This window comes from Podarcis filfolensis, assembly GCF_964270895.1.
Source record: "Podarcis filfolensis genome assembly, chromosome: 3".
In the NCBI taxonomy this organism is placed as follows: Eukaryota; Metazoa; Chordata; class Lepidosauria; order Squamata; family Lacertidae; genus Podarcis; species Podarcis filfolensis.
Genome location: NC_139606.1, coordinates 20,195,921 through 20,454,270, shown reverse-complemented (window position 1 = coordinate 20,454,270; position 258,350 = coordinate 20,195,921). Strand labels below are relative to the sequence as shown.

General features: G+C 43.3%; 3 protein-coding genes and 2 long non-coding RNA genes across 48 annotated transcripts; 3 read left to right on the top strand and 2 right to left on the bottom strand.

Annotated features, from left to right (window-relative positions):
• Positions 1-60,471: 60,471 nt before the first annotated feature.
• LOC310759703 (b(0,+)-type amino acid transporter 1-like) lies at positions 60,472-181,872 on the bottom strand. Of its 2 annotated transcripts, XM_083607329.1 has the most exons (6): positions 180,898-181,872; positions 177,661-177,794; positions 175,079-175,208; positions 171,198-171,322; positions 170,493-170,580; positions 169,941-170,309 (listed from the first exon to the last, which is right to left on the bottom strand). In XM_083607329.1, the coding sequence occupies exons 1-6, from the start codon at positions 181,576-181,578 to the stop codon at positions 170,076-170,078; spliced, it is 1,392 nt and encodes a 463-aa protein (XP_083463455.1). In that variant the 5' UTR covers positions 181,579-181,872; the 3' UTR covers positions 169,941-170,075. The 2 variants fall into 2 exon arrangements, 1 of the variants encoding a protein (XP_083463455.1); XR_014546481.1 differs by lacking the exons at positions 169,941-170,309; positions 170,493-170,580 and adding an exon at positions 60,472-60,507 and having other exon boundaries at positions 170,737-171,322.
• On the top strand, positions 115,146-124,849 carry LOC310759886. Its single transcript, XR_014546612.1, has 3 exons — positions 115,146-115,378; positions 116,193-116,315; positions 124,636-124,849. It is a non-coding gene; the product is annotated as an uncharacterized lncRNA (long non-coding RNA).
• Positions 155,707-160,236, bottom strand: RHOB (ras homolog family member B). The gene has a single exon (XM_083607476.1). It carries the CDS (start codon positions 157,979-157,981, stop codon positions 157,391-157,393), a length of 591 nt encoding a protein of 196 aa, XP_083463602.1. The 5' UTR covers positions 157,982-160,236; the 3' UTR covers positions 155,707-157,390.
• LOC310759893 lies at positions 181,185-183,264 on the top strand. The gene is made up of 3 exons (XR_014546618.1): positions 181,185-181,300; positions 181,883-181,977; positions 182,945-183,264. It is a non-coding gene; the product is annotated as an uncharacterized lncRNA (long non-coding RNA).
• Positions 183,265-188,864: 5,600 nt separating this feature from the next.
• Positions 188,865-248,677, top strand: PUM2 (pumilio RNA binding family member 2). 43 transcript variants are annotated; one of them, XM_083607132.1, is made up of 23 exons: positions 189,059-189,182; positions 199,074-199,436; positions 205,126-205,194; positions 206,993-207,098; positions 207,294-207,481; positions 209,035-209,210; positions 211,018-211,291; positions 211,757-211,850; positions 212,337-212,459; positions 214,488-214,630; positions 217,576-217,714; positions 221,715-221,792; positions 223,309-223,452; positions 225,504-225,785; positions 228,212-228,448; positions 237,670-237,937; positions 239,834-239,963; positions 240,224-240,358; positions 240,583-240,720; positions 242,658-242,783; positions 243,100-243,221; positions 243,828-244,020; positions 245,883-248,677. In XM_083607132.1, the coding sequence occupies exons 2-23, from the start codon at positions 199,113-199,115 to the stop codon at positions 246,012-246,014; spliced, it is 3,621 nt and encodes a 1,206-aa protein (XP_083463258.1). In that variant the 5' UTR covers positions 189,059-189,182; positions 199,074-199,112; the 3' UTR covers positions 246,015-248,677. The 43 variants fall into 43 exon arrangements, with proteins under 43 accessions (XP_083463242.1, XP_083463239.1, XP_083463251.1 ...); XM_083607113.1 differs by lacking the exon at positions 199,074-199,436 and having other exon boundaries at positions 188,901-189,182; XM_083607106.1 differs by lacking the exons at positions 189,059-189,182; positions 199,074-199,436 and adding an exon at positions 188,960-188,978.
• The last annotated feature ends 9,673 nt before the right edge of the window (positions 248,678-258,350 follow it).

Here is a 258,350-nt window from a genome sequence, read left to right as displayed (position 1 = left end):
AACAGCTGCCTCTTCTGAATGCAACTGAAGCAAAGAACTTCCTCTGGCAACGCCAAGTGGACTGCGGCTGCTGCTCACTTGCCCCGGCTTGTTTTGTCTTTGGAGGAAAGCTGTCCTCATGACAGCCTCTCCAGATGGTGCTTTAAGACTCCCTTGACTTTCCCCGGCTTTCTGGGATGGCCTTGGTCCCAGAGGCTTATCTTGTGTTTTTCCTAAAACACAACAAAATTAAAACTACCCACATCAAATAGGGATTAATGCCTAATGGATCTCTGCATTGATGTCACTATTTTTGCTTAACCTCCCCCCTCCCCAAATATATGGTTTGCTGCTCTTGACTCAGCCCCTCCCCCCCACAAACCACAGAGAACTCTAGAGGGAATTTGTGAGAGTATAATAAACCATCTTATGTGATGCATCTAATAATTAGTCTAATAAGAACCTCTCATCTCCTGTTCCATTAAGGCTCCTGTTCTAGCACGTTGTTTTAAATCTCCTTTGAACCATGGAATTGTCCCCCACCTCTTACTTTGTTTGGTTTTAAGCCTTTTGTCTTGCCAAGAAAGACTTTAAGAACATCTGATTTGATTCGGAAGCTAGTATCCTTTTCTTTTTTTTTTTGAAAGGCCAATTACCCAGATAATTCTGAAATGTAGAATCCAGTAAGAAAAACACTGTTCTAAAAACAAAGCCTTGGCCTTGAGTGTCTTGAGATTTTTACCCAACATCACCTCAGTTCCCATGGGATTTTTTATATGGCAAGAGTTACTGATCATTGGCACTGGCAGCTGTTATAATAGAGTAGATAGACTGAGCCATTAAAAAAAACCACAAGTAAATGAGGGTAAATTCGTCCTCTTCAGTGGAAGTTATAAAGACCTCATCATTGGGCCCCAGAAGGGTTAGATGTAAACAGGGTGCAGCAAGATGGTTTTTGTTTTTTATGGGACTGTTCTCATTCCTTGACATTCTTGTTTAATACATGGGGGGGCGGGAATTAACACCCCACCCTAAAAAGGGCTGGGGGGGTGAGGCCAAAATATGACCCCCCTATGCTGCCTTTCAAAAAAGCTGGCTAAGGGAGGAAAGCACTAACAAGGCTTTGGGAAAGGAGACTGGAGGACTCTAGGACCCTGTCAGGGCCCTCACGTCTCCTTCCCAAAGCCCAGGGCCTCTGTCCCTAACTTTGGGAAGGCAGTGTGAGGGCTGGGGCTGGGGGCATCAAATGTTGCTGAGGGCCACCCTAAGTTATAACTCTGTTCATATTTGTGATGCTGTTTTAGATTTTATCTTCTTTGATATAAGTGTGACATTAACATATGAGAGTGCTGGAGGTGAAATAGTTAAACAAGTTACCCAATCAGAACCCAGGGGGTGGAGTCAGAGGGACTATAAAACCAGCTCTTGGAGGGGTGAAGGGGGAGTTTGTTGGGAGTTGGGTGGTTGGTTGGAGTGGGAGTGAATTGGGATAGAGTCTGTGGGTAGGTTGAGTTAGTGTAGCGAAATAAGCTGAGTCAGGAACAGTTAGGGGCTAGGAAGGCAAGTAAGTATCTGAGAGATGGTTTAGTGAGTGAGAGCAGGTAGCGGAAGTTATGGGTCTGGATAGGCAACCCATGATTGTAATGGACCGATACTGTTTATGAAACCACACGCTTGCAATAAATAAACAGAAGTTAATGTTCCAATTTAACCCTGACTGGACTCAGTATTGTACCAGGTAGGGCCTGGGTGGTGGCAGTGAGAAATAAAGTGGTGGCACAGGGATCCATAGACGGTGAAACGTCCGGGGACCCTGTGTGATCGCCACAGTAAACAGACAACTTTTTGTAGACAGTGCAATGCCTTTCGTCAGGCACTTTAAATACTCGTGAATTTACCTTTCACAGGTTTGTATCTCTTCCAGTTCCCTGATCACTTCCAGAAGAGATAAAACTCAACCTTTATCTCAGGATGTGAAATGCTTTCCTGCAGTAGTGATAATAATTATGTGCACACTTGCTTAATAAACTGCCTTTTATGCTCATCTTGCACGCATGCCCCCCCCAATGGATTAGATCCTTATGTATACAGTATTGTTCAAACCTTCCTTTGCAGCCCCTTGAACTGAGTGCAGTTGTTATGTCAAAAAACCACAAAAGTCTTGTTTGAAAATACTAACCCGATAATTAACTGTGGTGGTGCAATCTTTTACATAAAAAGCAATCGACTCCTTGAATGGTATACCAGGAGGCCACTACTGACTGGCATTGTCAATTCTTGCTTAGAACCTATTTGTTGCAAGCGAGATGCTTCAAATGGCTCAAGTCTTTTGCGATGGAGCACTGGTTTACAGAGAGTTGGGATCCAGTGCTGAAAGCCATGGGCTGCAGAAGGTGCAGTCCTTAATGCCCCCTAAAATGACATGTCCTAATTGCCATAGCATGTTCCAATTAGGATTGGGTGATATCTGGTCTTCAACATTGTGATATATCACCAGCTAAATACTGTGATATGATGTCTGAAATGAGGATGAAGCTATGTAGAGGCCTTGACTGGCTTCACGTTTCCCCCCACATTATGATTTTTGCATCACACACACACACACACACACACACACACACACACACACACATCATTTCCAGGTCACAGATATATTTCCAGGTCAAAAATTATGAAACTGATATCATGAGGTGGACTTCAAACTGGTTTTGGACGATATTTCAATATAACACCCAGCCCTAATTCCAATCCTTAAAGTGGGTACCCCCTCATAGAGTTACAATTCCCAACAACTCTTCACAAACTACAGTACCCAGAACTCTTTGAGGGAATGAGTGTGCTTCAGATGTGCTTTACAATTAGAGTGAGTACAAAGCCTGTTGCTTTAGAAGCTGGGACTGGACCACTGAAATCATTCTATTAGTGTAATTTAAACATACTTTAAACTGAAATGCAAGTACTACTTAAGGACCATTAGTTTCAAAGGAGAATGTTTAATCAATGTACACTGTTAATTCTGCCAGGCTAAACCTTAAGGGGCTATTTATAATCCTTTTCCATGACAAAGAACTGAATCATTAAAATTCTGCTTTGATGAGGATGAAGATATTCTTGTTTAATGGAAACTGAGTGTTTTGGTGGTCATTCTGATTGCAAATAGTCTCCTGAACTTTCAGAATAAAACCACGTCTTGTGTAATGGAAGCCCATAATCCCCTCCCTTCCATGACAATAACTCAAGCTGTTGTCACGAAAATTGCTTTATCCAAAAAGTGCAAGGAGAACATAATCCCTGAAGGAAGCACGGCGCTTGGAAAACACATATAAATTAATCAGAAAGAAAGAGTGCGCCATCTAAAACACTCGAAGCATGATAATTCAGTTCAAGAGTCTGATGTTCCAGTTGCCCTCATCTCCTGTAGTCTTGCTGACAGCATTCCATTAACAAATGTAAATATTGTTTACCCACATAGGAAATCACTGACAGTGTGAAATCTGTACTGAAAATGTGAATTATAGCTGAGGGTTGTTTGTGCAATCTAAGTCTAGTTGGAGACAGTTGGAGACAGCCCTGGTGTCTCCTGTTGGAGACATCATGGCAGGTCTTTAGAGCAGAAGCCCAGACCCAGCAAATGAGATAGGCTGGCATACAACCTTCTGAAGAAAGTGAAGGTGCACTCTTCCCACCTTGGATCAAATCTATGCTTCCAGGTGTCATAAGAAAGCTGCAGAGATAGTGCAGGATAGTGCACACCCCGGAAATGATCTCTTTCAGCTTCTGCCTTCTGGAAGAAGGTACAGGGTTATAAAGACTAGGACTAGCTGCCTGAGAAACAGTTTCTATCCAAATGCAATTTTGGCTTTAAATGCAGTGTAAGGTAGTCTCTATGGGAGTATATTGAATTTAATTATGGGGTATCAGAGTTTTTAGGGGGCTAACTAGGCTAGGATAGCTGGGATAGCAGGCTTGTTGGTTTTTGAATGTGTGATGTAGATTTTTTTCAATTTTGTTGTTCTGTATGAGACAATGACAATAAAGATTATCGTATCATATCGTATCTGTCAGAGCTGCCCGAGGTCCCAGCTCACAAAGGACCAACGCCGCTTCGTTGTTAAGTACGAAAGTCTTTATTGAAGTTCAGTTTCACTTCCAGAGCCGCAGCGTGCAGCTCTACGTCTCAAACTCTAGACCGCTGAAGCTCCGTCTGAATCTCCTCCCCCCTGACACCAGTTTAAGACTCTAGCCTTGCTCCACCTCTTCCTCTGCTCTTTCCGCCTCTGGTTCCGCCTGTCCGTCGGGGTCTCGCCCTTTCTAGACTCTTCTGACGCTGAATCCCCTGAGCCTTCCCCCTCCCTCCGGCGGGCTTTAGGAGCTGGTTCCCAATCCGGGTCTCCTGCTGTCCCTCGCGCCTGTACATTTGAACTTGGCGCGCGCGCCCAGCCAGCAACTTTCCTCCTGACCGTTTCACTGCTGCTGTCACTGCTTCCCCCTTCGGGGAGGCTAGCTGCAACTGACCTCCCCTCCGTTCCCCCACTCTCCGATGGAGGCGTGGTCAGCCCTGACTCATCTTCTCTCCCCGCTGGAGGAGACGCTGGTCCTGACACATGTGACTCTTCCCCCCCACTATGCTCTGGTGGGGAAACTGGTCCTGATCCCCCGCTGCTGCTTTGGGGTTCCCCGCTGGCTCCTTGTTTCTGGTGCGTCCCCCCTGGGACCCCCCTTGCCCTGACCATCGGCGCCCCCTTCTGGGAATCTTCTGATTCGCTGGAGAAGCTCATGGAATCTCTCGGGTCACTGTCATACTCCCCTACGCTGCCCTCTGATTCTTCCCCTTCGCTCTCCATTTCCTCTCTCCCCTGTGCTCCTGCTCCCGAGCCCCTGACAGTATCGTATGCCTATTTCCCTCCAAAGAGGGTCATTACCTAAGTCAGGGCAGTCCAAGTAGGCCACAAGAGTACATTGACCCAGAACCTGCGAGCTGCACATTGCCTTGTTGCACGCATGGGGTGGTGGTAGCAAAATAAGACAAACATTTGACACCCCCCCCCCAGCTATCGTGCTGCCTTCCCAAAACCAGGAATGTGCTAACTAGGTTTGAGGAGGAGGAGGAAGGACCCTAGGACCCTGTCAGAGCCAACACGCCTCCTTCCCAAAGTCCAGTACCTCACTTGCTCAGCTTTGGGAAGGCAGTGCGAGAGCTATGGGGAGCAGGTGTCAAATGTTGCTGAGGGCCAATGCAATCACTGCATTGATGATTGCTTTTGGCAACAACAAATATGTGGCTTGCTGCTTTTGAGTCAGCCCCATGAATCACAGGAAATTCTAAAGGGAAGTTTGGGTCATCATGAGCTGACAGCAGAGGATGGAAACTCAACACACATAACCAGAGATGGTCCATCATTATGGAGAGAACTGAAGATAGTGTGAGTGCTGTTAGTTGTTGTCCGTGGCAAACACACTTATTTATTTCATCCTTTTGTCCTCCTATCAATGTCAAGCAAACGGGCTTGAGAGGTTTTTCAAGCCCTACAAAATCACGCAAAACCTAGTTTACTAGAGATGAAAACAGTAAGAGAAATGATGCCCCATCAGTTACTATCTTTAGCTCTCTGAAGGAGCATCTCCACCCCCACGGTTCAGCCCGGACACTGACGTCCAGCTTCAAGGGCCTTCTGGCAGTTCCCTCCCTGTGAGAAGTGAGGTTACAGGGAACCAAGCAGATGGCCTTCTCAGTAGTGGCACCCACCCTGTGGAAAGCCCTCGCATCAGATGTCAAGGAAATAAACAAGTCTCTGACTTTTAGAAGACATCTGAAGGCAACCCTGTTTAGGGAAGTTTTTAATGTTTGATGTTCTATTGTGTTTTTAATATTCTTTTGGGAGCTGCCCAGAGTGGCTGGGGAAACCCAGCCAGATGCATGGGGTATAAATGATAAATTATTATTATCTGAAGGAAATATTGTTTCTCTTGAGTCTCATTTTCTGACGAAACCATCAATTTCTAAAACAAAACAAAAATTGGACACTGTATGGGCTGCCCAAATATTATGTGGCCCAAGTTTATAAGTCACTTGGCTTATTTTTACCAGTGGAACTTGAGGTGGATGAACTTCAGATAACACATCCCATTTCTTTTCTTTGAGTTGCTAAGTATGTGAAGTTCACAGAGCAATCTGTCAGGAAGCTTTTCCTGTTTCTTCTAAACTAGGTGGAAACTGTTCCATGGCAGGGGGCATAACAACCCCAGTCGAAATACAGAAGATGGAAAATGGAAAAACAAGCAAGCAAAATTATTACGTGGTAGAGCATGACTAACAAAGATACAAATGCATATGATCGCTGGAAGCAAAAAGAGATTTTGTGGAATCACTGTGGAAATAAATAGTCTCAAAGCAAAAGCAAATAGCAGGATTATTTGGCAAGAGTTTATCTAGGCATAATACTGAAAAGGGCATGTATTATTATGATTGATTTTTTTATTGTTTTTTATTTGCACAAGCTAGCAGTTGCTAGACTGCAGCTACAAATGTATGAAGAATATAGAAAGCTCCTAAAATAGACTTTTCAAAGGTCAACACACTTCTCACTATATGGAGAAGGCATTATGTGTAGGTTGTACATCCTGGAATTTGCTAAAGGAAGTGGGGGCGTATTCTGGTGGGTATAATTTTCTAAAGACCCTACAGTTAATCAAAAGGACAGTAGAATAGAACAAAAATAAGCAGTGGAACAAGCTTTGGAACTGTAATAAACCTTTTCAGAAATATATCTATGAGAGCACTGTTAGGCGTGTTTACTCAGAAGTCCCACTGCATTCAAAGCTGCTTTCTACCAGATGCATTTTTAAACTTGATTGTCAGGTACCTAGACTAGGGACTGGCCTGTGAACAACAAGTTGATGGTGGTGATAAAGGAGGAGGAGTTGTAGGATTTTAGTGTAAATCCAGTCAGGAGGATGCAGAGCGTGGAGCCCAGCGCAGTGTGTCTTCCTCTCGCATGCTCAGGAGGAGCCAGCCCCTGAATTGTGATACACACATCTCCATGCTTGACCCCCTCAACACTGAAGGGCCTGGCCCTGGAACAGAAGTGGGGAACTTTTTGCAACCCAAGGGCCACATTTCCTTCTTCCAGGGGCCTCTAAGCGCATGCTTAGTCTGCCCGTTGGGTAATTCAGCACTGGTCCTAGGTTCCATCCCCTCCATCTCCGGGTAGGATTTGGAGTTATGTAGTTATATAGTATGAGAGCCAGTGTGGTGTAGTGGTTAAGAGCGGTAAACTAGTAATCTGGTGAACCGGGTTCACGTCTCTGCTCCTCCACATGCAGCTGCTGGGTGACCTTGGGCTAGTCACACTTCTTTGAAGTCTCTCAGCCCCACTCACCTCACAGAGTGTTTGTTGTGGGGGAGGAAGGGAAAGGAGAATGTTAGCCGCTTTGAGACTCCTGAAGGGGAGTGATAAAGCGGGATATCAAATCCAAACTCTCCTCCTCCTCCTCCTCCTTCCTACCAGAAAACTTGGAACACCAATGCCAATCAGTCTTGAAAATACTGAATTAGATGGACCAATGGGCTGACATAGGGCACCTTCCTATGTAAAAAGCAACAAATAAACAGGATGAAGAATTTCCCCGCATGTTACAGAGGTCAGGCTTGCAAGAAAACAGGCATTTAGTACTGTGGGTGTCAGGGACGGGGCAGAGGAGGAATGGTGGAGACTGCCTCCCCAGCCTGACCTTTCCATGGAGGAGGAAGAGGAAGACAGTATAGATTTACAACAGTGGTTTGCGGGAGGTCACAGCACAGAGAAAGATGAGGGCAAAAGTTGGGAAATAATGGGAGAGGAGGAGCAGGCAGAGCCAGAGCAGCAGCTGGCTGATATGTTGTCACTAGAAAGCCATCTCCCAGAACCTGGCAAGCCTTAAAAGTAGGAGAGCAAAGAGCTCAAAGACAGAGGGCACTTAGCACCTGTAGAGGAGATGATGATGAATGAGGAAGGGTGGGTGGGTGGAGATAACACCATTATCCAAGAGGCTGGGTTCTATAGCCTCTCTCTGTAAAGTCTGAATTAAAAAAGGAATGTAAGAAACTTTTCCTTGTCTTTATCATTTGCTGGGCAACCAGCCAGGAGCGGCTGACAACACCCTGACAATGGTTAAGAAAGTGAAATACCTAGGGGTTAACATGACTGCTAAGAATGTGAATTTATTTAAGGATAACTATGAAAAATGTTGGATGGAAGTGAAAAAGGATTTAGAAATATGGTCAAACCTGAAGCTATCATTGCTAGGCCGAATTGCTGCGATAAAAATGAATGTATTGCCAAGGATGCTGTTTTTGTTTCAAACATTGCAAATTTTGGATAAAATGGAGTGTTTCAAGAAGTGGCAGAGAGATATCTCTAGATTTGTCTGGCAGGGCAAGAAGCCTCGAATAAAATTCAAGATATTAACTGATGCTAAAGAAAGAGGTGGATTTGCCCTGCCAGACTTAAAACTTTATTATGAATCAGCCGCTTTTTGCTGGCTGAGAGAATGGATGCTTCTTGAGAACACTGACGTGCTGGATTTAGAAGGCTTTAACAATGTTTTTGGGTGGCATGCATATTTGTGGTATGATAAGGTCAAAGCACATAAAGCGTTTAAAAGGGTGGCATGCATATTTGTGGTATGATAAGGTCAAAGCACATAAAGTGTTTAAAAACCATATTGTCAGAAAAGCACTGTTTAATGTTTGGATAAGATATAAGGACTTGCTTGAAAATAAAACCCCAAGGTGGCTGTCACCAATGGAAGCGAAGGCTCAGAAAAAGCTCAATATGGAGGCCAAATGGCTGAAATATTGGGAAATTTTGGAACAAGAGGGAGACAGATTAAAACTGCAGAGTTTTGAAAAATTAAAAAATAGAGTGCGAGATTGGCTTCATTATTACCAGATAATGGAGGCATATAACTTGGACCAAAAAAATGGCTTCCAGGTGGAAAAATCAAAATTGGAAACAGAACTGCTAGATCCTAAAATTAAGAATTTGTCAAGAATGTATAACTTGCTGTTGAAATGGAATACTCAGGATGAAATGGTGAAATCTGCTATGATTAAATGGGCTCAAGATGTTGGACATAATATTATGATGGCTGACTGGGAACAGTTATGGACCACAGGTATGAAGTTCACGGCATGCAATGCCTTAAGAGAGAATATAATGAAAATGATATACAGGTGGTACATGACACCAGTCAAGCTTGCAAAAATCTATCATTTGCCCGATAATAAATCCAGTTACAGATAGGTAGCCGTGTTGGTCTGCCATAGTCAAAACAAAAAAAAAAAATTTCCTTCCAGTAGCACCTTAAAGACCAACTAAGTTAGTTCTTGGTATGAGCTTTCGTGTGCATGCACACTTGGTATCTGAAGAAGTGTGCATGCACACGAAAGCTCATACCAAGAACTAACTTAGTTGGTCTTTAAGGTGCTACTGGAAGGAAAAAAATTTTTTTGTTTTGCCGATAATAAATGTTGGAAATGTAAAGAGACCGAAGGTACATTCTTTCACCTTTGGTGGACGTGCCCAAGGATTAAGACTTTCTGGGAGATGATCTATAATGAAATGAAAAAGGTATTTAAATATACCTTTCTGAAGAAACCAGAGGCCTTTCTCCTGGGCATGGTCGGCCAATTGGTGCCAAAGAAGGACAGAACTTTCTTTATGTATGCCACAACAGCAGCAAGAATACTTATTGCAAAGTACTGGAAGACACAAGATCTACCCACCCGGGAAGAATGGCAGATGAAGGTGATGGACTACATGGAACTGGCGGAAATGACTGGCAGAATCCGAGACCAGGGAGAAGAGTCGGTGGAGGAAGATTGGAAGAAATTTAAAGACTATTTACAGAAACATTGTAAAATTAATGAATGTTAGAAGGATGTTGGAATGATGTTATGTGACTTTAGCAGGAATGATATAAAGGATTTGGGAAAAACTGACTGTTATTGGTGAAAGGAGGGAAAGTAAAGCTACATTATACTAAGATAAATTACAGAACTAAAATTTGAAAAGATGGAAAGGATTTGCTGAAATAGATAATCGATCTAGAATACAAAAAAGGGAGGTGTGAGGAGGTCAAGGAAATAAGCTAATGAAAGATAAGTAATGGAAAGATTTGTTGTATTTTTCTTTGTTTTTTCTTTTTTGTTTAATGGATTTTATTTTTCTGTTTTTTTTCTTTTGTATCTTATCCTGTTTTCTTTACCTATTGTGATGTGTTGTATTGTTTTTTGTTTAAAATGATTTTTTTACTTTTTCTTTTTGTACCCCTTAAAACTTTAATAAATATTATTAAAAAAAAAAAAAAGACAACACCCTGACAATGGTGACACTCTTTTCTGGCAGAGATTCAGCAGCCATCCTTACTTTTGACTTCTAGTCATCTCTCGAAGACCTTCCTATGCCAATTAGCCAGTCACTTTATCAATTATTTGTATCAGGAAGAACTTTCCAACAGTAAGATCTGTTCGACACTGGAACTGACCCCCGTGTGAAAGATAGTGGACTCTCCTTTCTTGGATGTTTTTAAGTAGAGGTTGGGTGGTCTTCTGTCATGTATGATCTAGTTGAGATTCCTGCATTGCAGGAGTTTGGACTAGATTTCCCTCAGTACCCCTTCCAACTCTACACTTCTATGGTTCCTAATTGTGTTTTATGTTTTATTGTTGTATACCACCCTGATATTTTATGATATGGTGGCACAGAAATACTTCTACAAATAAATAAGTTAGGTAAACAAATTCAATACTTCAATACTTTGGCCACCTCATGAGAAGAGAAGACTTCCTGGAAAAGACCCTGATGTTGGGAAAGATGGAGGGCACAAGGAGAAGGGGGCAACAGAGGACGAGATGGTTGGACAGTGTTCTCCAAGCTACCAGCATGAGTCTGACCAAACTGCGGGAGGCAGTGGAAGACAGGAGTGCCTGGCGTGCTCTGGTCCATGGGGTCACGAAGAGTCGGACACGACTAAACGACTAAACAACAAAACAAATTCAGGCGACTCCCCCAAATGTAGAGGCAAATAAGTGAGCCTTCAGCTGGTCCTGAGGAGTCAACAGAGTTGACGCAAGGCACAACTGAGAGGCAGGCAGTGAAGTGGGGTTAAAGTGCCCACAGGAGGCAAGAATAGCAATGGCCAGATACAATCTTGAAACGTAAGGCTGAAGGGCAGCTATGAAGCATCAAGAAGAGTGGGGGAGATCCTGAAAACTCAGTAATTAAATATCCTTTAAGTAACTGAAGCTATATCTGGAGCAATGGAGCATAATAGCTTAGTGGGCATTTTTTTGCTGGTACAGCAGTTTGTTGCAGATGGAAACAGATAACCTGACAGTCGCAGTACATTTGGAGCTATTTTAGCTGCCTTTATTCATGCATCGTTCCCATCTGATCTGAAATGAGCAAAGCAGCATATTTCACAATGCCACAAAGGCCGGATTTAAACAGTCAGAGGGAGGAGCTGATGATCCCGTAATACCAGTTTGTAGGGTTGCTTTCAGATAATTAGCTAAGCCTTCACATTTGCCTCACTTTTCTTAATATAGCAGATCTATCTTTCTTTTTTTTCAAAAATGGCACATTACACAACAAACTGAACACCTATAAACTCCAAGCCTATAATTTCCAGGGAACATACCATGCCAGATCATTGGGCCATTGTCAACCCTGACTGCCAGTGGCTCTGCAAGTTTTCAAGCAAGAATCTAGTTGGAGACACTAAATCTGGGACCTTTTGCAGAGACTGGTCCAGACAGTGTGTACATCCCCATTGCTGTGTTTTCTACCACTGAGGTACAGCCCTTCCCCAAACGAGGATTTTTTTATTATTATTTTTTTTGGTAATGAAAATGGCGGGTGCCTCCAGACATGTCCTTTTTTGTGACTGTATTTGTCATTGATGCAGTAGTAGTAGTAGTAGTAGTAATAGTAATTGGGTGGCTCCCAACAGAATATTAAAAACACAATAAAACTTCAACCATTAAAAACTTCCCTAAACAGGGCTGCCTTCAGATGTCTTCTAAAAGTCAGAGACTTGTTTATTTCCTTGACATCTGATGGGAGGGTGTTCCACAGGGTGGGTGCCACTACCGAGAAGGCCCTCTGCCTGGTTCCCTGTAACCTCGCTTCTTGCAGTGAAGGAACCCTCAGAAGGTCCTTGGAGCTGGACCTCAGTGTCCAGGCTGAACGATGGGGGTGGAGACGCTCCTTCAGGTATAAGTAATAATGTATGAGTGGTGGACTTATACTGAACCATCCACTCATTTCCCTTCATTAGTTGTGTGATGCTTCCCCAATGTTGCTGCATTATTGCCATCTGGCACACCACCAAAGCACAACGAAAGCTGGATAAATGCCCCCTAAACTTTTCTGGTATGAAAAGTTACAGCATTTTAGCAGAAAGCTATGGGACATGCACTTTTTGGAAACAAACAGAATGTCTGCTCTGGAACTTTTTCAGTAACAGACAGGTACTGAGAGCAGGATTGCCTATAAACTCCCCAGTACCATCATGAGCAAAAATCATCATGGCCATCTGTCATGGATGCTTTTCAAGATTCCTGCGTTGCAGGGGGTTGGGGTCCCTTCCAACCCTACAGTTCTATGATTCTATGATAATCTGTGCTTTTATTCCCTGACAGAGGAAAATAAGATACATTTGAAATGATTTAGGTTAACCGGTTTGGCTTCTGCTTTCCTTAGCAACACACAGACAAAGGGGGAGAGAGAGAGAGAAAGAAAGAGAAAGAGGGAAGGAGTTGGGAATTCAGGTGGGAGCTGTTAAAAATGCTCTTTTCACTTTTTGAGTTGGTAATTTAGCTGTGCCTGGACGTAATGAATACATCACTGAGGCAGTAATAACAAGAGCCTAGCCTCTTTCACACAAACACATCTGACGTTTACAATGGCAGCCACTTGTGGCTGAAAACAATTTCCTTCCCAATTCCCATAGCTGTGAGGCTATGAGAAGTGGAATAACTGTCGGAGTGAATGAGGGTTATCCGCCTGATGCTGCACTGCGGCATCGAGGTTGCCCAGACTCCAGGGACATGGCGTGGCGGTTAATAGTCACTTTAATACAACGGTGCTTCATGCATGTGTCACACTCAATCTGGTTTTAGGAGGACACACTTCTGATTTCAGACTTCATAGCTCAGCCGCCTATTGCTGCTCCTCCTCTACTGCCACACTAAAGGGAAGTGGTTAGTATTTATCTCTGGGATAAAAATGCACATGCAGACTGGCTGAATGTTCACAGAAGGCCATCCTATTGCATCGTTTCACTGTATCTCTTTTCCAGGTGATGGGAAGCTCTCAGCAGCCTTTATAAGGGCAGTCTATGGGAGAGACCATGGGAGACACATACCGTATTTTTTTGCTCTATAAGACTCACTTTTTCCCTCCTAAAAAGTAAGGGGAAATGTATGTGCGTCTTATGGAGCGAATGCAGGCTGCACAGCTATCCCAGAAGCCAGAACAGCAAGAGGGATTGCTGCTTTCACTGTGCAGCGATCCCTCTTGCTGTTCTGGCTTCTGAGATTCAGAATATTTTTTTTTCTTGTTTTCCTCCTCCAAAAACTAGGTGCATCTTGTGGTCTGGTGCGTCTTATAGAGCGAAAAATACGGTATACAAACATAGGCATTAGGGGGCAGAGAAGCAGGAGCCAGAATGTCCTGAAACAATCAAAAACCACTTTTCTCTCACAGGGCTGACCTCCAGATTTTTACTACAGTGGATGCTCGGGTTGCGAACGTGATCTGTGCAGGAAGCACGTCCGCAACCCACAGCGCCATGGTTGCGATTCGGCGCTTCTGCACATGTGCAAAGCACAATTTAGCTCTTCTTCTTCTGCGCATGCGCATCCACTGAAACCTGGAAGTAACCCGTTCCAGTACTTCTGGATTCGGTGTGGCGCGCAACCCAAAATCACACAATCCGAAGCGTCTGTAACCTGAGGTATGACTGTATTTTGCAGAAGGAAGGCAACCAAGATAATCAAGGGTCTGGAAACCAAGCCTTCTAAGGAACGGTTGAGGGAGCTGGGTATGTTTGGTCTGGGAAAGAGGAGACTGAGAAGAGATATGATGGCCATGTTCAACTATCTCAAGGGCTGACACATGGAAGATGGAGCAAGCTTGTTTTCTCCTGCTCTGCTCCGGAGGGTAAGACCCAAAACAGTGGATACAAGTTACAAGAAAGGACATTTTGACTAAACATCAGGAAGAACTTTCTGACCATAAGAGGTGTTTGACAGTGGAATGTTCTCTCTTGGAAGGTGGTGGAATCTCCTTCCTTGGAGGTTTTTGGGCACAGGTTGGATGCCTTGGATGCTTTAGTTGGGATTCCTGCATTGCAGGGAGTTGGACTAGATGACCCTCAGGGTCCCTTCCAACTCTATGGTTCTATGATTCTAGGATAGGTTGGTGTAACTTGCTGCCTCAATGACCAAAAAAGAGTGTGGTAGCAACTTAAAGACTAACACATTTATTATTCCAAAAGTTTTCAGAGATACATGTAGTGCATTTGTAAGTCTCTAACAGGCATCCCCGAACTCAGATCTCCAGATGTTTTAGGACTTCAGTTCCCATCATCCCTGACCACTTGTCCTGTTAGCTAGGGATGATGGGAGTTGTAGTCCCAAAACATCTGGAGGGCTGAGTTTGGGGATGCCTGGTCTGTAATGATGGTGGAAAAGAGGGGCTTTTGTTGCTTCCTATATAGGGCTGAGAAAAGTGAAATTCACTCATTGTCAGGAATGACCAGGCTAGAACTGGGAAGAAGCAGCCTCCTTGCCTGTAATGAGCCACTAGAACTGTGGTTTGGAGCATCCATTTGCCAAGTTATAGCTTGGCTTAGTATTACATGCAAAACAGCTCAATTTGTTTGGTTTCCCCCCCTTCAGAATAAGCACACATAAAAAATGCAACGTATGTGTCTGCAAAAGCACCTATAGTGCTGTTATCCAAGTCAGGAATTTGGATTGGCTCCGGCTCCCTGTTGACTTTACTCTCCCTGCCAACGCTGGGATTCCAGGCCTTTTCCAAAGAGTTCACACATTCATCTGTAAGTCATTCTATTTTAGAAGGACAATTGGTTTTCCATCAGTACATATTCCCTGGGTGGCTCACAAACCGACCGATGCTATAAATATATACAATGCAGCCAGATGAAAATCAAGAATGAAACAATAAGAGGCCGCGAAGCCAAAAAGCATTCGTTGCAACACAGACAGTATAAACAGCTTGGATTTAAAATACAAATTGCAAAGTGTGTGTCATCAAATGACAGGGAGGAATTAAAAACTCAATGTCCCAGCAAATCACTGTGAATATCAGAAGAGCCTGCTAGATTAGGCCAAGGTCCCGCCTTGTCCAGTATCCTATTCCCACAGTGGCCAACCAGGTTTCTCAATGGGACCTCCAGAAGCAGAGCATGACTACGAAAGCATGATAGGTTAAAAACATATGCCAACCCAATGACCAGAGACAGTCTCCCCTTTGAGTTCAAGTGATGTGAACACGTGTGAAGCATAGTTGGAAGCTTTCAAAACCTTTGATCTTAAAACAAAACAAAAAACAGCTAAATTGTACATCTGTCATATCAGAACCCAAAGTCAACCTCTCTCAAGTTTGAAAAGAAGTGCTATGGCTTGTTGGGTTGTTCACGCCATAGATGGTCTCTCTCTTGCTTCTCCTCCTCACCCCACTGCCTTCTGCTTGGCTAGAACATTCTATTCTGCTGTCTCTCTGCACAATGATGTTCCATCCCGGTACGCCATCCATCTGGGCTGTCAAAAGAGACGTTCTGCGTGAATGGCTTTAGTATAACACCCCGTTTTTAAAAACTGAAATATAAAATACAAAGTGCCTCTGAAAGACAATGTCCTTCCCCATCTTTATACTTGAGGTGCCTACTGATATTTAAAAGGAGGTGGTGTGATAGGAATTTTATGGTCTTAGATATATGGCAACGTTCATAACCACACGTACATAGATCAGCACAGGAAAGCCAACCTGGAACCATTTTGATTCCTAAACTGAGTAAATGTTTCTCTGCATGGTCAAAATGGAAAAGCCTCCCCATTGTCTCTTCCTTCACAAATCCTGTCTTAATCTGTGTTTGAATAAGGGTGTGAGCCTTATCATTACAAAAGACTGCCCAGGCTCCCCAAGAAATCCAATCAAGTAACCTGCCAGACAGGAAATAAACAAAGCGACAGGAGAAAACAACATGCAAATGTTCTGTTTTAGACCGCCTTATCTGAGGGGTGGTCTTAGGTTACACCCCTTCTGTGATGAATGCATAATGTTTCTGGGGGTGGTCTTGATCTAGAGGATGGGAATTTCAAAAGTCTTTATAAGCCCTTGCACAGCATTTTTTGGGGGTCCTCTTCCTCTCCTGCGTGTGAGGGGAGTACCCTGTTGCAACAGATCAATAAAGATCAAGCTTACTAGCTGCTTTGCTTCTCAGATATTCTCTGGTTGGCCTCTGTTATTTTCTCCTACCAATAGGGAACCTATGTAAGGACTCTATATGGGCTCTTGGATACCCCATAAGGGAAAAGGGCATATTTTTATTTACAACAGTGGCAGTGGTGATGTGTTAATCTCTTTTCTACACAAACTACAAGCTTGCTAAAGGTCTCTCCCCCTACTAAAAGAAAAGAGAAAAACACTACAAGGATTTCCTCCTTTTCCTTAAAGGTAAAGGTAAAGGTACCCCTGCCCGTATGGCCAGTCTTGCCAGACTCTAGGGTTGTGCGCTCATCTCACTCTAGAGGCCGGGAGCCAGTGCTGTCCGCAGACACTTCCGGGTCACGTGGCCAGTGTGACAAGCTGCATCTGGCGAGCCAGCGCAGCACACGGAACGCCGTTTACCTTCCCGCTGGTAAGCGGTCCCTATTTATCTACTTGCACCCGGGGGTGCTTTCGAACTGCTAGGTTGGCAGGCGCTGGGACCGAACGACGGGAGCGCACCCCGCCGTGGGAATTCAAACTGCCAACCATGCGATCGGCAAGTCCTAGGCGCTGAGGTTTTACCCACAGCGCCACCCGCGTCCCTTCCTTTTCCTTAGGACGTCCCTATTTTCATTGGGGAAATGTTGGAGGGCATGGAAAAGGATGTCCCTATTTTCATCAGAGAAATGTTAGGATGTCTCTATTTTCATTGGAGACAAGTTGGAGGGTATGGCAAGACGTCCCTTTTTTCATCAGAGAAATATTGGAGGATGTGGAATAGGATGTCCCTATTTTCCTCAGAGAAGTGCCAGGATGCCCCTGTTTTCATCAGAGAAATAGTGGAGAGTATGGTAGGGCATCCCTATTTTCATCAGAGAAATGTTGAGATGTCCCTATTTTCATCGGAGAAATGTTGGAGGTATCTCAGAGCATCCATGTTAGTTAACTCAGCATTTTCTGGTAGTGCCATGATTGACTCATGTGATCCTTGGACATGAAATAAAAAAAATAAGGCCTTATATATATAATAAATGTTCACAAATGTACCAAGCAAGCACGTACATAAATATATAAACCACATGTCTGAAGCAGCACAGGAAAACAGCCCTGGAACCATTTTTTACTCCCAAACTGACCAAATGTTTTCTCTGCAAAGTGAAAGGAAAATGGAAAAGCCTCCCCATTGTCTTTTCCTTCACAAATCCTGTGTTAAGGGTATGTCTGTGTATAAATAGGGTGAGCCTGTGACCTGGCTCAGGAACTAAGTATTTATCATTACAAAAGACTGGCCAGGCTGCCCAGGGTATCCAATCAAGTAAGCATTAACAGGTAACTTGACAGACAGGAGATATACAACCCACTCAGATTTCTGCTGTAGACCGCCCTTTCTGTGATGTAGGTTTAATGTATCTGGGACTCCAAGGCAGGCAATTTAAAATGTCTATATAAGGGCGGGCACACCTGGGTTCTGGGTCCTCCTTCTCCTGCGTGTGAAGGGGGTACCCTGTTGCAACAGTTCAGTAAAGATCAGGCCAAGAGCTGCTTTGCTTCTCAATATTCTCTGGTTGGCCTCTGTTCTTTTCTCCAACCGATGGAGAATCTACAAAGGACTCTATAAGGGCTCTTTTGTCCCCCATAAGGGAATAAGGGCAGATTTTTGTTCATTACAGACACATAGGCACACGCTTCCATTGCAGTTGGAGCACTGATCCCAGATGGTGTTGAAAACAGAACACTCAAACAACTGTTGGCTTTCTCTGATGTTATCCAGCTGAGTAGGCCAGCAACTGCTGCTAACTTCATCCCATTTCCTGCAAGATAAACAAATCTCAGAGGCTCTTGGTTTATTTTACAGAGGAAGGAATAAAATGAGCTGTGTTTGTTTTGTCTCTTTGGCCTTCCTTCCTTACATAAAAGCAGGTATGTGCATTCCAAGGTGCCATCGCATATACGTCAACAGAAGAGGCAGCCTTTTAGAAAAGGTTGTCTCCATCTCTTCTTTAGAAAATCACTAGGTAAGGCATCTGATCAAAGCATGACACATCTAAATAAAATGCACCCTAGGGGTGTGTTCTCCCTAAGTAGGGAAGGAAAATGCATTTTCAGAAAAAAAATGGAGTGGCATTTGTTTCAAGTTCGTATCTAGGGTAGGTCCTGCCATTGACCTTCAAATTTTTGCATGCCTTTCCACATCAAGAAGGCTATGAATCACTGACTTGCACTTAGAGGGTTTGGGTTTTTTTTGGTTGTTTTTTTTTTTTTTACAAAGCACTGGAGGTGGTTGTTTTCACATAAGTCAAAAGATTAGCTCTCCTTCGCCTCTGTAATGCCCTCAGGGGAACAAAGCTTCTAGCTGCTCCTCAGTTGTTTGGTTTTATTTTTTTTCAGGAGTTTCATGGTTCTTCTATTCCCTTACCCAAATATGTATGGCTCCGAAAAATGGCTCGGATTGGGGAGGTGGGGGGAACCAACCATATTTAAATAGGGGACGGCCCAGGACAACACTGAGATGGGGAGAGGATGCTTCAGGGTGGACAAGTCTACAGATTATTTTAAAAGCTATTTGACAAAAACCTTAGGCTTGAAAATTAGGGGAAAGAAATTCTGGTTTGCCAAATGAAAACTACCTATTTCTGGGGACTGCTAAAACCTGGCTAGACAAATGAACTTTCAAATTGCTTCAAGGCTTTTTGTTTTTTTGTTATCAAGCACTATATAAATTTAATGAACCAAACAAGCAAACCAGCTAATAAGTTTCCCACCCTCTGAAACCTATCAGAGACACAGCACGTTATAGCCTCTGTACAACTGTGTTTTCAAAGAGTCAGTGAAAACATACAGTTCACAATATCAGTACAGTGGAGGCTCAGGTTGCGAACATGATCCGTGCAGGAGGAACGTTTGCAACCCTCAGCGCCGCGTCTGCGCACATGTGGGTCACGATTTGGTGCTTCTGTGCATGCACAAAGTGCAGTTTAACACTTCTGCACATGTGTGAGTGCCGAAACCCAGAAGTAACCCGTTCTGGTACTTTCGGGTTTCGGCGCGTCCGTAACCCAAAAACGTGCAACCTGAAGCGTCTGTAACCTGAGGTATGACTGTACTCTTGTCATTCCACTTAGGTTTACAAACAGAGATTCTGGGAACTGTCTATCATGAAATTCTGCTGATATGTTGGTCACAAATAGTGCCTTGTTCTCTTCTTAAATTCTCCCACCAACATCCCCGGTTACAGAGTTCCTGTTTGTTTTTATGACTTATACTGCTCTGAAAACTTAGCTAGATAGCAAACAAGAAGAAAACCCCAAGATGGTTAAAGTTTTAAAAAAGTTAAAAGCAGCTGCCACCCCCCACTTCGATCAATCTGGACAGTAGTAGTGAATTTGGGTGGGGGGTGGGATTAACTCTTTTGCTCCATGTCTGTTCTCCATAGTACAGTATAAATAGAGTTGAATTTTGCATTAAACTTCCATTTTTTGCTATATGAACTTGACAAATTGGGCAAGCTGCACCCAGACCAAACCATTGAAATCATAGACATGTCACATGACTATGTTAGGTCCATTAATTTCAATGGGTCTACTCTGAGTAAAACCTAGTTGAATACCATGCAGTGTTCTGATTTTTTTTCCCCCTTCATATTGCTTCCTTCAGCCAGCACAGCCTCTTGTCTGCTTATTTCAAAATACTTCAGGCCACGTCCTTGAGTTTTTTGTTTTTCTGAAGTGCAACCGTATGCCTGCTTACTCAAAAGAAAATCTCACCGCTGTCAGTGGGGCTTGCTCCCATGCAAAAGCTATAGAATTGTGTTGTAAGGTGTTTTATATGATTATTATTATTTTTATACGGATCAAGTTTAATGAGGCTAAGAATATAGTGATGGCAACTTCCTGTAAAGCCCACAACAAATAGTATTTGTGACACGAATGGGAATGTCTTTGGGATTGGGTCTGTATGTTCCAAGAGAACATATAACATTTGTAATGTTCTCAAAGAAGTTAAACAAGAAACAATTTTACTAAAGATCTATATATAACAGGTTTCCTCTCCCCAGAGTGGCTGGGTAGGGTGGGGTACAAATAATAAAATTATTATTATTATTATTATTGAAGAATTGCTTTTTCACTCTGGCTTCTAGCTCTGCCTCAAGCATGGGCCACTCTAGATATAGGAGGTGTTCAAAATGCAATCACATATATCCTTACAGCACAACACTGTATAAGCTCAAAGCTGCCTCTTATCTGCTGTTTTTCAGAAACAAAGCGGTTGAGTGAGGAAACGTTTCCCTGTTTTTCAGTCTCCCTCACCGCTGCAATTGTGCAACCATATTTTTCACTGCTCTACACCGCAATGAATTTATTAAGCCATGACATAATTAATTGTGTTAAAAACAGGGGCTCCACGCTGTCTGGCAGAGCTGTAATTGCCGCCTCATGCCGTTGGCAAAGACAGGCAGCTGCAGGACTTTTCCCTCCTCACAAATCGCCACAGCGCTCCCCTCCAAACTAACACTCTGCAAACCAGTCAGCAAAGCTGGGGAGGAACAATAAGCAGTTATTCCTAAGGAGAGATAATTGGCAAGCTTTGCTGGTAGCTTAGTGGTAGAGAATCTGCTTTGCATGCAGCAACAACAACAACAACAGAATATTTGTGCCTCACCCATCTAAATGGGTTGCCTCAGCCACTCTGGGCAGCTTCCAACAAATATAAAAGCATAATGAAACATCAAACATAAAAAACTTCCCTATACAAGGCTGATTTCAGATGTCTTCTAGAAGTTGAATAGTTCTTTATGTCCTTGACATTTGATGGGAGGGCGCTCCACAGGGCGGGTGCCACTACTGAGAAGGCCCCCTGCCTGGTTCCCTGTAACTTCCATTCTTGCTGTGAGGGAACTGCCAGAAGGTCCTCAGAACCGGACCTCAGTGTCCGGGCAGAGCGACAGGGGTGGAGATGCAGGGCCGAGGTCGGCTTTCAAGGTCAGCACCAACACTTTGAGTTGTGGAACGTCTCCGGTTCCATCCTTGTCATCTCCAGGTAGGAATTCTCCCTTTTTGACCCTGGAGAGCACTTCCAGTCAGTGGAGGCAATACTGAGCTCAATGGACCAATAACCTGACTTGATGCCATACTCAGAATAGGTTCATTGACACTGATGGATCCCCACTCTCCAAGCACCTGGTTCCATTGGTCATGCAAGAACCATTGGTCCCATTGTCAAAGTGCTCTTCCTAATAAGGTTTCTCTTAAAGATCCAACTGAAATCTACTCTCCTGCAACCAAAGCCCATTAGATCGAGTCCTGGCTCCTGGAGTAGCAGAGGATAAGTCATTGCCCTTTTCAGCACTTTGGGTATATGAAGAATACTATTTTTAATGTTATTTCAAAGTCCATTGTACCAGGACTTTTATAACCAGTGCTTTTTTTTTTCTTTAAAAAAAAATGTTTAGGGCTACTCCCATTTTCCTACTCATATTGAAAGACTGCCCCTCAAAGAGGCCAAACTTAGATTCACAAAATGTTTAGGGGTATGCGTACCCCTGCGTCCCCCCAGAAAAAAGCACTGGTTATAACATTAAAATGAATTATAAACAACCATCAGTAGGACGAAAGCCTGTTCTTAAAAACACCAGTGAACAGAAGCAGTTAGACACAGCTAAACACAATGAAAAAGGCAAATGGCCCCTCGTACTATCACGTCTTCCTTCCGCCTTCTCCAGACTAAACAAAACCACTTCCTTCCTTCAACCTTTCCTCGTATGATGACTTGTTTTCTTCCATAACCCTTTCCAGCTTCACTGCCCTGTTCTGAATCTGTTCCAGTTTGCCTGCGTTCAGCTCTTGAAGTGTGATTCCCGGAATTGGACACTGCATAATGATATCTGACTAGAGTCAAATAAAGTAGAAGTATTGCTTGCATGTCTTGCAAACTGTGGAAACTGTGTGATTATGTATGTAAATGGTAGCCGTGGCTACAAGTTTCAGCAAGAGAGTACCTATGACCCAATTAATACACCGTAGTATATAGCATGGGACGCGGGTGGCACTGTGGGTTAAACGACAGAGCCTAGGACTTGCCAATCAGAAAGTCGGCAGTTCAAATCCCTGCAACGGGGTGAGCTCCCGTTGCTCGATCCCTGCTCCTGCCAACCTAGCAGTTTGAAAGCACGTCAAACTGCAAGTAGATAAATAGGTACCGCTACGGCAGGAAGGTAAACGGCGTTTCTGTGTGCTGCTCTGGTTTGCCAGAAGCGGCTTAGTCATGCTGGCCACATGACCCGGAAGCTGTACGCTGGCTCCCTTGACCAATAAAGCGAGATAAGCGCTGCAACCCCAGAGTCGGCCACAACTGGGCCTAATGGTCAGGGGTCCCTTTACCTTTACCTATCTAGCACAAGTTTAGAACTCATTTCCTTATTATTTGCTGACAGATTCCCCCCCCCCCTCCTGGAAGCAAACAACACAGAAGTGAGTACTAAGCTTGCACTATATTCCACTATAGTTTTAGAAGTGGCTTTTGTGTTGTGTCAAAGCGCAAATATAACATAGAGCTTTCTATTTATGGAACAGACATAAAAATGGAATAAATGGCCATGTGGATGCAGCCCATTTATTTCACTGACTGGCAGCGAAACCAGCTTTACTGGGTTCACAATGTCCACCTGTTTTTACGCTGCATTCTTGTATACTGCTTAGAAGTTTTAAATAGCAAGCCATTCAAAATATACTTTGAAATAAACAGATTAATGAAGGGCTCTGCAATTTTGCTCAGAGGTCAGCCTCACTGTGTTCAGTGCAGTCAGAGGTGCCAGTTCCTGGGGGCCGAGCCATTTTGGATCCCCCAAATACTGCCCCACCCTCAATTTTGAAAAAGCGTGGAGGCGAAGCATGGAGCTGGCTCCTTCTCCTCTTCCTCCTCCTCCTCCTGCCATGGAGGTGATTGAGGGTTGAAGCATCAGGAGGTGAGACGTTGGGATAACAACAACAACAACAGCAAAAACAACAACTCTGGGTGGCTCCCAACAGAATATTAAAACACAGTAAAACATTAAACATTAAAAACTTCCCTAAACATGGCTGCCTTCAGAAGTCTTCTAAAAGTCAGATAGCTGTTCAGTTCCTTGACATCTGATGGGAGGGCGTTCCACAAAGCAGGTGCCACTACTGAGAAGGCCCTCTGCCTGGTTCCCTGTAGCTTCACTTCTTGCAGTGAGGGAATAGCCAGAAGGCCCTCGGCTCTTTACCACAGTGTCCAGGCTGAATGGTGGGGTTGGAGACGCTCCTTCATACTGGGCAGAGGTCGTTTAGGGCTTTAAAGGTCAGCACCAACACTTTGAATTGTGCTCGGAAATGTACTGGGACGTTGATGTCATGCGTGGCATCACATGTGAGACATTCCCCCCCCCCAATCGCCCTTGCAAGCTGGTGCCTCTGAGTGGAGCTTACACCCAAGTAAGTGTGTTTAGGGTTGAACTCTCAGGCATCCAGTTAAATGTGTGAGAGGGTGTGAGAGATATTCTCAACCAAGACAGGCTATTTCTATACCACATACAAAAGCGGATATGGCATTTGTCTCATTTAAGAGGAGGAATTCTAGCAAAGGATGCTTTCCCTACTTCTGAAGGACAGGGGATTTTGCTGTTATGTGTATCTCTGGAAAAGTACAGAAGCCCTGTGGATTCAGTCACTCCAGAATAAGAAATAGGAAGAAGAGGACAGGTCTGGCTATGCTTCATTGAAGGCTCCTGGGCTGAAACAAAAGTGCAGAGCAATAAGTCAGCTTATTGTGCTTTGGGTGACTCAGGTAAGTGTTCCCTTCACTGTCTGATGCTTATATGTATTGCATGCTATGGTTGGCTAAGTGGCAAGAGACACAGAAATGACTTAACCACCCTCGCATTAAATTCTCAGGCATTTCACATTAAAATATTTAATATCAATTGCACTTATATGTCAGATCTGATGCTATATACAATTACGATGTGCTGTACTTTTTGCATTTTATTGTTACCATATTTCTGTGCTCTTTAATATTTACGGACCTGTCTGTTATGCATCTTTTGGAGAGCTTTATTTGTTTTGTTTTGTATGCATGTACCAACGGCAAAACTCTTCAGAGTTTCTTTGGTAGTCATGTATAACTTCTGAGTAATGATGTGTTCTATTGACACAGAATTCTAGAAGAAGAAACAACATTCAAATCCCCAAAGTCTATAGGCTTTCAGATTAATTTTTATAGAAATCAGTTAAATATTTATAGAAAGCCTAAGTCGATCCCTCCTGAAAAATCCAGTGGGTTTTTCCATTGGATTAAGTTCTCAGTGCTTCTGCTGATAAGACGCTTTTATTTTATGTACCTAACTCTGGTTGAAGGTCCCTACATTTCAGTCTACTTATTTGCACTATAATCTCTGATAACCAGTACATCAGTTGGGGGTTCTGAAACTACCTAGTGAGATTTGTTCTATAGAGGTAAGTCAGGCTTGCCTATACAAAAATACAAAATAATAACAGTATGATCTATGCATACCTGTACAGAATGAAGTTCCACTGAGTTCAGTGAGGCTTGTTCCCAGGATGTGGGCATAGGATTGTAGCCCTAATCCACTTTAATTAGGACAGTAAATCTAATGTGGACCAGTTAATCGCTACTAAATTCCCAGACACGTCCTTTTAGTAGAGATTAAACGATTTAGCCATCTTCAAACCGGGACTGAGTTTCATTCAAGAGGAAACATCTAATCCATAATAAGGATATTTTCCCTCAGTTTAGAAAAAGAAGAGAGCAAGGCATAGATGAAAGTTTATCCTCTTCAATTAACAAATAATCTGTTTACCTTGCAGTAAGGCCTGCAGACAGAGCAAATATTCAGATAGGTCAATTAGGTGGGAACTCCGAGGGAAGGGAGCAATTGTATGGAAGCAATACAGACTTTTGCAGGGAAACAAGATGGACTGATTCCTGCAGAACAGCTGAGGAGGAGGCAGTGGCGTAGCGTGGATTGCCAGAGCCCGGGAGGTGGGGTGGGAGGCAAACGGAAGAGTACTAATGTGCATTCAACTGCTTAATGGTGTCCGCATCAACCAGGAGATCACAGCCACAGAGATAAGAAAAGAAGAGTCATTCCGTTATCTGGAGAGTTCACTTCCTGGTTCATTTGGAGAAGCCATTTTCAATGAAGCCCAGCGATGGAAGCTATACTGAGGTAGCACCGGGTGCTGAAATTTTTCACTCCTAACAATTTTGCATCCGGGGCAACCACCCCTGTGGCACCCCCATGCTACACCACTGGGAAGAGTGTTATGACTCCTCCCTATTCATCAAATGATCGATCAAATGAGTGGGAAGGACTTACTTGTATACCTCTCCAGGCACTTGGTTGCATCAAGTTGTATCAAAGACGCACATACCCCAGCACTGTCTATTTTAATTCTCTCCTGCTTTCGCTGCCACTGCCAAAATCAGTGCGCTCTGGGGGCAGCAGAAAAAAAACATAATTGGAGGTGGAGCAGGATTAGCCACCCCTGCTGTTTAAAAAATTGCAAAAGAGTGGAAATAATCTCATCCTGGGTCAATTCCTTTTGGAATGTTGTCCTGCCTATTCCATATTCTCTGGAAGCAATTCAACAAAATTGTCCATCTCAAATTTTTGTTTGGCGAGTGTGTCTTTGTGTGTGACTGCTGACATGCTGTGGCTCAAAAACAGTAATCTCCATCATTTGGGAAGATGGTATTTTTATGTACCACATTGCTTCTGCTTCTGCTGTACTAGCAGCTTGACTCCTGAAGCCGATTTCACCTGGGTCTCCACACAGCTGTGAAATGGCATACTTTTGAGTGACAGCTACATAAATCAAGGGTAGCTACATAAATCAGGGCCCCAGCCCTGGTGGCCAGTGGTGAGGGGTGTAGTTCAGCAGCATCTGGAGGGCGCCGTGTTGGTTACCGCTGAATAAAATTAAAATTAAAGAAATGACCTACAGATAAGAGGCCTTTAAACCCCTTACAAGTCTCTTCATTGAGCAGCATTGTGGTCTAAACCACTGAGCCTCTTGGGCTTGTCGATCAGAAGGTTGGCTGTTTGAATCCCCACAATGTGATGAGCTCCTGTTGCTCTGTCCCAGCTCCTGCCAACTTAGCAGTTTGAAAGCAACCAGTGCAAGTAGATGAATAGATCCCGCTGCGGCAGGAAGGTAAATGGCATTTCCGTGCGCTCTGGCTTCCGTCACAGTGTCAGAAGTGTTTTAGTCATGCTGCCCACATGACCCGGAAAGCTGTCTGTGGACAAACGCCAGCTCCCTTGGCCTGAAAGCAAGATGAGCACTGCAACCTCATAGTTGCCTTCGACAGGACTTAACCATCCAGGGGTCCTTTACCTACCAATGTTTTATTATTGGACAGGGACCCTTGTATCCTTCCCTGAGGGCCCATGGGCACTTGCCTCTCATTCTCTTTTGGAGAAAATCTAGAGTGATCTTTAAAATAGCTGGATGCATTTTCTTCTGTTTCACATTCATTCAGTCATGTTCATCTTTTCCATTTGCTGCATTGCAGGGGTTCTGACTCTTAAGATCCAACTGTGGTAAAATAGATTTTAATACATGGTTCTTGAAATGCTTTCGAGATTTGCAGTCTGTCAAGCAGATTTATCATGGTGTGTAAAACCACACCAGTGTCACCAGCCAAAGTCACAGGAAGAAAAAGGCTTCCTAGCATCCCATCTCCTTCCAAGAATAAAAATTTAAACAGGGTGTGCTGCTGTTGTTTTATGGTGGTGGTTGATAATTGTATTCTTTGCCAGAAGGTGTAAGGGTAGGTTACAGAATATAAAAAATACAATAGAAGCAGTAAAAAACCAAGCAAAACAAAAAACCCAGCCACACATCAACAGTTCATACAAAAGGTAAAGGTAAAGGACCCCTGGATGGTTAAGTCCAGTCAAAGGCAACTATGAGGTTGCAGCACTCATCTTGCTTTTCAGGCCGAGGGAGCCGGCATTTGTCCACAGACAGCTTTCCAGGTTCATGTGGCCAGCAGGACTTAACCGCTTCTGGTGCAATGGAACACCGTGATGAAAACCAGAGTGCACAGAAACACCGTTTGCCTTCCCGCCGTTTGCCTTCCTGCGGGAGCCAGTGTGGTGTAGTGGTTAAGAGCGGTAGTCTCGTAATCTCGGAAACCGGGTTCGCGTCTCCTCTCCTCCACATGCAGCTGCTGGGTGACCTTGGGCTAGTCACACTTCTTTGAAGTCTCTCCGCCCCACTCACCTCACAGAGTGTTTGTTGTGGGGGAGGAAGGGAAAGGAGAATGTTAGCCACTTTGAGACTCCTTAAAGGGAGTGAAAGGCGGGATATCAAATCCAAACTCTTCTTCTTCTTCTTCCTGCTGCAGTGGGACTTATTTATCTACTTGCACTGGTGTGCTTTTGAACTTCTAGGTTGGCAGGAGCTGGGACAGAGCAACGGGAGCTCATTCCGTCATGGGGATTCGAACCGCTGACCTTCCAATTGGCAAGTCCAAGAGGCTCAGTGGTTTAGACCACAGCACCACCCACGTGCAATGCAATGCAAGGAACACATAAAATCATTTATCCCTAGTGCTATTTTTCTTGAAAAAGAGGTGCTAGAACCAGAACCCACCATGAATGCCTCCCTTGTTCTCTTGTCATGGCAATGGCAGTGATGGCATGAAAAGGGTTTAAACAAATTCATGGATGATAAGGTCCTTCTAGGGACTTTCCATAGAAATCTGGTTGGCCACTGTGAGAACAGAATACTGAACTAGATGTCCTTATGACAAGATAGTATTTGACTACTTCTATTTAGGTTGCTGTTTCCCATTGATTTACCCTTAGCACTCCTCCCTGATTAAAAATGTAGCCTATTTTTCACTCGCTGTGTAGACTGAGGACTCAGCTACGTTAGTAGAGAAACGATTTGAATGTGCTATAAACATGCAACACCAGGTGGTGCCAGAGAGCAGGAAATATTTAAACGTGATTTTCCGTAGGGTTTCTCCCTGCCCTTTGTTATAATGATCTAATTTCTGACATATTTTTAGTGTTGTTTTTCTCTGTGTGTAGATCCACCCCTAATGAATTGATCACAGGCAGGGGTGTACTTGCTGAATGATCACAAGAAATGCAAAAGGGGTTGCCTCTCCCTCTGCCCTTCTTAATTGGCGACCCTAAGCAGTAGGGATGGGGAGGGATGGGAGAACAATGCCAGTTTGTATAAAGCCAACCAGTGAACCGTCAAGTCTCAAGAAGAAGAAGAAGAAGAAGAAGAAGAGGAGGAGGAGGAGGAGTTTGGATTTGATATCCCGCCTTTCACTCCCTTTAAGGAGTCTCAAAGCGGCTAACCTTCTCCTTTCCCTTCCTCCCCCACAACAAACACTCTGTGAGGTGAGTGGGGCTGAGAGACTTCAAAGAAGTGTGACTGGCCCAAGGTCACCCAGCAGCTGCATGTGGAGGAGTGGAGACGCGAACCCGGTTCCCCAGATTACGAGACTACAGCTCTTAACCACTACACCACACTGGGTCTCATACCAACTTCACGCCAGTGAAGAATCAGGAGCACTGGCTAAAAACCCTTAAGGAGAAATGGTCAGGCTCACAACATGAAGTGATGTGTACAATGCCTTGGGAGATTTTTAAACTTCTGCATTTCAGAAAAAAATGATTTATGTATGCAACTACAGCAGCTTGGATTTTGTTAGCCCAAAAATGGAAGGTGGGAGAGGTCCCTAAGAAGGAGGAATGGCGACTTAAAATAATAGAATATGCAGAGTTAGCAGGCCTAACCAGCAGAATAAGAGAGCAAGAAGTTTGAGCTTAAAAAGAGGAGTGCAATATTTGGAAAAGAATTGTAAACAAGTGAAAACGCTAGCAGTTATAACAATATAAAGTAAAATGAGGAAATATAAAAAGGGGGCAATTAAATGGTCGTAACAGAATATGCGGAAACAATGGGAAAACTAAAAGAACCATGGAAGGGGAAGAAGGGAATTTGATGAATATATTATAATAATGGTGGATATTTAACGTTGGGAAATGTATAATTGAAAATTAAAAAGTATTTTTTTAAAATAAATAAATAAACTGCATTTCAGAAGCCACGTTGTTTGCTGGAAATGTGTTGTTGAGAGCTGCGATTTTGTGATTCTGTTTGTGTGCTGAAGTGTAAGGAAGCAATTATAGCTGCTGGGCTTGAGCTTTCTGCTTAGCTGAACCTCACAGCTGACAAAGTGTGCAATGGCGGCTCCCGAAATTACATCACCAGGCTCTATTTAGTTCATGTCACTCTGTTCCAAGCTGTCCAAATCAGTGATGATGACATGTCTGGTTTCCTCTCTCAAACACAGGAAGGAACACCCGCCCCCCCCCCTCATCTCTAGTGACAATGACTCATGCCGGATAATTTTCGGTGTGCTTTACTCCCGTTTCACAAAATCTAGCCAGGGGGCTTGGGGAGGGGGTGTTTAAACAAGCAAATGATCTCATCAGGGCTATCTGTTGGGGAACCCCTCGTCCATCAAGACCAAAACTGTGCAGAATGTTTGCTTATTCTTTGGCGGGGTCAAGGCTTCTAAGCTTCCATTCCGACTTTTCCAGACCTCACGTTAATTGGAGTCGGGGTTGCTTTCTTTGCATGCCAGAGATAGTTGAAATTCTCAAGAGGTTCATTGTCGAAAGCAGCTTTTGCAGGAGGCGGAAATAAAGGAAATCCTATAGAAGGATTATTTCTACACACTTCTTCCTCTCTCTTAAAAGCATTCTTTGACAAACAGACTGTCAGTGCTGAATGCATAATGAGCACAGCCCTCTGTTCCAACATTTTAAATACCAGGGAGAAAAACACATTTTCTCGTGTTCAGTCAGGGATTCATGGGCTGGGAAGCGTTGACTTGGCTGTGCACATGACTTTCCATTCTGAGATGGCATAGTTGTGTGGGAGACTATGCCAGATGTGCACTTGAACACTGAATCAAGGCCTCAGATTTTTGCAAAGTGAGAGCAGCCCTTGTACTTCACTCTCAAAGATTGTAAACCTATAGCCACCTCCCTGGGAGTGAGCCACATTGAACTTAATGGGACTTGCTTCCAAGTAGCTATATAAAGGATGGCACTGTATAACATACCCTCCAACATTTATCTGATGAAAATAGGGACGTCCTATTCCAGGGACGCAGGTGGCGCTGTGGTCTAAACCACAGAGCCTAGGGCTTGCCAATCAGAAGGTCGGCAGTTCCAATCCCCACAACTGGGTGAGCTCCCGTTGCTCTGTCCCAGCTCCTGCCAACCTAGCAGCTCAAAAGCATGTCAAAGTGCAAGTAGATAAATAGGTACCGCTCCAGTGGGAAGGTAAACGGCGTTTCCGTGCACTGCTCTGGTTCGCCAGAAGGGGCTTAGTCATGCTGGCCACATGACCTGGAAGCTGTACGCTGGCTCCCTCGGCCAGTAAAGAGAGATGAGCGCCGCAACCCCAGAGTCGTCCGCGACTGGACCGAATGGTCAGGGGTCCCTTTACCTTTTATTCCATAATGATAATTTTACTATTTATACCCCACACATCTGACTGGGTTGCCCCAGCACTCTGGGCAGCTTCCAACACATATAAAAACATGAGAAAACAGTAAACATTAATAAAACTTCCCTATACTACCGAGAAGGTCCTCTGCCTGGTTCCCTGTAACCTCACTTCTCACAGTGAGGGAACCGCCAGAAGGCTGAATGATGGGGTGGAGACATTCTTTCAAGTATACAGGACTGAGGCCGTTTAGGGCTTTAAAGGTCAGCACCAACACTTTGAATTGTGCTCAGAAACGTACTGGGAGTCAATGCAGTGTTATATGGTCCTGGCAGCCACTCCCAGTCACCAGTCTAGCTGCCACATTCTGGATTAATTGCAGTTTCCGAGTCACTTTCAAAGGTAGCCCCACATAGAGCACATTTCAGTAGCCCAAGCAGGAGATAACTAGAGCATGCACCACTCTGGCAAGATAGTCTGCGGGCAGGTAGGGTCTTAGCTTGCATACCAGGTGGAGCTGGTAGACAGCTGCCCTGGACACAGAATTGACCTGCGCCTCCATGGACAGCTGTGAGTCCAAAATGACTCCCAGGCCGCGCACCTGGTCCTTCAGGGGCACAGTTACCCCATTCAGGACAAGTGAGTCCTCCACACATACCCGCCTCCTGCCCCCCCAAAACAGTATTTCTGTCTTGTCAGGATTCAACCTCAATCTGTTAGCTGCCATCCATCCTCCAACTGCCTCCAGACACTCAAACAGGACCTTCACTGCCCTCACTGGTTCCGATTAAGAGAGAGGTAGAGCTGGGTATCATCTGCATATTGATGAACACCCAGCCCAAACCTATTTTAATAGGTTTCTGTTTTATTATTAACATATGATCCTGTATTTGATTTCTATTTTGCGCATCACTTTTAAATTCATTTGACTATAAAGCGATGAATAATTTTTCCAAACAAATAAAGGGCTGCCTGTGTGTAACTTTTGGAAAAGGTGCAGAATATTTTAATTTTGTACATATGGACATAGGAAGCTGCTTTATACTGAGTCAGATCATGGCTCCACCCAGCACTGACTGGCAGCAGCTATCCAACACACTGGTAATAATGGCTCATTTTAGTATGCATTATATAAGTTGCAGTATAAGTTGCAATTTCAGCTGAATTTGGGGGAAACCATTTGAAGTATCCATTGTATTGAGCTATTCCAGTTGCTTTTGTTTGATTTGCTCATTGCAAACAGCCAAAAGTCTGTAAATGTTGATAATAAACCTGATTTGCAACAGGGGCTGAATAATTTCAATTGCAACTATATGTCCCTTTACCGCCTGCCCACCCTGGATGAATACAGTATCTGGCTTTTGTTTTTGTTTTATTTTTTTCCCCATTTTTAAAAAGAAGAGGAAGACTCACCTGCAAAACAAATCAGTTAGAATAATTTGGTCATGCTGACATTTCCTCTGGAATGTTATTGTTTTGACACACAGAAGAAAAGGAAAGAACACTTAATATCCTCAAAGACCCAGGAGTGACTGTTCAGGGGGCAAGCCCAAAGACAAACACGTCTGGAAGAAGCAGGCAATGTTCCAAAACAGCAGATGGTCCAAGTTGATAAATCCATAATGCTCTTCTCCAGCTGCTAATTGCATGCCAATAGGAACGAGGCTGGCTTTGCAAGATCCGGGAAGGCAGGGTCTACAGACAGGCATTTTCTTGATGGGGGTCCAGGTGCAGCGCCCGCAAATCATTTTGCCACCTGAAGATCACCTAAATCGCAGAGATTTACTGTCTTTTCCTCCCTTTCATAGAAACACTGGGCCAAATACACCAAAGCCTGTTGTAACAGGCAGGGTAAATCCAGCTCGAGATGCATTAAACAAGGCCTCAAGCCCTCTGGTACGTGTCTGCACCACAGACTTAAGCGAGTTTTAACAGTCGCTCCTTCCCCTTTAGGAACCGTGAGATTATAGTTGGTGAGGAGGGACTAAGTCTCTTTTCTAGAGAAGTCTTAGCACTTTGCCAAACCACAAAAACTAGGATTCTCTGGGGCAAGCCACGACGGTGCAAGTGGTAAGGGGGAAAAAGGAACATTTCGCAGGGTGGATAACATGCCTTGCTCAACTACTTGTTTCTAGAGAGTGTGGTGAAGTGCCATTATTACTCTTACTGTTATTATTAAGGTACCTGCCTTTCAGCAGCAGGTCACAGGATGGGTTCCAACAATTTGCACAGCTTCCAACAGTCCTCGGATGAAAAGCCTGCGTTAAGAAAGCTAACTTAAAAGAAGCAAAATTTGCCAACTTAAAGGTTATTAGGCTACAATGAATGACTCATCTCTGCTTAGCAAAACAAACAAAGAAAAGGAACACGTAGGAATATAGCTGTGTTCCCCAATGTAAAGGCACTTCTCTTTTCTGCAAATCCACTTTCCCTAAATCTTTTCTTTCTGATCTTTGGCTTGAATAAACAGCAACAGCTGGGATTTTACCAAACCTTCCGTAGAGGGGATGAAAAGTCTGTGCTAATATTGTGGAGAACAACAAGCACATGTATTACTTAAGTCAAACTTTATGATGGCTTAAATGGCAGATGGAAAGCAGAAAGAAAGAATAAAACAATGTTAGAGTACTTTGTGTCCTTGTCTGTAAGGTTGTGTTGGGGTTGTCCATTTTGACCGTTAATGATTTTCTTTCTTTTGAAATTTATGGAAGAGAAAATACAGCCCCTGATTTCTGGCTTGTACAGTGGTACCTCGGGTTACATATGCTTCAGGTTACATACACTTCAGGTTACAGACTCCGCTAACCCAGAAATAGTACCTCAGGTTAAGAACTTTGCTTCAGGATGAGAACAGAAATCGTGCTCCAGCGGTGCAGTGGCAGCGGGAGGCCCCATTAGCTAACGTGGTGCTTCAGGTTAAGAACAATTTCAGGTTAAGAACAGACCTCCGGAACGAATTAAGTACTTAACCCGAGGTACCACTGTATAGTTATTTGATTTCCAGAGAGGAAGCTATGTTGGTCTGTTGCAGCACAAGCAACCAAGAGCCTTGCTGCTGCCTTATAGCAATTTTATTATGACACATTTTCATGAACTGGAATCGGGTTCATCTGATACAGGATATGCTCTCCCAAGCCCTCGTTCTCAGCATGTCATCATTTCTGTCCCAGTGACGTCTACACTGCCTTGGCCATGTCCACAGAATGGAATGTGGCAGGATCCTGGCACCAGGCCCATTGGCAGACCAACTCTGCCCTACAAAGATGTCTGCAAATGAGACATGAAGGCTGGTGACATCAAAACTGCCTTGCAGGTGACTGCAGTGCATGGAGACTGCACTCAGGTCGTGTATTCGTAGCAGTGACCAGAGGAGAAATGACCATGGGAGGAGCTCAGAGAGAAAAACATCATGGTGCATCTGCAGCAGCACAACCGGACACCTTCATCTGCCCCAGCTGCAACAAAACATGTCTTTGGTGGTTTGACTTTATCACCGAAGGCGCACTCTTCCATTGTCTGCTGAGACAGATGGATGACAACAACTGCCCTGAAATCCTGTGCTGGTAGGTGTCTGTAGAAAGAGGAAAATGGCAGTAGGGTTGCCATGTATCCTCTTTTTCCAGGACACATCCTCTTTTTCAGGGGTAAAAAAAATTGCCAAAATGTATCTGGCTATACTTTCTGGATGAGACGTAGACATAATTGGCAGCTGAAGACATGCTTTCCACATCTCTTCTCTTCTATTCTCTTCTCCCCCTCCCCAATATATCACAGCTTCTATAGCCTACATATAGTAGGGGTATTTAAAATGAGAGTCGTCATAGCGTCCTCTTTTTTTGCTCTTCAAAATATGGCAACCCTAGAGAGCAAAAGGAATTGCAATAAAGACAGACTTTGGTCATTGTATTAAGGCTGAAATGCATTTTAAATGATTAAAGTAAACATTCATAAAGCGGTGTTGATGATAAAGCAACGTCCTGCCTAATTTTAATACCTGTAGTGGAGGGTGGAGGAAATTATTTCGATTCAGGCCACAATTCGTAGAATTGAACTATCCATTTAAACAACTCCTTTCCTATCAAAAGCTGAGTTGCTTCTTGCTGCTCCAATGAAGAGCAGATGAATCGAAGAAATATATTTATACACCCAATTAGAGCCATATTCAGAAAGGTTTACCATCTCAGAATTCAGTGGGAAGGACCATATATAAGTGTCCAAAGAATATGCTCCCGGTGACCCCTCTTCCAACCCTTAGGGGCCTGTGGTGTAGATTTGTGAAAGAGCCAATCGATGTGCAAACTGTAGCCACATTCATACCCTACATTTGAAGCACTATGATACCATTTTAAAAGGCAATGGCTTCCCCCAAAGAATTATGGGAGATGTGGTTTGTGAAGGGTGGTGAGAGTTGTGAGGAAAACCCATCCGCCCCGACAGAGCTACAGTTTTCAGAGTGGTTTAAGCATCAATACCTCTTCAGAAGGAACTCTTGGACTTGCAGCTCTATGAAAGGGAATAGGGGGTCATCACAACATAACCTCCAATATTTCTCTGATGAAAATAGGGACATCCTATTCAACAACAACAACAACAACAACAACAACTTTACTATTTATACCCCACCCACCTGACTAGGTTAACACTTGGGGTGGCTTCCAAAGCATATAAAACATAACGAAACATTAAACATTAAAAAAAACCAACCCTTCCCTATACAGAGCTGTCTTCAGATGGCTCAGGGGTCGGATAACTCCATACCCTCCAACATTTCTCTGATGAAAATAGAGACATCCTACCATACCTTCCAACATTTCTCTGATGAAAACAGGGACATCCTAAGGAACAGCGGGACATTCTGGGGTCAAACCAGAAACCAAGACAGCTTCTGTAAATTGGGAATGTCCTTGGAAAATAGGGACACTCGGAGGGTCTGTCACAATTCTCAGCACCTTTAACAAGCTCCAGCTCCCAGAATTCCTTGGGGGAAGCAATGAGTGGAATCATGGTGCCTTAAACGGACTCTGTCAAACAACTGGATTTAAGAGCCGTCTTCACAGATGAGGAGCCAAAGCACAACCATAAGCAGATGAAGGTTTTCCAGAGCTTTCTCAGTCTGTGGCCTCTTTCCTCAGACCAGAGGAAGTGAGTGTCACACTTAACTAGTTCTCAGTTCCTCTCAGGAAGCACAACTCCAGTGGGCTGAACCTAGTGTCTCATTAAACTTAGTACAATGTGAGGCTGCAATCCTATGCTCACTTACCTCAGGGTAGGCCCCATTAAGCTCAGCAGAACTTGTGCCTGAGCAGATGCATATCAGATAGCTATTTTGGTAAATTGCCCCTTGGATAATTGTTACCTGCACTTGCTCAATTTTTTTGGTCACCATTAGACTTTCCATGGTCTAATTATACAATCCAACGTCGACTAATAAACAGGACGACTTTTACCAAAGTGATAAGTACTGAAGATGTAGGACCGGTCTTACATGTTTCAAGATTCTAAATCCAGTCAGAGTTTAATTGTTGGAGGCAGCCTCTGAATGCCTGTTGCTGGGAACTGCAACAGGGGTGATTGCTCTTGTATTCGTGTCTTGGATTCCTACGGGCATAGAATCATAGAATTGTAGAGCTGGAAGGGACCCTGAGGATCATCTAATCCAGCCCCCAGCAATGCAGGAATATGCAGGTGTTCCATCCGGGGATCAAACCTGCAACCTTGGCATTATCAGCATCACACTGCAACCTGCTGAGATATCCAGGCTGTCCCTCTGATTGGCAACTCTGAGAACATGATGTCAGACTTGATGGGACCCCTGACCATTAGGTCCAGTCATGGCCAACTCTGTGGTTGCAGCGCTCATCTCGCTTTATTGTCCGAGGGAGCCGGCGTACAGCTTCCGGGTCATGTGGCCAGCATGACTAATCCCCTTCTGGCGAACAAGAACAGTGCACGGAAATGCCATTTACCTTCCTACCAAAGTGGTACCTATTTATCTACTAGCACTTTGACGTGCTTTGGAACTGCTAGGTTGGCAGGAGCAGGGACCGAGCAACGGGAGCTCACCCCATCGCAGGGATTCGAACTGCTGACCTTCTGTGCTAGGCTCTGTGGTTTAACCCACAGCGCCACCCGCATCCCTTATGTTCTTAAGGTGATATTAAAATATGCAAATTGGACGGGTCTCTATAACTGAGGGAATATGCAGGATTTTATCTTCAGTAGATAGAAGCAAGGGGATGGGTACTTATAAGAAGACAGTAAAAGGCAGCACTGTGATAAGCCTGAAAAGGGGGAAATCACAGAGTTCATGTATTTGAAGCTTGCGCCTGGAGGATTATTCTAAAGAAGCAGAGCAAAGGCCATCCGTTGTGCCATTGGTGCTGCTGTTGTTATTCATGCTTTCCTTAAACAACTCATTATTAAGGATGTCTCAATTGCACCGCAGTAAAATGATTGCTGGTGTTTGAGAGCAAATGCAGAATGTAATGGAATCTCCAGAGACTGTGCTTTCATTTGCCTTTCAAATTTCATTTAACAAGGACTTAGTAACTTAAGGCATTGGATTACTTTAAGGTAGGGATTCCAAGGTTACTTCATTCCATTCCAATTTACATTTGAAGTTCCTTTCAAGTGTAAGAGAGACAAACCTTTCCAGGACAGAAAAGTGTTAAGAAAATGATGAACAGGCACAATACTGAAGAAGTGTGCATGCACACAAAACCTCATACCAATAACTAACTTGGCTGGTCTCTAAGGTGCTACTGGAAGGATTTTATTATTATTATTTTGTTAGGAGGAAAATAATGAATATGATATGTTTTGATAATTTGTTATGTTGAAATGGTTAATAAAAACATTTTTTGAAAACGAAAAAGGGTGAGAGGCTACCGGCTCAGCAGGCAAGGGGTGACATAACTGGGCTCCTGAGCCCCACAGGGATGCCGCAGAAAGAATCTAGTTGGTCAAGGCAGCTGTGGGCTCAAAAAGGTTGAAAAGCTCTGCATTAGGGAACAAAAGGACAGGAGATGGAGAAGGGAGACAAAGGAAAGGGGGAGAGGAAGAGGAGTTAAGACAGACCAAAAGTATATTTAAAGTCTAACCAGTTTATTATGGCACAGCTTTTGTAGGCTAGAATTCATTTCAGCGGATTTGTGAAGTTTTATGAAGTGATAAAATGGACTCCTCCAGTCCACATCAATTTGTGCTTCAGTACACTTTGAAGGAGTGACACAATTTTTTATTGCTTTTGCTATCAAATACCTTTCTAGCACGTCCAATGCACCTGTTTCCCCCCACCCCCCAAAAGATGCTGGAAACTGTAGTTTGTGAAGGATGTTGGCAATTGCAGATCTGTGAGGGGGGGCAAGGAAGGACAGGTCCCAGGATTTTTTGGAGGAAGTGATGCGTTTAAATGTGTGTTTAAATATTCTGCTTCACCGTCTGTACCTTGATTCTCTGATAATTATAAAAAATTATCTAATCAAAAGATTAATCTATCGTTCCTTCCGGCTGGTTGACATCAACTTCCATGCCTCTGTAACCTTAACCTTTATTCATAATTGTTACTGAAAATATACTATTCAAAGGGGGGGGGGAATGCTATACAATCAATGGCTTTGATTCTTAATCTCCCACACAGTGTATGACCCACTTTTTGAATAACTCCATGTTGTTGTTGTTGTTGTTGTTGTTGTTGTTGTTGTTGTTTAAAATATAGCTCTTCTAAACATCTAAATCTGTTAAAGGAGTCTACTTGGCTAAATGCCCTTTTTCTAACTTTCCAAATCCTTTGCCAAACACAGTTATCTTCTCTTTGCCCATATTCTTATCCTGTCAGGCCAATGCAGCTGCTGTGGTCTATATTGTACAGCTAACTTTGAACAAAGGGAGGCATTGTGATGGCAACATTTGCTCTGTCAGCTTCGTAGTTGCTCAGGGGACCTCTTCTTCTCATTTAAGGAGGCCACTGGGCTACTGTTATGTGCATTTGTTTGCAACATGTAGTTTGGGCATGAGTTTTCACCATCGCTAAAGTTTGGGATGGGCGATAGAGTAGAAACAGACCCTCTTTTCCTAATATATGATTTGCAACCCCCCCCAAAAAACCCTCACCCTTTAAGGAAATCATTTTTATTGCTTCAGTTTTGTTTTTGTTTTGGTGCTATTAGACGTGCATGAGGGCAGTTGCTGGACTATAGTTATGGTATATCTCAACTCTGAGCCACGTCTAGGCTCAGTATGAAACATTTCTCTCCACAAACACCAATATTAATAACCTCGCACAAATCACATGCTTGCATCTTGGAAAACACTGCTTGGGAGAATCATGCACCTGAACAGGATTGACTTTGCACAAAAGGCTGAAATTTGTTTTGGTTTCAGTTGGTTTTCAGTGAACATAAAACCTGCCTTGGACAAAATGTACACTGGATTTCAGCCCCCCCCCCCACTTCCTACAGTGTAGGAACACCTTTCATGTACTGTATTGCACAAATAGTTTTAAGAAGAAGAACAGTTTGGATTTGATATCCCGCCTTTCACTCCCTTTAAGGAGTGGGTTCCGGTTCTAGCACCTCTTTTTCAAGAAAAACAGCACTAGGGATAAATGATTTTATGTGTTCCTTGCATTGCATTGCACGTGGGTGGTGCTGTGGTCTAAACCACTGAGCCTCTTGGACTTGCCAATTGGAAGGTCAGCGGTTCGAATCCCCATGACGGAATGAGCTCCCGTTGCTCTGTCCCAGCTCCTGCCAACCTAGAAGTTCAAAAGCACACCAGTGCAAGTAGATAAATAAGTCCCACTGCAGCAGGAAGAAGAAGAAGAATAGTTTGGATTTGATATCCCGCCTTTCACTCCCTTTAAGGAGTCTCAAAGCGGCTAACATTCTCCTTTCCCTTCCTCCCCCACAACAAACACTCTGTGAGGTGAGTGGGGCTGAGAGACTTCAAAGAAGTGTGACTAGCCCAAGGTCACCCAGCAGCTGCATGTGGAGGAGCGGAGACGCGAACCCGGTTCTCCAGATTACGAGACTACCGCTCTTAACCACTACACCACACTGGCTCTCACCAGATATACCGGTAATCAATAGCTCATCATGTGAGAGTAGCTTTGTTTTTTCAGTACATTTCTTCACTATCACATTTATTCCCCACCTTTCCTCAATGGCATTCAAGGTGGCATGCAGGGTTCTCCCCTGGCCCATTTTATCCTCCGAACAACTGAGGAGCTCACACAGTAAGCATCATGGCTGAGTGGGGATTGAGACCCCTGTCTCCCAGGTCATAGTCGAAAACTCTAACCACTGCGCCATGCTGTCTTCTTGCATTCTTGTATAGCTGTGTGCTCTTTGTGTTCCTGCAGAAATGAATTCTCGGATGCCAAAGTTTTGATTTTTAAAAAAATATATATTTCCAGCACCTGTGCAACTATTTCTGTAGGCGTCTGGCACCAAGGTTCCTGTAGAAAAAAAGAGAAAGAAATCTGTCTTCCAGGTAAACAGTGAAATGTCACCATGTCTCCATCTGCTAAGCATATGCCTACTGTACTTGCAAAAGCCAGACTGACTAATAAATATTCTGCATGGGAAGATTTTTTTTCGCCTCTCAATATCAGCACTAGGTTTTAGAGGGCCCTCAGGGAATTGAATCCGCCTCCTCGGTGAAGCAGGTCCAGGGAGTTCTTTTCATGAAGCACCCTGCTGAGATGTGAGCCCTCAACAGATGCCTAACTTTGCCCAGTTTTGACCCCACCTCTATCCTCTTCAAAGGATGATGTTCCCTTCACGGCAGCCATTAGCTTTATTGTCGATGGGATTATTCCAGTTTCCCTTTCTGCAAATAAGCTGCCTATTAATTTCCTTCACGTTTATGAAATGGCGCTAAGGGCACATTTTCAGAGGTGCAAAGCCCGAGACGATAAAAGACCTCCTTAACAGCAGCGACGGCACATTCTTCACCTGAACACACAGCTTCACATTTTGCCTTGCACATCTAACATGTACTGTGCCTGTTCTGGGTTTCGCCTTTTCTTCCTGCTTCAGGTGCTGTGTTGCTTTTTAAAATATAGAAAAGCAGCATGTATATACATCTGTGTTCTTTTGTCCCCTTACCCCAAATAAATCAACATCAAGAAGGGTTACATTTTTGAGCCATCCATCGCACAACTGATTTATCCCTTGCATGCTGCAAACTTTTCTTTCTTCATTCCAAGCTCAGTTCAGGACCTTAAAAGGTATATATATATATATGTGAACCTTTTTATTGCTAATGGGTCCCCTTGAAAGTGATCCCAGGGCAGTTTCCAGACATATCCCAAGCACAAAACATATAATAAAATTACATCATTGTAAACTTTCATTGCCCTAGCCGAAGGCCATATCATCCAAAACATCAACAGTCACTAAACACACAGTAAAACCACAGCCAAACTACTAAAATTATTTGTTACATAGAATAAAAGGTAGTTCTCATATAAAATTAAATATTTGAATCCCCATTGCAGTTGACCACTAGTTTATCTGGTTCTTTTGCTCTAATTTTCCCAACTGCCAAAGCATAGAAAGCTGCTTCACATCCTCCAACATTTCTCCGATGAAAATAGGGATGTGCTACCATTCCGCCCAGGGATGCGGGTGGCGCTGTGGGTTAAACCACAGAGCCTAGGGCTTGCCGATCAAAAGGTTGGCGGTTCGAATCCCTGCAACGGGGTGAGCTCCCGTTGCTCGGTCCCAGCTCCTACCAACCTAGCAGTTCGAAAGCACGTCAAAAGTGCAAGTAGATAAATAGGTACCGCTCCAGCGGGAAGGTAAACAGCGTTTCTGTGAGCTGCTCTGGTTCGCCAGAAGTGGCTTAGTCATGCTGGCCACATGACCCGGAAGCTGTACGCCGGCTTCCTCGGCCAATAAAGCGAGATGAGCGCCGCAACCCCAGAGTTGGCCACGACTGGACCTAATGGTCAGGGGTCCCTTTACCTTTACCATGCCGTCCAATATTTTTCTGATGACAATAGGGACATCCCAAGAAAAAGCAGGACAACCCAGGATCACATCAGAAACTGGGATGGCTTCTGTAAATCCGGGACTATCCCTGGAATATAGGGACACTTGGAGGGCCTACAATAAAATTAAAGCAGGTATTAAAGCAAAACAGAGTACAGTTGTATAAAAAACAATGAGTGATTATTATTATTTACTCCAAATGAGATTGCTTTTACTTGATGGTAGAATCTGAGCAGTGTTTCCACCATCTGTACTTCCAGCGGAAGGACATTCACAGTTAGGGGATCACAACAGAGAAGACCCTTCTCTCATGGCACCTCTCAGTGGGCCAATTCCACTGGGGGAATGATAAAAAGAGCCTCTTTGCACCCCACAACCCAACTGCAGAGCCTGGGACAGCTGGTGTGGGAGAGGGCGCTGCGTCAAATATAGGGAAGGGGGGGGGGATGTGAATAAAGCTGTCCTATATGCAAGCAGGTGATTTATTTCTCAGGGACTCTCTAGCCTGCGATCTGCATTAAACGGATGTTAGTGCTCCAGCCAGAGTAATCTGCTTGGCTTATGAATATGCAAATCAGCCATCTGAAAGTATCGCCAAGGCATTTTCAAGCCTCCATTTCCAAGACATCTTAAAAAGGATTTGCTCTCAAGATTCACGTTGAAGGAAAGTCATTTGCATAGATTGATAGGCCTGTGAGAACAGGAGAAGAAAGGGGTGGAAAATGGGGTCAGGTAACAGAAAGCTCAGCATGCAGGCTGATTCAAGGGGGGGAGGGAGGAGGGGGAAATTGACCGTGTGGGGCTGGGTGAGAAGAGGGGCAGCTATTCCAAGAGGGAAAACTTTGGCGTGCCCATGGCTGTGAAGTGAGGACTCAGAAGGTGATTGCAGAAGTCCAAATAAGACAAAGCACAGCCAGCCCAGGATGCTTTGTTGCCTGAACCAATCATCATCATCATCATGCATGTGCCCCAAATCAGTCATGCCTTCCCTCAAATAATCCTGGGATCTGTTGTCTGTTAAGAGTGATGGGAATTATAGCTCTGGGAGGGGTAAACTACACTTTCCAGGGTTCTTTAGGGGAGGTGGCGCTGTGGGTTAAACCACAGAGCCTAGGACTTGCCAATCAGAAGGTCGGCGGTTCGAATCCCCGCGACGGGGTGAGCTCCCGTTGCTCGGTCCCTGCTCCTGCCAATCTAGCAGTTCGAAAGCACGTCAAAAGTGCAAGTAGATAAATAGGTACTGCTCCGGCAGGAAGGTAAATGGCATTTGCGTGTGCTGCTCTGGTTCGCCAGAAGCGGCTTAGTCATGCTGGCCACATGACCCGGAAGCTGTACGCCAGCTCCCTCAGCCAGTAAAGCGAGATGAGCGCTGCAACCCCAGAGTTGGTCACGACTGGACCTAATGGTCAGGGGCCCCTTTTTATGTATATTAAAGTGCTGTAAATGTGCTTTAAATGTATGGTGTGGTATTTTTGGTGATGGTGTCTACAGTTCATTTTCCCATCATGCCAAGTACTTAGGGTTCCTCAAACCTGCCGAAAGAGGAGCAGTTGGAACTCACCATGCTTGCACTTCAATATCCAAGACTACTATCAACGTAGAATGTTTGCATAAAAGTCAAACAAGGCAGGTTTCAGGAAAAAGCCAGAGAAAGGCCAATCTCTAAGTATTTTCTGTGTGCCTTAATGGTGGACATACTCCTCTCAACATGTGTGTAGCCAAGGGGTGGGGGTGGGGCGGGACACTTCCTTGATTAGTCCCCTTGAAATTGCCATTCCTATGTCAGTGAGCAGCTTGGGAATTACAGCCACCCCCACCTTTCTCCCTAAACACCCATACTAGTCCATAGTTAGATCTGAGAGTTAGATCTGGAAGGAGGTAATAAGCCTCTGCAAAGAAAAAGAAAAAACATTTGCCTGAAGCAATCAAAAGAACTCTCCCAAACAGAGAGAAACCAAACAAATGGCCAATTAGCGAGGTCATAGTCTGGTCACTTAGTTCACAACAGCCAAGGCAAGCTGCATTAAGAGAGGAGGGTAAACATGAAAGAACATCGTTGCTCTACAAAGCCATGGACTTTGTAGTTCACCGAGTCTCTCACAGCGATCAAAGGGAGTTTCAGGGTGAGTCAGAGGTTTCACACCAAATCACATCTCCCGCATATGCCTAACAATGGACAAAGAGGGTTTCTGCTCATGCAAGGTGTTGAACATTTCATGCACATTCCTACAAAGGTGCTCTGTTCATTAGGCAGGTGAGCATTTCCAGCTGGACAAATTCCCATTCTAAACCAGATAAGCATGAACTTTAATTCACGCAGCACTCGCATCCTTGCATGTGCAGATAGGGAAAATGTAAAGACGACCTCTCCGTTTTGCACATTTATCCAGTAAGGAACAAGACATGCAGGAGCACAAAACAGAACAGACCTCATCTCTGAAACAAAGCCTATTGCTACAGTTGGCTTCATCGGTATAAGTCATTATCTTCCGTCCGGATTCTGCTGCGTTAATATCAGATATGTTGGTTTTGTTAAATTAGTTTGGTACTTTTCTGAAATTTGCTAGAGATCAAACCTACTCCTGTTTTGTCTGAAAAGCTTTCAACAAGTGCAAAATGAGAGTTTGTGAGCAGGGAGGTCAACAGTAGGTGGAGCCAGAGGCAAGAATAGGATAGGCAGAGCCCACGAATTCTGGCTCCTCCTCCTCCTTGCTGCATTCGACAAAGACAACTTGGAGACTTAGGAGGAGGAGGGACCTGGCAGCCAGGGCCATACCCTAGACTGGCTGTATGCAGAAAGACAGGCAGGAGGTTGGCTGAAGACAGATTGAGGTTGGTGGAGCAGGGCTCCATTTGCCATAAGGGACCAGCTGCCATGGTATTTCTTTTTAAAATTCTTTCTAGAGCCAGCGATGAGAAAGCAAAACAAGGCATCTGTTGGGCACTGTGATCCTGGTTTGCTAAAACATAGGGTCATGCTCCAGCTAGATCCTCTCCCACCCACCTCTCCCTACTTTTAGGGCTTTGCGCTTGACCTTGCTATGCCGTCGTGTGTCGTCTGTTGTTGGGACAGGGGCACGGCAGGAATTTTCCCCACTTGGCTGATTGGCTGTTGCCATTTGGGTTTCACCTGCCGCGTAGCAAATCGTCACAACTTGTAAGGTTGCGGATAGGCTCTGGTTCAGGTGATAGGGATGGGAGAACGCTCTCGCCATCCCTATGTGAAGGGTATTCCATTAAAGGAATCCAGGGACTTGATGGTTTGGTCAACCCTGAGAGGGGGTTGTGCCCATGCCTGAGTCAAGGGGAGCATCTGGGGAGTGAACAGAGTCTGTTCCTGGGCTTTTCACCTACCTCAGGTGTTCACCCTTGGCTGACCTATGCTGGTGCCCCGGGTCAGCGCTACCTGCATGGCAGGGAGCTAGTCGAACCAGAGCCTATGCAACCACTCACTTGCTGTAATCAATAAAGTTGTGGCCTAAATTCTGCCAAAAACCAAACTAAAATTTGAGTCTTGTCTGAATTTATTTAAGGGGGAGGTTTAAAGGTCTGAACACGCAACCCCTGTCTTAGGGAACTGGGAGTCACACACTGCAACCTTGTTGCCCATTCAGGGGCTAAATGTTGGATAGTCTCAGCCCTGATTACTTTGCCACATCGTTTTTCAGGCTTCCTTTATGCAGGATGTTGTGCTTTCCTCCCAGTAATAGATTTATGTTTTCTACCCAAAAGTACCTGAGAAAAATGCAAGATGTAATCAAAATAAAATGCCCTGTTTATTTCAATAGACCAAGAGCACCATAAGACAGGGAAAGCGCTTGTAAAATCATTCACATTTCAGTTGACAGACTGTTGCCATCAGAGTTCAAATTGCCAACACTTTGTCAAGATTTAGTGGTCTCGGCATTGCTCACATTTGCAAAGGGAGAAGCGGGCAATTTCACTTTTATTTTCTGTCTCTTGATACTTCACAGTCAGTAAAACAGATATATTGTCTGCCTTAACCTCATTGCGCGCTTCTCCTGCTAACAATATGCAGGTTTCTAACATTTCCCATTAAATGCTTTGTTGCTCTTTGTCTTATATACTGCGCACATAATTCTCCAGTTTGGTTTGCAAGAATGCCTTCTCAAGATGGCCCGGTACGCGCTTGTTGGCAAACACCAGAAATCTTTAACAAGCCATTCCTATTTAAGGCAAAAATAATAATTAAAAAAAATTGACTTCCAGACTAAAGCGAATTGACAAGGATGGATTCTCCTCCTGTCTTTCAGGGTTGGTTCTATTTTTTTTTTTCACATTTAATTTTTTATTACTTGCATCAAGAAAAAGATTAAACAAAAGAATTATCTACACACACATGAGCTAATAAAAATAGAAATCATACACAATCATACACCACTAAAGAGAAAAAAAGTAAGAACAGAAGAAATATAAAAGAAAAAAAAAACTTAATTTTCACATTTACTCCTTCTTAAATTAACACTTTCGGGACTTCCTTTAGCTTTCCCGACAATCATTCGAAATAATACTTTAAGCTACGCATTTCTTAGTAAATATTGTCATTATACTTTTTTATATTTATTTCTTAATATATACTATTCATTATTCGTTATACATTATTTGTACTCCTATTATCTTCAAACAATAACTCATATTCACTTACAGTGCATCTCTAAATCCCCTTAGCGTTATTTTCCCTTGACTAATAAGTTCCAGATAATCCACATACTTTCCCCAATCCTTGGTAAATTTTTGGTCTCTTATGTATCTTACTTTACCTGCAAGTCTATCCATTTCCATGTAATCTAGTAGTTTAGATCTCCACTCCTCTACCGTTGGTATTTCCTGTCTTTTCCACATCTGAGCAAGCATTACTCTTGCTGCTGTAACTGCATAGTACACTAGTTTACAATCTTTTTTCTTTATCTCATGGCCTAACATGCCTAATAAGAAAAGTTCTGCTTTCTTTGAGAACGTATATTTTAAGATCTTCTTTAATTCTATATAAATTTTTTCCCAGAACTGCTTCACTATTCCACACTCCCACCACATATGGTAGAAGGAACCCTCACTAACCCTGCATTTCCAGCATTTATTATCCACCTTATACATCTTTGATAATTTCATGGGTGTTAGATACCATCTATAAAACATCTTCAATACGTTCTCCTTTATCATTGTACAGGCCGTAAAATTTAATCCTTCATTCCAAAGTCTTTCCCAATCTTCAAATAGTATACTATGTCCTACGTCCTGTGCCCAGCGAATCATCACACATTTAACTTCCTCATCTCCTAAACTCCAGTCTAACAGTATCCTATACATTTTCGAAACAGTTTTCTCTTCTTTATTTATAATCTCCATCTGAAACTTGGATTCCTTCTCTCCATAGCCTCTCTCTTTAAGATCTTTCTTAAACATCTGATTCACCTGGAGATGGTGTAGCCAATCGAAAACATACTCTTTGACCTGATCGTATGGTCGGACCTTCCATTTACCGTCTTCTTTAATTATTAGCTGATTATATCTTGCCCAGTTACTTCTCATATTAATAGCCTTTACGCACATTACTTCCAGAGGTGAAAGCCAATGTGGCGTTTTTGGTTCCAGCAAGTTTTTATATTTTTCCCAAATTTCAATTAGTGGTCCTCTAAAAATATGATTTCCAAACCCCCTGTGTATCCTCCATTTTTCCCGCCATAAATAGGCGTGCCAGCCGAAGTTGTTGTCATGACCCTCCAAATCCAATAACTCCCTATTCTCCAACTTTACCCAGTCCTTAACCCAACTTAGGCAAACCGCCTCATAGTATAACTTCACATCCGGCAATGCGAAACCTCCCCTTTCTTTTATATCTGTCAATAATTTAAACTGAATCCGCGGCTTCTTTCCCTGCCAGATGTATCTCGAGAGCGTTCGTTGCCACTCTTTAAAAATTCGGCTTCCTTTAATTATTGGGATAGTTTGAAACAGAAACATCAACCTGGGTAATACATTCATCTTAATTGTGTTAATCCTGCCCCAAAATGACAGTTTTAACCTCCCCCATATTTCCAAGTCTTTTTTTATTTCCCTCCACGTCGGTTCATAATTATTTTTAAATAAATCTATGTTCTTAGGTGTTATCCAAATACCAAGATATTTCACTTTTTTGACTACCTCTATTTGTGTTTGCTGTTGAATTATTTCTGTGGTTTTCTGATCTAAGTTTTTGCTTATTATTTTGGTTTTACTCTTATTTAATTTGAACCCTGCCACCTCTCCAAATTGCTCTAATTCTTTCAATATTTCTTCCATTGCAGTTGTTGGTTCCTCTGACATTATTACAACATCATCCGCATATGCTCTGATCTTGTATACATTCTGTCCGACCCACACTCCTTTTATTTTTTGGTTCTGCCGTATAGAATTTAATAGGACTTCCAATGTCATTATGAACAGAAGCGGGGAGAGCGGGCAGCCCTGTCTCGTTCCTTTTTGTATCTTTATCTCTTCTGTCACTATGTTATTAATGATCAATTTGGCTTTCTGGTCTGTATATATAGCTTTTACTCCATTAAAGAAATCTTCCCCCACCTCCATATATTCTAAATTTTTCAGCATAAAGTCCCAAATGACATTGTCAAATGCCTTTTCGGCGTCTACAAACATCATTATAGCTTGTTTGTTAATCCTAACAGATAAGTACTCCAACATATTGATTATATTCCTTGTGTTGTCTCTCATCTGCCGACCTGGCAGGAATCCTGCTTGATCTCTGTGAATATTTTCTGATAACAACCTCCTCAACCTTCTCGCTAGGATCCCTGCAAAAATTTTATAATCTATATTCAGCAGTGAGATCGGTCTATAATTTTTGACCTGGGTTAAATCCGCGTCCTGTTTAGGAATGAACGTAATAAATGCCTCCCTCCAAGTCTCTGGGAGTTCTCCTTTCCTTAGAATATTATCCATAATTTCTTTCATAGGTCCCATCAATACAGTTTTCATCTCCTTATAATAACCTGCAGTAAATCCGTCTGGACCTGGGGCTTTTCCTCTCTTTAGCTCTTTTATTACATCTTCTATTTCATCACTTCCTATTGGGGTATTTAGTCGTTGTTTTCCCTCCATTGAAATTTTCTGCACCCCTTTGTCCCTCAGAAATCTTTCTATTCTCCTTAAATTAGTTCTCTCCCTGTTAGAGTATAGTCTTCTATAGTAGTCATGAAACTCTCTCCTAATTTCTTTGGGGTCTGTTTTCTCTTCCTCTCCTACCTTTATTTTATTTATTGTACTCCGTTCCTTCCTCTTTTTTATTTGCCAGGCAAGCCATTTGCCTGATTTATTTGCAAACTCAAAGTTTTTTTGTCTTAATTTTTTGATATTCCACTCCACCTCTCTGTTTATTATTATGGCAAATTGGGCTTGTAATATTTTTATTCTTTCTTTTGCTTTCTGACAATTGGGTTTTTGGGCTAATTTTTGTTCATTTACCATTATCTGCCTCAAAATTTCCTCCCTCCCTTTCTCTCTATTCTTATTTTTAATTGCATTTTGCTGGATAAAGTAGCCTCTTATTACTGCCTTGCTTGCGTCCCACACCACATTAGCTTTTGTTCCTTTACCACTGTTTTCCTTAAAGTATTGCTTTAGTCTTTCCTGCACCGTCTCAACAATTTTTTGGTCTTCCAGAAGATAATCCTTCAATCTCCATCTAAAACTTCTTGGCTCCAGGCTTTTTATTTCTAACTCTATCGGGTTATGATCTGAAATTACCCTCGGTCTTATTTCTATTAGTTTAATTCTTGGGCATAATTCACTTGAGGTCCATATCTGGTCGATCCGTGACATAGACTGATTGGGTTCCGAGTGGAAGGTGAATTGTTTATCTAGTGGGTGTTTGAGACGCCAGATATCTATCAAATTACTATTATCCACCATTGAAAAAAAAGATTTTGGTAGTTTCCCGTTCCTACTTCCTCCTTCTCTATACCTATCCACTTCTAGAGAAACCACCCCGTTCAAATCACCCATTAGAACAATTTTCTGATCTACATATTCACATATTTTCTCTTCCAATTTATTAAAGAATTCCGACTTATTGTCATTTGGGGCATACACCCCTATTAACACCAAATTTTCTCCTTGCCAATTAATACGGACCCCTATTATCCTACCCTCTTCATCCTTAAATATTGTTCTAGCTTCAATCTTATTTTTAATATATAGTACCACTCCTCTTTTCTTCTCTTTATCCAATGATTCAAATTCCTTCCCCAATCTCTTGTTAATTAATATTTTCCTGTGCCTTCTGGCTATATGCGTTTCCTGGAGACAAATAACATCCAAATTTTTCTTTTTCAAATATTGTTCGATTTTATTCCTCTTTTTTTTCTCATTCATCCCATTGATGTTCCAACTCCAAATTTTTAACCCCATAATTTCTAACTCTCCCTAACTCTCCCGTGAATTTTCCTTTTCTTTATGGATTCTCTGGGTCCCCCTCTTCTACTTCGCCCTCTGTTTCTTCGTCTGGTCCACTCCCCCCTCCCTCCTCTTCCTCTTTCGATTCTGATTCTCCTGAAGCTCCTCCCTCCGCTCCCCCCCTTCCATTCATCTGTGCTCTTAACTCTTTATATTTTCTCAGGAATTTCCCGGTTTCCTCCTGATTTAATAACTTGTGTTTTTTGCCTCTATATGCAAAAGATAACCCCTCCGGGAATTCCCACCTGAATTCAATTTTATTTTTCTTCAGTGCCTGCACCAATGGTTTATAAGAGTCTCTTCGTTTGAGTAGTCTGATTGGGATGTCTTTAAAAATAATGATGTAATTCCCCTCAATATTCAACCTCTTTTCCCTATTCTTTTGAAGAATCTTGTTCCTTATATCTTTATCTTTAAATGTAATCAGGCAGTCGCCTGTATATCTCTTTGTTCTTGTTGAGCTAACCCGCATTCTAAATGCACTCTGCACATTTTTGGCCATTTCTTCCACTGATATACCCATCCATTCCGCTAGCTCCATTACTAATTTCTCCTTAATATTTTCATTTTGTGCCTCTGGCACTGCCCTCAGCCTTAGATTCACCTCCCTCTGTCTCAATTCATTCATTGCTATAATGTCCTTCATCTCTTCCTGTGCCTTATTTAAATCCATCACTTCTGCTTTCACCTTTTCCTTTTCTCTTTTTATATCCTTTAACTCCAATCTAGTCTTTTTTAATCCTTCTTCATTGAGCTGCGTTCTCCTAAATATTTCCTTTATTTGGCCTTTAAGTTCACTCACTGTTTCATCCATCTTTTTGTCCATTCTCCCAATCCTGTTATCTACTTGTTCTAATTTATATTCTACATTATTTTGACTCTGTTTAATTTCAGCAAGCACCTTCAAAATATCAGTCTTAAAATCCACTTCTTGTTTAGATCCCCTTCTATCACTAGGTACTCCCCCATTCGTACCCCTCTTTCCCGTATGCGACATCCTTCAGATTTTTCTTTTCCCCACCTCCCAGAAAGTATCTTCCTCCCTTATTTCTTTCTTGTGTTCTAATTGTATATTTTTCACCTCCTCCCTTTCGCTATATTGACTTTTCGTCCTTACCCCCCTCCTGGGCTACCAGACCTTTATACAGATCTTTCTATTACACTTATAGTCAGTATAGCGTTTTCCCAATTAGTCCCACAAGTTCACTTCTCTCCGATCTGGTTATCTCTCAGCCAGCTGTTCTTCTCGCCTCCAAACAGGCTAATCCGCGCAATTGAGCAGGGACTCAGGTACAGTTAGTAGCAGTATCGCATAACAGCAAAGGGAGGGGAGAAAAAGGGGGAGGAAAGATAAACAATAAAAATAACAAATAGGGGATGTAGGGGGGATAGGGAGAGGTAGGAGGGATAGGGAGAGGAAGGAGGAAGAGGAACCAGCCGAAAAAAATTAAGCAATCTCCATCCCAACGCTGGGCGACATCAAGTTCTTAAATAAACATTAATTTTCTGATATCTCAGTTCTACCTCAAAGACAACTAGCAATCCAAGTCTCTTTCTGAAGTATATCTGTATCTTTTCTGAAGATATAACTTAGATCACCAAATCTTAGTTCGTCAAGTCTTAGTTACTCATATGAGTCAGCATTTAGCATTTTCGTCTCCAATTGAAAGAGAAAAGAAGTCAAACGCCTCACAGGGAAAAAGGGAGACACCTACAGTGGGGTGGTGTCCACGCTAACTTACTTCGCCTTCTCCTCTTTTTTCCCTTTCTTCTTTCACCGTTTTCACACTGAGGCGGTTTCTAATGGCGACGGGGCTTCTCTTCCGGCTCGAAATCCTTTGCGTTCTTTCATGCAAAACCGAGAAGCACCTCCCCTCTTCTCCTCCCCTCCGTTTCGCCAAGGACCTTTTAATCCAACAAGTTTTTCTCTGGCCCCTCTTCTTCTCTCCTATTGCAACAATATTACTTCCCTTAGAAAGATTCTCTCTCGTCCTGAGAGAGCAGCCGAAGGGCAGTGTTTTATCCGCCAGGGCAGCTCACTTTCACTTTCCCCCTGCACTGACGTTGCGCTGCGTCTGCGTTGATTTCGGGATTCAGCTAAACTCCGTTTACTCCTTTTATTCCTCCGAGACTTCCTTGTTAGTATTTGGGCTCTTGGCCACCAAATTCAAGTATTTTCCTTTTTTTTTTTTTGTGTCGGAGTTCTTGGTTTTGAGAGCGGACCGCTGTTCTCTGCAAGCTCAGGGCTTCGCTAATTGGAGGTGGATAATGGCGTCCCTCGACCTGCAAGATCTCTCCGCCACTCTCTTCACCTCTCTCGAGGCTACCTGGCAGCCGGGTTGATCTTTTTCTGGTCACGCTGGGAACCGGACCTTCTGAACACCCTCCAGAAGTATTTTTGGGGGGTCTCCGCGCCCTGGAGTTGCCCCCTCCCTCCAAAATAGCTCAGGCTCTCACTCCCGGTAAGAACCTTGCTTGCGTCGAGCTCGCGGCACACCGGAAGTCAGGCCTTTCAGGGTTGGTTCTAGTGGGTGGCAACACTGGGCATTTGCCAGGGCCCCAGGACCAGCAGAGAACCCACTGCCCTATCAGTGGTCCCACTGTCAGTTTGTACAGAGCATCCAATAAATTCAGGTGCAGGCCATTTTGTGAAATGGTCTGCTTGCATCTCCTACCCCTTCCAAGTTCAAGGGACCCACTAAGAATGCTGTGCCTGAGGACCCCCAGTGTCCCCTGCTCCCTTTTACACACACACACACACACACACACACACACACAGAGCAACATTAGTAAAGGAAAAGTGTTTTATTTGTGTTATAACACTGTGACACCAGATGGCGCTGTGGAGTTCCTCTTTCGCCAATCTGATTTCCCACTTTGAGGTTTACAATGCGTTTTTCTGAAACGCTTTTTTTGATGTGTCTAGATCCACACACACACACACACAGAGAGAGAGAGAGAGAGAGAGAGAGAGAGTCCATAGTACATGCCCACTGCCTTAATAAATTAAAAAAATTGTCCAGTAGCACCTTAAAGGTAAAGGGACCCCTGACCATTAGGTCCAGCTGCAGACGACTCTGGGGTTGTGGCGCTCATCTCGCTTTACTGGCCGAGGGAGCCAGCATTTGTTCGCAGACAGCTTCTGGGTCATGTGGCCAGCATGACTAAGCCGCTTCTGGCGAAACAGAGCAGCGCACGGAAACAACATTTACCTTCCTGCCTATTTATCTACTTGCACTTTGACATGCTTTAGAGCTACTAGGTTGGCAGGAGCTGGGAGCAAACAACGGGAGCTCACCCCGCAGTGGGGATTCGAACCGGCGCCCTTCTGGGTATAAGCTTTCGTGTACATGCACACTTCTTCATGGAAGGCCCATTGCCTGTCAGGCTTCTGGGAATCTGAACCTCCTCCTTCATGGCCAGAAATGGGAAAACAAGACGTTCTTACCTAGGTATTTTATTCAATATTCACAGAGAGAGATTCACGATGCCGCCTTTCAGATAATGGCGTTGCTCTAAGCAAAGTCCCACCCCCTACGTGTCTCCTATTCTACGTCACTCCTACGTCAGCTAATCTGAGCTTTCTTCCACTGAGCTCTCTGTTCTACCACCCTCAATGCCCATCTGGTCCTGAGAGGGGGAGTTAGGAATGCTTTCCAAAGACACTGAGTTTGTCAGTTGTCTCTCCCCTGGTTCTTCTTCCTGCTGTTCCTCTCCCAATATTTCCCAGCTTCTCCGCTCTGCAGCCTCTGAACCTTCTGCAAACCACTGTTCTAAATCTATACTGTCCTCCTGTTCTCGGGAAAGTTCACCATTCCTCCTCACTCCAGCCTCTGATGCTGCCGTTCTGCATTTCCAATAAGTTCTAGCCAGCTGAAGGAAGGAAAGGAAGTTAATGGGAGCGGGGCAGATTCCGCACCCATTTCCTACTCCCTATTTATTTATTTACAAGAAGATTTCTAGTCTGTTCTTCATTGTTACTGACGCAGGGCAGGGTGCAACGTAACAAGGGCTAATTTTGTGACAACGGTTCACCTAAGTCTGCAATCTTAAGCCCACTTTCCTGGCAGCAAGACCCATTGAACAACTTGCTGGCCATGGGCATAGCTGAGGAAGCAGAGGGAGGGGGTAGTTGCCCTCCCCCAAATCAAGTAAATAAATAAAAGTACTGTATTAAAAGAAGAAAAAATCAGAATATTTGAAACTGAAATGCTGTTGAGCTCACTTGGATGATTTTGTGGCGACACAACTGGCAACCCACCTGAGCGATAGGCATGGCTTGTGTGAACTGACCAATCGCATCGCAGGTAGCTCAGTTCTGGAGCAGGACACAACTGAGCTACCCGCGATGCGATTGGTCAGTTCACACAAGCCATGCCCATGGTGCTGGCCTATACAGCTTGGGATCAGTAGACCTAAAAGACCATCTCACCCAGATCACTGCACTCTGTAGGAGTTTTATATTAAAGAAGTTAGCATTTCACATCCTCATCACGATACTTTTCAATGGTGGCAAGGATAGGACTCCTTTGAGGCACACAGAATATTTCTTTGTGGACTAGGAACAGAGAGAAAGAGAGAACCAATGTACTTCACCTCCCATAATCTATCAGCCAGGGTGCCTGTTGAAAGCCTTCCTTTTCCAACAATACCTTTAAGGGGAGATTTTTATCTCCATCTGCATTTATATTGGACTTGAAATTGCTTCCTATGTATGTTTTTATTGCTGGTGTTTAAATTGGTAATTGTTTCAGGAGGCCTCATGGGAAGATCTATATCTATCTATCTATCTATCTATCTATATCTATCATCATCTATCTATCTGTCTATCTATCTAATCTTTCTACAGTATCTATCCACACACACACACACCCTTCTGAGTAGACATGAACAGGATTGCAATAGTCAATCTACTATTAGAATGCTGCAGCGAGACTCCTTACGGGGTCTTCGCTGCGAGATCACATTCATCCGGTGCTATATCAACTGCACTGGCTCCCGGTGGAGTACAGGATCAGGTTTAAGGTGCTGGTTTTAACCTTTAAAGCCCTATACGGCCTTGGACCCTCGTACCTACGGGACCGCCTCTCCTGGTATGCCCCACAGAGAAACTTACGGTCTTCAAATAAAAATATCTTGAAGGTCCCAGGCCACAGAGAAGTTAGGCTGGCCTCAACTAGAGCCAGGGCTTTTTCGGCTGTGGCTCCGACCTGGTGGAACACTCTGTCACAAGAGACTAGGGCCCTGCAGGACTTGACATCTTTCCGCAGGGCCTGCAAGACAGAGCTGTTCCGCCAGGCCTTTGGCCAGGGCACAGCCTGACTCCCTCCCTCGGCAATCTTCGCGGAGCTCTGGCCCAATAGTGGCCAGTGGCTTGAATTTAATTAATTTTATAATGAATGATTTTAGAGTGTTGTTTGTGTTGTATTTTTGTATTGTTTTATTGTTGTTAGCCGCCCTGAGCCCAGCTTTGGCTGGGGAGGGCGGGATATAAATAAAATTTATTATTATTATTTATTATTATTATAAGCCACAGCCTCAGAGCATTTGATATATTACATATTGCAATGAGTTACCAAATGATGCAATGCAAATGATGAGTTTGAGCATGTGGCTTTTTTGCCTTTCACCGTTTGATGACAATTTACAACCGATTCCTTCGTGCGTGGGATGAGGGCACTTGAGGCTGAGACTTCAAGGTCAAAGGGCATGGCATTCAGGCAGCAGCTGTCATTTTATAAATGAAACGCCCCCATTATTTGAATCTTTCACAAGAAACAATGATGCATTCCTGAAGAGGAATGATCCACAGAAACTAAGACATTGCTGGAAATATTTCCCGAGTCAACTTCAATTGCTGGAATTGTTTTTATGAATGGTCCAGAGATAACTGGCTTCCATTCTAGACTCAGAGGGTCTTTTCTCTCTTTTTATCTCAGACAGTACTGTTGTCCTGGTGTTTGCTCAATTATACCTAGTACAGTGGTACCTCAGGTTAAGTACTTAATTCATTCCAGAGGTCCATTCTTAACCTGAAACTGTTCTTAACCTGAAGCACCACTTTAGCTAATGGGGCCTCCTGCTGCCGTCGCACCGCCGGAGCACGATTTCTGTTCTCATCCTGAAGCAAAGTTCTTAACCTCAGGTAATATTTCTGGGTTAGCAGAGTCTGTAACCTGAAGCGTATGTAACGCGAGGTACCACTGTAGTTCTAGATGCATTCACCTTAACACATGCTAAAGGCATTTGTAAGATGGAAAAGGATTAAGGAAATGTCAAACCAGGGACTCAGCTACATTTGTAAAAAAACAAAAAACCCACCGTGTTTTGAATGCATTATAAACATGCAACAGCAGATGGCTCTGTAGAGCACAAAACTTTTCTATGTGATTTTACATAGAGGTTCTTCTTCTTATATTATAACAATTAAATTTATGACTTATTTATAGCGGGGGTTCCCTTGACCTAATTTCAGGGAAGTGGCAGGAGGTGAAAAACAGAAGTTGGAAAAAAGGTTGACCCTACACATTTTACGCCCCAAAGAATCCTGGGAACTGTAGTTTGTTAAGGGTGCTTGGAACTATGGCTCTGTAAGGAGTAAACTACAATTTAAACTACCCAGAATTCCTGTGTGTGTACTTTAGATAAAGGGACCCCTGACCATTAAGTCCAGTCATGGCCGACTCTGGGGTTGCGGCGCTCATCTCGCTTTATTGGCCGAGGGAGCCGGCGTACAGCTTCTGGGTCATGTGGCCAGCATGACTAAGCTGCTTCTGGCGAACCAGAGCAGCACACGGAAACGCCATTTACCTTCCCGCCGGAGTGGTACCTATTTATCTACTTGCACTTTGACGTGCTTTCGAACTGCTAGGTTGGCAGGAGCAGGGACCAAGCAATGGGAGCTCACCCCGTCATGGGGATTTGAACCGCCAAACTTCTGATCAACAAGCCCTAGGCTCTGTGGTTTAACCCACAGTGCCACCCGCGTCCCTTTCTGTGTACTTTAAATGCACTTTAAATCTATGATGTGGCTATGACTAAGCAGGAGATAAATGTGGGGTGGACTCACTCATCTTTGGCTCCAGCCCAACCCACTACCGGCATGCACCCAAAACAGATTGCTCAGACTGGCCCTGAAAAAGGGTTATATGAAAATATATTTAGGGCTCATCCATTTAGGCAGTTTAAAGCTGCTCAGAATAATTTTTTTCCTACATCCTCTACAATTCAGGAGAACCGTTTTTCAAGTGTTCATAGCGGTGTTATGAGCAATCATTTTCGAACGATAATCTACATACATAAATAAAACAAAACAATCCTATAGTGTAGGCATTGGTCTTGAGTTCTTTTACGTATCTTTCACCATTGGCATTCGAAAGCCTTTCCACCGCCGCATCATATTTGAAGCAGAAAGGAGGTGTACTGGGTGGGTGGGGGGACACCTAAGTACTACCTCTGAAACTCCTCCACTCTCAATGGCAAGAAGCCAATTATCCCAATACAGAGGCAGAATAGCAGCAGAATTCCTGCTGGAAGACATTGGCTGGATCGCAGTTCTGAATCTTTATTCTTATTCTCATTTCTATTCCCCCCTGTTTCTGCACATTGCATATACTTGGCGGACACTGCAAGCTGAGGATTTATTAGAGGTGAAGCAGAGAAAGACAGTCTCCGGGGAGATTAGATTCCCCTTTATTCCTTCGCTTTCCTTATTCCATGAAAAACAACAGAGATTTGTGCCATGTGAGCTTGTAAAAGCCCTCCATTTTACCTGGAGCTTAAAGTCCCAGCTGTCAGGTTTCTCCTTGTTTACCTCGGAGCCTAGCTTCAGGAATAATAATGATAACAGAATTAATTGGAGCAAGCTTGTTTGCCAGCTAGTATTTTTTTAAAAAAGAAAAACCACAACCCACCCCTACACACACAAACAATTTAAAAGGAACAATTTCTATACTGCAAAATGTAATTATGAGCACAAATTATAAATCCTTCAATGTGAGAGTTTTCAGTTGCTGAAATAATAATAATAATACCTCACCCATCTGGGTGGTTTCCAACACAAAATAAAAACATGATAAAACATCAAACATTAAAAACCTCCCAATACAGTTGTACCTTGGTTTTTGAATTTCATCCTTTCTGGGAGTCCATTTGAGTTCGAAAACCAAGGTGTGACTTCCTATTGGCTGCAGGAGTGTCCTGCAGCCAATCAGAAGCCACGGAAGCTGCGCCCGATGTTTGGCTTCCAAAAGTCCTTCAAAAAACGGAACAATCACTTCCGGTTTTTGATCCTTTGGGAGCCGAAACATTCAAGTTCAAAGGCATTCAGCTTCCGAGGTTCCACTGTACAAGGCTGCCTGCAGCTGCCTTCTAAAAGTTGTGTAGTTCTTTATCTCCTTGATAGGTGAGCATTCCACAGGGCGGGCACCACTACCGAGAAGGCCCTCTGCCTGGTTCCCTGTAACCTTACTTTTTGCAGTGAAGGAACCATCAGAAGGCCCTCGGAGCTGGACCTCAGTGTCCAGGCTGAATGATGGGGGTGGAGACACTCCTTCGGGTATACTGGGCCAAGGCTGTTTAGGGCTTTAAAGCACCAACACTTTGAATTGTGCTTGGGAGCATACTTGCCTGTGTTGAAAGGAAAGCTATCTTCCAGTCTTCGCCAAAGTCTTTTTGACTGCCACATCTACCAGCCCAAGCCCATTCATGATTATTCATTGGAGATGGCTCATTCACACGTATAAGCCATCCCAATACTAGTGCATTGGTAGACCATGTGGCCTGACAGAACCACCCTCCCAGCAAGTGGTGTTCTGCAACTCACCTGCATGTGGCCGGGGCAAACTAGTGGCAAGGTCAAGGCTGAACAACTGCACTAGAGACAGGACCGAATTGTCTCTGTCAGTGCACCTGCACAAGCTAACCTTGTAGCCATCTTGGCCACTCCAGGTAAACTGCAGAGATGCTGGAGTCAGGAAGTCAGGTGGCTCTGCAGCTATACCTCACCAAACAGGCAACTAGTTTCACCACATGTGTGAACCAACCCTTAGAACGTCTTTGAGTCTGGAAAATGCCGCCCCCAATGTGTTAATGTAGCACAGAGCTATGGAGGGATATTTTAAGCCAAATGCAGTTTTTAACCAGATGAAGCTTTTCATTCACGGGGAAATGCGAAATACACATGCATACAATTTGTCAGGTTGGAAAATTCTTGACTGAACATCCAAAAGGAAATGGGACACACACACACACACACACACACACACACACAGAGTGCTTTTTTCTTTAAAAAAAAAAGTTTAGGGGTACAGTGGTACCTCTGGTTACAGACGCTTCAGGTTACATACGCTTCAGGTTACAGACTCCGCTAACCCAGAAATAGTCCCTCGGGTTAAGAACTTTACTTCAGGATGAGTACAGAAATCGCACAACGGCGGCACGGTGGCAGCGGGAGGCCTCATTAGCTAAAGTGGTACCTCAGGTTAAGAAGAGTTTCAGGTTAAGAACGGACCTCTGGAACGAATTAAGTTCTTAACCAGAGATACAACTGTACTCTCATTTTGACTCAGGAAAATCACCAGTTTATAGTTTAAATCAGGAAAAATAAATACAATAAATGGACAAAAATACAAAGATTCACAAAATGTTTAGGGGTATGCTTACCCCTGTGTGTCCCCCAGAAAAAAGCACTGTGTGTGTGTATGAAAGAGTGGTTGATGGCTACAATTTCTGTTTCCTAGCACAGGAAAACAAAGACAATGTTGTTACCACCTGCTGCTTCTAATGATGATAAATTTGATGTTTGTTTTAGGCAACTGTTGTTTCCTAGAGAAGATGTAGCTCCACCTTTCCCCATTTCTTAAGTGCATGCCACCCCAATCTCCAAGCAGTGCAAGATCCCAGGGGTCCCAGGAATTGTGCTTCCTTCAGAATGAGGCACAGCAGAGATTGTGGTGTCTTTATGATATGGGGTTTATTTACACACACACACACACACACACACACACACACACACACACACACACCATGAGCCTATGATGGAGGGGTTCACAACATTAACATCCCAAGAGGGTCTAGTTTCTCCTATACCTACAGCTTTGGATTCAAAGCAGAGTTCTGACATGGTGTTCTCTCTTTCTCTCTCTCTTTTTGCTGCTTTGCTTCAAGATTTGTTGTCGCCTGCAGAGTCCCTTCCTTTGCACCTCACCAGGAGGCAAGTTCGGCTATTCCAAGAATTAGAAGCCTTACTTAGATGTTAACACTTGCTTGATCCAGGGATTAGAAGGGTCTGGCTACAGTTTAATACACACACATACCCAGTTCGTAGCAATATGCTCTCAGCTGAATTTATGCTGTTTACTTGCAGCAGCAGAGTGTAGCTATTTCCATATTCAGCTGAATATAGATTTTGCCGCACCTATTTAATCAGAATTTGTATATATGAAAATGCTTCAAAAGCCTGCAGATGCAGGGCTCCTGAATAATCATGAGGTGAGATTTAGACTCAAGAGGGTTTGTTTTCAGTAGTGGAATTTTCTTTTTTTGGGTGGTGGTGGTGGGAGTTACAGATGAGTTTCTCTGTAGCCAGATAAAATCCAGACTGTTAAGATTCACTTCATCCATTCTCGATTTCAATTTATGTATTCGTAACGAAGACTCCCTCGGGACGCGGGTGGCGCTGTGGGTTAAACCACAGAGCCTAGGGCTTGCCAATCAGAAGGTTGGGGGTTCGAATCCCCACAACAGGGTGAGCTCTCGTTGCTCAGTCCCAACTCCTGCCCACCTACCAGTCTGAAAGCATGTCAAAGTGCAAGCAGATGAATAGGTACCACTCCAGCAGGAAGGTAAATGGTGTTTCCGTGCGCTGCTCTGGTTCGCCAGAAGCAGCTTAGTCATGCTGGCCACATGATCCAGAAGCTGTACACCGGCTCCCTCAGTCAGTAAAGCGAGATGAGCTCCGCAACCCCAGACTTGTCCACAACTGTACCTAATGGTCAGGGTCCCTTTACCTTTACTAATGAAGACTTCTATACCTTTACTGGACCATAAAGAAGGCTGATCGCCGAAGAATTGATGCTTTTGAATTATGGTGCTGGAGGAGTTCTGTAGACTGCAAGAAGATCAATCGTATCCATTCTGAAGGAAATCAGCCCTGAGTGCTCACTGGAAGGACAGATCGTGAAACTGAGGCTCCAGTACTTTGGCCACCTCATGAGAAGAGAAGACTCCCTGGAAAAGACCCTGATGTTGGGAAAGATTGAGGGCACAAGGAGAAGGGGATGACAGAGGATGAGATGGTTGGACAGTGTTCTCGAAGCTACAAACATGAGTCTGACCAAACTGCGGGAGGCAGTGGAAGACAGGAGTGCCTGGCGTGCTCTGGTCCATGGGGTCACGAAGAGTAAACAACAACATATCTTTACTAATGAAGACTCCTATACAACCATGGCATGCACTAATTTAAGCTTTTGCTCTGTGGGTGCTTCTAGACAGGTATTTATTGTTGTCTCTGTGTTCCTCATCCATATATATATATATAACTTTTGGATTCATCAATATAGCCGGAGCCTCAAGTGACCACAGTGGCACAGATTGTCTTCCCTCAGCTTCAGCCAGCTTCAGCCAGCGACCCAGCTATGCCCCTATCTGGACAAGGATAGCCTAACTTCTATTGCCTTTGTTCTTGTAAGCTCAAGCTTCAATTACTGCAGTGCATTATAAGTGGGGCTGCCTCTGATGATATTTCAGAATCTGCCGCTAGTGTAGAATTCAGCAGCCGGGTTGCTCATCAGGGCAAGACAGTCTGAGAACACAACATCAATCCTGGCCCGACTGCACCAGCTACCAATTTGTTTCTGGGCCCCATTCAAAGTATATAAAGTGGCTTAGGACCTCAGTCCCTCAAGGACCACGTCTGCCCATATGAACCACCTCAGACCCTGCTATCATCATCTGAGGCCCTTCTTTGTGTGCCTCCAACTAGAGGTTTGGAGGGCGGCAACATGAGAAGGGGCCTTTTCAGTGGTGGCTCCTCACTTGTGGAATGCTCTACTCAGAGAGGCTCGCCTGGCGCCATTATTATGTATCTTTAGGCACCAAGCAGTAACATGTACAGTATTTGTTGTCAGGCCTTTGGCCTGTAATTATCTAAGGCCTCAGTGAGTGGGTGGGATGTTTTAATACAGCTTTTTAAAAATAAATTTGTCGTTTTGATTTTTCTTTGCCACTTTTAATGTGTCTGTTTGTTTGTCTGTTTTATATTGTAAGTCGCTTTAATTTTCTTCCGTAAAAAGAAACAAAAATATTTAAATCATAAGAATTGTCATCAAAATGCCAGCCTGGACCCTTCCCTGCACAATTTATTCTGGAATTGCTCATCCCAGCATGGGTGGGTGGGACTAAGTTAAAGTAATATTAGTTTTCACTCTGGTTGTTTTTCTTTCTTTATTTTTTGTCATGGAGATAAAGAGATTGTCCCCACCCACACATTCTGTTCCTGCTTGAGGTTTAAGGGATACTGTAAATATTTACCCCCTTATGGTTTAAATTAAACTCTGCTCCAGTTTAAAAGCCTAAATGCATGCCACTTATCACTGAGATCAGTGATTAAAAAAAATCCCATAACTGTAAATATGGAAGGGGAGCTCTTTTTTTATATAGAAAAAATGTCAAAATGTAAGAGAGTGTTTGTGATTTATTTATTTTTATACACTGTATTGGTGAGATTTCAACATTAACCACGCCAATTTCATCTTCTTTTATTGTCCAGAAAACCATTCTCACCCGTCTCTGGCCCCAGTCTGCACTATACATTTAAAGCAGTACCAAAGCAGTCATAGCTTCCCTTGCAAATAATCCTGGGAACTACAGTTTGTGAAGAGCTCTGAGAGTTGTGAGAAAACCCCTGTTCCCCTCACAGAATGGCAATTCCCAGAGTGGTTTGACAGTCCATCCTTCTTTCTGGGAAACTCTGAATTGTGGTCAAATAGGCATCTCCAAAGGACTCCCCTTAAGAAATTGCAGTCTTCAAGTGATTTACACCATAAATATAACCATAAATACACTGCACCATTATAAATACACACATAAAACAACCTCCTAGCTGCCACCAGAAGCTTGGACAACAGGCTAGTCACTAAACACAACCACCTCAGTCTATCAAAAGCCTGGGGGGACAGCGAGACTTCCCCAACACCAAAAATTGCCCATCAGATAAAATGTGGCATTTGTTGCTGAATTCATCTTCCTGAGAATCTGTGAGGCTGTTGCTCTTTTTGGATGAGATTCAATCTTTTGGATGGAATTTGTATTCAGGTTGCACAATTATAATCGACAAGGAGGTCTTGTGCAAACCTGCTTCTCCAAAGCCTTGCACTTCTTGTGACAAGGTGACAGGAGAAGGCCCCAGCAGGACATGTCATTTATGGGGTGAAACGTAACATTTGCGAATTTCTTCAGTGAGTAGACTTTAAAATATGGGTTTGGGTGTAAGGAATTCAAATCTGCAATTGTTTCTGTGATTGGACGACATTTATCTTGGTATGTCTATGTTTAATGGAGAGGCACATAAGCTGCTTTCAGAAAACGAAAGAATTTTAATTCTGGAAATGTCAGGTAATGCTAAATAATAATAATAAGATTAATATATAATATAACTACAAGTACCGGTACTTGGCAGTCATTCTTATTGATTTCTATGCAATTTTACACATGTTTAACTTACCAAACAAAACTAAATATTAATTTAACCAAAATATCTTTTCAATTCCCAAGTCACATTACAACTTTTTAGCACTTCTCATTTTTGAAATTTTAAAGTTGAAAAATTCAGCGTGCCCTAAATTGTGTGGGAAGTACAAATTTTGAAGGAAAATTTCTGCCTTTGGGATCTCATGCTATTGTGGAAAGTGTGGATTAGGTAGATTTGTCTATAATTGTGAACTGAATCAAATTTCTCCCTCACCTCTATGTCTGGGCACTTGGTCTGTGAAGATGTAAGCAAGAACTGCCAAAATATCAGAACACTGGAGATGTGGCAGAAATAGACAATAGATTTTGCAAACAACTTTGGCCAAAAACCCCACAAAAAAACCTCAAACAACTTTTGTGACCGGAATTTCATATTTTGAAATATGCAAAGTAGGGACTCAGCTACATTAGTAAAGAAACAGCGATTTGAGTGCACTATAAACATGCAGCACCAGATGGCACCAGAGAGCAGGAAATTTTAAAGTGCGATTTCCCATAGAGATTCCTTTTTGTTAAAATGATCTAATTTCTGACATGTGTAGCGGGGTTTCTCTCTGATAAGATCCACCCTGGGAGAAGGCTTGGAGAAGTGTGTCCATCTTTTGGGGGGGGACCCTAAGGGAGCAACCCCCCTCTCAAAAACAGCCCACTGACCATGCTCAGGGATCACAGGATGCTGAGTGTCTTTTAAGGTGGACTATTGCAAAACTAGCAGGGACACAGGTGGCGCTGTGGTCTAAGCCACAGAGCCTAGGGCTTGCCGATCAGAAGGTTGGCAGTTCGAATCCCCGCGATAGGGTGAGCTCCCGTTGTTCGGTCCCAGCTCCTGCCAACCTAGCAGTTCGAAAGCATGCCAGTGCAAGTAGAGAAATAGGTACCGCTCCGGTGGGAAGGTAAACGGCGTTTCTGTGCACTGCTCTGGTTTGCCAGAAGCGGCTTAGTCATGCTGGCCACATGACCCGGAAGTTGTACGCCGGCTCCCTTGGCCTATAGAGCGAGATGAGCGCGCAACCCCAGAGTCATCTGCGACTGGACCTAACGGTCAGGGGTACCTTTACCTTATTGCAAAACTGGGGTGATGGAGAATGGAATGGAATATTGCAGATGACAGCTGGAAGAGCCCTGAAGAAGAGCACTCCACACTAGCACATTTTGTTGCAGTCCCACCGGTCCGTTAATAGTTGCTAACTATAGTGTGTGATAGGGACGCGGGTTGCACTGTGGGTTAAACCACAGAGTCTAGGACTTGCCGATCAGAAGGTCGGTGGTTCGAATCCCCATGACGATGTGAGCTCCCGTTGCTACCGGTCCCTGTTCCTGCCAACCTAGCAGTTCGAAAGCACGTCAAAGTGCAAGTAGATAAATAGGTACTGCTCCAGTGGGAAGGTAAATGGTGTTTCCGTGCGCTGCTCTGGTTCGCCAGAACCTAATGGTCAGGGGTCCCTTTACCTTTTTATACTGTGTGATGCAGGGCATGGCTGTCTCTTGCAGAAAACAAAGGCTTCCAGCTGAGCAAACATGCAGATGCATTCAGTCACATCTACTGCAGAACCTGGAGAAAGAGCACATTGTGTGCTCTGCTCAGGTCCATTTTATGTAATATTGTCAAGCAGCTGGACACTTTTACTGTACCAGTAAACTACTGCAAAACAAACCAGAGGCTGATTTGCAGCCTACTTTCTTTTGCTTTGACATGTTGGCTTTCAAAGTAAGCATGTTGCACATTTTTCCTGCGACTGCTGTCAGCGGCTGACAGCGAGCCTTAGCTCTTCGGCAAAAGATCATAAAACACCCAGTTTTCTACCCCTTTCTGTGAGTTGCTGTCAAGCTCTGCTGCTAGAAAAACAGCAAGATTTAGCACAGTCTTTTCCATATTGATTTTCTAGCTGCTGGTTGGTTGATTGGTTTTGGTTACCAAGCATATCTTTCCTTTAGAGATTCAGGCATCGTAACAGTCCCAACTTCCTAGTGGGTAATGGAATTTTATTCCTTTATTTAATAAAAATAGATCATGTACACATTAGCAGCTTAAAAGGCAGCAAGGTCATTTCTCTCCCCCCCCCCCCCGCAATTCAAGTACTTATTTTTGTTTTGTTTTTGTTTTTCAGATTAAAATTTTACAGTCACATATCCAACATACAACAGAAAAAAAAGATTCCAAGGAATCTCCTGGATTTCCATCCTCCCCTTTGTGGGTCTTATTGTTAATCATTTCCTCCTGCATCTTTTATAATAATCCATATCTTTTACATCTCCGTTGTGTCCAAAATTCACCATTAAACTACGATTTTAACTGCTTACAATGGTTTTTAAGATAAGTTATAAATTTCCCCCATTCTTTATTAAGATTTTGGCCTTCCTGATTTCTGATTCTTCCAGTCATTTTAGCCCTTTTGGCATAATCCATCATTCTTATCTTGTAGGGATTTTATCTTCTTTCCATCTCTGGGCCAGTAACACCTGCACAGCCGTGGTCGCATACATAAATAGTCTTTTCTGCTCCATTGGGATTTCAGCACCTAGAATTCCTAAACAGGCTTTGGTTGTTGTTGCTTTTAGAAAAGGTTATTTTAAACATGTTTTCAACTCGTTATATATCATTTCCACCACATATGATAAAAGGTGCCTTCTTTTTCCTTATCAAGTACATTTCTATGCTGCTGTACAGACCAGAAAAGGGATGAGGTTGTCTTCACAACTAGATTTGCTTGCAACTGCTCCAAATTCATCTTCAATGAAGCTGCTATCTGCACATATGCAACTGCTGTCTCAAAGGTACACACCTCAGCTTCACTGCTGCTTATGTTTTCAAACTCGTTTGAGGGAAAACGCATGAAACAGAAGTCATTCTCAAGAAACTGCCGGATACCAATAGATTATGACCAGCATCATGTGTCTTCTACTTCAAAGACCAGTGGTGGGGTCACACTGGAGCCGGAGTAGAATAATAGAATCATAGAGTTGTAGAGTTGGAAGGGATCCCAAGGATCATCTAGTCCAACCCCCTGCAATGCAGGAATCTCAGCTAAAGCATCCATGACAGATGGCCATCCAACCTCTGCTTAAAAACCTCCAAGGAAGGAGAGTCCACAACCTCCCGTGGGAGACCATTCCACTGCCGAACAGCTCTTACCATCAGAAAGTTTTTCCTGATGTTTAGTCGGAATCTCCTTTCTTGTAACTTGAAGCCATTGGTTCGAGTCCTGCCCTCTAGAGCAGGAGAAAACAAGCTTGCTCCATCTTCCACGTGATAGCCCTTCAGACATTTGAAGATGGCTATTATCTCTCCTCCTCTCAGTCTCCTCTCTTCCAGGCTAAAAATGCCCAGCTCCTTCAACCGTTCTTCATAAGGCTTGGTTTCCAGACCCTTGATCACCTTGGTTGCCTTCCTCTGCACACATTCCAGCTTGTCAGCATCCTTCCAAAATTGTGGTGCCCAGAACTGGAGACAGTACTTGAGGTGTGGTCTGACCAAGGCAGAATACAGTGGTACCTCGGGTTAAGAACTTAATTCATTCTGGAGGTCCGTTCTTAACCTGAAACTGTTCTTAACCTGAAGCAACACTTTAGCTAATGGGGCCTCCTGCCATCAACGTGCCACTGCCGCATGATTTCTGTTCTCATCCTGAAGCAAAGTTCTTAACCCGAGGTACTATTTCTGGGTTAGCGGAGTCTGTAACCTGAAGTGTCAGTAACCCAAAGTGTCTGTAACCCGAGGTACCACTGTGGAGTGGTGGTACTATTACTTCCCTTGATGTAAATGGCAATGTGTACACAGCCTTAGTGTTGCCTTTGTAGAACTCAGCAGGGAGGAGGGTGGGGACAGAATTAGAATAAGTTGGCTCTGCCTGTCATTGGCTCTGTCACTGTTGGCCTACTTGCATTCAGTCTCACCAGCCCCAGTGGGCACCAGTCATCAGGGACAACTGTACAGATCTTTTACCCAGTGATGGGACTGCAGACCTCCTTCCTTTGTGTCCTGCCCTTGGTCCTAGCTATGAAGTTAGTTTCTTTGTCAATTTTGAGACATGTGAATGTAGGGTGAACGTGGGTGAACGTAGAAGGGTCATTTATATATAAATGATGATATACGCTTATCGCAGAACGGAATGCGAGTCATTTTTCTAAGACCGTACTTCGCTTCCTTTTTAGAATCACTTAGCCATTTCTGCTTTATGTAATCACCATTTCAAGTTTATGATATTATAATCCTGTGTGGAATGTGCTGGCATTCAGAACAGTGGCAAATGTTTGTAAAGGAAATAGGAAAACAGGGACACTAAAAAGGGATGGATATCGCTATCAACATAATAGGAAAATGCTCTAAAAGAAGCAGTGTGAAACACAGGATCTGCTACCACAAATAGAACCCGATGCTTTAAAATTCTTAATGGTACTTACATGAAATTGCTCATAGCAGGAATCTGCAAGCCTAAGGAGGATGTACACACCAGATGAGCTTCAGAATGTGCTGATCACATTGATAAGGCTTATAGCCTAGCCTGACAAATTTGATCAGGTACATCATAGGCTTTAAGGGCCCTAGATGTCCTGGAATCTCTTTCCAACCCAGCCCATTGGTCACCCTTGCTGAGTATTGCCTGCACAGCTTGGCTGCTGCTCTCCAGAGTTTCAGCTGGGGTGTCTCCCAATCTTACCTGGAGATTCTGGAGATTGATTCTGGAACCTTCTGCATCAAAGCTGATGGCCTATCCCTGGGCTACAGCCCTTCCCCTATTTCTCCAGGGGGAGAAAGACATTGTTCTATCTCAGTGTTTCCCAGCCTTTGGTATTCAGCTGTTTTTTGACAACTCCCATAATCCCTAGCTAGCAAGACCAATGGTCAGGGATGCTGGGAATTGTAGTCTAAAAACAGCTGGAGACCAAAGGTTGGGAAACACTGTTCTATCTCAAACATATTCTCTGTCTGTCTGTCTCCAAAGTACGTGAATATCACGAGGCATGGTTACATTCTTTTATTGCGTGTGCACAAAACCCAGAAATTTGAGTTAGTACAAGCAGACAATCCTGGAATAGATGGACAAGTAATCTCACCTTGTTCTGTGTCTTTTAGTGGACAAGAACATGTTTCATCAGAAAAGATTTTGTCTTTAACCATGTGCTGAGGAAGAACTCCAGAGCAGAATTTTAATAGCCAAGACTGGATATGTAATCCGTGAGTTATTTATGGCCACAGCCCGTACGCTGGTTGGTGAACAGTGGAAGGAATGGGATGTGACCTTGTACCATCCAGGTAAACACTGCAAAGAACTGAACAATGGAAGATAGTAATTAATTCTCCCAGCACACCAGGTCTGAAACAACAACATACATGGAAGACTACACATGTGAAATGGATTTTATAAGATGTAACAGAGGCGCTGTTTGTAAGGAGGGGAAAAATGCGGTCAGCTGCAAGAATGGACTAACAACAAGTGAAGGATCAATTTGACATTAAATAAGATATGAAATGATTGACATATGTCTACAACTGGAGTGGGAAACCTGATTTTAAGAAACTGTATTAAATTTAAGCAATTTGGTTTGACTTGTAATAATTGGAAAAATTAATAAAAATATTTTTTTTTAAAAAAAAAGAACATGTTTCATCAGATGCAACTAAGACAAATGTATTTTGTCTTCATATTGCTAAATCCAATATATTCCAGTGACAAATTCCAATAGAGGAGCCGTAGTTAAACATTGCAGCAAAACTAGCAAAGATAGATTTTGTTTTAAAAAATCCTCACGGTGCCTTTTGAGCCCAGTTCAGTCACTCCTAGGGAGTGAAGCCCATTCAAAACTGAGAGTGCATGTCCAAAGGGCACACACAGCTTTGATATCCCAACTATTCAGAGGAACACAGGCTATACTGTTAAAAGCACTGGAGCTTCCTGCCCCTTTCCTTTGCTTCTGAGAAATGGAAGATCAAGTGATCTGGGAAGTATCAAAAGTTCCTGCATGACAGGAGGCCTTGGAGAAAAATGTGCTTTCCCCCTGCTCCTCCTGCTCCCTGCTTTTGAATGAGCTCTGCTGCCAAGAATGCTGTTTATGGCTCAAGCGAAACATCATAAAGGGGATTGCTGCTGAGCAGCCGGCCCCATGGATCATCCTAATGGACAAGGTTACAAATTATTCTGATGACCAAGTGCACATCCTGTTGGGCTGTGTGTGTCAAGGCAGTGAGGGTACAGAGTGTAATAGCAAATATGTGGATTCATGATCACCAGGAGCGCTTCAGAGTGGAAGGCCCGGCAGTTTCCCAGCATTCCACAGGCATAATAGGGAGCCTCACTCTTGTTCCACAAGATTCCTAGGGAAGCTTAAAGCATTGCATTTCTGTGTAGAGAAGAAAATAACGGGAGGTAGAACATGCTCAAATTTTCCCGGTTCAAAATTGCTTACAAAACTTCCACCATCACCACCACAACATCCAACACCATCAGTTCCTGCAGAATTTGTAATTCACCAAGCCAAACAGTGCACCAGCCATGTCTTCTGGCTTCCTGGGTGCTTTGACATTGTCCTCGTTTTTGAAGTCCCAAGCAGTCAGCAAAAGCATGGGGAATTTTCTGAAACAAAAATGGGATATCAGCTCCGCCCAAGGCATGATGGATAACAGCAACAATTGGGAAAAGACAGAAATAACATTTCACATGGAAAGGAAGAAACACCATGGACAGAATAATTGCCACACACAGGAAGAACAAGGATATAGTTTGAGTGCCTCACTTTTTGTTCTATAAATCATTTAATGTGTCATCACGAATAGAAGTTATTAATATTGCAGTTGTTGTACAAGGGATTATTATTTTGACCAGAATGTAATTGAAATTAAAAAGATTTTAGAATGCAGAAATGAAGAAAATCATCAAACCATCAATTCTAGCATGTGGGGGGCCACCTAAATTATATTATTCGGTATTTGAATGATTGGTATTAGTAATTGTATTATAAATTAGTATTGTTATAATGAGGCTACTGTTGGATGGTAATTGAAAATTAATAAAAATTATTATAAAATAACAACAACAAAATCAGGCAACAAAAGCAGGATGTGGATTAATGTTTGAATTTGTTTTTTTTTTAAAGATATTTATTGTGGTTTTACAAAAACATACGTTTACAAAATAGAAAAAAGTCACATAGAAAGACAAAGATACAAAAAAGAAAACATAGAAAAATACATAAAAGAAAAAAGAGGAATAAAAATACAAAATACAAAAAACAAAAAGATAAAAAGAATTAAAAAAACAAATCCGTTTTTAGTAACTTTAAACTCATAAGTTTGTTTCCTTGACCTCCTCACACCTCCCCTTTTTGTATTCCCATTTACATAATCAAATCAGCAAATCCTTACCTTCTTTCGTTTATCTTAACTCTATATCTTAACATATTATAACTCTATATTTTCATCCATTTATCAATTCATTTTTGCATATTCTTATTAACTTTGTTGCTAATGCCACTTATTTTCAGTCCAACATCATTTTAACATTCATTAATTTTACAGTGTTTCTGAAGGTAGTCTTTAAATTTCTTCCAGTCTTCTTCCACCAACTCTTCTCCCAGGTCTCGGATTCTGCCAGTCATTTCCACCAATTCCATATACTCCATCACCTTCATCTGCCACTCTTCCAGGGTGGGTAACTCTTGTGTCTTCCAATACTTTGCAATAAGTATTCTTGCTGCTGTTGTTGCATAATGTTTGAATTTCAATTGTGAAACTTTTCGTAAAGTTTGTTTGAAATCAAATTCCTATTCCCTGAGTACTAAGGCCCGGGGGCCGGATCCAGCCCAATCGCCTTCTCAATCCGGCCCACGGACGGTCCGGGAATCAGCATGTTTTTACATGAGTAGAATGTCTCCTTTTATTTAAAATGCATCTCTGGGTTATTTGTGGGGCCTGCCTGGTGTTTTTACATGAGCAGAATGTGTGCTTTTATTTAAAATTCATCTCTGGGTTATTTGTGGGGCATAGGAATTCGTTCATCCCCCCCCCCCAAAAAATAGTCCGGCCCACCACATGGTCTGAGGGACGGTGGACTGGCCCATGGCTGAAAAAGGTTGTTGATCCCTGTGTTAACCCATGGAGGGCAGCAGCAAATAGATGGGAGATGAGCAAAATAGTCCCTATCTCCACTCCTGGAGCTAATGATGGAAGGATCCGTTGATTTTGGTTCACTCATTTTCTCAATCTTAAAGTCAGTTCTCCACATTTTGCAGAAATTTGCAGTGTTTTCTTTAAAGAGAACCCTCATGGAAATTATCCAGCATTTTAGCGTGAACTTCTCCCAATAAACACATTTTCCAATGCAGTTTCGACAAATTCACGCATTTTTGCAAGCAATTCCCCCGAATATAATGCATTTGTGTGCGTCGCTTTCATCATTTTTATGCACCCTTCCCACTCATAAATGCATTTTTGTCAACATTCCTTGGTTGATAAACTGCATCGTGAAATTTAGGTAAGTGTGAATTTTGAAAGATAGCTGTGTTTTGGTTTGCATATTGTTTCAGAAAGTGCAAAATTGATAGATTTGACTTTAAATGCATATTGAATTACATTTCTCCCCAAAATCTTGAAGCTCAGATGTTATCACACTCGTGCTAAGATATAGTTTGCATTAGTGTGAAATGTTAATCAGGCCATTTTTTTGTGTAGGATTTGTGTAGGATTAGGATTTGCAACTTTGTGTCGTCAAGGCTTTCCTGCAGCAACCTCCATTAAAATCTGTATAGTGTTTATTTTATTATCATTATCATCACTATCGTTATTATCATCAAGCAACAAATTCTGGACTGCACTAATGCAGTGCTATTAAGTAAGAAGCCAGCCCAATCCCCTTCAGAAATGCTTCTTTATCTAGAGCCTAAATATCCCTATGTTCTCAAGGGGTGATCCTTTTCTGATTTTTTTTCTGCAGCAAAACACTTCAATTTGCCTTGTTGCCCTTGAAAATCTTTAAACATCTATGGGTCAAGGGCAGGGGGAATAACACAGAAGGAACCTGCCATGTTCTTAGGCAAATATTTCAATGCCGCAGTAAGATTAACATTACCGGGGGGGGGGCAGATGGGTAGCTTGGTTTACAATAACCAACACATTCCATCATCCACAATTTTTACAGCACTTTCTAGTAAACAAAATATTTTATGACTGTCAGAGACAGCACAAAGTGTTTTGGTTCCTGAGACAAAAAATGTGTACATACCCATAGGTGATAAAAATATTATAATGAGCTTCATCGTTGACAATATGCTATTTTATAATATTACCCCCAAACTTAAGGGACGCGGGTGGCGCTGTGGGTTAAACCACAGAGCCTAGGACTTGCCGATCAGAAGGTCGGCAGTTCACATCCCCGCGACGGGGTGAGCTCCCGTTGCTCGGTCCCTGCTCCTGCCAACCTAGCAGTTCAAAAGCACGTCAAAGTGCAAGTAGATAAATAGGTAACGCTCCGGCAGGAAGGTAAACGGCATTTCCGTGTGCTGCTCTGGTTTGCCAGAAGCGGCTTAGTCATGCTGGCCACATGACCCGGAAGCTGTACGCCGGCTCACTTGGCCAATAAAGCGAGATGAGTGCCACAACCCCAGAGTCGGCCATGACTAGACCTAACGGTCAGGGGTCCCTTTACCTTTACTTACCCCCAAACTTACCTATTTGTGTGTGTGTGTGTGTGTGTGTGTGTGTGTGTGTGTTGGGGGGGTTGCTTTCCTTCACCCAGTGAGTGGTCATTTGCATGCAAGAAATATAGGCTATATATTTAGTCATTTAATGCATTTATTTTCCTCCAAATAAATATTGTGTTTCTCTGCCCCCAGCTTAGGCTAATGTTTAAGATGAGAGGCACGTTGAATCCTATACACAATTACCAGAGAGTAAGTTCCATTGAAGTCAATGGGACTTACTTCTGTGTAGACATATATGTGGGTGCACATACACAGTCACCTTGAGCTGTACGTCTTATGGGAAATTTGAACCCGGACCTTCACTCATCCAAGCCCAGTTACAGATAGGTAGCCGTGTTGGTCTGCCATAGTCAAAACAAAAAAAAAAAAATTTTCTTTCCAGTAGCACCTTAAAGACCAACTAAGTTAGTTCTTGGTATGAGCTTTCGTGTGCATGCACACTTCGTCAGATACACATCTGTATCTGACGAAGTGTGCATGCACACGAAAGCTCATACCAAGAACTAACTTAGTTGGTCTTTAAGGTGCTACTGGAAAGAAATTTTTTTTTTTTGTTTCATCCAAGCCCAACATTTGAACCAAGGCACTACAGTGGTCCTTGTGCAACTGGACATAAAAAGGTCAGGCAGTCCTGCAGGGTTTCTTGTCTGGCCTTCACAAAAGCGAGAGCACTTTAACCTAGAAGCGTTTGAGGAAGTAAAGCCTCTGGAAAAAAACAAAAAAAGGGAATTTGTGTGTGCACATACACTTTCTGTCCTGCAGAAAGGAAGATTGTGCTATAACAGCCTCCCGCAGAGAAGGACTGCATTGTCACCTGCCGGGAATCTGTTTTAAATCACCACCAAATCTGAATCACCATTTGATGGTGCCCTGCGTGGCTTTAAAATCTGATCTGATGCTGTTGCTGCCGTTTTGCTGCTGCTGTTTCTGAAAGAGGCAAAGCAACCCTGGTCAAGAATTCTTAGTCTTAGACATCTAAAGGCAGCCCTGTTTAGGGAAGCTTTAAATGTTTAACAGACTATTGTATTTTAATATTTTGTTGGAAGCTGCCCAGAGTGGCTGGGGAAACCCAGCCAGATGGGTGGGATATAAATAATTATTATTATTATTATTATTATTATTATTATTATTATCCCACCAAACTCAATGGGACTAACTTCTGAGAAGAAATATGCAGAATTGGAGTGTTGAGTACTTCTTCTGATACAAGCCACATGCGATGGCATTTTCTTGGGCAGGGGTCAGCAAACTTTTTCAGCAGGGGGCCGGTCCACTGTTTCTCAGACCTTGTTGGGGGCTGGACTATATTTTGGTAAAAAAATATATGAATGAATTCCTATGCCCCACAAATAACCCAGAGATGCATTTTAAGTAAAAGCACACATTCTACTCACGTAAAAACACCAGGCAGGCCCCACAAATAACCCAGAGATGCATTTTAAATAAAAGCACACATTCTACTCATGTAAAAGCACGCTGGTTCCCAGACCGTCCGCGGGCCGGATTTAGAAGGCGATTGGGCCAGATCCGCGCACCGGGCCTTAGTTTGCCTACCCATGTTCTTGGGCGAAGGGGAGGTGCTATCATTTTGGGGACCTTTTCAGTCCTTCTGATTCCCGTTGAAGTTTTGAGCTGTACTTTATACATTGATTACAGCACAGTAGTAGACAGGTGCGAAGGAGGGCAGCAGGAAGCTAAGCCATACAGATCCCTCCCAACTCACTGGCCTCCTGTCAGCCATTTATTCAGGCAGGAGACAGGTGGAGCTGAAGCCTAGAGCACATACATTCCAAGGATCAGGCAATGCAAGTAGATTTGTCCTCTGTTTGAACCCATGTGGGTTCTTCCCCAGCCTGCTTTGTCCTGCAGCACCAATAGTTGCTGGCCAGTGGACACCCAGGAACCTGTTGAATAGTTGCAAATGATATGAGCCCTGGCCAGAACTGGGTGGTGTTCAACTAACATTTCCCATTAGTTCAAGGATTTCTGTTTCTACAATGAGACTCCTTGCCCTCTGTGGGTGCTCTGTGCCCTCCCCAAATCTGCTATGGTTCTGGGAACCCCCAAAACAGATTGAGGGGGCATGTTTGGAGAGGAGAGGGGAAGACCATTCAGTTGCACAAGCCGAAATTTGTATGCTGATGCAGTGCTGTAGCTCCAGGGCGGGGGGCGGGGGAGCTAGCCAGGTTTTATTGTCCTGAGTGAAGCCTCTGTTGTTGTTGTTGTTTAGTCGTTTAGTCGTGTCTGACTCTTCGTGAACCCATGGACCAGAGCACGCCAGGCACTCCTGTCTTCCACTGCCTCCTGCAGTTTGGTCGACTCATGCTGGTAGCTTCAATAACACTATCCAACCATCTCGTCCTCTGTCGTCCCCTTCTCCTTGTGCCCTCCATCTTTCCTAGCATCAGGGTCTTTTCTCTTCTCATGAGGTGGCCAAAGTATTGGAACCTCAGCTTCACGAGGGATGCTATTGAGGCTCCCAGTCTGTGTGCATTGTTGTTGTTTTCAAACTTGGTCTTTGGCCCGGGTGAAATAAAGCCTAGTTTCGCCCTTGCACTGACGCAATATTCACTTAGTGCTCCATTCACTGGCACCTGCATCACAATCTGGATCAGCCATGAAGAAATGGGAAGCATCAGAACAGTCCTGTTTCATCAAACTAAAGGCCTATCTCATTCAACATCCTCTTTCCCACAATGTGCAACCAGATGCCTATGGGAAGACCACAAGCAGGATCCGACGAAGGCAACTGTTCACTCCTGATGTCGCTCCTAGAAGCTGGCATCCAGCAGTCTCTGAACCTAGAGGATGTAAACGTGCCGCTGCATTTCATCAGAAATAGAAGTCATTGATTAACTAATTCTCCATGAATCTTCCCAGTCTCTAGAGCCATCCAGGCTAGAGGCAATTGTCACATTCCACACATTAATTATGTACCGTTTGTCTGTCCTGAATCTCCTGGGCAGCAGATTCCGGAGGGAAAGCCTTTTTTCCCTGCCTCAAATCTCTTTGCGTCATTAAAAAGAGAGAACGTTCCAATTTAGAGAAAGGTGTGTGTGTGTGGAGGGAGGGAGAGAGATTAGGCATGCATTATTCACAACACAGCATTCTTTAAAAATAAAAAACATCCCCCCACATTCTTATGCACAAAGAGAGAGAAGCTCAAAGGTTTTCCCTGCAGATAATCATCAATGATCTTTGATCATTCGCACACAGCGGAGAATCAGAGCCTTGCAAATGCCGAAGATTCCTAATCTATCTCAACAAGGAACAAGGAGCCGAATCAAGATGAAGGCTGTGTACACGTTACAGACTTAAAAGGCAGCTAAGTCGTTCTGTTTCTCAATTTGGGTTGAAGCTGGTTTGCGGGGAAAACACACTAGAAGGAAGCATTTCCTAAGGAATAGCAGGATAAGTACAGGAAAAGATGTGGATTGTGGCCCACAACACCTTGTGTATGCTGCTTCCAAAATCAGCAGTGAGTGCACATTGGCTGCTGAGTAAACAGTACACAGCTTTAGTTCTTCAGAACTAAGCACCAGAATCCTCTGGAAATTGAGGTTATTCCACACTATTTAAGCCTCAGCTGCTTCTTTAATGTCAGGTAAGGTTCGATCAATTATGGAAATGAACTTGCTTTATCACTGACTAGGTCTAGGACCTCAAACATGAAGAGGACGTCAGTGACGTTTCCCGAAAGCCACTTGACGCAGGCACCAAATAAGGTTGCTCTGACCTGCACCTTAGCAACCAGCTGGTGGTTGTCTAAACAAGACAATTTTACAGGAACCTCCAACAAGGAAGAGAACAAACAGAAATACTGCTGATTTCAAGGAAATCAGCCGCCTAATCTAGTTTATTGCTCCTCCGTTTTATTGTATTAGTTCTAAATTATTTGCGCTGAATTTTCTTCCCGAGCAGAATTAATTTTTGTCATTTCAGGACATTCAAAAAAAACCTCAGTAACAATGAAGATTTCAATCTAACACAGGCTAGATTTCATTTCAAGGGATCTAACGGCAGCCAATCTCTCTGTGGCATATGTTTACAGATCGAAAGTTTGAAAGTGTGGGGTAACTGGAAACAGTCCCCTAACCTCCCAAATAAAAATGAACGCTCATTAAAAAGCCAAGGCTATCTATCTCCTAGCAAACAACTCGGGATGCATGCTTACTAATAAACAGTTTGTCTGGATGGGTCCTAAGGCCCGTCAGTCCAGAAAAAGCCATTCTAGTTCCCCTGTAGCACTAAGTCCAGCTGTGCCTACAAAGATTACAAAGACTGGGGAGTGGTGAACTGATTTTTGCCAGGGTTTTTAGGGAACGCATATGCAGTCACTGATTCCAGGCCAGTTCCAGTGGAACATTTTACACAAGAAGACCAGGTCTTTTTCAATACATGCCTGGATATGTGTGAGTTGCAGGGATCCTTGGGCAGAGCTAGCAACAAATTGATGTTCTGAGCCAAGGTGGAGTTTCCCAGATATGAGAATGAAGAGGAGAGAGGCTGAGCCACTGTTTTCCCATTACATATGGTTGGGGGTGAAGAAGTGAGATAAGGATTTAATTCATTATGCATACTTTTAACGATTTAAAAGTACTTTTTTCAACCAACTCAAATCTCGCCTCTTTGTTTCTCGTATCCGCACTCATTTAGAAGTTGTTGATGTCCTATGATCTTTCAATTGTCTTTGCATCCTGGTGAAAGTGTGGTATTCAACTTCAGTGTTTATGCACAATCCAAAGCTGGGAAGAGTGGAGAACACAAGAGAGAGAGACTGTTATTCCTCAGGCAAATATTTTCCTGCCAACAACCTGTCATTGAACGGTGGAGTCTTACGGTGCTGAAACATTCTCTCCTCTATTTATTCCTCATGCACTGACAAAAAGGAACATTGCCATAGACCACCCAGATTTTGGAGGTAGGAAGAGGACGGTCTCCAGAGAGTTGAGATCGAGAGAGAGGGATGAGCTGAACTTTGCCCAGTACTGATCTGCTCAAATACCTGTGGGCGGGAACATAATCGGGCAAATGCGCCAGGGGCCCCTGCTGCAATGATTTATGCAATGTTGTACCTTTATAGCAAACAGTGCAATGCTTGCGCTGCAATTTGGAATACTAAAGTGGCACAGGGAAAACCAAATAACAATCTCCTGGGTGACGCAAGGTGTTTCCAGGCTGTCACTGATTTCGGGTGGGATTAGATCACATAATGGCAAATTCAGGTCATGCAGTTATAGCTGTTCTAGAGCTTTTGCACAACAAACCCACAGTCCGCATGTCTGACCAGTCCAGAAAGTGTTGCTCTAGCTGCCAGTGAGTTACTGGGCCAAATTCAAGGTGACAGTAATAGCACATAAAACCCTAAATGGCTTGGGACCCTAGTAATCTAAAAGACCCATGTAATCTAAAAGACCCCATTTCAATCTTCTTAAACCCTCTGATTGACAGGTGAGGCCTTGTTGGTGATGCCCAGCTGGCTGGACCTTTTCAATGGTGGTTCATGCCCACCCTGGCAGACTCGGCCAGGTGTCCCTATTTTCCAGGGGCAACCCCAGATTTGCAGAAGCTGTCCTGGTTTCTGGTTTAATCTCAGAATGTCCCACTTTTCCTTAGGCTGCCCCAAACCATCAAAGGGGGACACGGGTGGTGCTGTGAATTAAACCACAGAGCCTAGGACTTGCCGATCAGAAGGTTGGCAGTTCGAATCCCCGCAACGGGGTGAGCTCCCGTTGCTCGGTCCCTGCTCCTGCCAACCTAGCAGTTCGAAAGCATGTCAAAGTGCAAGTAGATAAATAGATACCACTCCGGCGGGAAGGTAAACGGCGTTTCCGTGCACTGCTCTGGTTCACCAGAAGCAGCATAGTCATGCTGGCCACCTGACCCAGAAGCTGTACGCCAGCTCCCTCAGCCAACAAAGCGAGATGAGCACCGCAACCCCAGAGTCGGCCACGACTGGACCTAATGGTCAGGGGTCCCTTTACCTTTACCTTTAAACCATCAAAAAGCACACACAGATCCTCACTGATGGTGCTTGGATACAGCCCTGTTCTTGCCAGAAGACTATTTCCCCACCTACATTGGGGTTGTACAAGGCACTGCTTATTCTGGGTTCACATTATTTATCAAAGGAAAAGGGAGCCTGAAGATGACACAAGGGCAGTCTATGATCAGAAATAAACCAAGCTGTGTTGAAACTTCAAAGGAGCGAGAAACAGGTCACGTTTCCAGTGAGCAAGGCAATGGAGGATGAAACACTCCCAGGGCCTGCGCCTTGACCCTCAGCTTCACTGCCTCTTTGATCTTGGCTAAGGAGTCCCAAAGCTTTAACGCAGCTTAACATCAATTGCACAAAGCCCTTGGCTCTTTCAGAGAAGACTCCTGTCTAAGCTGATGTTGAGTATAATTTGCAGTTGACCAGGAGCCCAGACTTATTTCTGCTTCAGCACATAAATTCTTACGTGGTGCATTTCGGATTGAAGCACGAGGTGACCGATTTTCGGTGTCTGCGTTTGTTAAATCCTGCATGGGCGCCTTTGCAACTAGGCTCTCAAACTGGCTTGCCCATCAGCTAAACTTTAACTGTTTCTCCATACTTGACTGAGGTATTCTGCCTGATCCTGTGACTAACTGTGAAGGTTTTCTCCCTTTTCATGCTGCTTAAATTATGATTGTATTTATTGCTGATTTTAAATGTGTTTCTGTTAATGTGGTTTATGCTTGTTTACACTTTTTGTAGGAGCTTATCTACTGCAGAAGGGGGTTGCTAGGCACTTAACAGACTCGGAGCACAGGCCTGTAATGAAAATTTGCATAAACATATTCTAATTTTAAAGTACATATGCAAATTTTGGTAGCCTTTCAGAGCTCGGGGGGGCAGGGAGACTCTGTCTCTTGCTGCCAGGGCTTAGATTTTGTTGCTGAGGTCCTCTTATGTATATGCTAGGTCATAAATATTCATAATTTGTGTGTGGCAAGTTAAGTTGGAAAGTGGCTGTGATTTCATTGGCTCTGTAGTTTGCAATGTGCCAATTGTCACTCTGTAAGGAAACTTAGGTTTTTTAAAAAAAGTTTAAAAGAGAGGAGAAGGCGCAGGAGAAGGAAGGTCCTGGGATTCAGGCCCTTTTTAGCCACTCTCTAACAATTCCTCACGGGACGCGGGTGGCTCTGTGGGTTAAACCACAGAGCCTAGGGCTTGCCGATCAGAAGCTCGGTGGTTCGAATCCCCGTGATGGGGTGAGCTCCCGTTGCTTGGTCCCTGCTCCTGCCAACCTAGCAGTTCAAAAGCACATCAAAGTGCAAGTGGATCAATAGATACCGCTCCAGCGGAAAGGTAAACGTCGTTTCCGTGCACTGCTCTGGTTCGCCAGAAGCAGCTTAGTCATGCTGGCCACATGACCCGGAAGCTGTATGCCGGCTCCCTTGGCCAATAAAGCAAGATGAGTGCCGCAACCCCAGAGTCGGTCACGACTGGACCTAATGGTCAGGGGTCCCTTTACCTATAACAATTCCTCTGGCCTTCGCTCCTCCAAAAGTGAAGTTTAAACTTCTTTTGTATAAATAAATAAGTTGCCTCCCATGGCAATCTCAGTTATAAATCACATCCCTTACATATTGCCCACACATACACCCCCACTTACAGAACAAGGGTGCCTAACTTTGGCTCTCCAGCTGTTGATGTTGTTGTCATTTATTAGACTTATCAGTCACTTGTGACCTACAGTGTTACCCAGCGACTTACATTTGAAAACAGAGACAGAAATACATTATTACCATTACTATTATTTTCTTTTTTATTAAGATAAAGTGCTGTTATTACAAACAGGACCTGCTTACCAAACACAGTGCGTTCCCTGGAGGTTGTTCGTCAGGCGAGAGTTTGCAAAATGAGTCAATGATATCCATTGATTCAGATGCAATAATTTTTAATGCATTTTCCGCTATGGAATGTTGGCCCCAAAAAGCAGAACAAACAAGAAAGAAAGAAAGAAAGAAAGAAAGAGAGAGAGAGAGAGAGAGAGAGAGAGAGAGAGAGAGACAGAAAGAAAGAAAGAAAGAAAGAAAGAAAGAAAGAAAGAAAGAAAGAAAGAAAAGGGAAACTCTCTAATTTGTCTGATCACTCCTCTTCCTTCCGTTTCTCAGCCAAACAGCAATAAGCAACAAGGAAGTGAAAAATGCTCTCTGTTTGGATATCTGAATCTCTGGTGTGCATAGCGAGGTTTGGGTACCAATGCTTTGTGTTCAGATAAGTGAATTTTCACATAGCTAACTTCCATAAAGCAGGACCTGCGTGTACATACCTCTGCCAGAGGTTGGGATTATTTCAGAGAGGAAATAGATATGTAGTCCATGCACAGGCAAACATTTATTTATTTTAATCTCTCTCTCTCTCTCTCTCTCTCTCTCTCTCTCTCTCTCTCTCTCTCTATTTTGTTTACAACAGAAAATGAATGTTTGCATATATTATCCTTAATTGAAGATAAATGGATAAATTATAAAATGTCAGATCAAGAATATTAATACTTCCAGAGATACAATAAAGGAAATTAATCCTCCTTCATTAAATAATGTTTCCCACAATGTTCTTAAAGCAATACTTAACACCGCCTATGGCTATATACAACTGTAGATTTCAGTTTTGAGAACATAGCAAAACAGGCTCCATTTGTTCACAACTGTATCCTCATCTTCTCTTCCTTCCCTTGTTTGACATAATTTATAAGCTTCATCATGCTTAACGCATCCAAAATTTTCAATAAGTATTGAAAAGTTGTTTGTTCCTTCCTTTTCCAATTATAGCTAATATGGATCCTTAATGGCTGTCAGAAGACAGATAATCATTTCTCCATCTTCCTTCAAAATTATGCTTGTCAATATGACCAAATGTTCATTTGGATGCAGCATTTGCATTTTTCGTTCTCAAAGTATTCATGTAATGCAATTCATAAGTGTATGTGATTGCATAATGCAATCTACAATAATCTCTGCATGTTTGAGAAAAAGAGGGAGATGTTTATGTTTATATGCATAAGTCTGCTCTGTTGTATAAGCAAATTAGGGAGATATCTGGCGAAGGAGTTAATGCAATGCTGGCAGCCAGAGTTATAACTAGAACATTTTTGTTCAGACACCAACTTCCGTGCTCAAAATTTTCAGGGTTCTAATGCCATTATTATTTGGCACAAAACAAGACCCCAAGTCCTTAGAAGAATATGTGTGATATACAATATTAGGCATGCTCAGAGTAGACCTATTGAAATCAGAGGTCCTTGGATTGAATGTTAAAACACAATGCAAATGGTCTCTCTGTGAAGGGAATCAGGGTCTCCAGCAACTCTCAGCATCCTTAACAAACTACAGTTCCCAGGATTCCTTGGGGCAAAACATGACTTTTTAATACTGCATTAATTGTAGCCTAAATTCTGATAAACAAAAATCTACCAAAATATTCACCCCTCCAAAATTTTTTACAGCATTGTTTAAGGGTGGTGCTGTGGTCTTAACCACTGAGCCTCTTGGACTTGTTGATCAGAAGGTCAGAAGTTTGAATCCCCGTGATGGGGTGAGCTCCCGTTGCTCTGTCCCAGCTCCTGCCAACCTAGCAGTTCGAAAGCATGTCAGTGCAAGTAGATAAATAGGTACCACTGTGTCAGGAAGGTAAATGGTGTTTCCATGTGCTCTGGTTTCTGTCATGGTGTTCTGATGCGCCAGAAGTGGTTTAGTCATGCTGGCCACATGACTCGGAAAGCTGTCTGTGAACAAACGCTGGCTCCCTTAGCCTGAAGTGAGATGAGCGCTGCACCCCACAGTCGCCTTTGACTGGACTTTACTCTCCAGGGGTCCTTTATCTTTTACTAGAATTTCCTGTCGCTAAACTAATTAATCAAACATGTACGTATTTACATTTTACATAGGAGGCCATAGAGAAGCAATAATCTGAGTTTTTGAGTCAGATTACCAGTCTCCTTTTCTCCATACTAAATTATCATCACCAGTCAATCTATTTTATTTTCATTTCTTCTGAATGAAGGTTTCTGGGATTTGGCCCTCCTGCTTTCTCCACTTCCCCTTGATCTGAGAACACTCTTGCATTTGCTTCCCAAAGAGCGTACTGAAAAAGAGTGACAATATGGCCTAATTTCAGGCACAACTCACTGGAGCTGAGCTCCAGAGTCTTAATTTCAGCTCCTAGATTTAGCCCTGGAATGTGCAAACCAATATTAAAGAAACATGCATCTGTGCATATGCAAAGTGCCTTTGACTCTTTGATACACCCCCCAAACCATGAACCTGAGATCTGGGTGCAAGGGCAGCACCCCCAGCCTAATGCTCTCCTCATATTTTGGAGTGCAACTCCCACAAGCCCCAACCAGCCTGACAAATGGTCAAAGATAATGGGAGTCATAGTCCAACAACATCTGGAGTGTTCTGGAATGAGGAAGTTAGGAGTAAGGCTACAGACTCTCCAAGTGTCCATATTTTCCAGTGACAGCCCTGGATTTACATCCCAGTTTCTGATTTGATCCTGGAATGTCCTACTTTTCCTTAGGATATCCCTATTTTTGTCAGAGAATGTTGAAGGGTATGGAACAGGGTGTCCACAGTGTGTTTTTTCAGCTGGAACTCACCACAATTCAGTTCTCAGGTGGCACTATTGCCATTCTAAGAGAACAAGGAAGGTGTTCAGGGTGAATTCCAGCACCTCTTTTTCTACCAAAAATAGCATTGGGCGTCCCTGTTTTCATTAGAGATATGTTGGAGAATATGGATAGAATGTCCCTGTTTTCATCAGAGAAATGTTGGAGGGTGTGAGGTTGCCTTGCTTCAGGCAGGCCTCTTGATAACCTCTCCTTTAGTAAATGGACCGGTAATTAATCTATTCTGCTTTCTGTTTATTGTGTCCAGGGAGACGGAGCAACAGGAAATGGAGTCATCTCCTAAGAGAAAATAAAAAGAAATAGAATTTCACTGCGAACACTATGTCCCTGATATCAAGACATGACTGTGCTGGACGTTTATTTGCTTGTGGATAATAGATGGTATACACAGATCTCCAGGAAGCATCCCCAAACATGTGCCAGATCTACAGGTTCCAAGAAGTAAGGTCCATACTGCTTGCTCGTCAGCTGAATACCACAGCAAACCAGTTCTACTACAAACAATTTGAGAAGTGTTGAAACAAAATCTGCTGAATCCTGTTTAGGGAGACCGGATTGCCCAAACAGAAAAGTCTGAAAGATGTTATGCTAAGTTTGTCTCAGAAAATCCCAGCACAGGATGTATAGTGCTAGCAATGTCTGTGCTGAGTTGGAAATTCCACGTTTTTCCCATTCCACTCTTCTGCTCCCCCAGCCTTTCTTTGCATGAAGGGGATCCTTGTTGAGCTGAATCCATACCTACTCATATTTAGAGCAAACCCATTAAAACCAAGTCCTGTTGCTTCCAGTGTGGGCCTACTCTAAATGTATCCAAGTCTGGATCCAACACACTGCACCTGAAAAGCAGTCTGTAACTGACTACCCCCACTGGGACATTTAGGAGTTCCACAGATCGTCAGTGCAACTTCATGACAGACGTTTCACAAGTGAGTCAGGTATCTGCACTGACCCTGTGTGTTTGAATGCAGTTTAAGTCCTGCTGAGTTGACTGGGGCTCACTTGCAATCCCAGAGGGTTCAGGAGGATCACATGTGTGAAAGCACTCCACATTAAAAACGAAACACAATCTCCATGCACATAATAAATATTCATGTCAAAGAGAAGGTTCCTGCCTAGCTTTCTTCCTGACATGCTTGCTTTCTATGTGCAGGGAGGGTTGTTCATTGATTATTTGTTTTAACACTGGGGAGTATTCAAATATCAGCACGAACAAATCCCAGAACAAACAATGAAGCAGGGCATAGGTGCCAACTCCCTGGGCCCCTGAGCACCCACAAAATTCCCCATGAAGGGGCTGGGCACCCACAAATTTCGGTGTCAGGGCCATGCACACTGCATGGCACCCACGGCCCCGAGCACCCACAGCTGCAGGGCCACGCTGGCACTCCTGAAGTGGAGTAAATCTGCCACTAATGCATTTCTGTGTCAAGAATGTGTTGCAAGAAAGGAAAAGAGAAAGATCGGAGATGAATGCTTTTTGTTACACTGTGTTTGCACAGTGCCTTTCCAAAGGTCAGACGGAAGAGCAATCAATAACAGAGGCTGAGCTGGTGACAACATCTATATCTATTAAACAGGCCAGAATTTTAACCCTTCTGCTAGGCCAGTACAGTGGTACCTCGGGTTAAGTACTTAATTCGTTCTGGAGGTCTGTACTTAACCTGAAACTGTTCTTAACCTGAAGCACCACTTTAGCTAATGGGGCCTCCTGCTGCTGCTGCACCGCCGGAGCGTGTAACCTGAAGCGTATGTAACCTGAAGCGTATGTACCCCAAGGTACCACTGTACTGGAGACAGAGAGAGAGAGAGAGAGAGAGAGAGAGAGAAGCAATGGACAAGAGTGAAGTCATGATAAACGCAGCATTTCCAAGTAAGCAACTTGTTCCCAACGCACTTTCACATTTAAGAGACTCTTGGGCCATTTTAACCAAAAAGGAACATGGAGCCCTTAAACTCACTTCCCAGATACAGAGGGAACAAGTAAAGGATTGCAAACATCAAGGGAGAAAGAGAACACTATAAACTAGAACTGAGGATTGAGAAAAACAATTAGATGGCTGCCAGGAAGTCTGTCCTGTATTCAAGTTAGCAATGACATGGTTCACACATATGTAAGTAGCATCACAGACCCTCCAAGCGCTCCTGTTTTCCAGGGACAGTCCCATATTTTCAGAAGCAATCCTGGTTTCTGATTTGATCATGGAATGTCTCGCTTTTCCTTAGACTGTCCCTAAATCTGCTTGGGAAGAAAATTCAGTGGGCAGATAATTCAGTACCAATAAAATAAAACAGAGAAGCAACAAACTAGATGAGGTGGCTGATATCCTTGAAGCCAGCAGTACTTCTATTTAGTTCTCTTCCTTGTTGGAGGTTCCTGTAGAATCGTCTTGTTTAGACAAACACCAGCTGGTTGCTAAGGTGCAGGTCAGAGCAATCTTACTTGATGCCTGCATTAAGTGGCTTTCGGTAAATGTCACTGACGTCCTCTTCATGTCTGAGGTCCTCAAAGTAGTCAGTGATAAAGCAAGTTCATTTCCATAATTGATTGAACCTTATCTGATGCTTAAATAGTGTGGACTAACCTCAATTTCAAGAGGATTCTGGTAGTTAGTTCTGAAGAGCCGAGACTGTGTACAAAACGGCTTCCGGTTCCACTCTGCCTTAATGGAGCCCCCACGACAGCGGGAGATCATTGGCGAAAGAAAAACAAGGATGATTGAGTGTAATTATCCTTGCAAATTCCCCCCAGGGATGGAGAGGGATGGGCTTCACTCGCAGTTCATCTCGGTACCTGGCTCTCGCTCCAGCATGGAATGCAGGAGGCAGGGAGGCCGTGAGTGTAAAACCACTTCGCCTGCCGAAAACCCTCCTACACTGCCATTAAGAAGCAAAGTTTCTCCTGTTAATTAGAGCTTAATTGGACTAAAGTACAGACGTGTGTTAGAAGAGATGAGATCACAAACAGCGTAACAAACCAACTGCAAGGACTGTAAGGTTTGAACTTGAGATAAGACCTTATTCAGTGCAAAAGATGGTGGGCAGGGAGGGGAGCCTACGGTTTCTTTATTTAAAATTTTCTTCTCTGCATTTATGATTAGGCAACCCTCCTCTGAATGTTAGGAAGAGTGGGTATGCTGTGGTGCAGGTATTTTCAATTGTGTCCCTCTCTAGGTGTATCCATTGTTTTGTCTCATCTTCTAGTATATATGGGATTATATGGCGTATTTGGTTGGCATTGTAATATGCTTCTATGTTGGGGATTCCCCATCCTCCTTCTGAGGTGGGGAGGTGCAGGCATTTGGGACTTATTCTTGGTTTTTTGTGTGAGAAGATAAAGGAGTGTCGTTTTCTCTGCCATCTGCGGAGTTGGGTTTGGGGAATCCAGATTGGGAGGGTTTGGAATAGGTAGGTTAGTTTTGGGAGGGTGATCATTTTGATCATCTCCTCTGAATGTTAGTTCCAATTATTATTTGTACAAGTGAGAATGGAAGAAATTGGATTATAAATATGGAATATAACATCAAACAGAACTGCGATCATAATCACTTTCATTGCAAATGAATAAAACGCCCAGTTAAGAAACCTAACTTCTTAACAAGAGTGTAATGTCCTTTCATGGTTCCTCTGCCTATAACAGTGAATATACCCTGGTGGCAATGTGCCCCTGAGATGTGCGTGACGTCAGCATGCTATGTGATGTCTCATGGCCCCTGGCCCCCTTTGTTGTGAGGCCAAAGTAGCACACCTAAGCTTAAGAGGGAGGCTCTATCAGCATGCAGGGCTAAGGCTTAAACTACTACAGTGAAACCTCATGTTAAAGATGCTTCAGGTTACAGACGCTTCAGGTTACAGGCTCCACTAACCCAGAAATAGTACCTTGGGTTAAGAACTTTGCTTCAGGATGAGAACAGAAATCGCGTGGCGGCGGCACAGCAGCAGCGGGAGGCCCCATTAGCTAAAGTGGTACCTCAGGTTAAGAACAGTTTCAGGTTAAGAACGGACCTCCATAACGAATTAAGTTCTTAACCCGAGGTACCACTGTACTTTTATTTGACAAATTGCCAGAGTCCCTTTATTATGACCAACCGGAATGTCCCATGAAAGTTAGCAAGCTTTTGAGTCCACCAGAACTCTTCATCTGGCTGGGCAATAAGCAAAGCTGGTGGTGGTTTGGGGTGAAAAAGTTGGCTAATGAGATGGGATGAAAAAATTAGTATTGGCGTACAGTCTTAGAAGGGGCTGTCGTGAAGATCACCTGCACTCCAGAATTTGCCACTACAGCACTGAAAACATATGAAGAGTTGCTTTGATCTATCTGACCAACGACCCACCCAGTCCAGCATTTTATTCGCAGTGTGGTCAGGTGCCATTGGGAAGCTCATAAGCAAAACCTCCAAGAAAAATAAAGTCTTTGAGCTATTTTTGAGGAAACACTTGAGTTGCCAACTGACAGCACTCTTGACCCCAAGAGCATGACTGCTTGCAAAGGGATTCTTGTATCCGTTCCCAAGAACTGCACAGGCTTATGAGTGAGGAGACCAACAGGGTCCTTTGATGGGCCCTGATTTATTCTGCAATAGAAACACTACGTGGGGGGGGCACATCCTGTTTTGTCCTCCCAAAGCTTCCTTTATTGGGCTTCTGCAATGGCGCCCATGAAGCAATGGTTCCAGTGAGATCTCACTGAAACCTCATGAGATCTTGTGCTCTCCATGAGATTTCAGTGAGATCTCGCCGAAAGCCAACACTGCTTCTCCAGCAGGCCCAGAGGTAGACAGGGTGCCCACACAGTTGCCACCTCTTTGGTTTCTGCTGCCTGAGGCAGCTGCTTCACCCTGCCTCATGGGTGGGCCGGCCCTGAGGTAACTGCTTGGCACCATCAATAGCCATTTCCTCATGTTCCTAAGAGCTCGTCTCCACCCCATTTTGCTACCTTTGCAGGTAAAGGGACCCCTGACCATTAGGTCCAGTCGTGGCCGACTCTGGGGTTGCGGCGCTCATCTCGCTTTATTGGCCGAGGGAGCCGGCGTACAGCTTCTGGGTCATGTGGCCAGCATGACTAAGCAGCGCACAGAAATTCCGTTTACCTTCCCACCAGAGCGGTACCTATTTATCTACTATCACTTTGACGTGCTTTCGAACTGCTAGGTTGGCAGGAGCAGGGACCAAGCAACGGGAGCTCACCCCGTTGCGGAGATTTGAACCGCTGACCTTCTGATCGGCCAGTCCTAGGCTCTGTGGTTTAACCCACAGCGCCACCCGCATCCATCACCTTTGTAGGTGTAGCGCTACAAATATTGCAGAGCAATTCTGATTCACAACATTAGAGGGCAAAGACCTGCAAATCAAAAGTGACAGCCCACATGGGATGCTCCACAAATGCTCTGTAACTAGGAGCCAGCCAATCTGACACTTCCCCCGCCCCTTGAGACAAAACTACTTCCCTGCTATACTTCATTATCATGGCTGAGGGAGATAGCAGCTTCTGGCAAATTAAATTCTGCCCATATCAACTGAGAGTCACAGCTGACATGCAAATCCCCAAAGAAGTTGTGACTGAATTGCTGAGTCGTCTTGCACTCTGGAATGATGTGAACCTCGGGCATCAACAAGCGAGGCTTCTTCCTTCTGCAGAACGCAATACTGACGTGCCGTTTGCCGAGTCTGCTTGATGTGTTTCTTTTTAAAGGCTAGCAATCTCAGTCATGTTTGAAAGGATATCTCTGGCAGCTTTTCGGCAGTGACAGGGCGGATCACAGCATTGCAGAAAGAGCTTGATGGAAAGCAGGGCAAACCCCACAGTTCAGAATGGGCTTCATTTGCTGCCCCTGAAAACTGCCTAGTTTGCCCAGGCAGGAGCATTATGGGACCCATGAGAGCAGCAAAATAACCAGACTGTATAACGGTGATGAGAATCAGGCCAAATCTTCATTGACAGCAGCAGGCAAGGGAAGGGCATTGGGTCCCAGGATCAGTTCATCATTCCACAAACACTATGTTGATGGGATGGATCCGCTGGGTTTGGACCATTCCATGGCAGTCAGCCAGTGTTGAACCTTGCCGCAATCTCACAGATTATTGACAGAATACAGAAAACATATGTGGTAACTTTCCCACAGTGACAGGGCAGATAACAGCCTTGTGATCCCAGCTCGCCTGTGCTACCATGCGAGTCACATGACCCACGCAAGGTCACAGAGCCCAAAAGACATGCTTTGGGGGGGACATGCTCTCACAGCAGCCCAAAACATGTGTTTGGGTGCACTGCATGAGACCGTGCCCCCCAAAAAAGCACTGTTTCAGGGCGAGATATCAGGGCGAAATCCCGCAACATGATGGCGACCCAAATGGCTGCCATGTTCTCATGGAGGAAAACAGGATGTCCCGTTTTCTCTGGACACTTGCAGTGTATGTACAAATCTAGCTAATGGGAATAAATCTGCATTTGCTCACAATCTTAAGATGCAAAGGAAGCAGCCAACATTCAAATGAGGCTCTTTCAGGTACTATTTTTTGATCTGCAAGCTGCCCCTATAACAAAACATTCTCTGGATGACTCACAGGATAAAAATTTCCTGGACTGTACATTTGTGCATTTTGTGGCCTTTTGCCTACAGTGTTTACATATTTTTTTCTCTCTGTGTGTGTGATTAACACACATATAATCTGCCAACGGAGGAAAGCATTCCTGTGTTCTTATGCTGTGGTCTGTAGCCCACCAATACTATAACAAACCTCTTCGGCATTGAGATGTGCTGCTAACTGTTTTCTGCAAGTGTACATGGATACACTGGTACACAGGCTGAGACCCTACCTGCCCGTAGACTGTCTCGCCAGAGTGGTGCATGCTCTAGCTATCTCCCATTTGGACTACTGCAATGTGCTCTACATGGGGCTACCTTTGAAGGTGACCTGGAAACTACAATTAATCCGGAATGCAGCAGCTAGACTGGTGACTGGGCGTGGCTGTTGAGATCATATAACACCGGTCCTGAAAACCTACGTTGGCTCCCAGTGTGTTTCTGAGCACAATTCAAAGTGTTGGTACTGACCTTTAAAGCCCTAAATGACCTCAGCCCAGTAGACCTGAAGGAGCGTCTCCACGCCCATCGTACAGCCCTGACACTGAGGTCCTCCTTTGAGGGCCTTCTGGTGGTTCCCTCACTGCGAGAAGGGAGGTTACAGGGAACAAGGCACAGGGCCTTCTCAGTAGTGGCACCTGCCCTGTGGAACGCCCTCCCATCAGATGTCAAGAAAATAAACAACTATCTGACTTTTAGAAGACATCTGAAGGAAACCCTGTTTAGGGAAGTTTTTAATGTTTGATGTTTTATTGTGTTTTTAATATTCTGTTGGGAGCTGCCCAGAGTGGCTGTGGAAACGCAGTCAGATGGGCGGGATATAAATAAATTATTATTATTATTATTATTATTATTATTATTATTATTATTATTATACAGCTAGCCGTCTGGATCATGGTGCAGCAAACTATCAGTTATTTAATTTGCTTATTTTTAAAAATTGCTACCATGAAACTGTTATTTAGAGATGTATTCATTTTTAAAAACCAAATTGCCTGCATGACATTTTATTCTCCAACATCACGTCAGAAACAAAAGACATCCCTTTAAATGCAGGAGGCCATGACATGCTGATAGTGTTTGTATTTTGAGAGTATAAGTCCTAGGCACTCTGCACCAAAGCCTCTTTCAGGAAAAGCTGAATTCTGTGACTATTATGCATAGACAATAAACATCACGTGCTGTCTGATAAAGTTATTAGAAGAGCAAAGAACTTAAGAAAGCAAGATGACAGTGAAATGAACATTTGCAACAGAACAGGCCTACAGACACACATCCTGTGTTTACACCAGAGGTTTAACAACCAGGAAGTTGTCTCTTAAGGGTGCAGCCATCCTTTTACCCAACTTTGCTATATTCCACAGAATAAATAAATGCAGACTTGAGCCTATTGGATCCCAATAGAGATATTATACACTTTAGACTGCTTATACTCATTGGGGGTTGAGCACTTAAGTTCGCTCCCCTCTAGGGTTGCCACCCGTCCTGAGAATGACGTGACTGTCCTTTTGTTTTGAGAAAAATGTCCCCTGTCCTCCAGCCAAAAATCTCATTAAGGAACTGAAATATACTCAGAGTCGCAAAGTGATTTCATGCTCTTTATTCAGCTCATAGTGGTGAGGAGGAATGAATGAAAGTCCCCTCAAAGTATCTGCTTTATATACATTACTTACACAATGGGCTGCACATGATTGGCTAATTCCGGAATTCTACTGTAAGCCAATCAGGTTGTGGATTCACTTCTATCTGGAGCATGATTGGGTGGTTCCTGCCAACCAATCATACTGCTGCATTGTTCTAGGACCAATCAGACTGCTGCATTCTGAATCCTATTGTTCTAGGACCAATCAGACTGCTGCAGTTTGGATCCTGTTCAACTCAATATATAACAGGAACCACTCTGGTTTCTGATACGCCTTTGCTTGCACTCTTTCAATATATCATTGCAAAATTTGGGGCATGTCCTTGCTTTGCTGTTTTACATGAAAACTGAGACTGGGAAATTGGGTTTGGCCAATTCCAAGGCCTCTCACAAGAGTTTCCAAAAAATGTGTTTGTTCATTCCTTGCAACATCCCACCCTAAAAGCTGGGAGCTGAAGTTGTGCATCTATGTGAAACTAATTCACAAATTAGCACTTTTTGAGACATGCTGGTGCAGGGAGAAAACCAGAATTTTAAAGACCCCTCAACTCATCATGGATATTAAGATAACAGCAAACATAATCAATGATTATGATCCCCATTAAGAAATGTCTTATTTGTGTTACTTGTGATACCTCTTTCAAGCCTCTTGAAAGCTGCTATGAGACAACAGCTAAATAGCCAAACAAACAAATAAACCAGTCAGGATACTTGTTATAGGAAAACAACAGGTCTTTCTGTGGTTTGATATTTGGCAGCACAGCACTAACTCTCAAGAACATGCTTAGAGAACAGCCACCAGATAAAGCTGCTCACCTCTTCTTCTATGTTAAATCTCTGGCAGGATGTGAATAGTCTTTCTGCCAGTCAGTGGTGATTTTGATTTTCCTTCATAGCCTCTCTGCTTAGAGCTCTTCCGCGTGGAAATATAATGTCAGGAAGTGGGGCAGAAACATTTTGCAATCAACTGGTAATGAGGTCCTAGTGGTACTGAAGTTTTGAAAAGTGTCTATCTCCCAAGAACTGATAATAATAATAATAATAATAATAATAATAATAATAATAATAATAATAATTTATTATTTATACCCCGCCCATCTGGCTGAGTTTCCCCAGCCACTCTGGGTGGCTCCCAATTGAGTGTTAAAAACAATACAGCATTAAATATTAAAAATTTCCTTGAGGCATAATATATTCATTTAAAACACATCAAAATAAAAAATGCTTTTTCCTGTTGCCTCCATTTCCACCAATACGAATGGACTTGGCAGTGGCATGAAAAATGGTGGGCTTTTGGGTTTTGGCAAATGATGCAATTTGCTGTGTCTGTGGCCGGGGGGGGGGGGAGGAGAGTGACAGACCACAAGTGAAGTGATAGCATGAACTGACCTTGCAACACAAATACACCTCCCTAATAAAAACTTGCATACCATGTTCTGTTGGTATTAACGGGGAGCCTGACCTATCCCTGTGCATTGATTTCCAGTGTCACAGTGTGATCAATAAGAGGCAGGAGGCAATCAAGATTGTCCCAAGATACCTGCAGACATTTGTACATAATCTAGATGTCCTCCACTGAAAGCAACCACTTCCTAAAATTTATTTATTGGTTTTCATGGGTGCTTTTCTTTTTTTAATTTTATTTATGCTTTTCAGGTTGATACATTTCACTAATTTTACAATCATTTTAACATTTCAAAACTTGTCTTCCTTCCCCCTCTCTCTGTGGTTCCTTAAATTTATTTTTAATACCTTCTGCATTTCCAAAATAACTTAATTTGCTCATATATTCATCTACTTTAAATATATACTATTACAAAACTGCAGGTTATTACAATAATCCTGCCAATGTTCTTATCTGTTTACAATTTATCTGTAAATATTCAATAAACCATTTCCATTCATTAATATATATAAAAAGTTTGTTATCTTGATTTCTTATTCTTCCAGTAAATTTCACCATTTTTGCATATTCCATAAGTCTTTATATCCATTCTTCCTTTGCTGGGACTTCTGCTTCTTTCCATTTTGGGGCAAGTAACATTCTTGTCCCTGTAGTAGCATACATGAATAAGTTTCTAAACAGTTTTGGTAGTTCTGTCCCTATAATTCCCAAAAGAAAAGCTTCTGGTTTGTTTGTTTTTACAAACGTTATTTTAAACATCCTTTTCAATTCATTATATATCATTTCCCAGTAAGCTTTAACCTTACTACAAGACCACCACATATGATAAAAAGAAACATCTTTCTCTTTACATTTCCAACGCTTATTTGATTTAGATTTATGCACTGTTGCCAGCTTACTCGATGTTACATACCATCGATATATCATTATCATATAATTTTCTCTTAGACCATTTTCTTTTGTTCTGCAAATCTACCAAAGAATAAAAGGAAATCAGGATTAAGTGGTTTTCTCAGAAGGATGGAGAGGGTGTGTGTTGTATCCCACTGATGGTGGCACTCGCCCTTCTTAGAATAGGAAATGCTCAGGGTGGGGGCACAAAACTGTGGGGTTCAGTTGTGGGGGAGTGGGAAATGTCCCTATTTTCATCTGAGGAATGTTGAAAGATATGGCCTTGGGGGTCTTCCCTTCCATCAGCAGATAGCATCCAGACAGTGCCAGATGGCTGGGTTCAGCCACCCATTTTGTTTCATTTCCCCCCGATGCCCTCAATGTAACATCTCTGTGGGGCATTGGGGAAAATGTAAAGGGCAGATAGAACCAGCTGCCCAGAGCTTTTTGCTAGAGGGGAACCTGCAGTGAGACTTGGCAGGGCTTTGAGGTCCTGGCTGCTACCCAAGGGTATCAGAGGAAAAACTGGATTTCCCTGACATAGAATAGTAAAGTTGGAAGGGACCACAAGGATCGTCTAGGCCAGGGGTCAGCAAACATTTTCAGTAGGGGGCCGGTCCACTGTCCCTCAGGCCTTGTGGGGGGCCAGACTATATTTGACTATATTTGGGGGGGGGGGAGAGAACGAATTCGTATGCCCCACAAATAACTCGGAGATGCGTTTTAAATAAAAGCACACATCCTACTCATGTAAAAACACACTGATTCCTGGACTGTCCGCAGTCCAGATTTAGAAGGCGATTGGGCCGGATCCGGCCTCCGAGCCTTAGTTTGCCTACCCATGGTCTAGGCCAGCCCCCTGCAATGCAAGAATCTTTCACCCAATGTGGGGCTCAAACCCACAACCCTGAGATTTAGAGTCTCATGCTCTACCAACTGAGCTAGCACTGCAGCTGATACACAGCACCTCCATTGCCTTCACAAGAGCTACACAGCCTGGCTTAATTGTTCCATGTTGTACCACTTACTGTATATTTATCTAATGAGTACATCAGCTTGGAAGACCCCAATCTATTGTTGCCATCAAGCAGAGGTTGTTGATGTATATATGCTTAGCAGGACCACTGGGCATGAGAACAGGGCATTTTTGCTAGCAGACAGCTGTCTAGCTAAGGTATTCTACTCCCTGCTGCATTGTTTCTTTTGGCAGAAATGAGGTTCTAACTTTAGGAGAGTCTGAAAGCCTCTCCCATATATTTGGTTCAAAATAGACTCCTGTGTGTCTCTCTCTGTGTGTACACACACACACACACACACACACAGGCTTGACAAATTTATATTCCCCAGATGGATGTTACAGAACCATTTTCCGAGAATTGTTCAACTCAATAGCCTGCATATATAATAGCAAATTCTTTTTTGACATTGCTGTTAAAAAAAGAAGAAGTTGTTCCTCTTGATGAAAAGGTTAAGGGCAATCTCTAAAATACCTCTCTGAGCACCGCAAACCAAAAGTCAACTTGATTTGTGGCTTGGATGAATTTTTTTGTCACCAGTGAAAGTTTACACTCAGGGCGGGGGGAGAATTAATTCATCTGAAGGTGAAACCCTACGACACTTACTTGGGATCACCCTGCTGATTAATTCTGAAGTAAAAAGGATAGAATCAGGCTGCGTGCAATATAAAGGGCACTCTCTCAAGTACACATCAAGCCAAAATTTGCCATCTAAGGGACCAGCTCTCTTTGTAGTCCCACCAGCAAGAATAGCCCATGGAATGGGGCAGCAGAGACAAGGCATCCTCAGTGGTCACACCCCAACTGGGAAACTACCTTCCCAGTGGTGTAGTGTGGGGAGCAGGGCACAGGGGTGGTTGCCCTCAGGTGCAAAATGGTTAGGGGGCACACAATTTCAACACCCATTGCTGCCTGAATACAGCTGTGCTCTTCAGTTGCTTTGCTTGTTGAAAGCAGCTTCTCCATGCGAACCAGGAAGTGACAACAGAACAACTCTTTATAATAACAGTAATAATTTTATTATTTACGCATCCTGCCCATCTGGCTGGGTTGCCCCATCACCCTTTGTTTCTTAACTCTAAGGCTGTGATTTCCTGGGTGATGTGGATGCCATTAAGCAGTTGAATGCAAACACATGCTGTGTCCGTTTCTCTCCCTTCCGCCACACACACACCGTATGGTCCTGGACATTGGCAACCCATGATATGCCACTGTCCCTTCTAGATAGTATTCCTCTTTACTTGCATTCAGAAAGCATGTGAAGTGTTGGAAGCCAAGATCCATTGCGTCAAATACTCTTTGGTGAAAGAACCTCAGCAGAGATTTAGCATGGCAAAAAGTACAACAAGAACTACAAAGCATAAGTTACACACCATCCCAAGTGGTATTGGCTGGTATTTCTCAAATGGTAGCTCTCACCTCTACTCTTGCTGCCTGGTAAACAGTGGTGGAACATATGCCCACAATGCCCAGCGCGGGCGGCGTGCCAAATGTCACCCCCCTCAGCAAAGACACCCGGGGCACGCCGCCCCCACCGCACCCCCCTGTCTCTGCCCCTGCTGGTAAATCCCTTTCATGAAAATGTGAGTTTCCAAGGCAATTTGTATTACAGGCTGGGTACCTCTCCTGGAAAGAAATTAAGTTACAAACAAAACACTGAAAGCTCAGAATCCCTCGTGGCGACTAAACCAGCTCTTTGGATCATAGCCATACACTTGCGATCCTGGCACCTGTTTCTTGCGTATAAGCTCTAGTGACCTTTTGCTTGCAAAACTAAGTGCAGGATGACAAGCTTAAGTTGAACAAATGTAGCAATTAACATTCTGGAACTCGTAACATAACCCATCTCTGCCGCTGAGGCATCTTAATCCGGAGCAATCTTGAAAGCTGGTATGAAAAGATCCAAATATTTAAATCATAAAGTGATTTCTTTTAAAAGCAGAGAGTTTTAAAAACAAGGCTTGGGGTGCTCATGTTCTTCACAAATAGTGATCCAAATATGTGAGCGGCCCAAGTTTGGCTTGGTGGGCCGCAAGATGGTGCATTGGCTGTTTACTTGAATGGAAGAGTGGTACGTAACCGAACTTAAACAGAAAGGTGGTAAACTATGGCTAGTTAGAGCCAAACAGCCCCTGACTCCTATTCGCAAAGCTATTACCTCTGTGTGTGCTGTCCTCAGCACAAGTGCAATGGCTTTCTCAATGGTACCACCTCAGCTTAACAGCGATTCGGACTTGAGGGGAAATGCATCAAGCAGTGGCATTCTCAAGAAACTACAGGCTAGCTTGATTCAAAAAGCCAGGTGTGCACTGGAGCCAGAGTAAATGGCACCACCTCAGTAAATTGAGGTCAGAAGGTTGGAGAGGAATATGCTTTCTGAATCGGCTTATTACCAGGTCAAACACCAAGGGGAGTAGTAATAATAATAATAATAATAATAATAATAATAATAATAATATACTATTTATACCCTGCCCATCTGGCTGGGTTTCCCTAGCCACTCTGGATGGCTCCCAACATCACATATTAAAAACTTCCCAAAACAAGGCTGCCTTCAGATGTCTTCTAAAAGTTATATAGTTGTTTATTTCCTTGACATCTGAAGGGAGGGCGTTCCACAGGGCGGGTGCCACTACTGAGAAGGCCCTCTGCCTGGTTCCCTGTAACCTCACTTCTCGCAGTGAAGGAACCGCCAGAAGGCCCTCGGAGCTGGACCTCAATGTCCCGGCTGAACGATGGGGGTGGAGAGGCTCCTTCAGGTATAACGGCCCGAGGCCTACCTGGTTTTGCTGCACTCTGCAGTCACCTCTTTGCAGGATTATTTTCAAGTAACCTTCCATGAGAACTTACCTGGTTCAGCATCCTTTTCTCATACTGGTGCAAGCCCAACCAGATAGACCATAAGCAGAGGGTGAAGCACAACTTATGGAATATGTCGAAATGGCGAAGATTACGGGAGGACTCAGAGAAAAGGACAATAAAGACTTTAAAAAATATTGGGAACCGTTCATGATGTACTTACAGAAATACTGTAAAGAAGTGGACTCATTAGCAGGGTTTGAGTAAACACTTACAATTAAGGGGGAAAGTGTATAAGATAAGGAGCAATAATTGGGGAAACAGCAAAGCGCAAGATGTAATTTGGGAAGATGATAAAAATGATAAGAATATTTAGGTGAAAGATTTAAAATTTTTAAAATTAAGGTAAAGTAAAATAAGCAGAAGTAGCAAATATTTAAAGAACAAAAAGAGGAGGTTGAGGGAAGTCAAGGGAGGGGTGGGTGGGTGAGATTTGGATTTAGAATTTTTTTACTGTGTTTAGGATGATTGTGTCAAATATGAAAATTGTAAAACGCAATAAAATTTATTTTAAAAAACAAACAAAATATCTGTGCAAGGAAAAGGAGCTACAAGTGCAACCTGTGTTCATCTGTGGCACCAAAGGCTTAGACATAGAGGCTTCAGGATTTGAGCAGACCTGCCAAAGAAAGGTTTGGTGAGAGGAACAGAAATGAAAAGCATGTCAAGTTGGCCTGGATAGTGAAATATGTGAAAGTTGTTTGGTGGGCAAAGGAACAAGACCTTCTATCCCCAAGCAAAGCCAGGAAAGAGCCTTTGCAACTTATTCTTACTGATATATGTGGTCCATTTCAACTGATGTCTCCTGGGAAAAACAACAAAATGGGAAAATAACTTTCCTGCTTGTATATGTTGACAATATAAATTTGGTTACTGAGAACAAACAAGATGGTTCAAAAATTCTAGATTTTCCAAATAAGAAAGTTTTGAGAATTTACAAGGTAGATTAAAACTGATGGATTAAAAATAGGCACACTGAGAAGGGGATTGTAAGAAAAACACTGGGGCCTAATTTGAATAGTAGAGTGCTTGATATCTGGTGTGTTCAGTTAAGAATGTCAGTTAAGAGGGAACCAACTCTCTCGTTTTGTTTCTTGCCTCAGGCTTGCCTCATATTACTGTATTTCGTTTCTCTTGTTATGTCCTTTTGTGCAAGTGCAACCTGTGTTCATCTTGTGGTACAAGAGGCTTGGACACAGAAACTTCAGGATTACAGCAGACCTGGCAAAGAAAGGTTTTCTGAGAGGAAGGGAAATGAAACCTGGTAAAGTTGACCTAAATAGTGATATAGCCAAGGTGGGGCTCAAAAGCTTGTGAAGTAGGTGTGTGATGCCTCAGCTGGAGTAGGCTCAGGTGCAGGTCATATGCCTCGTAAAGCCCAGAGTATATAACAGGAAGACCATCCTGGCCAGTCCTGTGCCCTGGCAGTTAGATATGAAATGGCAGGCCTGGCTGTTGGATATGAAAAATGGTCCATAAAGACTTTGGGTCTTCTGGATCCTTAACAAAATGGTCTTGGACAGGTTTGGTGTATTAGCCTAATGGAAAGATGACAAGATTCCAACAAAAGAAGAATGGCAAGCAAACTGAGGGCAATTGCCCTGGCCCAACCTTTGCAAACCCTCTTAAATTTCTCTGATGGAAATAGGAATGTCCCATTCTATAACAAGTATTAGTATTAGTATTTTATTTATACCCCACCCATCTGATTGGGTTCCCCAGCTGCTCTGGTTGGCTTCCAACCAATATAAAACCATAATAAAACATAAAACTTTTTTTAAAAAAAACTTCCCTTCAGGTGTCTTCTAAAGGTTGTATAGTTACTTATCTCCTTGGCTTGGGGGATGTACTAAGGAAAGCGGGATATTCCAGGATCAAAACAGAAACTGGGACAGCTTCTGTAAAACTGGGACTGTCCCTGGAGAATAGGGACACTTGGAGGGTCTGCCTTTGTTCCTTAACACCTGGTATGTGGAAGCATACTCCCTCTGACCTAGAGGTGCTCTATAGCCATTGTGACTAGGAGCCATGAATAGCCTCATCTTCCCTGTTTCCTCTCCTAGCTCCCCAACAGATGGGCTGGCGACACTGACCATCTCTTTATTGGAGAACATCATTGTACATGACATACACAGTCTGGGGCTTTGTGGAGAGATCTCTGGAAGCAAAATAAACATCAGCATTCCATGTTCCTTGCAATTAAAACCAACACTGCTTATTTAACTGGGCATTTAAATGCTAATAAAGCTGAAACACAATTCTCAGGGCCTCTCATATAACTTATAGCCAGAACGACATGTATAAAGGATGGTCAGTTTATAATGGGATGAATTTTATACATAATGACCTCTGTTACTGCTCATGGATTTGTTTGCTTTAAAACCATTTCCCTAGGTTTTTAATGATTCTTTTTAATGAGTTAAAATAAAACCATAATCAAACCTAAAGTCAAAACATTTCAGTCTAAATCTTGTACAGAGCAGCAGCAAAAAGACAACAAGAAGAAACAATCACCTGCAACCAATCAGTTGGTGGAGAAAGGTGGAAAGAAAACTCTGTTTACTAGTCACTAATATTCACTAAGTGTTCACCTCAGTTTTGTTGTTGCTTAGTCGTTTAGTCATGTCCGACTCTTCATGACCCCATGGACCAGAGCACGCCAGGCACTCCTGTCTTCCACTGCCTCCCGCAGTTTGGTCAAACTCATGCTGGTAGCTTCGAGAACACTGTCCAACCATCTCGTCCTTTGTCGTCCCCTTCTCCTTGTGCCCTCCATCTTTCCCAGCATCAGGGTCTTTCCCAGGGAGTCTTCTTTTCTCATGAGGTTGCCAAAGTACTGGAGCCTCAGCTTCACGATCTGTCCTTCCAGTGAGCACTCAGGGCTGATTTCCTTAAGAATGGATAGGTTTGATCTTCTTGCAGTCCATGGGACTCTCAAGAGTCTCCTCCAGCACCATAATTCAAAAGCATCAATTCTTCTGCGATCAGCCTTCTTTATGGTCCAGCTCTCACTTCCATACATCTCAGTTAGCACAAGCAAAAAACATCCCCTTACACTCTCTCACACACACATTCTGCTTAGATGACTTAGGCTGTAATCCTATGCCCACTTACCTGTGAGCAAGAACCATTGAACTCAAATGTCTTTGGCGATTACTTGTGGCCGAGTAAGATTGTCTTCCATGAACAGGGTATCAACGGTGTGTCCATAAATGACTATGGAGGCCAATTCTTGATCCACCTGCCCTTCCACAGTAGAGACACAGGTTTCCAGGCGGGAGTTGATCAAGGTGAGGATTTGCCAAACATTCTCCATTGTACTTACCTCTGAGTAGACATGTGTAGAATACACAAGTATCAGTAGATAATTATAGTAGAAGGCTATCCTGTGCACACTTTCTAGGACAGGGATGGACAACAGATTTTGGAGCCCAGAGGGTCACAGGTTTTCCGTCTCTATCCATGGAGAATCAGTGGGCCTCAGACTTGGGTTTAAATCCTTGGGTTTAAACTCAGCTTATGATCTGATGCACACTGACTATGAAATGCGCCCCATTTGAATTCAGAGGGATGATATCTGGAGCAGTTTTTTCATGCTCATGTTACAGTGGCACCTTGGTTTACAACCATAATCCATTCCAGAGGTCCGGTTGTAAACCAAAACAGGTTGTAACCCAAGGTACGCTTTCACCAGTGGGGCCTCCCCTCAAAAATGGGTCGTAATCCCCAAAAAAGGGACATGCACTTCCGAGTTTGATGTGCTTGAAATCCAAAACGGTTGTAATCCAAAGCGGTTGCAAACCAAGGTATCACTGTATATCAAATTTTGAATAGCCCAGAAGCTTTCAAATTCTGCCCACCCACAAGAAGTGAACAGCGTCTGTCATCACATCCGTTGAAATGCAACCAGTAATCTTTAACCCATATCTGATGAGCCCTAAAAAAACCTCATTACTGAGGTTCCTTGAACAAAACATTATTAAACTATTTATGAAGACCGAAACAATGGAAACATTTGATTTCACCTTTAAAATATCTAGGGAAGGTTGTTGAGATAATCTTAAAGGGAATGCGGGCCCTTCTGCAAAATTCCTTTAAAGTGGCAATAGAAGCAAAACTTCCCCTGTTTAAAGGATGTTGTTTCCTAAAAAGAAGGTTTAAAGAAAAGAAGCCTTTGTGAATGGAAAGGGGTGATGGGGATGAGAACTCTGTAATGCTACACCAATGAATTAAGGCTTATTGTTTGAAAGTAGAGCAGTGAAGGGGTTCTTAGATCTTCCTCCAGCAGTGAGATGATTTCGCATGCAGGGTCTTTCATTATTCCTCTTCAACCCACTCATCATCAAAGAGCATACTTAATGTCATTTTGATGTTTCCAGCTGCCTTTTTCTTTCTTTTAAGGTTGAGTGATTGGACACGTGTGTGTGTGTGTGTGTGTGTGTGTGTGTGTGTGTGTGTGTGTGATCATGTTCAGCCCCTGCATACTTTTGACACAAAATACCCAAGGCAATGTGATGGATATAAGATAGTAAGTCCATTCTTCTGACATCACTGCTTATGAGAAAACGGGGTGTATGTTTCTCTTTTTGGAAGAGATAGGTGGACACTGTCAATCTGAGCAATATCCCCTGCCCCCCATGAAGTTCTATTTCAAGTTTAACATGTTCCAAACCATTTGTAGCAGAGTCCTTACACTCTGGTCTCATGAAAAGGTAATTCAAACTGGTTGGAGGTTGGGGAGAAAGCTACATTATTTTGAAGATGCATCACTATTTTGAGATGAACTTCTCATTGACAGCAGATTTAAAAAAAAACACAAAAAACAAAAGCATTGTCAATTTTAAACCAGACTGTTTTAAAACTGGTTTCTCTTAAAAATGCAAATGGCAGAAACTGTGATGTTTCCAATATAAAGCACGCTGTCCAAAATGTCAGAATGACACACTTCAGGAATGACATTGTAAGTTGACTTTTTTTTTTAATGCTGGTTTTCTTAAGCAGATACTAAAAATGTCAGAAACTTCAACAATTTTTATTATATATGTTCCATTGGAGGAGTAAAGGCACATAAAAATGTAGTAGATTGTCCAAATAAATAGCTAATATTTCTGCGCTTAAATCCTTCGCGTGTTGCCTTATGAAGTATTCAATGGGATTACTTATTAAGTATTATTAAGTATTAAATGGGATTGCAACTTCAAAATCTTAAAGAGAAGCTTACTAAGGATACGTATATCAATGGATTTATATATTCCTTTGTTATAATTATACAAATTGTATTTTCATATTATACAGTTTGACTGACAAATTTTATTGCTATGGCAAGGTGGATATACCTTCAAAGTTATGGAAGATGCATCAAGAATGCATCAAAGACAACTCCTATGTACATTATAGACATATAACTGGATACTGATTCTTATACATACCACTGCGTAAAGGTGCCTGCCCATTTTGCACGCCACTAGAATGGCTAACGATGACGTTAACTAAGGACAAATTATTCAAAGTAAGATGAATTGAGCTCTTCATCACCTTGACTGACAGATCTTGTTAACTTGTCTGTAGAACCCATACATCTTTTTATATTCAGTTTTTGGATGGAATTTCTTATCTACCCTTCACTGCATGGTTCCAGGGTGAGTTACAATAACACAATAATGCAGTATTGAAACCAGGTAAAACATTTCCCACCAAATATTGAGGGATAGCTCAGTTGGTAGAGCATGAGACTCTTAATGTCAGGGTAGTGAGTTTGAGCCCCAGGGTAGTGGGTGAGAGACTCTTAATGTCAGGGTAGTGAGTTTGAGCCCCAGGGTAGTGGGTGAGAGATTCCTGCGTTGCAGAGGGTTGGACTGGATAACCCTTGCGGTCCCTTCCAGCTCTATAAATCTGTGATATCTGAATAATACGCAGCAAAAGGATGGTGGTGACAATCCAAGAGATCCTTCATCATCATCATCATCATCATAATTTATTATTTATACCCTGCCTATCTGGCTGGGCTTCCCCAGCCACTCTGGGTGACTTCCAACAAAATATTAAAATACAGTAATGCATCAAACATTAAAAGCTTCCCTAAACAGGGCTGCCTTCAGATGTCTTCTAAAAGTCTGGTAGTTGTTGTTCTCTTTGACATCTGGAGGGAGGGTGTTCCACAGGGTGGGTGCCACTACCAAGAAGGCCCTCTGCCTGGTTCCCTGTAACTTGGCTTCTCGCAGTGAGGGAACCACCAGAAGGCCCTCAGCACTGGACCTCAGTGTCCGGGTAGAACGATGGGGTGGAGACACTCCTTCAGGTATACTGGGCTAATCCACACTTTCCCTTGCCCTGCTGTTTACCGCTGAATCAGAGCAAATGTCAATTGGGTTTTCTCCGGACAGGGGCGGAGGAAGGTGAGGTGGGGGGGGGCGGTTCGCCCCCGGTGTCACCACTGAGGGGGGTGACAAAATGTCAGACGGCACTCACCTTGGGGCCTGCAGCATGCCTGAGCCACACGTCTCTCCTGGGAGTGACGCAGTGGCTTGGGCATGCGCAGGCTCAGTGCTGCCCAAACGGTCCGCCCGCTGCCTCCCGCCCCCCAGCTGTAGGGCGGCTGAGTGGGAGGAGGCAGGCAGACTCCTCGGAGGCACCACAGAGTGTCCTGCCCCAGCTGGCCCCGCCCCTGGGCGCAGGGCACGCATGCAGCCCCAGGCGTCCGATCGGCTTGCTCCACCGCTGTCTCCGGATTGATCCACTTTGACCCGTACTAGAAAGAATGGGATAAGCAGAAAAGCTCACAGAGCCATGCTTGTGAGTCGAGGAACCGCATCTGTGTGGTGGTAAATAAGAGACAAGGACGCAATAATTTTAGGTTAATGGGCCACAACTTTTATTGGTTACAGCATGTGAGTGGTATTGGCTTAGGCAGTGGATAAAACAACCTGTACATGACCCCACCTGCGCAGCAGGGTGTCTTTTGATGGTTAACAAACAATGGGAGGAGCTTGTTGATGCAAATACAACTGGAAGCATCCCCTGATGTCACCCGGGGTCATGCCATGGCCCTAGCCACCAGCAGGGCATTGGACAGGATCCACGACCGCCGGATTCCTTTAACGGAATACCCTACAATGGGCGGGGTAGGTGATGGCCAAGCCCCGCCCACCAAGGCACAACACATATTCCAATGCCTAACCGCTAATACCGGAAAAGTTGTGACGCATTGCTATGAGGTAGGCAAAAACCAAGAGGCTGGTGCCAATTAGCCAAATGGATAAAAACTCCTACCAGGCCCCCTGGACAACCAGGGGAACTAACCAAGGACCATAGCAAGGTCACAAGCATGAACCTGACCTAAAGGGCAGATGGGCGGGTGATCTGTTGTCTTCTGAGGGCTGAATGAGGCGTGGAGGCTGCCGCGGACGCTTGAATGCGGCTAAGCCCCTCCCCCAGCCCAGCCCTATTGGCTGGCCAGCCGAGGGGGCGGCGTGGCAGCCAGGAGATGACGCAGGGCGCCAAACACGCCCCCTGCTGCCACGGGAACGGTTCCTGCTCACACTACCTCCCCTCTGTGAGGAGGAGAGGCTTTTCTAGACATGGGATGAGCAGTGGTACAGTGGTACCTCGGGTTACATATGCTTCAGGTTACATACGCTTCAGGTTACAGACTCCTCTAACCCAGAAATACTGATTCAGGTTAAGAACTTTGCTTCAGGATGAGAACAGAAATCGTGCTCCGGCAGCGTGGCAGCAGCAGGAGGCCCCATTAGCTAAAGTGGTGCTTCAGGTTAAGAACAGTTTGAGGTGAAGAACAGACCTCCAGAACGAATTAAGTACTTAACCCGAGGTACCACTGTATGTCCAAGCGCTAAGCCTTTGACACCAACTCACCGGAAAAGAAACCCTTGCAAATGCTAACATCTGCTTCTCATCCCATGGTGCCTAGCATGCAGCACCTATAAAATGCCTGTTGCACCCAGGCTCTGAATGGTAAATATAACAATGTTTCTTCTCCCCGGACAGATTGCATGTCCCAGAACAGAGTCTGTAGTTGGAGGTGTTGTTCTGCCTGTAGAGAAAATGTCTATGCATTCTCCATTTTTGTTTTAGCAGCTGTGCTTCGGGCAGTGCGTGCAATTTAGGGCCTAAATATATGTGACATTAACAACAGGATTAGCTATCATGTAGCATATGAGAGCTAATCAGATTTAACTTTAGCTGGAGAGAGTTACATAGTTACAATGACTTTCGCTTGGGTTATGCCCAATGTTTCTTTTTTTGTAGCACGAGATTCAAAGTTTTAAAATATTATTATTAAAAAGTTATTTGCGTATGTATCTATCAAGGAGACTGGTGGCCCACAGTAAGAATAACTGGGTTTTGATTTTCCAGGAAGCTCTTCATGTTTATGTGAGAAAAACGTTCAGAGTAATGGAGTCCCAGGAGGCAAGGTTTCAGCTGAACCTGGAGAAGAATTCGGTTTAGATTCTCTAGAGAGATGAGAGTCTAATTGCTACTGAAGACAATGTCTACTTAAGGCAGATGCTGGTGAATTAGCAAAACTTCTAATAGGCAGAGTTAATATAAAGCCTGAATTATTTTTCTTCTAGCAGCTCCATGTGGGTTCTGCAAATGGTTCTGGCTGCCCAGGATTCCTTTTGTTTCTCTGCAAAGCGTCCAGCTATAGACCTGAATCAACTCTTTTCTCAGGAGGAATACACTTGGGAAATGCTTTCCTGTTCCCAGAGAAATGGCTTTGGTGTGAGGCGCCATTTATTTCAGTCACAAAGAAGCAATTAATGTTCACCAACCAACCCCAAATGCCTGGAACAGAACTGAAAGAATGGGAGGCGGTTTCCATTTTTGCCTTGTATCGGTAGAGATAAGAAGTAATGAATTGTGCTTCTCCTCTGAAGCATTGTGGTTGCTCAGAAATTGCACCTATCGCAAACTTCTGAAATATGGACTTTGGAAAAAGCCCAAATGCACCAAGCATCTATTTTAAAAAATGCTCCAGATGAGTCATGGGAAGAGAAATGCAGCAGTTTGTTGTTTTTGCTCAGACAGTGGAATGAATTGGAGAACAATTTCTCTAAAAACAGAACTCTGAAAGCCTGTTGTTTAAACACGCAACATATGCACAGTTATTACTGTTAGAATTCCTGCTCCACAGTTGCAGTCATGGGATTGTTGTCTATCACATGACAGTATATGTTTTGATTCCACAGAGTGGGAAGTGACGGAGACAGGATGTTTGTGTTACTGTGTTCCGTGAAGTGGGACTACAGTGGCACCTCGGGTTAAGAACTTAATTTGTTCTGGAAGTCTGTTCTTAACCTGAAACTATTCTTAACCTGAAGCATCACTTTAGCTAATAGGGTCTCCTGCTGTCGCTGTGCCCCCGCTGCATGATTTCTGTTCTCATCCTGAAGCAAAGTTCTTAACCCAAGGCAATATTTCTGGGTTAGCAGAGTCTGTAACCTGAAGTGTATGTAACCTGAAGCATATGTAACCTGAGGTACCACTGTACTATCCTTTGTTCTTTTTCTCTTTGCTGCCTGATGCTAGAGAGAGAGGGAGCCATGTTGCAGTGCTCCGTGTGTGTTTATATGTACCGTATTTTTTGCTCTATAAAACGCACCAGACCACAAGACACACCTAGTTTTTGGAGGAGGAAAACAAGAAAAACAATATTCTGAATCTCGGAAGCCAGAACAGCAAGAGGGATCGCTGTGCAGCAATCCCTCTTGCTGTTCTGGCTTCTGGGATAGCTGAGCAGCCTGCATTCGCTCCATAAGACGCACACACATTTCCCCTTACTTTTTAGGAGGGAAAAAGTGAGTCTTCTAGAGCAAAAAATACAGTAAATAAAGTAGATTAGACAAAATGCTGAGTTGCTGAGGTCTGTCCCGCAAGCTGCGAAGACTCTGCAGATCCCTAAGTGTGCCGATGTCCGTTGGCATTGGTTGCTGTGATGTTCTGGCTGAAGAAAGCTTTTGAAGCTCCTGAACGATTGACCAGGAGGGAGGGAACATGCCAGTCGGGCATGTGTCTCTGCCAGGGTCCTACTCTAGTGTAGGACGAGCTCCTGACAATTACTTATATGTGCTTCATAGGATCTATGAGATATCTGACCTCAGGGCAGCATAACTGCTGCAGGGGTATGTACTGTAATTTTGTCCAGTGTTTAAAGACCACTATTTTGTTACTTGCAGAGTCTGATTCTTTTCCCCAGCAGAGAAGGCATTTAATTTCTCTACTAGTGACCATTACCACACTAAAACCTATGCAATGCAGAACTGCAATCTGACCCCTTTCAGACCTGGCAGCTGTACCTTTTAAAATGCATAGAGGGGGAAAATGTAGCCAAGTACCATTCCCCCCTCCCTTCCTATATGAATCTTAAAGGTACAGAAGGCCTCTCCAGATCTATTTCTCACTCACAGCCCTAACGGCGATCCACTGTATATCTTCATGGGCAATAGACAGAGCAAAGAACCAAGGAATCGCTTCTGAATCAAATTTCTGTGGCACATATTTTGAAATGGAAGTCACACACACAAATGCTAAGGAACGCGCACACAGCAATTCTGCTCTGCAGAAACGTTGATTTAATTTGCTCCATAACAGCTTTGCCCTGTGTTTACGTTGCTCCGCCGACTCAAACGGGAGCAGACCCTGAAATGGATTTAAAATGGATTTCATCCCTGCTTTTAAATTAGGCAGAGCTACAAATGTCTCCGTAACAGTCTTTGTGAGATCATGAATTTAATGTGATAAATGGCCCTATTCCAGAGGCTGCAGAGACTCCTTATGCATTATGCTAAAGGTACTTCGCTTACAATCCATTCTGCTTAGAGCTCATCAGTTGTGTGCAGTGATCCTGAACTGTGATTTAACATGTACAATCTTAAAAGACCTCTTCTTCCTCCTCCTCCAAAACAGCTTAAGGATCATTGGCTGTTGGGCAAATTGCTTTATAAAATCTGGGTGCTCTAGGCGTGCATGCATTGCAAGCATGCGTGAATCAATTTCATGTTTGTTTTCCAAATTGCAACACAACAGTGGTTTTCCTCATCTTCTCTAATAAACATTTTCCGAATGGTGATGTCTGACATTGATAAACCATCACCCCACCTGCCTGGAACCTGATGTTTGAATTTGGTTTATGCAACTCAGGGGCGCTGTAATGGCAGACAGAGTGGCCGATAAACCCAAGTTTATCAAACCTTTGCATATTAACAGCCTTGCTGATGGAAGCCATTAAATATGATAGACTTAATGGCTTCCTGTTAACAAAACCACACAGCCAGGAACAGAAGAGAGCTGAGAGATGGCCTCCCATGGAGCTTGAGGCTTCTTTCTGAAGCTGCAAAAATAAACAGGGTCATATAATGGGCAATTGTTGTCATCCCATTTGCTGCAGACATGACATCAGCCACAGGTCTTCGAAGGCAGCCTCAGGGCTTGTGCTGGAATTCCTTTGGAATCGCAATGTAAGGATTGCGCAAGAGGAGGTTGCTGGGAGCTCTCTTTGCGATGACATCTTCTCAAGAGAAGCCAGTTCCTCTCAAGACAAAGCAGTGCTTAAAGTCCTCCTCTCTTCCATGTCCGAAACTAACCAGTCCACGTCCCATCCCTCTGGTTTGAATTCTCATTCAACCACATAGCTCACAAGGTGGCTTTGGGCTAGTCACTATTTAACTTACCTCACAGAGCCATAACTCAGTGGTAGAGCATGTGCTTAATATGCAGAAGTTCCCAGGTTCAAACCTTGGCACCTCCAGGAAGGGCTGGGAGAGACCTTTGTCTGAATGATTCCCCAGAAAACCACTGCCAGTCAGTGTAGGTGCTCCTGAACTTGATGGATCAATGGTCTGACTCAGTCTGCATTCTCGGTCCTGTATCCCTGAAGGAGCGTCTCCACCCCCATCTTTCCGCCCAGACACTGAGATCCAGCACCGAGGGCCTTCTGGTAGTTTCCACACTGCATGAAGTAAAATTACAGGGAACCAGGCAGAGGGCCTTGTTGGTAGTGGCCCCCACCCTGTGGAATGCCCTCCCATCAGATGTTAAGGAGGTGAGTAGTTAGATAACATTTAGGAAACATCTGAAGGCAGCCCTCTATAGGGAAGCTTTTTAAGGTTTAATGTTTTGTTATATTTTTGTATATGCTGGCCAGAGTGGCTGGGGCAACCCAGTCAGATGGACAGGGGACAAATAAATTAATATTATTATTATTATTATTATTATTATTATTATTATTATTATTATTATTATTTTCTCCTAAGGATAACATTGTCAAGGAGCCAACAGGTAGAGCAGGAGAGAGAGAGAGAGAGAGAGAGAGAGAGAGAGAGAGAGAGAGAGAGAGAGAGAGAGACGCTTGGCTAACTTACAGTTAGTTTCTTTATTAAGGAAAGCAAATCAAGAACACACAGAGACTTTTCTTGGGAAAACCGGTCTTAATTAAGCAGTTGTTCGGAATGGCATGTAGCCCCACCTTCACTCTCTAGCCTTCTGTGTCAGGCCCCGGAATGATCACGGAATGTCTCACTTTTTCTTAGACTGTCCCTAAATCTGCTTGGGAAGAAACTTCAGTAGGCAGATAATTCAGTACAGTGGTACCTCAGGTTAAGACCTTAATTCGTTCTGGAGGTCCATTCTTAACCTGAAACCGTTCTTAACCTGAGGTACCACTTTAGCTAATGGGGCCTCCCGCTGCCGCCACGCCGCCACTGCGCAATTTCTGTTCTCATCCTGAAGCAAAGTTCTTAACCCGAGATACTATTTCTGGGTTAGCGGAGTCTGTAACCTGAAGCGTCTGTAACCCGAGGTACCAGTGTATCTGCCTGGCTCAATGCACGGCAACATGCCTTAAATGCCTTGTTCCCAGAGTGGGAGAGTGGCAAGCTGTCAGCAGAGAAGCTATAGGGTGCCTTTGAGGGAGAACTGCAGGGCCTGCCTCCCCTCTGTCATTGCTGCCTGCATCCTCAACCTGTCCTGTCTCTTCGCTATTCCTCAAGGGCCCTGATTCTAGCATTTCCCAGCTCGTCCACTCCTCTGAGGTGTGGCCGGGGTCCCACCACCAATCCCCAGGTTCAAAATCATCCATCTCTGCGCCTTCCCTGGGGGGGCTCTTGGTTGGGCAGATTCCACCACTCTTCTACATCCAACCAGTCCCCAACAAAAATGTGAAGACAGAGGAAGAACATTGTTTAATGTCCTAAGCGCCCTCCCAGCAGATGTCAAGGCAATAAACAACTATTTTACTTTTAAAAGACAACTGTTTAGGGAATTTTTTAATGCCTGATGCTGTATTGTTTTTAATATTTGGTTGGAAGCCGCCCAGAGTGGCTGGGGAAACCCAGCCAGATGGGCAGGGTAGAAATAATAAATTATTATTATTATTGTCAAGTTGTGGGTGAACATATCAGACGACACAGCGATTTTTCAAACAGCTCTTTTTTATTCACAGGCCAGAACTGAACTGAACTGAAGGGTTCAGCCAGCCTGCTTATATAGAGCTCCACTACAACACAACTGTAGCACTTTCTGTAACTATCCAATCACTGAACGTCACTTTCAATCCTTTATTTGCATATGTGGACCTGAGTGAAAACTATCTACAGTATTCTCCCTGCTGGCCCAGGGTGAGAACTTCAGTACATAACAATTATTATTATTATTATTATTATTATTATTATTATTATTATTATTAAGCTCCTAAGGGTGGTATAAAAATAAATGTTATCTTCCTCCCTTAGCTATATATTTTTGCACAGATTCCTTCCACCCTTCTGGCAGCACATTTAACCGCAGGATGTTTTGAGGAGTGAACAACGGTAAACCTGTTCACACAAGGCTCAATATGTTGTCGAACCATTGGACAGTGACAGATGAGAAAGCACAGGAGGTCCAGAAAGACTTGTCTGCACTGCAGTCTGATTAATATGAAGCAGGGGTAGAGGAGTGCTTTGCGCTTAACACACTGGGTAACCTGACTCCCATTATCATCTTGGCTGAAGGAACAATGAGATGCACGATGCCAAACACAGAGCTATGAGGACATGGGTGATCATTGAAAGCCAGCTTTGGTATTCCCTGTCAAAATAAAACAGTCCGTAACAATCAGAAACACCTGCATAATGTCTCGCAGAACACAGGAATATAATGAACACGTGAGTCACGCTCAGACAGTTTGTGCTGATAGAAATGAACCATAATTTGGCAGCTCGCGTGCTTTTGTTCGATGCTTGTTTGGGAATGGGAAGGCGGGGCGGTGTGTGTTTGTGTTGGGGGAGGAGGAGGGAGCGATTGCTCTTTCTCCTGTCTGACAAGGCCTGTGGCAGTGGACATGAGCAGGCAGTCTAGAGAAGCTGGCAAGGGGAAATGTCTCCTTTCAACAACAAGGGCCAACTTCAAATCAAAGCCAAACCAGCAGCGAACCCTGCGGCAGGAGCATCCACCTGCCACAACCTTGCTCCTTTGAGTTCTTAAGGAGATGAGAGGGCTCCATCATTCACTCCACAGGAGCAGGAAGCAAAAAGGCATTTGTGCGTGTGTGTGTGTTTCAGTTCAGCTCTGTGCCCAGGAAAACCTCCGAATGTGCTTTGCAATTAGCTAGGTAGCTATTCAGCAGGTTGACATTTCTTTGTATATGCTTTATTCCATCCCCCCGCCCATTGGAAGTGCATTTTTCAGGAATTCCTTGTGGCTTTGGTCTCTGCACTGCAATAAGAAACAAAGAAAAGCTTGCAACCTAAATTTCACAGGTGGGTTGGCGGGAGACAAGGGACAGAAAAACGGGTTGAATCTGAGCTTCGTTTCAATTGTGGTGGTGGATTAAGGGTTAGGCCAAACACATCATGGGAAATGGAGATTACATCCCTCTATAGATGCATTAAATGCGAGGAGGAAATGTTGTAACATGCTTAAAATCTCAGGAATTGGGCGTGAGCTGAGCACAGAATACTTTGGATCTGTGAACTTCATCTCTTTGGGGGTCTTATAAAAGGTTTCAGGATATTCCAGGTCATGAACTGCCCTATGAGATGAAGGATGCTTTAGCTCAGATTCCTGCATTGCAGGGGGTTGGACTAGATAACGCTTGGGTCCCTTTCAACTCAAAGATTCTATGATGCCACTTCAAATAAAAGAGTATATGATATGATGCCATGAATGAGTGACTGCTACAGGTCCTGCCTTTTCTCAATGAATTCTCAATGAATGAGTTGTTGGAAGATGACACAATGAGCCTCTTGGCTTTTGCCCCTTAATTTACAGCTCTTCACAGCCTTTGATGAAGGTAGGGAGAGGTGGCAGGTGAATAGTTGTCAGCTGGAAGGGGAAAGACAGGTGTGCCAAGAAACAGCCGTGATGCTAAGGGCCCATAAATGTGTTGCCATACAGAAGGCTAGGAAACAATGGTGGAATCTACACACATATAAAAAAACACGGTGGAAAAAGCTTTTTTCAAAAAACATTTTGAAAAATAGAGTGAATTTACCATAGCTCACCATCGCCACCTAATGCCACATTTTTATACTGCACTTTATAACATTTTATTTGCGGGTGTATAACTGAGTCCAATGGCTTTAAATTTCCATTTACTCCTTTGCATGTCACTGCAAGTGTCTCTAATATTCTCCAGGTTCTTGCTTTCTATTCATCTTCTTCCCAATCAGCAGAGGTGATAATTTAATGTTGTTGCCCTAACAGGGGTGTGTGAACAGACCGCAGAATCTATGCACCCTGGAAGGACCTAAGTTACAAACCTCAGCAATCCAGTTAAGGGGAGTTGACAGATGCCAGAGCAGGGTGATTGCTACTTAATGCAAGGAGGAGAGGAGAGAGAGCCCTGCTTAAACCTGAATACTGCCTGTCAACTAATAAAAAATGAAGTTTAGGATTGGCAGCACCCATTTGCAAAATCTATTACTTGCCCATCTCCAGCCCATTAAGATAAAGAGCAGTGAACGACTGGGATGGGAGTAGGGATGACTACAGTAAGACAAATGAGAGCAGGCAGAAAAGCATTATCCATCACTACACAGATAATAGCAGCCCTTTCCTTGTATCTAATTTTGGCAACATGCTTTCTGGTTTGTTTTCCACTTACTTCTCTTCTAACCTCAGACAACTTTTCTCGTTTGTTCAGTGCAGAAGGTTAAAAGCACCACCTTCCTATTGCCTGCTTTCACGCCAGCTATGCCCCTGATAGCATCCCAAGTATTTTCCATTCCTCTTGGCTTGCGTTTGCTAGTGTGGTCCTCCTTTCAAAGTGAATGGCTGCTCTCTGAAGCAAGGAGAATTCACAACGGAAAGAAGAAATAAGCAGATTCTCCCTACTTCTGGGACTGTGTGCAAGATGAAAGAAGAGGAGTGTGGCTGTGCATCTGATCAGGCATTTTGATACCATAAACAATGTGGGCTGCTCTCTGCTCTTTAATTCCCCTCGGGCCCCCAGTTATTTATGATGAGATGCAGTCTTTGTCATAGCTGGTTATTTCAATTGGCCTTGTTTTATTTTGCTCTTTACAACATGCGGTTACTCACTTGGGGCAGACTGCAGGATAGAAATTCAAGTAAGGAAATAAATAAACTGAAGGGCTTAGCAGGAAGAGGTAAGAAGCTCTTGTTATTGTTTGTGTGTCGGTTGCAAATTGGCCCTGAAAACACTTCATGGGTGCTTTGCTTTCAGCACATAGAAAAATATACATTCTTGAGGAAAATATAAGGCAGGTTAATCTGCTACTGCCATGGAGAGAAATGGTATGTATACACCTACCCATACCCACTTACCTGGGAGTAAGGCTCACTGAATTCATTGGGACTTACTTCTGAGTAGACATGTAGGGATTGTGCAATATCTCTTGTGGAAGCAGCCTAACAGTGCAATCTTATGCCTATCTACTCAATAGTAGATCTCATTGAGTTCTGTGGTGTTTACTCTCAGGTAAATGCATGCAGGATTACAGCCTAATAGTATGGTCTTGGGTATGTTTAGGTAAAGGTAAAGGGACCCCTGACCATTAGGTCCAGTCGTGACCGCCTCTGGGGTTGTGGCACTCATCTCGCTTTATTGGCCGAGGGAGCCAGCGTACAGCTTCCGGGTCATGTGGCCAGCATGACTAAGCCGCTTCTGGCGAACCAGAGCAGCACACGGAAATGCCGTTTACCTTCCTGCTGGAGCGGTACCTATTTATCTGCTTGCACTTTGATGTGCTTTCGAACTGCTAGGTCAGCAGGAGCAAGGACTAAGCAACGGGAGCTCACCCCGTTGCGGGGATTTGAACCGCCAACCTTCTGATCGGCAAGTCCTAGGCTCTGTGGTCTAACCCACAGCGCCATCCGCGTCCCTGGGTATGTTTACATGGAAACAAATTCTGTCTATTTGTTTGAATTATAGTTTGTTTTTTTAAAGATGTATTGCTTGACTGAAAAATTGAAACGGCACAATAACTTTCACAAACAGTTATTTTTAATGTCTGCTTCCCTGACAATTAACCAATAGGTTCTTTCAACAATCTTGGAAATACAATCTAATTGGTTCACTAATCAGAGAAGTGCCATTTGTCATCTTCAGAGGAGGGCAGGGGGCGGGGAGCAGAAAAGTTATGAAACTTGTGTGTTTTTAAAAAATGTAAAAATCAGGACTTGTAACAACTAGTCCTATAGTTATCATTTTAGGGTAGGGTTTTTTGTGGTGGGTGGGTGGTCATTGCACTTTGTAAAACAAAACAAATCATGCAGGGTTCACTTTTAAACTTCAGAGGGGAACTTAATGTGACCTTTCTGAGCAGGAAACAAGTGATGTCAATATTGTGAAATCCAAACAAGGCTAACAAATTTTGTGTGTAGTCAGTATTGAGATAATCATCAGTTCTGCTTTCTATCACTGAGGACTCTGAAAGAGCCATGCAGTCGCCATATGAATCCAACGCTACCTATTGGAAAGGACTGAAAAAGTTCAGCTTCCCTTTATAAAGCAACAGACAGTTATGGGATGGATTCTTTGCACTCCTTTGTCAGAAAGTTTAGCAGGAATGGCTGAATTCAACAGATTGCACTCATGAACCTCCAGCAACATAAAAGTAAAAACGTTCTGTTTTCCCCTGCCCTTACAGACATGCCTTTATTGCATGCTAGTTACTACAATTTTGCAAGGTGTTGGTTGACCACATCCGGCTTAATGTAAAATACAGTTGGGTACTTCTGTTTACTCCACATCCAGTGTGTCCCCACTGCTTGTTTGGGAAACAGTTTAAATGCAGCATTCGTTACAATCCATATCTATCCAGTCGTTTCTTATTAAATACTGTGGCTGCGTACACATTACCAGCTTAAAATGTGGTTCAGTTGCTCTTTTGGTCAATTCAGATTGAAACTGGTTTGGGAGAGAATTCATCAAAATTCAGCATTTCATAGGAAATTACAGAATAGGATTGCGGTGAACATTGTGTGTACGCCACTTCCCAAGTCAGAGGTGGGAGCACACTGGAAACAGCGGAAACAATGTGTTTTAATGCATTTCCCGCCGAACCAGCTTCAGTTGTTAGCTGACATGTTTTACAATTGCATTAAATAAGATAGGAAGAGAGTAACCCTCCGCATGAATCCTTTCGAACCAAGGAGTGTAAAATAGCTAAAATGATTGTTTCCACTAGCCAAGGTTGTTTGTTTACACTGTGTTTACAAAGTCCCTTGCCATCTGAATTACTTTAATGAGCCATTTCCATTAAGAAGTACAGTCAAATAAGTGGGGAATTCTGGGATTTCCCATGGGATTTTTATACAACTGCAAGAATTTGTCGCACCTGTTGATTTTGATGTGTTGCCGGAAACTAGATTTCATCATCATCATCATCATCATCATTTATTTCTACCCTGCCCATCTGGCTGGGTTTCCCCACCCACTCTGAGTGGCTTTCAACAGAACATTAAAAACAGAATAAAACTTCAAACATTAAAAACTTCCGTAAACAGGGCGGCCTTCAGATGTCTTCTAAAAGTTGGATAGTTGTTTATTTCCTTGACATCTGATGGGAAGGCATTCCACAGGGCGGGCACCGCTACCAAGAAGGCCCACCAGAATTTTTCAAGGTGTGGATGTACTTCAAATGCAATATTCTTCCTACACAATCTGAACTCTCCAACTCTGCTGGTGCAGCACTCACCAATTGCAGAGGCTTTGATTCAGACATCCAATAGTGGCTTAACTGAGATATGCGCTAGTTTCAGGCACCCACATGCAGCAACTGCGTTCCCCTTTCCATACAAATGAGTGAACAAGCCAGGAAGTCAGAAATAATAACTCGTCCCGTTAAGTGTCAACCGGGAAACTCTGGTTTATGGCTTTCAGACAAGCCATAATATGAAATCATGATTTAAAGCTAACATCCGTATCATGGGTTGGTGAGAAACCAGTAGCCACAGTTCCAAGTTTGGACATGCAGGAAGTTATGGTTTACTGCAGCTTCCTGGTTTGTGTCATCGCTTGCATGAAGAGAGGAGCAAAGCAGTTGTGCCTGAATCTCACACCGTGTATGTCAACATCTGGTTGCTGATGATGTGGAAGAGAATCAGAAGAGGCATTTGGAACGGCCACTGTAGCGTTACATTCTGCATTATAACCTTAGCTGAGGCAAGAGCTGCCTTAAGTCTCATATATAAACAACCTCGGAAGACAGAGGCCATGTCTCGCTTGGCATAACTCTGACCTCTCGAACGATGGTGATTCATATAGATAAGAAAGAGGAAAGCTGCAACTTGTTTCCAGACACTTGCTTCTAGGAAAAGGATATATTTTCCTGAGTAAAATTCCTTTCCCCAAGGAGGTTATCAAAGGTTAATCATAATCTTTAGGTCTGCTTCCATTCGCCCTTAGCACCTAAAATATCTCTTCCACTCTTACTCCCCATCCACCACTCTTGAGTCATTCCAAAGTCAGACAGGTGTGCTTAGTGGCAAAGAAATGAAATACAATGGGGAAGGTGAAAATGGGGTAGGATTTAAGAGGTGAGGCTGTGGCACTGAGGAGAGTGTTGTAGGGCTGGGTTCTTGAACTTCCTGTTGAACTTCCTGTGGCAACAGTCACAAAATGGTGGTGCAGTGCTAGAGCCAGTCACATGGTGGTGGCAGACAGAGGCAGAGATTGGCACCATCAGTTGGCAATCACTGCTGTCACATTCTACAGATATCTAACCCTCTGGAAATGGCTAAATCCTTTGCCACAGCATTTCCCTTGTGGCAATCCTCACAGAACTCTAGCCCAATGGTTGCCATTAATCTGATTTGAATTAATTTTATAATGAAATGATTTTAGAATGTTGTATTTATTTTACTGTTGCCGCTCTGAGCCCGGCTTTGGCTGGGGAGGGCGGGATATAAATATTTATTATTATTATTATTATTATTGAGTCCCATAGCTGAGCTTTCCTCAGGTGAAGTACAGTGGACGCTCAGGTTGCGAACGTGATCCATGCAGGAGGCACGTTTGCAACCCGCAGTGCCATGTCTGCGCATGCACAGGTTGTGATTCGCCACTTCTGCGCATGCGCAAAGTGAGATTTAGCGCTTCTGCGCATGCGCAAGCACTGAAACTTGGAAGTAACCTGTTCCGGTACTTCCAGGTTCAGTGTGGTGCTCAACCAGAAAACGCGCAACCTGAAGTGTCTGTAACCCGAGGTATGACTGTACAGACATCTGTAAGTCTTGTGACTCAGCTACTACATGTTAGGCAAAATTGCTGCTCCAGCGGAGAAGGATTTTTCCTTTATATTTTTCCTTTCCCAGTGCCATGTGCTCCACTCCTTCCCTTATATGACTCATCTTTCAAACCACCATCAGAATTATGTATTTTTCGCTCTATAAGACGCACCAGACCATAAGACGCACCTAGTTTTTGGAGGAGGAAAACAAGAAAAAAAATATTCTGAATCTTAGAAGCCAGAACAGCAGGAGGGATCGCTGCGCAGTGAAAGCAGCGATCCCTCTTGCTGTTCTGGCTTCTGGGATAGCTGTGCAGCCTGCATTTGCTCCATAAGACGAACACACATTTCCCCTTACTTTTTAGGAGGGAAAAAGTCAGTCTTATAGAGCAAAAAATATGGTAGATCTGGTAGTTTGTAAGCACTTCCAAGAGGCCTAGATGTGAGCCTCCTTGGAACCACCCTGCTGTGCTGAGCACAAAGAACGTTCAGCTCCCTGTGTGGTTTAATTTCAGCTCGTACAGCTTGTTCGGTTACCTCTAGAGTGTTATAAACACAGAAAGTACCGGAGACGGTGTAAGTGCCTGGATGTATTGACAGACTGGAGCAAGGTGAATGACTAACGAGTCAAAATGTCAGAACACCCTCCTTGATGAATCACTCACAAGTAGATGTTCTTTTCCACACATATCATTTGAAAAATTAGCTGTCTTTTTATGAGTAATTCTTTGTTTAAAGCTTCTTATTTCAGCAGTGGTTGTTTAAACTGCGAGCCGTTCTAAATGGCCAAATATAGTATCTCGTCCACATATTGTGAAGTTTATGTCCTTGGATTTAGGTCGATGGAGCAAAATTGGCTAGTCATAGTACCGCAGCTTACCGTATTTTTCGCTCCATAGGACGCACCGGCCCATAGGACGCATCAAGTTTTTTGGGGGGAAAATAAAGGAAAAAATTTTTATTTCCCCCCCAGGCGCTTGTGGTGCCGGCAGCGGGGAGAAGCGCTCTTCTCCCCGCAGCCCGCCTTCAGACCAGGTCCGGGGACAGCGGGGAGACGCGCTGCGCCTCCCCGCTGTCCCCAGAGCTTGCGGGGCAGGCAGCGGGGAGAAGCGCTCTTCTCCCCGCCGCCCGCCCTCAGACCAGGTCCGGGGACAGCGGGGAGACGCGCTGCACCTCCCCACTGTCCCCGGAGCTTGCGGGGCTGGCGGCGGGGTCTCCCCGCCGTAAGCCTCCAAACCACTTCGGGAGACAGCGGGATGGCGGCGTTCCGCCTCCCTCTGTCCCCCGACCTTGTGGGGCTGGCGCTGGGGCTCTCCCCTCTCACTCTGCAGGCTTCAGCGAAAGCCTGCATTCGCCCTATAGGACGCACACACATTTCCCCTTCATTTTTGGAGGGGAAAAAGTGCGTCCTATAGAGCGAAAAATACGGTATTCGGTTCGGATGTAATGTTGCTGATCCTGCAAACCATAGTTTGGAGAGTTGGGAATAAGCTTTGTGCTCATATATTTCTTCTTCCGCTCTCACACTAAGTTTAATGAAAAACTTCTTGGTACAATCAAACCATAGTTAGCCATTACAACCAAACTGGCAGACTATGGTTTGTATGAGGCCTTCCAGCTAGAATGCAATATATATATATATATATATATATATAACTATATACACACACACACACACACACACACACATTTAATATTTATTTATTTAAAAGTCAAAGAAACATAAGGTGACTTACAATTCAAAACACAAAAACAGTAACAAATTATATAACAATCCTCATTAAAATTACAACAACTGAATAAAAGCCAAGTGCTTGCAACAAAATCCAAAACAGCTATTGAAACTAACATCAAAGATAAATCGCAGAAAGGAGAATAATCAACCAAAAGCATTTTAACAGCAGAGTTGTTGTCACCCAGTACAGTACAGTGGTACCTCGGGTTAAGTACTTAATTCTTTCCGGAGGTCCGTATTTAACCTGAAACTGTTCTTAACCTGAAGCACCACTTTAGCTAATGGGGCCTCCTGCTGCCGCCGCGCTGCCGGAGCACGATTTCTGTTCTCATCCTGAAGCAAAGTTCTTAACCTGAGGTACTATTTCTGGGTTAGCAGAGTCTGTAACCTGAAGCGTATGTAACCTGAAGCGTATGTAACCCGAGGTACCACTGCAATGGGGTTTGGTACACATCACTTGGCAAGGCATTCTACGGGGTAGGTGCCGCAACTGAATACTACCCCAAAATACAACAGATTAGAGACATTTCCTTTGGGGGGTGGAATAATAATCACACTTTAAAGATGTTCAGCCCAAAAGCTCCTGGATCCATTTGTGCATGATTTGGCAAGCTTTATTCACTCTGAGGTACTAATCTGCTTGCAAATTTCATGTACTTCTGTAAAAAGAAAAAAATGATACAGCTGCATTTGATGTCCCGATAGTAAATGGGGGTGGAAGGAGAATAACAAAACAAACTTGGATAGAGCCTGAGTCAAATCAAGCAGTCTATGAAATGCCTCAAACCAAAGTGGTCTGTTTTCTGAAGCACTTAATCAGGGGTCTGAAACAAATCTTGTGGTCAGTAGACATTTTTAGCATTTATCTTTCACCTACACAGTCTTCTATTTAATTTCCAAATAGTTCACAACCATTCTAAAAAAAAAGAAAAGAAAACACTGTAACACCCACTAACAATCTGTTCTCTTATGGATGTTCCCTGTTTTGATTTAATTTATGCCTCTGTGGGTGTTGCTAAAATAAATATAGGCTGGATGCTTGTATAAAAGGAAACTTTGAGAAGATACAGTTGATCTCCCTCCACACCACCAACCCAAGAGTTGAAGATAGTTCGATGATGCCATTGTTCCCTGAAGTAAACATCTAAATTGCTTTTATACCATTATTGGCTCTGTTCAAAAAGTTTTGCTGGATTTTAAAGCACTGCAGTTGTGGAAGAGAAGAAACAAGAGTATACACCACAATGATCACGACTCTCATTTGACTTTCAGCTCTGTGAAGAAACTGTAATCTATATCCAGATTGCTCATACTGGAGCAGATCAGGTTAGATGTCCTCAAAAACTGGTTCCCCAATAGTTAGTGTGTTGGGCAGCAAGTCATTCTTCACTTCTTTTGGTCCAGACATGACCAATTTGTTGGGACGAAGTTTGGTGAAAATCTCTCAAGAGGAAACTGAACCTATGCCAAAAAGGTAGACAAAGTAATGCCAGGGGGTGGTGTGTTGGTCTACTATCTTGATTCAAAATGGTGGACAGTGTCCAAACATCACCAGCCATTTCTACCTCCTTCTCAGGAGCCATTGTGGCAAATTTGGCAATAATATCTCAAGAGGTGGCAGACACATATGGGGCAGACAATCTGCTTTCCAAAATATAAACGTAGACAATGATTCACATTTTCCTCTTTCTGTAATATTTCAAATGCATAAACCACTGGCTTTCTTTCTTTCAGTCCTCTTTTTTTTGTTGTTGTTCACAAAACGCTAAGCCCTGTTGTGCCATGAAAATGTCACTTTCCTATCTTGGTGCTCTGACTTCTAATGCTCTCATTTATAAAGCAAGGCCGCATTCCGCCAGCTTGAAAGGCTAGACTTGTATCTTGCTCAACTTCCCCCATCCAATGTATTATTACAAGTATAAATCCTGGCCGAGTCATCTATAGAAGAACTACATCATTTGGACATTTAATTAATAACTGTTTGGATTAATGGCTAAAGCTAATGGCTCAGCTCACATGCCTGCCATTTCGTGGTCTCTGAGGAATCTTTACCCTGCTTCTCAGTTATTCCATTCAATTTAAGGCTGAGAGACTGAGAGGAATTCTTTGGCTCAGGAAACAGGTACAGTGGTACCTCGGGTTACATACGCTTCAGGTTACAGACTCCGCTAACCCAGAAATAGTACCTCAGGTTAAGAACTTTGCTTCAGGATGAGAACAGAAATCGTGCGGCGGCGGTGGGAGTTCCCATTAGCTAAAGTGGTGCTTCAGGTTAAGAACAGTTTCAGGTTAAGAATGGACCTCCAGAATGAATTAAGTTCTTAACCTGATGTAGCATTGTACCACCAAACGAGGCCTATCCCTTTGTCAGGCTGCAGTCTTAAAAGCGGGTGGGGAAGATGGACCTCAAAATAGTGCTGTAACCCCTTTTTATCTACACAGCATGAAGTACAACCGCTGTTGAGTGCAGCCATTTTTCCTGTGGGTTGGAGATGCTGCTTTGGAAGCAGTTCCATGCAGAATCAGCTCCTCCTGCACATTCCCCAAACCTCTTAAAACAGAGTTCGGCAAGGCTTCCCTCACCTGGGCTGGTTTACTCCAGCAGAGATCCCTCGCACGCATGTGTGAGCGTGCGCAGCCACAATTTCCATCATCTGCATCTGTGCAGACACAACTTTTGGTGTCTGAGCATGTGCAGACACAATTTCTGGCACCACAGAAGCGAGTCCCCGTGCTGAGCCAGTTTAGTGCAGCGTGTGGGGGCTCGCCAAGTGGGTGGCTCGGTTCAAGGGTGGCTCATGGGCCGGTTAAACGACACCCATGGGCCGTTTGTGGCCCATGGGCCTTAGGCTGCCTGCCCTATTTTAAAGCCCTATTTTAAAAAGCCATTAGTCTCATCCCTGAATTGTTTGGGGGATGGATCCAGGGGGTGGGGTGGGTACCCCCAGTGTTGCACCAGGAGAATCACCCTTATTTGGGGACCACAGATTGGGGCCACAGGGTGGATTGAGGAGTCTACACACAGCCCTAGTTATTATAGCTAGGATTAGTTCGACTTGCCAAGCAGAAGGACATTTTAGCCACCATCACATGTAGAAGCTGTAAGGTGTGCTCTGGCTCTGCAGCTATTAGTAGTTAACAAGAAATATTACTCAAAATGGATTTTATTCTGAACTTCTTACCTACATTTTTACCTTTTAATCCATTCTCTTTCTGTCTGTCTGCCTGTCTTTTGCAGAGCTATCAGTTTATTCAAAGCAGCAAAAAAGACAAGTCTTTTCCTGAGTTCAGAACAAAGAGAAAGCTTCCGTATGTTCTTCATGAGAAATATTTTTTTTTAAAAAAAATGCTGATATCAGGAGTTTAAAAATCTTCATAAATCAGCCCTTTGTTTGAAGTGCACCTCTGCAAAATTATGTTCAGATTTGATGTTTGCTCAAAAGTATTCTGGAAATAGCTGAATTATCAAAAAAAAAAATAAAAAATAAAAATCATGTTGTGGAAAGTAAAGCCAAGGCAAAACTTCTTTAAAAATAGCTATGTTGTTTTGAGATAAATTTGCTGCTTTGCAACCATTTCTCATTTTTTTCTGAATGTGTGTTTTCATTATCAGGTTGGCTGGTAATTGCTCAAAATAGCTTCAGAGTCCTTTTCCCTCTAACAGATCAGAGTCTATTGGACCAATTTAAAGATGTGAATAAATCATCTGGACTCTGTGTTGGCTCCCGTTATGTTATATAGCCAACTTCCTTGCTTTGTTTCAATGTACTTTATGTGAACAATGTACATTCTTTGGGCACACGCTTTCGTCTGGCACAAGACACAGCAGAATGGGCATTTGTGTGGAGACAGGGGGAAGCCCATGTTGCAAGGAGTCGGGTATTGACCAGCATTGAAAAAACAGCTTGATTTGTTCTCCCTTCCAGTAACTAGACACAGTTCTGCTTACTGAATGCTTGCCCACATTATCAATTCAGACACTCTGCCTTGAGCTGTTAGCCCACAAACAAGAGGCAAGGAGGTCGTGTCTCCAGCTAAACTGAGTAGCACAACATATCGCTTCCTGCAAAATAAAAGATATGGTGAAACACTTATGTCTGGCACCTTTCCTTTGCTTTAATGGCATCCTGTTTTTCTCTTCATTAAAGTCTGCGCCGTTACGTTCTATTTCTTTTCTTTTTTTTAAGAAATATTTATTAAGATTTTACAAAGACAAATATACAAAAACACATAATAAAAAAATAAAAAAATAAGTAAACATACAGAAAAAATAAGAAAAATTAAAAACAATTATTTTTCATAACTTAAAACTCATTTGCTTGTTTCTTTGACTTCCTCACACCTCCCCTTCTTGTATTCCCATTTAAATAATCAAATCAGCAAATCCTTACCCTCTTTCATTTGTCTTATCTCTATAATTTAACATTTTATAACTCAGTATTTTCATCCATTATCAATTCATTTTTGCATATTCTTATTAACTTTGTTGCTAATACCACTTATTTCCAATCCAACACCATTTTAGTTATTTTTTTTTTACCTATTTATACCCTTCTTCCATATTCTTAAAGCATTACAGCTGGAAACCACTTAATTTCTATCCAACATCATTCTAACATTCATTAATTTTGCAATATTTCTGTAGGTAGTCTTTAAATTTCTTCCAATCTTCTTCCACCGCCTCTTCTCCCTGGTCCCGGATTCTGCCAGTCATTTCTGCCTCTATTTCTTTCTTGCATTATGGGAGGGCGATGGGAGAGAGCAGGCTGGTTTGTAGTAGCTGTGGGTATCAGATGGAAAGTCCTTCACACAACCACAGGGGTGTAGTGGTGGTTGGAAGAGGGGCTGTGGCCCTGGGTGTACAATTTTGAGGGGGCGCAACCAGGCACCCCCATGCAGGAGGGCAAGGGAGGCGAGCAAAGGGCAAGTGAGAGAAGAGGCAGCGAGCTTTGCAGCAAGCAGGTGCGGCGCCGGGGTGCAAATATCTGCCCAGCGCCCCCAAATTACCACAGATAGTGTTGAGGTGGCCGTATCTGTTCACTGCCAGCCATCGGGGGGGGGGGGGGCAACTCTCCCCCATGCTGAGAGCAATCCCCGCAGAGGCTTGGGAGTAAAGTTGCACCCTACCCAAGCCTCCTCGGGAGGAAAGCGATCCCCGCAGAGGCTTGGGAGGGAAGCTGTGTGCCCGCCAGCCTTATGAATGGCAGGGCGCAGCTGGCGGGCATGCAGGGAAAGAGGAGGCCACTGGCAAAGCTGTGCAGCTCCCCTACTTGCTGGGGCGCCCATGAGAGGCCGGCGCCCTAGCATGACGCACCACTAAGCCCTATGGGAAAGACGGCTCTGGCAGCGAGACCAGCAGGGATGTCTGAAGAGTGTTGTCCCTATTTCTACCCGAGACACAGATTTGGGAAAGCAATCTCAAAGCATAAGAATATGCAGGTCACAGGCTGAGATGATAGTTTCCTGCGGCCAGGTTTTGGCACACTCCTTGCTGCCCATGTTTACTTTCGCTTGCATCAAAATAAAGACACACGGTCACAGTCAAAAGTGGCATTCTTGGTGACATGTTTCAGACCTGTCAGACCGCCACAGATCGGTCACTCCAGTGGCATCAGCAGCGAAGGGTGGGCTGCTGCAACAGGCTCTGTTCAGGCTCTGTGTCCTGCCCCCCCTATGTGAGCGTGCTTGTCCCGGACGCAGGCAACCCATGCTACACTACTACACAAATATACGTATGCACTCAGTTACAGATATACATGTGCAGGCAGAGACCCTTCCTTTCAGATATGAACGGAATGCAAGGCATCAACCCCTCAGATCAAACCCTCCGCCACTGGCAAAGGGGTATAAGAATACTGACTTACTCTACATGATTATCAGGGTCAGCTCAAGATAATTTGTGGCCTGAGATGAAAGCAAAGGGCTCACCCACACAATCCATTTAAAGCACCCCTATACCATGGCTTTCCCCAAAGAATCTTGGGAACTGTTGCTAGTTAAGGGTTTCCTAACAACTCTCAGATAGATGATAGATGATAGATAGAGAGATATAGATAGATAGATGATAGATAGATAGATATAGATAGATGATAGATAGCATCTCTAAACTGTATCCCAACAATCACCAAACAATGTTACTTTTTGCAGGAGTCATTTTGTAATTGAGTACAAATAGGTACCTCTGGTTACAAACTTAATTCATTCCAGAGGTCCGTTCTTAACCTGAAGCTGTTATTAACCTGAGGTACCACTTTAGCTAATGGGGCCTCCCGCCGCCACCGCGCCGCAGGTGCATGATTTCTGTTCTCATCCTGAGGTAAAGTTCTTAACCCGAGGTACTACTTCCGGGTTAGCGGAGTCTGTAACCTGAAGTGTTTGTAACCTGAGGTGTTTGTAACCCAAGGTAGCACTGTACACCAATTGCAAAGCATTATGTTTTCGCAAGACCCACAATCTCATTCTCTCATATATTTTTTGCCATGGCAGAAGTCATCACCAAAGTAACTTTCATCTCCTGCTTTCATCACACATGCTTCTCGCAAATATCTGGTGAAATGCAAGATTTACCACATCCTGGAGAACGCTGGCTTTCAGTGTGCCTGCAGAATATGATATCTCATTACATAACAATACAGTTAGGAAACACTCACCATGTAGAATTTTATAAATCATATCATTTTATAAATCATATCATGGTGATCTTACCATGTAAAAAATAGCTTTTTTTTTAGTATCGTGCATGATACTGAATGGGTAGTCAACATGGACTCCAACTCCCATTAGTCCCAACAAACATGACCAAATGGTCAGAGATGATGGGAATGGCACTCCAACAACATCTTAAACATGCCATAAGCATGATCTCTGGGTCTCTGAAATGTGTGCTCATTTTTAATACAGCAAGCAGGATGCATATTCTATCTGACACATAATTCTGCTATAATCACTCACCTTAGGCTACCCACCCAGAGATGCTTGCTTGAAATCTTCGAGAGAATTATAGGAATGGAATTTAAAAAAGGTTTTATCTCATGTTGGGTGCTAGCAGACATTACTGTGTTTGAAGTGTGGTGTTCTATTTAAGGCTGCAGTCCTATACACACTAACTGGTAGTAAGTTCCTTCAAATTCAATGGGGCTTTCTGCTGAGCAAGACAATTACACGATTAAACTGTAAATGTCTGAGTTGTAAATACCTAACTGTCTCTCATGGAACTAAAATAAGGCTCTGAAGTGTACAAGACTCTGGCTACCTGTACCCTGTTCCACATTTACATCTGGAAAAAGTGGATTACAATGTGAGCTTTTTTTCCCATTCTTTACTTTGTTTACTTGGAAGTAAGTCCCATTGGTTTCTGTGTCATTTACACCTGTGAATATATATATATACTTAGGATTACAGCTTTACAGTGCGTAATCGCATGCATGTCTGCCCAAAAGGAAGTTCCAGGGAAGTGAATGTAGGACTACAGCTTTAAAACAGCCATTTTCAAAACTTATCTCCAGCTGTCAACATGTTTTGAGGACTTGATTTTGTGTTCTTATTCCAGGGAATATTTTCCAACCAAGAAGTCAATCTTGCTAACCTGACCTAACCTATGATGCAATGGCTCTTTGAGATCAGTCTCAGAAATGCTCCCTGTCCTGTTTAATGTTTGCTGTTGCTGGCTGGTTGACAATATACAGTCAGATAGCAGTGTTGTAGATGTGCAAACATGAGACAAAGCTTTTCCGATATTTGCTTATTTAAAAATTAGGCTGCTTTTCTGGGCAAAGGCCCATCCAAAAACAACAAAAGATAAAACAACAAGAATTACAATTTTTTAAAATTAAAACTAGCACTAAAGCCAAGAATTAACAGAGCCAGAAAGAACATAATTCAATCATAATTCAATCATCCGTCTAATAAAAATAATGCCTGGAAGGCCGACTGGGGAAGAAAAGTAAGTATTCTGAAAAGCCTAGAATGTAGAAATTTGACTCAGGTCCAATGGAAGGGAATTCCAAACCTGTTGGACCACCACAGAGAGCACTTAGGTCAACGGTACCTAAGTTATTACCAACTCAGGTCCGTAACCAAATTTAGGTCCAGGGTACCTCAGGGACTGCCTAAACCTATATATCCTAGCTCGATGACTTACGGTAGATCATCTGTCAGAATGTCACTTGTTATCCACCAAGTTGGTGAAGCTCATTGGACATCGACACAAACCAACCCTGTAGAATGGGCTTGCATTAGAGATTCAGGAGATGTATTCTGTATCAACTTCTAAGTGTTTTCTGGGGCTGGTGGGGAATTATGCTACCAAGCTTTCGCAGATAATTAAGGAAGTATTGTCTATAATATGTAGTTAGCTGCTGGGTTGTTATTTTAATCTTATGTGCTCTTATTGTGTGTGTATAACTTTTGTAATCAGCGTGCTTTTATACAGAAATGAAATTGCAGTATACGGTGGTACCTCGGGTTACATACGCTTCAGCTTACAGACTCCGCTAACCCAGAAATAGTACCTCAGGTTAAGAACTTTGCTTGAGGATGAGAACAGAAATCGTGCTCCGGCGGCATGGCAGTAGCTAAAGTGGTGCTTCAGGTTAAGAACAGTTTCAGGTTAAGAACAGACCTCCAGAACGAATTAAGTACTTAACCCGAGGTACCACTGTATATGTATTTTCATAAAAAATAAATCAATAGAGAATGACCTCATCACCATGGCCACCTGTACCACTTACCTAGGGAATGAGCATGCCAGGAAAGCCTATGAAGAATCTGAAAGTATGGGCAGGATAGGGCAAGTGCAGCCAGTCCTCTGAATAGCTTGGGTCCAAACAATTAAGGTCACAAGACAACAGCACTTTAAATTGAGCCTAGAAATGCAACAATAACCAGTGCAATTACCATACTAGAAGTGTTACAGATGCTGATTGTTTCGCTTCCAACAGGAGTCCAGCAGCAGCTGCATTCTGGACCAGCTGAAATTTATGAAGGCCGCCCCATGTAAAGTGCATTGTAGTAGTCTAGGCTAGATGTGACCAGAGAGCATGGGGAAAGGTCAGTCCTGCCCAAATAGGGACACAGTAGGCATAGTGGTCAAAGTTGGTAAAAGGCACTGCTAGACACTGATGCCACCTGGGCTTCCTCATTTAAAGCCAAGCCCAGGAGCATTCCCAAATTGTGTCCTTTGTCTTTTAGTGGGAAGGTTGTCCCTCTCCCACAACCAACAACACTAGATGCAAACCATCTTCTGGAGCTAGAGATCTCCCTGCCCACAGCCACTGTCTTGCTCAGATTCAACCTCAGCTTGTTTGCTCACATTCATCCCACAACTGCCTCTGGGCATCAGTTTAGGATTTTGAAAGCCTCCCTGGAATTTGAGGGTGGAGACAAAAGGTAGAACTGAACGTTCTCAGCGTATTGTTGGCACTGCAGCCCAAACTTTTGGAGTTTCATGTAGCTGTTATTTGGCATGGGGAACAAAACAGAAACACACACTCAACCTGCAAGCCCATGGCCACGAGATAGAGCAAAAGTCCCCCTACACCACCTTGTAAGTACAACCATCCAAGAAGGATAAGGACCACTGTACAGGACCTCCTAAACCCAATCCTGATAGTCAACCCAGAAGAACACCATGGTTGATGGTACTGAAAGCTGGCAGATGGTACAGGAAGACTAACCAGGTAGGACTCTCTTATCCATCCTCCAGTTTAAGTCCTCCACTGGGGTGACCAGTGTGGATTATGTCCCATAACTGAGGCTAAACCCAAACTAGAATGGACCCAAGTAGTCAATATAATCCAAAATTGCCTGGAGTGGAAAGATCACTATCTGCTCTTTTTCCAAATAAAGACAAACTAGATTGTGGGTGGTAGCTGTTCGTGACTAAAGGATCTACAGTGGTACCTCGGGTTACATACGCTTCAGGTTACATACGCTTCAGGTTACACACTCCACTAACTCAGAAATAGTGCTTCAGGTTAAGAACTTTGCTTCAGGATAAGAACAAACATCCAGAACGAATTAAGTACTTAACCCGAGGTACCACTGTATTTTTGGCATTTTAAGGAGTGGTCTTACTATTGCCTCAAGAATAATAGCATTAACTACCTCCAAGATCCAAACACCCAACCCCAGTCTTGGTGGTCTCAAAAGCCATGAAGAGCAAGAACCAAGCAGATAGGTGGTTGGCCTCACTGCTCCAAAAAGTTTGTCCACATCCATAGGTCAAACGAGCTGGAAGATATCCATATTGTTTCAGGGTGGGTGCCCTTTCCCTCTTCCTGGCCCCCACCCAACAGTTAAGCAAATCTGTAGTCATTCACACAGAATTATTGTTTTATAAAAGGCAGAACCTACAAATTAGGGCTCTTTGCAGATGACCTAATGGTCACAACACCAGACCCCATAAACACAGAGAACTCAACACATTTGCAATGGTGTTGGGCCTACAAGTAAACTTTGCAAAGTCAGAAGCTATGTGCTTCAACACCCCTCCCCACACCCAAAAAGAACTCACTAATGTCACCAAGATAAAACTTTGCCACACCTGATTCAGGTACCTAGGGGTACAAATAACCAGAAACCTCAATAAATTATACCTCCACAACTACAAACCCCCGTGGCGACAAATAAACAAAGACCTAAAGAGATGGAACAACATGAATTTCACTCTCTCAGGAAAAAAACCAAACAGAATTCTTGTTTTTAAAATGTGCCATGGCCCTAATAAAAATGACATGTCACGTGCATTTTCTTTCAATCATAATTCCACTATATTGGGAAGAAACTGAGAGAGAGAATTGCTTCCAAGTGTGGCACCAGAACACATGCATAAAGAAATCAGCAATGAAGGATCCTTACTTACTAGGCTAACCAGATGAAAAAGCGGTCAGAGGTCCTGTACCTTTAATAATTGTGTAGAAGAAGAAATTTTGCTAGGTGTAGCTTATCATAAATTCCTGTTAAAGGTGTAGAAGCCCTGGCCTTTTTCTTTTTGTCATCTAGAACTTATGCACAGTTCTTGGATGGATTGTGAGATTTCTTCTTAGGCTAATCCATAAGAACATCAAGATCAATGGGCTATCCATTACAACAGGGGTAACCAACCTAGTACCTTCCAGATATTGTGGACTCCAAATCCCATCAGCTCAGCCACCATGGCCAACAGTCAGAAGTGACGGGAGTTGCACTCCACATCTGGAGGCTGCCATATTGGCTTTCTGCCCCCATTGCTGCTTTGATGGTAGCTACTTTAGTAATAAGAGAATACTTTTTCTGTTCTGAGTCTCTAAAACTGTGAAGTTCAGCTGCAAAAATCTAAGTCCGGATGATCAAAACTTCAGTTAAGCTGTTTCTGGTATAAATCCCATTTCTGAGAATTTTCTTAACTAACTATTTATTGCAGCATGCAGTATCATACGATGCTACCATTTGTGGTACAGAATTTTATTGGTTCACTGTGCACTATGTGCTGAAATTTGGTAGAGCAGTCCAAGTTTAAATTTGCTTCCAGAAGAGCCTGAAACCAGTCTACTCCTGTAACTGTATAGCATGGGTAGGCAAACTAAGGCCGGGGGCTGGATCCAGCCCGATCGCCTTCTCAATCCAGCCCGCGGATGGTTCAGGAATCAGCGTGTTTTTACAGGAGTAGAATGTATGCTTTTATTTAAAATGCATCTCTGGGTTATTTGTGGGGCCTGCCTGGTGTTTTTACATGAGTAGAATGTGTCCTTTTATTTAAAATGCATCTCTGGGTTATTTAGGGGCATAGGAATTTGTTCATTCCCTCCCCCCCCCCCAAGGTCTGAGGGACAGTGGACCAGTTCCCTGCTGAAAAAGTTTGCTGACCCCTGCTCTATAGGAAACCATATGTAATATGAGTCTCTCTGAGAATGTGCAGTTTCCGGCTCAACTGAGATATAATAAAGCCCTGTCTGGTTGTTTGAAATTCTTCCTGCTAGTATTATCCTAGGTAGCCAAAGAGCTTGTCAATTGAGTTCCTCCCACATATTCAGTTTAATGGCAAGAGTTCCATTTCAGATCTTTGCAAATTGGTGCACAGTAGGGGAGCAGGATCACACCTGCTGTCTCCACCTCCCTGCAACCTACACACACTGATAAGTCCTCTGTGAACAGAGGCTGTGAGGGTACAATTTGTCTCTGCGTAGGCTCTATGCATGCAGAGGACTAAAAATATTATCATTTCATAACTTTGCAAATGTAGTCAAATTGAACAAAACAGCTAAGCTACAGAAAGAAAGGCTGGTAGAGATTGTAACAATGTAAGAGTGGCGGCATACTTGATATATCGGGTCCTCCCTTAAAGAGGGCACGTATTGCGGTGAGACATGGACAACCGACACCCTATGTTGTGGATGGGTACAATTGGTCAGCCACAACACCCGATTGGTAGGTCCCTTGTAGCTGGGTGCAATCTGGCCAATGGGACGCAGTCCAAACGGTTCGAGGGATCTATTTATGTCCATGCACGTGACCCAGAGCTTCCTCTTTTGCCATGTGCATTCGGAATACTCGCCCACCTCTCCCTACTTTTAGGGCTTTGCACTTGACCTTGCTATACCGTTGTGTGCCATCTGTCTTTGGGACAGGGGCACGGCAGGAATTTCCCCCACTTGGCTGATTGGCTGTTGCCATTTGGGTTTCGCCTGCCGTGTAGCAAATTGTCACAACTTGTAAGATTGCAGATAGGCTCTGGTTCAGGTGATAGGGATGGGAGAATGCTCTCGCCACCCCTATGTGAAGGGTATTCCGTCAAAGGAATCCAGGGACTCAATGGTTTGGTCAACCCCTGAGAGGGCGTTGTGCCCGTGCCTGAGTCCAGGGGGACATTTGGGTGGCGGAGATAGCCTGTTCCTGGCTTTCTGCTTGTCTAGGTGTTCACCCTTGGCTGACCTATGCTGGAACACTGGGTCAGCGCTACCTGCATGGCAGGGAGCTAGCGAACCAGAGCCTATGCAGCCAGTCACTTTCTGTAATCAATAAGGTTGTGGCCTAAATTCTGCCAAAAACCAAAACCAAAATTTGAGTCAAGTATGAATTTATTTAGGGGGGAGGTTTCTGGGTCTGAACACGCAAAATAAATCTCACTCCCACTTGTCAGTACACTGCTAACAAAATACAACCATTGCGGACCCACTTGCAGTGATACCCACCCATTCTGGGATTTAAAAATTGACCTCAACTTTATTGATTCCAGATGTAGGTTGGACTTGGCTTGTGCATTGTGTGCATATCTCTCACAGCCCTGCTGGTAAAGGGCTGACGCAATGCAGGGTCAAGCCCAGGATTAACGGGTTATCCCCTAGCCACAAGTTTACATGTAGGACCCGCCCAACCTTCTGAAAGAAGCTGTATGACCCTTCTGCCGCACACCTTGGCTTTGGGACAGAAACTTCCTACTAGACTCCTCTAATAGAGTACCCTGTCATCACACAGTACTGAGGGACGCGGGTGGCGCTCTGGTCTAAACCACTGAGCCTCTTGGGCTTGGAGATCAGAAGGCTGGCAGTTCGAATCCCCGTGAAGGGGTGAGCTCACATTGCTCTGTCCCAGCTCCTGCCAACCTAGCAGTCTGAAAGCACAGCAGTGCAAGTAGATAAATAGGTACCGCTTTGGCGGGAAAGTAAACGGCGTTTCTGTGTGCTCTGACTTTTGTCACGGATGCACCAGAAGCGGTTTAGTCATGCTGGTCATATGACCTGGAAAGCTGTCTGTGTACAAACGCCGGCTCCCTCGGTCTGAAAAGCGAAATGAGCACCACAACCCCATAGTCACTTTTGACTGGACTTAACCGCCCAGGGGTCCTTTACCTTTTCCCTTTTGCCTAGAATGTCCTCTCATTAAACTAATTAATCAAACATGTACATATTTACTTTTTACATAGGAGGACACCCCCGAATGTTGTTAGACGAGAAGTATTCCACCCAATTCCTTATCCACCAAAGTTGTGACTATTGCTATGGGGAAGGCGAAACCTCCAAACCTGGCCAATCTGTTCGGATGAAAATTCCTTCCTGGCTCTGAAAATGGCAACCATTACTGAACCACAGAAAACGCTTCCTGTCACTGAACGCAGTCCTTGAAGGAAAAGGTTACCATATATAAACCCACTGCATCATTTAATAGCAGGGGGTAGGAAAGGTTGTTCTTCAGCAAACTGCAGCCCCTGAGGTTGAGGACAGCCGGCCTTTATTGGGCCCCAAGCCTCACCCACCTGGTCCAGCTGGATTGGCCAGAATTCAGATCAACAGGGGACAGGAAAGCCCAGCAATCTCCAGTGGCCGGCCTGGGAATTCCCCAACAGCTGACCATCTAGCCCAGGTGTTGCTCCCGAGGGGAAGGAGTTTGGTGTCATCAGCTGCCCACCCACAGCTATTATTTCCACTCTCATCTTGCTGCTAAAGAGCAACAAAGATTTCAGCTCTGAGAGTGATTCCCACAAAACACCTGCCTCATAATTCCTTTCTCACTTTATGCTTTCGAATGTAAAATCTCTCATTTCCCCGTGCATCCAGCCAACCTCCTTGCGGCTGTTGCACCGGGCTTTGGTTTCTAACTGTACTTCTGTCGTGTTCCTAAGAACTTCCTTGGATATCGTACGTATTTGATGCAGCATGGTGAACAATATGCTAGAAATTGTCCCCAAACTCCAAAGACACTGCAATATCCTGTATGTCTTTGTGGATAGTAAATAAGGGATGGCAGGAAGCGTTGCACAAATATCAGAGCGCCTAAAATAATCCTCATGCACTTTTTTGTCACACGTCCAGCAAAACGTCAATGGAAGCGAAACTGCCCACCATAAAAATAGCTGGAAAAGAACAGAAAAGCCTTTAGGGACAATGTCCTCCCCCGACACAAAACAGGATGCACACATTTATACCCTGTTCCCAGTAAGGTCTTTCTCCTTGCAAAATGATACAGAATTATTCCACTGAGAAATGAGCTGAAAGCCCCGGGGGATGTGGTATTTTCCGTGTGCCACATTTTTAAAGAAAATATGACAAAACTGTGCATTGCTATCATTTCTCACAGTTGCCGAAGGAATGTTTCAGAGTTAGTTGTGCTTCGGGGGCTCAGACCTGGCTGTGAAGTTCAGGAAGCAGACAGGGATAGACAAATATGCGTGAGCTGGACGTTTTTCCTGTTTTGTCCCATTTCAGCTTTGGGGCATGTGTATCCTTTTCTCTTTTGCCTTTGAGAAGGCAAGGAGGTTTATGCCCCACAAGCTATTTTTGCTGGCGGGACTCAGGAAGAGGAGGGGAGAGACAGACAAACCCAGCAATCTGAAGATCCCACCACCCAGCCCACCTAGCGAGATGACAATCTCTAGAAGTAGAGAGAAAGGGACGCGGGTGGCGCTGTGGTCTAAGCCACTGAGCCTCTTGGGGTTGCCAATTGGAAGGTCGGTGGTTCAAATCCAGGCAGTGGGGTGAGCTCCCGTCACTCTGTCCCAGCTCCTGCCAACCTAGCAGTCCGAAAGCATACTAGAGCAAGTAGATAAATAGGTACCACTGTGGTGGGAAGGTAAACGGCGTTTCCCTGCACTCTGGTGCATGGAAACTAAGATTCAACCCCTGCTTAGCCATTAAGCTCACTGGCTGAGTAAAAATAACCTACTGCACAGGGTTGTTGTGAATATAAAATGGGGGAGGGGAGGCCATGCATGCTGCCGTGAGCTCCTTTGAGAAAAGGTGGGATATACATCTGAATCAGGAGAAAGCTTATGCATCCCCCTTCCCAGTCTACAGGAAACCTGGGAAACCTTTCCAATGAAAGTAGATAGCTGCTTGCATGTATAGTGTTAGAACTACCATAATGCTCAGCAGAAGACTGGATGCAATGTTTTTTCAAGACTCCATAATATATTTTTTTAAGGCAATCAGTATGTGTTTCTGATTACCATATTTCCCCATTGTGCTTTTGCCTTGGTTCAGAGGCAATATTGGCTTGGATCAGGTCCTTGATTTGCATATTGGATCAGGTCCTTGATTTGCATATTGGCTAAGCAAAGAAGAAGAGAAACCTTCTCCAATTCTTTCTTTCTTTCTTTCTTTCTTTCTTTCTTTCTTTCTTTCTTTCTTTCTTTCTTTCTTTCTTTCTTCCCATCCTGGGTTTTATTAACAGGAGCTAAAATTCAAAGCCTTTCTTGTGGCATCACCGAAGCTGCAAATTGGAATGTCAGCAGAAATGAAGACTTATAGGGATGTGATTTCCCAGGAGAAAAAGCAAGGCATCTGTCTTCTATAAAACACTCCAGCCTCTCATTTGAGATCTGTCCAACAAAGTGCCTCAGACGGGGGAAAAATGTATAAACTGGTCATTATCAAAGTTGCAACAGCATGAACAAACAATGGTCATTATAGAGACAGTATTCTGCCCCCACCCGCCGAAAACCGATATAGATCAAGGTTACACCCCCCCCCATTTTTCCTTTGTTAAGGTATGGTGGAAATACCACAGCCTCTGAAGTTCACCCAATATGTGATTATTGCTAAGTGAGGAGCTTATTGCTTATTGCTAACTAAAAAAAAGTCTCTTGCAAAAAACTAGGCTGACTGCTCATTTGTTCTCCAATGCCGACTTGGATATCTGTTGCTAGGCTGGGATTTTAAAAATAAGCTTCTTCAGATACAGTGGGAGAATGGTAACTGAGCTTTGACTTAAGAGGAGATGAGAGGAAGAGTTAGGAAAATAGTTTGCCTAATATTATTAGTGTAATAAACAAAAATCTGCCCTTATTCCCTTATGGGGGACACAAGAGCCCTTACAGAGTCCTTTGCAGGTTCTCCAGCGGTTGGAGAAAATAACAGAGGCCAACCAGAGAATATTGAGAAGCAAAGCAGCTAGTAAGCCTGATCTTTATTGAACTGTTGCAACAGGGTGCTCCCCTCACACGCAGGAAAGGAGGACCACCCAGAACAAAGATGTGCCTGCCGTTACATAGACACTGTTAATTGCCCACCCTGGAGCCCAAGACCACCCCCAGAAATATAAGAAATATACCTACATCACAGAAGAGGCTGTCTACAACAGAAATCTGAGTACATTGTTTATCTCCTGTCTGGCAGATTACCTGTTTAATGGTCACTTGATGGATACCCTGGGGAGCCTGGCCAGTCTTTTGTAATGATAAATACTTAGTTCCTGAGCCAGGTCACAGGCTCACCCTATTCATACACAGACATACCCTTAAGACAGGATTTGTGAATGAAAAGACACTGTGGAGGCGTTTCCATTTTCTTTCGACCTTGCAGAGAAATCATTTGGTCAGTTTGGGAGTCAGAATTGTTTCAGGGCTGTTTTCCTGTGCTGCTTCGGACATGTGGTTTATATATGCAATTATGAATATTTAATATGTGTGTGTGTGTGTGTGTATAAGACCTTTTTTATTATTATTTCATTAGCATTGGAAGTTTGTGGTTTTTTGTTGTTGTTTTTAAAGGCTGCGTTATAGGGCCTAAGATGAGAAGCCTTCAAGGCTGATCACACATCCATTGGTTGGTTTTCCAACTGGTTACATGCCATTGTAGAATTGATTTGTGTGATCTGCACCAGAGACAGGGTGTCAGTCTCTGAAGAGCAACAAAAGGAGAGGGCTACTGCAGGCTTCCTGGAGGCGTTTGATTACAGTGGTACCTCAGGTTAAGTATTTAATTCGTTCCAGAGGTCCATTCTTAACCTGAAACTGTTCTTAACCTGAAGCACCACTTTAGCTAATGGGGCCTCCTGCTGCTGCCACGCCACCGGAGCACGATTTCTGTTCTCATCCTGAAGATAGATAGATAGATTTATTGCGGCCATTGGCCCATATCGAAAACAATACATCAAAATTTATCCATAAACAATACAATTTAAACAGTTCCAAATTAAAACACCCATATAAAACCAATTTTACTTCAGTTAAGTAAACACTATACACAATAACCATCCTGAAGCAAAGTTCTTAACCCGAGGTAATATTTCTGGTTTAGCGGAGTCTTTAACCTGAAGAGTATGTAACCTGAGGTACCACTGTAGTTGTTGTAGGAAACAGGATGTGAGACTAGATTGACCTCTGATCTGCTGGGCTCCTCTTAGGTTCATCATTGCGTGGCTTCACTGCACAGTAGAAAAGGCATAAATGCAGCCGCATAGTCCACACTGTAGACTGGCATTATCCTTTCCTTCATCAGAGATTTCCTGACATGGCCAGAAACCAGACAACGAAAGCAAAAAGCTTGTTTGCAAACAAGGATGTGAAAGAAAGTAAGAAAAAGTCTCTTTTTATGTCATTTGACTTTATTAAATATATAAGTGAGGGAGCCGAGGCACCCATACGTCCGGGAATCAGGCTGCAAAAATGCATTAGAAATCCAGATGTTTCCCCAAGAAAGCAACCCTACCCCAATACATCAGCAAGATATGTGAGCTTGTAGAACTCTTTAAGAGCAACAAGCTTAACACTGGAGACCAGGGACCAATAGATCTTTGGAAATCAAAGCTACTTAGGCTGGATCTAGACACATCAAAGAAGTGTTTCTATTAAATGCGTTGCAAACTTTGTACCAGAACCAGGGCCTTTTTGGCTGTGGCCCCAGCCTGGTGGAACACTCTCCCACAAGAGACTAGGACCCTGTGGGATTTGACATCTTTCTGCAGGGCCCGCAAGACAGAGCTGTTCTGCCAGGCCTTTGGCCAGGGAGCAGTCTGACCTGTTTTCCTGTGTATAAGAACAAGCATGAAGGAGGCCTCCCAGACTGTTCACAGGTCCTTATATGATCAGTGAAAATAGTTGGTCCTGGCAAGTATTAACCACTCTCAGTCTTAACCGATAACTGCCATTTGTCCAGATTTTAATTTGTCTGAATTAATTTTAAGATGTATTTTCATTAATTGATGCCTGTTTTTATGTATACTGTGTTATTTGTATGATGTTAGCCGCTCTGAGCCTGGCTTCGGCTGGGGAGGGTGGGGTACAAATAAAATTTGTTGTTGTTGTTGTTAGAAATCGGGTTAGCAAAAAATGGAACTCCACAACGCCATCTGGTGTCCCAGTGTTAGAATGCATAAACAATGCATATAAAGCACTTTTTCTTTGCCAGTGTAGCTGAGTCCAGAGTCTCAGACCACACACGTGAGTTCAAAGGAACTTTGAGGAAAGCAAGCAGCCCTGATCTTGCAGAGATGGAGAGGTGCAAGCTGGATGATCTGAAAATGTACCATTTTTTGAATGGAGATTTCATTTATTTCTTTATCAAATGCATGCACTGCTTTATATCCTTAAGAAATTTCAAAGTAGCTAACAATACAATAAAATCAAAATAAAGCAACTGGAATGTCTGTTAGTGTTACTATAGAAAAATAAATTCCAGCTAGCAACTGGTGCAGTAACCTCAAAAACATAAGCAAGCAGAGAATTTGTCTCAGTGGGAGGCAGAAAGCATGGATTCATATGACTAATCTAGACATTGAGGAGGTTCAGATATATAAGATGATTTATATGACAGTTGTTTAGCAAGTAGTAACAGAACAGCATGCATATAGCCACTTGGTAAACTGGTCATCAGTATTATTAAGGATTTCTGGGAATTGTAACTCTGTGAGGAGTTAACTACAGTGCCCAGAATTCTTTGAGGGAAAGGATGTGCTTTGAATGTGCTCTAAAGGCATAACGTGTGGGCAGCCTTAATCGTATGTAGGTGTAAATACGGATTTCACATAAACGCCTTAATAAAACAAAAAGAAAAATTGGAGTGCTGTCCTTTTAAAGTTTTTTTCTTCAGACTGTTACCACATCATGTTTTTAATTGGTTCACCCCCAACAGTACCAGAAGTTCTCTTTTGAAGTTTGGTCTTTGCTGGTAACAAAGAGGGGAAATTGGCTCAATTTCACTCGCTTCAGTTACAAAACAGTCTCCTTAAAATGGCTGCCAGTTGCCAACAGATTCAGGAAGAAAAGGAAACTTACAAGCCCCTTATAACACAAAGGAACATAGGCAGGCAAGGAACTTGCAATGTTGTTGGGGTATTTCACAACTATTTTGAAAGCCTGTAAAGAAAACCTCGGTAGCAAGCTTTTCCTACGAGTTTAGGGCTTTTCAGAGAGGACATAAGCAGGCATCCCTCTTGCTTAACAACCAGTTCCTAATTGTGCTGAGAGAGAACAAAAATCTCATTTTCTCACTATAGACTCACTACCATAAAGGTGGCTACTCCGTGCTTCAGCTCTCTACTGAACATGCACAGAAATGCCCTTCCTCCATAATTCTGCTGAGTGGTTGTATGCACAATGGACTAAAGTTAACTTTTAAAGGGTTGTCTACACTGACCTTACTTGACTCCTTCAATCAGAGTCAATCTCCAATAATTGTACAGCAGTACCCACAAATCGGGATGGCTGAAGTGTTTTGATACCATGGGGTAATCTCCGTATCGTTCCAGTTTTTAGTATATGTGCTCATCATACATAGATCTTTCCAGTACGAAATATGATAAGACTCCTTCCTATGAGTTTGTTTTATGCAAATTTGATTATATTATGTGGGAAAAGAAAATGGCTGCTTATGGAGAGACAAATGAAGTATTTAAAACAAACTTAAAAGCAACCCACTTTAAAAAGATAACCCCTAAAGATAAAACTATCCTTATTGTGCTAAGACCGGAAGACCTGGCTGAGAAACTTGTTAGTGTTTAAACTGTTTGATGGTCCTCATCCTCAGAACAATTTTGTGAGATCAGTTGCTGGAAATCCTGCATCACAGATGGGGAAACAGAGCTTGAGAGAAGCAACTTGTCCCAGGCACCACTGTGAGCCCATGGCTAGAGTGATAGTTGGGCAAATGGGTCAATCTGTTGCATACCCCTAAACTGTCCAGCTTTAAGTGGGGCATCCCAGAATTGCAAAAGCCACCCTGGCTTCTGATTGGCTCCCAGGATGAACTGTTTGAGCTCTTACATTTTGGTAGGCCATGCTTTCACATAAGAAGAAGAACAGTTTGGATTTGATATCCCGCTTTATCACTACCCAAAGGAGTCTCAAAGCGGCTAACATTCTCCTTTCCCTTCCTCCCCCACAACAAACACTCTGTGAGGTGAGTGGGGCTGAGAGACTTCAGAGAAGTGTGACTGGCAGCTGCATGTGGAGGAGCGGAGACGCGAACCCGGTTCCCCAGATTATGAGTCTATCGCTCTTAACCACTACACCACACTGGCTCTCTGCCAAAAACTGGGATGCACAACTTTCGGGGCCACAATCCTGAGCAAGTTGTGTGACTCATATGAGATCACAGCCCCCACCCCATCCCCATGCACATCTTTTGGCGACGTGATCTCACACGACTTGCTCAGGATCGTGGCCCCGAAAGATGCATGTCCCAATTTTCGGCAGTGGCTTGTTAGAGGGGATGTTTTTATCCCTCCATTCATCTACTCTTGAGATCTGATGCCACTGATTCTCGCTCGGGATATTCCTAGCTGCCCGGTGTAATACGATATCATGTGATGTCACTCTCCCTGCCCATCCCTTCCTCCATAGAGTTATATTCAGGTGTTAAGCTAAGTGGTCATTTGTGAGGAAGGCCATCTTCTGTCTTCTAGTCAGAAAGGCTGTAGAATGAAGTGGAAACAAACCCACTGGATTTGACTGAGGGGTCATTTAGTTCAGCATCCTGTTTTCCATTTCCAGGTGCTTCCAGGAAGCCCCACAAGCAAGCTACAAAGATAGTCCAACCCCCGCCCCCCCCTTTACATGACCAGACATCCTCAGAAGCTGATTATCCGTAGCTACAGCACAAAAGGGTTTGCGGCAGGAAGTGCAGAAGTGAAATGAGCCTGAAATAAATTTCAGAGCATGTGCCAAGATTACCAAAGGAGAAGGCTTGGGTGGGGTAGCAGGAAAATAATCTAAACAAAAAGAGAAAAATGCTGAATCATAGCTGCTCATAAACAAGTAGGCGAAATGAGCTAGAAACGAGACTTGACTCCAGAGGGCTTCTAGCTCCACTTTAGGTATAAAGGAAAGATATACAGTGGTATCTCGGGTTACGAACTTAATTCGTTCCGGAGGTCCGTTCTTAACCCGAAACCGTTCTTAACCTGAGGCACGCTTTCGCTAATGGGGCTTCCCGCCAGCGGCACACGATTTCTGTTCTCATCCTGGGGCAAAGTTCGTAACCCAAGGTGCTACTTCCAGGTTAGCAGAGTTTGTAATCCGAAGCGTTTGTAACCCGAGGTACCACTGTATTGGCTTCTGTTACCACCAACAATCAAGCTAAATCAGCCTCCTATACTGTTAAACTGCACAGCAGAAGGTGACAAGTTCACAATGGTCGTCTTGCAGTACTGGTCAGTGAGGAGACACACAAACAGGGTAGTATTGCTCAGAGGCTGGCACTGTGGTCTGACGTGAAGGCACGAGACAGGTGTTGATCATCAGGTGAGCTATGTGGAAGCAAGCTGCTCGCTAAAGCCCGCAGAGGCTCCTTTTATTGACACAATATGCAAAACCAGGCAGATACTTTTGGACTGTGACCTTTACACATCTTCCAATCCCGAGATCGAGGGGTGGTACAGGTAATTTGGCACCTGTTTCCACCGTGTCACTTTCCCCTTGCACAATGTTTTTACTCGAAGGAGACAGGGGTCACAGGGCATGGCAGACTACTAAGACCGCAAAAGGTTAGACAGAGGGCATGATGTTCAGACAGCTGTGGCTTTGTCTGTGAGGGGGAGTGTGCCCCGCACCCGAAGGTCACACACGGGTTGCAATTTGGCGCTTTTGTGCATGCGCGAAACCCGGAGGTACTTCTAGGTTTCGTCGGGTCCGTAACCCGAAAAAACGCAACCTGAAGCGCCTGTAACCTGAGGTATGACTGTATATGTATATGTGTATACACATACACACAATATTAGCAATTTACAATAATGAACACCTTCACTTTTATAGACAAGATGCTTACTTAGTTTATATGCACTAAATGAGAACACACAGAGGTCACACACGGTCACATACACACACACGTGACAGGATGTTGAGTTTTCCCTCCCGGAAAGTAGTTATGACTTCAGGTGACTTTCAAGATGGGCTTTCAAAACAGTATTGCAGAAGCCAAACTTATTCCCTTTCCTTGTGATTTTCAGTGAGAATGGAGCTGTTTACAAAGCCACTCCGGGGCTGTTGTGTCATCCCCATGGCAGGGATAAGTACACAACTAAACAGAAAGATAGCCAGCGATAAGTTTGCTTCATAGTGTAGGCAGGTTTTTGTTTCCAACTCCCACATCTCAAGTCTGTTTCTTAGCTGATTGTTCCTCTGCCAAACTCCCAACGGCAGCATCACTTCCAAAAATCTATCAACAGCTGACCAGGATCCTGTTTTGGTTTGAAACACTTTTGTACCATTTTGGATCATTGTTCTACAACGCTCCACACACTAAGCAAGCTGTTTTAAACCCAAGTCCCAGAGTTCCTGCCATCTTCTCCTCTCTATCTCTCTTTTCCCCCATAAAAATTTTTAATTCATTTTATAACACAAATAAAAAACACAAACAAAAAAACAAACAACGCAAACAAATTCTTGTCATATCCTTATTTTTCTAAACATTGCTAAGTGGGTTTCCCCAGGTCCGACCTATCTGATTTTCATTTTACTTCATCTTTGTTGTTGTTTAGTCATTTACTCGTGTCCGACTCTTCGTGACCCCCTGGACCAGAGCACACCAGGCACTCCTGTCTTTCACTGCCTCCCGCAGTTTGGTCAGACTCATGTTTGTAGCTTCGAGAACACTGTCCAACCATCTCGTCCTCTGTCGTCCCCTTCTCCTTGTGCCCTCCATCTTTCCCAACAGCAGTTTACATATATCATAATTTCTAACCATCTTTTTTTTTTATCACACTTAAAATAACTTCACATTTTATCACTTACAAAAATACTATTTTAAAATATACTATCTTCTACTTCTAACACTACAGCCTATATCCACTTCCAAAACTATTCAAAGATTTAAATAGTAACCATTTTTTTTCAAATATTCCTTAAACTTCTTCCAGTCTTCCTCCACTGTCTCTTCTCTCTGGTCTCGGAGTCTCCAGGTCAGTTCGGCAAGTTCCATATAGTCCATCATCTCCTCTCTATCTCTCAACCATCAATTTCCCAGGTTTAGGCAACAGTCTTACACATTCCTGCCCAGGAATAAGCCTCCATGAAACTCAGTGGCATTTACTTTCTGAGAAAACAATCACACAATGTATCAAAGAAATCCCTTCTAGGGATTCCAGCAAAAGAACATTGCAACAATGCAATGAGCCCGTTTAGTTGTGTGCTGCACCTAAATCCCACCTTTCTGTCATGAAATTCAACACAGTGTGCAGTTTTAAAAAGTGAAGAATGGAAAAACAATGGCAGTTATGGCAACAGACAAAGGAATTCAATAGGAACATCACGGATGTTTTGGGAAGCCAGAATGTATGAAATTATTATACTGAAAGCGAATTGAGTATCAAATTTTGTGTTAAAAAACTAATAACAATTATTTTAAAAAAGAAAGGAAAAGCTTAGCGAGACAGAGCAAGTCTTCTCCTGCCAAGATATTATAAGAATAGCAAGATATTCTTGAAAAATTGATTCCAATGTAACAGAATCCAGGGGAAAATGTATAATTTACCTTTAAAATCATTGTAAACAATTTAAATTATTAGTAGGATTGGAATAATACTTGTAGTTTAATGCTAAAAATTGGCTGAAATGGAGATTTAATAGAACTGGATTAATAGAGAAGATGCAGGAGGAAAAAATTAACTAAGGACCCACAAAGGGGAGGAGGGAAGTCCAGGGGAATCTACAGAATTCTCTTTTTATTTTGGTTGTTTGACAATTGTTTGTAAATTTTAAAATTTGAAAAACTAAATAAATTCATTTTCTAAAAAAACTTTAAAAATCCAAACATTAATAAAGATTAGCCAAAGAGTAACCTAGATTCCAAAAACAAACAAATTAATTAATAAATTTGAGAAACCAGTGGTCTCTTCAGCGGGTTGGGCGGTGGAGAATCAACTCTATGACCAGGGCTTCTGCATAACAAAAATGAGGAACTTAAATGCTCTGATATACAAAATTCTGGGGGGAATTCAGCCATTGTGTTTTGACAAACCTGTTTAGAAGACAATAAAATCCATTGTGTAACAGGAAAAAATAAGGCTTCAGTTATGGGAATTGAAATTCTGCCAGACATTGTCTGATCGCTGGGGAGACCAGTAGTGGGGGGAAATGTCCCGGTTGTTCCGCTAAAGCTTTCTGGCTGAAAACCAGAATGCATGGCTAGTAACAACGTGGAAAGGGTGAGTTGGGATCTAGTACATTTATTCATTGGGTGACAACACTCCAAGGGTGTGTCCAAGCATGGGGATGTTTGTGGCCCTCCAGATGTTGTTGAACTATGACTCTCATCATCCTTGATAACTGATATGCTTCTTGGGGCTGATGAGAGTTGAAGTCCCAAAACATCTTGGCTACATGTTCCAATCCATGCCCTTGTTTCAGACACAAGTACGCTTTAAACTAGAGTTTCCCAGCTGTTTTTTTTACTACAAATCCCATCATACCTAGCTAGCAGGACCAGCGGTCAGGGATGATGGGAACTGTAGTCCAAAAAACCCTGAACTAGAGGAATTCACAATGAGCAAAATAATTATGTACTCAGCCAGGGAGGGTCTCTAAATTAGCAGCAGGGAGATTTTAACACCACATCCAGTTTGGCAGGCAGAGAGCTAGTGCTTGCATTAAGAATCACCGCTTCTATCCTGGAAGGGGAAATGGGGAAGAGAGAGGGCAAAGCTTAGTAGTCTGGCCTTGGTTAACTCCAGTTTATATTCCTGCCTTGTTAGTGCGCTATGTCTGGGACAGCCTTTGAAGACTTCTCAGAGACTTAAAGGTCCAGACAATGCAGAATATAGCTGCTAGCACTGGGACTGAGCATCATGATCTCATTACATCTGTGCATGGTTTCTGCTCACAAATTAAAGTCTTGGTTTTGGTCTTTCACGCTCATCATAGCTCAGGACCGCAGCACAATGCCTCCATATGTACCTACGAATACAGTAAGATCTTCAGTGGAGGGTCTCCTAGGGGTGGCCCTGAAAGGTAAGGGGATGCGGGTGGTGCTGTGGTCTAAACCACTGAGCCTCTTGGGCTTGCCGATCAGAAGGTTGGCAGTTCGAATCCCTGCGATGGGATGAGCTCCCATTGCTCTGTCCCAGCTCCTGCCAACCTAGCAGTTCAAAAGTACACCAGTGCAAGTAGACAAATAGGTACTGCTGTGACGGGAAGGTAAACAGTGTTTCCATGCGCTCTGGTTTCCATAATGATGTCCCGTTGCACCAGTAGCAGTTTTGTCATGCTGGCCACATGACCCGGAAAGCTGTCTGTGGACAAACTCCAGCTCCCTCGGCCTGAAAACCAGATGAGCGCCGCAACCCCATAGTCACCTTTGATTGGACTTAACTGTCCAGGGGTCCTTTACCTTTTTAACCTTATGGATGGCCCTGTCATCTGTGGTGAGGAGGTGGGACTACCAGAGAGCAGGGTCTTTGTGATGATGGTGGCATTCCACTTGTGGGAATGCTGTGCCCAGAGAACATACACCTGGAAGACAACTTATTGTCCTTTTGGTAACAGTTAAATACCTTTTAAGAAGTTTTTAGCCGACCTAACCGGAAGAGTCCGCGACCAGAAGGAGGAGGAGTATCAGGAAGAGTGGATTAAATTTAATGATTATTTAGTTAAATACGTTAAATTAACTGAAAACAGCTTGCAAATACTTAATTGGCTTAGGATTTTATTTATGTTAAGTGATGAATTAATATGTTTAATTTCATAAAGTGAAGATTTAAGGATGTTAATGTCTAAGTTAAATTTTATAAGAATTGTGATTTGGGAAACCGTTAAAAGGATATGCAATGAAATTCAACCAATGGGAAGTGGGGAAGTCACTTCACAAAGTTAATAAGTGTAATTTTCAATAAGGCTATGATTTATGTTTGTTTGTCTTATGTGTTTGTTTGTTTATAATATTGTGAAAACTAATAAAAAAAATTGGGGAAAAAGAAGTTTTTAGATTAGAAGCCAAGAGGTGGTATGCAGATGTCCCTTCTTTCATTCTACAAATCATATCTCCACTGGTGTGCACCCTGCATATGCATATCTCCTTTTTAAGTGAAATATCTTTACTTTTAAACAAATCAGTGCTTCTTCTTTTTTTTAACAGAATGACATTCCTTTAAAAACCAGTATCACTGAGTGCACTGATCTCAAGTGCTTGGCAGCTGCCCGCCCAAGATTCTCATGCTTCAGTTAAACCCTGGAGAAAGACTGTGTGAGTTAACTCCTCCCCTGGGAATTCATTGAAGTCAGGAAGTGCAAGCAGATGCGGAGGCTACACAGTATTGGAAAATGCTTAGCGGGAAGAGAAACCACTCGCACGAGCCTCTGGCCCTTTGCAACGCTAAAGAAAGCTCAATCTTGCTCCCAGCAAAAGAATAATGAAATTCTAAAGTGCCCTTCAAAAGATGCAGGAAAATAGAAGCCTCTTTCATTGATGAGGAAGAAATTGTCAAACTACAGTTCGTGTTCTGCTTACACTTAACTTTATAAAGAGTTATTACAAGAATAACAGTAGTGCTTCAACATTAGAAAAGCCTCTGTTGGCTCTTATCTTCCTAGTGACTAGAAAATGTTGTGTAATATCAGGCTACGTGGGCAGATCTGAAGTGGTTTGCTTGCCAGCTACTGGAAAAATGGATTTTGTGGCTACATCAAACTTAACAGTGCTAAAGCTGCATGAGTTCTATATAGTGGTACCTCGGGTTAAGAACTTAATTCATTCCAGAGGTCTGTTCTTAACCTGAAACTGTTCTTAACCTGAAGCACCACTTTAGCTAATGGGGCCTCCAGCTGCCGCCGCGCTGCCAGAGCACGATTTCTGTTCTTATCCTGAACCAAGTTCTTAACCCAAGGTACTATTTCTGGGTTAGTGGAGTCTGTAACCTGAAGCGTATGTAACCCGAGGTACCACTGTAAAGCCAAATGTCTAGATTGTTTAAGGCACCCAAGTGCAAAGAGCTACTGCTTTGGGGGGAAACTGCAGGTTTTGTTCAGTGAGTGTGATGTGCCTGTTTGAGCTCACCAGCATTTTAAAGCTTCTTGTTTTTTAAAAAACCACCTCATTTAAAAGAATCCTGCTTAAAATGCACCAAAATGTACTAGCATCTTGATGCTCATTCTGGAGGTTACACCAAAACACACCTATAATTCCAGGTGGTAAGCAAACTGCTCTGTAGTCACTATTTGAGCTCCACCCCTCTGCCCCTTAAGTTCCACATGCGGATCTGAATCGGGTTAGAGACACTGCCATGTGCTGACCAAGATCCCAGTGCCATCCACCCAGGAATATACAGAAGATTGTCCCTGTGCTGGAATGTGGATATTCCTTGAAGGAAACAACAACAACAAGTGTGAGTGCCTGGAGGCAGTTGGAGGATGGATGGCGGCTAATGGATTGAGGTTGAATCCTGACAAGACAGAAGTACTGTTTTTGGGGGACAGGGGGCGGGCTGGTGTGGAGGACTCCCTGGTCCTGAATAGGGTAACTGTGCCCCTGAAGGACCAGGTGCGCAGCCTGGGAGTCATTTTGGACTCACAGCTGTCCATGGAGGCGCAGGTCAATTCTGTGTCCAGGGCAGCTGTCTACCAACTCCACCTGGTACGCAGGCTGAGACCCTACCTGCCCGCGGACTGTCTCGCCAGAGTGGTGCATGCTCTGGTTATCTCCCGCTTGGACTACTGCAATGCGCTCTACGTGGGGCTACCTTTGAAGGTGACTCGGAAACTACAACTAATCCAGAATGCGGCAGCTAGACTGGTGACTGGGGGCGGCCGCCGAGACCACATAACACCGGTCTTGAAAGACCTACATTGGCTCCCAGTACGTTTCCGAGCACAATTCAAAGTGCTGGTGTTGACCTTTAAAGCCCTAAACGGCCTCGGCCCAGTATACCTGAAGGAGCGTCTCCACCCCCATCGTTCTGCCCGGATGCTGAGGTCCAACGCCGAGGGCCTTCTGGCGGTTCCCTCATTGCGAGAAGCAAAGCTACAGGGAACCAGGCAGAGGGCCTTCTCGGTAGTGGCGCCTGCCCTGTGGAACGCCCTCCCATCGGATGTCAAAGCGATAAATAACTACCTGACATTCAGAAGACATCTTAAGGCAGCCCTGTTCAGGGAAGTTTTTAATCTGTGATATTTTAGTGTATTTTTGGTTTTCTATGGAAGCCGCCCAGAGTGGCTGGGGAAACCCAGCCAGATGGGCGGGGTACAAATAATAAATTATTATTATTATTAACAACAACAACAACAACAACAACAACAACAATTTATTATTTATATCCTACCCATCTGGCTGGGTTTCCCCAGCCACTCTAGGCAGCTTCCAACAGGATATTAAAATACAATAACCTATTAAACATTAAAAGGTTCTCTGAGCAAGGCTGCCTTCAGATGTCTTCTAAAAGTCTGGAAGTTGTTTTTCCCACATCTGGTGGGAGGGCATTCCACAGGGCGGGTGCCACTACCGAGAAGGTCCTCTGCCTGGTTCCCTGTAACTTGGCTTCTTGTAGTGAGGGAACCGCCAGAAGGCCCTCGGAGCTGGACCTCAGTGTCCGGGCAGAACGATGGGGGTGGAGACGCTCCTTCAGGTATACTGAAGAGGACAAGCGTCTTACTAAGAGATGAGGACAAGTGTCTTACTATGTCCCTTGAAGACCCAAGTCTGCTCTCCATAAAATTTTCAGGGACACACAAGGGTTCAGCATGTGGCTTCTGAAAACATAGACCCTTCCTTTATTTGTTCTGGTCCAAGCACTGGCAATGAAGACCTTCATAAAGGAAAGGAGATGCCTTCTCCCAGATGTTCCAGTACACCTGCCTGCCTCCACATCACATTCAAATGTTTCTGGGAGGATGACTACAAGAGATTGCACCATCTGAGGCAGAAGCCATCCACGCATGCTCATAAGAACATAAGGCAAGCCTGCTGGATCCAGCCAATGGCCATCCTGTCTTCACAGTGGCCAAACCAGATGCCTTGGGAAGCCTCCACCCATCTCAGCAGCTGGCATTGAGAGGCACAATCCCTCTGGCAATGGAGGTAAAGTATATCTCTTCTTCTTCCCCCACTCCCAGCAGTGGACAAACAGTGAGTCTTCTTTAAGCTACTCAACAACTTCAAATCACTGGAGTGCAAGGGTCATAAAACCTGCCTGAGAGAATTTTGGTGGAAACAGAATATCGAGTTTGGTCTAAGATGATTAATGTATCAGTTCAGTTATGTAACCTTTGTTAGCCAGAGCCACTGAAAATGTAACATGAGGAAAAGACACTGTGTTTGGAAGAAATAGTGTGTTAAATGTACATTTGTCAAATCAGAGGCCTAATTGCTTTCCTAGATCAGCACAGTTGCATTTGAAGAGAAACTTTACTCATGGAAACCCTGAAGGCCAATAGTTTGAATTTTCAGAGTATGCACAGGTTTTGAGGGGGTTTCTACATCAACATATCCAGAAATGCCTTTGCTTGCTCCTCACAATATAGACAGCAAGACTTATGGGAGAGCTGCAAAGAATAAACACGCACAGTTTTTATTTTTCAACTGGTAATCCATTGCCACCGTATTAGCATCGTATCTTAAAATACTGCACATCTAAATTTACACAGAGGGAGGAGCAATGCCACTTTTTGCACGGTACAAAAAGCATTTCACAATTCTTATTTCATGTCACTGAAGCGACCTTGCAAAGCAGGTTCAACTGAAGGGGTGTGAGCATTGCCCAAGGCTCTCTGAAACCCTTCCCAAGGCCAAGAAAAGACCTGGACCTGGAGCTTCTCCAAAGCTGAAGAAATCTATCTGCTGCAACACGCTCAACCATAATGTGCCCCAATCCCCCTATTGCTTCACGGAGTGATGAATATTACGACAAGTCTTCTTCATTTAAACTAGACTAACACAGACAACAAAATGATTTGGATTCCTTGGCAGGCTTTGAATAAACACCCACAAACTTATTTGTTGAATATATGATAGATAAGGCAATGATATGTACAATTTTACAATATGCAGAGGATTGTATGTGCAAAGAAACCAGAGAGAGGAGCTGAGGGAAGTCCTGGGGGGGGGATAAAAAGGGGGGGAAATGTAAATGGGTATATTGATTGATAATCTGGTGTGTGTGTGTGTGTGTGTGTGTGTGTGTGTGTGTGTACACACACACACACACTCACTAGACTAACACATGTGTTGGCAGGAGGGGTGGGGGAGAAGCTCCTTTTCTCTGTGGGCAATGTGTATTAAGTGGCCAGGCCAGGATTAATAACGATTGTCCCAACTCAGTTCTAATCTTGCAAAGGAAGTATTGACCCTGAATGGCAAATACACACAGCTAGCTCACTGGGGTCCCAATGAGTCCTGCAATGGGGATGCAGAAAAATCATCCAGATACACAGCAGTGCTGCATACAAATCTTCCTTTTTCTTGTTGTTGTGGAGTGGGAGTTACTTATCACTATTTATTCAATTTATAGCCTGCATTGTTTCTGTACCTAAATAGTAGTTTACGGGCTTGCTCGGCTAATTTCATGGCAGTTGAGGGGAGCCCATACAGGGTATAAGGGTAAAATCAAGCAGCTGATAAGGTCTGCAGCCCTTGTCACCAACAAAACACCACCTGTAGTTTTTCACCATGGACCCTGGGCAGATTATTGTGGGGGAGCATGCTGGTTTCATCAGACCACTCAAGGATTCCATTCAGTTGAATTTTCACTGAGATCATGAAGAGAGCACAGCACAAATCCAACATATCAGACTCCAGGGTTCATTATGGGCTGAGGCTAAAGGCAACAGAAAAACAGATCCTATCTTAAATTAACAACACAAGCTGCCCATTAGAAACCTATTCTGGCAACACCTCCCAAATTCTCTTGGTCTTCTGTGCTTTCTTGTCCAGATCCTGCATGTCTGGCAGGATTTGGTATCCCAACATGACCCGATTAATACCCAGAGATGCATGAATGTTAAATTCAGAGTACCACTCTGAAGAGTTATGTGTATTCATTTAGGTTGTAGGCTAATGTCATCTGAGCTTATGTTGGCAGTGCTGAAGCCTTCCTTTGTATCACATCAGCAGCAATGCCCTTTTATAGAACCATCTGCCAGCGCCTTTGCCTTCCAAATGACAAAATCCCCCTTGCCCTTGACAGAAAGAAAGAAAAAACCCTCTGTAAGTTGTATAATTAATTCATATCAAGAGATGCATGTGATTGGCTGGGAGGTTTCCAAATTCCTGCCAAAATTAAGAACAGTTAATGTCAACTTCTCTTGAGTTTCTTCACCAACCTGCTGGTGTTGCCGGACTGCAACTCCCATCATCCCTAAACACTGGCCATTCCGGCTGGAGCTGAAGGGAATTGAACATTCAGAAGGTGCCAGGTTAGGGTACCCGTTCTCTCTCCCCCAAATAAAAGCTTCCAGTTGCTTGTGTGATCACACAGAAAGGACCTTGTTTTAGCAGCTCTGTAAACTCAAACTTCCATGTACATTACCAATATTGCAAATTGGTTCTGTACCTAAAACAAAGGGTAGTTAATTTTTTTTTGAAAGGGGGGGGAGTAGGATCTGAGAACTTCAGGCAGCCTTGACCAACCTTCAGGGACCCATATGCCACTTGGGTGTGACTACCCCACACTCTCTTGCATTAACATAGCCCCCCACCATGCACATCAGCTGAGGTTATGACCCTTCCCCAGTTGATGTGGGCTACTTGATGAGAGTCCCATGGACTGCAAGAAGATCAAACCTATCCATTCTGAAGGAAATCAGCCCTGAGTGCTCACTGGAAGGACAGATCCTGAAGTTGAGGCTCCAATACTTTGGCCGCCACATGAGAAGAGAATACTCGCTGGAGAAGACCCTGATGCTGGGAAAGATTGAGGGCACAAGGAGAAGGGGACGACAGAGGATGAGATGGTTGGACAGTGTTATAGAAGCGATTAACATGAATTTCACGAAACTCCAGGAGGCAGTGGAAGACAGGAGTGCCTGGAGTACTCTGGTCCATGGGGTCACGAAGAGTCGGACACAACTAAACAACTTGATGTGATGACTGGGGACAGGGCAATATGCATCCTCATTAGGGTGTTGGGTTCTGCCCCTCACTGCTGGGTCGATTTTTCCCCTGCACTGCCACCGAAATTGGTGGGGCATTGGAGGTCAGAAAAAATTGCTCATGGGGCCAGACCAGGCTCCCAAACTAGGGTTAGCCACCTGCAACCTACAGGAACAATTTTCAAGTGGCTTGCATTGATACAAGCGGGATGAATTCAGATGAAATCATTTGGGTTCAATTTGTTTAAAAACAGCAACAATTTGGAAAACCATTTCCAGGGGTTTGCTCTAGTGAGATGCCATCTTCTTGATTTGCTTCTTCCTACTAGTATTGTAAATCAAGATAAATCAGCAGGTTATGCCAGCGTTGCCTGGGATTTATGTTTTCTCCGCAGGGAGGGCAAAGTGTAGCAAAAGCCCATGCCAGTGAAGCTCACATTCACACACTACTTTGTTAAGCTCAAGTCGCCAGGAACATATGCACAACAGAAAGCGGGTCATGTCAAAACTCGTAAATCTTTGTTAGAACAAGAATTCTGCCTGGTTGGCAACAGCCCCATATCAGTCCTGATCTCATCAATGTCTGCAGCTCCCATAGCACTTTAATTTGCCATTTACGGCATGTAAACAAAAGTCAGCGGGCTTTAGGACCCGGAAGAGGCACTGACTTCACCCCAGCAGGACAAAGGCTTTTTATGCTTTTCAGCTGCTTGTTATAGAACTACAGATCAGCCTCAAATACTCTCTCTCTTTTTTTTAAGCAGCTTTCCCCTCCCCCCATAAAAGAAAACTCTCCTTTAGTGCAAGATACTCATAAGCTTAGCACAGCCCACAAAACTGCAACTCTGCATGCATTTAGGCTGTTTAAATCCACAAAGTCAATGGGATTTAAAACAATTCACTGCACAGCATTTCAATCTGTCCTAAAGAATAAATGCTTCTTCTAAGGGTGCCCCACTATTACAGTTGGGACAGAGTTCTGCAGCCAGAATTATAAATATATTGTCTCAAGAATCATCATCAGCTTCACTTTTTAAGCCTTTTAATGCTTTTTTAAATCCAGGACCAGGATTCATTACACCTCAAAAAAGTGCAAAGAGCATTTGTGAGTGTAGTCATAGAATTTTTTTAATACTTTACATTAAAAAAAACCACCTGCATACACAGCTTATATAATTTTAATGTAAACTACACAGGTCTTCTCTTTTTAACCAGGTTGATTTAGTAGTGTGTTTTTTTTTAAGAGTCTTTAGTACCACTGTAAAAAAAAAAAATTGTAAAGGGGAAGGGAAAACTAAAGGTGTTCTCTGAAACAGAAGTACAGATTATTCTCACATGGGCCTACAAGTTGCCCTGTGAAAACAAGTGTACTGCCATTTTAAATGAGCCCAAAAGAGTGCACTTAGTACTATATTTTTTAAAAAAAAAAACTTTTGAAAAGACAAGTAAATGTCACAAGACATTATTCCTACTTGTTTTTTCAAGGCAACCAAAAGGAAGTTACAGTGGTTTTACTTCTTTGTAAATCAGTAACACAGAAAACAAAGTTGGCACAATCGAGTCAAAATTAAACATTTTCAAGCCCCCTCTTGATCACCAACTGGTGAAAGTGATTTAGGTGCTTAAATAATGACATCACCAGGGGTGTTTTCGAAGTGTTTTGCTGGAAAGTGCTTAGTTGATTTGCGCTCAGAATGAGGTTTGAGGTTCCAAGAGGGCGTTTTGCAATGCTACAGTGTTCAGATGGAAGATCAGCAAGTACATAAAATGTTCAAAATTAAAAAACAAAACAAAAACATCCTGGTTTGTGCAAAGTAGGCTCTTTTTTCTTTTTTTTGCAAAGGAAGATAATTTATTTAAATAAACCACAGGGAAGCATTTGCTGACTCAAAAAGTAAGGGGAGGGGAGGGGAAGCAAGAGGGAGAGAGCAGGCACTAGGCTTATGAAAATTGTCAACCCATGTCCCTCCTCCCCTGCTCCACCCCCAAACTCATTCTACTGCCCTCTCCATACCTCCAAACTCCTTTCTTAAAAAACCATCACAAGAACAAACACTGAGGGAACAGAGGCAGGCGAGAGAATAGGCCACAATTTCCCCAAACTGAAATATAACAAGTCTTCAGAGAGACTGCGGCCCAGTCCAGTGTTAAATAAGTCACACTATTTCAGTATTCCGGTTTAAACGAGAGAATATTTTATATGTACACACAGCAGAGATCCCTCCCCTCGGAAAACCACCACCCTCCTCCCCTTTTCAAAGCCTCAAGGAAAATACGAATTCACAGCAGGAGATTTGGGCGTGGGAGAGGGGAGAGAGAACAAATCTGTCCAGCACAATGTCTCTTTGTAGAGTTACTATCCGTTCAGTCCTGGGTGGGGAGACACCTCAATAGTCTTACTATAGCCTCCATCACAATGGCTCGAGAAATGGATTCCCATATTTGGCTTGGCGATGGGTTTGCAGTCCTCCCCAGCAAGGAAAGAAAGAAAGGAAGGAGCCCGGTACATTCAAGTCTCACAGTAGCCCTTTTGGAAGGCGGGGAGAGTCGTTGCCTCTCAGTGTCAGCAAACAGGGCGATGCCTTGGCGAGGGGTCCGCCCTCTGCGAAGATGATCAAGGCCTCCCCGTGTCCCGTGGGGGGTTCACACATGCTCCCGCGCCCCCTTCTAGAAGCATGCATTCCGACGGCACCCACCCATCTCTCCCCCCGGGTTTGTCCTGCGCGCGGCTCTCGGCTTTCCAGCGCGCCCCTCCAGAAAACTGCCCCTTCTTTGCGCCTTTTTGCGCGCGCCATTATAGCACCTTGCAGCAATTGATGCAGCCGTTCTGGGTGCCGTAGCGCTTCTGCAAGGCGGCTCGCGTGGCCGTCTCGAAAACCTCCCGCACGCCTTCCTTGGTCTTGGCCGAGCACTCGAGGTAATCGTAGGCTTGGATGCGGATGGCCATGGCGCGGCCGTCGTCGGTGCGCACCGGCTCCTGCTTCATGCGCGCCAGCTCGTTGCGCACGTGCTCGTCGTTGCGCAGGTCCTTCTTGTTGGCCACCAAGATGATGGGCACGTTGGGGCAGAAGTGCTTCACCTCGGGCACCCACTTCTCCGGGATGTTCTCCAAGGAATCGGGGCTGTCAACGGAGAAGCACATGAGGATAACGTCCGTGTCCGGGTAGGAGAGCGGGCGCAGGCGGTCGTAGTCTTCCTGGCCGGCCGTGTCCCACAGCGCCAGCTCCACCTGCTTGCCGTCCACCTCGATGTCGGCCACGTAGTTCTCGAAGACGGTGGGCACGTACACCTCGGGGAACTCGTCCTTGCTGAAGACGATCAGCAGGCACGTCTTGCCGCACGCCCCGTCGCCCACCACCACCAGCTTCTTGCGGATCGCCGCCATGGCTAGCTGCGCCAAGCCCGCGCGATTATACTGCTCCAGCAGGGAAACCGCGGCGACCCCTTCCCCGCGATCGGCAGCAGCCGTCTGCTCGCGCCTCCTGCAGGGCACCGTCGCGAACCGACGCCGGGAGAGAGGCCGACGGGGCCGGGAGAGTCTCGCCTGCGGGCTCCGGCCTTGCCGCGGGAACCGCCCACTTCGCCACGTCCAGGCGGGGCAGGTCTATCGGCGGCTCTCCTCCACCGGCTTCTTCTTCCGACGCGCCGTCGAGGTGCTCTTTTCCGCTCCAAATCTGGACCGGCGCGGCCCTTTTCGTCGCCGCCTGTTGCCCGACGGCTCCGGAGAAAGGGATCAGTGGAGGTAGGCAAACCCTCGTAGGAAGGAATCCGCCGCAGCTTTGCTTTGCCGAGCCTCCGGGCCGCGATCTGTTCTGCAACAACGACGCGCGCCTCGCCCTCTGCGCCTTCCAACAAGCGACTGCTCCCGTCGACTTTATTCCATGGCGCCGCGGCAACACGGGCTGTGGTATTTAAAGGCGCCGGCTACTTTCTTAATATAGCTGGCCAATGGCGACGGAGAGGGTGAGGTCATCCTTTCCCGGGAAGCCCGCGATTGGCGGCGGGGACTGCAGGCGCTTGGGCGGGGCCAAGTGCCGAGTGACTGACAGCCAACAATGGGAAGAGGGCGGAGCCCTTTCTGCTCCGGAGTGAGGCGCTGAGATTTGCAAGGAGGGGTTTTTGCAGGATGGGGAGGGATCCGGCAGAGCTAGAAGCGGAGACGGCTTCTACCTTTGTGTTTCTAACCTTCCCCGTCCCTTAGGAAGCGCCCCCAGTTCCGACGAGCTCTCCGCAGGGCTGGAGAGTTTTCTTCCAACTTTTCTCCACGGTAAAGACATTTTTGCCCCTCTGATGCAGCAATGAAACTGATAAATGAAACTGCTAAATGAAACTGCTAGCAATGAAACTTTAGCATTTGCAAAGCTAAAGTAGGGTACGGTGTGGTTTGAAATCGGATGGGGGGGACTGTATGTTTAGATTCTGACATTGCAGGGGGTTGGGGTCCCTTCCAATTCTATTATTCTTTGCTTGAGAGGTGCGCAGCAGCTGTTGCTCCATCATTCAGAAAAGGGTCGTGAAATGTTGCTCAGTTCTCCATAAGCTGTTTTCCAAACACCTCTCGCTGTGTGTGTGTGTGTATTTGTACACAAGCTGCAACTGGTCACTTGTTGCCAGGCGCAACACCGCCGAAGTCAAGGAGGTGGCCCTGAAACTGCCCAGTGGAAGGGAATGAAACTGCTGTGGCGTAAGTGGTGCGTTGGCAACTGGGATTTATTGAGCCGTTTGACAGGTTGGTGAATCGCTCATAGGTTCTGCTCCCTGCCCAACACACAACTTCCATCATCATCTTGTCCTGTCATTTTCTTTTGTACTGCAAGTGTCAGAGCTGATGGCAAGGGGGTGGGAGAGAAGCAACATTTCCAGGAAAGCGATTGTGTCCCAATAAGAACCTAAACCTACAAGAGCAACAAAAATATCCCTCCCACTATAGGATTAAGTCCATCGATTTGCAGCCCATGTGGCTTCATTTAGAACACGGAATTGCAACGAAACATTCCCCCCCCCCAATTCTTCTGCCTGCATGAGCAGCAAAACCTGGGGCAGGGGCACACACCCCTGTCACCAGATATCATCACTGCAAACCACAGAGCAGAATTAACCATGAAAGATGTGACAAAATGAAACTCAGCTGTTTTGCTTATTCTTTCCAGAGAGGTCAGCTGAGGAAAGGAGTTTCCAATTTTTATTTTTTACAGTGCCAGAAAAGAATATGTTTCTTGAAGAATGACTAAAGCCTTAAAACAAACAATCTGAAAACCCCCACCCCCACTTTTTTACTGTTGGCAGGCATTACTATTTATTTATTTATTTATTTAGCAGGAAATTAATAGTTAGTTAGTTAGTTGGGTTTTTTTATACTGCCTTATACTCGTAGATCTCAGGGCGGTTCTACTAAACAATTGGTGAAAGTGTGTGATTCAGTGTTTGTTTGTTTTTTGTTGTGTGTGTATGTTGTCTCCATAAGCTTTCAAGCAGCTTACAGGTTTGCAAATCACAAAAAAAACCCTAACCGAAACATAAAGCCACAGTGTGTTAAAAGTTATTTATCTCATATAATACACTAAGCATAAAATAAAAATTAATTTTAAAAATCAAAAGATACTGTTCAAAGCTCCATTGAAACAGATCAGTCGTCCATCTCTTTCTAATGGCAAAGAAGAAAGTAGACTCCTGAACCTCATTTTGGAGCTCATTTACTAGCCCAAAGGGCATCACTGTAAAGTTTCTAGTCCTCAAATGTGTTCTGACATTATAACGTTGGAATAAATGGGACTTTCTCCCAGGTATATCTGCTGTACAGCAGTGGGGGGCGGGGGAGACCTCTAGATGTTGCTAGATTGGCTCCCAGTACGTTTCCGAGCACAATTCAAAGTGTTGGTGCTGACCTTTAAAGCCCTAAACGGCCTCGGTCCAGTATACCCGAAGGAACGTTTCCACCCCCATCATTCTGCCCAGACACTGAGATCCAGCGCCGAGGGCCTTCAGGCAGTTCCCTCATTGCGAGAAGTGAGGTAACAGGGAACCAGACAGAGGACCTTCTTGGTACTGGCACCAGCCCTGTGGAATGCCCTCCCTTCAGCTGTGAAGGAAATGCGGTAAGTAGCTATCTTATCTTTAAAAGACATCTGAAGGCAGCCCTGTTTAGGGAAGTTTTTTAATATTTAATGCTGTATTATTTTTAACACTCGATTGGAAGCCGCCCAGAGTGGCTGGGGAAACTCAGCCAGATGGGCGGGGTATAAATAAATTATTATTATTATTATTATTATTATTATTATTACTACTACTACTACTACTACTACTACTACAAAGCAATAAAGGGCCTGGCTGTCTCCTGCCTTTAGCTGCACTCTTGCCAGCAACTGCAATTCAGGTGAAGCCTTCCCTTCCACTTCCTTCTGCAGCAAAAAAATATAAAGGGTCCCTTGCTGAATTTCTGCGTGTCAGTCTGCAGATAAAGACACAGAGGCATGGCAGGTGGGGGGAGGGGAATCAGCAAACCAACCTGTAAAGATTATTCCGTTCCTAAGAAATCAACCAGCTGATCTGTAGAACGTTTACTGTGCAGGTGTTATTATTATTAAGACCATCACAGATCATGCTTCATTTTCAAAGATAATTTTGCCTGCTTATGGTAAACCACCAATCGTAGCTCCGTTGGGACAGCTTGATGAGACTCTTAATCTCACACTGGCCAGAAGATTCCTGCATTGGACTAGATGGGGGTTGGACTAGATGATCCTTGGAATTCGTTGCAAATCTGCAATTCCATTATTCTACGATTCTGTGATCCAACATGTTTTCATGTAGTCTTAAGCTATAAGTATACAAGAGAAGTTAATACTGTTGATTTTTGTTGGAGTTTACTGCCATCTTGTGGTCTTATGATTTTATATACAGTATATGTTGGAAGCTGCCCAGAGTGGCTGGGGCAACCCAGTCGGATAATGATAATGTCTGGCCTGATGTGAGAAATTACAGGAACATTGGAAGTTGCCTTATAATTGAACCAGACCATTGGTCCATCTAACTCAGTTTTGTCTACACCAGCAGGCATGCGGGTGGCGCTTTGGTTTAAACCACCGAGCCTCTTGGGCTTGCCGATCAGAAGGTCGGCGGTTCGAATCCCTGCGACAGGGTGAGCTCCCATTGCTCTGTCCCAGCTCCTGCCAACCTAGCAGTTCAAAAGCATATCAGCTTGAGTAGATAAATAGGTACCGCTGTGGTGGGAAGGAAAATGGCATTTCCATGCGCTCTGGGTCTCGTCACCAGTGCTTTTTTTCAAAAAAAAAAAAATATCTTTAGGGATACTCTCATTTTCCTATGCATATTGAGATACTGCCCCTCAATGATGTCAAACAAATAGAGTCACAAAATGTTTAGGGGTATGTGTACCCTTGCGTCCCCCCTGAAAAAAAGCACTGGAAGAACGGTAATAAAATGAATAAATACACAAGGGGTGGTTTCTGGTTTTCCACCATTCAGCAATATAGGACCAAAGAGGCAGAGAGGTAGATTAGCTAGCTAATGCTCAGCAGGTGCAGGAACAACAGAAGCTTGAATATAAAGGAATAAATTTCATTTTATATATTTGTAAAAAGCTGAACATGGATTAAAAGCCATATAAGGAAACTTAGTAGTGTCAGCTGAGAGGAGTGTCAGTTGAGTGCTGGTGGTTGCTAGGTTGCGGAGTTCCTTGTGACACGCCCTTCATTGTGACACCTCCCTCTGCTGGCTCCTTGGTCACTAGGGCTCTAGAGGCATAGCCATCTCTTTGGTTTAATCATTCAGCAAGTGAGAGAGAAAGTGGAGGGAGATGTAAGTAGACTTTCTCATCAGACTCTGTGTTCTGTGCTGATAATGCTCCATGACAGTCTTAGGGAATGTTTAAAATAGGGAGGTCCTAAGGAAAAGCAGGACATTCCAGGATCAAATCAGAAACTGGGACAGCTTCTGTAAATCTGGGACTGTCCCTGAGAAATAGGGGCACTTGAGGGGTCTGTTACCTGGCCTTTGACACCAGAGAGTTGTATTTTCAAGACTCACCCTGTTGACACCCAATGCCCTTTTGTGTTGGGGGGGTGTTATTGGTTTGTTTTTTATTTTTATTTTTATTATGTATTTTGTATTTTATATTGTGATCTTATCCTGTGAACTGCCATGAAACCTGTGGGTGTAGGGGGGTATACAAATTTAATTACTAACAACAATAATAATAATTTTACGGTAGTACCTCGGGTTATAGACACTTCATGTTACAGATGCTTCAGGTTACAGACTCCGCTAACCCAGAAATAGTACCTCGGGTTAAGAACTTTGCTTCAGCATGAGAACAGAAATCACGCAGCAGCGGCAGCAGAAGGCCCCATTAGCTAAAGTGGTGCTTCAGGTTAAGAACAGTTTCAGGTTAAGAACGGACCTCCAGAACGAATTTAGTTCTTAACCCAAGGTACCACTGTATATGGTTGTAACTTGCCTTGGGACCTGCTAGTGAAGGAGGGTAATAAAATGAATAAACACGTAAGGGGTGATTTCTGGTTTTCCACCGCTCAGCAATATAGGACCAAAGAGACAGATAGGTAGATTAGCTAGCTAATGCTCAGCAGGGCAGAAACAATGGAAGCAAACTTAGTAGTGTCAGTTGAGAGTAGTGTCAGTTGAGTGCTGGTGGTTGCTAGGTTGTGGAGGTCCTTGTGACACGCCCTTCATAGTGACACCTCCCTCTTGCTGGCTCATTGGTCTAGGGCTCTAGAGGTAAAGCGATCTCCTTTGGTTTGATCATTCAGCGAGTGGGAGAGAAAGTGAATGGAGATGTAAGTAGACTTTCTCATCAGCATCTGCGCTGATAATGCTCCATGACAGTCTTAGGGAACATTGAAAATAGGGAGGTCCTAAGGAAAAGCAGGACATTCCAGGATCACATCAGAAACTGGGACAGCTTCTGCAAATCTGGGACGGTTCCTGGGAAATAGGGGCACTTGGCGGGGTCTGAAATTTCCCCTATTCCAAACTCAGTGCTACTGATGGTAAAGAAAGTCAGGGATCTCAGATCTCTGCCTTCATGAGAATGAAGCTCTTCCCTCAAAATCCTATAATGGCCAGACAACAGGAATCTCTTACCCAGTGCTTTTTTTCTATATAAAAAAAGTGTTTAGGGGTACTCTCATTTTCCGACTCATGTTGAAATGCTGCCACTCAATGAGGCCAAACTTAGATTCGCAAAATGTTTAGGGGTATACATACCCCTGCGTCTCCCCCAGGAAAAAAGCACTGCTCATAGTCTTCCATGCACCAGAAGTGATTTAGTCATGCTGGCCACATGACCCGGAAAAGCTGTCTGCAGACAAATGCCGGTACCCTCGGCCTGAGAACAGAGATGAGCACCGCACCCCATAGTTGAATTCAACTGTACTTAACCATTCAGGGTTCCTTTACCTTTACCATACCCTACATCTAGAACCACTAGGCTTCTCTTCCTGGTGTGTGAAAACCCACTAGGTTACTGTGCGCATGTTAAGGATAATGGTTTAATTTTCTGAAATGGGGATGTTTACTCAGGTTAAATGATTGTGTACTTTTATCATGGGGTTTTTTTCTCTGGCAGTAGCTCTCATGTGATTGGCTGATTTTGAATTACACGACAGAGGCATTCCATTCTGTTGTGACTGTTATTCTAGTAGCTGTCATTTTTACCTGTCTTTCTGTTTCTCTCTCTGTGTGTGAGGGAGAATGGATGCTGAGGCAGACTTCTCGGGATACTGCTGAGGACAGTTTGTGTTAGTGTAATCTGTCTGAAGTGAAACAGACAGAGGAAGATCCCTCAATATCAATAAATAAATAAAATAAAAGTTAATAGGGAGAAACCTGTGCGGGAGCTCTCTGCAAGGAACAAAGTGAATAAGCACGAGATTGCAAATATGTTCTTTTACGTTATATGTTTATGAAAGTTCTTTTTGAATATAGAGAGTCTGGACATTGTACAGTGGTACCTCGGGTTGCATATGCTTCAGGTTACATACGCTTCAGGTTACAGACTCCGCTAACCCAGAAATATTACCTCGGGTTAAGAAGTTTGCTTCAGGATGAGAACAGAAATCATGCTCTGGCGGCGCAGCGGCAGCGGGAGGCCCCATTAGCTAAAGTTGTGCTTCAGGTTAAGAACAGTTTCAGGTTAAGAACGGACCTCCAGAACAAATTAAGTTCTTAATCCGAGGTACCACTGTATAGTCTTTAGAAAGAAGTTATTAATCACTTAGAAGAGTTATTTAGCTTCCCAGCTGTAAGCTACTCTGTTACTTTACATATCAACAAATATATATATATATATATATATATATATATATATATATATTTACACACACGCGCGCGCGCACACACACACACACATATATATATATATATATATATATATATATATATATATATATACCTGACATTCAGAAAACATCTTAAGGCAGCCCTGTTCAGGGAAGTTTTTTGTGTTTTTTTTTATAAATATTTATTAGATTTTCCAATTTTATATAAACACAAAACGAAAAAGAAAAAGAAAAATATTAAAAACAAATCCATTTCAATAACAATTTTTCAATAACATGTTTCTTTGACTTCCTCATACCTCCCCTTCTTGTTTTCTAATTCAATTTGTTAATCCAGCAAATCCTAATCTCTTAACATTCCTTTTAAAATAACACCTTATTTTCCACTCAACTTTTTTAAATTTAGTGACTTAAACATTTTTAATCCCTATTATCTTTATCATAACAGCTAGAGACCACAAAAGTTCAATCCAACATCTTTTCAAAGTTCATTAATTTTGTAATGTTTCTGTAAATAGTCCTTAAATTTCTTCCAATCTTCTTCTGCTGACTCTTCTCCCTGGTCGCGGATTCTGCCGGTCATTTCTGCCAGTCCCATACAGTCAATCAACTTCATCTGCCATTCTTCCAGAGTGGGTAGATCTTGAGTCTTCCAGTGCTTTGCTATAAGTATTCTTGCTGCCGTTGTAGCATACATAAAAAAAGTTCTGTCCTTCTTTGGCACCAAATGGCCGACTATGCCCAAGAGAAAAGCCTCTGGTTTTTTCAGGAAGGTATACTTAAATACCTTTTTCATTTCATTATAAATCATTTCCCAGAAAGCCTTAATCTTTGGGCACGTCCACCAAAGGTGAAAGAATGTACCTTCAACCTCCTTACATTTCCAGCATTTATTATCGGGCAAATGATATATTTTTGCAAGCTTGACTGGGGTCATGTACCACCTGTATATCATTTTCATAATATTCTCTCTTAAGGCATTACATGCCGTAAATTTCATACCTGTGGTCCATAACTGTTCCCAGTCAGCAAACATGATGTTGTGTCCAAGATCTTGTGCCCATTTAATCATAGCTGACTTAACCGTTTCATCCTGTGTGTTCCATTTCAGCAGCAAGTTATACATTTTTGACATAATTTTAGTTTTAGGTTCTAGCACTTCTGTTTCTAATTTAGATTTTTCCACCTGGAAGCCAATTTTCCTATCCAAATTGTAAGCCCTGTTCAGGGAAGTTTTTCATGTGTGACATTTTAGTGTATTTTTTGTCTCTGTGGAAGCCGCCCAGAGTGGCTGGGGAAACCCAGCCGGATGGGCGGGGTACAAATAATAAATTATTATTATTAATATATATATATATATATACACACACACACGAAAAAACGCCAGGCTCTGTCTAGTTGATACTCTATTATTTTAATTATTGTTTAGGTCTCCTGATAGGACAATATCCTTTGTTAGTAGCTTACAAACATATAATGGACAAAACACAAATCCAATAAGAAACACAGTGTGAAACAGCATATGAAGCACAGCTTCAAAACAATGCAATACAATAAAGGCAGAGAACTCTATAAAGTGCTTCCCTGGCATCACCTCTTGATATTATAAAAATAAAAGATCCACTTGGCAACCCCTCATTTGCACATTATTCAGAACACGGCAATAGAATTCTGGATTGCACTGCTTCAGACTGCAGATTTGTAGGAGGGTGAGTCATATCTTTGAATGCTGCCTCATGTTAAGAGCGCAGAGAGAAAGGTTTTGAGTAGCTGGGAGCTGTTTACTAAGGAAACATTCCTAAAGATGAACCTCTACATACACAATTGCAGTCCAAAGTTGTCTAGGCAAGGATTCTTCCACTTCAGTCCGTCATGTATGCAAATTCAGGTGCCTTGCTAGCTCATGGTTATTTATTGAGAATAAAGGACCTGAGCTTTGTAGCACCTTAAAATTGACTTTTTTAGACAATGAGCATTTTATAGAGTGGTGAAGGTTTTCACCTTCCTTTTTCAATCTAGCACCCCTTTCTGGTTTTTTAAATGTATTTTTATTTTGTACTTTTCAAGTTTATACATTTCACTAATTTTATACATTTCACGAATTTTACAATCATTTTGACATTTCAAAACTTGACTTCCTTCCCCCCCTTTCTCTGGTTCCTTAAATTTGTTTTTAATATCTTCTGCATATCCAAAGTAACTTAATTTGCTCATTTATTCATCTTCTTTAAATATATACTCTTATGAAACTGCAGATTATTACAATAATCATGCCAATGTTCTTATCTGTTTACAATTTATCTGTAAATATTCAATAAGTCATTTCCATTATTTTATAAAAATAATTGTTATCTTGATTTCTTATCCTTCCGGTAAGTTTCACCATTTCTGCATATTCCAGAAGTTTTTGTGTCTACCCCTTTCTGGTTAATGTAGATCAACTCCTATTTACCAGCATAGCAAAAAGATTTGAGTCTGTTTCCATTTATTAAGCTAGGTGAATCAATATTTAATTTACACAATGTAATGCTAAACTCATGGCCTAAACTAAGAAAATACTATGGTTGTTTTTTAAAAAAGTTTTTTTTAATTTAAAAAAACACTCTAGGTATAATAGGAAAACATATAATATTCCTCCAGGCAATTGAGCACTGTCATGCAGAAACAATGCTTTCATCAAGTCAGTTTTGTTCTGTACTTTTCACTGTTCCAGCAGTCCCTTCAGCACATGACTTCTGACTTCAAAGACAAGGATTAGTAGGTCTGGTCAAAATGCTTCCCAGCAGTGCATTTTAATATATCAGCCAAGGGGTTATAACACTGTCACAGCAGAGACTCTATGCAACCAGCCTCTTTTGCCCCCATAAAGGGAGCCAAGATTCTTGAGTTGTATTCTACCCAGAGAGTATAATGACTCAGTTAAAGAACCACTAGAGCTTCTTCATTAATTCAGGTGGCTGAAAGGAAAATATCAGTGACTTCAAATGGCTGGGAGGTTCCAAGATGGCGATGGCTTAGCAAGCAGGCTTCGGAGCTCCGCAGATAACAGGACTGTAATTAGCATTGATTGCCACCCAGGGAAGTAATTTTACCTTTTTTTTTACTTCTCTACTTTTAAACTTACCAACCTACTGAGATTCTAACAGCACATTCTTGTCTACACTATGAGAAACATCTTGGGCAAGTTCTGTGCAGCATCCTGGGCAGGCCGCTAGCTGCTAGCTATTAACCGCCAACTTTTTTAACAAATCTGCTTTTATAGTTCCAACAAAAAAATGGTTTTCTCCCCTTGAAGATGATTGTGAGTGTGGGGAGAGTATTCAAGGTGAGAGCTTGGAACTGGATCCAGCAATGGGGCAAGTTGATCCTGTGCCGCTAAGTGAGGAAGGAATAGCAAGTAGGGAGAGCACCCAATTAACTCTAATTTCAAGAATGGTTGAGCATCTCTTCCAACAAATTAGAGGTATTGCCTCTCAAATAACCCAATTATTCAAAGAGGTCCACAGTTTATCAGTTAATAACAAGCAGGCGTTAACAGAACACCATAGTACCAAAGTGAATTGGCGACAAGAAGAGCAGACCCCTAAGCTCGACGTAGAACTTGCAGTGACTTCAAATCACGTTACAGTCTCCTCACAGAGGACTCCGTTACATTAGTTGCCCTCCCAAATTCATTTTGTTGTTTTTATTTGACTGTAACCATCCTGCCATCTGTAATCCTCTTTGTCCCAATGTGTTCCTCCATGCCTTTGCAGAATCCCAAACACGGCTACACAATTAATCTTATGCCTTTGTTCTTCTCCGCCACCAGCTTATGTCTTCTTGGCCTGCTCCTCAGCCCTCATTTGCTCATTTCTGATGTTTTGAAGTTCCCAGGACATTTCCCAACACTCTGCAACTTCACCCTCCTACACACCTGCCTACCTTCTCTGCTGTAGCTAATGCCTCTCCCGGCTGTTCTCCTGGGACCATATGTTTAGCAAAGAGCAGAAATGCTGCCACCATAGCCTTGGCATAAGCCTAAGCTACCCACAGGCACTCGTGTCATGCCAGTTTGCAGAAGAAGACTCACACGAAGAAGCTTTTCAGAGTGACAGATGCACATGTGTAGGTAGTGGCAGGAGTTAGGCCAAAATTTGTACAAAAGTGTGAAATGGGAGCTGTTACAAACACCCTCTATGGAGGTCAACCTCATCAATTCCCGTTTACAGATTCAAGAACAGCCGGCATATGCTTAGAAAGTTTCTTTTCTATTATTTACAAATGGTACGTTTCTATGGTAAGAGCTGCATCTTCCCCAGCAGAAGACTATCAAGCCATTAAATACGAAACTACCCCTTGATTTCTATGTGCTTTTAACCGTATTAAATATCAGTGGCTATAGTGGATAGGGGAAAATGTGTGTGTGTGTGCATGCGCACACCCAGAAACACACACACACCATAATTTAAAAGCCTTGTTTCAGAAACATAAAGGAAAAGGTAAAGGGACCATTAGGTCCAGTTGCAGACGACTCTGGGGTTGTGGCGCTCATCTTGCTTTACTGGCCAAGGGAGCCGGAGTACAGCTTCCGAGTCATGTGGCCAGCATGACTAAGCCGCTTCTGGCGAACCAGAACAGCGTACGGAAACGCCGTTTACCTTCCCGCCAGAGCAGTACCTATTTATCTACTTGCACTTTGACGTGCTTTCAAACAGCTAGGTTGGCAGGAGCAGGGACTGAGCAACGGGAGCTCATCCCGTCGTGGGGATTTGAACCGCCGACCTTCTGATCGGCAAGTCCTAGGCTCTGTGGTTTAACCCACAGCACCACCCGTGTCCCTTCAGAAACATCCAGGTCACTAAATAATTGCTCTCCAGTTTTGGAAACGATGATGGCTTATGGTAGGGTATCCAAACTTTTTTTAAAAAGGGCCAGATTTGATGAAGTGAACATGCGTGAGGGCCAACCCAAGTTGTTGACTTTTTTTAGGATTGAAGTTGTGTTGAGCTTTTTGGGGGATTTCCCCCCAAGAAATAAACTGCCAGATTAAATCAACCAGTGGGCCGGATTTTGGACATGCCTGGCTTATGGTGACTTGATCCCAAATGTTCAGACCGACAGTTCAGACCAGATCTACAGACTTTGCCATGAGTCTCTCAAAGCAGGCATGTGACTATTGAATCAGTCCACGTTCTTTTCAGTTGGGGCAACCTCCAGAAACAGCTGAAAATGCATAGTAAATTTTCTTAAGAAGGTGGGGTGGTACTTGTAGTGAATCAGGGGAAAATAAAAGATGACCCCACTGAAAATGAATAGGATGACATAAAGGAACTCCATTTGGGGCTGGTCAATGATGGGTGCCAACACAAGGTATATAGATGCCATCAGAAAAACTACTGGTATGATGATTGGTACCTGTGTAAAAAATAATTTTGTTAAAAAAAATTATAGTCATATATTTTAGAAGGATCCCCACCCCCCCGCAGGTAACAGTATATTTTTTAATCACCGGTTGTAGTCCAACAAAATCTGGACGGCCATTTTTCTCTTTAATCAAGAACATAGTGTGTTTAAGCCGTCTTCTTTTTAAAGTCTCACCTTGTAAGATCTTGACAATTCTGGTTTCTTAATCTTTAAGTACAGGAGACCAGCCACAGTTATCCCGTAAAAAAGCCAAGCTGTAAAACTGTGCAGAAATAATGTTAGTAGCATTTACTCTAGACATGAGCCTTTCTGGCATTGTAGGGCTCCAATGCAGTTTAGCCCCAGTCCGTATGGCCAACAATCAGAGTCAAGTGGGGCTGTAGTCCAGTAAAACACACACACACACACACACACACACACACACATTTATTTCCTTCTCTCATGCACACAGCTTGAATGGGTGAGAGTGATCTACCCAGTCAATCATTGCTCTCTGCATCTTGCAAAGATTATCTCATCAGGCAGTCTGTTCCATGTAATGTAGGGTCTTTGGAACGTGCTCACATTATATCTCTGACAGGCCCTGCCTCTGTTATCTTTTTTGCTACCCTTTGAAGACCGTCCTTTTCCCACAAGGCTTTTCAGAGGAGATTTTTTGAAATTGTTTTCACTTTCATTTTTCTTCTTTTTACTGGTGTTGCTTTTATGGTTATACTGCATTGGCATGCTTAATGAAATTAATGAATGGCTAAAAAGTTGCTATCCATTCTTTCATTGCTTTTAAAACAGAACGGGGGGAGGGAAGGCTGTGGAAGCAAAAACAGAATTAGTATGATACTGAGAAACCCATGGAGTGATGAGAATACTAAACATACATACCTGAAAAGGTTCACAATCTGACTGAAGCTTCCGGCTATAACCATAATTATCGAGACAGCAGAAGTGAATATGAGAGCAGGAGAAGGTGTAAGGTATCTTATGTGAGCCATAGATAGAATGTCTGGCTGAAAATGAAGACACAAAGTACAAGACAATCGTCAACACATTGGAAACGTCATTTTTTTCTCCTTCACTTCAGCGGAGCTTTCTCCAAAGATCAAACACAAGACTCTGATTAGGAAAAGAGCAGTGAACATGGCCGTTGAACTTTGAGAAATACCGTATTTTTCGCACCATAGGACGCACTGGACAATAGGACGCACCTTGTTTTAGAGGGGGGAGAACAAGGGAAAAAAATTATTCCGCTCTCTGCCCAGCGCCCCTTCAGCGAAGTGGCAGGAGGCGCTGCGCAGAGAGTGGGATAATTTTTCCCCTCTTGTTTTCCCGCTCTAAAACAAGGTGCCGTTTAAAGTGCGTTCAGGCGGCTACCTTGGAAGCCTGGAGAGCGAGAGGGGTCGGTGCGCACCGACCCCTCTCGCTCTCCAGGCTTCAGGTTCCTTTCAACCTGCTCTTTGGGGCTGGCGGGGGGAAGCCCACCACCAGCCCCAAAGAGCAGGTCAGGGAGCAGCGGAAAGGTGCAGCGGAGAGGCTGCTGCCATAGTAACGCATGGGAGAGGGTCGCGGGGCTATGGCTTCTTTAGCCCCGCGGGCGCTCTCCCGGGTGGAGAGGTGACGCGTGCCTATGGAGGCTCCTGCCATAGGCGTGCGTCACCTCTCCAGCCGGGAGAGGGTCGCGGGGGGCTGCTTTAGCCCCGCGCGCGCTCTCCCGGGTGGAGAGGTGACACGCGGCTATGGAGGCTCCTGCCATAGGCGCGGGTCACCTCTCCAGCCGGGAGAGGGTCGCGGGGGGCTGCTTTAGCCCCGCGCGCGCTCTCCCGGGTGGAGAGGTGACGCGCGCCTATGGAGGCTCCTGCCATAGGCGCGGGTCACCTCTCCAGCCGGGAGAGGGTCGCGGGGGGCTGCTTTAGCCCCGCGCGCGCTCTCCCGGGTGGAGAGGTGACGCGCGCCTATGGAGGCTCCTGCCATAGGCGCGCGTCACCTCTCCAGCCGGGAGAGGGTCGCGGGGGGCTGCTTTAGCCCCGCGCGCGCTCTCCCGGGTGGAGAGGTGACGCGCGCCTATGGAGGCTCCTGCCATAGGCGCGGGTCACCTCTCCAGCCAGGAGAGGGTCGCGGGGGGCTGCTTTAGCCCCGCGCGCGCTCTCCCGGGTGGAGAGGTGACGCACGCCTATGGAGGCTCCTGCCATAGGCGCGCGTCACCTCTCCAGCCGGGAGAGGGTTGCGGGGGGCTGCTTTAGCCCCACATGCGCTCTCCCGGGTGGAGAGGTGACGCGCGCCTATGGAGGCTCCTGCCATAGGCGCGCGTCACCCCTCCAGCCGGGAGAGGGTCGCGGGGGGCTGCTTTAGCCCCGCGCGCGCTCTCCCGGGTGGAGAGGTCACACGCGCGCCTATGGAGGCTCCTGCCATAGGCGCGCGTCACCCCTCCAGCCGGGAGAGGGTCGCGGGGGGTTGCTTTAGCCCCGCGCGCGCTCTCCCGGGTGGAGAGGTCACACGCGCGCCTATGGAGGCTCCTGCCATAGGCGCGCGTCACCCCTCCAGCCGGGAGAGGGTCGCGGGGGGTTGCTTTAGCCCCGCGCGCGCTCTCCCGGGTGGAGAGGTGACGCGCGCCTATGGAGGCTCCTGCCATAGGCGCGGGTCACCTCTCCAGCCGGGAGAGGGTCGCGGGGGGCTGCTTTAGCCCCGCGCGCGCTCTCCCGGGTGGAGAGGTGACGCGCGCCTATGGAGGCTCCTGCCATAGGCGCGCGTCACCTCTCCAGCCGGGAGAGGGTCGCGGGGGGCTGCTTTAGCCCCGCGCGCGCTCTCCCGGGTGGAGAGGTCACACGCGTGCCTATGGAGGCTCCTGCCATAGGCGCGCGTCACCTCTCCAGCCGGGAGAGGGTCGCAGGGCTATGGCGTCTTCGCTCCATAGGACGCACACACATTTCCCCTTCATTTTTGAAGGGGAAAAAGTGCGTCCTATAGAGCGAACAATACGGTAAACAGAAATCGCCACCAGATGATTTCTGTTGCAATACATTTGTTTCATTTTGAATGTCACTGTTTTACCCAACAGCCTGCAAATTTGAAGTCCGGCCTAATATAAAAAAATCCTGGTTCTCTGGAAACTTAACTTGAATGGGAGCCCATTGAATCATAGAATCATAGAACTGGAAGAGATCCCGAAGGCCATCTAATCAGATCAGAAGAAAAACCACATCAAGGCGCCAGGGATGTCATATGTGTGCAGAAGAGAACCACAATGTTATATGTTATTTTGCTTTTATATTTGTTGGAAATTGCCAAGAGTGGCTGGTGCAGTCAGTCAGATGGGGGATATTACTACTACTACTACTACTACTACTACTACTATACTTGACTATTGGCACAGGTTGTCAACCACAGTGATAATTCTCTTACAAAAGAGAAAATGTGCGAGCAATCACATAAAAAGGGAAGGAAAATCAGAGTACCATATTTTTCGCCCTATAGGACGCACTTTTTCCCCTCCAAAAATGAAGGGGATATGTGTGTGCGTCCTATGGGGCGAATGCAGGCTTTCGCTGAAGCTTGGAGAACGAGAGGCGTCGGTGCACACCGACCCCTCTCACTCTCCAGGCTTCAGGAAGCTATCCGAAAGCCTTGCGCGCCCAGCAGGAGTTCCCGCGGGCTCTCAAGGCTTGCGGGCGGCAGCCTGCAGCCCGAAGCACGGGGCGCCCTCCGGAGGACGCCCCGTGCTTCGTGCAGGTGTCCGCAAGCCTTGCGCACCCGGGGGGAGTTCCCCTGGGCTCGCAAGCCTTGCGGGTGGCAGCCTGCAGCCCAGAGCACAGGGCGCCCTCCGGAGGACGCCCCGTGCTTCACGCAGGTGTCCGCAAGCCTTGTGCGCCTGGGGGAACTCCCCCCGGGCTCGCAAGGCTTGCGGATAGCAGCCTGTTCTGGGGGCTGGGGTGGGGGGAAGCTCGGGCTTCCCCCGCCCCAGCCCCACGGGTGGGGGGGAAATAATTTTTTTTTATTCATTTCCCCCCCCAAAAATGAGGTGCGTCCTGTGGGCCAGTGCGCCCTATAGGGCGAAAAATACAGTATATTCCTCACCTCATAAATGTCTCGTATTTTTAGCCTTTTATATAGGTCCCTTCCCTGCAAAAAAGAATTGCAACTGCTGCCCTAGCTGGTTGTTAGGCAGCCACATTAGTCCACAGAGTATTGTCATGACCCAGGAGTCCAGCGACTATCAAGACTAGGAGTCGGAGGCTGCAGAGGCTCCAGATAAATAGTTAGACCAGGTGCAGGTCTTTGAGCCTTCCTGAGCCCGAGGCTGACAAACATGAGCCATCAGAAGAACCTCCTATGTTTGCAGGGCAGAGCCTGGACCCTTACAGGCACCTTTGCCTGAGCTATGGACCATAATGCCTCCCCACAGATTCTCACCAGTCCAGCGAAACAGAAAGTACACCACACAGGAGGCTAGAGAATGGAGTAGGAGTGTCCATCTTTAGGCCAGACGGTTGCCCCTTTAAGAATATAAAGTTAGTCACAAGAGGGCAAAGCCTGGAGGCAGAAGCTTAAAAGGGCTCACGTCTGTTCACTTTGAGCTCTCCATGGTGCTGCTACTCCTGACCTGCCTTCTCTGTAGGGTCTGGCATCAGACCAGAACTTTACACAGAAGAGTCAAACATACATGTAATAGTAAGAGATGGGTTTCGCTTGGCTTGCATTGCAATGGATGTAAGAGACTAAACCAATGTTTCACACAAACACAGGAATATCAGTAGGTTCACAGCTCTTACCATGTGGCCTTCTCTTGCCGCAATATAACACATGCGGCCTCCGCTGAAGAATGTTCCGTTCGCTGATCCAAACGAAGACATTGCAACGGACAATGACATCAGCCAGACCCAGCTACCGAGGACCTTGTTCCTAAAGAGGGGGATGGAGAAGGGATTATGACAGTATGACTAAGAAGGGAAAGCAGCAGCCTTGTTTTGTTAACTCACACACTCAACTAATGCGTCAGTAGGTATTACTTGAAAGGCAAGCCAGTAGGAGTGGAGACAATTTTAATGTGAAGCTCCCTAGCTTGCACTTCCTGCAACAATCAGCAAATAAAAACACAGATAGCCTTCAAGATCTGCACATCCCTGCATTTCACAACACAATTTTGCAAACAAATAATACATACAAAATGCATATATTAGGATAAGATGAGAATGAAAATGCACGTATTAGTGCAAAATTCATAAATAATGAGTCTCCTGTTTGGAGAGCTGTCTGGTCCAGCTCCAATTAAGAACCTTAAGGAGGAAGACGGAGGCCTTGGAGGTTGTCTGTCATTAGCAGCACTAAGACGGCAGCCTTCAAATAATAATAATAAATTTTTATTTGTATCCTGCCCTCCCCAGCCGGAGCCAGGCTCAGGGTGGCTAACAGCATAAAACTAACACAGGCACATAGCTCACCTGATCTGTCTCCCTTGATGAAGTTAGATGCATTTTATTCTGCTGAAATTATGGTTATGATTTTTCATCTATACTTATAAATTAGCATAGACAAATTATGTGCAAATCCTGTGTCCTCTTTTGTTTTCTCTTTGGGTGATGAGTTTCCTCTCTTTTTGATAATGTGTAAGTGGTCACCCTAATCTGCTCTAGGAGATACACAGTTCTGTTGAATGCACCATTTAGTTCTTCTACCCCCTTGTTGCCTTCTCCCTGGAATGACAAGGTTAATCAGGCAGGAGAGGGTGTAGGACTTTAAAGGGGTGGGGCAGAGAACTGTAACAGAGAAGAATGGTAACAAATAACTTGTTCATCAGGAGTAATAGAGAAGGCAGTGCATGGAAAAGTTGTCCTGACACAGTGAAATGAGCTTTGTCACTTGTCTCAGTATATATTCATCATGTGAATGGGTATTAACATAAACTCTATAAAAAGATGCATCATAAGCATTATGTGGGGCAAGTTTGATAAGGCACAGACTGAACACCAGCTGGTAAAGGCCTGAACGTTTCTGAGATGATCCCTATATATAGGCAGGTTGATGCTTTGCAATTGACGATTTCACTTCTTTTGTTTTTGCAGAACCATAGCGTCTCGTGCACACTCAGACCCCAGGCTTGTGTAAAAGCCCAACACCTTCACTGCCCACTTTGTGTAGCACGGATCATCCCCAGGAAAGCTCATAACACACACAAAAAAAATCATCTTCAGGGTGACACAGGATGCTTTCTTGCTTTTTTCCAGACAGCAGCAGCTAAAGGTGTGTGTGTGTGTGTGTGTGTGTGTGTGTGTACACATGCATACTAACACAGGCATGTAATAACTGATGCGACTTGGTTTTGCAAACTCATTTTATTTTGACTGACTGAGAGTTCAGGGAAACTTGAAAGCCTGAAATATCCTTAACTATTGGTTGCATCCAACCAAGTCATTCTGTTAGCACAAGGACTTCTGCCTTGGAACAGGACTTCCTCTCCCTCTCACCCCTAAGTATTGTGACACCCCCCAAAAATCTGTTCTGTGTCTCCCCCCCCCCCCCATCTTCTGGAGAAGCTTTAGGGGAAGCAGAGGGAAATGGGGGAGAACAAGGAGAGGCAGTTCTATTTCACAGGTGGAATTCCTTGCAGTAAAGGGATGACTTGATTGGATACAACCCATAACCAAGGCAGACATCGCTGTGTCTTATTTCAGTTTGGCTTTCACAATCTGTTCTCACCATTTTACTTTCCTCAGTTCCACATCCCAGTTTTTCTAAACTGGAGGGCTGACACGGTGGATTATGGTATTCCTGTGACAAGTGGATTATAGTATTCCAATGACAAGATCCCCATAGGCAGTGTGGTTTTGGCTTTCCCTTCCTCCTTTTCTCCAAACCACAGCCATCCGCTGCAGCTTGTCTGATGGGGCAGAGCCTTAGGCTTGGTTCCTGGCAAGTGGGTCACTAATCCTGAGGGAGAAGCATAAAGTGGAGGAGAGGATGGTGCATTGCAAACACAATGGCAGAAACAATCAGAGGGTTCCTGCTGACGTGTTCGCACCCTGCCAACATCCCCACCACCTTGCTGCTCCCCCTCTTGGTAAGCAACATCGTCTCATCTGCTGGGAAGCTAGTGTAGTAGTTCCGTCACTCCTGCACGCATGTCTGCATTTCTTCCAGGATTCTGTACTAGAGAGTAGATTCTTGACACGCTTGGGAAAAATACTATTTCCTGATCAGTTGCAACAATGTGGGGTGATGTGCAGCGGTAACAGAAAAGCCACTTTCATCCAGCCTGCAGCTGAACGTAGATTTGCAGGAACTGCAGAATGAATAACATTGGGTTGCTTTTGGTGAATATGTAGGTAAGTCTTCAGAGCTCTGGAGCATCACTCACCCCCACGTAATGGCCACAGCACCTGAAGACAGAAGTTCGGCAGGAGTCATGGCTGCAAAATAGCTCACATTTACCAGCAAATAGAAGCAGGTAACTAGAGGAATAGCAATCATCATGGCCCATGGAAGGTTCACCTGGAGAAAGAGTAAAGAAAAGCAAACAAGGCCTGATATGCACCTCTATATTTGATTTTTTTTACTGAAAACACACACACACACACAGAGAGAGAGAGAGAGAGAGAGAGAGAGAGAGAGAGAGAGAGAGAGTTGTTTTCCCCAAATGCCCCCAAACAAAGAGCTGCATCCAACAAGTTTTAAACTCAGAGTAAACCCTTGAAATTAGTGAGCATCAGTAAGTTGTGTTCATTAATTTAAATGGGTCCACTCTGAGCATGGTAGGCATTTGATACAAGCCAGGAGATTGCGGGATCCAGGGAACTAAGAATCATAATCAAACTAGTGATGATACTAGAAAGCTTCCAACAGTTCAGTCCTTTCTACGCTGCTCATTTACACTAGCTGGAGATCATATTTTATAATGTTATAGAGAGATTAGGTAGACTGCATAATTAAGGCTGCAGTCCCATATACACTTACCTGGGAGTAAATCTTAATGCATTCAGTTGGACTTATTTTTGACCAGACATGCCTAGGCACACTTAGATTAATGTAAATCTCATTGACGACAGGACTTACTTCTAGCAGTCAATTCTGGGAACTGTAGGTCTGTGAATGGAATAGGGATCTCCCAGCAACTCTCAGCACCCTTATCAAGCCACAGTTCCCATGATTATCTGGGGAAAGCACAACTGTTTAAAGTAGTATCATACTGGTTTAAAGGTACCATGCAGATGTACCCACTTTGCTTAAAATCTAGACCAGTTAAGAGCTCAGGATAATTCAAAAGCTTGCTCACTATTTTGGGACATTTTTATTGTATTGTCCAGTTTTGGATTCGTAGGACTAGTATCTGTTTTCCTGAACAAATCATAGTTATTTCCTCACTCCTCCACTCTCTCCTTTAGTGCAAATGCATCTTCATTGTCACTTACTTAGCTGATGGTATAATCTGCACATCTTTAGGAAATGAATAGTGAAAGCTGACACTGATTGACTAAAAACTTAGGCATTCTATAACCTTAGACTTTGCTTGCTATTTAAGCTATAAGTGGTAAAAAGTATCAATGTTCAGTTTGCACACGTATCAGAGCTGTAAGGTGCACTTTACAAGTTTGAACTTTAAATCTCAGCTGAGACCTTGGATTGTTGACCCCTGCTATTGTACACCATTTGGAAAGCCGCAATTCATAGATTCACGATTAGTGAACTCAGAATTTTTGTTACGATATTTGTATGCCTTGCGACTGAGTGCTGCCATCTCACGTCATAAATGCAAAATTTCAGGAATCCCATAGTTTGCCAACCATTTTTCTCATTTAAGGAGGCTCCCATCGCATCTCTCTAAACAGCAAAAACAAGATAACAAGGGAGCAAAGTTATCAGCCCAGGGCTAAAAGTAAACAATTTGCAATGTTTGAAAATGATGGCATGTAAAAAAATTAAGAGCTGTAGTCAGCTCTGTGGGAACAGAGTTCCACTCCTGCAGATTCACTGTCTTCTCCCTACATGACTCCAATATTTGCTCATCTTCCCCAACCCTCTGGAGCTGATTTTTGTGGGTACATGGAGCTGTAGGGAAAAGGGGGGGAGTGGAAAGTTGCCTGGCAAAAGCGGAAGTCTGCTGCGCATGTTGAATAATACAACCCAGAAATAACCACTCATAAGAATGTGCCCAGCACAGAGATACGCAAGTGATGCACTACAAATTAAAGCCATCAAGGTAACATAATTGAATCGAATGCTACCACACTTGTCTGAAAACAAGTAAAGTAATCTATAACTCAGAGAATCCACCCAGGTAAGTGAGAATTCCGACTGAATTGAATGGATAAAAGAGTTTTAGCTAGAGTAACTTCACACTTTATTTCTACAGGCACGTTGGGTGTCAGTGAAATTTCAAATGCAGGATGCCAGAGGACAACATTATGCAAGATTACTGGTGAGCATTTTGCCATGTGTATGTGTAGAAACCCACTGCCTAAGATGCTTTTCTAGCCTAGGTATGCATGGCTCTTATATATGCATAATTTCACAACCATCGGTATGTATACTAGAACTGGTCCAGATCCCAATTTAGCACTTTGGAAGCAGCCTGATTCAGTCAGAAGGTTGTTCATTTTGAGTCTGGTCTGCATCTGAATCCTGATTTGGAAAAATGAAGCACCCTTCCTTCCCCTTGTCTTCAAGATTATAGAGAATTTTTTTTTAATGGCTCTCTTTCTCTCATTGTTGGAAGTGTTGGGATGCAGCTCAGATTGTATTGGTTTCCATGGGGAAAGAGGAGACCGAGAGAGGAACCTCCAAACTTCCGAAAGTGTCTCAGTCCTTTGTCTGTGCTGACCCTCATCAAATCTAAAGCAATCACACCGAATCTCTTGATATAAAAAATAAGAAGGCTAAGTTTATTATAGGAAATACATGCTTAGATAGTAAAGGGTTTCTAGTTCTAGTTAAGTTGGAGATGCAAAGGGACATGCCTGCTCCTTGATCTGGCTTCATAAGGGCTAGTAACTTGCTGTTTTGTTTTGTTTTAAAAATGAAGCCAGGCCCACGAATAGGCCAACCAGCTATCGACTGGCATGTCCAGAATGCAAGCAAAACTCAGACACGTGGGCTATATGTCATCTCTAGGTGTGAAATCTGCCAATCTAAGTACAGTCATACCTCGGGTTACAGACACTTCAGGTTGCGTTTTTTTGGGTTATGGACCCGCCGGAACCCGGAAGTACCGGAACTGGTTACTTCCGGGTTTTGGTGGTCACACATGTGCAGAAGCGCCGAATTGCAACCCGCGCGTGCACAGACACGGCGTGGTGCTGCGGGTTGCGACGGCTGCAGGTTGTGAACGTGCCTCCTGCATGGATCACATTCGCAACCCGAGTGTCCACTGTACAAATACACACATACACACAATAGAAAATATAAACAATTCAGTGTTCTATGTCTATCTATCTATCACCTATCTATCTATATCTATCTATCCATCCATCAACTATCATCTATCTATCTATCATCTATCAATCATCTATCTGTCTATCTATCTATCATCTATCTATCTATCTATCTATCTATCTATCTATCTATCTATCTATCTATCAATTATCTATTATCCACTCACCTCCGGCTTCTTAATCTCCTCAGTCACATAATTCAGGTTGTTCCATCCATCGAAAGACCAAAGCCCTTGATAGAACGCAATCCCGATAACCCCGGCTTCCAACCTTGTGTTTTGAAAGGCATTCTGGAAACGGTGCGTTTCCCCCTGAACGAGCAGCACCACGCCTCCCACCACGATGACCAGCAACGCCAACAGCTTGGCCACCGTGAAGACGTTCATGACAGAGGTGGCCAGCCTGACGCTGAGGCAGTTGATGAGCGTTAAAAGCAGGATGCAGGCCACAGCCGCGCATTTGACCGCTACCTGGGGAGAAGGGCACCCAGGATGAAAGGCGGCCACAGTGTATTCAGCAAAGCTCAGGGAGATGGCCGCCACGCCGGCGGGTCTCACGACAATGACAGAGGTAAAGGCAAAGAGGAAAGCGGGGAGGGAGCCAAAGGTCCGCAGGATGTAGATATATTCACCTCCCGATTCTTTAATTAAAGTTCCCAGTTCAGCGTAGGACAGGGCCCCAAAAGTGGACAATATGCCACAGGATGCCCAAATGATTAGGCTACCGGCCAGGCTGCCTACGTTACGCAGCACCCACTCTGGGGACATGAAAATCCCCGAACCGATCATAGTGCCAGCAATTAATGACACTGCGCTGGCCAGCCCAATCTCTCGCTTCAGTTTCAACATCTCCGTTGCTGTGCTTGGCTGAGCGTTGGCTGAGCCTGGTCAGCTTGGTCTTCCCTTTCCCATGATGGAACTAGTAGAACTTGCTTCTTGAGAATCAGCACGTGACAGCAGTGAAATAATAAAAAGAGAGCTTTCCCTTCTAAGTTAATGATTATATGCAGCCAGGAAAAAAAAAAAGTGTCTTGCCATGTGCGACTCTGGCAATTGAGTTCCTTGAAGTATTTCCTTGTATTGGCTTGTTTTAAGAATTGTTGAGAATTACAAGGAGGCAGCAGACAAGAGTGTTTGTTTCGTTTTGACACAGGCCCTGCTGATGTCTTCATCTTGAGACCTTCCGTGCAAGCAAAAAAAAAAAAAGGAAGAGGATTTTTTTCTCTCTCTTTTGTGTCTCAGAGTTTTGTGCTTCCTGCTTCTGGTGAGATTGGCAACAGATAAGCTGCCACCTTCCCTGTACTTTATTCTTTGTGACTGATTAATAAAACCCATTTGAGGATAGTTCACAGCTAACTCTGCCATTGGTTGTGTTCACTACACACCATACATCAAAGCACATTGCTTCCTGCAAAGAATTCTGGGAAGGGGAGTTTATCCCTTGCAGTGCTAGAGTTCCCAGCACCCTTAACAAATGGCAGTTCCTAGGTTGCTTTGGGGCAGGGGGCAGCAACCTTTTTCAGCCGTGGGCTGGTCCACTGTCCCTCAGACCATGTGGTGGGCTGAGTTATTTTTTTCGGGGGGGGGGGTGAATGAATTCCTATGCCCCACAAATAACCCAGAGATGCATCTTAAATAAAAGGACACATTCTACTCACGTAAAAACACGCTGATTCCTGGACCGTCCATGGCCGGATTGAGAAGGCGATTGGGCCAGATCCAGCCCACAGGCCTTAGGTTGCCTACCCCTGCTTTGGGGGAAAACTTTGTGCTTTCAAAATGCTTTAAATGTGTTGCGTGGATGTGATACTAACAGAATAACAATATATATTATTGTTATTCTGTTAGTATTAATTGCCTTTATTTGTCACTTACTACAAAAATGTCTCAAAGAAACTTTCAGTTAGAAAAGCATACATTAAAAAATCTAAAATACTTCATAAAATAAATAACATTAAAATAAAAGAACATTTTTGAATATGTTTTCAAACACCATTTTATGTCTGATCATGTGAATGAAACAAGCTTATCAACTGGACAAATAAGAAGCAACCAAAAAACGAGCACAACGCATTCAAGAGGTTTGTTTATTTATGTTGAACAGAGTTGTACAACCTCATACCCTGTTGTTGTTGTTGTTGTTGTTACTATTAAGTTGTGGGTGAACATATCAGACAACACAGCGATTCTTCAAACAGCTCTTGTTTATTCACAGGCCAGAACAGAACTGAACTGAAGGGTTCAGCCAACCTGCTTATATAGAGCTCCACTACAACGCAACTGTAACAACTTTCTGTAACTATCCAATCACTGAACGTCACTTTCAATCCCTTATTTGCATATGTGGACCTGAGTGAAAACTATCTACAGTATCCCCCTGCTGGCCCAGGGTGAGAACTTCAGTACATAACAGATACTACCCTGCTTTTCTTAGGGGTAATGATATAATTCGCTAACCTATAACTCTGCCACTAAAAAACGCATCCAGCGCTAAAGCAAACTATCGTCTCACCAACTGCCAGCAGCAGACAGCAAATGACCGTCCACTTTATGTAACGGAGGGATGGGGGGTGGAGAGAGACATTAATTCCACAGCTTTTTTACCCAGTGATCGATAATGATCCCGCGATCCCGCAATCAACCGCGATCAACCACCATCTCACAGGGATCTATCTGTCGATCGCGGTCAACCGGTTGGACATCTCTGACCTATCCTATTTTCATGTTTCTGGAGAGTGGCTGTACCATGGGAAGAATGTGAGTTTATCATTTTGCATGGGGATTATTTGAACGTCATGATGGCTCTGAATGAAGTCAATGACTTGCATGTGATCTTTATCGGTTTATGACCTTTTGCACCTTTTAATGAAGGCATGGCCAAAACCTAAAAGGTTGGGCATCCCGCATTTTAAAAACAGCTATTTCTGGTTTTGTTGTTGTTTTTAAAAAAGCATCCGTACATCCCATATAGAGTCTTTGGTTGCAGCTAAACTCCCTTTGTACCAGCCACCTGTTGCCATCTACTGGTCTTTAACCAGTAAAGCAACCAGAATTTACAAAACGTGACTACACTGGTACCTCGGGTTAAGTACTTAATTCATTCTGGAGGTCCGTTCTTAACCTGAAACTGTTCTTAACCTGAAGCACCACTTTAGCTAATGGGGCCTCCTGCTGCCGCCGCGCTGCCAGAGCACGATTTCTGTTCTCATCCTGAAGCAAAGTTCTTAACCCGAGGTATTATTTCTGGGTTAGCGGAGTCTGTTACCTGAAGCGTATGTAACCTGAAGTGTATGTAACCCGAGGTACCACTGTACTATGTGTGTGTCATAAAGGTAACAGGACCCCTGACCATTAGTTTCAGTCGTGACCAACTCTGGGGTTGCACGCTCATCTCGCTCTATAGGCCGAGGCAGCCGGCGTTTGTTCGCAGTCAGCTTCTGGGTCATGTGGCCAGCATGACTAAGCCGCTTCTGGCGAACCAGAGCAGCACACAGAAACGCCGTTTACCTTCCCGCCGGAGTGGTTCCTATTTATCTACTTGCAGTTTGACGTGCTTTCGAACTGCTAGGTTGGCAGGAGCAGGGACCGAACAACGGGAGCTCACCCTGTCGCGGGGATTCGAACTGCCGACCCTCTGATCAGCAAGTCCTAGGCTCTGTGGTTTAACCCACAGCGCCACCCGCGTGTGTCATATATACCTTCAAATTAAAGGTGTACAGGCATGCCTATTTAGTTAAAGCAGAACTCATGGCCTTTCAGACGTTACTGGACTCCCAACGCCCATCAGCCCTAGCCAGAGTTCAGGGATGATGGTCACCAACTTGGATGGCTTCTACAATAAGTAATGATGGCCACCAGCTTGGAAGGCATCCAAAGAGGATTAGACAAGTTCCTGGAGGATAAGGCTATCAATGACTCCTAGCCATGTTGCTTATGTGCTATCTCGGCTGTCAGTGTCAAGGGGCTGTCAGGAATGCAGTTTCACCCATAGGTCAGGAAACGGACTTGAGGTGTGAAGTGCAATCAGCTTTTACTCACAAAAGTCAAAACACAGCAGAGTTCATCTAGGCTAATCTGCCCTAGATGTTGCTGGGAGTAGCACCTGGCCCCTCCATCCCTCTCTAGCCCTCTCCTTCTGGACACCTCCCAAGCAGCCGTAGACTCCAATGAGAGGGAGACAACCTCTTCTGGGCCCGTTTGGCCTGTTGCTCAGCAGTATTTTCTCACCAAAAAATATTTTCCAAAAGAGCCACTGTGGTGTAGTGGGAAGAGCACTGGATTAAGACCTGGGAGACCAGAGTTCAAATTCCCAGTCAGCCCTGAAGTTTACTGGGCCAGTTACAGTCTTTCACAGGGTTGCTGTAAGGATATATTTGGTGGAGAACCATGTGCACCTCTTTGAGCTCCTTGGAGGTAAGGTGGGATATAAAGGTAATACTAAATAAATAGTGTATAACACATGATTTTTATATTTGGAACAGCCTGTGAGGTAGGTTAGGCTGAAAAAGGGATTCCCCCTTCACCCAGTAAGTTTCATACCTGAGTGGGAATATAGATCTGCTTTTATTTATAACTTTTTATTGGCCCAATGTTGGCTTCTGTATTGGCCCCAATGCTTTCTCCTTACATGTAAGGCTTTCTAACTTTCTTTGTTCATTCCACGATGCCTATTGTGCACAAGTTCATCTGCTGTCAGACCCTTGAGCTCCTGCAGCTCTATGCCTTTCCTTCTATTCTCATTGTAATAAAAAAATAAAATTAAGGTCTTATATATATAATAAATGTTCATAAATGTACCAACCAAGTGCATACATAGATATGTGGACCACATGTCTGGAGCAGCACAGGAAGATCATCCTGAAACCATTTTGACTCCCCAACTGACCAAATGTTTTCTCTGCAAGGAGGGAGGGGGTGAGGGAACCTTCCCATTGTCTCAGGAATTGGGTAATCACCATCTCAAAGGAATGGCCAGACTACCAGGAAAGGCAATCAGATAAGGCATTACTGTATCAGATAACCTGGCAGACAGGAAATACAACAACATTCAAATTTCTGTTGTAGATCACCTTTTCTGTGAAGTACGGTAGGTATGATGTTTGTGGGGGGTGGTCTTGGGTTACACCCCTTCTGTGATGTATGTATGATGTATGGAGGGGTGGTCTTGAGCTCCAGGGCAGGGAATTTAAAATGTCTATATAAGAGCAGGCACACCTTTGTTCTGGGTCCTCCTCCTTTCTCCTGCATCTGAGGGGAGCACCCTGTTGCAACAGCTTTAATAAAGATCAGGCTTGCTAGCTGCTTTGCTTCTCAATATTCTCTGGTTGGCCTCTGTTATTTTCTCCTACTGATAGGGAAGCCACTTAAGGACTCTATAGGGGCTCTTGGATACCACATAAGGGAAGAAGGGCAGATTTTGTTTACAACATCATATGACATAAGGTTTGGTTTCACATTTTTAAATTTTGTCCTCTTGCGTTTCTTCTGTAGAGTCCTGGGATAGGAATGCACGTTTGTTCTCGCTGTGACCAAGATAAAGACAGCTGCTTAGCGATAACGGCAGCCACGTTAGGAACTCTTCCACCATTTAATCAACAACAACACCACATCTGACAATTTGTTCTGTCAAATGCTGACTCACTATTTCACAGATAATGATATGACTTATTTTCCTACATACATAAAAATGCAAGGCTGTCGCCACGCAGCTCCCCTTGGAAGTTCTATAGCACTGCATCACAACTCTCCCCAGTCAGGGCTGGAGAGAGGGGAGGAAAAGAGAAGGCAAGTTGCACAATGACATGGGAGTGAGGAGGGTGGGATACTAAGAGGGGGAAAGACATGTTTTAAAATATCTGCAGGGAGGGACATAAATGACAGTTTTAAACAATGGCAGAGGTTTGAGTAAAGCACTGTGGAATATAAGAGTGCTCAGCACCCTTTATCTCTCTCACATGATGCAGCTGAGAAATGGAAGATGGAGAACTTTGAGTAAAGTAAGAAAAGAAGACACTGAAAGTGGGGAAAATGTCTGCTTTAAACAAAGCAGATGTTTGAGTCATGCAGGGGTTGGCAAGGTTTATCTTGCCTGGGCCGGATTGGTCCCGCGGAGATCCCTTTGTGGCTGGATTGTGCTTGCCCATGATTTTCGGCGTCTGCGCAGACGCGATTTCCGGCACTGCGGAAGCAAGTCCCCGCACCGCGCTGTGCCGGTTTAGCGCAGTGGTTTAGCAGGCGGCTCAGTTCGGGGGTGGCTCGTGGGCCGGTCAAACAACCTCCGCGGGCTGCTTCTGGCCCATAGGCCTTAGGTTGCTGACCCCTGGAGTAAAGCAATGCTGGAGGGTCACCAAGGAACAGTTTGTCTAGCTCAGTATTCATTGGTAGCAGCTCTCTTGAGTTTCAGACATAGAATCTTTTGCCATCCCTACCTGGCAATTCCAGGGGTTGAATAAATGCTCTTTTTTTCCTACCAGAAATGACATTCTGGGAATATACAGCAGAGGTACATGGTTTACACCCTGTGATGTACAAAATAAAAGCAAGCTCAGTTGGTTACATGCTGACAACGCCAAGGTTGCAGGTTTGATCCCCGTATCGGACAGCTGCATATTCCTATATTGCACAGGGTTGGGCTAGATGATCCACAGGGTCCCTTCCAACTCTATGATCCTATGAATTAAGGTACAGTACGTAGTTCCTGTGCCTAAGATCGCACCTCAGAGTAACCTCCACCTCTCTGTGGAGTTGCTGCAGCAACCATTGCAGCAATTTTTTGCCTAACTTACCAACAATCCCTCTTGCTTGCTTGAAGCAGCACTGAAGAGCTTCTCTAGAAAAGGCACCTGAGCTCTCTTTAAGCATTTATTACAGACCCCATAAGCTGTTGCGCTATCCATCTGGTAAAGAGCTGGCTGTAATATGCAATGATTTTTTTAATGGGATCGGAACAGCGTTGGCTCATTCAGTCTAGAGAGGATGGGCCAGCCAGACCAGTATGATCACAAACTTTGTCACTTGCTGAAGACAACCGTATGAGAAAGAATCCATTTGCTACGATGTTTGTAGCACACTCATATATTGCCAGCAGTTTACGATTTGCACCAACCACAAACCCTGACTTTATTAGTTGATGAAACGGAAGCGGCCGTACAGATCTTGTTATGTACTGAGTTGCAAATAAAGAGCATTAAATCCACTCTCGACTCCGAGTATATTTCAGATCTCATCATCAAGGAAACAGAGGTGGGTTGTGACCTTGACTGTGACCTATATATCATAGCTATATGGAAACAGTGGCGTCTGTTGCCTCTGGAAAGTGTGTGTGTACTTCAGGCCACACATCCCTGCCCTGCTAAAGTCATTCTGTCTACATCAGCTTCATCCATGGAAACTTCTCCTAAGAGCCATGAGAGTTAAATTTTCAGAGGAAGCATACAGTATCTCTGAACACCAGTTGTGGGCTTGCTGCACAATGGGAACAACTGACGGAGGAGACCAGCTGCGCCTCCTATTCGCCATGGGGCCGCTGTAGAGGCAGCATTGGATCTGCCGTCTCTAAGGACGCTGCCGCCCGAGGCAGTCGCCTCACCTTGCCTGATGAGTGGGTCAGTCCCCATGAGCAGTTTCGGTGTTGGTTTTGAGCATGACGGTTTCAAAGAACCGCAACTGAGAAAGTGCATTGCATTTACTGGAGTCCCCGCCTCCCCGCCCCCCAAACCGTTCCCATGCATTTGAACGGTCGCCCTCGGGAGGTAGCGGACTCTCCTTCCTTGGAGGCTTTTAAGCAGAGGGTGGATGGCCACCTTTCATGGGTGCTTTAGCAGAGATTCCTGCATTTCAGGGGGCTGGACTAGATGACCCTAGGGGGAGTTCCTCCCAACTCTAGGATTTGCAACTGGTCCTGGGAACGCGAATGCCCGCTGGACGTGCCCACAGAGAACCGGAAGTATTGAGCACCGGCTCGTTTTCACCACCTCTTTGGTTTTACAATGCCTTTGTGCTTGGGAAGCCGTTCCTCCTCCTCTCTCGCGCCTTGTGCGCAGGCGCAAAGCGCGCGCCGCGCACGTTGGGCGGCGACGCACGCGGCTCCCGATACGCTCCCTTTCCTCCTTCCCTCCCTCCCTCCCTCCCGGCGTCGACGGACGGACGGGCCGGCGGCGCGCATGCGCCGTAGCGCGTTGCCGTTGCCGCCGCCGTTGCTGCTGTCTATGCCCGTCCCTCTCTTTCTCTCAGTCGCTCGCCATGTTGTTGTGAGTCTCCCTCACGGCGGCGAGGGTGGAGGAGGGGGAGGGACCACGACGGCGGCGGCGGGGGGAGGAGGAGGAGGGGGAGGCGGGAAGGCGACGGGGTGGTTGGGTAATTATAGGTGAAGGTGTACCCGGAGGAAGGAGGAGGAGGAAGAGGAGGAGGAGGGAGCCCGCCCCCCCGTGTGTCCGTTACAGGCACACTAGCCCGTGAGTATTCGGCTGCTGAGGCGATGGGATGAGGTGGGTGGGGGAGGGGATGGAACGGCCCATGGAACGGCGGGGGAGGGGGAGCGCGATTGAGGGAGGAGCAGGAGGGCGAGTCCATTATTATCCTCGCCCGCCGCACGGTCGCTCACCCACGTCCTATTGTTTCAGACCCGGGGATTGGAGTATTTTTTTTGGGGGGGGGAGAAAGACAGACAGACAGACCAGGAGAAGAGGCCGCCGCTGCTGCTGCAGCTGCTCCGGGCCTGAGCGCACGTCTTCGGTGCCCTCTGTCTCCACCCCCCCCCTCACACCAACCTCTTTCTCCGGCCCTCCCTTTGTGTTGGCGAGCACTAGGCCCGTCGGGCAGGCCCTCGCTGCTGGAGGCGGCGGGGAAGCCATAGGGAAAAGCGGGGTGGGGAGAGAGGAGGAGGAGAAGAAAGGAGGGCGCCTGTGTGGGTGTGGTGCTTGCTTGCTTCCTTGGAAGCAAAGAGAGGAAGGAGTCAATATGGTGCTGAGGACGACGTCTGCACGGCGGGCGGGCTGCTGTGTCCTGATCCGGGCAGCCCAGTCTCCTGCTTGTTTTGTTTCGCCCTATCCGTTTTAAAACGTCTCGTTTTGCTTCGTCTCTGCCAAGCGGGGAGCGCGAGACAGGCGAGAAAGATAATTTTGGAAGTGGGTGGGGCACTGTGTTGTGAAAGAGGGGAGATTGTAAGAGGGATTTCCCCCCCCCCCGTTTTTGGTATTGGGGGTGGGGGAGAAGGATTTCAATTTCTCCTCTTTAACAGAGAGGGTTAGGGGAATGAATAGGGTTTGTGTAGGTTTGTCGTCCCCCCCCCCCAAATCGTGTTTGAAGGCCTGCTATTGTGGGGCTGCAGAGGCGAGAGGGGTTTTTTTGGAGGTGCAAGCCAAAGGACTGTTAACCACAGTAAAGAACACGAAGCAAAAAGGTTAAATCTTTGCCTGCAGAAACTGGTCTGACACGCTTAGCCTAATTTGGTGAGCCTTCTGCTGTGGGACTAAGGTAGTAGCGAGGAGGCTCTGAACCGTGGGGTGTTTTACGGAAAGTGGGTATTGTGGATGGGTGCTTGTTGTGGTGTTGGTCCCTTCTAGCCAGGGGGGATGGATTGGTAACCTGAGAAAGGAGAGAGATGTAACAAAAGGGTGCACAGAAGGGAAATGGCAACTAAAGAAGTGGAGATGGTAAACAGGAACATTCTTCTGTTACACTGGCTCAAGGGGAGGGTGTGCAAAGGAAATGTGTAGACTTATTGCACAGTATGTCTTAAAACATTCATTGACATAGTAATCCTGGTTCTGTGGGTTGTTTGTTTGATTCCTATTGTCAGTTCCCCCTGTAGAAGAAAGAGTCTGGATGCCCCTTGTATAGTGTACACATGATTCCAGGTGAGGAAATAGGTTACAAATTGATGGGATTCTGTTGATTGGAAGACACTTGAGAAGATGTTTGGGTCTGCTGGAAGCATCCATGTGGCTTAAAGTGTGAGTTCTTGGGATTTGTTGAAAGGCCAGCCAGAGAGATGCCACAGGGAATCTGGAACATGGTGACTTGGAAATTAGTCTAGTTAGGAAGAATTTGTGAGGTGAACTTATTTTGGTGTCTGGGGAAGAAAAACTTAGCACGTCTCTGTGGGAGGATCAGCAAGAAGTGTGGTGAGGGCCGCAAGAGAAGTCAGCAAAACAGGAACTAGTGTGGGGGAACTGTGAACAAGTTTGGTTATTGGAGGTATGGTAAGATGCTGAGTAGAAAAAAGGGAAAGAGTCGGATATGCAAGACGTGGTGGTCATACAGGCAGATTTTCTCTTGTTCAGTAGAAGGTTTGAATAACGTGCCTTAGGAAAAAATGTAAATATAGTATCTGTGTGAGGAAGCAGTTTGCATGAAATGAGTAACTGACATTTGATTATACATTCTGGTAAATGTGGTTTCACATACAGCATCCCCCCCCCTTTTTTAGTCTTTAAGGAAACAGTTTTTTAGGTAGGGTATGTGAGTTTAAGTGTTGACTTCCTCTGCAGCAAATTATATTGGCGCATGCAACTTTTCAGACCTATCAGTGCATTATACATTTCTGTTGTATATTGAGGAGGGCTAATTGACAGCTTGTTCATTTTTATTAAGCATGGTAAACAAGCATATGTTCTAATGTATATAACACTGTAATGAGTTTTGAGAATACTTCCCCCCCCAATTCCAGATTAGTGATATAGGAAGGTAAAATTCCAGAGTTTAAAAGAAATATTTTAAAATAAATAAATAGCTTGGTTCTCTGGCAGGTGGTGTATCTTTTTGGCTCCATGGGACAGATCCTTATCAGAATCAACCCTGTGGGACAAATTTGACAGGTGGGTGGGGCCACCCACCTCTCAATCAAATGTTATGATGAGGTCATGTTCAAGGTGCTTTGAAGTACAGACTTCAAAACAACTTGCAAGGTGCTGCTGAATCAGGAGGGGGTTTATGACCTATATTCAAAAATAAATAAAAATAAATAAAAATCTTCTGGAGACAGTGAGGAGGCTTTCTCAGAAGGCCCCTAACATTTCAGCTCCTGGAATGAAGGAACCTCTGTGCCTTCTGCCCACTACTTTGCCGCAGGAAACAATGGAAGAGACTGAAAGGAGCTTACCTGGGTGCTTTTCTAATTTCCTTCCCAAATACATATGCATACTTTTTGAGTCCTTACTGCTGCTGCTGGTGCACACCGAGAGGCAAGAGTGAGAGAGTGCCAACTGACTGGCTGCCCCAAGGAATGCACAGTATGCAGAAGGCAAAAGCAACTATTCAGAAATGAGCAGCAAGAAAGGGAACAGTTGATACTACACACTTGAGGAGCAGCCTGTCTGTCCAGGGGCAAAGCAAACAGCACCAAGAGCCCAAAATTTTACTGTTGCTGCAGCAACTTTGAAATGGGCAGGCCATGCCTACAATGGACTATTTTCTCCCCTCTCAGCGGGGGAGGAATTTCCTGCAAAAATGGAGAGTGGAGGAGCCTTTGTTTTAGCAGGGAACGTGTTTGCAGTGAAATCCTCTGCTAAAACGGATGTTTGTTTTCTTTGTTTTAGCAAACGCCTTCTTGATTTAGAAATTATCTTTGCCCATTATGTGATGTCATAAATAATGTAAATTGGTGGGTTTGGTTTGGGCAAAATGGCCTCACTGGCCAAGATTGGCCCATAGCACAAAGGTTCTCTGGTTTGTTCCATAAACATCTGAACTAGATGGGTGGCATTTAATGTCTCTATAGATGTTTCCTAAACTTAACACCAATATATGTGGAGAAGCTTAAGTATAAGGATGCTCAAGCAAGAGGACTTCCCTTCTATCTTCCTTTGAAATTTCATGAGCCCCTCAGAAAGCCTCATTAGGAACCACCCACAATAGCATGGAATTGCCACATTGTACCAGTGTTCACTTGTATTGTTGCATACTGTTCTCAGTCTGGAAAATGGCTTTTTAGGAATAGAGTGGGAAAGGCCTCTTGTGGAAACATCCTCATGCTTGCTGTTTTCTGGATTAAGCTTTATAGGAAACATGGCATATTCTCTAGTCCACATTGAAAAAATATTTTCAGGGTGTGATCCTATATGCCTCTCATGCTGGGAGGTGAGAGTGAGCAGCCATTGTTATGTTGGTGCAGCTACCGTTGCATCTTATATGGGGTCAGCCCCATACATGAGAGAGGAAAAAACTGCTTTGGAAAATGGAATAACATACAATTGAGCAATATTTTGTCTATGGCAATATTGCCAGTATCCACTAATCATGGGTTGTTGTAGTACTGACCCCCATACCACTCTTATGATTGAGGGAGTCAGTGCACTGATGGTGATACATGCCTCAGGACAGTCTTCTACCAATCCATACACACTCATGTCACTGTTCCTCCTCAGGCAGGTGTTTGGGTCTCATTATGTTGCAAACTGCTCAAAATAATTGCATTTAACCACACACAAGGGGAATGAAGGACAGGCTGCTGAGTATAGTACCTGCATTGTCCCATTGGCAGGAGATCTGCAGAGAGGACTTGTGTCCCTCCTCGCTCCCAGGATTCAAGACGCACTGTGGCAGAAAATAAATATTTGCCAAAGGGAGAACAGGAGGAACCAAGACAGAAACCATGGTATGCCACAACCACACACTGATAGCAGACATCTGCAGCAATTCACTGCATTGGGCAGTGGTGGGAAATCTGGCTTTCCAGATGTTGTTGGACTGCAACTTCCATCAGACCCAGTCAGTGCAACCAGTGGTCAGGGATTATTTGGAGTTGCAGTCCAACATCATCTTGAAGGCCACAGGTTTTTCACTCCTGCCACATGGGGTTGGGAAACAGGAGCTCCAGGTGGGGCTAGGGGAGAAAATGGCTCCCTCGCTGTTTACATGCTTTGTCTAGCAACAGTCATGTTACAGACACAAGAGGAAGCTCCTTCAATTTGAGGCAATTCTTCAAAAATTACAGAACAGTGCCTGCCTGGTCAGCCAGCAGGCAGGAAACAGATATCATTGGGCTGCCAATGTCAAGACCCAGTTATGAACACCAGGTTCCTGTAGGTTGCAAGAGGAGCCCTGGTAAAGCAGCTGAAATTTCACATGCAGGAGATATTGTGTTCAAATCCAGGTATCACTAGAAAAGGAAAGGGACTTTGACATTCAGGAACATCTGAACCAATATGCATGAGCACTGAATAGTCCCGTACACCTTTTGACTGATGCTTTCCCCCTCTAAACTGGGTGCTTCTATACACCCTTGTATCAGCACTTACCCCACAGCACCCTGAGTGGCATGTCCTTTTGCCATCCTGGGAACCTGATTGATCAGAGAGTAGAGGGTCTCTGGCTCTGGCCACTGGTAGCAAGCTACGTGTCCCACCCTGAGTCCAGCTGAAGCTAGATTGCATCTGGGGATGGAAAAGGTGTCCCTAGCTACCAATCCCGAATAAGAAAGGAACAATGCACATGGGAAAGTCATAGCACTAGCACCTTTAAGACACTCCATTTAGGAATATATTCACTTTTGACATAACTTTCGCACATAACCTGTGAGGAGCCTGCTTGGAAAACATACCATAGAGGAACAGCTGGGAGCATCCTGCTTACAGTTGACCATAATGACATGGATCTCCTTTGTGGTACTGTGTGTTGGTAGGTCTTGTTCCATTGGGAGAGGACCTGTGGAGATAATAATAGGCAAGCAGCCTGTAGCTGGAACACCCTGACCTGGGCACACAAGTAGTAGGTGTTTTGAGGGAACAAGAAAGCTGAGCGGTGCCAGTTCAGTGTTCTGCCAGTACTCTTTCCTGGCCTTCCAACTCTCTGTGGAGGTGAGAGATTTCAGTGACTCTGGCAACAAACCCATTTGGATTGTAGTGGAACTCTTGTGTGCAGTGACAGTTCAGTCAGCTTCATATATCTGTGCTGTGATCTGATAAGGCAAAAGTGCTTGAGTGTTTGGCCGGCAGTAACAGTGGTTGGATTCTAGTGCCTGGGCTTTGCCAGTGGAGAGGCTTGCCTGCATTTGGGAATGAGTGTTTTCCTTGAGTAGGTGACAGTGCTCCCTTCTGGAAAAGAACTTGAGACAATGCAAACAGAAACAAGTGGTCTTCAACACTTGAATGGAAAGTACAATAGTTGTGATAAAAACTCAACAGGTAAGCTGATCCTAATAATGGATTTAGCACTAGCCCTTGTTTAGTACTATGTGAACTAGCTGAGCCCCCTTCCACACGTGTGCATTTCCTCTTCCTTTCTTCGAACTCTTAACAATGTGGAGTTAGGTTAAAATAAGCCAACTTTACATTGTAGTTTGTGAAGCTGAATTGTTTAAACTACAACAATAGATAATGGTAACTGCACTTCCTAGTTAGAATGGCACTGTAGTTGACAGTTGAAATGAGCTAAAAATGGAAGCAAAAGCTTCCCAACGCCTCTTGGCTTTGCGTTAGGAGGATGGGGAAGTGGAAGGAGGGTAGGCTAGTTAATGTAGCGTGAAAAGACATGGTTTAGCCCAAAATAACTACCAACATTTAAGTTCTAGGTGCTAGGTGACAAACAATAGGGGCTAGTGGCTGGGTTGAGCTTGCAGGAGCTGCTTGTTGTCATGCCCAGCTTGTGAGTTTCCCAGGAGCATGTGATGGCCACTGTTGGGAACAAAATGTTGGGCCAGTTGAACCCTTGATCTGGGTAAGATAATTGCATCATGGACTAATAAAATAATTTGTTGATGCACTCTTAGAACTTCTTTCTGCCATATTTGATAAATTCTAATAACGTGAGTTGCCAAAATCCTGGAGATTGAGACAGTTTAAGAAAGGGATGGTTGGAGAAGAGAATCTAGGGAACCACAAACCAGTCTGAATTTGATATCAGGGAAGATATTAGAGTAAATTATAAAGCCATTAACTAGTAAGTGCCTTGTTAATAATGTAGTGGTTTGTAGAATGTGGCATAGGTTTAACAATAATAAATTCTGCCACACAACTTCATTTTTCTCTTTATTAGCTTAAAGGGTGTTGGAAAACTGGATGTAATGTATATTTTTCTCGTTACATTTTAGTTAGGAAACTGGGTAAATGTGAGTTAGATAATGATATTGTTGGAAAACTAGTCTCTTGAGTACACCATGCCAGAAAAAACTGGAGGGAGAATTTTGAGTGAGAGCTCGGTCTTGGTACTCGTCTACATTTTAATGAAACCTAAACATTTTATGAAATCAAAACTTGTCAACATTTTATGAAACTTAAACAGCAGTGACTTAGATGAACAGGTAGAAGGATCCTGATCATATTTGCAGCAGATGACCCTACTGGTAGGAATAGGTGACACCACAGAGGAAAGGAATAAAATTCAGAATTAATGTGAATCTGGACTGAGACTTTCCAGGAAAATCAACAGAAACCAATGCAAAATTTTGCTATTACACAAAAGAAGAACAAATAAGCAGGTGCAGAATATTGAGTACAGAATATTGAGTACCAGACTTGAGGATAATGCATGTGAAATGGATTTCAGGATTGTATTTGATCACAAGCTAAACACAAGTCAACATGTGGGGCTGCAAAAAAGGCTGATGCTATTTTTAGGCTGTTTTAATAGAACTATAATTTCCAAGTCTTAAAGTGGCTGCACTTTATTCTGACCTCATTTGTAATTCTCCAGTCTTGGGCACTGCATTTGAAGATAGATGTAAGCAAATTGTAATGGGCTTAGAGGTGGTTAGGAAGATCAGAAAATGTCCTTTGAAGAAAAGTTGAAATAACAGGGTATGTTTACAGTGGTGCCCCACAAGACGAATGCCTCGCAAGACGGAAAACCCGCTAGACGAAAGGGTTTTCCGTTTTGGAGGTGCTTCGCAAAACAAATTTCCTATGGGCTTGCTTCGCAAGATGAAAATGTCTTGTGAGTTCCTGCGGGGTTTTTTTCCTTCCCCCCCCTTTTTCCCAAGCCGCTAAGCCGCTTATCAGCTGATCCACTAAGCCGCTTATCAGCTGATCCGCTAAGCCGCTTAACAGCTGAGCCGCTAAGCCGCTTAACAGCTGAGCCGCTAAGCCGCTTATCAGTTGATCCGCTAAGCCGCTTATCAGCTGATCCGCTAAGCCGCTTATCAGCTGATCCGCTAAGCCGCTTATCAGCTGATCCGCTAAGCCCGCTAAGCCACTAATAGCGCTAATCCGCTAAGCCGCTAATGGGCTTGCTTCGCAAGACGAAAAAACCGCAAGACGAAGAGACTCGCGGAACGGATTCTTTTCGTCTTGCGAGGCACCACTGTATTTGGAAGAGAACATGATGATAGCACAAGAGGCAAAGACTTGTTTTCATCTGTCCTATAGAACAGAACTAACTATAATGGACTTAAGTTACAGGAGGGTAGATTTTAATTTAACATGAGTAGAAATTTCTTGATGGTAGGAAGAACTTGGCAAGAGGTCTGCCGAAATAGGATGGAACTTTTAGTGGTGAAATAATTTGCATGCAATGGGGTTAGTCATAAATTGGTAGTTTCCACAGCTTTTGTTAGTCCTAATGTTTACTTGGTAGAAAAGACTGTGGGCCAGATCCATATACAGACGTACCTTGGAAGTCAAATGGAATCTGTTCCGGAAGTCCGTTTGACTTCCAAAACGTTTGACTTCCAAGGTGTGCCTTCCCATTGGCTGCAGGAGCATCCTGCACCCAATCGGAAGCCACACCGGACTTTCGGCTTCCTAAAATTATTCAAAAAACGGAATAATCACTTCCATTTTTTGATCGTTCTGGAGCCGAAACATTTGAGTTTACAGGCGTTCAGCTTCCGAGGTTCCACTGTATACCATAGGTCAGATTTGACCTGCAGGCTGGTAGTTGCCTACCCTCGGTCTAAATCACTAAGCATGGATTTCTAGGATTTTTCTATAGGTGTCTTTTTATTAATTTTGGTCTATCGCGGTTCCCTTTTAGTAATTCCAGAAAAAGGAGATTTACATGTTCCCTATGCTCTTACTTTCACATTTGTTTTGTGTGAGATAAAATACAATAAAAAGCTAATTTTATTACTTCTTAAAAAAAAATCAGTCATTTCTGAAAATTTTAGTCCATTTGGAATAAAGATTCGTATAAAGGTGAGTGCTTTACTGAACAGTGGGCAGTATCCAACGCTCCCATTGCAAATACACATTTCCTCTGCAGACCCCCCCCCCCCTCAGAATTGGCTCAGGGGGATTTGGAGACTCTTCAAAGTAGGTTTTTTGTAGTGTGGTGTGGGGAGTGGAAATAGAAGTGCCGCTGCATCAGTGAAACTCTGCTTCCTTGAATACAGCCCACTTCTTGACTTTTATCTTTGAACAGACTACAGTTACAAAATTAAAAAGAAAATAATTTGAAACAAATAAAGCAACGGCATCTGTTGCAGAAGCCTGTTTTGTTGTTGCACTAAGTAAGCAGCAGACCAATTCATCAGTGTTATGGCTTTATGAACTATGTAACCAAGGTCAGTACAGTGGTTCTTCAGGTTACATACGCTTCAGGTTACAGACTCAGCTAACCTAGAAATAGTACCTCGGGTTAAGAACTTTGCTTCAGGATAAGAACAGAAATCGCACGGCGGTGGCGCAGCAGCAGCGGGAGGCCCCATTAGCTAAAATGGTCCTTCAGGTTAAGAACAGTTTCAGGTTAAGAACGGACCTCCGGAACGAATTAAGTTCTTAACCCGAGGTACCACTGTAGTTGACTGGCATGCCAATCCTTTAGTGCTCTTAGGCTCCGATGCGGAGAGGAGAGCGAGGTTTAATTTTCATTTATTGATACATGGTGAATGAGTAACTACTTTGAGTTCCTGATTTGAAAGGTATGGCTTGTTGGAAGAATAGTTAAAAGCAGTGGTTTTCTTCTAGAAAAAAGGTACCGGTACTCACCACGAAGTTGTTACACTAAGTGCCGCACTTTTAATTAGTGCTTTTCTTCTAGGGAAAAAAGGTTGGTAAAACATACCCTTAAGTACCCCCACCGAAAAGCATTGGTTAGAAGAGTGACAGGCAGCTGGATTAGAACATTTTTAGTATATTACCTTACATATTCTAGGGCAGGCATAGGCAGAGTTGGCCCTCCAGATGTTTTGAGACCACAGTTCGCACCATTCCTGACCACTGGTCCTGTTAGCTAGGGATGATGGGAGTTGTAGTCCAAAAACATATGGCGGGCCGAGTTTGCCTATACCTGTTTCTAGGGTAACGTCAGACTTTTGTGTTGGGCTTCCAAAGTGAAGCCAGTGTTTCAGAGCAAACTCCCTGTTCCTTATAGTTTGGATTTTTAGTTTTGAAATCCTAATTATAAGAACTGCATATTTTACGCTCCTTCTGTGGAAAGCCTTTTACGTTATCAATCCTTTTTCTTTTTAGGTTTCTACATGGTATGAAATTACATGTGTCCTCCTAGGTATGAATGAAGTGTCCTGGCAGGAGACCAGAGGAATGATGCATGTGAACATTGGTCAGGAAACCAGAGGGGTTGAACAAGGGGTTACCTCAGCTGGAACAGTAGGTGGAACAACTTCAGGGCCCAATTCAGGTGGAACCAATCCTCACTCCATCCCTACATCTGCAGTGTCAGGTGCTTCCAGTGTCCAGGTACCCTTCAGTGGATGGTCTCAGGATGATGCCACAGTTGGATATGTCTTCCAGAGGCAGGCTGGTGAGCAACTGAGTGGCTACTTCAGTAAGCACCGTCGGCCCACAGGAGATAGCATTCATGTAGATCATTCGGTAGGTAGCTTATTTGTGTTTTGCTTATAGTCCCCCCCCCCTTTAACTCATATCTTTCAGAAAGATATGTATAGGTTAATTTATCATAAGCACAGCATTTAATCATGGCTGTTGGAAGTTAAACTTCTCAGTGTAACTGGCTTAAGGCGTGATACACATTAATATGAAAGTACCTAGTATTTTCCCCCTCAGGGATACTTTTAGTAGTTTTTAAAGTATTAGATTTCATGGCAGGTGGCTTGGTGGTACCAAGTGGTTCATCTTGACAAATCAAAGAAAAGTGACAGGATGAAATTAAAAATGAATTTTGCATGTAATCTTGCCTGTTGCACTTATATCCTACATTCAGTACAGAATAAATTGATCATGATTAATTTCCATTGAATGATACTTAGCCATGGCTAACTGTTGCTGATTCACTGAATCTCAGTAATAACACCTACATTATAAGCTTATTGTACACAATCTTGCATCCTGTTGAATGTTATTTTTCTAATGCTTTGGAGACTCGCGATGCCACATCTGGGGTTGCATCTGTCTACCCTGATGTCTGTAAGTTGGACTGACGTTTTTATTTAGAGTTTTATGTGTACAGCAGGGGTAGGGAACCCTCCACATATTGTTGGGCCTACTTCTGTCATCCCTGACCATTGGCTATACTGACTGAGGCTGTTGGAAATGTAGTCTGGAGAGCCACAGGCCCGCCATCCCAGTGGTACAGCATAACATGTAGACTACAGCCACATGATCTGTACACTGAACTCTGGATTTACCTTTAGTCATGTTCATTAAATTCAGTGGCTGTACCTGCATAAAACTTAGTTGAATGCCACCCTTTCTCGTACTTTGTTTCAGCATGCCTTGTTTATTGTAGTTGACATTTTAGAGAGATTCCTTTAGTCTCTGGAACAATTCAAGTACAGCTTGCTGCTGCTGCTTTGAGTTTACCTACTCAAGATGTGAATAATTTTTTCTTTAAATTCAGGATTATACTCCTAAAAGAGTTTCTTTGCTAATACCTGATAGGTCTGTAATGGCTCGATAACTCAGGGGTACTCATCTTCAACTTTCTTGCTGTAGAGGAAATTGTTTTTTCCATTGTAATTGTGTGGTTCCTGCAAAAACATCTATGGCCGCATGAACAACTACACTTCTGAATAGGACATCTTGTATAAATTATTTCCTATGAAGAGCTTTGTAGAGATCAGAATTGATTGTTCTCTAGGATCATATTCCCTTCTAGACAAAATTCTGAGGGCCATTTTTCAGTGGTGGGCGTGTCTTGAGGCAAAAGTATGTAGAGCAATAAATGTACATTTTGCCCTTGCACAGGAGGCAAGGTGCTTCACACAGTGCTCTGTCCTCCATCCAGAGAAGCAAAAGGCAGTGCAGTGGTACCTCAGGTTACATACGTTTCAGGTTACAGACTCCGCTAACCCAGAAATAGTGCTTCAGGTTAAGAACTTTGCTTCAGGATGAGAACAGAAATCGTGTTCCAGCGGTGCGGCAGCAGCAGGAGGCCCCATTAGCTAAAGTGGTGCTTCAGGTTAAGAACAGTTTCAGGTTAAGTACAGACCTCCGGAACGTGTTAAGTACTTACCCGAGGTACTACTGTATTGGAGTTCAAGGACACATTCCAGCTAGGCAGAAATGTTTGGTGTGAAGTGGAACTGGTGAGGTTTCCTGGGGAGATATACAAGGGTCATGTAGAGGGGCCAAATTCCAGCCTTGGCTCTAAGGTTCCTCACCAGCTCTCTGGTTGCTTAAGTAAGCTTAGCAGATAGAATGAATTACTGTTCTATAGTCCTGCAGATCACATTTCCTATTTATTCTCATTACTGTAGCATGCTTTTGGCTTTTCCTTTGGTATGCAAATTGTTTGTATCTTGCAGAGTGCTGGAAATATTTAGAATAAAGAGAGTGCAAAAGGCACCATGCTTTCTGGAACATGACATGGTAACCAAGGACACAAAGTTGATTCTGAATTTAGTGTTTCAAGAGAAGACAAAGAGTGAAATAATTGACTTGTCAAATAACTTTTTTTCTGCATACTGATGCATACCTTTGGAATGCAGTCTTTCTAAGAATCCTTGATTTTAAAAGGTTTTGTCTTGCTTTGATTTTTCCTAACAAAGTTAAGAAAAGTTCATTATTTTTAATATTTGTTGTTTTTACTATATAAAGGTGATTGTAGTCTGGGGTAAAACTTACTTTCTTGCATGGATCTGTTTAGTGCTCTTAATTTTTTTTATTGAGCTAGGTCCTAGCATTGTACAGTGGTACCTTGGTTTACATCCATAATCCATTCCGAAGGTCCGGTTGTAAGCCAAAGCAGGTTGTAACCTAAGGTGTGCTTTCGCCAATGGGGCCTCCCCCCCAATTGGTTGTACAGTGGTACCTCGGATTACATACGCTTCAGGTTACATACGCTTCAGGTTACAGACTCCGCTAACCCAGAAGTAGTACCTCGGGTTAAGAACTTTGCTTCAGGATGACAACAGAGATCGTGCTCTGGCGGTGCGGCAGCAGCGGGAGGCCCCATTAGCTAAAGTGGTGCTTCAGGTTAAGAACAGTTTCAGGTTAAGAATGGACCTCTGGAACGAATTAAGTACTTAACCCGAGGTACCACTGTAATAATAAAAAAATGGGTTGTAATCCAAAAAAAGGGACACACACTTCTGGGTTTGACGTGGCTGTAATCCAAAGCGGTTGTAATCCAAAGCGGTTGCAAACCAAGGTACCACTGTAGTTAGTTTTCAGAGTTCATGTCTGTCTTGGATGCAGTAAACGTAGAATGATAAGTCAACATTAGTTTTGTGATTTAAGTGGGTCTTCTGTGAGGGTGAATAATGTTGGCTGTCAGCCATAAAGCAAATTATGAACCTCTATCTAACCCCTATGTTAAAACATGCTTTTATGTAAAAGCAGGATAAAAAAATCTGATTTTGAAAGTTGTGTTAATGACACATCATCGAGTAAAAATTAGAATGTATGAACAGTGTTGACCACGCTTCACAAGTAAAAAAAAAAAAATCATCAAAAATTCTGCCCAGTAATATAGCCAGTGCTTCTGTAAAGTCTTCAAATGAAGTGTCCATGCATGGCTCTAAACAGTAATCCTGAATCTCAAAATTTGCTCCCAAGTGTCTAAACCTATGCAAACTCTAGGGAAATCATGTGGGTTGCACAGCTAGAAAGTTTGGATTATGTTCCTCATTAAAGTTACTTAGTTACAAACTAGGGTGCTGTAATTGCTTCTTCCAGTAGATGATGATGATGATTAGATATCCACGCTTGACCATGAGGTGGGTTCCAGCAGTTGCACTGCAATATTTTTGTATGTAACCCTGTTTCTGTATACTAATAGCGAACTCATTCATCAAGTTCTGTTGCCTATGTAGCCAAGACAGCACCAGTAGTGACTAAGAGAGGTATTGGTATGCTCAGGCGAACTCTGAACTTTGCAGAATTACAAAAAGCCTTAACACAGCGGGATGGGGCATGCGTGGCTGGCACAGAATGCTAAATCTTTCTGCCTGAGAAGGGAAAAACAATGGAGGAGGGAGAGTGGAATGGAGTATCTCGGGGAAGGCATGGCTGGCTGCCTGGAACGTTGAACAAGAGCATACTGCTGTGCAGCTTGTGTTAGGTCAACGTGTAAATTACATTTTCCAATTGTAAATATTGAAAAGGGTGCTTTCACTGCCTTGCATACAGGGTGTTATGGTATTCACCAACAAACCACAACCAGCAACCTGCACTTGTTTAGAGATGGGTAGATCAAACAGCTAGTGGATCTTAGCAGTTCAGATTTGCTCTTTATGAAGAGAAAAGGCAGCACTCTGTGTTGATTATCTTTTTAAGACTTCTCCTAATGTTACTCATGTCATGTCATCCTCCTTCTAGCTTCTTTGTTTCAGGAGCTAACTTTATGATCTGTTCTCTCGCACCTCATATAGGGTTGTCCTTTGAACACATGCTTTCCTTTCTTTAGCTCAGTTCTGATTCCTTCATCATTGTAGCAAATCCTTTACGTGTCTTGGTGTTTGCCGGTCGAGCAATATAAATCAGTATCCTTCTTCACCATATTTTGGGGCTCAACCAGAGACATCAACTAGAGATCCAGTTCCTTATCTCAAGAGGTGGAGTTTCTGCTCTGGAAATGGACAATAGAGCCCATGTCTCCTTCAGATTTTGATTCAAGTTCTCTGTGCCCATTGTTCTCCAAGCTAGTAGTGGGGGCACTGTCAGCATTTTCACCTGGAGCTCAAAGTTCAAAATGATGACATTAACTCTATGTTGTGTTATAATAGCAACAGCAACAATAACCAGTATTTTTTGCATGACTGGGCAGCAGGTTTTCTATAATGATAGAATAGAAGATGACTACTTTACTAAAATGCTTTTTAATGAGAATCAGTGTATTCAGGTTTTAATTTTCATTATACAGGCAATTGTAGGCATTCTGGTTTTAGACTTTTTTTCGTTGATTACTGTTAACTCCGAATTTAATTTGGTGTTTTGAAAATACACTAATAATGCAACAATTTGATTATAAAACATTGATTTGATTTGTGTAACATTTAAACCCAGTAGTAAATTTACTTAATCAGCAGAGCTTTGAGTCTTGGGTCCTTGCTTTTAAAATAATATATATCTGCTCACTGATGTTCCTTAACATTTGAATGTCACAGAGGTAGCCAGTAAGTTGAATCCAGTTGTGCTGTTTGGTTAGTGGAAGAGCTTTTGATCCATTGGACGCCTGTACTAATGGAATAGGAAGGAGGCAATTTACAGCAGCTTTCCCTACTTTCCCTCTGAAAATCTGCTCCAAGGTGTCAGGGTGTTGGGAGAACTGTTCAGAACAGCCTGGAAGGTTGTGCTGGGGATTGGGGAAGGCTGTAAGCAGCGGTTCTCAACCTGTGGGTCCCCAGATGTTGTTGGACTACAACTCCCATCATCCCTGAGCTCTGGCCTTGCTAGCTAGGGGTGATGGGAGTTGTAGTTCAACAACATCTGGGAACCCACAGGTTGAGAAAGGTTGCTGGAAATAGGAGGACAGGCAAATTTGCTGCCCCTCCTCTTGCACTCTAGTGGTGCAGTAGTAAAACTGCTAGCATATTTGCAAAGCTAGGTATGGTTTCAAAGACTCTTCTGAAAATTGAATGGCTATTTTTGGTTGTAGAAGGATACAAATGGATGCAAACAAGGGATTTAAAATGTACTATGATGATTTATATTAGTTAATATATTTAAGGCATGCTTGGGTTGTGGGAGAGATGATAAATCATGTTTTCGGTGCTTTTTGTTTTTATCAAGGCATTTCTTATTGTTGTAAGGTTCATCTTTCTTATTTGTTCTTGTAAGCTTTTCCTTTTTAAGAGTGCTTAGTATCTGCCTGAAATAAATTACTTAGGAAGTTTATCACATCAGTTTTACTTATTTGGGTATTATACCAGCAGTTCATGGTGACTAAATAATGTACTTTCAAATATTTTTCATAGTTCTTTTCATTCACCAAGTGAATATTCAAGAGAATTGTCTGTTTCTCTTCAACCAAGGAAGTTCAATTAATAAAAAATGGGGCATAGTGAACAGGGGCATAACAATTTGGAAACTACTTCTAAATTTTAAAAATATAACACATAGCTTTCAAGTGAAATCTAATTTTTATTTTTATTTTCTCCAGGTTCGCTCTGTGGATGAAATGAATCATGAGTTTCAAGCTCTTGCACTAGAATCTCGGGGAATGGGAGAGGTAAATAACTTTAATTGAAATGTATGGAATGGATTGTCGCAAGAATTTATAAATCACTGCTCTGTTAATCTTGGCATCACTTAAAAGAACCACAATTTAGGATATGTATCTTCTGTTGTTGGAGGAATTTTCAAGTCACCTTTTATGCAAGTACACTTTGAGTCTTCCATTGTACTTTCGGCACGAAAGCCTTAACACAAATAGCACATACATTGTGGGAGAGAATGCGTTGGCAAGACTTGAGTTTTTCTAGAAAGTTCATCATCTGATGAAGGATTGATTCTGTGTGTCAAGCTAGTGTTCAAAGCTATCAGTAACTTGAGTTCTTCAAGCCACAGTTTTCAAGATCCGAAATCATAGTACCATGTCTCCAAATATTCTGGTGCTTGTGGCAAAGGTGAAATACTAAAGTGTACTAATATCTTCACCTTTTGCTTCCTGTTCTACACTTTTAAACGAACCTAGAGCTCTTCCTCAGTTCATTGGAATGCTTACGTGAAAATTACTGAGTAGAGGTATATCAGTTTTAAATGAGGTACTGTTAATATTGGCAAGCACTCAGAGAAAGCAAACATTGCGTATATTATGCAGAATGGCATCTGTTTCAGTTGGACACATGCACAGGGTTCCAGCAAGTATTTTTTCTTTAAACCGGAACATTTTAATGTATTGAAATAACTGACATATTTTCCTGGATTTAGAATTAGTAACTTGGAAACCTCATGTCTATACAGAATGATAATGCTAAATAAAGCTCAGTGTAAGGAATTCAGTGTTGTGCTAAAGTGATTGTTTTGACACCCCCCCAGGAGGTGAGAAAACCCTATTGTGCAAACCTCGTCCTGTCACACAGCTTCTGCTGACAGGACTCATAAGTTTACTGCTGCCCCATATCTCTGACTTTTGATTTTAGAGACTTGCTTGGAAAGGGCTGCATGTTGAGTGCTAGCAGTTTAGATTCATCCAGGGTGATCAAATCATCCCACCCCACCCTTTTTGAATTAGTTACTTGGAAACCCCAGGTCTATATAGAAAAAGATGCTAACTGAATTTCAAATATTGCCTGAAAGCCAGATCAGTTTACATACTTTTAATGAGTGAATGCTGAGAATTGCAGCCATTTGCAACCTGACAAAGAGTAGCATAGATCACTTTGTACAAACAAGTTTTATGTCTGAATGGAAAATAATCCTTCGGAAGCAGCCTTGGCTGAAGGGACCAGTGCATCTTTATTTTTTTGGAGCTTTTTATAGGTGTTACATTCTCCATGGCCCTAAAGTAGCAGGTATCAGGCATGTATTCTGGTGCTGAAGTGTAATATGTATTAGACATGTTTCTGGTTTGATTTTCATTAAAATGTATTTCAGTTTGGATAGGTAAGGAACTAACCTGTAATGCTGCAGTTCTGTGCATTTTGTCCTGTTTAATTTAGATGTTCTTAAATCAGGTACCTGGAGATAGGGTTGAAGTCTTAATTACAAACTATGTAAAGTGGGAATCTATGACCCTGTTTGACTCTCATCAGACTAGGCCACTAGGTCAGAGATAATGGGAGTTGTAGCTGAACTACATCTGGAGGACCACAGGTTTCCCATCCTTTTTCTAAAGTTTTATGTACTAATGCATGCTAGTACTAAATTTAGCAAGGTTCACTTATAATGGGCTATACCACTGCTTCACTCTCCTAAACACCTCCTGTTAAGCAAAGCATGCCTGTTCCACAGGTTTGTGTCAACACCAGTTTACAAATAAACTGAAAATTAACCAGTTTTAACTGTGGTATATCCTTTTTAAATAGCTGCTACCTGCCAAAAAATTTTGGGAACCAGATGATCCAGCAAAGGATGGACAAAAAGGCATATTCCTTGGTGATGAATGGAGAGAAACTGCCTGGGGAGCACCTCGTAAGTGATGTGCATTTAAGGAACTTATGGTCAGAAATCACTTGGGAAAGAAATTACTGGGGGAAGGAATCAAACTCATTATGCTTTAGTGATCTAAACAAGCTCACTGAACAAAGTGTCATTAACTTAAGTATTTAAAAACTTTATATATATTCATGCAAGTAACATTTTTGTTTTTTGTTTTTTTTTAAACAGACCACTCTATGTCTCAGCCTATTATGGTTCAGAGAAAGCCTGGACATGTTTTTCATGGAAACAGTGAAGTGAATGCTGTCTTATCTCCTCGATCAGAGAGTGGTGGCCTTGGCGTGAGCATGGTAGAATATGTGTTAAGTTCTTCTCCAGCGGATAAATTGGACTCCCGATTTAGAAAAGGAGCTTTTGTAAGTAACTTGGTTACATCAACAAAATATTAGACCATCCTAAGCTGGATCCCCCATTAGACCGCACTGGTTCCAAATCAGTATTAATAAGAAGTTGGACTAGCAAACTTTGGTTCCCATTCTGACCTGTGGGAAGCAGTGTTTTGTGTTAACATGATTATTTCCTGTAGGGCATTTGAGCATATATGTAGACAAGAATTGTGTATGCATAACCGCATGAGTCTCTGCTTGTATGAAATTCAGTTTCATTGAAATCTTTATGATTTACTTCCAAATAATAGCTGTGTTTAGAAACTCCATATAGGACACTTTACACATGTGGAACAGACTCCCTTGGGAGGTGGTGGACTCTACTTCCTTGGAGGTTTTTAAGCAGAGGTTGGATGGTCATCTGTTATGGATGTTTAGCTGAGATTCCTGCATTGCAGGGGGTTGGACTAGATGAACTCTTGGGTCCTTTCCAACTCTAAGATTCTATGTGTTCACCAGGGTATAAACTATTTGACATTTTTATTAGTATTCAGCTGAAAGTTGTATTTTATTTAACACTTCCATATTTATGGAGAACAGTCAATAATGAAAAAATAATAGGTATGAAAATAAGTTACATCCTACAGCTTCATGACAGTGGGATAGATACAGAGATTCCATGAGGGGAGTTGATTTTTACCAGTTTTCTTCTGCTTGTCCCCCTCTCCCAAATCAGTTTTGAAAGGTTGGCAGAAGACCTTATTGAACCTTGTGGGAGGAGGCTACAGGTGGGAGAAGGCAGAAGGTGAATCAGCAAAAATTTCCTTGCCTCTGTGTGTACGGGATTCTCTTAGATCACCAGCTCTTCCACAGATGAAAAGGGCTACACAGCTTTAGCAAAAGTTGGACTTTTTCCTTTGAGTGAAGATGCTCTCAGGTTGGATTTGAGCTTCCTCTAATGCTTGGAGGCAGGATTGCAGCTGAATAGAACATTTTGCCAGAGCAAAGAATCTCACCTATACACTCATGGGGTCTGGACTCTAGACTGGCAGTAACTGACCAGGAATGTGTGGATAGCTTGATGAAAGAGTTGATCCATTATGTGGCAGCTTGAAAGAGGCAAGTTCCACCCCAGGGATCATTAGGAATTAGTTGAAAATATTTCCTAATATAACCAGAGAAAAATAGTTTGTTTCTTTTTGGTGTTACTTGTTTTTATGTTGGGTGGATGCAACTTGGACAGTTGTGTAAACTTGTGGGGCCTAGCCAATTGGGAGCAAAACTCTGATTCAACTGTGATCCTGTCCTCAGATGCTAGAGGGAGCTCACATCCCACCTGAGATTAAAAAAAAATTCATTCAAAGGAAAATACCTTTTGCAGGTAAGCCCAGCAGTTCCTTCTGTTTATCCCAGCAGTTTGCTTTCATGCATCAGCTTGTTTTGTATAAGACTGAAACTTCCTCAATCAAGGTATATTACTGAGTGTTATATGAATCAGTGTGCAGTATAACATAGAATTAGATTGTTTTGTGGTGGTGCTCTTGCATTTTGTCAAATTCAGAATCAAACATTCTTTTCTTCAGGGCACTAGAGAAGCTGAAACAGATGGACCTGAGAAAGGAGACCAGAAAGGCAAGGCTTCTCCATTTGAGGAGGACAAAAACAGAGATCTTAAACAAGGAGATGATGATGATGATGTTACTAAAATAAATGGCAGAGGTTTGCCAAATGGAATGGATGCTGACTGCAAAGATTTTAAGTAGGCATTTACATTTTTTCTAAAGATACAAAGTATATTTTTTAAGAAATAAAAATTCTGAGTTTCATTTTCATATGGATGATTCAAGTCCTACCTTCCTATTTTGCATAATACTCAGCCTCTTGCATGCACCCTCTCTCTCTCTCTCTCTCTCTCTCTCTCTCTCTCTCTCTCTCTGAATTCACCTTAAATAGACAGGTCATCTTTAAATAGTTTAAAGTTCTATTTGTGTAGGCTATAAAACAAGTCAAAAGGCTTTGCTGTTCTAAGGTTGTCTTAAAGCCATCATAGATGCTTGGCGAGCCAAATAAATGGCTGGGGGACATAGGAGAGTCTGTCTCCATATTTCACTTTGGCTTGTTTGACTACTGTATTAGAAGTTTGTGGGTATGATTTTGGCCGCTCCCTGTTCAACGATCCTTCTACGTGGGCCACCAGCATGTCTACTCTGTGGCAATATGCTTGACTGATCCCTGTTCTGCTTTGCTTTGCTTTGCGGGCACAAGTTGTCTATCCAGATCCATCTATTTAATGCTCTCCAGTCAGGATCACTCTTGCTGCTGGCCTGCCTCTCTTTCCCCCTCTCCATGCATTTGATGTGCTTAGATCTTCACTCGTATGTAATTGACAGGATTCTTTACCATATCCCAAGAGCCTCACTTGCCTTCTGATGTGTGTGCACTGGCTGAAGGAAATTTCTAGGCAGGTGAGGCAGCTTTACCAGCAGTGTCAAAAACTGCAATATATCTGGGGCAATGTAAGGATCTAAAAGAACCCTAGCTCCAAGGTGAGCACATTCTTGATCTCCAGTGGGGACATGAGTAAGAGGTTTAGGCACATCTGGAGCAACATAGAGGAGGTTTGAATTCTGTTCCTTTAAACTAGAGACCTATTGGAGCAGGGACAGCTTTTGCCAGGGTCTTCTTGGCCTCTGTATGTTGAAAAGGGCAAGAAGGGGCTATGCAGGAAACTCTTTTGGGTGGCTGGCTGATGACATCTAGAATAATAATAATAATAATAATATATTTATACCCCGCCCATCTGGCTGGGTTTCCCTAGCCACTCTGGGCGGCTCCCAGCAGACTATTAAAAACACAATAAAATATCAAACATTAAAAACTTCCCTAAACAAGGCTGCCAGTGGTCTTCGAGGTGAACAGATGAAGAGGCCTTGATTACAGTCTCTCTCTCTCTCTCTATACTGCAGTCTGGTGGAGTGGCTGTTGCTGGATCACAGTTGAAGTGCAAGAAGAATAGGGTGCAGTTGACTTCTCAGCAGAGCTGATAGAACAGCTCTTCTTAATCTCCCTCTCTACAGTCTCTGTACCATCTGCACTTGGTTGCTTTCCGTGTTAAATGGTGTCCCCCCCCCATTAGACCACTCTGTTCTGTCCACAAGATTTGTCCATTCATTTCAGATACAATTAGTGATAAGAGCATCCTGCAACAAAATGTTGCAGGGTATCCTTTCTGACAGGAGTGCTACAATATGGGATCAATTCACTCTTTCTCTCCTATTCCCAGCTTTCTTTTCTGGTTGACTTTTAACATTCTCTGGCTCCTGAAGGCCATCAGTCCTCATTGGGCTGTAGTTAACCACCTGAGCTTGCTGTTATAGAGACTAATTCTTTTAGTTTCCAAACACAATCCCAGCATTTCAAACTCTTCCGTTAACGCCATTCAGCCCAGCTGTATGCTGTTTCCCCTAGATCAGGCAACTACAGCTGATACTAATTAAAGAAGCATTTTCACAAATGCTGTTGTTTAAGCAATGAAGCTGACATCTATTTTGCATTCTTTTCCTAAGCAGTCGTACTCCTGGAAGTCGGCAAGCCTCCCCAACTGAAGTAACTGAGCGCCTGGGGCCGAACCCAAGCGCTGCTGAAGGATTGGCTTCCCTTCCTAATCCTGCAACCCACAAGCCACTGGTGGAAGAATTTTCTAACTCTGAATCTCAGAATTTGGATGCTATGGAACAAGTGGGTCTTGATTCTCTGCAGTTTGATTATCCTGGAAATCAGGTACAAATGGACTCTTCAGGAGCTACTGTGGGACTCTTTGATTACAATTCACAGCAGCAGGTTAGTGTTTTTATACAACCACATTAAAAGGTGGAACTACAATATTTTGGCAATCACAGGCTGCCACTCAAAATTGCAGCTTCGTAGAGATTTATTCCCACGTTCTTACCTATGTCCTGGAGTCATGGTTAGTTCCCAACATCAGTTCTGCATCATTGACTGGTAGGGAAGCTAAAAATGTGATAACCTTAGGACATGGCTATATTTGACTGCATGTTAACAGATCAGAAGCTTGCAACACAGAGCTGCCATTTTTATTTTTTATTTTTTACTGTAGTCCCATGCTTATTATAATGTGTAATTCTGCCGTCATATTGCTTAAGAATGAATTACGCCTGAATTTAAACTTCATGCATAGTGCTATGGATCTTGGACAATCCTGTGAATGCATCTACACACAGTTGGTTTTTAAATTCTGATGTGGGATTGTTACTAAAATTAAAAGGTTTAAATTGTTTTTCTTAGCTTTTTCAGAGGACTAACCCTCTCACTGTCCAGCAGTTAACAGCAGCTCAGCAGCAACAATACGCATTGGCAGCGGCACAGCAACCACACATAGGTGAGACATTTTCCCAAGTTTATTTACTTAAATTTCAAGCTTAAAAAAACTGGCAGTGTATGATTGCTGCTTTTCTTTTAATTAAAAGCTTGCTAATTTGGGCAGACCTTTTGACAAACTTGGAGTTTTTCGTTGCTTAAAAGTGAAGTTCTAAAGGTATAGTAATAATAATTTAAAAAGCTGCTGTTCTGGCAGTGTGATACATTTTAAAAATGTATTTGGTTTTATAAATTTAGTTTTATAAAAATGGCAGCAGTAACTTGGGACTACGGTATGAACGTTTCTTAAAGTAGATCATGAACCTGACAGTTAATGAGAGAAGTGAGAGATACTTTCGTCTTAATTACCTTTTGAAGCCTCTTCAAGAAGAGGTGGCATAAATTTCTAAAGCTAATGCGTTTACAATTTGAATGATGTAATGGGGTGTGTGTGTGTTTGTGTGGTGTCTTGTTTTTGGTGAAATTGAACTTTTTGTTACTGTAACAGGTGTATTTTCGGCAGGCTTGGCTCCAGCTGCTTTTGTGCCAAACCCATACATTATCAGTGCTGCTCCACCGGGTGCTGACCCATACACGGCAGCAGGCTTAGCTGCAGCAGCTACATTAGCAGGTAAGAAACCACCATCGCTCAAGTTAATTACAACAATCTCTTTTTCTCTAGAAATTTGAAAACTTTAGTATTTGGGCATAAACCATCAAAAACGCACAAGGTTGAAATACAGTCATACCTCGGCTCCTGAACGCCTTTGGAGTCGTTCCAATTTTCGAACGTTCTTTTGGAAGCTGAATATCTGACTGGGCTTCCGTGTCTTCCAATTGGCTGCAGGAGCTTCCTGCAGCCAGTCAGAAGCCGCGCTTTGGTTTTCGAATGTTTCGGAAGGCGAGTGGACTTCTGGAATGGATTCTGTTCGACTTCTGAGGTACGACTGAGAAGTGGGAGTAGATATACAGTGGTGCCTTGGTTCTCAAATGGCTTAGTTGCCAAACAAATTGGCTCCTGAATGCCGCAAACCCGGAAGTAAGTTTTCTGGTTTGTGAGTGTTTTTCGGAAGCCGAACGTCCGATGTGGCTTCCGATTGAGTGCAGGAAGCTCTTGCAGCCACGCCTTGGTTTTTGAACTGTTTTGGGAGTTGAACAGACTTCTGGAATGGATTCAGTTCGAGAACCAAGGTACCACTGTATCCTATACACTTGGCTCTGACTTTATTCTGGCTTGAATAGCTTGTAGCCCTTAAAGGATGAGGAGATGGCAAACTGCGATGGCAACAGTCTCTCATGGATGTGCAAATCTGCCCCTTCTTAGAGGCTTAAATAGCTACCTTAAGGCATGGTTTTGCTGCCTGGGGGAATTGGCATGCTGTTCACCCTGGGCGCGAATAAAGCATTGTGGCAGATTGCAAGGCTGATTATACTTCCTAGCACTTTGAGTCCGTGCATGCATGATCCGAACAGTTTAGAAGATATATAAAATAGCTAATTTTCATAGTACCACAGCCATGAGAGAGCATGGGAGAACATTTTTAAAATGCTCTTGTTTAGGAGTGATTTTTTTAAAAATTGTGCTGATAATCATAAATGATATGAGAGGTTCTGTGGAATTTAGTAGAGCTCTGTTTGTACACTACCACCATCTTTGGACCACAGGTTGTTCCTGTTAACGGTCTTTGCATGTCTCCTATATACCACATGCAGTTTCCCCCCTTTCCTCACTCATGTTACATGAGTTCTGGAGCTTGTGTAACTCTGAGAGGAGAAGATCTCTGAATTGTTGGGGTTCTGTGTTGCACTTCCAATTCAGATATACAGTAGCACCTTGGCTTACGTTACCCTCAGGTAACGTAAACTTCGGATTGCGAAAGCGGCAACCCCAGAAGTGTTTCGCTGCGCGCGCATGCTCAGAAGCACTCTACCACGCCATGCTCATGTGCAGAAACGGTTCCTCCAGTTGCAGAAACCTGGATCTGATCAGAGCTCTGGTACGGATCCCGTCCACAACTGGAGGTACCACTGTACTGAAGATGAGTGGAGTAACATGTTTGTTAGTTCTTACAGGGGTGGCTCTTTAGGGCTCCTGCAACTTTGTACCAATGTAACATTTTTATATGTAACAGTGTATTTTTGTAATATTTTGTTTGTGTTTTTTTTCCCCATGGTGCACCCCTGCATGGGGCCATGTATTGTTTAAATGACTTACTGCCCATGGCTACAATTGAATCAGGGTTAATGCCTTTAGGATTGAGTGATGGTTTCCAATATATTAAGTGGTGTAGGTTGTTTTTTATATATAGGAAGAAAGGTGTTAGCTAAATGGTAGCTCTTCCACTGTTGGTATACCCCTTCTTATTTGTCTCTTTGCTGTGCTTGCTTATTTCTCTGTGGGAGGGTAATTCTTTTCCTCCCTCTTCTGATCAGAGGGTGAGAATGGTCCTCTTGGAATATTTACAGGGGGGGGGGGGAAATCTGTCCTGGGGGAGGAGTTGTGCTTTCAGGTATGTGTGCAGAGATTCCCTTTTTGGCATAGGATATTGGGTTTGTTTATGCGTGTGGTTTTCACACAACCGAGTTAGCACTGATCTCGAGGCTTTTGAGGAGAGACTGTAAATATTTGCATGTAAAGCCATTTGTTTCATTTTGTTAGGGCCAGCAGTGGTCCCTCCTCAGTATTACGGAGTTCCTTGGGGAGTGTATCCAGCCAACTTGTTTCAGCAGCAAGCAGCAGCTGCAGCAAACAACACAGCCAATCAGCAGGCTGCGTCACAGGCACAACAAGGCCAGCAACAGGTAAGCTGGGTGGACACACCTGAAGAATTAATATATCTGTCTGCTCATGCAGTTTTATTGAATGCAATGCGTATTGTTGAATAAAAAATAATGGTATATCTAACAATGCACAGTTTATGTCATGCTGGACAGCAGTCTATTCAGTTCATAAGCTTAATTTTGTCAGTGTATTTCATTATCAGATGATGCAGATATCAGTTTTCTCCGCTGAGGGATGAGGGCAGCTCATCCCTCAGAGATGGGGGAAAGCCTCTATTCAGGTTAAAATTTTAGTTTGCCTTCTGAACTACAAAGGTCAGTTTAAAGTTTATAACTAGAAAGACAGGCCTCTCCTTTTGCTTTTTAGTTGGCTTTGTTATTGGGGTAGGCAGGCTTCAGCTGAGTTAAGTGTTGCGAGTTTGCCTGCCAAAATAACAGCAACAAATCAGCAAAGCCCAAGTTGAGAAGGGAACAGAGAGGCCAGTATGAAACAAGCTGTCAGGATGTCTCCTACTTAAACCTCCCACCTGCTTAAAACGTTAGTGCTGGCTCTGAAGGGAAAAGCCTCCTGTTGACCCCATCCCCACTTTGCTTCTACCCACATATGTCGGAAGGAAATGTAGTTGAGGAGCATTGCCTTAGGACAGCTGAGTACCACCACCTCTTTTTCATGTCCTGCGTGGACCAGAAACTGTGTGTGCTCTGCCACTGCAACTCTCACTTCTCCACCTAGCAAGGACCACAAAGCAGTCTGTGTCAGCAATGCAGTGGCATAATGCAATGCAGACACCCTAGGTAATAACAACAACAACAACAACAACAACAACAACAACAACAACAACAACAACAACAACAACAATTTATTATTTATACCCCGCCCATCTGGCTGAGTTTCCCCAGCCACTCTGAGCGGCTCCCAATCAAATGTTAAAAACAGTACAGCATAAAATATTAAAAACTTCCTTGACAGCCTTCAAATGTCTTTTAAAGATAGGATAGCTACTTATTTCCTTCACAACTGAAGGGAGGGTGTTCCACAGGGTGGGCGCCACTACCGAGAAGGCCCTCTGTCTGGTTCCCTGTAACCTCACTTCTCGCAATGAGAGAACCACCAGAAGGCCCTCGGCGCTGGATCTCAGTGTAGGTAACATCTTCAAGGAATCCTGAGGACAAAGCTTGGGTTCCCTAGAGGGAGGCACATCTGGAACCCAAGATGGCCAGCACTATTAATTTCCTGTGAAGAAATACACTCCTCCAGCCACAAGCCACATAAGGGCAAGACCATTTCCTTTATCTCTTTAAAAACTACATTCCCAGAGTATGCAGTTGCTAGGTGCAATCGGGGTGGCTGGAACATGAAAACAGGCCTATCTTTGCAAGGTGGCATGGAGTCTAGCTTGTCTCCTAGTTTTGAGTAATATGCAGTGTTGCCTGGTGCCTTGGGTAACAAGAAAGGTGTGATACAGAGTAGTTGCAAGAGCCACTGCGCTAAAAAGAATCTGTTAAGCCAGCCATGTATGCCTTGAAAAGGGGCACCATGTTTAGGAACTTTAGAACACAATATAACAAGTATTTATTTTGGCAGGGCCATCCAGATTGTGGGAAAGCTGCCATATTGAACAACAGTGGATTTCTAGCTAAAAGCATTCTTGGGGCAGAATTCGGCTAAGTTTTACTTAGCTAAGAGTTAACCCAGTAAAATTAATGGACCTAACTTAGTCATGTTTATTAAGTTCAGTGGTTACTTGAGTTGCATACCATCCCATATCTCATGAAGCACATATGAAGCTTCAGTGAGCAGAGATAAGAGTTGGATGACTTTCTGGACAATGAGTTGCAATATGTTCAGTAACAGTATAATAGTAAAATTATCTCAACTTGCAGCATAGTGAGACTAGCGCTATGCTTTGCTTACAAGCAAAATTGTCCTTATTTAAATTCATTAGGGATATTTGAAATGAAATAATAATAAAAAAATCTTAGTTATACACTCCAGTGAAATTTGCATTTGACTTGGATATTTAGAACAAAACACGGGCAATTGCAGGGTGTGTTCTTTCGATAGCAAAATCAGTACCAGAATGTGGAACCTCTGTTTACGAGCATCTCAGAAGTCGAATGCTTAGGCTTTCTAACGCCGAAAGCCTGGAAGTAACTGCTTCAGATTTTGAATGAATTTCCGAAGCTGAACGTCCCACGTGGCTTCCATTTTGAGTTTCCCTATTTTATTGGGGCTTCCGCTTTGGTTTTCAAACGTTACAGAAGTCGGAATGGTCTTTTGCAATGGATTAAGTTCAAAAACTGAGGTTCCACTGTACCTTGCTCACTACAAGGTTCAAATTGAAGGTTAGGAGCACAGCCTGGTTCATACTGAGTATGCTTGATACTGGTAATACAGTAAGGAGCCATGGTTAAAGGCTGTAGTAAGAATTTTCATAAGCGGAGAGGCACTGATGAATGGAGTATGTCATTGCATTGTCGGCTAACAATCCCTTAAATACATTTTGGGGCCGGCAAGTGCTGTCTGCAAAGGTTTGAATTCTAAATATATCGCTAAACTCCATAATTACAGTTTAACAGTAATTGCATTTTTAAATGTTCAGTATTTAAAATTTGCAGGCTGAAAGTGGGTAGAAAGACTGTTAAAACGATAACCTGCTCACCACGCTTAACCTACTAAATGTCTCCACTTTGGGTTCCTTGCTATTTTTAAACTACTTTTCAGTGTTATTGAATTACAGAAGGCCTAGCACCTTAAACGTGTGTTTTCTTGTGTCATAATTCTTCCATTGAACGAGTCTATGCCTGCTTACTTTACCTTATTTATACATTGTTGTTGGGTGTGTGTTTTTTTAAAAAAAATCACAACCCCAAAGTACGCACAACGTGTTCCAGCATTTTTATACTATATTACTTTTTTATACTTCACATTTTAAGCAATTAGTGTCGCCATTGGTCTTTTGTAGGTTCTTCGTACTGGAGGAAGTCAACGTCCTCTAACTCCCAATCAGGGTCAGCAAGGGCAGCAGGCAGAGTCACTTGCAGCAGCTGCGGCAGCAAATCCAACTTTGGCTTTTGGTCAGGGTCTTGCCACAGGCATGCCAGGTATCTAATGATGAGTTAAGGAAACTAAGAATGAGTTCAAGCTAAATATCCTAAAAATCCTGCTGGGTTCACAGTAGTAGACTGATGAGATGCAATTTCTTTGTAACGTGTTTTTTAAAGTTTCGGTAAAAATTTGAAATGTGACTTTCATTAACCATATTTATGGCTGGCAGAAGAAATGTGTGTACAAGATGGGGGAGAATAATGTAGGCTGCTTCCAGCCCCCTTAACATGGTGAAGTGGTCTGTCTGTGCCCTCTCCATGGGAGAATTAAATCAACTGCCCAGTGTCAATCTCTTAATTATCACACCTTCAGATTATCAGGAGTAATAATGACTTGTATTTTAAGAAACATGAGTGCATTCCAGTTGTGCAGTGGCACTTTCCCATCCCTCCTTTGTTCTTCAGCCCCTTGCAGCTGCCAAAAATTTACTGCTGAGAGTTATGAGAGAGTTATGGGATGGGATCTGCTGAGGTGAGGGAGCTGCAGCTGGGAAGGAAAGCCAGCTATTAGAGAAAATCTCCTTGTACAAACAGAAATGCTTTCCTTTTGTGCAATGAGCTGTTTGGATCCAAAGCACTGTAATTTTTGTGTGTATCTTACTATGTAATATTTACTATTTGTGACAACATGCAACACACAGCTTAGTCCTTTGTCAGCAGCTTTTCGGTGTTGATTCTGGAAAGTTTGAATTTCAGAAAAACAGATTTTAAACCACATTCCTAACATTGGCGCATAATATATTTCCACATTAGAATATGCACTTAGAGGAGCTTCACCTTTGGCGAATGGATGTCTTAAATTTGTCACATGCATTTTTACATTAAGAGCTTAGACTTGCATGCATGACATTTAAGGATAGCTACACTGATTTTTCTCTATTGTCTGCTTTTATGCAAGCTACAAAGTGTCATTGGTCATCAAGCAGTCCAGAATATCTAATACTTATAGATTGGTTAATAGCGCAACAGTAATATTTCTAAGACAGCTCAGAAGGGCTAAGTATATACAGATGCTTCTAGAGCTTTGCTGCTGCTGCTTTGACTATGTATACAAAGCATCTTCTAAACATTTTGGCTCTCTGGTGAATGGGTCATCTGAATTGGTCCAGTTGAAGCTGTAACTTGGATATTTGTTTCACCTTACTTACCTTCTTATGGGTTTAGTGTCATGTGAAAATGGCACCTTGTGCTGGTGGTGAATGTGGTAGATGATCTTTCAGAGACCGAAGGAAAAAAGCGGCCACTACAAGTTGGATTGAAGTATCAGGCTTAACTATTTTTTTCTGGCATAAGTTTGCTGGGAAGTCCTTTGAACTTAAGCCACTGTGTAATTATAACACAGTTTTGGTATCATTTGCTCTGGAGTGTTTCTTTGACTCTATTCTATATAATTATTGAACATCTAAAGAACTGATTGGCATTCAAAGATGGGAACACTCTGGTTCTGTTGTGTTGCAACTTCATCTTTTGGCATACACGAAGGTAGTTTGGGAGTAGCCCCCATTGGATAATTCAAGTAAAGAGGCATAGGATTGCACTGCTTAGCACAGAGCTTTCCAAATTTTTTGTGTTGGTGACACACTCTTAGGACATTCATCGTTTCACAACACAGTAACTCAGTTTTGCATTTCGAGACAGTAATTCAATTTTACTAGCAAACCTAACCCTTTCTAGCCCCAGGAGGAGCGCAGGGAGTGTTTGTGTGACACACCTGCACAGTGCAGCTGACACACTAACATATCGTGACACACAGTTTGGAAAGCTCCGGCTTAGCACAGTTCTATGTCCTACTGTTCTCAATGGGACTTACTTCTGTGTATTTGGGTATAGGACTGCAGCCTTAATCACTAAACACCTGTAGCTGGAGAGGAGTAGAGGTGGTTTGTTTTTTGTTCCATTTGTTATCTACATATGTAGCATCTAATTTGTGTAGGGTTCTTTTCAATGGTGTTCCTGCAGAAGTGGAACAGATTTCCGCTCAACATGGTGGGCAAGGACAAGAATCAATGTAACTGCTGAGGCCAGACTAATAAAGTTGATTGGCGTGAGGTTGCTGATTTGTCTTAGGGAAGCAATGCTTAGGTTTTGTACTAGGGAAAAGCAGAAACCAATACAACAAATGACAATGCTGTAGGAAAGGATCACAGAAACTAGCTCAGTATTTACTGTATAAGCATGTTGTACCTAACTTAGGATATGGGGCAGGAGTCAGCTTATGAGTCCCGCTACCAGAAGCCCACATAAGGACCTCTGCTGGCACAGTGGGGCTTTCCACTTTTGTGTCCCCCAAAATTGGTTCGTAGGATCGGGAGAACCGCCTAAATAGCACGTAGCGGTTGGGAAGGGGGATTATCTTGTCTGGTAAGCTGAAATATTTGTGCTGATGGAACAGTTGCCATTGCGCTTTGTTGAATTACTCCCTTGGTAAATGAAATGAACACTGACACAGTAATTAACTAATGAATTAATATTAGCAAAATATACCAAATTATTTAAGACAGATTAAAAGGCTGCCTTGGAAAGTTTCTGGAAGGGCAGTTTGTAAATACCTTAAAAGAATAAATGGTACAGAAATAGTAACAACTTCTCTGTTTCATATAAAGCAGCATTTCTCACACCTTTTTTCCAAGGAAATTTCCGCTTAAACATTACTGGAGGTCTTGATGGACCACAATAAACTTCTATTTCCTTCAGTACCAGCTTTGTCAAAATCAGTCCTGTGATATGAAAATCATGGAGCCCTGGCCAACTAGGGACCTTCAACTAACTGGTAGATGTTTAGAATAAATTAGGCTACACAAGTGCCATATTATGAAAATCACAGGCCCTCGGTCAGGGGCTCGTTAGCCTGTTTGGTAATTCTGGCTGGGGTTAAAATGGCCTCTATTTGTCAGAAGAAGAAAAAAATCAAGGCCTGATAGTCTTGACTGTTCCGTAACCTTTCTTGGATGAAACGTACATACCACCAGCTGTCTGCAGACCAGAGTTTGAGAACCTCTGACACATAGAAAGGTAAAGGATCAAGGTCCTTTAGCTCAGAAGATTGGAGGTGATAGATCAGATCAATGAAAATAACATTTCTGTTTTGTGCAAGATCACTGCAGTGCCTGTTCTGCTGTCATGATTCATAAAGTTCACAAAATAACATTTTTAACTCATAGCACAAGTGTTCCTTTGAATTTGCTGTCATTAATGTAGTAGTGATTGGTATTAAAGTCTTACTATAATGATGTACATGATTATTAGGTCACCTTTTTGTTAGGGCCGGAAAGCCAGTCAATTGACTAAACAAATAATTCTATGGAGTCAAGAATTCACTTCTTGACTCTCAGTATTCTTTCTATCTTTTTCTTTTTTAAAAATGGCAGCAATTAGAGGAATCAGGATTGCACTCCTGCACACCCATTATCTAGGAGTAGCCACTTCCCTCTCGACCCACATGTCAAAACTTTCATCGGCTATATGCTGTAATTGGCTGCTGCTTTGTTCAGAATTACAGTTTCCAAGAAACGTGGAGAAAACCCATACATCCATCATCAGAGGGGGTAAAGAGCACAGGTGTTAAAGCATCCATTGTAGTTGCTGTGAGGAGGGTAGACTGCTTTATGATCATACATGGTGTTCTATAAAACTCCTGGGGTCTTCTAGAGTGGCCGCCTTCAAACTTGGGTCCTTGGATGTTGCAAGACTACAACTCACAGCATCCCAGATCAGTGTCTAACTGGCTGGGAATGATGGGAGTTGGAGTCCGAAAACAGATGGGAGCCCAAGACTGAAGAACACTGTCCTAGAGTTTAGTAGCTTCTCTATGACCTAAGTTAAATCTTTTAACTATAGTGGTACCTCGGTTTTTGAGTTTCTTGGAAGCTGAACGTTTCAGTTTTTGAACGCCAAAATCCTGGAAGTAAATGCCTCCGTTTTCTAACGTGCCTCGGAAGTTGAACGGCTTCTGCTGAGTCCCCCCCCCCCCCCCGGATTTTCTCCATTGAAATTGCAGGTTGCCCTTTGCGCCTCAGTTTTCGAACATTTCGGAAGCCGAACGATCTTCCGGAATGGATTGCGTTTGAAAACCGAGGTACCACTGTATTTTCAGTAAATATTTCACTAGGCAAAATGACCTAAGTTTTTGTCAGGCTGCAGTACAGTAATTAAAATTTCACAAAACAAAATGCAAATGCTATTTTGTACCATACAAAGGAACTTGCACAACACCTACATTGCTCTCAACCTTTATATTGGCACTCATACATTTAAAAATTTGAGCCTCCAGTATCATGCATATTTATAGTGATATATTGCACTATTGTGTGATGTGCTTGACCCCAAAAAGCAGGTACATTTCTCGAGGAGTGTTCTTTATGCAAAAAACCAAACAAAAAATAAACCAGTTCTTGGCTCTGTTTGTTCTAGAGAAGGGCCATCTATTTGATAAAGAGCAGTTTTTATCTGTGAAAGAGTTTTTGTTATATTACTTGTAACATTTATTCTCTAACGGCCTATTCTGCATTCTTTACAGAGGAGCAGTAAAGCAGAGTGCAGTGAAAGCCTGACCCATTTGCTAGCATGTGAAAATGGTAGTGAAGGTAGTAGAAAAGAACAGCACAGTCTAGTTTTGAATATGCATTTGTAATATGAAACTACAATTCTCCTGTTCCTCAGAAGGTTTCAGTATCCCTGTAACTATATATAGTTCTTTGTTGATTTCAAATGGTATAGAGTCACATGCCTATGAACATGCATGTGATCTCCAGTATCCCTTTCTCCCCATTTAATGTGCACTATTTGCTTGTATTTACAACAAAACGAAACACAGAGCCTCCTGGGCATAATCTGCCACTTGCATGCAGCCCTTACATGCATGGAAGGGGGACTTCAGAAGAAACCATTGACCTTTTTTCCCATCTCCTTGATTGGCCCTGGGTTTCCACACACGTTGTGACAAATACACAGCAGTGCATTGGCTTTTTACATCTCTGTAGAGGTGACAGATTTGCAGGATGGATCAGCCCCACTCCCCTAAGTTTTGGGGGTTTTTTATTCCCCCTTACAAAAAAGTGCTTTTTAATAAAAAATAATAATTTTAAAATGAAACTGTTATGCTGAGGTGTCCTCCACTGTGGTTCTGTAGTGTTACTGTGGGGTGTGGGGGTGTGTCACCAGTTCTCTAAAAAACAGATGCCTCTGCCTTGGCTGTATACAAGCAGCACTCTTTCAGGTCATTTTAGGTGGCTCATGCAGCATTTGTTACATCCGTTCCCACTGTCTCAGAAAAGCCATTATTTTGTATTTCTTTTCCTTACTTGGAAAGGTTGGGGCAGACAGTTAGGAGAGCAAATAGATGAAGGCAGATGGGGGAGTGGCTCAGAGACAGTTGCTCTGTCTAGTCTTTAGACAAGCAGGTGCGTGGCAAACTGTACCTCCGAGCCAAACCTTTGCCACTAGATTTGGAATAGAATTGGTTCATCTTTTCTCGGAGATAAAAAGCTGTCAGTTTACTCATTGTTTAAAAAGCGATCCGTCATATAGATGCAAAATAAAACACTTATCCCAAAATAAATAAATTTTACTAGTGTTTGTTTTGTATTGATTAGGCTATCAAGTCTTAGCCCCCACTGCCTATTACGATCAGACTGGTGCATTGGTAGTGGGTCCTGGGGCCAGAACTGGACTTGGAGGACCTGTCAGATTGGTGGCTTCAACACCTGTCATCATCAGTTCTGCAGCTGCACAAGCAGGTAGGTAGATCTTTCGCAGCACTTTCACAATTTGATGGGGAAACATTCTAACAGTAATCAGTTCTCTCCCCCTGCTTGCACTCTTTCAAATAGTGTTGCTTTATAGCTAGCATTATTTGCTCATAGCTCCCGCATATATGCAAGAAAGTTTGTGTTCAGGTTGTTTCTCTCAAGATTTGCATCTCCTGTCCCTTCCCAAGCATAAAAAGCTAAATTACTGAAGGACTATTTCCTGGATTGTTCCAGAAATTCCCTTTTACCCCCACCACCAAATGCCGCCCTCTTTAGATATTGGACACGTGGAGAAATGATTGTATGAACCAGGTTGTACACAGGTGAACAGAAAGTAGATTGAGATCTGCTGATAACGCTCTGGGAGATTTGCAGTAGACCTGCAAGGGTTTTTGAATCTCAGTTCTTAAAAAAATATCAACCACAAAATGACTTTCTCACCTTGAATTAAGCTGCTGAAATAAAGAAAGCCATTGTGTGAATGGTCTGGGAGCTAGCCCGGTTCAATTCTGATACGGAAATGAAATGCTGAGGCTCAGAATGTGCTCAGAGGCACCTTGATTTTTTCCTTTTTTGTACTTGGCTGTATTTAAAAACCCAAGTAGAAATCCCAAAATTAAATCTGCCGTACTTCAGTGCTGTAACTTGCATGCTTTGCATGAATAAGTTCCAAGGCTCATTCCCTGGCATCTCTAGGTAGGGATGCAAAGGTCTTCTGATTTGAAACCCTGAGGAACTGCTTTCTATCTGTGTGAATAGTAATGAGCTAGATGTAGCAATAGTTGGGCTCTGTATAAGGCAACCTAGTATGTTTCTATTACCATCCCCCACCCTGGCCGCTATACATGTTGGTAGTAATTTCTGTGATGGCAGCATGTTGCAATTACAGAAGGGACCTCCTGCCATTGCTAAGTTGTAGATAGGCAAAAAGATTCCTTCGTTGCAGGGGGTTGGACTAGATGACCCTTGTGGTTCCTTCCACCTTGATAGGATTCTATGCTCAGTCTAAAACACACAGACATTCTACCATAACATAGGAAGCCATGCCCAGGAAGTAGTTTGAGGAGAGGAAGAGTAATCGCTGAATGTTAAAGGAGCGTTTTGCTTTGTTCTGCTCTCCTAATGTGGGGGTTGCTTCAAAGCCTTGCAGGTAAGCTTGGTGTAGCTATAGAGTGAATAATAAGAAAGAAACTAAAAGGAGTGGTTTCTAATGCCGGGCTTGATGATTTGATTCTTTTTGTTTTATTTTTGCATTCAGAAAATTTTGGCATCAACCCCCCCCCCCCCCAAAAAAAATCCGGCGTAAGGTTAAGGGTGACTTTAGTTTTCAAGAGATTTATTTGGATGAGGCAGAAGGGTACCTGGATCCTAGTCCTGTGCTTGCTGTAAACCCATGAAGTAGAAGTGGGGGAAATTGAATAGCCATACTGGGAAAAGAGTATATGATAGTGCCTGGGTTTGAGATACTATTTTCCCTCAACAGTGAGCAGGGAAGTGAAGTGATACCCCATCAGATTAACCCAACAGCAAACATTGAAAGGGGGAAAGCAGTGAGAAAGATGACAGCACCTGAGGCAAAGAGATAAGACCCCTATGTTGCATGTGGAGTGGAAGACTTGGAAAGGAGGAAAGGTCTTTTTAATTCCTTGCTGCTTGTCTTTTGCAGAAAACAATAACTACTCTTAATCCTTCAGCTTTCTGTGAAAGACCAGCATACAGGTGGGAGCTCCCTCTCCTTCTCCAAGCTCTTTACAGTTTGTGGATATAGCATCCAAGGCAGGACAGCTTTCCACAGTGGGAAAGGCTGTTGAATTTGTAGACTCCTTTGCGTTTCCCCAACAATTATCTCTTGTATTTTCATAGAAAATTCATTTCATCTACTTAACATCTTATGCAACTGGGATCGTTTTTACGTTGGATATTTCTTTTGTTTGCTGATGATTTGCCTTTATGGGAGAGAGTAATGAAAATAATAGTCTCATTTTTCTAAAGTCGAAATGTTCTAGAATCTGATGACTGAAAACCATGTCTCTTTACAGCAGCAGCAGCTTCAGCTGGAGGAACAGCAAACAACCTCACAGCAGCCACAAACGGGCTTTTCCGGCCCCTTGGTGCCCAGCCGCAGCCGCAGCAGCAGCAAACAAACAGTAGCCTACAGTCCAATTCATTTTATGGCAACAGTACTTTGACCAATAACTCCCAGAGCAGTTCACTCTTTTCGCATGGTCCTGGCCAACCAGGAAGCACATCCCTTGGCTTTGGAAGCAGCAGCTCCTTAGGAGCTGCCATTGGCTCTGCACTCGGTGGATTTGGCGCATCTAGTAAGTTACATTTTTAAAGAAGGAAAACTGAACAGGTTGTATGAATTGCTGTGGATGAAAGAAAATCCTGTTTTTGCATATTTATTTCCCACATGCATCAAAAATGGTACATCTGGAGTTCAACAGAAGGCAGTTTAGCCTGCTAGGCCTTGTACACGAGAAACAGGGTTGAGCGTGTTGATGCCTTTGACAGACAGCTCACATTTGCAGCTCTTCAAACCAATTCTCTATTGTGGTTGATTTGTCTTGTGCTTTTCAAAGTTTATGTCCCTTAAATGCAACTATGGCTGAGCAGTGGGCAAGCGAAATTCCCGCCCTCCCATTCCTATTGGACCTGCTTTAGTTTATAAATATTTAGGAATAGCCATTATTTATTTTCATTGGACAATGATTTTTACTGTTTTATTCACAGCTTTGGTAACACAAGTACCTCAACACCTTTCTAGAATTTGTCAACCTGTTAAGATTGTGGAAATTGGTTTATTATTGAAGGAAGTGTTGAATGTATGGTGAAGCACACATAAGTAGTTTGTTGTTTGCATTGCATAGAAGGTATGTGTGAAGCACACACAATTCTGCGCACGTTACAAAATAGAAGTGCGCTTGCACACCCTGACAGTGGAAAATGTCCCATGTGAAACAATTTTTTTAATGTATTGGAGAATTTAATAAAACTCTTCAGTTTTGACCGTTATAAGCAGTTTCCCTTTTTAGTCTTGTAGGATGGTTTTTATATTAGCCAGTAAATTCCATTTTTTTAATGAGTAGATACAATATAGTGTAAAAAAAGGTGCCCTTTGTACAAATCTTAAAATGCTTTCAACAGAAAGCTATGAATGGCAAAATGGAGAATTATGTCCATGTCATTTTTACATAGAGTACCCTTAAGACTTCCAAAGTTTTGTTTTTTTTTTTTTTGTTTTTCACTCCCTTAGCTGAGTATGATACAGATGTGCCCATTTATAAAAACAACCTTATTGTAGTCTTGTGCTCCTTATACCCTGTCAGTAGTTAATTGAAGCCATTTGTCATTTCCAAGTTTAATCCTGTAATCTTGGCTTGATTATATAAACAAAAATCCATTCAAGTCCCCAATTATGTTTGAAAGTGCTATGCATATACTATTTTTAAAAGAGCTCTTCATATTGATAAATCGTTTCCCCAGTTATTATGTTTGTTAATAATGCTATCCTAAATTAGAATTAAAATATTACCTGCAACTTATTTCTTCTTGTTACTTGACTAGTCCTTTGTAGTGTGCTAAAATCAGGTTCTACAAAGCAGAGTAAGGATATAGCAAAAATGTGTGTCACACATCTCCAGGTTGTGGGTGGGTAGTATATTAATCCTCTCAGGCAAATGTTATATGTTGCTTGAGTCCTAGATGATTGATAGACACCAGCCTGCTTCTGTATTTAATTTGACATAATGATGAGTGGCAGTTAATCTGGACATACACTGCATTTCTGAATTAAAAGCAGAATAAGTTTGACTGCTTCTTAACAAACAGGTGAAGCAGTTCAAGATATTTGCTCTCATTTGCTAAACAGGGAAGCAAAGTTATACCTAGTGTCTTCAATTATGTTTAGGTAATCTCAATATCTGCCCATTGCCTTTACTTTCACATAAAGTTACAAATTAAGATTTTTTAAATGGTATGACATTTATCCTATAAAATTCAAGTACGTCATTGAACTATTAGTCCATACTTTTTAAGTACATATCCCAGTTCCTTGTTTAAACGTGACCACGTATATTTTGCTATTGCAGTTCAAATCCCTTTTATGATCTGCCTTCAAAATGTCATTGGACTTTTTCTTTTTTAAAAGAGTGCTTACTTAGAGAGTGTGATCCATTTGAATGGTTCTGAGAAGTGTGGAATCTCAGGAAAAAAAATTAGTAGCAATTGTGAAGTAGCATGGAACAAAATGTCTTTTAGGGATTCTCCTGTAGAACCAAGTCCCGTAGCACTACAGAGCTGGGGGTTGTTGCGGGGGACAAGGGGAGCTCCTGTCAATATAGTAATTCAGCTTGGGGGGGGCGGAAGGGGACACCATTTAACAGAAATTATTTCAAATTAATACTCCGCTTCATTGGTTCATTTTAACACAGTACGACATACCTGACTATTGGTCCCAAAGCCCGACTCCAGTGTATCAAAATAACCTCAGAAATGTTACTAAGTCTTGAGTGTGTCGAGACTTGGCGATTGCTTAAAAATCCTTCCTGATTTGAGGGATGATGCTTGTGCTCATTTTGTGATTTATATTAAATCATGTGTGGTTATCACAGTTAATTTGTCTTTGGAATAATTTTGATTGTTATAATGATTGTGATCACATCTGTTATGACCCAGCTGTAGGTTGGGGCTAGGTTTTCCTTGGTTGACGCTGTATGTAATAGGGTCTTTTTATTTCTTCCTTCAGTTGGCAGTTCTGCAAGTAGTAGTGCCACAAGGAGAGAGTCTCTATCTACTAGCTCTGACTTGTACAAAAGATCTAGTAGCAGCCTAGCACCCATAGGGCAGCCATTTTACAATAGTCTGGGATTTTCCTCCTCTCCAAGCCCAATAGGCATGCCTCTGCCAAGCCAAACTCCTGGACATTCACTTACGCCTCCGCCTTCACTTTCATCACATGGATCCTCATCCAGTTTGCATTTAGGTAAAAAAAACAAAAGCCCTTTTTTGTTTGTGTATGTATGTGTGTATATGTATTTTTCTATGTATATTAAATATTTTATGTTGGGTTAAATGTCAATTTGCCTCTTCAGTAAAGGAAACAAATGTTGCATAACGGGCCGGGTCCCAGTGTGTTGCTCAGCACAGTCAAATCTTTTAACGGATGCAGTTACCGAAAGTTAAATCAGCCCCCTGGAGCAACATGTTTTTCCATAACCACCCTTGCCGCTTCAGAACGAAAGCCCGATTTCTAGAGAGAAAAAAACAAACCAAGATTGGGTTGTTTTGTTGTTGTTGTTGTTGTACGACAGGAAAAGGTATATATATTCCTCTTGTTTCTGTGTTAAACATATGTCTGCTATTTATGGAGTCGGCTTTAGGCTAATGTTTGGTGCGTGGTAGTGACATGAATTATTATATCTTTGTTAAAGAAAAGCACATGCAAAGTTTGCAGTACTGAAAAATCCTGCTTTTTGAACCAACAGGTTAGAATGATTTTGCAGGAAGTCTTTTAGAAACTTGCCTTCAAAACAGCTGGAGGGGGAACAGCAGTGATATGTAGTCTATAATACATCCTCTCCATCACACCTACTGCATTAGTAATATTTTCATCAAATTTTGTTTATGCTGATAAATGTTTTATTTAGCATGGTATTAGGCTTATTTTTAAAAGATTGAATTACATACATTTGTGGGGGCTTTTTGTGCAATTTGCAATTCTGAACTTTCCTGTTAATAATGCTGTGAGCTATGTAACTTCAGGTTAGTATAAGCTGTGCAACTGAAGGTTGTATGCTTTACGCTTGTGAACTGTAGAGGCACTGGGAATTTTGCTAGAGAAGGGTTTCTCTACCACACAGATCCGAAAACATGACTACCAGACATGTTTTAAAATGTCATATATATTATAAATCTACTTGTGCTATAATGGCACAGTACCTAAATAAATGCTCTTTGGTCTTTCCCATTGACTTGTAAAAACAGGCAGTTTGGGCATATATTTATTGGCCCTGTATGGCTGTATATAGAAAATAAAGTACTTTAAAAAGTGCTGCATTTAGAAGTAGTACTAAATAAACCTATGTTAAGATGTGTAGATGTGCAAAGTAACCTTATTAAAATGAGGCTTCAGTCTAAAATATTGGCATTTTATTTATAATAAATTATATTATAAAGCAGATCCTGATTGTAAGCTTACAGTAGGCAGCCATTGTGAGCACAGGAGGCTGGACTAATAGGCCCCAAATAAAAAGATAGATTTTATTATCCATTCTATGTTTTTTCTTTGTTTATTTTTTCCTAAAATAAGATAGCTAGAAGATGAAGGTAGCACTCAACCCATTCTCATGAAGTTAAGTTGGTTCTAACTGCATTGAAACAAAGATTACCAGATGTAAAACAGTATTCAAGGTTGTCTAGCCTAGTACTTGAATATTGTCTCTACTTGGAGACATTTTTACTTGAAATGTGTTTCAGATTCTCTTGCACCTCTGCATTTGAGTAGGGTTTGCATCTTGCCTCTTGATCTGTCCTCAGGAAGAACTGAGGTTCTCTGTCACAACGCAAGGAAAAATACTAGCTTCCTGTAAGCACAGTGGTTGACAAGAGACTTATGTGCATATACCCAGGCTTTTCTAAGCCCATTTCCTACCAAAATGCTTGGCACACCCAGAAAAGCTGTTACTAAATACAGTCATACCTCGGAAGTCAAACAGAATCCGTTCCGGAAGTCTGTTCAACTTCCAAATGTTTGGAAACCAAAGCACGGCTTCTGATTGGCTGCAGGAAGCTCCTGCAGCCAATCGGAAGCCCCGTTGGACGTTCGGCTTCCAAAAATAGTTCGCCAACCAGAACAGTTACTTCTGGGTTTGTAGCATCCGGAACCAAAATGTTTGAGAACTAAGCTGTTCGAAAATCAAGGTATGACTGTATTCCTAAGTGGAATTCAGTGTGATTTTAGAAATTTATATTTTGGCAAAAGAAGCACTTGCCTCAATAGCACACCACTCTTTAGATTCCATCCAGAATCAGACATTATTTATTCTCTAGTTGAGAGCAAAGGTGACCTGAGGCGCTTCTTGGTTTGACATTACTCCCCTCTAAATGACATATGATTAGGCCGGCTGTACTCTGGCAAAAACTTTAAAATTCTGCATTGGGCTAATCCCAAGTTCTACAACAAAAGCTGTTCTATAGCTGTGCAAGTTATGAATTAAGTGGTTCTTAATTTGCATAGTTTGTGCTGCATTGTTTTATTCTGCTTCTGAATATTCATGGAAGACACAAAAGATTTATTTATTTATTTATTTACCGTATTTTTCGCTCTATAAGACGCACCAGACCACAAGACGCACCTAGTTTTTGGAGGAGGAAAACAAGAAAAAAAATATTCTGAATCTCACAAGCCAGAACAGCAAGAGGGATCACTGCACAGTGAAAGCAGCAATCCCTCTTGCTGTTCTGGCTTCTGGGATAGCTGCACAGCCTGCATTCGCTCCATAAGACGCACATACATTTCCCCTTACTTTTTAGGAGGGAAAAAGTGAGTCTTATAGAGCAAAAAATACGGTATTTATTATTATTATTTTTTATTATTATTAAGCCTTGCCTGCTAGAAGCCTGGAACTTAGCAACTCCTCAGGCTTTTGATATTTTACCATACATTAGACACTTCATTTAATTCTGAAATGTCTAAAAATGAAAGGTGAGATTCATAACACTTTGAAATCTGTACCCAGTACACCTTCTGTGGCTTTTTCAGCTTGATCAGAAATATAGCAGGCACACACTGTGCTATGAACATGACCACTTGTTCAAACCTGTACCCAAAGGTCACAGTGTGGAGTACTGTCGTTTAGGATTAGATGTTCAATGCCATGCCTCCCTGTCCTGAAGGTCCGTATCCAGCCTCATCCAGGTAGGCAGCATTCTATGCTCACTGAGCCTACAAAGCCCTTGTTGGGCTGCTTCTTGGAGTTCCCCCTCCATAGATAGATAGATAGATAGATAGATGGATGGATGGATGGATGTAGTGGGGAGGGAAGAGATGGAGTCATCTGGACGCTCATGCCCAATCCCAGCTATATTAAATTATTATTTTCTCCATTGTTGTCTATGGGCAGCTCTGTCTTCCAGCCTTTGAGGATATTGAGAAATAGCTTCTCACTGTGAACCAGTAAGTGATCTATCCAGCCAATAAGATGGTTCTTTCTACCCTTTTATACATATACCTGCACCTTCATACCTCGCTGTAATAAAGTGGCTAAAATCAGTAGTTTTGAAAGGTCCAATCCGCCATCTGGATTCCAAACAACAGCCAGTTATATCCAAACAAAGAAGGCAACCTGCTGCTTCTCAGGAAATAATAATAAACAATAATAGGAACTATATACCACCTGAGATCAAAAGGTATACTATATACCTGAGATCAAAAGATCTCAGGTTGGTGTACAACAATAAGAACACATTTTATGGAGCATAAAAATAAAAACTATATAATAGACAAGATAATAAAATAATCATAGTGTCTCTCCCTCCCCGCCCCAAAGTTTTAGCAAGCCATATAGTATTTAATGGTGAAAGGCCTGGTTAAAGAGGAATGTTCTTGCCTGGCACCTAAAAACATGTAATGATCATGCAAAATTTGGTTATTATCTCTTAAAAGGTGTTCAAATGTGTGGCAAACAAACAGCTTTCCAGAAAATACTAGAGACGTCTGTTTCACTGTTCTCCTGTTCAGTCAATTCCCTCCTCCCACCCACTTGTCAGTTCCATTGAGGAGTTATAGTGCTGTATTGAGGTTTTAAGGAGAGTTTTCCATTGCATTTTTTAATGCTTTTGTACACCTTGAGGTTAGTCTCAAGCTTGCCGAGACTTCTATCTTGTGCATTGATGGTACAGTGTGGGCTACATAAAGCAGACACAAAAAGACTCAAAATGGAGGCAATCTAATATAGAGGCCCTCAATCCAAGCAGGCTGTAAAAGCTGCTGCATTTTTAATTACAATAATTTCAACTTCCAAATTACACTGTGTCTTTTTGTACAGTAACAAAAACCTCTTAATATGCCTTTACGACTGTCTAGCCGTGTGCTCTGAAGGATGCTTTTGTGTGGACGCTTTTTACATTAAAAATTAAATTTTAAAACATCATCTAGGAAATTAAAATGTTAGCTTTTCAGATGATGATGTGAGAATTTCCTAAAGCATAACTTTGTGCAGAATTTCAGTGACAATTTGAAGCATGCACATTTTGCTTCTAAATAGCTAGTTGAACAAATTTTACAGGTCTTTGATGCAGAAGAGTGCCCTGTACCCAGGAGTGTTCATACCTTTGCAGAACAGACACCTCATACAACAGAACTTCCTCTTCCTCTTTTTTTCCTGACACGCACCCCCTCAATTTGCTGTGGGAGGGGGAGATTGTGGGACACCCCATGGAGCAGATTTGGGGCTGCAAAGCAGAGGAGAGAAAGGGGATGCCCTGTTTTATGAACGGAAATAACCCATAGTGTTGAATTTCACACTTAGTATCCGGCTAGACAAAAATCTTTGATTAAGGAACCTCTGCACACTGCCAGGAGGTGTAGAATTAATATGCCCTGTTATCATATTGGGCTAATAAGGTTTCAAACGGAGAATTCCTTGCAAGTGGATGAAAAAGTAGCTGGTAGTTCTACTAACGTGTCAAATTATCTGCAGATTGTTTTCTTTCTTTGTTATATACAGTATATGAGTCACTTTTCCCATAGTGGCTCAAAGTAACTTACAATAGAATCATAGAGTTGTAGAGTTGGAAGGGACCCAAGAATTCATCTAGTCCAACCCTTGCAATGCAGGAATCTCAGCGAAAGCATCCATGACAGATGGCCATCCAACCTCTGTTTAAAAACCTCCAAGGAAGAAGAGTCCACCACCTCTCGTGAGAGTCTGTTCCACTTCCGAACAGCTCTTACGGTCCGGTCAGAAAGTTTTTTCGAATGTTTAGTAGGAATCTCCTTTCTTGTAACTTGAAGCCATTGGTTCCGAGTCCTACCATCCAGAGGAGGAAAGCAGGAAAGAACAAGCTAGTTCCCTCTTTGATGTGACAGCCCTTAAGATATTTGAAGATAGCTATAATAAAAGCAATTGAAAACGTCCTATAAACATCTAAAAGCACAGTTATACAGATAAAAGATGCAGACTTAGAGATTGCATCCCACTAAAAGAGGCCGTAATGGCATGCTTCAGATGAAAAGCCAAAAGCTCAGGTTAAGAGAAAAGTCAAACCTGCAGTTAAAGTAGATGAGGGTTTCTCACCCCAAAATTCTCAGTACCTAAAATGGTATACACCATCAAGATTTATGGAGAGTATCTCTCTCAAGAATAAGTGCTAGCTTTTGGAGTTGTACAGAAATGGGTTAGTCAGAGAGAGAGAGAGAGAGAATAGGCTCCATTATTTCATCTTTGCAAAATTTATGCTGCATGAGAATCTGTATTTGTACTTATTGTTCCAGCTTTCAAACATTTCAAACATAAAAATTCAGATTTGAATTGCTTAGGAATCAGGTCTCTCACCTCTCTAGTTCTTTGTTAGCTCTACAAAGAAGAATATCAGAATGTGTCTGGGTTGTACTCAGTGCTTTGTGAGCAGAACTCCACTCATGCAACAAGGCTTTCCCTTCCTCTCCCCTGCATTTCTCAAAAATCTGCTGTGGTGGGATTCCCCAACCCTGTGGATCTGATTTTGAAGGATGGCTTCAGGAAAGGGGACAGGAAGGAAAAGTTCTGTTCTACAAGCAAAAGTCTCTTAAGATGGTGGTACATTGGGTATCTCCTTTTTTCAATATCACAAAAAGGATTTCTTAGCCTGTTTATATTGTATTATTTTCTGTCTTAGAGAAAATTCAGAGGCCCAAACTAGTGAGCAGGGTCTCAGAATAGAAATCTCATTTTATCTTTTGTGCATTGCTCCTTTCTTGACCCCTTTTATGAATTGTTTTTCCCAGTGTGTTTGCTCTATTTCTTTACCTTACCTGCCCTCATCTTCACCATCATATAGAGATGCTGTTTTCACCTCTGCTGTGTTTATTTTTCTGCCATCGTTCTGTCCCTGCCTTCCTTCCACATACCTGAATATATACAGAAGTCTTGATCTAGCTAGTTTGATTTCTTACAGCGTTGGTGGTAAAAACATCAACAGATTATTTCATGTCACATTTTATAAAATGACTGGGGCAAGATTTTCTGTAGAATATGGAGGAGACCAAAACAAGATTATTCCCCTTTTGTATTTGCCACTACCTGCTAAATAACTAAAAGAAAAAATTGTTTCCAGGGACTATTTTCCAAATAAGATTAGTAAGTCAACTTGTTCATAGCCTGAAGGATCACATGCTAAATGCAAATCTGATCACACATTTATATTTAGTAACTTTGGCTATCAAGTAAATTAAAATGGAAAAATGTTATGATTTAAATTCATGGGCTTTTGTTTAAAAAACAAACAAAAACAAATCGTGTGCAAGATATTCCTCATTTGTTATGCCTTGATTGTGTGCGCTAATAACACCACAAAGTGGGTGCAAACTAAATTCTTCTTATGAATAAGAATTTTTATGCAGATCAATAATACAGACTTTGGAGTCTGTGCACTTAAATTACAGGAAATGGTACCTAATTCTTTTCACTTGATTATTAAGCTAACTTTGCTGCCACCTGGTGGCTTTCACCTTGTTACTGCATTGAACCTAGTGCCTGTATTCCCAGATTTAAATCAACATTTAGTCTTCAGGTGTCCATATTAATAACACTGCAAAGTAAGTTTCCTCTTCATGCAGGCTGACTTCCAGGACAAGGACTGGTCATTTTTATTTCTCTGTACCTTCAGAAAAGAGGGCAGAAGGAAACGTCAGGTTCTATTCTTAACACATCAGGCTGCTTCACTACTATTCTGTCCTTTCCTCTTCTGTGGATGTTTAAGAAATGCAAAACTGATGTGTCTGTGTTTTACCTGTGCATAACTTGCCTGTCACTATGTCTCTGAAAACGGGGGCTGTTTGTAAAATCTATATAAAAGCAATGGTTAAAGATATCTGGTCATTTGAGTAGCTCATATAAGTGAAGTCCAATGAGTGGGATCCAAGAAACTGTTGCTTACAGAAGAGACTTTCCCCCACTGCCTCTTTGCTACTGCAGCCTGTGTTTCTTCCTATGAACTGTGCCAGGGAATTTGCTGGCCCCTCTGCAGTAACATGGGACGTAGCAAAAAGGGGCAATCTGTTTCCACAATGGGCTCTCTGGACCCTACCCCCATCTTGTAACTAACATAGTAGTCAAGCTACTAAATCTTTGTGCTGGCCTTTCGCTGTGAGCAGTACTTGTTCAATATGTACATTCTAAGCTACTGTGTGTATCACTATCTATCTCACTGGCTTTCTTCAGATTTGCTAAAAACCGATATCATGCTATGGACTTTAAACCAGTTTTGGGTGATATATTGATATATATCGCCCAGCCCTAGCACCAACCATTGACCTCCACCTGGGCAAGCCAGAGGTGTTGTCCAGGGCACGTTCCGGACAGGCAAAAACTCCCAAGGAGGGTGTGAATCAGGGGCCATTGACGAAAAATGGTCTGGAGAAAGTTCTGAGTGTCAAGTAGAGGTCTGGGAGACCACATCCAGGTTCCTCACTCCTATTCCTGGGGGGAAATAATTCAGCATGAGCTATTTTCTTAAACTGATCAATTGGGGGGGGGGGGTCTTTTGCTAAATCACTGCCATTACTTGGGTCTAGTAAGCGTGCAGTAAGTTTGCTGTATTGAGAATGTAACTATAGGTTTGGGGGTTTTTTTAAAAAAAAGCAGTTGATTGAATCCAAAGGTTGCACAAGCAGAAGACAGCTCATGCAACCAATCTTTTTATTGTAGCCACAGCTCATGCTGTTCAGGAGGACTCCCAGCCCTCCAGAGAGACTTTGTGGAGACACAGGCTAAGAGGAAATACCAGTTGCATGAGTGGTCTTCAACTCATATACAGACTGTGGCTCTATCCCAGTGTCAGCTTGAAAATGTTCTATTACCTTTCCTAAGTGATCAGCTAAATTAAGCTGTGCTGGTTAGACTTGTATGTTTAATATGATCCGTATTTTATTTAAATTAATTACTCACCCCCCTGATCCCCCCCCATATTTGCACCAAAGATTCCAAACCAAAATAATTTATGTGTGGATGACAAGTTTTCCATACTTTACTTTCACATCCCACACAGTGAATGCTGGATTGGCCTCCCCTCTGTTACCTCACAGGGCTGGTTCCATGCTAGTAATATCAGCAAATGTTTGCTGTAGACTATCTGTAAGTCTCTAGACTAGTGCTTAAATAACATGAACCAAATTGGCATGGTCAGTGCTGGCTAATCAATGTGGCTTAAGATGTCTTCTTTGCAAAAGCTTCCAATTTTGATGTTGTCTTAGTAGCAGTTGATCTTGTGCTTTGTAGAGGCGCGAGCGATGTGGCTGTTTTGGGAGAAGCGATAACAAAGCAGTCAAGGCAGGGCTTTGAGTATCTCTTCGGAAAACCTCTGAAAATCAGACTTCTAGATTCTTTTTCTATACAAACATTGATGGCATATTAAGAAGCTGGCCTACTGAACTTTCACGTTAATTCCTTAAGAGACAAAGTGTGAAGGTCTTCCACTATTTACATAGCGGGTTGCTTTGATTTATATCATAGAACAGACCCACTGAAATCACTGAAGTTAGATTAGTCATACTCATTTAAATCAGTGTATGATTTAAATCAGTATGATTTCAATTGATACAACTTAGCGTGCCAAGTGTGAGAGTCCGGAAAGAGTAGCTGATGATTCGCTTTAGTTCCTGTGGTTGACATAGCGTGTATACTAGTTGCCCATTGTTGAAAGTTCAAGTTTTCTTTTGTGCAAAGTGCACTGGTGTCCGAAAGCTAGTTGTGGGGTTCTTGTTTTATGTTGGAGCTGTCTCAATTTTATTGCTGCTTCACCTTTATTATTATTACTATATTTCTTTTTTAAAAAAGATTTGCTCGTTCCTTTCTAGTGGTAGAAACTACTTTACTCGAAATTTAATGAAAATGAAGTGCAAGAAGACGCTCATTATTCTAGTCTTCCTGATTTCTTGTACAATTTATATTCTTAGTATTTACGGCATAATTAAGACTTCTTACTAACGCGGCTGCTTCATTGTAGGAGGACTGACCAACGGTAGTGGTCGCTATATCTCTGCAGCCCCTGGAGCAGAAGCAAAGTATCGCAGTGCAGCAAACACCTCCAGTCTTTTTAGCTCCAGCAGCCAATTGTTTCCTCCTTCGCGCCTCCGTTACAGTCGGTCTGACATTATGCCTTCTGGACGTAGTAGGTTACTGGAAGATTTCCGAAATAATCGCTTCCCTAATCTTCAACTAAGAGACCTAGTTGGACACATAGTTGAGTTTTCACGGGACCAGCATGGCTCTAGGTTAGTATTTGTAACTTATACTAATGAGTTTGGAGAACACCTACAATGATAAACATTCCCTTTAATTGGGTCTTGTGGGGAAACACATGGTATTTTTGTCATTTTAATTCTCAACGTGAAAAGAGCTAGAGCTTCCTTCTTAATGGGCCTTTTCAGACAGTGCATAGTTACTTTAGGAGTAAGCAGGCGTGGCCATCTGGCTTTCAAGCCCGTCTTCTAAAAAAAAAAAAAGGCTAACATGAGAGAAATCTTCATTCTCAGTAATGAATCACAAGCAATTTACATGGATTTCATTCCACTGAAGTTGACGATTTCATCCTAGTGTAGTCATAATAAATAATGGAGATATTAATTTACAGTAATCTCTTCTAGGACTATGCCACAGTAGCTTACCAATTACAATTTAACTAAAATTTCATAAACTTGTAAAGAAACCAAATATCCTGGAGGATATTTGATACTATTGGATCCCTTCCAATCGGTATTCAGACCTCACCATGGGCCTGAAACTGCCTTGGTTGCGCTGGTCGATGATCTCTAGCGGGCTAGGGACAAAGGTGAGAGCTGTTTCCTAGTTCTGCTGGATCTCTCAACGGCCTTTGACACCATCGTCCATAACATCCTTCTGGACTGTCTAGAGGGGCTGGGAGCTGGGGGCACTGTTATACAGTGGTTCCGCTCCTTTCTCCTGGGCCGTGTCCAGAAAGTGGTGTTGGGGGATGAGTGTTCAGACCCCTGGGCTCTCACTTGTGTCCCTCAGGGTTCCGTCCTCTCCCCCATGCTTTTTAATATCTATATGAAGCTGCTGGGAGAGATCATCAGGGGGTTTGGGCTGGGTGTTCATTAGTATGCAGATGACACCCAGCTCTACCTCTCTTTTAAATCGGAACAAGTGAAGGTGGTGAAGATCCTGTAAGGTGCCTGGAGGCGGTTGGAGTCTGGATGGTGGCTAACAGATTGAGGTTGAATCCTGACAAGACAGAAGTACTGTTTTGGGGGGACGGGGGTGGGCAGGTGTGGGGGACTCCCTGGTCCTGAATGGGGTAACTGTGCCCCTGAAGGACCAGGTGCACATCCTGGGAGTCATTTTGGACTCACAGCTGTCCATGGAGGTGCAGGTTAATTCTGTGTCCAGGGTGGCTGTCTATCAGCTCCATCTGGCTCGCAGGCTGAGACCCTACCTGCCCGCGGACTGTCTCGCCAGAGTAGTGCATGCTCTAGTTATCTCCCGCTTGGACTACTGCAATGCGCTCTACGTGGGGCTACCTTTGAAGGTGACCCAGAAACTGCAATTAATCCAGAATGCGGCAGCTAAACTGGTGACTGGGAGTGGCCGCCGGGACCATATAACACCGGTCCTGAGAGATCTTCATTGGCTCCCAGTACGCTTCCAAGCACAATTCAAAGTGTTGGTGCTGACCTTTAAAGCCCTAAATGGCCTCTGTCCTGTATACCTGAAGGAGCATCTCCACCCCCATCATTCAGCCCGGACACTGAGACCCAACGCCGAGGGCCTTCTGACTGTTCCCTCACTGCGAGAAGTGAGCTTGCAGGGAACCAGACAGAGGGCCTTCTCGGTAGTGGCACCCGCCCTGTGGAACGCCCTCCCATCAGATGTCAAGGAAATAAGCAGCTATCCTATTTTTAAAAGAAATCTGAAGGCAGCCCTGTTTAGGGAAGTTTTTAATATTTAATGCTGTATTGTTCTTAACACTTGATTGGGAGCCGCCCAGAGTGGCTGGGGCAACTCAGCCAGATGGGCGGGGTATAAATAATAAAATTCTTACTCTTATTCTTACGTTATTTTCAGTTGTTGTTTTTTTACTACTTTGCTCTAGTTATTCGACTTCTATTCAACTTGAGGTTTTTACTTATGTACAATTCTGGTGCTTACAGATTTATACAGCAGAAATTAGAAAGAGCCACTCCAGCTGAACGTCAAATGGTATTTAGTGAGATTCTGCAAGCAGCATATCAGCTGATGACAGATGTGTTTGGCAACTATGTCATACAGAAATTCTTTGAGGTAAGTATGTAAAGGAAGCTGTTCAAAGGTTTTTAATCTCTGAGTTTGTTCAGATGGGGGGAAAACCTAGACTATATTCCAACTCCCGTGTTTGTGGTGTTGAAGGCTGCTCACATGCTTTTCTTTCCAGCTTTCCACAGGTTTGAATAATCCACTGATAGGCGATTAAAATTTCTTATAGTGGCGTGAGATGACTTTCATAGTAACACGCAGAGAAGTGTGCTTGGTTTTTGTTAACAGTGCCTTCCCTTCTCTCGTAGTTTGGAAGCATAGACCAGAAGTTAGCCCTTGCTACGCGCATTCGTGGGCATGTTCTTCCATTAGCTCTGCAGATGTACGGTTGCCGTGTAATTCAGAAAGCCCTCGAGTCTATCTCACCTGACCAGCAGGTAATTGTAAGTTAGAAGAATATTTTTGTATTCCATTACAAAAAACCCCACAAATGTAAAAATTTTCCTGTTTTGCTTTGCTGGGAAATGTGCTTGTAACAATATAGTAGTCTGATTCTTTATAGAAGGCACTATTCTTGTTAAATCATAATTGGGAAATGCACAATTGCGGGGAAAGTGACCTGTTATGGACCTGTGTAACCTGGTAATGCCAAATTATTCCTCTGTAGAATGAAATGGTGAAGGAGCTCGATGGGCACGTCCTGAAATGCGTGAAGGATCAAAATGGAAACCACGTGGTACAAAAATGTATAGAATGTGTCCAGCCCCAGTCACTCCAATTTATTATTGATGCTTTCAAAGGACAGGTAATTAGTTTTTTTATATTTACGTTCTTTAACTGAATGGTTACTATCCATAATCACAGCTTTTCAGATAACATTGGTTAGCGCGCTGTTGCAAATATAGTCTTCCTAAGTGTGTCTCATTTGTTTAGGGTCCTATCCAGTGCTGTTGTTCTGCTGGTGCAATGGAACATTATTTCCCATGAAACCCTCCCCTCCGAACCCTCAAAATCTGATCCAGGGGGGTTAGAAGACCCTCTGCAGCAGGCCAAGGAAGGGAAGCTCCACCATGTGAGCAGAACTCTGTGCACACAGGGTCGGATGCAACCCTTAATTTGCCACGCAGGGCCAAGCCAAGACATTTTGCCACCTGAGGCGAACCGCAAAATGGCTTCCCCCTCTCTGCCAGGGAAGAGACGGGGAGTGAAGATTGATGTGAGGAGTAAAAGGGGGATAAAGATCTATATCGGGATCTGTTGCCCTGTGGATCGTGCCGCCTGAGGCAGTTGCTTTACCTGGCCTCATGGGTGGGCCAGCCCTGCACAGGCCTCTCTGCTCAGAGGGAGCATGGCCCACCTATATTCAGAAGTTCTGGTTGGTCACCAACTTCATCAGCTACAAGGATATGGTTGCATGCATCCACTGGCAGGCTCTGTGCTTACCACGGCAGTGCAAATGAGCGGGGTGGCAGGCAGATGAGGGCGAGAAGCTCTCTATGTCCCTTGCTGCCTTTGGGTCTTTGGTTACTGGCATCAGGAAGCACACACAGCCTGGGATGTATGCTGCTTCTTGGGGTTGCAGTATACTGTTCTCCATAAGAAAAGCTTGCTAGTCACACACACCCTTTTTTTCTCTGTAGCAAGTCACCAAAGAAGGAAAAGTTTGCTTACCTATGTATGATGAGAGTGGCATGTGCTTTGGAGTCTCTGCATGCATTGCTCTGCCCTGCCAGGTTGGTTCTGAACAGGGAAGAGCTTCCCTGTCATACAGAATCTCAGTTTAGATAAGTGGCTTTGCTTCATGAAGACTCCTGGTTATTTTTCAGTAGCGGGGTCGGAGAGCTTTAAATAATGCCAATATATTTGGCATCTGGCAACCAATGCACCCCTTCGGTTTCCGATTGTACATGGCTAGAGAAGTATAAAAAGCCTGGGACACAACCGTCTAACCTAAATAGTAATGTATTTGGCATTAACTCGGGAAATGTACACTCGATTCTAACCAAACTAAGCCTCCTGGTGGATGTTGTGCTCTAGGAGGCTTAGTTTGGTCAGAACTGAGTGTACACATTAATAATAATAATAATAATAATAATAATAATAATCTGTTGGGAGCTGCCCAGAGTGGCTGGGGAATGAATGAATGAATGAATTAATACTACTAATCATTATTATTACTACTACTACTACTACTACTACTACTACTACTACTACACTTCCAGAGTTAACACTAAATACATTACTTCTGGTAAATGAGCCACCATAGCTGATAGAGGGCCATGAAAATTTGTGTCCCTGGCTTCTTAGACTCGTCTACCCTTGTACTACCTGAAACCAAAGGGCACATTGGTTCCCAGATGTGAATTTTTTTCAACTGTCCTACCCCACTGCAGTGGTCTTTAGAATACAGAGCCCTTCACATACTAAACTCTGTAATGGGATGTGAAGAAAAAGTTTCTGTCTTGTGCAACAGGGGATCAGAATTTTCCTATAGGTGCGGTGTAATTTCTTGCCAAAGGGGAAATGCACAAATATCTGTGTTCAGTGTTACACAATATATTAAAAAGTAAAAGTCGCTTGTTTTCCCTCCTTCCAAAAACCATGTTTACATCGAATGTTTTTCAATAATGTGGTGTAATTAAAGATGGGAATTTCTCCTTTTGAACACCTGAGGCATCTTCATCTGGAATAGAGCAGATTTAATGCAGTATGTGTTAATAATTATAATCCTGTCGTTTTAAGGTGTTTGTGCTTTCAACTCATCCTTATGGCTGCAGAGTAATTCAACGTATTCTGGAGCACTGCACCGCCGAACAGACACTTCCCATTTTAGAAGAACTGCATCAGCACACAGAACAGCTTGTGCAGGTTGGTGTACACTGAAATATTCTGGGGAGCACAAAATATATTGTGTTGCTGTATTTTTATTAGCAAATATTAATCAGAGTTTGGGTATATTGGAAATAAATTCTTTAAAAAAAGATCATGTCAACCTTTTCATTTATTAGATTTTTGGTGTAGTATCTGTTGGGCATTATCAGTTTCCCTATAGAACTTTAAATGCTACAGTTCCAAAACATGGGTATGTAACAGTGGTCTCCTCTTCAACTTAGGTTTTTTGGGTGCGTTAAAAAATGCTAAACTAATGTATATGCTTGAGACAACTTAAGTGTGTTACTTTCAGGATCAATATGGGAACTATGTTATTCAACATGTGCTGGAACATGGACGTCCTGAAGACAAGAGTAAAATTGTGTCTGAAATCAGAGGGAAGGTTCTAACTCTGAGTCAGCATAAATTTGCCAGGTATAGTTAACAGTAAATTACTAATTGCTGTTTAATATTGGGCAGTGAGTGACTGCTTTGTTATTCCTTTCTGTGCCTTTATATCTGCCTTTCTTTCATCTTGGAACCTAAGGCAGTCACCCCTTTAAGGCACCGACCAAACCCAGACCTGAAATATAATAGGGTCAGTTTAGCCGTTGCTACTCCTATGTGTTCCACGGGATAACTCAAAAGACTTGGGCCACGTGATAGGAACCCAAGCTGGGATTCCTCCCTTTGCAAGCATCGCCTTTCCTAAAAAGTGGGCAACACCGCCGTGGGGAGCAGTTGTACTTCTCTCTGAGGGATACGAGCATGCAATGTTACCTCTTCTGACACAAGGAGGAGTCATTTCAGCAGAATCTGCACCTCAGAGGTTAATGTACGGGAGAGGCCACAGGGATAGATTAGCACAATACAGTAATGTTGTGTTGTCTCATAGTTTAAGTGCCATGTATTTCATTTCAATGTGTAGCGTTTAATCTGCTTAGTAATGTATTTAGCTGGATCTAATTTGTCTCTTTATCTATTCTTTATTCTATTCCATTCTGTAATCTTTCCTGTATTCTGTTCCGTAATCTTTTTCAGCAATGTGGTAGAAAAATGTGTCACTCACGCATCTCGTGCGGAAAGAGCTTTACTTATTGATGAGGTGTGTTGCCAGAATGACGGTCCTCACAGTGCCTTATACACCATGATGAAGGACCAATATGCAAACTACGTTGTTCAGAAGATGATTGACATGGCTGAACCGGCTCAGCGAAAGATTATAATGCACAAGGTAATTGTGCATATCTGCTCCAGACTTTGAAAGAACTCTTAATTTAAAAATTATTTCCCAGCTTTTGCAAACTTTGGATGACTCTTGCATGCTTTTGTGTCTGACAGTTTCTCTCTCTCCCCCACAACCCAATAACTCCATGTTTTAATTCCTCATTTTGTAAGCAGCATAATTGAAAATAGGATGAAAGTTAATGATACTAATTTCAAATAGGTTCTTTAAAATTTGTGTTGTTCATATGAAAAAGGTAAAGGTTAAGGACCCCTGGATGGTTAAATCCAGTCAAACATAACTATGGGTGCGGCACTCATCTCACTTCAGGCTGAGACAGTCAGCATTTGTTCGCAGACAGCTTTCCGGGTCATGTGGCCAGCATGACTAAACCACTCCTGGTGGAACAGGACACCATGACGGAAACCAGAGCGCACGGAAATGCTGTTTACCTTCCTGCTGCAGCAGTACCTATTTATCTATTCGCATTGGTATGATTTTGAACTCCTAGGCTGGCAGGAGCTGGGACAGGGCAACGGGAGCTCACCCCGTCGTGCGGTTTCGAACCACCACCCTTCTGATCAGCAAGCCCAAGAGGCTCAGGTTCACATAAATATGGATGGAAATGATAATTTATTCAACCTGGATAGCTCTGTTGGTTGGAACGTGGTGCTGATAATGCCAAGTTTGCAGGTTTGATCCTCGTATGGGGCAGCTGCATATTCCTGCATTGCAGGAACGAGAAGATCCCCAGGTGTTCTTCCATCTCTATGATTCAACAGTAACCATGCTTTTTTACTAGACAGTAGATACACACCTGGTTGCAAATAATGTTGAACTATAGTTAAAAATAAACGATAGCTAAATGTGAACAAGCAGCATGCTTGTGTGTAATGCCTACTTCACTCTTTCCATGCTTTATTTATTACTTATATGCAGTGCTTTTTCTGGGGGTATGCATACCCCTAAACATTTTGTGAATCTAAGTTTGGCCTCATGGAGGGGCATTATTTCAATATGAGTAGGAAAATGAGAGTACCCCTAAACATTTTTAAAGAAAAACAACAACACTGGTTATATGTAATACGTGGTTCTCCCATTTTAGCCTCACAGTGAGGTCGGTTAGGCTGAGAGTGAGTTGCTGACCCAAACCATTGAGCTTCAGTGCTGAGTGGGGATTTGAATCCTGGTCTGCAAGGTGCTGCTCTTGCACTGCCCAGAAACATTCCACAATGTGGCTTGTTGTGATGCCTGAACCTGGGTTCATTCCTCCTCTCCAAACAAACCATATTCAGAAGCCAAATTTTGTTCTTGGCTTACCTCTTGTTTGTTCGGAGAAGCAAACCACTAGCTTGGATGTGAACATCATTGTCTGTGAACTCTTGTGAAGGGAAGGCTTAAAGGAAGACATATCTGCCCCAGTAGAAGAGTTCCTTGCTAGGAAGCAGTGGATCAAAACGTAGTACAAGTGGTACCTTGGTTCTCAAACTTAATTCATTCTGGGAGTCCATTCGACAACCAAGGCACGGCTTCCGATTGTCTGCAGGAGCTTCCTGCAGCAGACGTTCGGTTTCCGAAAAACGTTCACAAACCGGAACACTTATTTCCGAGTTTGTGGCATTCAGGAGCCGATTTGTTTGACAAATAAGCTGTTAGGGAACCAAGGTACCACTGTAATTTTTCTTACGCCTGGTCCTCACTTGGGTTCATCTTAAATATTATTTGTCTCTGAAGATTTTATCATTGATCTCGGAGTTCATAAACATTAACGTAAAACTAACAAAGATGTCTTGAATATTCTGCTTCAGTTTATCATCTGCTCTCTTCATGATAGGAATGTTTTGACTAAAACCTGGATTTTCTTATTGCAGATTCGCCCCCATATTACCACCCTGCGCAAATACACCTACGGCAAACATATCCTTGCCAAGCTGGAAAAGTATTACCTGAAGAACAGTGCTGACCTGGGCCCAGTTGGAGGGCCACCTAATGGAATGCTTTAAGGACACATTCGGAAAATCTTGAAGATGAATTTTATTGTGAATTATCAAAACATACAACTTAACTCAAAACGTTGTGATTTTTTTAATATAAAAAAACCCTATTTATTGACTCTTCATGCATTTGTAAAAAATTTTATTCATGTGTATATTTTTGGGGAATGAATTGCAACATATTGCCATTTCTTATCAGAGACCTATCAGATTGTGTGGCTCACAAAGCACAGAATGCCTGTAAATGATGTAACTATCCGAATAGCTCTCACATTTTGTAAATTTTTACCTTGTAAAGTCATTGAATAAAATAGTTTTTAAAGGGAAAAAAGTACAGTATTCTTTTAATATACTGGCTCACAATCTGGTAGGTCTCCCCAACATCACAGCACATGTTTATATAGTTGTATATAGAAATTAGTTTAATTTCTCCCCCCACCCCTTTGTGCGGAATCCTTTTTTTATAACAGATGAAAATAGATGATTGCATAATTATTATTTAACATGTTGCAGAAAGTTAAGTTCTGTATTTTGGTGGTTCACAATTTTATAATCCAAATAGCAATCAGGGCACTGAAGAATACCAGTAAGGAATGATAAAATGTGAACATTGAGGAATAGTTTCTACCTTTTTACTTTGGAAACAATTTTTCTTTTTCTTTTAATGTAATGTGCCCTTTTCTCTAGCGGTGTTATAAAAGCCATGTATATACTTAAATATTTAATTGATGTGCAAGATAGGGGAATAAAAATCAAGGTGGTACTTTGGTCCAGCAACGTACTGTCTGGGAAAAGAGTAAACCTGCATTAAAATAATAGGCAGTCAGTGGGCATAAGGTGTGTGCTTTGCTTTGCATATACAGGATTTGAAAGTGTTGATAGGCTTTGTGTTCTCACAGGTAGCTGCAAACGGTAGGCAGTTAATGGTGGAGGAAAGGCCTACTGAGACTTTGATAGCTCAACATCTAAAGCATGATTAAATATTCAAATAACTTTTTGCTTCCTTATAAATATAAGCATTATATAAGTATAGTTAATAGATGTAAGTTTACCGTTTGTAAGCAGATTTCTTGTTTTCAATGTTTTACAAGCCTTGCTAATTGAGTAGTGACGCTTACTTTGGTTGTACAGATGTACATTTGTAAACCTCCATGCTGTAAATGTAATTTGTTTTACCCCTTTTGGGAAGAAAATTTGCATTTTAGTGTATATTCATACCCCTGTCCCTTTTTTGCCCTGACATAGTGTTGTATAATGTAAATTTATTTCAGCAAATCAAGACTGATTTTTTAAAAGATTCTATCTTTATATGGTTTCAGAACTACGAACCAGCTTTCTTTTATCTATTATGAGGAAATGTTTTTGTTTAACATAGTTGTTCTGTTAATATGGATATTTGGGGAACTTAATCAGTTTAAACATTAATGAGAATAAAGGCAAATTAATGGACTGAAATACTGACCACACAAACCAGTGCTTCTTCCATCTTAAATGTGGCACGATTTGTTTTTGTACAGAAGAGTACTGTATTTTTGGACAGCTTACTTCATCCTAAAGCAAATATGTATGATACTGTCAATTTTTCTCTGAACAAGACACTGTAACAGTAAGATAAAAGCTGTACATTTACAAGCGGCCTTATGTACATTTCCCAGTTTCCTTTTTAAGGCAGAATTGTGACCATATGTGTATAATTAAAATCCTTTTTAATCCTTTGCCTATGAAAATATTTTGGAAAGAAGCTTACTTTGTATATTCAGTTTCAGAAAGATAAAGTGCTTTGTATTTTGTTCAAGTCAGTATTTTGTGTAAACACTTCATTTTGATGTCATAACATAGGTGCTTTGTCTCAAAGCTGCTGGAAGTAGTGATTTGACTATAGATTGCATTGAAACCTTTTGTGGAGAGGCCTAGAGAGAAGATAGGAGAGCAACATGTCATCTCATTTACAAAATGCTCATTTTTATTAAAAATACAATCACAGCGTACAGACATTTGCTTGCAACAAAATTTAGTATGTTGATAATTTAACACAACTGCTCAACAGTTACTTACACCTTAAAATAACTCAAGTATCTCTCACAATTTGAATTTATATAGTAGTTTCCTCCTTTCCCTATATTTAACTTTTGAATTTAAGTTTAATGACAGTTATGGAACATTTTCCCAGTAGATACAGGAAACTACTAATCTTTCCAGGGAGTTTGCCGTTGGATATGGTGGTTCATGTGAGGGGAGGTGCTATCTAGTCTATCAAGTTAAAATTTCTTCCATTTGTCTTAAACAGTCTTCAAACAATAATTCAGTATTCTTTGGTACATTTCAAATCTGTTCTGTAACCTGTTGGCTGGCCTAAGTGGCATAGTTATACTCTAATATTTTATCTTCTGTTAATCTGACCAATACTTTCTCTAATCAGTTGTATATTTCTGCAGAAGTAGTGTAGGAAACCAAGCATACTTTCCCAAATAATAAGCTTTCTTGGTTTGAGGATGTTCTTCCCACTACAGTCTCTTCCCAATGTAGATTTGGTTATGGAACATTTTTCCTAGTCTGTTTAGGTCTGTTCTGCCTCTAGGCTGCTCTTAGTTCATATTGAATAATGTAATGTTCACTTGTAATATGCTGTAAAGAAAACAACAAAATGAAAATGTGTGAATAACTTTATGCAATATGCTTGGTCTTATGTTTTGATTCTTATCAAAAAGCCTTGGGTTACACACTCGACTAAAATTGCTACTTTCATTTCTGGGTTTAGCAGGTCTCCAAAGAAAGTTTCTATCAGTATTTTTTTCCTGGATTTAATCAGTTAAAATTGTGGAATTTTTAATCACCTCTACAGTTTTCCATTTGCTAGAAGAGCCACTTAGCAGTATTTTAACTGTCTGACTTTGGACCCTAATAACTTGGTGAAATTTAGCAAATCTTTGTAGAAGTCACAGTAAAAGTGGGTCTTTGTGTGTCCATTAGAGGCCTCATCTAGATTTGAGGGGGCTGGGGGCCCCCAAAGTTGATGGGCATTGCCATTCCAATGGTGTGTGTGTGCCGTGTCATGTGATTATGTGGGGCGGGGCTTATCTGGGTCCCTCCAATATTTTCTTCATGTTGGCACCCCTGAGAGGAAGAGTGCGGAAGGTGATTTTTTTGTCAATTTCCCCTTTCTCCTATAATGCTCAGTACTACCACCTTTGAAATTCCAGAGCAGCTTTTCAGCAGAGGAGCAAGGTGGTAAGTGCCAAAAAATACTGTCTTCCCCAGCCCGCTTTTCAGTGAGAGCGTTCCATGCGTGCAGTCATGCTCACAGGAACTTCTGGGTCTTCTCAGCCTTTGGCCCTTCAGACATGGTTAGAATCCCATCAGCCTTACTCAGTGTGGCTAATGGTTAGAGTTGCTGGGATTTTAGTCCCAGACACCAGAGGGGCACCACGTCATGTAAGGCTGCTCTAGATAAATACCAAAGAACCCGTGACCCATATTCCTAGCTGCTTGGCTGGCTCTAACGGGAGTTGGAGGCCAACCACATCTCAAGGGCTACAGGTTCCCCTTCCCTGAAGTGTCTGCCAGCATTTTCACCATTAAATCCACACCACAGCATTTCCAGAGACTCTGATGTTTCAGGTGTTTTATCTTGGTAGCGTCAAACGGTAACTCTAGCAATGGAGCCCTAGTTGCAAGCCAGAGCAGAGAGACATCCTTAGGTCGCTACCCTATTGTGTAAGACTTGGCAGAAATGGTCAAATATGTTACAGTAATAGAACGGGGCAGCTAACCTGTGGACCTCAAAATGTTGAACTGCACTTGTTGTTGGGCTCAACAAGGATAGCTAATGGTCAAATGTACGGGAGTGGTACTTAAGCAAGTTGTAGGAGGCCACCGGTCAGCCAGCCTTTATAGAAGCAGAATCTTCAGCCAGACTGTTAAACATACATCAACTTGATGACCCCCAGTGGAGTTTTCCCATTTGAGAAGCATTGGCCCGATTTTGCGTCAAGCTGCTATTGAAACAAAGTTCACCAGATGGCTGCAGTTTGAGAAATGGGCTCCCTGTGGAACTACGGTAGTCCTTTGGATCCAGGCCTAGGTGGTCATATTGCATCCTAGGCTGGTTTGGTTGGCTGATTTATTTATTTAGATGACACTTTCATTCTGTCTCTTCAGCAAAGTGTAGTGGAGCTCAGAGTTTTAGCAGACGTAAGATAAGCAGGTCCACCTTCTGATTTCCTAACTGTGACCTTATAGTAGTTGCTTAAACTCAGTAATGGGAAAACCACCAACACACTTCCTTATGACCATATACAGTGTGCTGGCAAGTTTCTTGCTTGCATTTTGCTGCAAGGCTTTCCACCCTTTTCTGGACTGTAATGTTGAGTCACAGGTTACACCTCCAGAGCCACACCTATTTTGTTTTCTTTTAAGGTCTCCGCATTGATTCAGAGCTGTTTCTTTCCATTAGCGCTCCTGCAAGGGAACAGGGAAACCTAATGAATGAGGTTTTTTGTAGCCAAACGTCCTACAGCTATCCCATGGGGCATCCCTTTTCCCAGAGACTTTGCTAGTGATTTTATGCTGGCTCTGTGGTTTCTATTAAGACTGTGGACTCTTCATATATATTCATAATTCAGTGATGATTTTTGCTGTTCAGATTCCAGCAGAGTGGCTACGTTGCTTAAGATTTGTGGCAGCTGGACACTGGAATTAGTGCCTGCTGTAATTTTTTTTTAATTCAAAGGTACATCTTGAGAACTGAACGCAAGGGGAGCTGGCAAATGCATCCTAATAGCTAAACATTAATCTGTTAACTAGGAACTTGGGCATCTGCCTTTATGTTGGATCCATCTAGCTTAGGACTGACTGGCATCAACTTGCTAGTGTTCCATGAGAGAGGTCTTCCTCAGCCCTGCTTAATGGTACCCAGGGGAACTGATCAGGTATGTGTTGCATCTAAATTCTCCAGTGAATCCAAAAATTTGCTCGGCTAGAGGGACAGACCGTTAAACAATGCTCATACCAATCACTACACAGGCTGTGACTGAAAAAACAACTAGAGACATGGCAAAGGGTATGGTTGCCGCCCAACAGGGCTTTCTCTCTCTCCCCTTCTCCTTTTCCTTGAATTGCAAATCCTCCCATTCAGTTTTGAAGTACCCCTCTATTTCAGAAGCATCCCATGTGGCCAGTGGAAAGGCTGAAAGTTCCAAAATCAAAGCTTCATCAGCACATAGTAGTAGTGGAACAATTAGTGCTCAGTCACCGGAGCGCAAGAATATGGAGTCAGACCGATGGTCTAGTTCAGTATTGTCTACACTGATTGGCAACAGCTCTCCAGGACTAGGCTGGCATCCCCAGCCTTACCTGGGGATGCCAGCAGGCAGCAGGTGCTCTAAATCGGATCTGTACCAGAAGATTTATTTTGTAGGGAGAGGAGCTCTAACCAGATAACTTTGGAGGTGGGAGTGGAGTGATACAGATGCAGAATACCAGACCCATCAGTTAGAAACATGGATTAAATGAAACAAACGCTTAAAGATGCAATCCAAAGCATGTCATCTGTGGGAAAAGACCAACTGAAGTCAGTGGGACTGATTTCTGAATGTGGGTAGGATTGAGTGGCAAATGCCCCTGCTTGATTGCTTTGCTTAAATTGTGAGTTTTGCGCTGTGGCTGTTCATTCCTTCATTCAGCTGCCTGATACTCCGTGGCAATTTGCTGATGCTTCATCAGTGCTGGAGCTATAGCAGCAGGTGCTTTCTGAGGATCCTATATATACTGTACTTTTAAATGTGTTTGTAGGAAGGGGTTAAGGGTGTTACTGTTTTGTTGTTTTTATTATGTATCTTGTATTCTTATGCTGTGAACCGCCCTGAGTTCTTTAGATGAAGAGCAGTACAGTATACAGTTTTTGTTGTTGTTTCCCTTCATATTTTGGAATAGGATTCCTATCAGAGATGACACACCTCCAGCTGAGTGGAGGATCAGAAGATACAGCAAAGGGAACAAAATTGGGCCGAGGAGGAGGGAGATGAATTTACAGCAGAGGGAGATGATGATGATGATATTTATACCCCGCCCATCTGGCTGGGCTTCCCCAGCCACTCTGGGCAGCTTCCAACAAAATATTAAAATACAGTAATGCACCAAACATTAAAATAAACAGGGCTGCCTTCAGATGTCTTCTAAAAGTCTGGTAGTTGTTCTCTTTTTTGATCTGGTGGGAGGGCGTTCCACAGGGCGGGTGCCACTACCGAGAAGGCCCTCTGTCTGGTTCCCTGTAACTTAGCTTCTCGCATAGACTATATGGGACTGGCTGAGATGACTGGCAGAATCCGTGACCAAGGAAAAGAGACGGTGGAAGAAGATTAGAAGAAATTTAAAACTTATCTTAAGAACTGTTGTAAAATTAATGAGTGCTAAAATGTTATGGGTAATGTAAAACAGAATTGCAGTGACAAATAATTGGGTAAGATAAAAAGGATTAAAGAAAGTGAATTATAAGTAATTGAAATTAGGGGTTGCTGGAAAAGTTTAAAATAGGGATGCAGAAAAGGGAGGTATGGGGAAGTCGTTGAAATAAGGTTTAAGAAAAAGAGGTTATGAAATTATACGTGTTTGTATGTTTGTTTGTTTGTGTATTGTCAGTTGTGTTGTGTTTTGATATATGCTGGAAAATTAATAAAAAATTTATTTTTTTAAAAAAAACTTAGCTTCTCGCAGTGAGGGAGAAGGCCCTCGGCGCTGGATCTCAGTGTCCAGGTAGATTGATGGGGGTAGAGACACTCCTTCAGATATACTGGACCGAGGCCGTTTAGGGCTTTAAAGGCCAGCACCAACACTTTGAATTGTGCTTGGAAACGTACTGGAGGTGAGTTTCTAGCCTGAGTTAAGCACAACAGAGGTGTGTTGCTTTCCCAAAATTGGCTGCCTTATGAAGCAGTGTATATTTGCTTCCAGTGTGAACTTTGTGGGTATATTTGTACATAGAGCAAAGCCTGCAAATACACTAGAAGTCTCCAGTACATCCAAATGACACTAGACTCAGTACAACTGACTCCAGAACATCATCTGCTCAGAAGTGGGGAATGCTAAGAACAGCTACCTCTCATGCCAGAATGTGACATGGTCCAGTCACTATGAGACGGAAACATGGAAGGTGCCTAAAGAAGCCAGGGTGGCTATCTAAAGAACTTTTAACTGAGTTAAGATTAAAAAAGGATGTGTACAAAAAATGGAAAAGGGGGGAAACCACCAAAGAGGAATTCAAACAAATAGCCAGCACGTGTAGACACAAAGTCAGAAAAGCTAAAGCACAGAATGAACTCAGGCTTGCTAGAGAGGTTAAAAGCAACAAAAAAGGCTTTTATGGGTATGTTCGTAGCAAAAGGAAGAACAAAGAAACAGTGGGGTCACTCAGAGGAGAAGATGGTGAATTGCAAACGGGGCACAGAAAGGGCTGAACTCCTCAATGCCTTCTTTGCCTCAGTCTTCTCCGATAAAGAAAACAATGCCCGACCCGAAGAATTTGGAGCAAATGATTCAGCAGAGGAAACACAGCCCAGAATAACTAAGGAGATAGTACAAGAATACTTGGCTAGTTTAGATGTATTAAAGTCTCCAGGGCCAGATGAACTGCATCCAAGAGTATTAAAAGAACTGGCAGATGTGATCTCAGAACCACTGGCAGTCATCTTTGAGAATTCCTGGAGAACAGGCGAAGTCCCGGCAGACTGGAGGAGGGCAAATGTTGTCCCTATTTTCAAAAAGGGGAAAAGAGAGGACCCAAATAATTACCGCCCAGTCAGTCTGACATCAATACCAGGGAAGATTCTGGAGCAGATCATTAAGCAAACAGTCTGTGAGCACCTAGAAAGGAATGCTGTGATCACCAATAGTCAGCATGGATTTCTGAAAAATAAGTCATGTCAGACTAACCTGATTTCGTTTTTTGACAGAATTACAAGCCTGGTAGATGAAGGGAACGCAGTGGATGTAGCCTACCTTGATTTCAGCAAGGCATTTGACAAGGTGCCCCATGATATTCTTGTAAAGAAGCTGGTAAAATGCGGTCTTGACTATGCTACCACACAGTGGATTTGTAACTGGCTGACTGACTGAACCCAAAGGGTGCTCATCAATGGTTCCTCTTCATCCTGGAGAAGAGTGACTAGTGGGGTGCCACAGGGTTCTGTCTTGGGCCCGTTCTTATTCAACATCTTTATCAACGACTTGGATGATGGACTCAAGGGCATCCTGATCAAATTTGCAGATGACACCAAACTGGGAGGGGTGGCTAACACCCCAGAGGACAGGATCACACTTCAAAACGACCTTGACAGATTAGAGAACTGGGCCAAAACAAACAAAATGAATTTTAACAGGGAGAAATGTAAAGTATTGCACTTGGGCAAAAAAAATGAGAGGCACAAATACAAGATGGGTGACACCTGGCTTGAGAGCAGTACATGTGAAAAGGATCTAGGAGTCTTGGTTGACCACAAACTTGACATGAGCCAACAGTGTGACACGGCAGCTAAAAAAGCCAATGCAATTCTGGGCTGCATCAATAGGAGTATAGCATCTAGATCAAGGGAAGTAATAGTGCCACTGTATTCTGCTCTGGTCAGACCTCACCTGGAGTACTGTGTCCAGTTCTGGGCACCACAGTTCAAGGAGGACACTGTCAAACTGGAACATGTCCAGAGGAGGGCAACCAAAATGGTCAAAGGCCTGGAAACAATGCCTTATGAGGAACGGCTAAGGGAGCTGGGCATGTTTAGCCTGGAGAAGAGGAGGTTAAGGGGTGATATGATGGCCATGTTCAAATATATAAAAGGATGTCACATAGAGGAGGGAGAAAGGTTGTTTTCTGCTGCTCCAGAGAAGCGGACACGGAGCAATGGTTCCAAACTACAAGAAAGAAGATTCCACCTAAACATTAGGAAGAACTTCCTGACAGTAAGAGCTGTTCGACAGTGGAATTTGCTGCCAAGGAGTGTGGTGGAGTCTCCTTCTTTGGAGGTCTTTAAGCAGAGGCTTGACAACCACATGTCAGGAGTGCTCTGATGGTGTTCCCTGCTTGGCAGGGGGTTGGACTCGATGGCCCTTGTGGTCTCTTCCAACTCTATGATTCTATGATTCTCACTACTGCTGCCAAAGCACTTTCTTGAATATCTTCTTTAAAGATGCAGAATCCTCTCTTGGATCAAAGTATTTAATAGCTCTGGGCTTTCCTGCATTTGTAATTTCAAGAGACCACGCAATGCTTTGCTAAAATGCTTGTGTGTGTGTGTGTGTGTGTGTGTGTGTGTGTGTGTGTGAAGTCAGAGAATCCCTGTCCCAAACTAAGGATAGCTTTTGCTGGTAAGAAGCTGCTGACTCACCACAGGAAGCCTGGATTACGAAAGCAGCCATCAATTAAAGGCTCAGCTGGAGGGCTATTCAGGTCTCCCTGTGGATACCTGTGAAGACTTGTGCAGTTGTGCTGATTCATCAATCAGTATGACTCACAGCCGGATACATGCACAGCCTCTCTTGCAACATACTGCGTTTGATATATCAGGTGACAGGGAAGTTCTGTCTCAGGCGAGCATTTCCTACATGCAAATCATTACTTGGTGTCATCGTCACCATAATTCATGAACGAATTAAGTCAGTACATCTGAAGACTGCTGAGTTGGGTTATCTCTCTTGCCCTCGCCCATTGCCCCCATCCCTGCCCAAAAGACAGAATAACTTGAATAATATCTGCGGAGCACTTTGAGAGTGGCAGAAACAATAGCAAAAATAATGCGGGGAGATACATAAGCTACGGGACAAGGATAACTGTGACTTTCAAGATGAATGGGAACCCTTTACAAAATATTTGAAGATGCAACAAAGTGAATTGGTCTCCTTGGCAGGTTTTGAATAAACATTCACAAACTTTTTATTGACAATAATCAGTTAAATAGTTTAAGGATTCATACAACTTTGTAACATGCAGAGAACAGCATTCACAGAGAAACCAAAGACTGGAACTGAGGGAAGTCGGGGGGGGGGTTGTGTGGGAGGGAGGGAAAATGGGGGGGAAATTAAGGATGCTATGTTTCTGGATAATATGTTTTGTTTAAATCTTCAAAAAAAATTTATTCTAACAAATAATAATAATAATAATCCGGGGGGGGGGGGGGAGAGAGAGAAGGGACTGGGACAGAAAGACCAAAGTGCGATGGATGTATGGGAGTTTTTGTCCTACCCACTGAATTTTGGAAAAAGGAATTACTTATTTCAGAATAATAATGTTCTCCTAGGCACAATTTCTCAGAAGCAGAGCCTATTGGTGTTTTTGTTTTTGTTTTTAAGTGGGTTTAACTTTTAAGGAAGTATGCATAGGGTTGCATCATTGTTTTAATTTCAAGTTTACGATCCAGTTATTATTTCCACAGGGGTCCAGCAATGGAGGTTGGCGGGGGTACTTGCCATGCCATCTCCCCTTGCTTAAGGGGGCACCACATAAATTCATAAATGTGTTATGAAACCCCACATGTGGCCAGCATTTTGTCTCATTGACATAACCTGCTTTTAACAACACGCCTGCTATAATGAATGACAAAGTCTTCCACGTACTTATTTATGTATCCAGCACCATCTGTGTACATCTGTGCTTTATTCTCAGCAATCTTATGATGACACTAAGGTAGATTGACAATTATATTGCGGCTAGGAAAGGGCTTGCCGAGTCTCTGGCTGAATCCCCCTCCCCAATCCTGCTATTGAGGGGGGTAGGTTGTTGGTTTTTTTAATAAAAAAAGTTAAATTCACTTAACAATGTGGCTTTGATTTGTGTTGGGAAGTGGGGAGGGGTGGGGAGTGCAAGTCATATTTGCCGACTACTCCTTTGTGGTTCAGAAAAATCACCACAAGCGAAATAACAGTTACAAAATAATAGTAGCAAAGTATGCGCATCTCTTAAAATGTGCTTAACAAAACCATGCGCCCAGGGATATTCAGCTGTACATGCTTAAGCCCCCCACCCCCCAACCCTGTTACAATTAAAACTACAAAAAAATGCAAGAAGATAGACCTTTTCGTCAGGAAACCTGATATAGTTGTAAAAAAAAAAAAAAAGGCAACATTGTCATGGAAGATTAAAGAGCAAACACTATTTTAAAATGTGCTGCAGCAGCAGAAGGCCTGCAGTTGTGTGATTGCTGGTATTTCCCTTCCAATATTACTGCTCTCAGAGCATGAATGTTTGTGGCAGGTCTTTTTTCTGCGTGAGATGGCTGTCCCTGGTGGAACAGAAACTCCTGCACCTTGACCACTGAGTTTGTGGACTGTGTAACACAGCAGCAGCATTTGATTCCCTCTTCCTCTTATTTGTATTAAACTCTTTTTTGATATTGTACATTTAAATTGCTATAACCAGTGTGGTGTAGTGGTTAAGAGTGGTAGACTCGTAATCTGGGGAACCGGGTTCACGTCTCCGCTCCTCCACATGCAGCTGCTGGGTGACCTTGGGCTAGTCACACTTCTTAAAGTCTCTCAGCCTCACTCACCTCACAGAGTGTTTGTTGTGGGGGAGGAAGGGAAAGGAGAATGTTAGCTGCTTTGAGACTCCTTCGGGTAGTGATAAAGCGGGATATCAAATCCAAACTCTTCTTCTATAACCCACCCTGACAGATAAGCAATAAGTGCTATTACCACTAACAACTACTACTGATTTTCATTATATCAGTCTCTCTCATTTGTGTGTGTGTATGTGTGCGCGCGTGCACAAACAAACACACACAAATGGGATTCACCAAACCAGCCCTCTCAGCAGAAGCTCTGCACATGCACTTTCACTTGTGCTATGGGGTTTTCCCCCCACCCCACATTACTTGTGGCCCCTGAAGTTGGCTTGTGGCTGAGGCAGGAAAACCCCAGAAATAGAAAGCGAAAGAAGAAGTCTTGCACAGTCAAAGGATCATTAGGTTCCAGATCTTGATAGATCCTCTTCGGGAGAATTAAGCTGCATCCATATTTTCATCTCCATCAGGCTCCCCCAAGGGAAGAAAGGAACAGTAGCTGTATCTTCCTCAGAGCATTTTCTGAATACCCGCCCCCCCTTTTCTCCAAATGACACTAAGAGTTTAAGTCTATAACAGGTGGTGTAATATACAAAGAAAGTAAAATATTTCCTCAAAGAAGAAAAACCTTCCTACTTCTCCCCGCCCTACCTAGACTTTATGCAGGGTAGATGTCAACATAAGCAAGTCTGGCAAACAGCATTGAAGGTAAACCCCAACACACAGAACACAAGACAACAAACCTGTCATATGGATCATTTCCACAGGCAGACCTACAAGCCTCCACCTACGTGCTCAGTTC

Excerpts from the sequence above, each read along its gene's own strand:
- RHOB (XM_083607476.1), bottom strand. The coding sequence starts at position 157,981 with ATGGCGGCGATCCGCAAGAAGCTGGTGGTGGTGGGCGACGGGGCGTGC.
- LOC310759703 (XM_083607329.1), bottom strand. The coding sequence starts at position 181,578 with ATGTTGAAACTGAAGCGAGAGATTGGGCTGGCCAGCGCAGTGTCATTA. Across the intron at positions 175,209-177,660 it reads GCTGTGGCCATTACGTGGGG|GAACAAGGTCCTCGGTAGCT; the intron begins GTGAGTGATGCT and ends CCCCCTCTTTAG. Across the intron at positions 170,310-170,492 it reads AATTGTCAAGATCTTACAAG|GTACCAATCATCATACCAGT; the intron begins GTGAGACTTTAA and ends TTTTTTACACAG.
- PUM2 (XM_083607132.1), top strand. The coding sequence starts at position 199,113 with ATGAATGAAGTGTCCTGGCAGGAGACCAGAGGAATGATGCATGTGAAC. Across the intron at positions 240,359-240,582 it reads CACCTGACCAGCAGGTAATT|AATGAAATGGTGAAGGAGCT; the intron begins GTAAGTTAGAAG and ends ATTCCTCTGTAG. Across the intron at positions 243,222-243,827 it reads AGTCAGCATAAATTTGCCAG|CAATGTGGTAGAAAAATGTG; the intron begins GTATAGTTAACA and ends AATCTTTTTCAG.